The 261,624-nt window shown below is 38.6% G+C and overlaps 4 protein-coding genes across 4 annotated transcripts; 1 reads left to right on the top strand and 3 right to left on the bottom strand.

The window, feature by feature from the left end:
• The first annotated feature begins 8,641 nt into the window (after positions 1-8,641).
• LOC139716974 (asialoglycoprotein receptor 1-like) lies at positions 8,642-11,410 on the top strand. Its single transcript, XM_071628495.1, has 3 exons — positions 8,642-8,708; positions 9,834-10,080; positions 11,356-11,410. Exons 1-3 carry the CDS (start codon positions 8,642-8,644, stop codon positions 11,408-11,410), a joined length of 369 nt encoding a protein of 122 aa, XP_071484596.1.
• A 28,488-nt stretch (positions 11,411-39,898) lies between these two features.
• Positions 39,899-108,127, bottom strand: LOC139717023 (choline/ethanolamine transporter flvcr2a-like). Its single transcript, XM_071628539.1, has 11 exons — positions 107,243-108,127; positions 103,089-103,221; positions 91,746-91,883; positions 62,929-62,995; positions 57,633-57,635; positions 52,174-52,275; positions 51,747-51,857; positions 46,297-46,402; positions 43,539-43,650; positions 42,068-42,114; positions 39,899-40,228 (listed from the first exon to the last, which is right to left on the bottom strand). Exons 1-11 carry the CDS (start codon positions 107,930-107,932, stop codon positions 40,013-40,015), a joined length of 1,725 nt encoding a protein of 574 aa, XP_071484640.1. The 5' UTR covers positions 107,933-108,127; the 3' UTR covers positions 39,899-40,012.
• A 22,446-nt stretch (positions 108,128-130,573) lies between these two features.
• Positions 130,574-205,274, bottom strand: LOC139717021 (ubiquitin-conjugating enzyme E2 E1-like). Its single transcript, XM_071628538.1, has 6 exons — positions 205,154-205,274; positions 204,370-204,621; positions 203,635-203,685; positions 143,849-143,981; positions 140,673-140,820; positions 130,574-130,848 (listed from the first exon to the last, which is right to left on the bottom strand). The coding sequence occupies exons 2-6, from the start codon at positions 204,591-204,593 to the stop codon at positions 130,751-130,753; spliced, it is 654 nt and encodes a 217-aa protein (XP_071484639.1). The 5' UTR covers positions 204,594-204,621; positions 205,154-205,274; the 3' UTR covers positions 130,574-130,750.
• Positions 205,275-220,183: 14,909 nt separating this feature from the next.
• On the bottom strand, positions 220,184-239,893 carry LOC139716880 (outer dynein arm-docking complex subunit 2-like). The gene is made up of 16 exons (XM_071628408.1): positions 239,667-239,893; positions 238,666-238,838; positions 237,539-237,743; positions 236,351-236,594; positions 235,354-235,623; positions 234,549-234,679; positions 233,655-233,814; positions 232,515-232,661; positions 230,691-230,900; positions 229,192-229,443; positions 227,988-228,314; positions 225,097-225,281; positions 224,245-224,359; positions 222,678-222,866; positions 221,711-221,932; positions 220,184-220,667 (listed from the first exon to the last, which is right to left on the bottom strand). The coding sequence occupies exons 1-16, from the start codon at positions 239,891-239,893 to the stop codon at positions 220,554-220,556; spliced, it is 3,171 nt and encodes a 1,056-aa protein (XP_071484509.1). The 3' UTR covers positions 220,184-220,553.
• Between the last annotated feature and the right edge of the window lie 21,731 nt (positions 239,894-261,624).

Below are 261,624 nucleotides of genomic sequence, written 5' to 3'. Positions count from 1 at the left end.
CAAGGAGCAACAACGTCATTGTAACTAGTAAAATAAAAGCCCATCCTTCCCAAATTTGCATTAATATCCTTTAAGTCATAGACCTCCTGATCTACAAGTATAAAAGTGAAAAGTGTTCTTCGCTGTTTTCATAATGTTGATATGTGTGTGGGCCAGCGTTACTCGCATGAGCCAACGCTCTTTGATGCCAACCCATCAAATATTCATTAATTAGGAAAATCACCCCAAATTTATTGGTCCATAGAAAACACAGACAATACTGAGGTAGTGTATACATTGTATATTTAAATTAGAAAAGGGTGCGCAGAAAGACCCCTTCTTCCAAGGCCCAGGAGATGATCCTTGACCACGCCCACTGTGTGATGTGCTCTCAGGCAAAGCTCTTACTCCTTGCCAGCTCCTGATGTGTGCAGCGCTGCATTAGTCATGATCCTGTCATTGAAATAGACCTAGTGTGAGCAGAACTCGCCGGACCAGGGTAGGCTTTGATGTCGAGTCAGCTGCTAGGCTCGCTTCCCCCTGTCTTAATGTGTATTCAAGAGTGCATATAATGCCTGGATGTGTAATCAGTCAGTCAGTCAAAATATCATTTATTAATCCAGCTACATAGGTATGCATTCTCAGCTGTACATGTTTACCAGTATGTCCCAGAAAGGCCCACCTGCTTCTTCCCCTTAATGTAGTGGCAGTAGTTTATAGCACAGCTCACATTGTTTTCACATTTAAGTTTGCCTGTTCATACTTAAACCATTGCATGCCTAGATGTGTGGAATGCTGGTTAGTGGACGATCTGAGTTGCCAATATGTGGCTTATGACATATAAATCATGAACTTAACCTGTGCATAATTTTGTATACACAGAAAAATGATATATGATATAGCTATATGAAGCATTTTAATGTGTAATATCTGTATGTATATTGTTGGTGCATATGCTAGAAAATGTTGATATGTGTGTACATGGGAGTAAAACTCTGCTGGTGTTATTGATGTTGTTTTAATGAGTTAAGAGTAAGGTGTGGGCGGAGATACGCCTTTGCTGCATGACAGGCTTCCTATACCTTCTTTATAGTCATCAAGGTACCTGCTGTGTCATGGACTTGTGACGTTATTGCACTGCCATGTAGTTGTAGTATTCCACATATGTTTTCCTGGGGCGTCTCGCCACAAATGAAATCTCTATTAGAGTCAATAATGTCCACATTATTGGCATATCATTAAGTAAATTTTGATTGACTTTAATTAGGGAAAAGTATCCATGCACTCGTACCAACTTCCGTAAAATTCAGTATCAAGAAATGTCTCTGCTTGCATTTTGATACAGTACAAAAAATTATCTGTTAGTTCTTACTGTAGTCCAGTTGAGCTCACGTTATTATTCCATATTTGTTAAGTGAAGGTGAAAAAATCTGATCAGGTGGATAGAATTTTCAGAGGAGAAACATCAAGGATGCTTGCTCATTTCCAAATGAAATCATAGAAATTGAAATTAAGCACAGTTACCATTTTTTTTTTTGCAGTAATTATATGACTCTTTGTTTTCATCAAGATATGCCTTTAACTAGTGCTATTAATATGCCAAACACAACAAACTTAAATGTACTGATGCATTGCCATAGGTTTTGTTAATTATGTGTAAATTGCACACTGTCATTCTTGATAAAAGTCAGGTGCCTTTTCATTATAGTGGTAATTTACCAAGAAAAAAAAAAAGCATTTGGTAATAGGAAGGAAAACATGGTGTCAAGGAGCTGGGAAGGCAAGGAATGTTACAAGTCTCCATCAAACATTTTGTTAGATAAGATCTTAGCTTCATATTTGATATACAAATGAGAGGTACAGTTGATGCTTCAGATAATTTTCTTAAAAGAATGAATTTCTCAAGCAGTTGTGTGCTGGAAAATGTTTCATTTATGTTTTAGTCAGTGTACAGCACTACAATGTGACTTGATAGACAAAGTTGTCTGTGGCAAATGTTTACTTGATAAATGAAAGATTTTAAAAAAATGTTTACTTGATGACTTTGCTAGGACATATTATTTATTTCAAGCATTGATACACCAGTAACAAATCTGTATACTGTCCGCTGACATTCATCCTGTTTGTTTTATGCAAATCAATGATTCTGCTCTGTATATTTTGTAATTATTTGCAGTTTTTGTTCACTTTTAGCCTTTTTGTTTTGTATGTTTTTGTTTAGTGTGTATGGTACAGAAAGCAACTGTCTTTTAAAAGTGTAATACAATTTGATAGTATTATCATATAACTTATTGATATATTTAGAATTGATATGCTACTAATTTACACAGAAGCCCATTTATTTTACAGTCAGTTGATGCAGTTTTGTTATGATGAGACTAACAGAGCAGGAACACTCAGAATGGATATAATTGCTCATTCACTTGTGTAAAAACTGTCCATATTTCACAACTAGATATTGTCATGTATTCCATGGCTAGACTGTAGTGTGTGGGCATGTCTTCATTGATATGTTACTGTAACTCCTCTTGTCCATTTAATAGTTGAGAATAATTTAGATCATTCCCTTGTCAGTTTTGTGAATACCGGGTAGTAAAATGTAAAAGTTGTATTCATATAGTATTTTTAAAATATAGCAGAATACTTGTGACCACGCATACAATTAATCTATTCATCACATAGTTCAGTTGGTATTTGACTCAGCTGGTAGTTTTACAAATATGACAACTTCCATTGTGCAGAGATAAGCATTTTGCATGGTCTGTTCATGGAGGTACATAGCTCTATGGCTTGACCCCACATATGTCCCTTTCAATTCTTATTGTGACGGTTTGATCTTTACGGGATATTAATCAAACCATGAAGTAAGCAATGCCTGTACAGTGGCATCATATCACAAATTTAAAATTCAAGTGGGAATGAAAACAAGGAGGGCCAAATATGTTTCCTTTTAAACCATTTGCTGCTTTGAGAATATGATATGAAATAACATACTAAAATTTATAGATTTAATCTGGACTCCTTGTTTATCTTCTATTTTTCCTCCCTCTTAGTCCTCTGTTTTGTTTTGTGTTTTGAAACCTCATGTCTCCAAATTTCAATCAACAATGTAATTTTACATGTCTCAGAAAAGACTTGTGTTGAAGTCAGCTGTATGTTTTACACCATACCAAGTTCAGACTGTTAGGTGTTGCTTATCACTTTCTCTATTCATACTTTGTCTCCCTTGTAATTTGTGTTTTGCTGATACGCAGGAAGTACAAGAATTTACATACAGGCATGAAACGGGCTGTAGCAATATTTTACTTGTGAATTGTTTCTAATTTGACAACAGTATTATTTACTGTGGTTTAGTATATACAAGACTTGTTGGACTGCTGCTCAGTTGTGTTTGGGGTTTTTTTTACATTCGATAGATGAACTTGTCAGGCTTTATATTTGAATAAATATTTTACGCAAAAATACTTTTAGCATTCTGGTGCACAATCATGATTCCAAATTCAGCACTTACCGAGTGTTAGTTCAAATTGTTGTATTCTTCAAACACTCCCTGTAGGCGATACAATTTGCTCTGAGTGCATATGCTTCACAGTATTTTAACATTTTCTCGCACCAAAAATGGCATTTAGGTAAACATTACCATTCATTGCAAACTACTGTCCATAGATATACTGAAATACAGTTAATCATCATAAGTTTCAAGAGACCTAGGTAATGGTAAAGCTACACACATGCATCACTGCTTACTGTCAGTTCTGTGTTATGAAAGCAATGTAACGTTTAGTTTGAAATATATGTATTCACATTTCTTGCCTCTGTATTCAATTACAATTACCAAGAAAGAAAATGTGGTCGATTCAAACAAATGAAAAAAAAAAAAAACAGAGACTTACGGCTTGCCAGGATGTATGCAAGCAGTTATGCTATTTTGGCCAATATTATCTGTACACAGCTTCCGGGCAAACTTATGTCAGTATTAGTGGTCAAGTTCATAGAATTATTGAGAGCTTCAACTTACAGTGGAGATGAGTGCGAATGGCACAGTCATTATTCATGTTGCAAATGCATCAGTCGAGATAAGTTTCTTTCACATTTAATTTCTGTGATGCAAAGTAATATTCCTGGTGCATTGTGAAGTGCTTTATGAGAAGAGTGGTTGGAGATATGCACATTTTTTTTTAAAATCTCCCATCCTTATATTTGTACAGAGAAAGTGAGTATCGGCATTTGGATTTTTTGTTGTTGTCATGGAACAAATTATGAAATATGCTAGATGTACATTGCCATTGTAAGGCCCTGTGTGTACATTCATTTCCATGTGCCCGATGCATTAGTGTAAGAAGTCATCACTTATATTATATCAATGTCAGTTGTCATGGATACAAATAAAATTATGCTCTAACACTGCGACTCTTCACCTAGAATGCTTGAGTGCTTATTCTGTACGGCATTCTGTAACTATGCACATTACAGCAACTGCAATGAATATTAAAGTGAAAACATAGTTCTGGAAAGGATTGGAGAACCCATCTTGCACCATTTCATATTTGCTTGAAATCCATCGAAAGTGTCTTCCAAGAAACCTACGTGGATGAAGCGATTTGCCGGGATGATGAGCTGTTTTGGAGTATTTTGAAATCTAAAATAAAAGTTGGTATACCAACTTTTATTCCAGAAGGATCCAGGCTAACTTGGTCTCAGGGACAACTTGGCCCTATTTCAGACGATTTACATGCAGTTCGTGATCGCCATACTTTATACGTAGACGAACGTTCATCTTGTATGAGCTCCAAAGAGGTTCTTAACCCATAACTTCGACCAGCCAGAATGCGAAGCGATCCCATTGTACAACACTGTACAATCCAAAACAAAAATCCAAAAAGAAAACTCAGCCCCCTGATAAAGCGAGGCCAAGTTGTTGCCGAGTCCAAGTTAGCCTGGCCCCGTTCTGAGATTGAGACTTAGCGAACCTTTTTGGTTAATATTTTGCATTTCCATCATTACCCAACGAATATCTTGTTATAACAGCATTATTTCACACATTTCTTAGGCATAAGTGCACATTTTGGAGCAAAATTTAACAATTCTGCAAGTTTACTACCAGAACCATGTTTTACCTTTAAACACTTTGAATTGATGCACTGGTCTTGTGATGTCTGGTTTACAAATGAAGAGCTTAAATGAAAAAAAAAAAAAAAAGATACCTGTATATCCACTTTCAGCTCACCTGAGCCAAAGTGACCCATTGTGATCACTCTTCTTCTGGAGTCCATTGTCTGTTGTGCTTAAACATTTTCATCTTCTTCTTGAAAACCCCATGTACCAAACTTGGCCAGTAGCATTCTTAGGAGGCCTTAATTGTTAATTTTCATCTCCTTATTTGTCGTGCCTTCAGTATTATATTGCAGCACCACAATCCCTCTCTTCTTTCTTATTTCAAAACAACAACAACAACAATCTTGGAACAGTCTCCCCACAAATATCCAATCAGCAGTTAACACAGATCAATTAAAAAAAAAACTGTTGAAAATATATTTGTTCCAAAAGTAAGACCTCTTTATAGCTTGTACTTAATTCCACTGCTAGTGATCTGACAACTTTAAAGTCATTGTTTATTTGTTTTGCTTTGTCCTTTCTCTATTTTGTTTTGTTCTGTAAATATTGCTGATTTCTTGTATTTTGTTATTGTTGAAGTGCTTTGCGTCTGTTTAGAAAAAGTGCTACATAAGTATTGGTTATTATTATCATTGGACTGATTTTGCTTAATTTGTTGAAATTTACACCTTGCTCCCCCTGGGGGCCCCAAGGCGGCATGTTTTAATTGTCTTGCGTAAATCGAAATTCGCGTGACTGAGTCAAAGGGTTTTCTCCATTCACTTTGAATTTGATTTATAAAAGCGAGGTTGATAGTAGATATTGTTGATCGAGAAGGCAATTTTCCCCTTCTCCTTTTTAAATTCTTTCGTGACGACAATCGCTCTTACTGCTCTTTGTTCCATTTAGCTAAATTGAAGTTCCTTCCGATCACTCGACCCAATATATGCAAGCCATTCAGTCGGTGAAACAACAAAATCCAATGAAAAGAGCGCATTGTCATTATTGAGAGTTGTCAGTTCATTGTCATCGGCGTCCATTGTATGTGGGCCTATACTTGTACGATATGATGATACAATGAAGAATTTCCCAATATGTAATCATGGGTTCATCATCCTTGACCGGCATTTGATATACGCTTGTAAGACTATAGCTTTGTCAAAACATCATCTAACTCTCACGTCCATTACTCCTGGGCTTTACACAGCAATACTCAAAATGTTTTGCATACTTATGAATTTCCTTTGTTTTGCGGTATAACGTTAATAACCATATATGGGCTGGTTTTCTTTCAAAATTTATATTCATATATTTCTGTTGGAGATAGAAATGAATGAATGGATGAATGAATGAATGAATGAATGAATTACGTAATTAAGTAATTAATTAATTAATTAATTAATTAATGGATGGACGAACGAATCAAACTTGTAGAAACATCGGTGGAATGCAGTATTATTCTTTTTGCATGCTGCTAAAGTATACTATTATGTACTAGAGGTATACTATTAACAGGACAGTGCAGCTGTAATGGATGACAGCGAATCTCATCTCTTGAATAGGAGGTCTCGAGTGTATATATATATATATATATATATATATATATATATATATATATATATATATATGTATATGTATATATATATATATATATATATATATATATATATATATATATATATATATATATATATATTAAATGACTTTCATTCTTCCTTGAGCAATCCCTACACTTTTTAAAGGCGATATGACATGGATTTATACATCTATTTAGGCCTGCAATGACCACTAAGTTTGAAAGTTAGGAAAATACCCAGACACAGGTTTCCAAAGTCGCTCGTGAAACACTTCCATGTTCAAAGTTGCTTTAATCAAAGTAGTAAAATGAGACAAGCATAAGCATAAAAGTCTTTTGAATCGGGCACAAAGGCCCCGACAGTTCAAAATGAAAATTCCCATGTTGTCATGAAAGAATGGTCCACCGAGACATGCAAAATTTAATGAGGTATAATGATGAAACATTATAATAGCGCCGTTTCACTGTAAAGTTGCCCGACAACATACTGAATGTGCGATATGTTTGAGGCAGTGAATTTCTCCCTAGCGAGTACGAGCTGATCAGACTTTGATTCAATAAAATTAATGTCGCTTTTGACTCTGGCAGAAGACACATGACGTGTGTAAGGCTAGGCGACGACGGAATGTGGCTTTAGAATAGAAACCTTGAGCGACGAATGCGATGTATTGTCACATTGTTCGCATGGCAATAAGGCACGCGCGAACGATGCATCGAGGCTTTATAGCAGCGCGTTAATGACGCTGAAAGAATTCGAAGAGATATCCTATCCTCTTTCATAATCATGTGTGACCGTGGACATCATATGACCTAGAACGGATATCACTCGATGGTCATTCTACACTCGGACTGATTTGAAGCTTAATTCGAACTTCGGGAGAGAACAAGCACGCTTTCTGCCGAAATGTAAGTATCTGAAATCGTTACAGCAGATTGATGCTCGTAATTTATAGATTTCTTCAGCACTGAATGTTTATCTTGTAAATCAAAACCACAAGTAAGATTTTCGAGATAGATGCTGACCAAAAAAAAAAAAAAAAAAAAAATGTGATCTTCATCCCTTTTCACTTCGATTTTGTTTGAACTCGACATGTGCGAAGGAACCAAATCGCTCTCAGGTTTACTGTGGCGGAATGAAATTGAAAAACGAAACTTGAATTGAGCTACACTTCACTTTACATCAATAAGAAATAAAATAAAAAATAACACAAAAAAAAAACTTGAGGGGTTGACCGACAATTGCCATCATTCCTAGCTCTCAAGAACATAGTCCATGTCTCAAAGTCTTCTTGTATAGAACGAATTTTCTTATAATTCTAAAAAATAAAAAAAGATAAAAAGGTGAGAAAAATGTTGCAATTTATTAACTATCTCACAGCGTCATTTTCAGCCACAAATAATGGATATTCAAATTCATGAAATTCTTCCGTCAAGGTGTTTTCATTGCAACTGATTGTTATTGTCGTTATTTAGTAGTTATTTACGTCGATGTAGGGCAATTTGTCAATCAGTTGCAACAATGGATATGTTTGTTGCTTTGGTACGTTGATGGTATACAGTTCGCTGGAAAACACAGCCTCTTATACGATGCGCAGTTTTCAGATTATCTACACATAGCAGTACAATAATTGTCATGTCAATTCAGACACGGTTAGGCAACGGGCATATAATTGCAACGTCGATCTTCATAAAAGGAATATATATCATTATACTTGTATATTATACAAGTGTCGACCTAAACTTTACCATCTCTTTAACGCATTGGTTAGTCTGTTGGTTTGAAGACGTCAAGAAAGATGTCTCCAATCGCCACTTGATAAATTAAGTGCAAATCGAAAACCCAAACATAAATTGCCTGCATTATTTTATATCAATACCGATACATGATTACATGACGGATCGCGACACGTACGAATAATGAAATAAAAATAAACGTTGATTATTCAGAAAGCTCATTATTATTATTTCTCCTTCTTAGATCCCCACAGAAAGATGAATGATCCTCGGCTTATCTTCGTGCTGCTGTTTGCCTCTGAAATTCCTATCGGAATCGAGAGTGGTGAGTTTTCTCTTTACCCTCGACAGCTTCCTTACTTGTCGCTCATTTTCTTCTTTGTTTGTTAGTATTATTATTATCATTATTACTATCATCATCATCATCATCATCATCATCATCGCTATCATCATCACTGTTATTATTGGACTAATATATTTTGCTTTAGATTCCCAATATATATCACAATATATATATATATATATATATATATATATATATATATATATATATACATATATATAATTGATACAACATTTGCTCCTGCGACACTTGTCACTCGTTAGTAAACAGTTAACAGAGGTGATAGCATTTCAATAAAACTTGGTGTGAAAAACAAAGGATGAAACCGAAAAACTTACCGAAAAGTTTCTTATTTTACATACAAAAAACTTGAGAAAAGTAGGTTTGGTACACTTAACCTTCGAAGGACCATAACCGTGTGATCCATGACAATGTTGACGCAAGCAAGGTGTCAAATTAAAACTGATAAGCTACTTTGTATAAATGCAGTAAATATTGCATAAACACTAAACTATGTATTCTTGAAATAGCTGACCTTTGAACTTCGGTTACCTTTCCTTTCTTTCTTTCTTTTTTTCGTTCTTTTTCTTTCTTTCTTTTTTTAGGAACACACTGTAGATCCACTGTAGGCATCTAGGCCTATAATGACGTTAAAGGGTTGTATGATCAGTGACAAACATATTATATCAAACTTAGAAGTTTGTCACCCTCATATGATGGCCTCATCTCTAAGATAATAAGCGGGAGACCAAGTAAAAGGTTTATCATAGTTTTATGAAAAACACTGCAGTCAGGTACAAGAATACATCTTAATCTTAAGTCCAAGTGGTTTATGTATATTACTGTGAAAAAATAAAATCCGTAGGATCTATAGACAAGGAACTCTTCAAGCATTTCAAATCCTCGAGATGATACTCACTAGGGAGATCACTGATTACCATGGAGAGTGTGTTAATGCCGGATTCTTTTAACTGTTATTGTAAATTAAGTTAACGAACATCATTTTTATGTTTAATAACTTTTAATTACTTTTTAAGTTTTCGATTGTCATTATCATAGCGAGACTTTAGCGCATAACATATACATATATATGTTTCGATCAAACAGTGTGTCCTTTGAATTACAACCAATGGAACGGGGCGTGCTACAGTCTGCGTGGGCTGCAGACTCCGTCTACCTTCCCCGACGCGGAGGACTCGTGCGAGCTCGACGGGGCTCATCTCGCATCGATCACCAGCTCGGACGAGATGGACTACGTCGTATCCTTGATGGCTGCCAGTAGCTCTCCTGAGGCGTCGGACTCCTGGATCGGACTGACCAAGGATGGCACTGGGTCTTGGGGATGGACGGACGGGTCTCCCGTAACCTTTACTGACTGGGGATTATTAGGGCAGGACCAAGGGGCCGAGTGTGCGCGCATCAGCAAAGGTCTTTTCGGAAGCTATAGATGGCAAGACCAGCACTGCACAGAGACGTTTTCATATGTATGCAAGACTGATGTATCGACTACAAGTGCCGGTAAGGCAATTACTTTGTTTCTGGGTCTCTCCTTTCTTTCTCTTCATCCGTCCCTATCGTAACCTTTCTCCGACTTTCTTGTCTCGATTGCTATCTATGCAGGTCTATCTTGTGTAATTAAGTCTGTGTTTTTCTCTCATTCTTGTCTTCCTGTGTAGTACGCTCCGTGGTGGTACTATCGTCCTTTTAATCAAATTTTGTCATTCCTCGTAGGGAGTGACTACCACAGTCAAATTTGATAGATGGCCTACTGACAATGACGGACTGGTCCCTTTTGTGTTCGCGGTACACGTGAACATTTAATTGATATTTCACACGACTTAGGCGCATTCGTCAGAGGGACTAATTATGTGTAGAAATGAACTGCAAGCCATTATCGGTGACGGAGACAATAGGGACGCCAAACAGAAAGATCGAACTTTACCGCTGATGGCTGTATGAAAAGTTATAATCCACTCAATCATATACATCGTCCGATAATAATGCATTAATAAGCCTCGACTTTGGGATAGTGGGCTTAGATATAATTGGGCGGGGTCTATTTACTTTTGAATAGCCTACTGCACGAATGATACAGGACGATCGAATTCCACAGTTCTCATATTATCTCCAATTTTTAAATTTGCAGATAGCGACGGAAATTTTTCATATTCTTTTGTGCATTATATGCGCTGAGCACGAAAGATTTAATAAACTCTGATGCAAAAAAAAATTGCACTCGAAGCCAAATGTGACTATTTAAATGGTGTCGTGCGTTATATACTCTACAAAGTTCTCGGCTGCTCTTTCCCTCTCTCATTTACCTTTCTCGTTCTTCCAATACCGTTCTTCTCTCTCTCTCTTCTTTCTTCTGTAAAACAACAACAACTTCCAATGACCCTAATTTGTCATCATAATCTAAAACTGACTATTCACAGCAAATATTGACTTTTTACTCTCTGGAGACAATAAACATGTGTCATAACAGTCTGAAAATTCTAATTTAATGAAGTCAATACAAGTTTAAACATTTCTGGCTCTTATAGTGTGTTTCGATTTTTTAATTTGAATTTGAATTTGATCAGACTTGTCATATAAGCGATAATTTTGTTGACTTGTTTCTCAGCAACAGAACCGATTCCGTCAACTGCCTGCACAACATCATCACCAAGTTCGTCTTCCACTGATGTTCGGAGACATTTCCGTGAGAATTCCTTCACCTTACTCAAACGACGTATAACAGTTCATCCTGCACTTGTGACGTCATTGCGCACTTCACAGAGTGTGGCGCACTGCGCAGGTCACTGCAGTAAGATGTCAGACTGTACCCTATTTGCATATCAGTCGACCAATCATGAATGTGTGGTTCTGACTGCGGCGGGAGATCAAAGTGAACCGATAGCTGACGAAAATTCAAATTATTACGCCCTCTATCGGAGAGAATAGGTTGCAAGCCAGAGCTGCCAAACTCGTTCATTTCTTTTTTTTTTTGTTTTTGTTTTTTGTTTCGGGTGTTTTTTATTTTATTCTCTCTCTCTCTCTCTCTCTCTCTCTCTCTCTCTTAGCTAAAACACCTCGGCATTGATGGGAATGTGTTGAGCTGGATTGAGGGTTTTCTCTGTGACAGGATGCAAAGGGTCATTGTCCGTGGTGAGGCTTCTCTGTGGAGGGCAGTCCGTAGTGGTTTTCCACAGGGAAGTGTTCTAGGGCCGATACTATTCCTAATATTTGTGAATGCTATTTATGAAGATGTCGACTGTAATAATGAGACTGTTTGCAGTCGACGTCAAATGCTGGCAGTCAATTAGTGATCCCGATGAATGATCTCAATTTCAAACCCGTATGACGTCACTGTGATGCGAATCGTTTTGTTGGCTACCACAAATATGTCTGTAAATTACGAATTAAGCAATGTAATTCGTAGTCTGTTGATGTATTTTTTTTTCAAAGGTTGATGTAAAAGGGCGTGATTTTGTATCTCACATTTACTGACACTGGTAAATATACTACCAATGAATACAAGCTATTAAATAAACGTTTGGTGTTTCATTAAAAGAATCGAATTCGTGCTGAAAGATCCACATCACATCCGTCCACCAAAATTATATCATTGTCCTTGTAAATTGCCGAGAGTATAATTCATGATGTATAACGCTGTACTAATGGGCGAATTGCTCTACTCTATTCTAGCAGTACATGACGATTGTATTAAAATAGTTTGATATGGTATAATGAAGAAATTGCTAGTGCGAAACTGCGTCGAAGGCAATTAGAGCGAAAATGGACGAAATCGTTGTTAGAGATTGATAGGCAGTTGTATTGTAAACAACGTCAGTGTGTCCGTTCATTACTCAGGAAAGCGAAAACTGAATATCACGCCAAACAAGTTAATGACTGTGGAAAAGACACAAGAAACTCTTTCAAGTTGTAAACAAGCTTCTTGGCAGAAAACAGACATCCCCTCTAATTGAGCATGATTCTGACAAAGAATTGGGAAACCAGTTTAATCAGTTTTTCTTAGATAAGATAGCGAATATATATACGCTTCTCCTTACCATGTGTCCATGAAGCTGAAGTTGCAACTACTTCAAAATTAGATTCACTAAATCCAGCCACTGTAACTGAGGTTAAGAATATGATTATGAAGTCTCCAAATAAGTCATGTGAATTAGACCCTTTTTGCACAGATCTGATTAAAAAGTGTGAATCATTTACGGCCCCTGCCACTACGAGCATAATAAATGGCAGTTTTGCAACAGGTGTTGTGCCAAACGATTGAAAACAGCGGTGATATTTCCAACCCTCAAAAGACCTCATTTAGATAAGAAGATTTTACACAATTATCGACCAATAATATTTCAAATCTGCCATTTGTTAGCAAAGTTATGGAACGTGTTTCTTTCTCACGCCTACGAGACAACTTGCAGGAGAATGAGTTTCTTGATAGCCACCAATCAGCGTATCGCCCTGATCATAGAGACATTACTTGCTGACCTAAGTCATCAAAGTTTGAGACAGATGGATGCTAGGAATACCACTGCAGTTGTTTTACTTGATATTATGTCGGCAGCTTTTGATACTGTGGACCATTCCATACAATCCAGACTCTCAGATCTGTAGGTGTCACAGGTCTTGCATTAGAGTGATTTCAATCTTACCAGCCGTTCACAATATTACCAGATCAATGACAGTAGCTCTGATACGGCTGCACTTACTCGCGGTGTGCAGCAAGGGCCTGTAGGTGGACCACTTCTGTTCTCTCTGTTTTGTTTTTTTAAGGATTAGGTACATTTTTGAAAGGCGCAACATTCAGTATCACTGTTATGCAGATGATATACAAATATTTGTGTCTTTTTCACCAACCAGGATTGAACTCTCTGAAGATTTAAAACGATTAGAATTATGTATCGATGATGTTAAGGCATGGATGGAAAGAAATGGTCTGAAATTTAATGACAGTAAGTCAGAATTTATTCTGATAGGAGCCAAACAGATGTTGTCTAAAGTGAATTCTGATACATATTATGTAAGAATTGGCAATAGTAATATCAAGCCTTCGAACAAAGTTCGTAATCTTGGTGTTTTTTTAATGCAAATCTGACATTCAAAGACCATATTTCATATGTATCCCAATCTGTAAGATTTCATTTGCGTAACCTGGGCTCAATTCGGAGATATCTAACTAGATCAGCAGCAGAAAAAACTGATGCATGCTCTTATTTCGTCTCGCCTAGATTTCTGCAGTGCTCTGTTTTGCAGCCTTCCACAAAATAAACTGCAACGTCTTCAAAATTGTGTCGCTAGATTACTTTCACGAAGAAAACTACGCATACTACCCCAATACTTCGGTCCCTACACTGGCTTCCTGTAGAAAAACGTATTAACTTCAATATTCTTCTTCTTGTGTACCGTACATTGCACTAATTTGCCCCTGCCTAATTTCAAAATACTCTTTTTCTTCGCCAATCACCACGAAATCTCCGTTCATCGAATACGCAAAAATTACAGGTACCTCGAATCAAGCATAGTTGGGGGATCGTGCTTTTTCATACATGGGCCCAAAACTTTGAAATAGCCTGCCAAAATCTCTTCGACAAACATCTTCTGTTGATGATTTTAAAAAGAACATCAAGACCTACCTTTTTAATCTAAATTGACAATTGTTTACCTTATGTATATGTGCACGTATATTGTTTGTTTATTGTTCTTATTATCTTCTGTGATACTCTGTTGTAACGTGATACATTTATAGTCTGTTCTACAGCGCCATGAGTATCTTTTTGCGTAGAATGAACGCTTTATAAGAATCTCTTTGTTATTATTACTATTACATTTTTATAGCATCTTCTCCACTGGATACAAGGCGCTTAAATGTGTGATATAAAACCAATTTTTGATATCGTTCTTATCCGTCTACTTCACAATGTTGTACCACACACCAGCGCAACACTCTAAAGTCGATTATCTTAATGCTCCTGGAATGATAACAGAATGATAGGAAGCCTGTAATCAGGAAAAAGAAAGGTTAATGATTCAGCAACTAAGAAAGAGTCTCCGTTGTATGAAAGTTTACATGAAAAAGATATATTAAAAGATTTATTAGTGAAAAATATTTTTGAATCAATACCATGTTAATCGTCACTTATAACCTCGTTTTACAGAGATTTTTTCTCATCAGTCATTTGCAAAGTTTTTTGCTTCCGGCAACCCACCGAAGTGTATCGGATCACAGTCTGATGAATCCGACTTGTGTTGGTCGCCTATCAGGTCAGTGTCAGACGTGTCAGGCATGATCCAGTGAGGCAAGATCGTCCGATGAGGATCACGCGAGCAACGTCTGGCACCATGCCTGATAGTCGACCAACTATTTTGAATTCATCAGACTGCGATACGATACACTTTGGTGGGTGGTCAGAAGCAACTAACTTTGCCTTCGACGAGCGACAGATGAAATCAAATCTCCGTGGGATGGGGTGTTACGTCCTGTACGCCTATTCCACAGATATTTCTTCTCATCGGTCACTCGTTGGAAGCAAAGTTTGTTGCTTCAGGCCACTCACTGAAGTATATTGGAAAACAGTCCGGATGAATCCGACTTGTGTTGCTCGACGATCAGGTCAGTCTTAGACATGTCGGGCGTGATCCGATGAGGCAAGATCGTCCGATGAAGGAACTAAGCTCAGAGCTTAGTTCGTCGTCGGACGCCTTTCCCCTTCGCACAATGAGTCGAATTTGTGTCGGATGAGTGACCAGTCAGTCTGTTGTGTGTCAGATTTGTGTAACGCAGCAATCGGGCGTGTCTGGAGCGTCCGATAAATTAACCGTCATCGGATGCTCGTCTGATTCCAATCTACGATCTGCCCGACGTGCTCGTAATTTGCCCAGCACAAATGCAACGTTCATCGGAGGGTTAACGATATTCTGCACCGTCCGATTACTATCCACAGTCACCTGACTCTCATCGTATAAACCTAGTGACGTCCGATGGCCAACGGTCTATAAAAAGAGGGTGATCCCACGGTCAGCAAACACTGGCGCTTTGGCAGACTTTTATCGGACAATGACCGTTAGCTAGACGTCCTGAAAGTCGGCGACCAAATCCCCTTCTGCGTTTTGAATAAAAATGTGGATTGAGTGAATGATGTAGCAATATTTATGTAACACATCAGTGAAAGCCTGAGGGAAATCGCACGATCCGTTCAAAAGTTATGAATTATTAAACTTTCGGTGCCTCTATTGCTGGATAAGAGGACTACAGCATTTTGTGACGTCACGTATGGAAAACAATATAACGAATTCCACAAAATTGAACTTTTTTTCACATTCCCTCGACTTGTTACTGGCATACTAATTATAAAAAGAAAAAGAATGAGATGAATAAAGTGATATTGTTAGATGCCAGGAAAATGAAACGAAAAATATGCTATTTTTTCTTATATTTTCCTTACGTCATTTTCCATAGGCGACGTCACAAAATGTTGTAGACTTCACATCCAGCGATTCAGCGATAGCAGCACCGAAACTGTGGGATTCATAACTTTTCAACAGATTGACCAATTTACCTAAGAATTATTTCACTAACGTGCTCTAGTAGTATTGCTGCAACTACCTAACCCATGCATACATTTGAACTGATTCTTATTTAAGTGCCAGCCGACTCTCATGTGCCACTATAAACCTAAAATACAGTGGACTCTCGTTCTTATGCACTTCTTCGCCTGCTGCTCCCGAAGATTCAATGACAGCAGATGCTCTGGTCTGGTCCTCCGTCATCCCTAATGCTACTGTTGAGACCCAGAGCTCCCTCATGATTGGGAAGTACAGTCAAGTTTATGGAACTAAAATAAGAAGTAAAAAAAATAGGTATCTGTTCATAATATATACATTGTTGTTTTGAATAGTTTTAGCTTCCTTCTTATCTAAAGATTTCAGAAATACATGGAATTGGCATTTCACTTAAACTATCGTCAGGAGGTGTACTGTTCTGAGAGTCTGTTTGACCGGCTTCAATACACGATTTCCAATTTTGGCGCCAATCAGCCCCGTTATGAATGGTCTGAGTCTGACTACCATGCTATTACTGACTGATAAGTCGGACTTGTGTCCTACGATTGTCGGGAAGTGTTGGGTCAGTATCAGACCACCCTCCAATCACAATCAGAATGATTAACAGATGACAGATCGGGCGGCTATACCAGCCTTCGATCTGATTATTCCGATCAACGTCAGATCTTTGTTGGATTTGCTAGAAATTGGGGCCCCCGAATTCTGCTTGTCGGCTCAGATCTCATCGGAACTCATCGGAACACCGAAATTTTATATTTCTGGGGTCAGATGAGCCTCCGATGGTCAGTGTAAAGAGACCTTTAGCTGCATGTGAAGAGTAGGATTGAAGTTCATATAGGTATCCATACAATATATATCGCAAAGGGAATTATAGCTTGTAGCTATATGCCTACTAAGGAGGTTCAGGGCGAGACTAATACCTCCTGACCTTGGCTATGTGGACCTTCAATATACTTTCATCTTTGGAAGATGAGTCTTGAGCAGCCGAAACTAGCCCTATAATCTTGTGTACTTCTTGTTCAGTGTTAATCATGTTTAACGTGTAAAACACATGCGCGCCCCCATGCGGCGCACTATACAATGACAGAGAATTCTTCAGCGGCTTCGTGGTCCATAATAGACGTGTTAGGAAAAACTGGCTCTAACAAAAAAAAAAAAATAAATAAATAAAAAAGGGGGCAAAAGGTGGCAGCCAAATTTGGTATCGGGTTAAAGCTGAGACATCAAGAAATGTGGTGGTAATAAAATCGAGTTGGAAATCCATGGAAATCTAAACGTTTCATTTGGATAAACACGAATGATTAGCCTATTTTCCAGGATATTTACCATAACATGATGTTCACGAAGATTAAGTATCTTTGCATTCTTACAGCTTTCATACAGTAAACTGAACTCTTAAGAATTATGTGGGAGCAATACATAGATCGATATCTTCAAAACTACATGTTGAAATAACAGATTTATTAAAGTGGTCACAATTTGCTCTGAAACTCTTAAAATGTTGTACTTTGCTACTTAAGATAGGAAATGTACTCTTTTAAAGTACGTACCTCATGGTATTTTATGAAATATTCTTCAAAATTTCGTCTTTTATGAGGGCATATCAAAAATTAGAGAAACGAAATTGCCAAAAATGACTTTTGGCGCACTTTGGTATCTCTTGGCGCACTTTGGTACTCCCTGTCGCACTGTGTTAATGTGCGGCGTTTCACCGTAAAGTAGCCCGACAACATACTAAATATGTGATATATTTTACAGCGAGTACGTGCTACCGACCAGACTTTGATTCAATAAAATTAATGTCACTTTTGACTCAGACAGAGACACACATGCGTAGGGCTTGGTGACAACGAAATGTGGCTTTGATGGAATAGAAACCTTGAGCGACGAATGCAGTGTATTGTCACATTCGCATAGCAAATTAATGCACGCGCGAACGATGCATCGAGGCTTTATTGCAGCGCGTTAATGGCGCTAAAAGAATTTGAAGTGATTCTATCCTATCCTCTTTCATATTATGCATGTGTGACCGTAGACAACATACAGCCTAACGGATATTACTCAAGGGACAGACTTCGGAAAAAACAAGCGAGCTTTAATTTCTGCCGAAATGTAAGTATCTGAAATCCTAACAGCAAAATGATACGCGTAATTAGATTTCTTCAGCAAACTGCAGTAAATGTTTGTCTAAGTCTTTCAGTTGTCAAAACAGTCAAAAGTAAGATATCAAGATAGTTCCTGGGGAAAAAAAGTGATCTCCATCTCTTATTAGTTTAATTTTGCCTTAATTCGACATATGTCGGATCGTTATAAGCCAAGGAACCAAACTGCTCTCAGGTTTGCAGTGGCGGGCTGAAATTGAAAAAAGAAACATGAATTGTGACGCATAGAACTAGTAACATTCCAATGCATATTATCATATATATGTATATAATATTCATATATACATATATATATATATATATATATATATATATATATATATAGATATATATATATAATGAAGAAACGAACTGGTAATGCATTTATGGCCAATAAAGCGTGAGTTTATTCGACTCAAATTTTTGCGTCTACATGGCAACATCACTGTAAATGGTGCGAACCCCCATCCGTGTCTCATGGCAACTAAGGGGGCATTGCAAGAAAGTTGCAATTGATTGCAACTCCCCAAAATCTATTGCAAATCCTGCAATTAATTGCAAATTTGCAATCAATTGCAATCAATTCTGTTGCAAGAAAGATGCAATTGATTGCAAATCAATTGCATCTCTGCAATTGATTGCAAGCTCCCTTCTTGCAACAGGAATTTGCGATTGATTGCAAGTTGCAATCGATCTATCTATTGCAAAGTTGCAATAGATATTTGCAATCAATTGCAACTCGACTTTCTTGCAACACCCCCTAAGTCTATTAGTGCGCGCTCTATACGTGTTCACTTTTTCTTTTACTTTGTTTTGATACCGTCATTGTCAAGATTCCTGAAGAAGGCGTAGAATATATATATATATATATATATATTCATATATGTTTATATTATATAGGCCTATATATATTTATATTATATATATATATATATAAATCATATAATTATATGATCATTTAAGTACATAATGATATAATCGAGATGACGTGAAATTGTCTTAATTCCTATAAGAACATCTACAAAGAATTAACTGTAGGCCTATGGAAATTAACCGTGTCTCAAAGTCTGCTGAATAAGTTAAAGGAATCTGTTTGCAAAATCTAAAAGTAGACTGTGAGATTAATGTTACCATTCATTAGCTTTCTCACAGCGTCAATTTCAGCCACAAATTGTTGTTTTTGGTGTGTTAATGATGTGCCGCTCGTAGGGAAACACGTGAAGCCTGTACGATGCGCAATTTTCAGATTATGTGAGTTAAATATGATAACCTTTTTCATATACATACATTGTATAGGGCCTACATATCACTGTGAAAATCCATCCTTATAAGATCTATAGACAGGGAGCCCTTCAAGCATTGCAAATACTCTCTTGAAAAAAAATCGAGTGAAAATATTCACTCTTAAAGGAGTGAATTAAAAAAAGAGTGAATTTAAAGTGAAATTGGAGTGAATTTCGAGTGAAAATGTTCGTTTTCACTCATTTTGGAGTGACGTCAAGGATCACTCGAAGATTTTGGAGTGATCCCTGACGTCACTATAAAACGAGTGAAAATGAACATTTTCACTCACAATTCACTCCAATTTCACTCTAAATTCACTCTTTTTTTAATTCACTCCTTTAAGAGTGAATATTTTCACTCGATTTTTTTTTAGAGAGTACCCTCGATGAAGCTTGATTACCATGGATTAATGATTACCATGGAGAGTGCGATAATGTTGGATAATTTTTTTTACTCATTCTCATGAATTAAGTTAACGGACACCAAATTTCTGATTACCTTTGCTTACTTTTTCAATTTTCAATTTTCATAAACAGAGCGAGACATTAGAGCATATTATTACGACCAAAATCACACTGAGAATGATTGCAAAAAAAAAAAAGAACCAAAATATTGAAGCGGTTTATTAACAGTGTTATTTCCGGTACAGACACTGATCAATCAGAATGAATAATACACGATCACTGACATGAATGTCGTACACTCAAATGTAAAAATCATAAGTTCAGAGACTCCAACTCTCCCGTTTTCGACGGGAGATCTCCCGCCGAAAACCCATTTTTGCAAAATCTCCCGTTCTCCCGTTTGAGATTTAATTTCTCCCGCCCTGGCTCTTTGTCTCCCGTTGGAAAGGATTTCTTACTTATTTCTATCGTGTGTTGAAAAAAATAAGCCTTAGATAGCACAAGAGAGCATCTAGAACCCTAGGAACTTTGCGCTTCGCACACATCAAGTTGGAGTCTCCCGTTTGCTAGGGGTTTCAGGTGGGAGAATCTCCAGATCAGAAGGTGCTTTGGGTTGGAGTCTCTGTAAGTTCCATGTAATCCCCTGGAAATGTCAAGAGATGAAGTTCGATGCACAGATGAATGAACCTCGATGCACCGATGAATGATTTCTCATGTGTAAATCATGTAATGAGCACATAGGTTACTGTAATCCAAAGTATAATTTAAAGTAATAGTATAAATCCACAGCGATACGTGTAGAATCTGGACGTTGTGACGACCGTGTCCAGTCAATTATGTGAATGATAATCTAGCAAAGAAATAATCTCTAGCTAAGAATTCAGCCATGCAGTCAAGGCTTCGATGTAGCAATGTCCATAGTCGTGAAAATGGAGTCGGTCATCAATGTATAGGCGAATTAATTCACCGCAGGCAATAATTAAGTCTCCCTGAGTCCCAGGCCTTATCTCCGCAAAATATAGCAGGTCAGCGGGTAACACAGCACAGACTCTAACAAGTCGCTTCAGAGCCAGAAATGACGTAACTCTCAGAGCAGAGATGTTGGGGACTCTGCCTACTTCACAATTTATGCGGCTATATATTAAGTACCTTCTATCTTTCTTGAATGTTCTGTAATTATCTCCAACTTAGGGCTATACATACCTGAATCTATACCTAAAAATGGCTTACCACAGAACACTGGGCTACAAGTATAACATGTACTGTACAGTGTATGTATTGCATCAGTTAGCCAAATATGTAAGCGCTTCCTAGAACATTCTGGATTGGGTGAGGTCTTCTTCTTTCACATGCATGTATTAGTTCTTTCACATGCATGTATTAGCAGCTTCACGATGAGAAATTTCTCCACTAATCTGGTCAATCTGTAAACATACATATTACAGCTAAGGGCACATTTAAACAAACTTGCAATCCATTTTATCAACCAGTATACTGTACTGGTAGTATGCACATTTATGACAATAATGTTTTGTTCCGATCAAACAGTGTGTCCTTCGAATTACAACCAATGGAACGGGGCGTGCTACAGTCTGCGTGGGCTGCAGACTCAGGCTACCTTCCCCGACGCGGAGGACTCGTGCAAGCTCGACGGTGCTCATCTCGCATCGATCTCCAGCTCGGACGAGATGGACTACGTCGTATCCTTGATGGCTGCCAGTAGCTCTCCCGAGGCGTCGAACTCCTGGATCGGACTGACCAAGGGAGGCACTGGGTCATGGAGATGGACGGACGGGTCTCCCGTGAACTTTACTGACTGGGGATCAGGGGGGCAGAACCAAGGGGCCGAGTGCGCGCGCATCAGCAAAAAGCATCAGAGCGGACGCTACCGATACAGTTGGCATGACCAGCGCTGCGCAAAGACGTTTTCATATGTATGCAAGACTGGCGTATTGACTACAGGTACTGGAGAGACATTCACCTTGTTTCTGAGTCTGTCTTTTCCATATGTCTTTTCCTCTATTAATATGCGTTTATTACACCATAACATTATGTTCCCGGCGGCCACGGCAGCTTCATTTGCCCGAAACGTAGTGCACCGCGGGTAGATCGAGACATTCTCCTGTTTTTTCCCCCATCTCATTCTAGTTTTGTAAATTCGTTCAAGTCCTTACCCCCGGTGAACATGAAAGCCCCAGTCACATAATGCTCTGCGTCCGGCGTTACGTCCAAAAAAAGTCATTTTTCTGCGGACTCCCGCGGATCCTTTGCCGACACCAGAAAATTTATTCAAAACATACCGGGAAAAATGCGGGCGATACGGACAAATACGACCAGATGCGAATACTTGCGTCCACTTGCGGATATTCTTACGAATTGGCAAATAATAGTTCTGAACACTTGCGGAGAGTTGCGGATATTTTTGGATAGTTACGGATACTTACAGATTGTTATAAATAATTATGGACAGTATTGTTTTCTGTGACGATCCCTGCTAAGTCAGTGTATTATGACAGCGAGGTTATCACATAGTGGACTGTCTTACATTGTACACTGGCATGACTGGGGAAAACTGAAATTGAATTACGTACAAGTTGTGAAAAAATTCGTAATCCTTTAATTTGCTTTACAGTGATAAAAGATATATGAAATTTTGAATTTGAGGTTTGAATTTTATTTGTGCAACTCAAATATGAATAAACTTCATAAATGTAAAGAATACATAACGTAATTATACCACAAATATAACACAATATAGATCGATAAGTTAAACATTAGAGTAAGAAAATTATTACTCACAGTCATGGAATAGACAAACTGTGGTTACGTTGTCGTTGTGCAGCGATATTCATGACTTATTGGGTTATGTTAAGGAGATTTTTATAATAAAACAATGCTTATTAAATTTCCAGAGAAAAAAAAAGACACCAAGACTTCAAACACCCCTCCCACACCCAAGTACAATATATATACAAAAATGTAATACACATTCCATGGAGCGTAAAATGGGTAACACTATAGAGAAAAATTCGTTCTCAGTTTTCAAGTTGATTTATGTCACTTCCAACTAACAAAATAATTAGAAATACAATGAAACACTCGAATACACAGATGTCAGGAAATCAGTACCACAATGCGATGAACAGAATAACATCGTAAAAGAGATACAGGTAAATTATCAACAGAGATACAAATAACTGTTACGTCACTGTTGTGAATGCATAAACAATATTGCTGGAAATTGAGGGGACTGCTAAAAAGCAGGGCTTGTAGAATGCAGTCCCCTCATACAGGAAAAAATATAATTGCAAAAAACAACAACAACAACAACAACAACAACAATTTCCCTAAACGGTAGTAAGAAAAAAAGACATACAGAGTAATACACACATACATGCACACATACCAACGCACATTAACAAACACAAAGCGGCTCTCTTATAAGGAAAGATTGATGAGAGGATAGAAAGATAGTAAGAAAGGTAGGAAGTTCGAGGTGGAAAGGGCGGAGGAGAGGGAAATGGTGGGTCATAACCAGGGCACTGGAGGCACAGAAGCACGGGCTCGCTGATAAACAAAAGAGTAGTGAGGTTACCGACGCAACAACGATTTTGAAAATCAAAAGTAAGAAAAAAAGAATGAATTATTTTTCTGCATACGAAGTCTTTAAATAATTCTTTAACTTTAAAGAAAATGTATTAAAACTTAAAGCTTCTTTTATATTATTGTCAAGAGAATTCTAGAATTTTGGTCCAGAAAATGAGAATAAAGATTTTGCAAAAACCGTCCTAGTCAAAGGCAAATGATATTCATGGGATTGACGGGTTGGATATGCATGAACAGTTTCATTCTTTAAGAACATGGAATCAATCACAAGGGGGAGAGAATGGTTAGTGAGTTTATACATGAATTGTCCTAGTTGCAAACGATTAAGGTCAAACATTTTCAAAATATTATTTTCGTGAAGTAAATTATTAGTATGACTTCTCCACGATTCGTGAAAAGTGATACGAAGAGCTTTTTTCTGTAATAATAATATTTCTCGGTAAATTTTCCAGCGAATTACTGAACAGCATGGATTTTTTTTTCATTTTTTTGCAAATTTGTTGACAGTTTGTTCGCTCTTATCCAATGGAGTAACTTCGTTAATTCACCTTTTAAAGTATCAATAATCGATCAGAATCAGAATCAGATAAAACACAGTATTATCATCCGCAAACAATAAGAAAGAGAGGATGTTTGAAGAATTTGACATATCATTGACACAGAGAATTTTGACATATCATTGACAGAGAATTTACTATCGCTGTCACACACCTTTCCAGGCCAGAAAAGTGAATGAAATGCTGTCACCCCATCCCCTACCCAAAATATTGCCTTTTCGTAAACAATATACATGCAAAGAGTGCAAGAAAAAAAGTTTAGCACAAAGGGTCAACCGATGTCATGAGTGTATGGGTGCCACCTAAAAAGACCATTTTGTGGGAGAAATGTCATAATTTGACCATGCGGTTCTGCCTCTCACTGCTCCGACTGTGTTGTAGCATTCCTTCAGGTAAATGCGCTGCAGCATGGCAACACGAGTTATGTGGCTTCCCATGAGTCTCTGTGTTCCCATGCCAGCGGAAAACGGTAAACGTTGAAGGACGTAATCGCCCGCAGCATCCGTAACTGTCCTCAAATATCCGTAAGCGGACGAAAGTGTTGAGATACGTTAACTTGCGGTTACTTTCGGATACTTCCGGTGGACGTAAACGAACGCAAACGGACGGGAGGTAAAATTTCTTGCGGATGGTCTGCGTCCAGGCTACGGATAGTTACGTTCAGTTACGGAAAATTACGTTTGGTTGCGGTTACTTGCGTAAGTCTGCATCCGTAGAATCCCTCTGCGAAATTTTGAACATTTCAAAATTTCGCAGGCTTGGCGCCGTCATTGTGCGTTTCTTTACGGATGAGTTACGGACAGATACGTCTACATACGTCCCTGCGGATGCCTGCGTCCACGCTGCGTCCCTCTGCGTTCACTCATTCGTATCTATCCGCGGCGGACGTAACCCATCGCAAAGCACTGTGTGACTGGGGCATGCTATCAGAAGCTGTTATAGAGCGTCTGGTCAGACATGACTATCATTGTTTTCCATCGCGTCGCGATACGGCATATTACGTGCCGTCGTGTTTACGTTGCGTTCACCCCGTTTTATCACAGTATACAAGATTCCTCATTTGCACCGTGACTGCCGCGGTTGACAGTTTAAAAGTCGGACCGCACGACACGGCAATCACAGCCCATCAGATTATCCTGTCTCATCGCGTTGTTTCACGTCCATCCCGTTTTGTCCACGGTGGCCTGAAACGTGACTGTCGTGGTTGCTGGGAACATAGTGTAAGCGCAACATGCGCCATCCCTATCGTAACCTTATTCCTATATCAACTTCCTTGTCTCGATTGTTGTCTATGTTTCGTAATCGAGTCTCTGTGTGTCTCTCATCTCTTCTTTCTGTCATTGTCTGTGTAGTGCTATTGTCCTTTTAAATCAGTTTCGCCATTTCTCGTAGGGAGTTCCATCCAAGGTCATATTCAATGACGCATTATTGGTCCCTTTTGTGTGCGACGCAGTTCAAGCGCATCCGTCCAATAGTGATTTATGAACTGAAAGCCGTTATCATGTGATGGACACAATAGAGACGCCGGAAAGATCGAACTTTGCCTCTAATGGCTGTATGAAAAGTTATTATCCGCCCAATATTATTTATACGTGTGTGTGATAAAATGTACTAATGGGCCTCGACTTCGAGATAATGGGATGGGTCTTTTAACTTTTAAATAGCCTACCTGCTGCGCAAAGGATAAAAACAATACATTTCATTTTTTTTTTCTCATCTCCGATATAGCTACAGATAACGACGGAGATTGTTCTTTAGGATATTCTTTTGTGCATTAACACTGCAGACACTTGTATGAAATATAGTGAATTAAATCGCACTCCCAGCCAAATGTAATTATCTAATGTCGTGCTTTGCTCTTGAGCTTTAGTCTACTCTACCCCTCTCTCCCTTCTCTCTTTCTCGTTCTAAAGACCTTGAAATGCCATCAGTGAATTTAACGCTCTGGCAAGAAAGTTTTGACATTGTACTCTCTGCTGATGGCAAACAAAGATAAATTATGTATCATAACAGTCTGCCAATTCTGATTTACAAGTTCTGACATCTTTCACTTCAAATACGTTCGGATTAGACTTATCTTCTTATTGCGACAATTTTGTTGACTTGTTTCTCAGCAACAGAACCGATTCCGTCAACTGCCTGCACAACATCATCACCAAGTTCGTCTCCCACTGATGTTCGGAGACATTTCCGTGAGAATTCCTTCACGTTAATCAAACGACGCATAACAGTTCATCCTGCACTTGTGACGTCATTGAGCACTTCACGGAGTGTGGCGCACTGCGCAGGTCTCTGCAGTAAGATGTCAGACTGTACCCTATTTGCATATCAGTCAATCAATCATGAATGTGCGATTCTGACTGCGGCGGGAGATCAAAGTGAACAGACAGCTGATGACAATTCAAATTATTACTCCCTCTATCGAAGAGAATAGGCTGCAAGCCAGAGCTGCCAAACTTTTCATTTTTTATTTTCATTTTTTGGACATTGACTCGAAAAAAACAACAACAAACAACTAACTGAACAGTTCATACAGCTATTTTTAGGTAGTTTCGGCAGTAATCACATACCAGTAAACACCATTTTGACGAGATACTCTGTTTATTTCTCTCGTTGCTACGAGATCTCGAAGGGAACAGGGAGAGATCATTAACTTGTCTCTGTTAAAACCTTCGTATTATTCACACAAGAGTGAAAATATCTCCTTAATCGGGCAAGGGTTGTTAAACGTTAAACACCCTTTTTTATGACCATCGGCCCTAAAATGGCAACTAGTCTTTACTTTTTACTCTGTCTCCAACACGCTATACAGACACAAAAATTGCATGAGTGGCGCAATACTTCACAGCAAGTTAGTGTTGCCTGGGATTTTCCTCAGTAACCTGCTAGCCGTCATGTCTGTTTAATCCTCCTCCATTTTACGGTTCGCCTGGATACAACAGCTCAGCAGTCTAGCTCGGACCATGAATCTTTACAATACTCGGACGAATCAGGTATCGGGGCATCCGATCCGTCACTGCTGTGGGACCACCTCGTTAGGAGCAGGGAGGTGCTCACCTCCCTGTTAGGAGTCAGTGTTACTGGTTGATGTGTATTAGTAGTGACTGTAGATGTAAACTGTATCTGTAAATTTGATATTTGTAACAAATGATGCGATTATATACTGTATGATAATATTAAAATAAAAAATCACCGAAAGTGAAAATGAACTTAGCAGAAGGTGAAGAGGTGTATTTCTCCTCCCATGTGGAAACCATTGACAAAGAATCTACGATATTCGGTTTGCTTTCGTCCTTGGTCCCATGGTTATAACATGGACCTACTTTAGGTCCATGGTTATAATCAATGGAGATCGTTTACTTTCACGGGTTCATCATCCGAGAAAAAGAAGATCGGCTGACGGATGGGATCCAGATTGCCCCCTTCCCTCCTCTTTGTATTTTATTTTCACAAATCTGAATTTAATTCTCACGCGTTACTATCTTCTCTCATATTGTTGTCAACTCTGGCTTGCTCGTCGGATTCATGAAATGAATGAAAGTTGTAAGATCGCAACGGCTGACCTACATTTTAACAAACATGTCGCAAAAATGACGAGTTCGATTACTGCTGGTTCCCTTTTCATTCAACATGTTTGTTAAAAATGCCGATCAGCAGTTACGATCTTACAATTTAATTTGTACAGAGGGAGACAAATTGAAGAAAACTCATACCCATGTCCATACAATTTACACGTACTCAAAATTTGTGATTAGTTTCAAATTGTTAAAGTTTCCCTGGCATCATCTCCGGATAAGGAGACTACGTTACTTTTTGCAAGGGGATTGCACTCTAAAGAAAGTTTAAAGAAAAGTCAACATTTTTGTCGCTTTTCTAGTATGATATAAGATAACTTGACTTACCTCTTTAAAAAAGGCAAGGAGAAAAATGTTCCCCGTAACATTGTGTCAATAACCAGTTGATGGAATGTGTACTCGATCTTTATTAAAATCAGATTTTGTAAAATTATTCGTACATTTTTCTATTATATTCTGTAATGACTTCTTGAAATGAAATAAGGCTCGTGATTCCGAAGGTCTGTTATTCTGAAACGCACAACACAGTTAAACTTCGTAAACCTAGCTGTTCATTAATCCAAAAATGAAAGAGGGTTCGTTAATCCAAACATTGAATAAAGTAGCATTATTCCGAAGGTTCGTCTATCCGACAAATGGAAAGACCGTGCGTACTTCAGTTATACCAACCTTCGGAATTACGAACCTCATCAATTTCATTTTCAGATAATGATCTTTGGAATAACGAACCTCTGTTTATTTCAGGTTAGCGAACCTTCGGGATAACAAACCTTTTTGCATTTTCGGATTAACGAACATTCGAAATTATGAACTGTAACCGAATTATTGAGTATACTACCTCTATGATGCACAAACTTTAAACGAAAGGAATCTAATTTCCAGGACTGCAAGGGGCGTTAAGAGAGCATTGAGACCTACTTAGATCTTGCGCCAAAGAGGGCAAGAAATATCTTATCTTATTAAAGTGAGGAGAGGTTGCATTTATTAAAATGTTGCACTCTGGAATCGAGGACTTTGATAGTATCATTTTTTTGTTGTTGAAAGACGCTGAATGCTTTCATTTACTGTGGATCTGTGCAATGAAATATCTTACTCCGTGAACGATATTTAGATTATGATGTAGAGTACATGTCTTTTCCTCAAAACCAGAACAAGGCCAGAAAGGTTACGAAAAACAGCAATATACGTACCGTGATCTGGGAAAGCCTCTCTTCAGATTAAAGAATTGACATTGTTTTTGGAAACAATTCACATACTCTAAAAGTTCTGAAAGTGCAATTTTGACGAAGGTTTAAATTGTGTCTGTCTATATCTGTATACCGTATGTCAAAAAAAAAAATTACAACGGTACCCTCCGCAACGATAACTTTAAAGATAATGAATCAATCTAAATACGATTTCGGGGTATAAAACTATAACTAATTGCCCACATCTTAGAGAAAACCCCATTCGATTTGCTTCAGTGGTCAAAGAGAAATGAGGAATTTTGTAGAGCATGTCAGGAATCTCTTCCCTCCAAGTTCTGTGTTTACACATTAATATGCAGTTCCAAGAGCATCCAAGTGCTAAACTTGAAGGAATCAGACTCATGACATGCTTTACAACAATTCACATTTCTCTGTGACCGCTTAACCAAATCGAATTGGGTTTTCTGCAAAATAGAGCTTAGATGTTATATTTTAGGACCCTGAAGTAGCATTTAGACGGTTTTATCATATTGTGTGTTATCAATGCGAAATCCGATTGTATTTTTTTTTTGTGGACATACTGTACATGTATATTGTCCTCGCCATCCCCTTTCTCCTGTATTACCGCATGTATACATTGTGACTGTATAATTTTATGTGCTATCTCATGTACTGATTTTGACATAGTTGACGGGTTGTGGGGGAGAAGATCTGCACTGCCCCTGCCGACTGCCCTGTAATAGTTTTCACCACCATGGGCCTATTTTCCATGTCTGCTTTGTTGCTTGTCATGCTGAATTCAATTTGCTTTGTCATCATCTATGTGGAGATGTTTGAAATACAGAAAATATCATAATCATACAATAATCAAGAGTTTGATTTGATTTGATTTGATTTCTGCATTTTTCACAAAATATATACAGCGTAACAAACAATTGTCTAATACTAATCATAATTATTATAGCCAACACAAAATGAATATAATCATAAATGATAATGCACCAATAATAAAATATTGTATAGGTGAGTTATAATCATACACAAACAGTTGGAAAATCATTGATTATTCAAACTAATTATTACAAACAAAATGCAGGAGACCGTCATCTTAAGTCGAAGCATGAACTTGATGATGGCCTCTGAAAATGCATATGGCTTATATTCATCTCATTACAAATCATTTAATACATACTAAATTGTATAGTGAGTACGCACAATGCATCAGTGCAAAGGTGAGTTAGGGGCAAGTATGGACGTGCAGTTTTGCTGTTTTGTTATTGTTAATGCTGTTTAGAAAAAAAAATATGTGTAGATTAATTTGCATATATAGAAAAGAAATGGATAAAGCTCCCTTTTGAGACAATCACCCAAAATTGCAGTTATATAGGTTTCATGTTCTCCTATTAAAGAGTGCCAGGTGAGCCATGGCATATTTTATCATTAGATAAGAGTGGGTAAAAGAGTTCTTTTTGTATCCCCCAATACACAGGAGTACTTCAAAAGTGTAATTCCACAGGTGATTCCTCTACTGCCTGGTAGATAGAGTTGACTTGCATGGTGGCTATACACAGAGTCTAAACATACTCCACACAAGAGAAAATAGAGACCAGAAAGTGGATAATATATCTAAAACTATGTGCTTGTTCTTTCCTTGTGGTTGGTTGGTTGGTTACCAAATGACAAAAAGAAGCTAACAAGTGACCAACTCAGACTGCAGGGTTGTATGGATTGAATAATGTCTGTAATTGGCTATAAAATGTAGCAAGGAACAATGGCTGCATAGGATTGATGCTTGAATGGAAATGATTAGACAAGGAGAGTCCAAGGCAGATTTTCACTTAAACAGAGAGGTGATCCAGAGGTAGAGTCTTGTTAACAAATGCACATGTAATGGCCAGTGATTAGATCTGACTTTGATCAGATAATAACAAAGCAAGAATAGCAGAATGATGAGTAAAACACTACAACTTCCTTGGAGGAAACCACTTTGCACAGCTGCAAAGAGCAATTGCTGTTCAAGCAATTACAGTTATAGTTCATGAAGGGGTTAGATTTGAACTACTAAGAATTATATCCAGCTCTCTGAGCTTTATTCCTTCACACAATGCATTATATCACCCATCCATTATTCACATGGTACACACACCCGTCACCTTTCGTTGCACCCTACCTCTTACATACAGTTTCCATTCTCATTCTTCCCCTACACATCTATTATCAACCACATCAGAAATCTGAGGTCAACTTTACTTCTCTGTTGCCCAAGTTTTGACTGTCATCATTGACTGATCAATAATTTTGTTATGTCTCTGTTTTTTCCTCTTCAAAATGTAATTCAAGATGTGATTACAAGTGCATTAATTGTCGATATTTTCAAGTTCGCTTTTGATGTCTGATATAGTTAATGATAATAACACTGACTGGCTACTTTCAGGAGATATGATATTAACTGCCCTAACTATAATCGAATCGCTCTTGTCTCCGACCTGAGCAATGCAGTTCAGTAATTCAGGCAATACATTGTACATGTTTCATCCGGTTACAGTTCATTATTCCGAAGGTTCGTTAATCCGAAGATTCGTTAATCCGAAGGTTCGTTAATCCAACAATGAAATAAGGTTTGTCATTCCGAAGGTTCATTAATCCGAAAATGAAATAAAGTTCATTATTCTGAAGGTTCGTTAATCCGAAAATGAAATAAGGCTCGTTATTCCGAAGGTTCATTACGGACCCTATTTCATTTTCAGATCAACGAACCTTCAGAATAACAAACCCTATTTCATTTTCGGAATAGCGAACCCTATTTCATTTTCGGATTAACGAACCTTCTGAATAATGCCACAAAATAATGTTCGGATTAACGAACCCTTTTTCATTTTCGGATTAACGAACCTCGAGGCATAGGAAATTTGTGTGTTTCGGATTAACGAACCTTCGGAATAACGATCCTCCAGAATAACGAACCTTCAGAATAATGAACAGCACCCGTTGCATCCCTCTCAAGTTTTGTTTGTTTTTTAATGTCGACATAAAAAAAAGGAATCATCACACACACTTTTATGATTTTACTGCAGCAAAGACAACACAAAATCAGACGTTTCCGTGGAGTTCGAGCAGAATATATATTTGTGTACTAAATAATCTCATATACAGAGTACATTGTAGGCTTTATATTTGCTTCTCACTGTCACAGGCATACCACAAATATTACCACGACAAGTATCTCATGAAAATAGCAGTATAAAAACATTTAGTTTTCACAATTTCTATTGAAATACACTCAATATCCGTTTTTATATCACATTACATTATTATCTGCCAGGGTGCATGTCAAAGAATGCAAACCCTTTACGGGAGAGTTTCATTTCATCGGCAGCAAAACTTTGTCTGTGACAAAAATACAAGTCTGTGTTACAGTATTGCCACTCATTTATCATTTGTGCCATGACAAGCTCTGCTGAACTCAACAATACATGTAGTATGTAATCAGAGTGTTCAACTCTCTTTTCACAATATATTATCCACACCACACTGTACCAAAAATACTTCCACACACACAAAAAAAGTTACTTTCTGCTAAGATACACAAGGTCAAGACACTCATCACTCAACAGGAAAATCATTTGTGAAATAATGCCCAAAATATCTTTATCATATTCATGATAGTGATACATGTAATTATATCGTGATATTTGAAGTCAAAGCAATTTCATAATTTCTGACAAGCTTGTTTCTTGTTTGTGTTTTGTTTTGTTTTTTATTTGTGGATAATTAATCCGTATCATGATTCTGCAATTCACAAAGGAGTAAATGTGCTTCAAATAAACAAGATTTACAAGAAATATATGAAAAAGGAGAGGTCTTGCATATCTGTTTGAATCAGAGAAACATAATATTTTCCTAAACTTGCACAACATTTTCCTAGAATCATATTGCTGGCACTTTGCCAAAAAGGGAAATATTTGGCTGAGCATTTTCTCACGACTGAAACAAATGGATGATAGATCAGTGTCCAGGGGGGTTAAGCGTATCACAATAGGGTCGCAAAGTGATAGGTCCTACACACTATACACGACACAGGCTAGCAGTAAATCTATCTGTCACCATCAAACAAAGTTGTTCTACCTTCTGGTGGATAAGGGCAAAAGGAATTGTACTTTGTGACAATGCATCATGAAATTCACAAAAAGCTTCAGAGGCTAATTTCCCTGTGGACTGAGATAAGAGAATACTCTCCCTCGACAATATTGCTTTCCAAGTTTTGGAATTTTCTAAATGAGTACCAGAGGTATTTTTTCCCTCTACCTATCTCTGAAATTTTGAAGTACTTTTCTAACAGTTTTGTAGAGTCTTGTTTCTTTAGTCTGACACCATTTTCTTTAATTTTCCATGCATGAAGCACACGGTCATGCATAATACAATGTATAAAAAAAACCAAAACATTAAAATATCTTTAAAAAACAATCAGCTAATGATTTTCAGCAGCCAACCTGGATAATCGTCTAATACCTTTATAGTTATTGCTACATTGCATACAATGTACCTTGGAATTCAAAGCCTTATTTTCACACATCTGACCTGAACTGTAATATCTTACACATCAACCTTTTGTAGGTTTTTGTGAAACAAGGTCACGCTTGGGCTGCAAGCTTATCATTTCTCACTTGTCAGGGAGACCAATGCTATAACACGACTCATCAGGACACACTGATAAATAGATTGCATAGTATTGATGCATTAAGAGTAAATACTTGTGTCACAATTGAAATTTCACATGGGGATATGACAGTGTCACATTAGGGAAATGTCATGAGAAAACTGCAAAAGCTGTCATTTTCATGACGATTTAATTTCGTCAAATCACTGTTGGGCTGCGATATCTAACATCATGTAAAAATAACGTCTCCTGAACTTGATTGCTGAATTTTAGAAAGAACATCGAGAACCCGCTGGACAATGTTTCAGTGACAGACAATAGGCTACCTGTCTTTACCGCATGTGCTTTTGTGATAATCTCATAGGCCACTGAACAGAATTACTCTAAAAGGAAGCATGTTTCCTTGACAACGAAAGATGAATGACCCAGTCAAAAACCACAACAGAAAACATCGGCTGTACAAGGTGAGTTGCAATGCAATATAAACAGAATAAAAGCTGTTGCAGTAATGTGAAATCATATATAAACACCAGATAGATATCCCCAACAAAGAATGTACAATATCGCAATGATTTTTACAATCAGCCTGATCCTCTTGGAAGAACCAAAGATATTAAAAAAAACACAAAGTACTCCACAACTTATTCTCTCATTCTCTTAACCCTGTCATTTCCACAGGCACAACTCTAAGATACATAAGTGTCATGCAGAAAATTAATGACAGCTTGAAGAAATAACATATGCAGTCCACTGGGAGTTCTTTTGCATAGGTGCTTGCCATGGTACCTACAAAGTGACTACTAATACAAAAAAGAAAAAAGCCAACTGACCACATAGCCCATTCACATTCACAAGTATCCATCAAGGGCAGCAATGCAGATGTCTAGCAGAAGGAACATACAGGGAATTCATACTTGCTGAAGAACTTGTTTGTAATCACGTTTCTGATATACTGTAAAAGTGGAAATTTTCGCGGTGTTGAAATTTTCGTGCATTTCGCGCAACCAGAAACTAGCGCGAAAATAAAAGCACGCAAATATATTTGCTTACCATATGTTCCAGTAGTTGATGTCTTGATTCCGCGGAATTAAAAACACGCGAAGCTCTTCTTACCCCGCCAAGCGCGAAAAATTAGTCGCGCGAAAATATACACTTTTACAGTAATACACGATTCCAAATGTGTTCATGGGTTACAGAGTGTCCAGACACTGACACAAGTCACTCTGCCGACAACTATGCTACAAACTATACTCCATATACAGCAGCTGTGTTGCAAATCTATGGCCTGCCCATCACACAGTAACATCTCCAAATGCTTTACAGCAAAATAAACATACAATTTATACACACACCCCATTGCAGAAGTTGAGGTCGGCCCCACAAATTAAGTCCAGTTTGATACAATATATAATACAATAAAGTCCTTGAGACCAGCAGTTTTCTTTCATTATGTAGAAATCTTAATCTAGCCAAACTATGAAGTATATGAACATGTACAGATAATGATCTAGGATCTGAATTCTTCATTCACTGTAAAGAGATTTTCATAACCATGTTTGATTATAATGGGAGAGGACTGTATTACAAATGCTTCCCTATAGGGTAGAGAAAAACAGAACTGAGGTATACGTCCAGGCAGTGATTGGGAAAAGGTGTTGAGGGAAAACACGTGCTTGGAATGGATCATGAATCTAAACCCTTCACAAATAAGATCTTGGTGCCAACATGAATGGGCGTACTCTGGAATCAATTGATGACTCTGTGATTGAAAAGTCAATGTATCCAACCAATAACTTGATGGAACTCACAACAGCTGGACCAATATGACACACAGCGAGAAAAGAGCTCTTAACACCCCAGTTGTGTCGGATGGTTTTGATAGACAAGAATTAGGCAAAAATAAACTCAAGAGATTTTAGTATAAAGAAATATAAAAGTGAAAAGAAATGAAAGAGCAAAATGTCAAAAAGAAAACAAGTACTATGGAAATGCCCTACATAGAATCAGTTGGGGGTGAGAATACAGCAAAGAGTCTTTTAAGGCTTGCTCTGGTTATGGAATTCGAAAAAGAAAGCAAGAATTATATGTTTTTTGCTGATCTTTGCTGTTCACATTCAAAATGTCATTCATGTTCATCTCGTAGGAGGGTAAAGAGAAGATAAGAGAGTAAACACTGGTATTTTACAATGTTTGTATTTCCCGAGTTTTACTCTAAGAAACTATCTACAAACTGGCAACAATTCACATGGCATCATTTTCATTTGGTCGGGGATGTAAAAAAAAATCAACAAATAAATAAAGAAAAAAAGAACTGTGCAGATGCACATAAAAAGTATTACATGTGACTTTTCACCATTCACTGTGTGCCCGGGAAAATGATGTGAACGCATGCGATTCAAGGTGTGCTTGAGAGAATGACGTGAACGCACGCGAGGCATGTTTTATACTTATGGGCCTCCCCAGCATTGGCGTTGTTCTCCCAGACACTCGATGTGTCGATAGTAATCTATATAAATATATGATTGATTTAATAGTTCACATTTTTGTTAATTCCTTAACTTGATTTTACTGTAATTGCAAAACATAGAATTATAAGTATGATAATATATCTCTTCCTTGTATATAAATCTTCATTTATGTTACATTGATAAAATTTCAATGTTAAGACATCAATTATTATAATTGATCACTGATTTACAAAATGATGTGAACTGGCAATCCTCATACTCTCATACCCTTCCTGAGCATGCAAGCAACAATTTGAATGGCTGTGTGTATTTGGAATAATTTCATATGGTCACTGAGGAAAAGATTAAGTACAACTGTACCTACGAGGAAGCCGGCACAGGACTAACAGCTTTTGGTCATCTCTGCAGGCAGGACTACGCAAAGATGATGAAGCACCTCCTTGGGGTGCAACTGCTGCTGCCAGCCGGAGTTAAATCATTAATCTTATGATTCACAGATCCTGGTCTTCTCCGCTGACCCCCACTGGGTCCTTTATAGGAGGGGACTTTGAGGCCATTGGTGCCTTGACCGCTTGCTTTATACAAGCTTTTATTACTTCCTTACTGCCACATGAAACAAATTATAATTCTCTCTCTGATACCAACAGGTCTTATTCACAGTCCCTTGTGGTGGTAATAAACTTCCCGACACAGGCTGTGGTTTGTTACTTCAGGGTACGCCGTCTCTCTCATAGAAACAGGCCCCTGTAAGCCTAAACTGACCCCTCTCCTTAATTGTGTTAATATATCACATCAATTCATAACCACACACACACTAGTTACCATGGAAACCAGATGATGAATCCTACACTGACCTCCTGGAAGACACCTTAGTATGAAAAAAAAACAACAACATGTAAAGATAACAATAAGAGATATTGACATGAGGGAATAAGTCTCAAAGCCCAATTTAGGCACATCTTTTCCTTGGGTGCATAAAACTTACAGATGTGTTTTGGACATCATCATGAGGGGACTACTCCAATGAATTTTGACATAACAAAGTGCTACTACCTTTGTCAAATCACAGTTTCGTTTCTTGTACATGTTCTATGTTGGAGATTGATATACTGACTGCCATTCGAGGGGACTATTAAATGTGTGACAAAATACCACACTTTTAATAGGACAGCGTGCAAGTCATCATCCGAATATTGCCCTCTTCCACAGCTAGACCAGGTAATGGCGAAAATTATCACGGGTAGAATTCCTTGTATCACACTTTGGAGGGTAAATGAGTGCAAAAAAGATGTATGTTTTTGTCATGACTTAATCTTGCCTCAAGCTACACAGTCAATATCATGGCCATGAGTTGTTTGTGGAGTCAATATTCTGACATGGTTCTCCTCGCACAAGCAGTTGTGTATCCTTCCACAAACTACTGCGTTCTTCACACAAAACATGCACGGTGACAGCATAATTTTCACATCATAAACTAGACTACAGACACCAAAATAATGAATATAACTTCCACATGGTTACGACATCTGTCTGCATTACCATCATTAGTAACAGAAGTGCATAGGCTTTAACAATAAAACAAGAGAGCACGATAATCTGATCCATAACTTTCTTGACCTCATTAACACACTCACTCACTTATCGGCACTGAACACATGGGAATTCACAATCAAAGTGCCTTTGACCACTTATATGGAAGAAAGAGATTATGCACTCACTTTCAATTTTATGAGGTAAGACGGTTCTACAAAAAGATGCACAAAAATCCACAACTAAAACAGCAAACTACACAGAAATGCATCGACTCTGGATTTGTGCAAAGAGTCAAGCCTAAAAATTGAACCAAAACACCATATCTATTTGACAAATTTTCACTCTGTATGAATGAATATAGGCATTAAAAATGTCTGACACTGTAAATGACCTAACTGCAAATTCATTTCCCACTGTGCAGAAATATTACATAGGCCATAATTCTGCCCTTCACATATGCAAACAACTTTAGTCCAGCATCGCTACTTATACCAGGATTCCGCATACAGCTTGTTTATGAAGCAACCCATCATGCACAAATGGCACTTGAAGAAGAAGAAGAAAAAAAAAAAAACTTCCGAAGTGAAACATGGGTAAGGCAAAAGAAATGATCTGTCATTGACTGACTATATATTAAATATTAAATTTGTTTCAACATGATCAACAATTACATATTCTCAAATTTAACCTTGATAATTTTTCACTGCAAGTCACCATATCAATAAAGTCATTTTTATTTTCTTTCATTATCCTGCATGTCATCACTTCTCTTCACATCACATCACATCTAAAAACACCCCATGCATGGCACATCTGGTACCGGTATTCAAGTGCCAAGCATGTGTTAGGAGCCAACAAAAAATTTCCTACAAATCTCATCAAAATATCAAGTTTCAAACTTTGAGTCTCTGTTTTAATTAATGAAAAATGGAAATTCTCTTTAATTTCCAGTTGCAACACCACACTCTCATAATATCACACAATTTTTACACAATTTTCTCTATTATCTTTGGTACAGCAACTCTGCATATAATGTCCATGGCGATTCAAAGTATTGGGTCCAAGAATGTTGGAGACATTGGCTCAAGTTCACAAAGGTAGTCTGAACAAAACCCACAGTTTAAATTTACTTCATGAACTTCAACACGATATCGTCTGTTGAGAATGAGAAGGGCAGTAAGTAGTCTTGAACACTATGGGTTTAGTGACAACTTTAACACCCTTATCATTCTCAACCGACAATATAGGCTTACCTTTCACACATGCGTACCAGAGCATGGTTATCATTGGATGCATGTCGGTGCACCCAATCTGTCACGCACATCTATGTTGACAAATTTGCGCAATCCATGAGCTTAAGTTAAACCACCTTTGTGAATTTGAGCTGTTGCCACCACATACCAAACACTGAAATATATTGATGGATTGATGGATTGATGAGTTGTGTGACTAACCCCTCTCCTGTCAGAAGACCAAACATGCTTTCCAACTGAGAACATTCTATCTTTCTTCCACATCGAACATCATGAACGTACTTCATCATGGTTTGTCAATATGATCTATTGTCATAGAATACAATCTCCATCCTCACATTCACGACATGATTTTGAGAGTCAACACAAAGGAAGTCATATAATGGACACTCATATTAAGATGCTTCATAATATAAATAATCCAGTATACACTACTGCTTTTTAGTCATTAACATCAATCCCTTTCTCTTGTCTCATGTATTTTTTTTTAATATCTACTTAAATGAAAGTACTTGGCCATTTTGACATGGACAATTGTCATTTTAATGAAAATCAATAAAATTGTATGCCATGTAATTGACAGAAACATCACATATGTCAGACTCATGTTTTGTTACCTTGCAACAAATCTCAATGATCAAACTCCCCAAGCTCATTCCATTGGATAGCCTCATGTCGGTATTGAAAGCATGGGAAGTGGTGCTCTGCAGTCTAAGTATTAGTTAGTTTACAGCTTCTGAGCTCTCGAATTGATCATTAACTTTCATTCTTTTCAAGGTGCATCAATTCTGGCAGAAATTTCATAAATTTCCTGATAGCATGCCACAACTTTAATAGCTTCAATAACAATTTTTTTTTTCTTACATGCATCCACTCTCTCACTACAGAATAGAATATGCAATCAAAGCAAAATTATTTAAAGCAATTAATTTGAAGTACCTTTCTGTATGTATGCAATATACATGCGTGTGCTGGAACTTTACACGCAGGGATAGAAAAATAAATGCCACAGGGGGCAATAAATACAGGAGTACAAAATAAAAGAGGACTACAAGGCGTTATGTCGGTGTATTCTTCTGTTCTGTTTCCGTGGCATCATTAAGTCTATCTTCTTCTCCCGCTGAAATTACAATGGCGTCATCATCACCATCATCTTGTTTCATTTCCGTCTCGACGTCTTCGTCGTCGTCGTCGTCGTCGATTCCCTCAAACTTCACGCTGCTTATTCTCGCTCTAGCTAGAGGATTCTTCTCCGGCTCCCCAGGGTCTTCAAACTATGGAACCATCACAAAAAACTCAGACAGTCAGGAAAGTAGAATTATGAAATGTAATCATGACTATTCATGGGTTCACTGATATCAAAATAATATGGGTCTAGGGCAAGTATCCCCTGGACAAGTACCCCAGATCCTTCCCCTGACCCTACCCCTAATCCTAATCCTAAATTAATCCTAACCCTAACCCAAACTCTTATCCTAAGCCTAACCCTAACCCAAATCTTTACTCTAACCTTATTACTAACTAGTATTTAGCCAGGGGTAATTGTCCGGGGGAGAGAATTGTCCTGATGTGCGAAATATGCATCAGATATTACCGTATCAGCAATTGATCAGGGCAACAACCAGTTGTTGTTTTTAAATAAGATATCTACAAATCTTGTGTCCTTTGGATCATGTGACTTTTCTTATCTCATCTTTTTATTCCCTCATGAAAGCAAATCATCAGTAACGAAAATCTTGCATCAAAAGCCACTACAAAAAATGTCTTCATATTTTTCTTGATTCATTTTCCATTCTAGCATCAAGCATGAGACTGTGTTCCAGTCAAATCAATTTTAATCATGAATGTCTCTTAATCTCTTTATAAACACATTCACTGACCTATTCCTGAACAAAGCATATGGTGGAGGCTCAAGTAATATCATAACTAAATAACATAACTGACTGAGCTGTACTATTAAAAAAAAAAAGAAAAAAGTGCAGTTCACTTTAGTTTTGAGACTGGATTTATCAAGGAATGCCTTTATTAGCCATTGGAAACAGAGCATCATTTTGGTTGGTTGCAGGTAAGAAGCAGAAAACAGATCAATGGGAAAAAAAAATAAACCAAAACAGGATAAACATACACAAAGGCATGACCATGTCAATGACAGTTAGTCATTGTAAATAACCTTCAGTAGGCTCCAAGAAGAGTTGTGAACATGTTGTCTTGAAATTCGCCCAATTCACATCTCTTTATGCACTGTCTTTCTTATTTTTTCTTCACTCTCGTCCAATATACAAAAAAAAAAAATTATCCATTTCCATTTCCTATCAAGACAAAAGAAGATTCTCTTACGACTTCAAGAAATATCATATTGCACTTCATTTTTTGTAGGGGGGGGGGGGGGGTCAAAATAAAAGGAAGATTTCCAGGTAAGGGATGTTATTGTCATATTCTCCACCACAGCTCTTTCCAGGTCCCATTCAGTAACCTTGTGCAATGACTCAGTGACGAGTCAGCTGTCAGATTTTCTTCAAACATTTTAATGTCACACAAACCGCAGGCTGATGCATGACTTGGATATTACTGATTTCATTGCAATGAACTTTCTCTTGTGAGGTAAACCCACCACCTCTATAAACTTCAGATAAGATTGCTAGCACCATCAATTAATGCCACTTGAGAAACATGCTACCCATGAAATAAATATGTAACACGTTTTTGTGCTCTAACTTCACACTCAACAAACTACTCAATGGAGTGGTTGCATGATCTGTGACTATCATATATTCAGCCAAACATTTGTACATGATGTATATTTGATATACATCAAATCATCATTTGATCATCATTTACCTACAGAGCCTCAGGGTTACCTAAAAAAAACACCTACTGTATGAGCTGTTATTTTCGTGAATGAGGTCACAGACATTTTCATGAGATCATGTTTTTCGCCATTTGACACAGAGACTATTGTAAGTGTACTATCACCCTAGTGTATGGCGACATTCTCCCATATTGTACGAGTGCCGGTCTGACATTGATTTGCAAAATTAGTGAAAATCAAACCCTCTTGAAAATAACAGCTTATATAGTACTTGTGGTATATGATAACACACATGGTGGCTTACCTCTTCTTTCTCCGCATTTTGTCTCCTCAGTTCAGCTTTGATGAAAGCTGCAGCAAGAGAAGAAAAAAACAACAATAGTTGATGTATTAGCAAGAGCTTGATGAGATTACATAATATTCAGTCATTCCATCTTTCCCATTTACTGGGATATAATGCCGTATGAGAAAAACACATAGGAACACACATGCAAACACACACTTTAAAACAATGGAATATTGGTACCGGTACACATAAATCATTTTGTATGTTTGTTTGTTTTTTGTATAAGGACTGTGCTAGACGACAAGAACAAGGACATCTTTAAGTCATCATGGCATGAACATTATGTTAGTAACGAATATAGCAAAAAACAAATGAGAAGGAGTATTAAGACTATACTGGTGGTAATTAACTGCTGCAAATTAACTGCTGCAAAGTAGAAAATTATGCTAATATAAACACATATTACCTATAGCAATCGCAGTAGCACCTCATGTGATTGTGCATTTATTTTGTGTAACATGCACATGTAGCCCTCGATACACAGTAAAGATCTTAGAGCACATACTGTGTGAATTACAGTCTGGGACATGATCACAAGACAAGATTTCATATGCGAGGCATATGTGAAATTATACATTTGGTGCAAATGCCAAATCAAACTGCCGTCAGCTGATGTTGAGTACAACTGGTAAATAGTGGTACATATGGTAAATTCCACTTCACTGTATTAAATCGAGACAGAAAGTTCCTACGTATACGGTAGAATCATTTATAAATCAAAATTTGCACACTTTTTAATTTCTGACATTGAAGTGACATGGCATACTAAAGCAGATAAATACGCTAATAAAACAATTAACAAGCGCCCCGTAGCATCAAAACAATGCACATCTGTGCATTATTTGTGTAGGGCAGCTTAGAATGGGTCCAACTCCATTACACAGGCAGAATAATAAATGATGTATAAGAGGCTCATCTGAACTTGTTCACTGCCAGGAACACAACTACCCTGGGTTTTCTGATTTGAGCCCCATGGGTTTATTCACCATAATTTATAAGTATGCAGGCTGAATACTCATAAGGGCAAGTGTAGACAGAATTATACCAACATTCAGAGCAAGAAAGAAATAACAGGAAAATCAGTCAGGTGAACAGTTAGAGGACTAAAAGAAAGTAAGTGTGATACCCACATACCATTAGGTGAGGTGAATAAATACAATAGAGAAAATACCAGTATATGACAGTGGACATAATAGGATTGGAAGTCTACACTAGGTCAGGCCTTGATTATTCATGTGAAGTGGCCAGTGACAGGGTGGACCGAAAGTGGTGTACCATATACTGACTAATACGTATAGCAATATAAAGTCCTGTTCACAATATCCCTTTATTTGTAAGTAAATGACAAAGAGACTCCAACTTTCTCCTACCTCTCCCCACCCTCACAGCTCCAATCCACAAACGTTTGCAAAGACAGATCTAAACTTACCTGTGATAATTGTTCCTACTAGTAGAGCGACACACAAGAAGATATTCCCGACCAGTGAGTTGACTTTGTTGACGAGAACACCCATGATCAGGGTGAAGGCAATGCCAAATGTCTGCAAGTATTCAAACAAAAACACATGCACGTAGGTCATAAGTCATAAGAATTTCATTTTTGTTCTTTTTTTAGTTTACTTTTAATACCTAAATACAGCATTATTTGACTGCTCAAAAAAAAAGGAAGAAGAAAAAGAAGAAGATTGTGACAAATATGTTGCTGACTGATTACAGATTTATCTTAAAGATGCTAGCTCATTCGGTTTGCGCAATAAACGTCCATGACTTTATTTTCTCATGAGAATTTCATAAGTTTGCAAACCATGAATCACAGATATTTTGTTTAAAACCAGCTCCATGAAAGAGCATTATTACCCATTCTCCTACATGTGAACTTGGGTGTGATATGTACGGTGCACCTGCACAGAAGTTTGAGGGATGTGGACACACAAACCTGGAGGTGTGGTATGTGTATCGTGCTAAAGCAAGGGCCAATCATTAACAACCATCCTTCATCAGTGCTCCTGACTATAAATCGTCATTGACAGCTGTTCAGTGACCCCCACCATAGTTACCTGCCAGGCCTGCACTAACATTGAGATATTTTGCAGGTCATTGTACTAGTCTAGGAGCAAGAGCTACCAGCACATTGCATTCCTTCGTGATCACTGCTCTCCCTACCTTCAAAACAACAATGGGAGCCACATAAATCACTTCGGTCATCTATCATTTGTACCATATTGCTTATTATCAACCTGGAAGAGAAGATCCATAGTTTCACATGTGATATACCGTAAGACCATAAATGTTTGCGTGCATTAAACTTTCGCAAATTTCACAAGGAGCCACGATTCACAAAAGTGAAATACGCGGGAATGCTTCTGGCTGCACAATGCACTGAATGCTAGTGGGAATTTGCAAAAATTTCTTCCCGCAAAAAAAGACTGTCGGCTCCTATTCATGAAAGTCTCATGCCACAAATGTTAGTGGTTTAACAGTATGAAGGACTGAATATAAAGCCAAGCTGATGAGAGATATAGGAACAAAAATCACACCTAACCTTAAATTTTGTCAGAGGTTTTTTCCCCTCTTCTATTATCCTCTCTATGGGGAGGCAAATGCCAGCAAACTAGTGCACCATTTCTTCATTTCAATGAAGAATATATACTGTTTAACCATGTGCTGTTATATCACTGTACAAGAAGACTATAAGATTTTGAGATGTCACTATAGTGGACTAACAGAGAGAAAATATTAAAAAATGCAACAAAATGAATATTTCTCTATTTCTTAAAACATGTTCAATCACCTTGCTACTAACAAATGTTAAGGGCAACATTATTTCTCTGCCCTGTGAATAAGGTAAAGTGCTCTTTTTTAACATATGCTACAAAAATGAAAACATGTGGAAGTGAAGTCTATTCCTATTATTGTGACATCACAAATATTTATAGCCTCTCATAATCCAGGCATGATTTAACCAAACCTTTCAAAATTCAGAGCTTTTAAATGGATTGTCTAATTTACCACGAACTTGGCTGATGTGTGTCCTACTACTATTTCTTCATTTGCTGAATCCAAGTGTACATTTGGGGTGAACTAGCCTTAAGAATATATCAATAACACACCACATCTCTATAGACTATTGAATAAGCAGTAAGAATTTGCTTAGGAGAAGAAGGAAATGATGAGGGTCTGGGAGGCAGACTACACGCCAAGAAGACATTGATCTAGATCTCTATAACAATACAGACACTGTCATGTGGTGTTTTAAGAGGCAAATGTGTATGCCCTCATGGACATGAGCAAAAAGTGTAAGTAAATATGCACAGGGCACTAGTGTCAAAGATGACAAGAAGTCAGTATATTGACAAACCTCTCTTTGTAGGACATCAAACACAAGAATAAACTGTGTCAACACCAAAATGTGTTTGTATTTGAGCAATTTCTCTTTTAATGGGAGGAAATCCCAATGCAGTTTCTCTCCAAATGACCTCATTTCTGAGGCAATATCAAATATATACACACACCTGGTGTGCAGTGAGCAAACAAGAATGTACTACTCAGACAAAGAAAGGAATGACATTGAACACAGGTAAAAGTGCACAAATATGGCTCCCAGCTGATAATCAATTACAGTTATAAATTCTCCTCTATCGCTGCCTTGAGTCAACAGTCTTTAGTATCAAAATTGCAGTGTATATCTTACAGTGCAATAAAGCGACGTATTATCAGCACTTGGTCCTTATTAAAAGTAATACCATTTCATGACATTTCATACTTTCAGTCAACAGTATAATTATGTTTGCCTTCAAACCCAGAGTCTGCAATGCAATTGCTTGTAATTCGAAAATGGAAGGTTTCCAACAGGAATATCATACTTTAACAAAAACGCAACATTCTCCAAAAGACAACAAAACCATCAGGTGTTGTGAAGATAACATCGGTGTCGATGAGCAATACTCTATCTGACTACCAATGCTGGAGCTTGATTCAACACAGTTGTTGGGGATAGGACAACATTGCTAGCACTAGTCCAGAACTTACAAATTACTCATTGAGCATTATCACAATCAAAGTTGATTACCAATACTTATCACATCTAATCTCAGCACTAATCATCTCAGTACTTATCATCAGGACGGACTTATCAATCTAGTAACATATAGAGGAGAAGATTAAGCATGATTTGTTGTAATCTGTACCTGAGCTGAAGCGTTCAGCAGGCCAGATGAAGTGCCCTCTGGTTCAGGAAATGTCAGCTCAGCAGCAAACTCAAATCCAAGTGGAAGATATCCTGTCATGAAGAATCTGCAGTCAAGACAAATTAAGGGAAAGGGGCATGTAAATACACCACACTACAAACTCGACAGAGTTTAATTGGCGGCATTGTGCCCTTTCTCATCGACAAATTGTTTCATCCTGACAATATATAATATATATTTGTATATATTGGCCTCAAAATGACAATTCAATTACACCAAGTAGCACTATTCATCAGAGGCATAAGGAAATGGGTCAAGTACTGTTCACATCATCTGTTCCTACTACTGAGATACAATTGCACCATGAAACAAATATCTTTATAAAATGGGTTCAAGAATGTAGCCAATTGGAAGCGCTGAAATGAGTCACGTGTGCCTGTATTAATTTCTCACTAACATCCACGGCCTGATGTCACAATGTTTACACTAGCAGTGCGCACTCAATCAGTTGTTACAAGTGCGTCGCGCGCTGCTATACACGCTGTCAATCCTGTAAACAACTTCTAGTTCGGGCTGCCGGCCGGCCTTTCTTGTGTGCATAACATGTGTGGCGTACGTATACTCTTATACGTACAGTACTTATATGTGCGGGATTTCCAAGTGCGACGTGCGTAAATGTTTGGGACGAACATCTTCGGACATCTTACAAAGGTACGTGAAAAATGCTGTTAGTTTTCGACCCATTTTATAAAACAAATGATGCACAGGATTATTTCGTGGCGTTAGTGGAGATGCAGCTCACTCTCAGGTATTTACAATGTAGTGCAACATGCACTCGGCTTCGCCTCGTGCATGTTTCACAATTGTAAATACCCTCGAGTGCGCTACATCTTAACTAACGCACTCTATCCTGTGCATCATTTGTATAATATTGCCTGGATTATCATTTTTGGAGCATATAGTCGCTCAGATGACATGACCTTGTATCTTAAATTTTGGTGAAAATCACTTTTTTTAACATTTATTGTCAAATAATTAGTTAAGTGATGTCCTGCCCAAATGCTAGCTGTCTTACCCCAAAATTAAGGCCACCATGGTATGTCAAAGGAAAGGCGATTCCATTTGTTGAAGAGCTTTGGCTGCCATGTTTTGTTTGTTTGTTTGTGTGGGTTTTTTTTGGCTCTCTTGAACATTTGACATTTTTGCGGGGTCTAGGGCAATTACCCCCGGACCCTTCCCCTGACCCTAACACTAATCCTAATCCTGAACCTAATCCTAGCCCTAACCCAAACTTTATACCCTGAACCTAATCCTAACCCTAATCTTTGCTCTAACTTTATCACTAATCAGTATTTAGCTGGGGGAGGGGGGGGGGGGGATTAGAAAGACATCTCAGAAACGCCACAGCAACATAGCAGCGATGTCTCCACGACTTCCGAGTGAATATGTTGTCACATTCTTTGGAGATGTCTTGGACATCGCCCTGGAGTTGCCTTCTTGGTGAGAGGGCAGGTCATTTCTGGTCTCTAGAGTTGCACAAGTCATGGCAAAGTCCAGTGAGATAGGCCCTTAACTAAATATGGCCAGTTAGCTAAATCTTCTGACTACTACAGTCAACTTTGGTTATCTAAAGTCAACCTTGCATACGTCAAATAATCACCTATTAAGGGTGAAGGTCTTTTCAAGTCCTCTTGTCTTCATATTCTATATTGATTTTAATCCATCATATGTCAAATTTTTTCAAAGTTAAAGCTATTTCTCCAGTCCAAATAGATTTGACTTTGAGCAAGCTTGACCGTAGTAACACGGGACCATGTCATCTGTTTTAAAACACATTGCAGAGGAAACTTGAATCAATATTCTGGCATCCATACAAGGGTGACAGGACAACTTAACAGCAGAGAGTCTTTTGGATAGTGTGGGCTTGCCAAAGAGCCTGGCACAGATAGCTCACAACTCGGCCTACAGACTTTAGACTCCCTGAGACTTAGACTCCGTGCAAAGGAAATATGATGCTTCCCCTGATTGTAAGAGGCAGTCAAGCATTGTGAGATTATGGCCTGTCTGCAATACAACACCATGGCCGGAGTTGATGCCGCGTTGTCATGGTGACCAAGTAGTGGCTACCAAGGGGTTCTGAAGAGGAAATTCACAATTTTTTTTTTCTAAAAATCTCTCCTTCGTCTACACTTCTGACTAAAGACTGGATCAAACTAATCACTCTACCAAACAGGTTTAACCAAATTCCCTTTGTCATCTTAGATTTCACTAGGATGCAGTAAAAAGATGAATCTCAGACTGGCATAAATATTTTCAGAAAAAAGATTGAATAATTTCACAAGCTACTTACTATTACATTGCAAATTAAGTGGACTTCTTGGTATATCATAATCATACTGGGGGGGGGGGGTATTGAATGCTGTATTCTGAATGTGAAATCCTACATTATAATCATCATGACAGTTTGACATGTTCTCAAGTTTTTTGTTCATTGAGCGTTGCGGGTGTATTGAGTCTGGCCTGTTGCATGCTTAAATCCCATCATTGCCTGCAAAGCAATGGAAACCTTATCTCCCCATTCATACAACAGGAAAACAAGGATTTCTTGAACGAAATGCAGACATGGTCATGGATGTTCCCCCCCCCCCCCACACACACACACACACGACTACATTGCTTAGCCTGAAGTAAATCCTGGGAAATAGAGTGTGTCAAGGAAGGAAGTTGTTGGCTGTAATGGGCGGAACATTCTGCACAATGCTGCAAGAACGGCTCGTTCGTACGAGTCTCTTGACTGTGAAGCAGAAGACTCTCCAAAGATCAACCAGTGACAAGGTGCGTGATCGGGGAAAAAACGGTCTTTGGACCGCAGCTGCTGTGGTGGAACTTTTCCCTATCATCTTCAAAGGTTAAAAGAGTTACAAGATGCATTTTCATGAGCCAAACACATCTACAATTCACCAGTGTTTTCCAACGGCAGCCAGAATTTTGATTTAAAAAAACAAAAGCAAACAAACAAAATTTTTATATAGAACATTCCCTTGACAATCATATTTTTGCATTCTGACACAGAACATACATGACAAAACTAGAACAAAAAGTAGTCTTCAGATGTATCCATCCAATTGGTATCAAACACGGTAAATGACAAAATTTTTGCATGATTAATTTTCATTTTCTGTTGGGCGAGATGAATTTTGCACATGTCTCTAACTTTGTGTAATCAAAGACACAGAACAATATTACAAATAGCACGCAAAATTCATGTGGCACGAAATGCATGAAAATTTCCACTTTTACAGTGCGAGAAGACACATTTATTTAGCAAATCTGCGACTGACAGCTCATATCATCATAAAATAAAGATAAATGCGAAGTCAGTCACTCATACAACATCTTCGTCTCATACTTCACTGAAAGGTAAGTTATAATCTGAACTAGAAAAGCACTTGGAGGGTGCAGACCTCCACCAAGCAGCTAATTTCCACCCATTTACATACGTACACAATTATGTTGAAAAATACCCCTTTTCCCAATGAAAGAATCTTTTCTAGTGCCTTTACCTTTGCTTCCCGCTCAGCGCATGCACGCACACCTCAAAATACACACAGATTGAATTCCCTTGTTTGTGGGCCCTATTTGCCAATGATAAAAAAAAAAAATCTTTCAAAAATTCAAACAAATTCCATGATCCAGACAGTGATTCCATTCACTACCACAATTCTATCATTCGTTCCTTGGGTCATTATCCACTTTTCCTATAAATTTCATCCAAATCCATTTGCACTATCTTTTTTTAAATATTTTTTTAGCCACTTTGCTTGTCAGACAAATAAACAAACAGGCCGACAGACAGACAGACAGACAAACCAATACCAGTAAAAAAAACCATAACCCCCTTGGCGGAGGAAATTATGGATATTCCCAACACATGCCTGCCCCAGCATATTTGGGTTCAGTTCTGAATCTGGTAGGCATGTCGTGTTTGCAGGCAATTTGTCCCTCTGCGCGTGGGCAATAGATGCCTTACAGATGCAGCTGAGATAATGCAAAATTTACCTTTTACACTGTCACAGCATGCATGGACTAGAATATTGGCTCATAAAACACGCAACACACTGCTTAGATTGATTTATAAATTCCCTCTCATTGAACAGTGTACCCCTTAAAGGGACGGTTTATTTTTGGTTGAGATGGGGGATTCAGACCTTAACTATTTGCGAGATAATTAGAAACCGCTTATGAAATATTAATGAGCATACAAATCCACAAGGAATTCAAAGTTTATTTGATGAAAATTGGTTTTCAAATGGCTGAGATATCCAAAAACAAAGTATAACAAAGTGGTCCTAATAAAAGGCGGGTCCCAACTTTTATTAGGATCTCTTTGTTTCTTTGATATCTCGGCCATTTCAAAACCGAATTCCTCTTAGGATTGTGTGCTCCTGAATATTTCATAAGGGGCTTCTCATTATCTCACAAAAGAGTTGGAAACGTCAAGCCCCTTCTCAACCAAAATTATACCGTCCTTTTACGGGTAACTTCATTAACTCATCAGGTCCAAGGAACCATATATCTGAGGTTTGACACTGTGTCATTTTGTTCAAATATTCAGTATTCATTGTTAGTATTTCATAAGGTATAAGTTAAAATTTCTCTTTCTGTGAGTCCTATTTTGGTTAAAAAAAACAAACCAACTGTAATTTGAAAGCATGGTTAACAAAAGCCTCTGATTACTAAATTCAAAAGTGGTCTATGAATTGGCAAAAAAAAAAATGTAGAAGACAAATTTTACGTTTCTGTCTCAAAGAGACAACTTTTTATATTTCTATTTTCTGATATTGTGCAGACTTCAGTTGATATCTTAGTGGCTCGGAGACTACATGACAATCTGGCGACAACTTGGCGGCGATTAGAGTCTTGCTGGTCATGTCTCAGCAATGTTTCCAGGGAGTCGCTAGAGAATCAAACATGTTTGATTTTTGGGGATACTTTTTCCAGTCTCCAGCTGTGGTCTGAGACATCTCTGTGATGTCTTCTTTACATTGTAGTTGCTGCCAAGTCACAGAGGCTAATTTTGTCTATGAAGCCTCCAACGCGTCTCTGCGACCTTGCTGAGAACCATGGCTACCTACCAGCAACAATGTGGAGACGTCTCAAAGACCTCTGGGTGAATAAGTTGTCACCTTGTTGGGAGACAACTCTTGACATTGCTAAAGATTTGTCTTTTTGGTGCAAGCACAAACAATCTTTTTTTTTAATGTTTTGAGTCACATGAGTCGCAGCAGTCGTGGCGACATCTATTCCAGTGATATATGCCCTTTACTGATTTTAACCAGTCCCATTTTTAATCTTTCCCAAATACAAGATAATACAAGGAGAATTTGTGCAAAAAAAAAAAAAGTCCCTTCCAGGACTTGGATGGGTCTCGGTGACAGCCTTTTACTCACCCAAGGAACGCGGTGACACCGAAGACGACCCAGATCTCTCCCAGCTTGAGAGTGAAGGTGAAGCAGGCCATGCCAAGGAGAGACAAGATGTACACTCCCAGCGTCGTACCCCTACCATGGAGAGACAGAGTGACGGCACTAATCATCATGTACACATATTCTATAAATGTGATGTCAACTAAAAGGTCGTACATAATCCCTTTTGCAAATGTAACAACAGTTTCCATGATTACAGAATGGTGTTTCCCAATATCTACCATTGTCTATGAAATCTTACCATAAAAACACCTGAGAGTTTTTTAAAACGAGATGAAAAACTAACCCCATGACACTCAAGAATCTTTTGTAATAAAGAATAATGGTTGGAATGTTAGTTTTGTGTGTGTGTGTGTGTTTTGTCCAATAATACATAGTGTTGGGAACTGACCTGTAGGACCTGGTCCTGTCCAGCCAGAAGCCTGTGACTACCGAACCAGCCATTCCAGTTATCACCAGAGTCAGCCCGATGATACCAACCATGACCTCTTGGCTCTGTGAATGAAAAAAAAAAATAGAGAAACATATGAATAAAAATACTTCTTTGGTTTCTTCTTACTTTCTGATACAAGAATGAAGCTGGAGAGAGTCACATGGATACAGCATTATGTTTGATCATGATAATATTGTCATCACTTTTACTATCATCATAACATAAATATCATTGCCATGTGTCATCACATGAATCTTTTATTACCTCCACAAAGGAGGTTACGTTTTTGTGGGCGTTAGCTTGTATGTTTGTTTGTCTGTCTGTTTGCAAAATAACTCAAAAAGTTGAGAACAGATTTGGATGAAACTTGCAGGAAAAGATTACAATGACACGAAGAACAGATGATTAAATTTGGGTAGTGATCTCAATATATCTGGATCAAGGATTGTTTTTTATTTGATTTGATGAAGGATTATCATAAGCAAATAGGACCAACAGAGGAGGGAGTTCAAGCTGTGCACATTTGAGGTGTGCATGTGCACGCAAGTGTACACTCCAGGCACAGCAGGCAGCTCGCTTATGGAGGGATTCTGCTGCTGATGAAGTAGACTAGTCTTAAACAAAACAGTAAGGCGTCTTTGAAATCTTTGTCATAGGAAAATAAGGGTGATTTTCAGCATGCTCGTATGGATGGCTATAAGCTGCTTGGCAGAGGGTCCGCGCTCTCTGACTGCTCTTCTAGTTGTAACTTTAATCATTACCATCATGAGTTCTGCCATTACTTTCTATCATGACTTTCTATCATCATCGAGGAAGCACAGGTCAGAGAGAGGCCACCATCCCCCCCCCTTCCCCTTCTCCTCCGAAATGCAATTAAAGCAAACTCTGTTAATTTGATTACTTGAGTTAATCTGTCAAATTGCAGAAGTAAATTAACAAATTTCTGTGCTCCTTATCTTGTTCTCTGCACTCAAATCTATACCGGGACCTACCCATAACAAGCTTGCTTTTATGTAGGTTCTATCATATTTTTTTCCCCAAACATTTTCACTTCAGATCCAAACTTTCAAAGACTGAGTGAATTCTGATTATATTATAATCATATGTACAATGTATGTTTTTTCTTCTTCCTCTTCTTCTTTGTTATGCCAGTATTCTGTATTCATTTTAACAGACAATAAAGTATCTTGTATCCTCGCTATACCAGGAAGGTGGGCCCACCTCCCTGGCTAATACAGTCAAACCTGTCTATAGCGGCCGACCAAGGGAGATGAAAAAGTAGCCATTATAGGCAGGTGGCCACTACATACAGGTTCTTTCACATATTTTTGTTTTTCTATTGGAAGGAGTTATTTTCAGTGGTTGTATATGGCAGGCGGGCGCTAGAAACAGGTGGTCACTAAGACAGGTTTGACTGTATATTAATAATTACTATATATTTCAGGACTACTTTATTGTGCATCCGACCTGCATATGATGCATCAATTGATATTTGATATGTCTGATGTTTTTTTTTTTTTTAATTGAGAGATTATGACAATAAATTGGTATGAAAACTATTAAGTACTTGTGGAGGACACTTCATCTTCCTCTATGACATCACAAATGAAGATTGATCACATGAGAGGATTAAATTTCTGGAGCAGTAATACCTTGGAAATAACTCACAAATTTTACCTGTCAGCATTCTGTCACTGAGCATGTGACTATTAAACAACCAGCATTTCTCAACTGCAAATGATCAGTGCCCATGCTCACTCCTTCAGACCTTCATTTAATTACATGAACATGCCACACCTGGGTCACATGACCTACACCAACTGAAATGTGCGATAATGATCCCATGGGAAATTAAACTTTGTGCTCTATGGATTTTTTATGCCCCTAAACGAAGTGTCGCTGGAGGCAATATGTTTTTAATGGGTTGTCCATCCGTCCATCAGTAATCAATGTTTTTTTCTTTGTACATTGTCTGTTGTGATGTGTACATCATTTTGATGTTGATTTCAAATTATTTCCTAGAAATTCCACAACAACAATAAACAGAGAAGAAAAGTGTACATAATATGGGTTCTACAGGACATTGATGTAGCAGTATTTTCAATATTGTCCACATGTTATAGCTGTACAATATCTGAAAAGACCTTTTCCTGACTGAAAAAAAAAAAGAAAAAAACATGAAGTCAGCAACACCGGCAATAATGGATATTGTGATGCTGAATAAACTGGCCATCACTCCAAATGCCTTCATTCATTTGTGCTCAAACACATCTTGAAGACTGTAAAATTGGACTCATGTCCTTCGGTTTGCAAATCATAGGATACATGTGCATCTGTCTGCAGTCTCCCAGCACAGACAACTCAAATAAGGGTTGTTTTTGTTGGAAGCACAAAGATTGAGCAGCAAATTTTGTTGAAAGGTCTTGGGTGAGTCAACAATCTCAGCAATACACTTTACTTTTTGGTTCAAATCAAAACAAAATGAAACAAAACAAGACAAAACATAAGATATGGTCTGTATATTATCACACAAAGTCCCCCCACAAATCTACCACTTGGCAGCTGACAGAATGCACCAAAAATGGGCAAAGTGTCACAAGTTCTAGGTCTCACATGTAAACTGAGATGGGGCGTTTACTTGGCATATGTTTGAAAAATCAACAATACAGTCAGATACAATATTTGGTATCACAACTGGCAATCTATTACAGGGAATTCTACAGGAATTGAAGAACATATTTCTGTATTTTCAAAAGGATGTCTATTAAACTCAATCAGGGACTAAAGAAGTCAGCTTGTATACTCGAGAATCCAAGCACAAACTTCACGTTGTCAAAAACGTGGATTGGGATGTAGTTTTAGGCTACCATCAAGGCTGCAGACAATTTATCTTACATCACCTCATAGTACTGTTTGATTTGCCTGTCTGCTCCTCTGACCCCTTTCTTTGTTCACAGATCAACAACAAAACCTGAATTGGTTTGCTTTCTTCTTCTCCCTCTCTGGTATATAAGAATGTGCCATGTGGACATTATTTGCTGACTGTTGCTCAGTGGCGGATCCAGAGGGGGGCACACCGGGCGCGCCCCCTGTTATTTTTTGTTAAAACAAAAGAAATAAAAAGAAAAAAATGGGGGGCGAGTACGCCCTCCCCTTTAATTTTGTAAAGGTGCCTCTCCTTTACAGAATTCCTGGATCTGCCTCTGTTGCTAGTCACCTCGCGCAAACAATGATGGCTTGGTATCATTCATTTGTTGCCAGTGAGCGAGGGCAGGATGCACCTTTTCACCTGTTCTTCACACAAAGAATGAAGCATACATAGAATCCTACACGGGCATGAGTTGTCATTCTTTCATTATGCCCCATCCAAGGGAAACAGCATTTTGTGTCCTAAAACCTAGCCAGACTGCAACCTCTGTGCATCATCCCTGTCACCAATAGTAATGACTGGATTAAAGGGGAATGAAACCCAAATTTATACATATCTGGATTGAGCAAATGTAGAAGAACACTTCAGTGACATTTTGAGGAAAATCAGACAATCCCTTCAAAAGTTATGGATTTTTGAAGATTTGGTGCCACCACTGCTGGATGAGAAGACTACAACAGTTGGTGATGGCACACATGGACAACGATTCAAAGAAAATATACAGATTATTTGTTTCATCTTTTATGAAGAGTACACATTATTCCTCCTCCTGATACTGACATATGTTAAGGGTAGTACAATCCCCTGTTTTCTGAAAGGGGTGTTTTTTTTTTGTTTTTTTTTGTTTTGTTGTTGTTGTTTTTTTTTTTTTTGGGGGGGGGAGGGGTTCATTATAGGCCTAATACTGCGAAAGATGAAAATATGTTGAATCCTCTTTGTATCTTTTTTTTAGAGTGTCCATTACATGACATCGCAAAGTGTTATTGACATCTCATTCAGTGATGGCGTCACCTAAACTTTGAAAATCCACAACTTTTGAACGGACAGTCTGATCTTCCTCAAAACTTCATTGACATGTTCTACGAATATTGCTGTATTCACTGAATCCAGTTTTACATTTGGATTACATTTTCCTTTAACGGAGGAGACGGCAAGATCCAGAGACACAACCCTGCACAGATGGTCTAATTTGGCCTCAAACGGGAGACCTCTTGGGTTACCTGGCAAACATGTTGTTGATTGACTGAGCCAGCTCACTCACTCCTCCATTTGGTTGCGAGGCTCTAATGGCTGCTGCACCTTTTTGTCCGCAATTTGCTCAGAATATCATATCATGCCATCAAACACACCAGATGAAATTTACTTCAAATAGTGTAGACTTCATAAATTCCTACATTAAATTTAGTCTTATTTCGGTTAATTTTTGTGACCTATAATATCAAACACTACTTTTACCATTCCTATTCAGATCTTATCAAAGTACAATCAACAAAAATGTACTATCTTTGTATACTTCCGTACATTTAAACTATAATTTTCGTATGGTTTTCAATCCTTTAAAAGTTCCACTTTACTCCTATTTTTGTCCAAACTGCACACACTAGACAGCATTTTCAAACTCCAGCTCTTCCCACCTCCCTGCTCCATTCCCTCCAAACTGAACTAGAAATGTCGCTACAGCGACTGGTTATACCCCGCCAAACAACATTTCATAAGCTTTGGTCAAAACAACATTTCATAAGCTTTGGTCAAAAAACTGAGGAAGTAGTTAAATCCGCAAGATCTTTCCTTGATCTTCTGCCATTAATATGCCGTTACCATGGCAACGTACTTTCGGGTACTGTCGAAAAATGCGTCTTGCACATCTACAACCAAAGGCACACATCTGTACCAAGTTTCATGGAAATTGGGCAAAAACTGAGGAAGTAGTTTGCAACACAAAATTTTCCATCATTTTGGCTCATAATATGTGAGCTGTTACCATGGCAACATACTTTTTGTCACTGTCAAGAAATGTGTCATGCTGACCTATATCCTAAGACAAACATTCAATATGAATTCCATGAGAATTGGAAGAACACTGATGAAGCAGTTTTGCCATGAAGCATTTTGCCCTATATTTTACCAATAACATGCCGTTACCATGGCAACGCACTTTTTGCCACTGCGGAAATATGTGTCTTGCACATTTAACATATTCAGATGAACATCTGTACCTAATTTCATAAAAATTGATCAAAAACTGTGGGAGGAGTTCGCGACGCAAGATTTGTACCCATTTTTGCCCATAATATGCCGTTACCATGGCAACGTACTTTTGGGTACTGTCAAAAAATACGTCTTGCACATCTACAACCCAAGGCACACATCTGTGCCAAGTTTTATGGGAATCGGTTGAAAACTGAGGAAGTAGTTCGCAACGCAAGATTTGCAACGGACCGACCGCCCGACCGCCCGACCGCCCGACCACCCACTGATTCCTATATACCCCCTTCAAACTTCGTTTGGCGGGGGTATAATAAAAACTATCAGCCTACATGTTGTACTGGGTAGAGAATGGAATTTGTTTCAGAAATCTTCCTAATGAACCTACTCATTAAAGGTGCATGGTCCCCGTGTTTTAGTCAAATGCGTACACGGGCGCACAGCGCAAGTTTCCTATAGAGACCTACGCTATCGACTTCTTTTGGCGCTTACGCTTTGGCCCACTTTCTCGAGTCCGAAGAAGACCGATTCACTGTAGTCGGTGGTCCGATCACACTTCGGCTCATGATTCGGCTGAGGGGGATGACAGCTTCAGCAAACTTCTTTTGTGATGTCATAATAACAAGCACATATGCACGCACCCTGGCATTACTACAGACTGCGCGATGCGCAGAGAAGACAACAAAGGCAACGTTACTTAGCAACACCTACGCACTTTACTCTTGATGACAGCTCTACTTCGGTAATCTTCGGCAGTATCATCAACAGCGCCATCTACACTACCGGGACTATGCCCCTTTAAAAGCTGACATTCTTTATCATGAATAAATTCTCTTTGAGGCAGACATGCTTCGGTTTGAACCATCACTCGTTACCTCCGCCAAAGGGGGAGGTTATGTTTTTGTTACCGTTGGTTTGTTTGTTAGTTGGTTGGTTCGTTCGTTTGTCTGTGTGCAAAATAACTCAAAAAGTAGTAAACGGAGTGAGATGAAACTTGCAGGGAAGGTTTAGAATGACACAAGTAACAAACGATTAATTTTTGGTAGTGATCCGAGAATTTTTGGGGAATTTATGACAGATTTGTGATATTTTTGCAGGTAGGGTCAATGAACTTGGGAGTTCAGGCTGCGCGTATTTGAGGTTTGCATGCGCGTATTTGAGGTTTGCATGCGCGCACTTAAGTGCGTGCTCTAGTTTCTGCTAGGGTGAGGCGCGCGGTGCAGCTGAGGGTTTATGACATAACATTATTAACTAGAAATGTCGCTATGGCGACTGATGCCTCCGCCATAATGCATGATTCTCCAAATAGGCGTATAGTACAATGTCTTCACAATGTGTGATCCATGACAGTTTCACATAACTGGCAAAATATTGATATGACTGGTTTGTCAGAAATGACTTGAATGTTCACTTTCCTTGAACTGGGTTTGCTATAATTGTTGAAGAGTGCAGGTACACATATTTGGGGAATTGAGAATTTTTACTTGAATTCTGACGGACCCTTTTATAAGTTTATGCATTGAGTAATTTCCAAGGTATGAAGAAAGAGTGTAATTACAGTACAAAATAGATTTTTTTTTTTTTTTTTTTTGGGGGGGGGGGCATTGAAACCTGACCTTTGACCCTTAACCTTTGACCTTTGACATTCTGGCTGGAAATTTCCTGGAGAATCTCCATTAGGTAATGCATGTATATATTACGTTTGAAAACTAATAATGCAAGCATTTCATATACTAGTGTATGAGGGAAATAGTAAAATATTGAGGAGTTGACCTTGACCTTTGACCCCATGACTATTGACCTATGACCCCTAAATTCCCTAGATAATCTCTGCCAGTCAGTACATGTGTATGTACCAAGTTCCATGAAGATACATTGAAGCATTTGTGAGAAACGTGATATTACATTTTCACCTAACCTTTGACCTTTTGACCTTTGACCTTTGACCTTATGACATGAAACTCTCTCTGGAGAATCTTTATGCAGTAGTACATGTCTAAACCAAGTTTCAAGAAAATACCTTAGGGCATTGCATAGATATTGGGGAAATAGCAAAATTTTTTGCATTTGACCTTGACCTTTTGACCTTTGACCTCTTGCCAATGTCACTAAAATCTACTCAACTAATTGTCCCATCATACTTCATCCTTGGACAAAGTTTGGTGAAAGCTGCTTAATCCAATTTTGAGTTATCACGTAAACAGATAAATTTCAGGATTTGACCTTGATCTTTGACCTTTGACCTCAGTCCGATTTCACTAAAAAAACTAATCAAGTAATTGTCCCATCATACATCATCCTCCGACAAAGTTTGGTGAAATTTGCTCTATCCAGTCTTGAGTTATCACGTAAACGGATACAATTTCATGATTTGACCTTGACCTTTGACCTTTGGCAGATTTCACCCAAAGAAGCTAATCAACTAATTGCCCCATCATACTCTATACTTGGACCAAGTTTGGTAGAATTCAAGTCAATATTACTCAAGTTATCGCGGTAAACGAAAGTGTCGGACGGACGTACGGACGTACGGACATACGGACGTACAGACGTACGTACGGACTTACGTACAGACGGACGGACAACCCGAAAACATAATGCCTCCGGCACCACTTCGTGGCGGAGGTATAACAAAGGCTTCTATATTGGGAAATCAGGCGGCTTTCAGCACACATTAATGCAGTACGTATGGGTGGAAATCACTGATCTCTGTGGAAGAACAAGATCAGTGCGGGTGGAAATGGGCTGCATGCTTGGCGGAGGTCTGCACTCTCAGAGTGCTTCTCTGGTTATTACAGCTAATATGCTTTATTTTGAATCATTATACTTTGAAGCAGGCATTCTCTACTTTAAAACTGACATTAGTACCTTTAATAAATTTCCTGATTAGACAGACTGGGACTATTGTATTCAAACATGAGAGGCCGACAAGGTACACAACCTAGGTAATCTATTTACTGGTATAATATGAGACCTTCATAATAAGGACAAAATGGTATAATATTAATGGACTAGTCATTGTCCCTATACTCACAAATTTGCCAAACACGGCACATGTTATTTCACATCAGAAAATAGCCTATAGATAAGGGGTATCAGTACCTGGACAGGAGGATTTTTTTTTCTTTCTCTCTCGTTCTCATGTGTGATTAATTCACCTGATTAATTCAGCTGATTACCCTAAGGCCTACAGTTCATCCTACAGACAAGAGGCCCCCCTGAACACAGCTTGAATTAATGTGGCTGTGTGCTGGCAGGTAGCTGCGGCTATTCATGATGTGTAATCTCGTGGGTTCAGCCTCGACGACTCGTCAGAATTTTGCATGAGACAATGCACCGTGAAAGAAAAAAGGCTCACTTTAACGATTGCAAAATTCTGCCGCCCGGTTGTTAACTTTTACTTATAAGTTTGATTCCATATCACCACAATTCTCTGTTCTTTACATTGGCTGCCTGTAGAAAAAAAAGGATTATTTTCAAGATTCTGTTGCGAGTACATCTTTCGGTTCATTCTTTTCCCCCCCATATACCTGTGCAACTCTATTCTCATATGCACTATGACACGAAGTCTACATTCATCATCAGACGCATTGCTACTCCAAACACCCAGAGTAAAACATGGATGGGGTGATCGTGCTTTCTCTGTTATGGAACCAAAATTGTGGAATCAGTTGCCTATTTAGTTCAGGAAACTGTCATCTACAGAAACATTCAAATCCAAACTTAAGACGGAGCTGTTCCTCTGACACTGAGGACTATAATTGCAATCTATAATGTTCAGACCAATTGTATTCCTTATCTGGTATGTGTTTGTTGTTGTTTGCCATTTTCTTTTCTGTTGTCATGAACATGTAGATCTATCTCTTCACTTTTTGAAGTGCCATGAGAACCTAAAGGTGGACCTGTGCGCTATACAAGTGGCCACTATTATCATTATTTTTAATATCATAAAACTGATCTTGTAAATTCCCAAACATTAAATACAGTGTGCCCAGTTACAAAGCCAAAAGCTGAAATCAGAGAACTATAGCAAGCTTGATATATGGAAAAGCTAACTTCAATTACAAATCATGTCAGAATCCATGGGCCTGTTTCATAAAGAGTATCTTGCGCTCAATTCATAACTCAGTGAATCAAAGATAAGATCAATAGTGATCTAAGTCTATTTCATAAAGATACTTTCACTTAATTTACAGCACAGATTGAACATGACTATGTTTGATTGCATTGATCGTTAGATCTAATCGTATGATCAATCTCTACGAAACGGCCCTCATGGGCCATGCAAACTGGCATGACTGCATAATACTTGGACCATTCTCCATTATACCATAGCTGACATCTTTTGTCGACTTCACACTGATATCATTCAATGACCAATTTCTCCATGAGCGGACACATCCCTTAACAATTAACAATAAGATCTGGCTGGTAGCACAGCTTTATAGGAACTCCACCTCATACAGTATTCAAGTTGAACTAAATGAAATGAGGAAGCGGTAACACAAACACAGAGTATCTGTAAGGCTTAACTAAATTAGGAAGCACAAAAAAAGTTCCGCAGTATCAAAATTCGTTCATGTACCAAGAAACAGAGATACTGTAAAAGTGGAAATTTTCGCAGTGTTGAAATTTTCGAGCATTTCGCGCAACCAGGAACTAGCATGAAAATAAAAGCAGGCAAATATTTTTGCTTGCCATAATAAGTTCCAGTAATTGATGTCTTGATTCCGCAGAAATAAGAAAACACGCGAAACTCGTCTTACCTGGTCCGAGCACGAGAAACTAGTCGCACGAAAATATTTACATTTACAGTAGAGAGAACACAGGCTGTTATTCGAATGCTATCATAATTTGATATTCATGATATCCCGATGGAAAATAAATGTCCATTCAATTCAATGATATTCCTTCAGCCTCTTGATTTTCAAAAGAAAATTTTCTCTGTTCTATTGTTTTTTTACTTGACCGTAAAGGTTCTACTCTACGCCCATTTGCAATAATTGCACTCATGGATATCTCATTTTCACTGAGCAATAGTTGAAAAAATCCTATTTTAATCAGAGCAAACCGCAACAAGTGCATTCATACAAAAGAGTAGGTGTTTTTTTTGTTTTTTGTTTTGTTTTGTTTTGTTTTCTTGCAACTGCCTTTTCTCAGGTAAGAGAGGGAAGAAATGAGGCAAAGTGTCACAATGAAAGGTCAATAATGAAAGGGCAGTGAGTTGGCTCAGTCGGTAGCGCGTTTGCCTCCGACCCAAGCAACTACCCGGTTCAAACCCGAGTCTGGACTGAGCAATGTTGTGTGTTATCATACCGTCCCCTCCAGCAAGAGGCAAAACACTCTGTCCCTCGGATAGGACATAAAATGGAGGTCCCATGTGTGAGAGAGTCACAACTCATGCATGTAAAAGATCCCGCTTCATTCATTCATTGCAAAGAGCAGGGTGTTAACCCGGTGAAGTGGTCGCACCTCACATCCAACTGGATCCCATGGAAGACCAGCTTAACGTAGGCTGAATATGGGCTATCCAGCTATACTTCTCAGGTGGAAAATGAACAAACAAACAATATACTCACTGAAATTCCGAGAGGATAACTTGGTTGAGAAGTGTTGATATAGCATAGAATGTACCCACGTTGATTCCTGCAACAGCAACACAAGCAGACAGACACATTACAGATAGACAAACAAGGAGAAATGGAAGAATGAAGGATTTTAGTGTCAAATTTTGATATAATATCCTTCTCTGTAAAACCACACACTGTGTCATATCAATGGCAGTATTTGTCTCCACTCTAATCAGGTAATCAATTTTCATAAACCAATCTTACAGGAGAATGAAACCCAAACATAATATATGTTTATAATATTAAACTACAATATTATAAAAGTAATATGTTTATACATATCATGGTTTTTGACATATAATTTTCATACAATATATTATACATCTAATGAGTGAATGCAGCAACATTAGAACACATCAGACAAGTTTGAGGAAAATTTGACAATCAGTTTAAAAGTTACGAAGTTTTGGTGCTACCATAGCGGGATGAAAAGACTACTACAGTTTATGACGTCACTGCAGAACAATGATACATAGAAAATGTAGGAAAATACAACTCCGCACAATTTCTCCTTTCTGGCATACTGAAAGAGCAATTGACTGATCTCTTTAGAAAGCATGCAAGAGGAATAATATTACCCTAAACATACAGTTGTATGTCATTGACAAGTCAAACAAATGTGTACTTTTCATAAAAGATTACATTTTGTGGGATTTGTTTACTGGTACACTTTCTTTTACAAACGCACATTGTTGTTCTACAGTGATGTCACAAACTGTTGAAGTCTTCTAATCCAGCAATGGCAGTGCCAAAACTGTAAAAATTAATAGACTTTGAATTGATCATCTGACTTTCCCCAAACTCTCACTGATGTGTTCTACTAATATTGCTGCATTCACTAAATCCAATGAATAATTGGGGAAACTTTCCCTTTCACAGCAACTGAATTCTTGAACTGCTCATGACATATCAAAGGACTGTTGATAAAAGAAGACGTGGCATAGAATTTAAAAAAAAAAACTAATAAAAAAAAAAAAAACCTGAAGATGAAGCATCAAATTTTATTACTGCAGTTACAGTACCTTCCATTATGCATCCAGATACTATATCGCTGTATTACTTGCTGTGCTGTGTTTTTTTCATCAGCATTCAGTCTTCCAGCATTGACCTACCAGTAATTACAGTCAGTCAGTTTCTTCAGGGGTTATGAAATGTCTCAGTCCAACAGGAAGGCCATGGAGACGCAATAGCTATTAAGGGGATTATTTAATCTCTTTTCACTAGCATTACAAGTGTAGTTACAGACAACTATGCAGACCCAGCGATACAGCGCGATTAACTCCGCAATAAGACTCGAAAGCTTTTGAATTCGTAACGGTAATCGAAGCACTGTTCAAAGTGAAGGACAAAAAATCTCAGAAGTTCACCAATTGTATCTCCCCTACTTTACCACCAAATCGATTGAAACTTCACATAATATGATTATGTCATCCTCCATATGAATTTTGGGTGACAAAGCTAAATCTTTCAAGATATTTGGGTTTTTTTTTCTGTTTGAGTCGATGGAGGGACAGCGTTATGATTATTTCCCCGACGCATGTCTGCTGCAGCATGAATATTCATTTAACCCGTTGAGGAACGGTTTGATTTTGCTACAACACGCATTTCCCATAGACACCTGCCCGAGTATACTCGGGACTCGTCCTCAACGGGTTAATTTAAAATATTGCTAGTCTGAATAACCAAGACTCACTACCTGCGAAGTTTTGTGTTTGCGCAATTAGTATTTAGGTCAAAATCAGAGCAAATAGACAACCAAGGTTATGAGAAAACACTGGACATGTACAACTAGATCCGAGAGTTACGGGAGAATTGAGCATGTTTTTTTTTTTTTTTTTTTTTCGAGAGAGAGAGACTTTTTGCAGCCTCCAGCTGGTCTTGAAGACATCTCCTTATACCCCTTTCCCGCTGAAGGAAATCTTCTCTGGTGCATCCGGGTAACCACGCAGTATGAAATGAAACTCGGTTGAAACCTATGGAAGCCTAGGTGAAACACTGATTAAATTTTGGGCAATTTTTACCCTAGAAGCATCCTGGGTAAACACCGATAGTTCAACGGGAAACCATCGGTGGTTCACCTAGGAACGCCCAGCATGAAAGGTCATCGCGGTGAAACACCGGGCGAAATATGCAGATTGTGTCAAAGGTCATGTTTTGTTTCCGGTCATGCACACAATTATCGCTAGCTAGCTTGCGCTCCTAGATTGTTCCACACGTAATGCGTGGATGTAAACATACACACGACTAGTATGTCATTCGTGTGACGTACAACGGTATTGTATTGGATCGTGTTGTATTGTACGCATGCCGTAAACAAATAAGTGCTGCGCAAAACTGATACCCCTTTCAGGTAATCGTGGATGCGGATGATAGGAGCAATAAATCGTAAAATTTTGATTACATGAACGGGAGAGGAGTACAAAAGTGCGCATTATTTTGATGCTGCTATTATCCGCATTATTGCAGCATGAGGAGTTGATCGAGAATACATGAACGCGTTTTACGACTTATGTGCACTACATTCCACAGTTCGGTCAGAGGTCACTCGATTTCCCGCACAACCGCTGATTGCTGAACTTGAGCGAGAGCTGTGCATACACGTGAGTATATATCACCGGAAAACATTACGTCATTATAGAGGCGTGCGCAGTAACCATGACAAATACTCCCGTCTTTCGCACCATTATATGAACGGGCGCTCGTAAAAGTAGTGCGCACTTCATGGGATATATGAACGCCGATTTTGATTACTTCATCCGCATTATTTGGATGCGGATAATTGAACCGCGATTACCTGAAAGGGGTATTATATTAGTACTTGAGTTGCCGTGTTGTTTGTCCTGTTGAATGTTGCAGTTGAATTAACTATTTTGGAGTTAAGTTCTGTGAGAGGTAGAGAATTACGAGTACGAACCACTAGTAAAGTATCACGTTCAAATTAGCGCGCGAAATGTTGTGCCATATTACACACTTCCGCTGGAATTGGCCGCAGTGCGAGCAGAAAACACGTCTAGGGGAAAGTTGCAAACAAAATCCACCGAGAGCATTGTCGTAGGTGTGAAAAGACGGCACTGAAAATTTCTTCCGGAGGTCCTCGGTGAATTCACCGGGGAATCCAACGGTGGTTTACCGAGAGTGGCAGTGGGAAAGGGGTATTAGTCGCAGACACTGGTGGAGACTAGTTTGTCTAGGAGGTCTCTCAGATGTCTCTGCGACCTTGCGGAGACCCACTGGCGACCCATAGACATTGCAGAGACTTCTCTGCTACTGAGGAGACATCTGCGAGATGTCCAAGCGAGGTTTCCATGACTTTCAGATTACTAGTAATAAATTATCATGTTATATGAGATGTCTTTGAAGTTTCCCAGGAGACTCCTTCATGGCAAAAGCGTAAGTCATATTTGTAGTCAGTTGAGTGGCAGGAGTCACCTTGACTAATTGCATAGTCATGACAGTCATGGGAAAGTCTCCTCCAGTGAGATAGGCCCTTTAGGGTCAAGACAGCCATCAATCCATGTTTTTAAATTCCAGTAAAATATGATCGACAGGTCTGCTTTGAGCTGGCATAAATTTGGACAGAGGAGCTGAGGGGCAATCTATCTTCTGAATGATAATCCTTCCTAAGATAGACTTAAGTGACTACATTCTTCTTGAATTACCTACCAGTATAGGACTATCAAGTTTGACAGTGAAGTTAAAATGTCAACAAATTTGACATGCCTGCCCCCCCCCCCTTTGTTATTCTAATGAACAACAAGCATCATGTTATAGACTGTGATTAATAGCTGGAAAACAATACGGAATTCTTTGCCTGAATATAGCTATAATGGCATGGATCATAAAACACCAATTACCAGGTGAGCCACCAAATAAGCTCTCAATAGCTATGAGCTATTAAAGTCACTGCGTTGCTTGTCTTTCTAGATGAACTGATCGCATGAACACGAGCTATGTACATGCCCTGTGTACACAACATCCACACCCAACCACAGCTGACATATAAACGTGCTGGAGTAACAACATAAATGCCTGATCTTCGACCAAGCATTTCTATGTACATGTATTATGGGGCTTGATATAGGGCCAACATTCTATATTTTCATGTTTCCTTTACAATCACAGCTAAATTGTGTGAAAGTGTAAGCCTATCTATATTGCCACTGCCCAATGAAAGAGGAAACTCTGCCTACCTCTCCCCCCCCCCCCCCCCAAAGTGGGCTGTTTTGGAGCTAATAAGTGATGTACACTCATCATATAACATCAGGCTATCTTTCCTAAACCACAAAATAACTCACTAGTTTAAACTTGGGTCTGATCAGGGAGGTGACTCTCACCTCCCTGGTCTGATGAAGACATCCCTAGTCATCCCAATTCAAACTGCCCCCCTTGTAAATCGTAGAACTATCTGCTCTCAGCGTATATATGTGTGTGTGCATTTGTATGTTTTGTGTGTGTATAGGTGGGGTGGGGTGTGGGTGTCCATAAATGTGTGTTGCCTAGAGAGATAATTCCTTTGCTTGATTCCTATCATTTCTCTAGTTACGTTCAGACGACAAAGCCCTAACATCGAGGTTAGGAAACCTCAAGGTTAAGCTCTTGCCCCCTAACTTCGACTTGCGTCCACACGACAAACTTAACCTCGAGGTTAAACTCCTGCCCCTTTGAGTTGGTTGACATTTTGTGTCAACATGGTGCTTAACTACAATTGGGGACCCCTGCGGCTCGTGGTTAGAGCGCTAACCCTGAGATATCTCGTGGTTCTTAACATCGAGCTAACCTCGAGGTTAGCTAACTACGAGTAGCGAACTAACAAGCTTAACCTCGAGGTTAAGGCCTTGTCATCTGAACGTAACAATATCACCATCCAGTGCAATTTGATGTCTTCATTCATACAAATGTATACATTTACCAATTCCTTCTTCAGTGTATAGAGGCAGACAATGCAATGCAGGATCCCATCTCAGTGCTCTAAGAGTTAATCTGGAGATGCACTCTACATGTGCTTTCCAGAGGAACACATCTTGCACTCATTGCCATTTGGGGAACATTCTAAAAGTTCACTCAACCACCAGCTAGACACACTAGATAGACGTCTATCAAATAGCTGTCACCACAGACGGCCATGACAATGCTTCATGCTTGGAAACACCATTAAAGGTTTAGTGTACCACTCTCTGGCTTTCACTGGTGAAACATCCATCTAGTATAAGGATGCGAACGCAACTCAAAACAAATACTGGTAGCTTTTAAATCACTGTGACTTAGCCCTACAGCACTGCCAGCTGTCTTGCATTGTCAACTATTACCCACAGACGGAAACAGTGATTCTTATACTCCCTTTTTTTATACTGTGGACTTAAAACTTCCGACGCGAGATAACTTTAGCTCGAGCTAAGTCATTTAATACGACCATTCTTGTCCATCCGTGTTGCATACCAGATCAGAGTACTGTAGTTGTCATGGTGACCTAATTCCCCCCCCCCCTGTTTCCTCCAAAGGGCTTCTTACACTTGTAAATTTTTGCTTAGTCCCGTACCAACGGTGGGGCTAAGGGGGGGGGGGGGGGCCTTAGCCCCACCGTTGGTACGGGACTATCCTTAGCCCACTTTCTGTTTACACTTGTTTTTGCCAAAGTGGGCTAGCCCCACCTATAGTCCCGTACTATCTGGCCCTGCAAAATAGCAGGGTTAGCACCGCAATTGCGGTGGCAAGCAAGCGAGTGTAAACAGAACAAAAGAATAATCCGGGGCTAAGCGACGGAGACGAAGACCGACCCCCACTGACCAATCAGAAACGAGGTAATCAAGTGCTGCCGGTGCATGCGTGTATGTGTACAGTGCACAGCGTAATCATGAATATTCATGTGGTTTGGAAAGTACCGGACTAAGAAATACGAATGTAAAAAGGTCAATTTTCTCCTTAGCCCCGGACAAGAGCTTAGTACGGGACTAATTGGCGAGTGTAAAAAGCTGAAAAAATTGGTACGGGACTAACGATAGTCCTGGGTCAGAGAAAGTACAGGGTTAAGAAACACAAGTGTAAAAAGGGCTCAAGTGTCACAGAATTTAGCCCAAGCTAAAATCAAGATACCATTTAGTGATTTTAGCTCGGGTCTGAAGCAGACCTGAACTACCTCCCAAGAGGGGGCTAACTTTAGCTCATAATGCTACATATTTTTAAACCATTTATACTATTTAAGAGTTGAATACAGTAGCTTGCTTTACAGCTGTAGGTCCGAGATAACTCCCCATAGGAATGGAGTATTACATTATTTTGCTAACAAATGATCTTGTATTCATGAAAATGAAACTGCAGAGCATGGCAGAACAGGGTTGATATGAATCAAACCATAAAACATGCCCATCATCATGGGTAGCCCGTTTCATTCACTGCCAACCGGAGTACATTCAAAACCCATTCAATAGCACCAGTCAGCGAAAATGCACATCGAAGCATGTGCTCATCAGGAACGTGTTGACTCCAGTCAAGATTCTTTGGCTGTGTTAGTATTTACACAGAGATTAGTGATAAAGCTGTACATAATCAAATACAGGGACCCTCAAATCAGGGAGGTGTTAGAAAAGGAGAGACAACTCTTCGTAATTCATGCAAACACATGTTTTGGTTCAAAGCGTTACAATGGGATGTCTAGCATTCCACTATACGCTTTGAAGTCATGCGCTGCACCGCTCTAGTTGCAAGGCGAAGTTCGGAGACGAAAAACGCACTTCACCTTTCATTGAATTACAAGCTTTATTTCCCCGCAAAATTAAAATGAAATACTCGAATTGTTTAAGAGTAGTTTAAGAAAGAATTCAATATCATAAACATGTATTTCTAGTTTCTTCGTAATGCGCAAATTGAAATGAAATGAAAATTAGGCCATCTTAAAAACCTTATATTTTTCTATAATGCGCACATTTCCGCATGTTAGTTTTCTATCCTTTAATCTGGGATATTTTTGATCTTTCAAATAAAGTACTCTGCTAAAGCGTGCACCAGCGTGCTTTTAAAACTATTTGCTGTTAAAATTGTCAGTTTTACACTGCATTTTGATTCGCTGCTCCAGTTCAAGGTACACAAATATATTATTGCCATCACATTGAAAGAGAGAGAGAGCGAAATGCAGTAGGGGCAAGTATTTCTAGATGTCATAGCGCTAGTCCCGATTATTGATGCTCTCTTTTGTCAAAGCACCTGATTTCCACCTGTAGTTAAGCGCATAACTACTCGGCGGTGACGCGCATGACTTCAAAGGAGAGCAGGAGTCGTCTCTCCTTTTCTAACACATCCCTGCTCAAATGTACCAGGTATCCAAATTTGACCAGCCTTCCCACTCTGTGGTATCCCAACACTCCTGGATCTTTAACATTTTAACTACCCCCCCCCCCCCCACACACACACACACATAAATATCTGTAGTGTACCCATGAGAGTGGCCGTAGGTGATTTTGAGATCTTTTGAGATATCAGCAGGTGGCTTGGCACTAATGGGTTAAAAGCATTCATACATTTCCTTTCCAGCTGGGATGAAAGCCTTTATGAAATCCATAGAATAATGCAAAAATCCACGCGTAATGCCAGCCCCATTTGAAAACAAATTGGTCCCCCTCCCCCCTCCCCCCAAAAAAGAAAAGACATAGAACTGCAAAATATCTCTCATCTCATTTGTTGAGGAAATGGCTTTATCATTTTTTTATGATTATAGTTTCAATGGTATTAGCTGTCAGCAGTAATGCATTTTATGTTGTCTTTTCAAATGCATGATATGTTGGCCCACTTTGTATTTTGTTGTTTCTTTCTTAAATCTATGTATTCCAGTCATACCATTCATAAGAATTTTCCTTGCCTCATGTAAAGCAGGTTGAAGGCAGATGCATAGAAAGAACTTTTCATTTTAAGCTGCCCATATACATACATTGTATGTGCACATTCATGCATTGGCTCACAGACACAGAGCTAACATTCGTGATCAAACCTTGACTTGTTCTACTTCTTCACGACACAATTGTCGTGATATGTCTTAGGCCTCTTCACACTGGTTGAGAAATGTAATTGTAATGCTGAATCACAATTACAAACACTATTATGATCAGAATTTTCATCTCTCTGTACAAATCTTGCTGACAAATGCAACACAAAATGAAGTATTAACAGGATATGTATATAAAAGGGTTAAACTAAATCAATAACCACTTGTAATCAGACATGGCCTAATTACTGGATCTAGCAGAGAGCACCATAGCAAAATAGATATTGGCAGGTTGGTTTGATTTGATTTGATCAGGAGTTTGACATATGGGTTGCCTCAAAGTATTCTCAATTATTAAAACCTGCATAGGGTCAGTGAGAGCAGATTTTACCCAGCAGGCCAAAGTATCAAATTCAACATGTGACCAATTCTGCTATAGATGTAGTCCAGATACTGGACGATTTTAATCGTCCGCATTCCCCACTAACACACGCATACACATGCATGCACCCACACAATGCGCCCAACCGCTGATTGCGACACTCCACCAATTGGTACTCCCGAAAAAAATTCAGGAGGGGAGAATTGTATAATACAGTGTACATATACAGACACCATCAACGTACGTCCGTACGTACGCGGGTACACTACATACGAATACAGTCCAGGAAGTGGACTACTATAGATGGGGTTTCATGATATCAAATGGCGTGTTGCCTGAGGGGCAAAAACAAATCACGTATGTATTAAGCTCATATCTCTACTCAATGGTACGCATACCGCGTACCCGCCCGCCTATCATGGAACATGGGATGTGTTAGACGCTTACGAGCTTGCCCACATGTATGTGTGCCCCAGTATGCAGTTTTTGCCCCTCAGCATGGCTTGATAATGTCATCGGAACCTCGTCTACACATTCTTATTTCATGGAAAATGTTTATTCAAACACCCAATTACAAAGTACACTAGTACGCTATCATACAGGGACTACCGTACTACACCAGAATTCTTCAAGAAATGGCAGATTGATACAAGATGGAAGTCTGGAAATGATGGCTCGAGTTTTGGTGGACGGAATCATCACACCTGACAAATTGTGGGGACATATCATTGGACATAGAATAACCCCCTGTCCTTGGGCTAATGGTGTATTAAAACTGTCACAAGCTACTAAAAATGTGTCAAAACATGTGCCAGATACAGTTAATCATCCAGGAGGCATGGAGAGATCGTGAAATTTGGCACATCCTGAACTTGAAACAAGATTAAGGGGATAGTACAGTATTGGTGGAGATGAGAATTGGGCTTTTAACTTTTTGCGAGATAACACGAAAACACTTATGAAACAGCACAGAGCATACCATTTTAAGAGGAATTCAAAGTTTATTTGACGAAAATTGGGTTTGGAATGACTGAAACATCCAAAAAAACAAAGTAGAACAAAATAAAAGGTGGGTCCCACATTTTATTAGAATCGCTCTGTTTTGGATATCTCAGCCATTTCAAAACCAATTTTCATCAAATAAATGTTGAATTCATCATGGAATTACATGCTCTTTCATATTTCATAAGAGGTTTCTCATTATCTCACCAAAAGATGTTAGAAACCTAAAATCAGGTCTAAACCAAAACTATACCATCCCTTTAATATCACACAGTGGAATTATACATCTTTCATTATTCAAATTGATTCAGAATGCAATTTGTCATTGAATTAAAAATTAAAGAGAAAAAGAAGAGAGGAAGACTGCACACTTCATTTTGTCAGCTGAGAGCTAGAAGGGCACTATCACAATTTTTGGGGTATTGAGTTGTTGGTATCACATTATAGAGCTTGATCTCCTCTCCATCATGATGTCAATTTCAAATAATTTTCATCTTCAGTAAAATTTCAAAAATCAAAACTGCTAGGGCACTATTTTACCCAATATTTGGAACAATGCTTATCTTTGTTATATCATGAAAATTGATTATTTTGTTTGTATCTATGCTCAAATCTTAGAATGCGATAAAGCCCTTCTGGCCATCAGCTGACAATTTTGTGATTCACTGAGTAAGTCTGATCATGGACCTAATATACGTATGGACATTCATCGTATCGTTAATTAATTCATGCACCTGTACATCTCAAAAGTGCCACAAAGACATTTTTAGCATGCTTCACTGCTTTGATCCCATGATCGTCACCACCAGCAAGCCGGGAGAAGATATGCGCAGAAGAAAATAACTCACCAAAATCAAGTAAAGTGAATGTACAGTTGTGGTTTATGTGAGGAAATCATACCTCAAACAATTTCGCTTGGGAGAAGCAGGGCAGTTTTTTAAAAGAAAGCTAACATTTTGGCAGAATGATTGTCATTTGTGATCTCAATATTTCACTTTTCCGCAGCTTATTCCAGAGCAAAAAGGGACGGTAATGGTAGAGAACAGGTATATCTTGCTATTAGGCAAGGTCTTATGCGTGTGCCAAAATGTGTGAATCAACAATTACCCATCTTTTGACACCAAATTTGTCATGATCTCAGGTATGCTGCTCCTCATCATCTGTATTTATTCAAAGACATTTCCGTCTGAAAAAGGCATATCAGCGAAACAAGACTGAAATGAGGGAAAAGATTCTTTTGTTAGTGATGATACATGATCACACAATCATTATTGTCCAGATGCACATATTCCATGTGTCGGTGATGATCATTACATCAAAGAAAGACTGCCGTGAACAGTCCATGTATATTAGGTCCATGGTCTGATGTAATCTAAGGCATGAAAGAGCATTATTTACTCGAGATATAACCGAGAACTGAATTGTTCACAGACTGTTAATCACAGCAGACATTTCATCGAAAATGATAAATAATAGATGTCATGATGGAGAAGACATGTCTGCAACTTTAAATCATTACATTAGGATGCTCTCCCATTATTATCATAAAAGCAATATTATATATATACACAAATTACTCTGTCCTTGAAATCTATTTCAATCATTCAGCCTTGAGAAGAACACATTCTGTTTATAAGCAGGTTCAATGACATAGTTCTTCCTGTATTGTTCTCAGCTTGTTGTTGTTGGCTTTTAGTAAATCACGATGCACTTTCCTGAATTCAACCTATCTCCATTGTTCCATTCTCCTGTGATGACAATATATTGTGGTGTTAGGGGAAATAGTCCAGGCTAGGCTCCATAGAAAGTGCACCTAACCTTGTTTTTTTATGCCTCCGCCAACGAAGTGGCCGGAGGCATTATGTTTTCGGGTCGTCCGTCCGTCCGTCCGTCCGTACGTCCGTACGTCCGTACGTCCGTCCGTACGTCCGTCCGTACGTCCGTCCGTCCCGTTTTGTTTTTGTCGATATCTCAAGAACCGTGTGGTGGTTTTACATCAAACTTGGTATGAGGGTATATCCTTGGGGGATAACACTTTGTGTGGATTTTAGGGTCACAGGGTCAAAGGTCAAAGGTCACAGGTTATTTTGTGAAAAAAAATTGACATTTCATGTTTTTCTCCATATCTCGCAAATGGTTCAAGGTATCTTCATGGAACTTAGTATATATGCTTGTACCGATGGGCAGTGATTATCTAGGGAAGTTGGGGGTCATGGGTCAAAGGTCAGGGGGTCAAAGGTCAAGGTCAACTCCTCAAAATATCACTACTTTCCTTATATTTATGCAATGCCTAAAGGTGTTTTTTTTTTAACTTGATGTATACATGTATTACCCAATATATATTCTATGGGAAGTTTCTTGCCCAAAGGTCAAAAGGTCAAAGGTCAAGTGAAAGTGCTGAATTGCACTTTTTCTTCCATATCTCAAAAGTAACTCAGGTATCATCATGAAACTTACATATTTATGCATGTTCAACCTAACAGTGATTCTCTTTGGAACTGTGAGGTCAAAGGTCAAAGGCCAGGTTTAGATAATGCTATTTTCCCATTTGATACTGAAATTATATTTTTTCTCAATACCTTGAAACTAAATGCATTTAAACTTATAAAAGGGCCAAAAGTCAAGTAAAAATCATCAGTTCCCCAAATACCTGCACTCTGACATTTTAATCATTCATCCAATTGAACCTAGTTCTGGGAAAGTGAACATTCAGCACATTAAATGTGTCAAACCGGTCATTTTAATATTTTGCCAATTGTGTGAAACTGTCATCGCACATTGTCAAGACATTGTACTATAGACCTATTAGGAGAACCATGAATTATTGCGGAGGCATATCAGTCGCCATAGCGATATATCTAGTTATATATACAATGTTTTTTGATGGTTTCTTGTCAATTCGAGGGTGCTGATTCCGAATCCGATTGATGCCACTCGCGTAACCTTGAGCATTTTCGGCAAAATGCAGAAATCCAAAATGGCCGCCAGATATGCTAATTTGGCCATCATAATCCCAGTTACGTCAATTTTATGACCAATTATTCCATCAAAGTTGTTTAAATTTTTGTTCCTTGAGTAATTCTACATACACATGCAAGAAATTTTTTCTTTTGAAGAGGTGCATTGAGTATTTTAAGCTTATTTTCAATTCAAAATGGCCGCCACTCCTATACTCATGTTTATGAATGGCAAAACACAAATAGAAGACGAATTTTCAGTCACATACCTACGCTTTTATCAAGTTTTGCATGTGCAATGCAAATCTGATGAGTGCCACTAGCAAAACAAGCAAACAAACAAGCAAACAAGCACAAAATTTATTGTTTTTAGGCTTATTATATCCTTCTTAATACAACACTTCAAAATGGATGCCACTCACATACCCCATCACAATTATGGACGGCAAAGTGTGCATGGAAATAAACAAATTTTCTTCTTTTTTTTCCTGTCACTCAGGTACACTGTTTATCAATTTGTGTGCTGATTATAAATCAGAAGGTTGATCCTAACAAAAGCTGTTTTGTATTTTGATGCAAACATCCAAATTTACTCCCTCAATCTGAATTTTCCCCTAGGAATTTGGAAAAATCCACCAAAACTTGAATTGATGCCAACGTCAAGATCGTTTATCAGGAATTATTAGATATGAACATTTGACACTTAATTGCCTTGAGATGTTCAACATCATAATATTCACTCTACTTTACTGAATGAAAAGGCTGAATCCTAGATGATGACACAAATGAAATTCCCAATTAACTGTCCTGTTCTTCTAAAAGCGATATTATACAAACTTTTCAGTTCCCTCATCCGAGAAAGAACATGAGGCAGGGGAAATTGGAAAATAGGGACCACCTCACTTCCTGTCGTCAAATCTCTGAAATGAAAACAATGGCCGAAAGTTTTTCATGTTAACCCAGATGAATTATATATGGTAGATGAATTTTACCACCATTTTTTTTTTCGGAGTGAATGTGTTTGCGTATAATATGATGTCAACGGAGACTCTGAGATATGTACAGTGCTGCCTCATTCTGAAAGCAGTGCTATAACAACTTCACACGGGGTCATCCCACAAGACCGACACCCACGAGTCATACAGCCTCCGAGTTCGACATTGAAAACAGGTCCATGAGTCATACAGCTCACGAGTCATACAGCCCATATGTTCGACATTAGGCAAATAAAGCCCATGAGTTCGACAATCGGCAAAAACAGCCCACGAGTTCGACAGACTCAACACAGGGCTTAATGTGTCGGTCTCGTGGGCCTTGTTAGCTTAGTGTCGAACTCATGGGCTGTATGACTCGTGAGCAGTATAACTCATGGGTTATATTACTCGTGAGCTGTATGACTCATGGGTGTCGGTCTCGTGACGTGCACCCCTTCACACTGCTTGTCTTTAATCTACAGCACTTGCAGATTCAGGATTGCTCTAGGTAACCAGACCAACTGTGTTAGGACTCTGAATGATGGCCTCCTTAAGGTGGCTGTATAAAACTAACTCCACTAGAGCTCTTCTTAACATATACATGGTGACATAACATTCACTTCACGTAGGAAGTTTGAACATGATCTTGCCTTTACGTTTCATAGAAAGTCCTTGGATGATATGAGCTGAGTACTGACCCATCTCAAGACAATAGAGGAGTACTTCACCTTCTGGAGACTTTGCCCCAACCTTTATAAGATTATCATCATGCCTTCCATCTTAGTAACCATCTTGCCAACGCTATGTTCAAGGTAGCCCTCTGTGGCAAGCCTTCCAAGCATAGGCTAAGGAAGTACACCCTCCTTCAATGGCACTCGATCACTCTCCCTCACGCTGGAAGGAAAGGATGGCAAGTGTCACCAGTGCCATCAACGCATACCCTGACCTTCCAAACACGATAGCATGGGGGTATTTCATGGAGCGTTTTGTCTGACAAAGTTGCTCTCAGCCAATCAGATGCAAGGATTTTAGTAGCTTATAACAGTTTGTCAATAAGAAAAGATCTGACAAAACGCTTCATGAAAGGCCCCCTTGAACAACCTGCCATCAATGCGTCTGAAATCCCACAAGCCTAGATTTCCCTCCCGTAACTTGAAAGCTTTGACCCCTAAACAGGTTGGTGCAGATGCTGGTCTGATGTCATCTCTGATACCACCCAAGTTACCTACAACACTGTCTCTGGCCTGGCAACAAAGCCATAGGGCTTCATTAGGCCCGTTCACAAACAACGAAAATCGAAATTTCAATCGCGATCCAAATTTCGATTTTTTTTTCGACCGTTCATACACAGGGAAAAATCGCACTTCGCAGCAAGGAAAGAACGATCAGTGGCCAAACTGCGCATGCGCGAATCTTGCATGACCGAAGACTGACCCCGCAGTCCCAATAGAGTTTCGCACGCGCTACGAACGATGGGATTAAAAATACCGATTTCCGAATCTCGATCGCGCTCACACACACGACGCTTGGCAAAATAATCGCGATTATTCTGAAAAATCGCACTAATAGTGCGAGTTGGATCGCGATTAGGATCGCGGTAATTAGTGAGATTTTTCTGTCCACACTGGAAAAAATTTCGAAATTTTGATCGCGATAAGAAAATCGATTTTTAAATCGCACTTTTTCCCTTGTGTGTGAACGGGCCTATTGGGTGGTGATCAAGCAAGTCTTCATGTCTTCATTCTGTTTCTATGGCAAATAATCGCCCTCTGACCCCTGAGGAAGTGCTGAACATATCATAAGATGTGGTTGCAATTAAAGAAATTGCAGGACCAATAAGCATCTTTAGTCTGAGAATTCTGCAAATTTGGGGCTGATGTCGCCTACTGCCAAACATCCAATTAAAGGGTTCTTTAAAGACAATAAGAATGACAGTTTTAGTTTTAAGACAAGACTGAATGAAATCATGATGTCAAAGTGTATGTTATCAACACTTGGGAACTGTGAGAGAACTGAAAGAGGTATCTCACATTGCTCCTCGATTGATGTTCAATGAATATTTTGTACGGTATTGCCGTGTTTGGACAGTTTCGTTTATGCCTTCACCAGTTTTTGTTGTTGTTTTACTTCAATAAGAAAATCATGTTTGCTCGATAATATCAAGGCGGTACTTCTAAATTATATCATATCAAAGCGATGGAGGTTATGATCCATTTCAAATTTCATTTTGCCGAAAATGCTCAAGGTTACGCAAGTGGCATCAATCGGATTTGGAATCAGCACCCTCGAATTGACAAGAAACCGTCAAAAAACATTGTATATATTAAAAAACAAGGTTGGGTGCCTTCTAGCCTGGACTAAAAAGTGACTTTTCCCAAGTAACATGCATAAAAGAAAAAAAAAAGCTTTAACAGCTAAAAATTGCCATCACAACTCATTCTGGAATGCAATCTTTTTAAACCCATCTGTATCCTCTTCCATTCTCTGGTGAATACAGGTCCTGAAACCCGGCTAATTGTAGAAATCATGATGGGTTTAGCACCGGTGCATGGTTGGCGTTGTTATCGTTCCCTTGAAGAGCCAATACAGGATGTCCTAGATAAATCTATCAGACCTCATTCAACTCTGATGACCTGACCTCAGCACCCACTGGCAAAATTTTGTGAGCATTTACTGAACAATTAATGCCTCTACACATCCACATTCCCCTTAAAAAAAAAAAAAAAAAAAAAAAAAAAAAAACAGAGAGAGAAAATTTAACCACCCTTTGCAAAATTGCTTGGAAGTTCCAATCCAGTTTAATAGACTAGTTGAATATGCATGATAGAACCAGTTTACATACAGACAAGCTGGATAGCCATGGCCAGATTACATAGAAAGATAGCAATCACATGATATCCATTTTTTTCAGCTGGTACCCTGTTAAGTATGAAAAGAAAGCTGTAGTTCTACTGTAGCTAAAAAAAAAAAAAGGTGAAAAAGAGTTTCCAACTAAGAACCCATTATGTCGTGGAAAACATCCCCCCCCCCCCCCCCAACTTTTCACAAAGCAGGCTGATTGGGACCGGGAACAAAATTTGGAGGAGAACGTGACTTTGGGCCATAAATGATAGCATTCAATTGTATTTGTCGAATGTGCACAAAGTCTGGTTTAAAGTGACAGGGCTTGCCCCAAGCCTAGATTGTCCCTGCAGCTAAGTGACAGTTGAGATAGCTGCGGACGACCACTTGTAAGAAAGACAAGATCTCTGGTGACTGTCCCCATGATGCGGGGTCAATGTGAAAGCAGGGTAAGATCCCTTCTTCTATTGATGCTAACTTGAGCCATACAGTGAGCTTAAAATGGTGAGCTAAAAATCTATATTGACTCACAATGTAGTACAGATATGAAGGCTACCAACATGACGAAACAATACTAGTCCTAGGCTGCGTTTATCTAACTTGAGAGAGAGAATCACGTTTCTAAACACATTTGGAACGGTGTTTGCAAACGTGGTTTGAAACGCGATTCTCGGGGTGCCGCGTTTATCTAACCATCATACAATCGCAACTCAAGTGGTGTCACTGCGCAGCTGCTTTGCGCCGTTTGACCCGGGAAGTAAAGGTCAACTGCATACCACCAAACATGCCTCATCAGTCACACACAAATAATGGGCAGAGAACACAACCGGAAACAGCTGGGATTTGACCTTGAGATATAAACGCATTTGAAAACGGCATTGCGTTTATCTACTCACAGAACGGCGATCGTGGTCTCAAACGTGATTCAAAACGCCCTTCGAAAGGCATTTCAAAACGGCTTTTCTAAACGCGTTTGAAAACACGGTTGCGTTTATCTAACCCCTGAAAATGCCTCAAACGCATTTAGGATCATGATTCTGCCTCAGAATTATTTTAGATAAACGCAGCCCTACATCCACAAATCACAGGTTTAAAGGACAAGTTCACCCAAATATACATGTGGATTGAGTGAATGCAGCAATGTTTAATAATAGAACACAATGTTTAATAGTAGAACACATCAGTGAATATTTGAGGAAAATTGGACGATCCATTCAAAAGTTACGAATTTTTGAAGTTTCAATGCCACCATCACTGGCTGAGAAAACGACAACAGTTTGTAAACATTACTGCAGAACAACGATAAAAAGAAAATACTTTAAAAAATCAACATATCTTAATATTTCCAGCAAAGTAAATGAGCACTAGACTTTACCTCTTTAACCCGTTGAGGACGGTTTAATTTTGCTACAACACGCATTTCCCATAGACCCCTGCCCGAGTATATTCGGGACTCGTCCTCAACGGGTTAACAAAGATGGGGGGGGGGAACAATACTATACTAGCATGTGTAAGTTACAAGTCAAGGGAATGTGTACTTTCACTGATGCATTCAACTAACATTGCTGTATTCACTAAATCCAAACATATATTTGGGTGAATTTGCCCTTTAAATTCACCTGACCTGACCTCTTGTAAAAGGGAGAGGTCCGTGGGAAAGATTGCCCTGTTGAATTGAAGAATTCTTCACTTGGGCTACAGTTCTAGATTCTAGTGTTCATTTCATCCCTGAGGCACCAAATTGGATCCTTTTTTTTTTTTTTTTGTTGTTGTTAAATCCATGTATTTTTAGGCAGTTGTTGAGTTCTTGAGATCATCACATAAACCTTGTCTTTGACCTCTAAACTCTACTTCAAGAATTTCATTCTTTTTTGTCAGCAATTTTGATTGAAAAAAAAAAATGGTGAGAGTTGATTAATGACAATTTATGATGAAAGCTGGATATAAACTAAATGTCTCTAGGGGTACTGATGGGAGTGGCTTGAGTTTCAAGAGGGGCACAGGTCTGGGTATTCCACAACACCAGTAGTTCAAAAGTATTGCTCCAGCACAAAATAGCGGGAAATGCATACAAACCTGGTAAGATCTTAGTGGAGTACCACATCTTGCTTCGATGTCATTTTAGTTCTCAACAAAAAGGTCATGAAAACAATGTGATATTACTGCATTGGCCACTCTTGACCCTTAGGCCCGAATTCATGAAAGGTTGTACAATTGAAACCATGGTTTGAACCATGGACAAAGACTGTAGTTTTGTGTGGGGCGCCAAGTGTCGCACGGCCTATTTTGTTACGAAATCAGTCATTTCGTCAATTTCATCAACGAACACCGTAAAGTTCCGTGTATAAGATGCACTATTTTTTCGTCGGAAAACGTTGAAAATCGGGAGTGCGTCGTATACACGGGTACAGTCGAATCACGGGAAAAAATCTGTCATGTACACCCAATTTTATAAGGCCATCTTGGGGCCATGTATGCCCATCGACGTTTGGAAGGTAAGCAATCACTAAAACTTACGGATAAAAGAGCGATCTTTCAATCTGGACACACACAAAAGCTGCAAATACGAGATAAACTTACATCGGCCTTGTGCAGTAATGATGTATCAATCTGGCCATAAACAGCTGTAACAGCACTGCTGTATGCCACCGATGTCAGTCTACCAAGCTACCAACAGCCAACCTAGTAGCTGGAATACGCGATGTACAGGTATCATTACTAAATTACCGATACCGTAAAACTTATCAATGTACTAGTTTCGATATGGCCATAGACAAAAGCTGTAAATTACGGAGTAGGATCGACACTATGTCACCGTAAATATGAACGATGCGTGAAGCATGCATGCATATCCATGTCATTCGTTTGCTCTTCATTTCACGAGTGCAAGGCCAGCTAGGATAGCATAGCTACACTGTAGCTACAGTACTGTAGCTAGCTAGCTAGCAAGCCTTTGGCAAAGGCAGCAGCTGCAGAGAGGCTTTTGCAATGGACTCGCGTGCACACAGCGATCGGATCGAAGCGCGCTTGCCCGTTGCGCGCTGTATGTGCAAGTCCATTGCTCTCTGTGTGCGTGTGCTGAAATTATAGCGAGCTGCCTTTTGCAAAAGGCTAGCACTGTGCAAACAAACATGGTACAAGAGACACACATGTTACTGGTAACAGTGCATGAGTGTAATTACCGTACGCACCGTACGTCTTGCCGTATGATCCCTCTGCTACACTTGTTGATGTTTTTCTTATTTTTCGTAATGAACCTTCCAGTCTGACATGCGTCAATATGCGAGACACCCTCTGCTATGTATGACAGCAAAGATCGTACTGTACACTCATGAGTACGATATGCATGACACAATAAAAAAAAATGTACGATTGAAAGGCTCTGTACACTCATGAGTACGATATGCATGACACATGTACCACGATTGAAAGGCGAAACAATAGCAAGTGAGTACAAAATTGTTGTACCGAGACAAGTCTCGCATTTTGCGTCTTCCATATTTTGTTGATGTCCGATGAATACCGTTAAAGAAAATATAAAAGGAAACGAAAAATAGAGCAAATACATGCTGCATTCTAGGGAAATTTTGAGCTGAAATAATATGTATGACACACGCAATATTTGCGTGGACATTTTCGTGTGTTTTTTTTTTTTTTTAATTTAGGTCCGAAATTAGGGGTGCGTCTTATACACGGGTGCGTCTTATACACGGAACTTTACGGTAGATAATGTTCATTTCATTATGGAATGTTAGCATTACATCAACGAAATGATCATTTCATTAACAAAATGGTCATTTCATCGACGAAATGACTGATTTCGTAACGAAACAGGCCATGCGACACTTGGCGCCTCATTCAAAACTACGGTCTTTGTCCATGGTTTAAACCATGGTTTCAATTGTCCCACCTTCATGAATTCGGGCTATGCAGTGCCCTATTCTGGTTTACTCATGAATCTCAAATGGAGTGAAGGTCTTAATATTCAAAGCAAAACACTGCAGAATGGTATAACTTGCATGTTTTCTTGCAACTGGCAGACAGTTAAAGGCCTAGGCCTATACATTTTAGACCTTGGGGTAGTGAGTTGTGATCCCACTGTGGAGGTACAAAGTAATGCCCCCCCCCCCCTCCCCCAACCCCCAACCCCCAACCAACTGTACATTAAAGGCATAATTTACCTTTTGCAGATAAAACAAAAACCCAGCATTGGTGCTTCAAAATAGTTCTAGGATGTGAGTTAGGGATAGAAACAACCAATGTAAAAAATTTGAACCAGTTTAATCAATGTTAAGTATTGTTAAATATACAAAATGTGAACAATATAATAAAAATGTTTCCAGACTAAACCGTCTACAGTTATGGTTTTAAATAATGAGAAAAACAGTGATATCTCCTTATATTTTAAGCTTTATTGCAAAAACTTTATATGGTAGGATGTTGTGCGATGCAACAGACCTACACATATGCATCAAAAGTGATATCTTGAACATTTTTTATATTACTGCTCCCAAAGGTAAACAGGACCTTTAAGGTTTAAGGAGAATCTTTGTCCTGCATATCAAACTCATGTCCTAAAGAGAACATACTTGCTACAATCACAATGGTCCTGAGATATATTATCTCTATCACATGGATAAACTCCATAATTTAGTAAATTCATAACTGAAAATGAAGATCCAAAATGTATGCTATACACTGCCAAATACTGGCTGCATACCCATTAATTAAAGAAGAAGAAGAAAACAACAACGGTGTAATTTTAGCAAATGATTTAAATCAGCTTCTAGCTGTTCCCTACTCTGCAATATCCTTCAGATATTTCCTAACATGTTTGAACAGAGGGAAATATGTTATCAAGGAGTGACCTACACTGTACTTCAAAAGGGGGCTGGTCCTTTCACACTCAACCCTACTCAAGCCATTCTGTAAACTTTTTACTCCACAAATCACAGAGACGGATTAGCAAGTTACGTCTTTCAACAAACAAGATAACAATGGATCACACCATTTGATGATATTACTCACCTATGTTTAAACTACAAAAAAAAAAACTTTAGGTGTGCTTGAACTTTGAACATTTGACAGGCAATTACACACACAATATCCAATTAACAATGATAGAAGATAATAAAGTTGGCGACAATGAACTTTTTAATGAATGGAGTCACAATGTCTTCAATTTCATCTTCACATTTAAAGGCACAATGGGATTGATTATGTACCATGGCCGTTGTTACGGAATGAGTAATAATTTACAAAGCATCAGAAAGGTTCTGATTATATAGGGGTCATTCCATCGGGTTGGGGCAAAAATTGTGACATCAGAGTCCAAAAATAGAAGTGTGATAAATGGATTGTTTTGTTTATTCCAAGTTTTGTGGAACAATTCTTCAACTAAATCCACTCAAGGCTTCATAATACTGTCCTTCATATTTGAGTAAACTGAGAAACAAGATTTGACAAAATACCACCATTACATGGACATCATTTATCATCCTTGCTAAGACTATACTTGCTTACCTTCAAAATAAAAGGAGTTGATCTCAATCACTCCTAAGAAACTTTTTACTAACAAAATTGTTCATCACTTTGTTCCACATTCTTCAACATGGTACAAGTATTTTGACAGATAGAGCATCAATAAATGGAACATGAGACTCCTTGTGTATAGCAGTACCATGTTCTGTGTTGTTCTCTTTTCTCACCAAGCAAAGAAATTCAATTTATGATGGAATGTAGAACTAGGTATTGAAGAGAAATGATGCCTAATCAGAATGCAATAATTTTCATTGGAAATACTTGACCACTTTTTTTGGCCTGACCTTCCATTTTTTATGTTACCACCATTACATGGACATTATGTCTCTGTAACAGAGGTATAATTGGGAGCATTATAACTAAATGTCCATCAAGGGTCATTACATACCAAATTTCACTTTTTGCCACAGGACCAATTAATACTACTACTGTTGTACTAGCAGAAAAACACCTTGAATGTCAAATTCTTTGGATGGAAATAAAAGAACTAAATATTAAAAATGAAACGAGAATGTAAGAAATTATTTACAAGTGATTTTCAAAATCATACTAATCCTGTTTAAGTTTCCACTTCAGTTTGTCTTTTGAATCATGTCTTTTTCTGTGTAAATACAAAAAGACTGTTAAATCTTATAATTTCTAAATCTTTGATTACTTTAAAATGTCAATATCTCTTTCAAGACATTACCTTAAAATGTGCATGCATCTGTTACATGGACATAATGTCCCCGAAATGGTGGTACAATGGCACAGAACTAACAGTCCGATAATGATATGAAACTTGTGATACTTGAAATGATATCAAATGTACACATGTGTATGGCAAGTTGCATCCTGGTGAAGAAAAAAAATGGATGAATGCATGGAAAAATTTTTATTTTTTGGCACAACGTGTGCACCCCCCCCCCCCTTTTCTATAAAACTGCAAACATTTAGATTTTATGACTTTGTCCGAGCAGTAGATGTGTACAACTGTTACTTTATTCTAATTCACATAACTTTTTCTTGACCTGGTAAATGAAGAAGAGTAAGAACATATAATGTTTGAGTACTCAATGATTGGTGTTTGACAAAAATAACTTATTCGACTTATCATTTTGATTTGTATTACTGTTACATGGATATCATGTCCCTGTAATAGTCATATCGAATGGTATTACATTACTGAATTTTGATAGATGTCCAGTATCAACCACCTGATCCAAACTCAATATAAACTCAAGCTTACAGAGGTGTAGGTATACATCACATCCAGGCAAGCTTCTAAAATGTGTAGCAATGAACAGGTAAGAGTTTGTCTTCCATACACAATTATAACTCTGAGACCTTTGATGCATTACCGAAGAGATGTACGAAAAAATGTACTAGTTTATTTCTCCTAAACTACAAGTATGTCAAGACATGGCATTACAACGACAGCACATGGTCGATACGTTCCAAAAATACTGTAACTTGTTGAATTTGGTTACTTTAATTTTCCTCACTTACCTGGACACACAATAGAATTGAATATTAATTGCAGTATAATGATGTCATCCCTGAACTTATAAGTGGATAAAACATTAACTGTGAACATGCAAAAAATAATTGGTAAGCACAAACAGTTGTTAAAATGAATACATAGGCCTATATTTAAAATCTATATTGCATTAAAAATTAACATTGAAAATAATCACACATGCTTTTGCTTTTTCATATTATAACAAATACCCACTCCAAACAAATAGAAGATAAAGTTCAAGGATAGTGAAATGAAAAAAAAAAATAACACGCGCTGACAGGTTGATCAACATTCTTCACGAAGAAGTTGTGACTCCATCAACTTTCAGCACTCATCATTCTTCATTTGTTGTTTTTTTTATCACAAAAATTGTATTTCATATCAATTAATTTGTTTGGAGAGGGTGTAGTTTGGGGAAGGTTACCAAAATTATAGACCGATAAATCTAGCTCTTGTTCGGTGGCTTCATGCAAAATGTACTGTCGGCAATAAAGTCAGATCCACTCCTGACCGCAAAGTTAACAAGAGGCTACCAAGCAAGAGGAACATTAATTGGTCTACCAGAATTATAGCTTAAAATGAATTGGACTGTGGTCATGCATCATTATGCACAAAGTAATATTTTTATCCTGACACAAATCCCACAACCAGAACTGATGTTTCACACTAGAGAGACTACCTGGCTATGATCTAGTGCCAGTAGACTACCTGATCGTAGTCGGTTTCTGAGGATTCAGTCCATACTAACTTAAAGGACAAGTTCACCTTCATAAACATAAGGATTGAGAGAATGCAACAATAATAGTAGAACACATCAGTGAAAGTTTGAGGAAAATTGGACAATCGATGCAAAAGTTATGAATTTTTGAAATTTTTGTGTTGGAACCGCTGGATGAGGAGACTACTACAGCTTGTGAGTCATATGCGTACAACAGTATAAAGAAAATGTAAAAGAAATTTCAACATATTTTCACTTTTTTCGCATAATAAAAGAGCACTTGACTTGCCTCTTTCTAAAGGCGGGGGGAATAATATTACCCATAACATTTGTCGGTAACGAGTCAGGGGAATGTGTACTTTTGTCAAAAGATGGAATTTTGTGAAATTCTCTTTATATTTTCCTTATATTGTTGTACGCATGTGACATCTAAGTTATACATACACTGCAGTAGTCTTCTCATCCAGCGGTTACTGCACAAAAACTTCAAAAATTCATAACTTTTGAACGGATTGTCTGATTTTCCTCAAACTTCACTGACGTGTTCTACTAATATTGCTACATTCTCTCAATCCTTATGTTTATGAAGGTGAACTTGTCCTTTAACATATTTTGGTGGAAAAAAATATGCCTAATTGCAAATGAAACATGTTGGCTAACAATCAAAACCTGTCTGTACAGAATTCTAGTAATAAAGATATTACTTTCTTTGAGGCCTTTATAGCAACTCTGGAATAAAAAGGGCAATGTCTCACTTACAGTTTTCACTTACACGAAAAGAGGTATGTGGGACTGTTATAAGAGATTCTGGACTATTGGGGATAATTTTTTGAACTTAAAAACACTTTCTCCATTATAATATGTTGACACATTTTCATGATAGGTTAAATTGATGTCATGAAACAAGTACCAATATATATCGCCTCATTTATGTCACTTTAAAAAGGAGAACTTCTTGGAAATCCAATCCACCATTACAGGGACATTGCTGGAAGATCAGCCACTGCAGGCTTCAGAGGGCACAATATCAGATTGATTTATGTGCACATGGTTTTCAGCTTACCTCCCATCCTCCTGATACAGTAAGGTCTCTTCTCCAGTCTCTCTTTTTTTGTGCATGCCATGAAATGTGATCCACCGTTACAAAATCAGCCAGGACATTGCTCAAAACACCGGTGACCCTCCATTAGTTTACATAACAAAGACCTATGTTTTCAAAACTGATCTTTTGATGAAAAGTTGCCTACCACCTGCCCTTTATTTCTGACACATAGCCATGGAAAGGATAATTTATGAATGCAAGTAATCTACCACAATACCACCATTACCAAAAAAGTTCAACTAGGACATCGCATGTAACGGTGGTACCGGTATGCCTGTGGTTGAGGAATGATTTATGACTTGAAGTCACTTTTCATTTGCTATCCTATTACTGTTTTGCTGATAAACGAATGTTGCTTTATCAATTGTGACCATCTGATTCTGACTTTGTTTATCTGTCAATCAGATATCTTCAACTGAAAACAACCTTTTTAGATGTCACACTTGGTACCCAATAAAAGAGCATGGACATCATCACTAAAAGACACACCGGCACCAACTCTTGTGATTCAATGTTTTCATTTCTTCGTCAAGTAATCACCAACACAATTACCTTCCCACAAAACCACATTGCAACATCAAATACCTTATGAAATTTTCAGGATAAAGCGAGCAATTCCTTAAGAACACAAAAAAGTGTTGTTGCCCCAACCCCGTGGAATGACCCATAGAGCATGGGCATTATCTCTCCTTGAACAGATACATTCCATCTGCAAATACAGTGTATTTTGGCAGAAATCGAGAAATGCAGGATTAGTGGGGTTAGACAGGGTTTCAACCTGCGGAGTGAGGATATCAGTGCCAAGGAGTTACCAAAGGGAAAGAAAAAACACATGGTCACAATTTCACAACAGATAATCATGTATACTCACTGACTCCTTCTAAACATTAGGCCCTATATCAAGGTCAATCTGATCAGCTGCCATAATTATTCCAAAGCCAACAACAACAACAAAATCTGATACAATTCATCGTAGTCCTTGGAGATGGTATGACACTATGCTTGCTCATGTCAATGATACACAAGAAATAGAGACAACGACAATGAAATGGAGACAAACACATACCTACAAACAAGTACACCCTTCTGCACAAATAGCTACAAAGTATGGATAAATACAAAAGGGCTTTTTACACCTTTGTAAATTTTTGCTTAGCCCCGGACCAATGGTGGGGCTAAGGGGGGGGGGGGGGGGGGGGCCTTAGCCCCACCGTTGGTACGGGACTATCCTTAGCCCACTTTCTGTTTACACTCGTTTTTGCCAAAGTGGGCTAGCCCCACCGATAGTACGGTACTATCTGGCCCTGCAAATAGCAGGGGTTAGCACCGCAATTGCGGTGCCAAGCAAGTGAGTGTAAACAGAACGAAAAATAATCCTGGGCTAAGCGACGGAGACGAAGTCCGACCCTCACTGACCAATCAGAAACGAGGTAATCAAGTGCTGCCGGTGCGTGCGTGTACGTGTACAGTACACAGTGTAATTATGAATATTCATGTGGTTTGGAAAGTCCGGGGCTAAGAAATACGAGTGTAAAAAGGTCAGTTTTCTCCTTAGCCCCGGACAAGAGATAGTACGGGACTAATTGGCGAGTGTAAAAAGCTGAAAAAATTGGTACGGGACTAACGATAGTCCTGGGTCAGAGAAAGTCCGGGGTTAAGAAACACAAGTGTAAAAAGCCCTTTAGAATCATTGCTTGCATACAATTTTGCCACCTACAGTTTCTTGGGAAGGAACTTGAAAACCTTTTTTTTTTTTTCCTTCAGACATTTTTAAAAATACAACACTAGCTTTATACGTATCAACAGCATGGCCATTGTCTCTCATTGAATAGTTATATTTGACTTGCAAATATTGTGTTTTTTGACAGTAAGGGGCTTTATGTAAGATTCATGAGACTAGATGTGAAGACAAATCGGTTTGTACTGGTTTGAACCGGTGGAGTGAGATCATCACAACCCATGAGTTACAAAAGAAAGAAAAAAAAAAAACTAGGTCAGGACCCTACCACGGATCATTCATACAAACACCTGTACATCATGTCAACATGTATTCATTCAGAAACCAGCAAAAAAAAAAAAGAAATGCAATTAAAAAAACAAGATGCAATCAACAAGGAAATGGTCTTGCAAGAACAATGATAATCTTAATTGAAATTTGCATCTGACAGCAGTCAGATTATCTAATCAAATATTCATAGAGGTCTTGAAGCTGCCAGCTCTTAATGAATCATATCTGTTTTGTATACTGGTTTATGGCTCAGTGGATCAAACTTGAGATAGATGAAGCTGATGCTCAGGTTACACCAAATCTCTTTGAAGGCTTTTGTTATTTGTCGCACTTTAATGAGAAAATAGGCAAGGAAATAGTTGTATTACAGTCATATGCAGTGCATTACTACAACCATGTGAATTCTCATTCTCCAGAGAGATGGTAAAGGTATACAATTTCTTCACTTTATATGTGACAACAGTGTGACATTTCCTAATTCAACCTCCTTGTAATCACTGGTAAAATTGTATATTTAGAAATAAAGGGAGGATAATTTTAAATGCAGCTTTATTTGCCATGGGTAAATCACCATTTTGATTGTGCATTCACTTCTCTTAAAGCCTCTGTCTTGGATACGGGGGGGGGGGGGGGGGGGGGGGGGGAGATCGATTCCAAAGTTCAGTGCACTAAACAAAGTTTAGTGGGACATGCTTCTCACTTTCTCCAGAGTCTACATTAGCTTTTACCACCTTTAAACTAAAATATAATTCTCAGAAGGATTAAAATCCATCTTAAACCATATTTGTTTGCAATATTTTGAAAGGGTCTGCCAAAAAACTAACCTGGCTGGTATGATTTGCCAGGATGAGGAGTCGTTTTAGAATATTTTGAGATCAGAAAGGGTAGAATAATTTTGATCGTAGTACACAACTGTTACTGTAAAAGTGGTTTCTTTCGCGGTGGTTTTATTTTCGCGCTTTGAGGTTGAACCGCGAATTTAACATCACGCGAAAATGTTTCGAACCCGTTGCTTGTTGCAACGCTATCATTACCGACCGCGAATTTAAACACACACGAAAAAGTCGGCACCGATGGAAACCGCAAAAGTTTCTGTACGCGAAAGAAACCACTTTTACAGTATTCTGGCAGAGCCCTCCATGTTCACATTGTGGGTAGGTAGAACGCTGCGTGATGATCGATCGTGCCCTGGCAATCATACTTTTAACAAGCTGCATGCCATTTACTCTAGCACGGAGGATTGATGGATACTGTGGTGTGGCTCGATTTGTTGATCATCAATAATCGATCATGAAAAATTACACAGAAACTATGATCGGGTAAGCTCTGAGATTGTAATACTTCTGTGAACTTTTTAGGTTAATATATCGCATTTTCTTCGTTTATGTAGGAATTTTTGTAAGAATATTTGTCTTTTGGGAGATGGGGTCAACAAACGAGGGAATCCATTCTGCGCATATTTGAGATTTGCATCAGGCACTGAGCACAGGCTTGAGGCACAGAGCAGGAAGGTGATGAGGTAAACGAGGCTTCCTTATCTTTTATAGAGCATAGGGCAAATTTTCAGCATGTGTGTATAAAGTGGAAATGAGCTGCTTGGCAGAGGTCTGCACTCTATTAGTGCTTTTCTAGTTTCCTTTTGCATACTGTACAATAACATTGTCCAGAAACAGCAATGCGAACTTCAAGTTTGGGTCTGTATTTGGAGACTTTGAAATCTGAAGTTTGAAAAATCTACATGGATGAAATATGAAGCAGTGAGGCTCACCGTATGTGATGAGAAGCAGAACAAAAGGCACGTTTTTGAAGAGGGCAATGATAGATTCCTTGTAGGAGCGTCCCTCGCTGGACTTCTGGGAGTCGTACTTGGCCTTGCTGGGGGGCATAGGTGGTTGAGGCTGGTACACTACATGGAAACACACATAGACATCATCATTATACAAAATGTATTTTAAAAAAACCCCAAACAAACATAAATAGTGTTTCTGCGAAAGAAATCAAATCCAAACGAAGCAAGTAACTGTATATGATTACCAACAACAAACAAAATCTTTCACTTTTGGCACCAAAGTGATGATAAACTTAATAATATCAATAAAACATCAATATCATAAATAATATATCCATATATAATATTAATGTAATACCAGTAATTACAATCACTCAAGTATTACCAGTACTCAAGCATACTTTATGAAGTATCAATTCAACACTTAATGCAGCTACCTCATAGATTCAAAACAACACAGTCACTTAACCCGTTAAGGATGGACTGATTTTGCTACAACACACATTTCCCATAGACACCTGCCCGAGTACACTCGGGACTTGTCCTCAACGGGTTAATATGGTGGCTTTACTATTGAATATTAAAGTTAGTGTTCATTTATGTGAATTAAACAATTTGACTTGTAATGAACCAAGATATTCTCACAGGCATTATATTGGACATAGACACAATGGCACTCTCACAATCACAACCTTCTTTTCACTGTATGATTTCAAACACATTTCCACCCAGCTGCTGAGCATGTATGATTTGTTGTTTTGACATATTATACAATCATATGATTTCCTTTGCATTTCAAACACTTAAGGGCTTTTTTACACTTGTAAATTTTTGCTTAGTCCCGTACCAACGGTGGGGCTAAGGGGGGGGGGGGCCTTAGCCCCACCGTTGGTACGGGACTATCCTTAGCCCACTTTCTGTTTACACTCGTTTTTGCCAAAGTGGGCTAGCCCCACCGATAATCCCGTACTATCTGGCCCTGCAAAATAGCAGGGTTAGCACCGCAATTGCGGTGCCAAGCAAGTGAGTGTAAACAGAACGAAAAAATAATCCTGGGCTAAGCGACGGAGACGAAGTCCGACCCTCACTGGCCAATCAGAAACGAGGTAATCAAGTGCTGCCGGTGCGTGCGTGTACGTGTACAGTACACAGCGTAATTATACAATATTGGATGGCCTTGAGATTAACACAAGGAAATATTGGACGAGCTATGCACAAATATTGGACGAGTCGAAGACAAGTCCAATATTTTGCTTAGCGAGTCCAATATTTCCTTGTATTAACCGAAAATAGGACATTCAATATTATCATTATTATCCTACAGAGGATTTTAGCAAAGAACGTTTTCACTTAGACCTACCCTTTCTGTCTCCAAGTGCTGTATGGTCTCCTACTGTGTAGTGATCCTGACATGGGGTATGGTACATGTACAAGTGTACACTCTTCAGTGCAAGTTAATCCACTTCAGTCTCTGATAAAACAGTGATCTATGTATCCAAGGTAGCCGTCATGACCGATGTTACTGTTAGACCGAGATCTAGCTAATTTAGGCCGCGTTCATGCGAATTTCGTTTGAAACGGCGTTTCAAATCACGGTCTCAGCGGAAGAGCGTTCATGCGGGCTTTCGCAATGCTGATTCTGGCTCAGCTCATCATTCGCCATTGCACAGCGCACTGCGCAGTTTGACCTTGTCTCTGCAACTCGAGCCAGACCTCCTTATTCCAGCTGTACAGGCCTTTACGTTTTTATTTCGGTGAATACTTTCCGATTAGCTGTGGCATTCAGGCTCTGCCCACAGATCGAGGAACAGATCGAGGAATAATCCAAATTCTTCGTCTCTCCAATTGTTTCCCTTGGTAGACACAGCGCTGCAGCTATTACTTTTATCAACTCAATCGGAGAGTAATTACATGTATTATTATGTTAAACAGTTAACGTTAGATACTAGCATAGAATTGGTGTATGGCGTTGATGTAAACAAACAAGTGCAAGTATGGCACCAAAACACATGATTCATATTGTAAGATGTACACAAGCGCGCGAACAGAACTAGAAGCTGTGCATGGGATACCCCATGAGACACGCATGCGCACAGCGCACAATGACGTCAAAGAATCATGATTGAAATCACGGTTGCGTTCATGCGGTTTCTGCGATCGTGATTCTGGCAGAATCATGATTCAAAACACCCTTTTTTCAGCGTTTCAGATCGGCGTTTTGAAACGCGTTTATATGGAAAAATCACATGAACGCAACGCAACTAAACACGTTTAGCGACTAAACGTGTTTAGAAACGCAATTCTAGTTTCGCATGAACGCAGCCTTAGACCAGAATTAGATGTATTTGTACCCAAGATCTGAGAAACAATTCACGTCACATCTACCGTAGATCGTGAAAGATCGAATTAGGCTACTACCACAACTATACACTGTAGTACTGTAGTCCTACTGTCGCGCATGCAAATGCAAGCGGCGGCCGGCTACATGTATATCGCGCGCGGGCTATCTAGCAGTAGTGCTGAGCATGCAGAGCTGCAGATCAATCGTTGCCTTGCGCCTGCATGCACACAAAAAAATGCAACTTGTTTTCATCAAACCTAAATGTACAATTCCTGTTATGAAAGTGATATTTTGAAAAATTGTATAAAAAACAATTTCAACTAATTGATATATGAAATTTGTTTGTATAAACACAGAATTTTAGAAGAAACGATATTCCAGTTAATTCGTGATCGACCAATCACAGACGTTTTTACTTCATATTTCAGGTCATCTTGTATACATGTATCTCAACCAATCACGATGCAGTTTATAAAAACTTTGGGGAATCCCCCTCTTGCTGTTCAATATTTTAAATATTGGTCGCCTCGGCAAAAAATATTGGTCGAGTTCAACAAACTTTTTAAATGGGTTGGAGGTTATGAGGTGCGTCGACAAAATAACACTTGTATTTGGGCTCTAAAAATCCTCTGTATGGATAATAATCATGAATATTCATGTGGTTTGGAAAGTACCGGACTAAGAAATACGAGTATAAAAAGGTCAATTTTCTCCTTAGTCCCGGACAAGAGCTTAGTATGGGACTAATTGGTGAGTGTAAAAAGCTGAAAAAATTGGTACGGGACTAACGATAGTCCTGGGTCAGAGAAAGTACTGGGTTAAGAAACACAAGTGTAAAAATAGTCCAGCGGATATAGAAAAAATCATGCACTTTATGGTAAAAGCACCATACTTGGTACACATGTACATGATGCCAATATAAGTCATTTCTGATATGGAAGCCACTCTGATTCTCCCTTTGGCGGCCGTGGCGGCCATTTTTCAAAATGGCCGCCATGTGATACAGAAATGCTGTGTATTTTGGAAACTATAAGTCCGATTGTCGTGATTCTTGTACCAAAGTATAGGTTTTGAGGGTCAAGGATTCCAATAAAATAATTTTTGAGAGGATAAAATCATGGCAACCTACTTATTGGCGGCCATTTTAAAAAGATATGGCCACCATGTTAGATAAAAACATATCCTTAAAACGTATGGACAAAGTGTCATGACTCTGGTACCAAGTTATATGTTTTTGGGGTCAAGGATTCCCATTAATTCAACTGTAAGTAAATATGAATCGCTTCATCCTACGTTTTGGCGGCCATTTTAATGAATATGGCTGCCATACAACAGAAAATGAATATTGTATATCTTCGAACTCAAAAGATATATAATCCCGATTCAAGTATAAAAGTATAGTTTTGGGGTGAAAATTTTCAATTTAATGATGTTTTAGCAAAGTGAATAGGTTCATCACATCCTTTGTTTTGGCGGCCATTTGATAAATATAGCCTCCCTCCAGTTATATAGCGTACGAGTGTTATGAAAGCGGGATGCCCATTGTGGATCGATTCTGGTGTAAACGTTTGTTTTAGAGTTCAACAATTACTTGTTCACTCATTTTTAGTGTTCTAATGTGGAACATCTGGGCATAGTTAACTTTGGAAGCATTTTGGAAAATACGCTCAACTTCCTTTATAGGATTTATGTGGGTACAGTATGTGAAAAACATGATCTTCACAATTTCATGTCTGAAGTACACATTTCTCAAGATTATACAGTTTCTAGAAATATAGACTCGCTTTCTCTGGTCCCTGGACCATGGAATGAAAATCATAGTTTCCAACCAATATATAGTACACCCGTTTTCTTTGGAAATATGACACTAAGTGTGAGAAAACTTCTAAAACTTATTGGGTCACTTTCATACATCAAATGTAAACACACTACAATTATGTATGTCTGTAAAATCCATGATTGACCAGGTTGTTCTGATACTTACAACTACGCTGAATCTTATACATCAAACGATTAAGTAAATATAATAGGTATTATACGATACATCTTTATAGGTCTACATCTAATTGTAATTTGCAGCGTAATGGGTAAAGAATCGGCCTCATGAAAACAAATCCGATCTTCTGCCAAAGTTTTGTATCCTATACCAACATCATTTCTTTTAGACAGAGCTGGACATGATAGATTTTTTGTGTCATCATCTTGACATATGAATATGATGTACTTGGTCCAATCTGTTTCTTTCCTGGGAGCTGGTTTCTCGGTTGAAATGAGCTTTGCTTTTGAAGCCATGTTATCCTACAAATAAACCCAATAACCAATTACTTAGAAAGATAACATTTTATGTAAATGTGCTTCACAGAGGTAAAGCAAACAACCTATGTGTACATTTTTTTCTATGTGACAAACATTTTCGTTAAATGGATTTGTGGTTGGGAATTTTACCTTTTGATGTACAATTATTTGTAAAGAACAAGAACAAGGAAAAATCAAATTATCTGTTTCTGTGTGTAGTTCTACTCTGAATACATTACTTGTTATAGTTGATTTATGCATTAATCTTTATCAATGATTTTAGCCTCTTGAACTGAATTTCACCCTACCCTAACCCCAAAGAAATTATACAAATAATATTTGATGCATTTGCCATTCTCATATGGAATAAGGATTAAGGTTTCATAATTCAAAAGCAACTTCTACAGGTAAATGGACAGTGGGCATTTCAACGCAATTTTATAACGTAACAGCGCCCATCCAAAATATAAACTAGAAGAAAAATTATGCTAATTTATGAATTTAAGGAAAACTTCAAAGAAATACAAATTTTGGGTTTCATAATTATTGGAAGATAAAACTGCAGAATAAAATATTCAGTATATCGATCTTTCTACTTACCGGCACCAGTAGAAATACTGAAGATGTTCTCTAAAGCGCACCTGCATCTACATAATTATGCATTAACGTTCATCACCGCTCATCAATGGATGATCAGGAACAATTGTTTTGGATTGTCAGAGCTCATTCGATTCCTTTATCATGATTCCTTATAATTTTGTGTAACAGTTTTGACAAGGTCATACTATGAAATAATGAACAAGAACTGAGAACTTTAGAAATCAATAGGTCTTATAAGACTGCAATAATCATGTTTTTGTGGCTGAAAACTATGACAGTACACTTATTGTACTCTCCTGTCTATGCATCCAAAATTAGGGGGAAAGTCTTCTATTCCATTCTCACCATTTACTCTATCTAACTGATATTCAACATAATTATCTTTATAGTATTCCAGGTATGCAACAATTGTAGTTATGTGATGTTCAATACCTATATTTGAATAGTGAATGTGATAGAGGTATGGTCAATCAACAACAATCAATGAACAATAAAGAACTAAACGCCGCAACAACAAAGGAGGTTCATTTACCAATAATAGGTGAACGACTGTTGTCAGTGGGACAATACATATGGCAAGTGAGGGTGTATATATGTATATATATATATATATATAAAATTACATATATATATATAGTGGCCCCTCAGAAAACAGAAACGAATATTTTTTTCAAAACCAAAACGAAATTGTCCAATTTGGTTGAGTACTTTTCTTTCTATACATGTTTTTGTTGATCATTAATTTCCTACTTTATTTTATCAGAGCTCAGCAACGAAGACTACCCAACAACTGAAGGTGAATTTTCGACAATAATCCTATTCAAGCATTCCACATTGTGATGTGCGGCCTCAATTATTTGTTAGTCTCCCAAGGCAGTGGCTTTTGTTCGATGCTGAAATTTGTTGAATTGAGCTAAGAAATTTACGCTCGACCCGTCTTTGCAAAAACATCTGTAGAATAAAAGATACGCAACCAAATCGGATGATTTTGGTGTCATTCTTCTTCTAGATAAATTCTCTATAACTTTATGTCATTCATTTTTTGCATAAAGTAATGCAAATATGCAAATTATTTGGAAAACTCGCGCTTCCATTAATTCTAGGCCACACTGTATATAATGTGTGTGTGTGCGTGTGTGTGTGTGTGTGCATACTCTATGTAGTGCGGCAATCATATTTATCAAAATGGACCTGAAAACTAGATGTGTTAGTTCTGTTCATCAGCAAATGCTTGTTTAAAATCAATGACCCCAATTAGTTTCAAAGACGTACAGTATAGTATATATTGCGGTGGTCATGTTTTAAAATGGCAGCCAAAACGTATAGGATGTGATGGTTGTATACACGAAAAGATGTATCCATTTAAATAATTGAACCTCAAAAACATATTTTTGTACCAGAATCATAAAGATGCATCCATTGGTTTTAAAGATATATGAATAGAATGTAAAGCGGCAGCCATGCTTTTTTCAAAATGGCCGCTAATAAGTAGGTTGCCATGGTTTTATCCTCTCAAAAATTATTTTATTGGAATCCTTGACCCTCAAAACCTATACTTTGGTACAAGATTCACGACAATCGGACTTGTAGTTTCCAAAATACACAGCATTGCCATATCACATGGCGGCCATTTTGAAAAATGGCCGCCACGGCCGCCACAGGCAGAATCAGAGTGGCTTCCATATCAGAAATGACTTGTATTGGCATCATGTACATGTGTACCAAGTATGGTGCTTTTACCATAATGTGCATGATTCACCCTATATGTGCTCTATATCCGCTGGACTAAAAGGGCTTTAGTGAGGAAGTGGGAAAATATACTACATCACAGCAATACTATCGAAACTCAACACTTTTATTCAAGGCAACAGCCTTGATGGATAGATTAAACAAAAACAAATTGGAAACATACAATGTGTACTTTCATTTCTCAACGGAAGGTCGCCAGCAAAGGGCTTTTCAATTTTCAACATTCTCCTAGTTGACTGCTACAATAGTACAGGATTACTTTATCTGAACATAGTCACATGTTCCTTGTTCTCCAGCCACGCATGTACGATCGAAAAATATCAATTTATGAACATACTGTACTGTAGTCCCATCCATATTTTGATGTTTTAGAAATTAGACCAAGTACAGCACATATCACTTTTTATTCAATATTTCTTCATATTCATCAGCATTATACAAGTTTGTTAGTTTGTTTGTTTGTTTATCTTTTTTTAGTGGGGGGGGGGGGGGGGGGAGGCGACCCTAGCAATAATTTCCCTTGTACAGTGTGTGTGAACTGAATTACCACAAATTTCTCAATGACCCACTTCATCTCTGGACTTTTTTTTTAAGGAAACCAAAAGGAGAGCTTGTATCCTTTGAATTTTGTATTGTAATGATCTAGCAAGGATCACTTACACAGGAGAGGATCTTTATAGTAGCCAAAATAATGAGTTTAATTGTATTCACTTTAGCCACGGTTTCTGTGCATTGGGACTACTCTTTCACGTGAAAAAAAAGGGCATCTTTCTGATACTCAACGTGAAACCTTGATGAGGACAAGAAGGCTAGACAGACAACCTGATGTGAAAATGCCTTGGTGCCTTGCTTTGTTTTCTTTGACACAAGGATGTAATTTGCTTCCTATGTAAACATTCAATATAGTATCGTGCAAAAGCACATCACATTCTCTGTCCATATACATTGTACCAGCAGTATGGGCCTGGATACTTTTAACTGGATAAACAGAACACTTCGCGGTGAAAGCTCCAGCAAGAAATTCTACTTGAACTATCAAGTGGCACAATCGACACAAATGTCCCACACAGGCATTTCTCAAAACTCACAATAAGTTGTTTTAGAGGAAAACTGGTATGTACTGCATTGAGAATTGGAGCATGCATGTTCACATAGAACCTAACCACCAATGATAGCTTCTGCTGAAAGAAGGTGAAATTTCTCCTTTTACTATAATCTCATTACATGGTGCTTATCCTTGATGAAAGAATTGTGGTTTTTATCAATGTGAACCACTTAATGACGAAATCATGAGAAATCTTTTATTAAACATGGTCAGGAGTTATCGATTATACCTCAGTGTTGAGTGTTAAAGGAATCCAAAACCCAAAGAGAAATGTGGATTGAGTGAAAGCAGCAACATTAGCAGAACACATCAGTGAAAGTTTGAGGAAAATCAGACAATGGATGCAAAACTTATGAATTTTTAAAGTTTTAGTGTTGGAATCACTGGACGAGTTTATGACATCATGTGTGGACAACAATATAAAGAAAATATAAAGAAATTCAACATGCTTTCACTTTTCTAACATTATGAAAGAGCACTTCACTAACTGCTTTCAGAACGCACAGGGAATAATTACGACCCTTAACATACAATGTATGTCAGTATCAAGTTGATGGAATTCGTAATTTTCATGAATAATGAATTTTTGTGGAATTCTCTTTATATTTTCTTTTATAAGAAAATTTGCAAAATTTCCCAACTTCTTATTTAATTTGGATCAAATTTTCACTATTGTGCTAGTAAAGTTTTACTCATTCCTTTCAGACCAACTTTAACTGGTACCAACTTCCCCTTTAAACTCATATTAAGAGGTTCACGAATCTTTCTGCATTCACCGAATTCACATTTTTGTGAGGGGAAACTTCCCTTTAAGGGAGGAAGCCTGATCATGATCTGTAGTGTCATGTGTAGTATCTGTTTAAACTACAATGTAAATGTAACCTTAATAGTTCATTTATGAAAAGAATGAAGGTTACAGGTCATCTTGATTTTAACCTGTGTATGAATGGGGGGGGGGGGGGGGGGAATGTGGTGTTTGCATCAATCTACTGACAGTGAGCCTGTCTGTCACTGATATTCCATATTGGGGGTGCATTGCATACAACACACAAAGTTCCGTTGTTTAAAAAAAAAAGTGTTATATTTTAACTTCAGCGAGTGGAGTAACATCACTTTAAATGAAATATCACTATTATACTCTTTATATTTCATCTTAATGACTTTTCACTAATATGCAACTTGGTAGGCATCTATACCAGAAGAAGTGAAAACAATTATACAAATTAAATAAGAATCGTTCACAGTGTCGTATGACAATTCACTTCTCGATGCTACAATAGTATTCTCTCTTGGCAACTGAAAATATTGTAAGCATTAACAAGAAAGTGTGTCACATACAGTAATGTTACAAAACTGCTGAATGCATTCTATATAGACAATGTATGTCATTTAAAAATCTCCACTGGGCAATAAAAGGGATAGCAAAGAGGCTATTGTTTAAACCTACTTAAAAAAGTGAAGGCAGTCTAGTGTTTGTGTATATGTACAGATACTGTATATATCCCAACACAATATCACACAATTTCTCATCTTGCTGCAATTGTCTTTATAATTCAAGGAATATTTTACACCCAGTTACGGCTTCAAGAAGTTGTATTATGCTACACATTGCATCTGTTTCTGAGACCACCCAGCATACAAACTCATATTATCCCACTCTGATACATCATGACCAACGATCATGAAAAATTTCCACTCGGGCTCCTCTGCAGAAAAAAGGAAACTACAGTCCCTGAGAAAGAAATGAGGATTGACCCATGACCGCCAAGACAGATTGAAAACGCCTCTGGCATATGGATTTTACCACCGGATAAACAGAACGATCAGAGTCAGGGCTGGATTTCACGTGAATAGATGCCCGTGGCCGTGCAGCATAAACACTTTCTCGTACAATGGAAGCCTTTGTTCGCTGTATGCTCCCGTAGCAACAGCCAATGAGCTTTCAAGAAGCCTAGTTGCTGCCTTATCCTGGCAATAAATTGTAATTTCTGTTTTTTTCATGGAGTCCTTCATGGCCAAGGCTATGTCTTCTTGAGCACAATGGGATGACATTCAAAAAGCCAACAATAATGCTTTCTGTAGGTTGACGTCAACGAAGCCAATAAGAAAGAGAGTGCAAAATATCAATGGCTTTATCATCCTCGAGATCACACCCCCACAAGCAAAAATCTATCTGTATCTTACATTTTAAGGATGTTTTCCATTTCCGCAATCCCCCTTTCAATCTTTCATACTCCACGTCACAATGTTGTTTCTGAATTCAAGAGCATCTGGGGTAACTGGCTGAGGTTTCTCCTTTTTTTTCTCTCTCCTCATCTTTCATCACAAATTCAATGTTGTCCTACTTTACAGGATTTGCCAGTGAATGGCTGAGCATTTCACTGATGCACTGAGATACCTGTTTGCAGGAGTACATACTGTATGTACGTAGGTATTTTCCATGGTGTTGTCTCCAATGTGAACGGGAGCTATTCCATGGAGATCAGGAAAAACACATCATGGAGGACAAAAGCTACAAAAAGATTATGTTGTGCAATTCTACACCACGTTCCAAGTTGGCTTCATCAATATGGAGTAAAATTTGACAGAATGGTCAAGGTTTCAGAAGAATTGGACTTCAAAAAAAAAAATAATAATTTTTGAGGTTTCATACAGCTGTACATTTTTGCCAAATAGTGATGTTGATAACCATCAGCTGAGGTGATGATGTCAACAATTCATGTTCTCCCATCTGAATTTTGTACAAAAATATTTAAAAAATGCTGCCCTGGTACATAAATAAGCAACAACAATCCTATCCCCTCATCTCTTTTTAATTCACTTTTTTATTGCTAAGTTATTGCAAAACAATGAAAATGTGCCACATAAGATACTGGTTTCCTTAAAAGCTGATTTGTATTAAATGTCTTTTTATCAAACAGAGAAGTCAGTACAGATTTGTGTAGGGCCTACAGTATATGCCAAGATAAGACCTGTAATGTCATATTGTGTACTCATTCAACACATACATGTATGTGTGCATATTTGATTTGATACACTGTATTTAAAAAAGTAATGTCATTGTTTCTTTTTTACAATTTCAGATACATAAAACATCAAGCATCTCTAAATCTTCTTATGTCTGGTCTTTATGAAGTCTCTACCATTTTGTTTGGAGTAGTACTCAATGTATCAAAGCCAACTTGAACAATGTGGAATCTTTAAACTTACAAAAGAAGAACCAGTTTATTACCTGCAAGAATAAGGATGAGAATGACGGATGTTATAATAGCTGTACCCAGGAACATGTTGTGCATATCTTTCTTGTTGTCACCATCTTTGGGCACCAGGATGGGTGGAAGCACAAACCCCAGGGCGACTCCAAGCTACAGAGAGGAGAGAGAGAGAGATGGAGAACAAAATGTTGGGACAATATTTAGGGGAGTCAACAAACATTCAATTCACATAATGAAAACACACAAACACACACACTTCAGGATTGTGATGAGCACTATCTTCTTTGGAATGTTAAAAAGAAATTCATGTATATTTACATTAACAATACCAAACATGACTCTGCCATCATTTGCTAGAGTGCAGACAGACACTTTGCATTGATATTCCAGGTCTGTTACACATGTTTATTCTCTTGTATCTCTTTATTTGGGACTTATTGTATAAATTCAGGAGATTGATATAATGTAAATGTGATAAAGACATTTGAACCTTGGCAAAATGAAACTCATGATACAATATGTAGCCGGAGCTACTGTGATCACCTGCAGGAAAGCATCGGGTAGTAGCAGAGAATGAAATGTGCCTCTAATATTAAAGGAAACAAAAGTTGGTGTGTAATTGTTATATTACAGATGAGAAAGAGTAGCTCCAGATGATACACTTATGAGATAATTCATTTGTTGCATTATCATTGATACCTACTGGTATACAGACACACATGTATAGAGATGTCTATACATTCATTTGTTGCATCATCTTTGATACCTACTGGTATACAGACACACATGTATGTATAACAAACAATCATGCATCTCATTTGGTCAAGAGAGATTGGTACAATGTGTATTGAAGTACTGTCAGTTCTCACTTCAAATATGAATAATCTAACAAATTGATTCAGCTGTCTCCGTCACATACAATGTACATATGTACAATGTATGTACATGTACGTTTGTAAGTGAGGGCTAATCATTGATTAAATGTGCAATTCCAAACCCTTTTTTTAATTTTATGAGTAAAATTGCACATGGAGAATACATTGTAGTAAAGGTTTCATCAAACTGAACCAGACAAGAGACAATTTGTGTGACACATCACACGCTTAATTCAAATGGATGTTGATCAATACTTTAGTTGACACTGTCTAGTAGTACAGTACATTTTCATGGACCATGTGTTTGCTCACTGGCGCATAAACAGTTCTTAAATTAGGCACATCATCCTTTCAATACACTGTGGCAGACAAATGCCAAACCATTTAATTTTGGAGAACAAAGGGGCATATAGATTTGTAAAGGAACAGAGCTCATTGAGGCTCTGCATGTTACACATAAGTTATGTACATAATGTACATTTTGTAAGTTCTGTCAATGTGCATTTGTACATACCATACACAAACCACAAGCTTCAACCATGGATGATGTGAAAACGTTTTGGATTCATTCTTTCATTTCAAATGATGTGGCATTACGTAATGTCATCATTTTGCATACAAAGAGACAAATGTCCCAGTAAAACACTAACCTTTGCTTAATTAAGAATGATATAAGTGCGGAGCTTTATAGTAAACACCCTAAGCGTTTGTCAAGGCCCTACAGCTACACATACAAATGTATACTCTGATCTCTGATGTTAGAATTATTTGATCACTTATCACTGGATGTCAACAAAGTAGTTTGCACAGTCCAAAAGTACATGTAATCTGCCATTTAGTACAATGTTAGGAAACACCAGTGATCCCATAAAGCCTAATGATAACAAAACAACAAACATAGTTAGTGTTGATATAAGGCTATTAGTAGAGAGATTAGTAATCTATATATTTCCCTTTCAATCAAGAGGAAAAAGAAAAATGGCACAAAAATTATCCACACAAATTACCGGTACCGGTAATCAATGTGCTAATTTATAGAGTCATACCCTCTCTAAAAGATGTTGGAAGGCCAAAGTTTGATGCTTAATAGTAATCAGTGATTTACAGAAATGGATCTTTCTAAAACTCTAGTCTCAATTACTAACAATGAATAACTAATGAATTAAATATATAGATGAGTACTTTGAATAGGTGACTTCATAAACCCTCTGTTCAAGAGGGGGGAGGGGGGGGGGGGGGACATGATCTTGGTATTTCCCCGATAGATACAAGAGATTTCTAGACATCATTGACAGACTAGATAGAGCATACTGGTACTTTATTCTGAGATGTTTACACTACAGTAGTTAGCCAAGTCCATCATCATGTTTGGAAACTTTGAGAACAACACAATGGACTGGATAGTGAATGGATCATGTACAATGTAGGATGGATACAAATTCTATGCACTTAAAATCTTGGCCCTGAGCTAGTAGGATTTGTTGGAATCTAAACACATGTACATATTAATGTACATACTTGTACACTGAAAACCTTTTAAAGATCATGAATACAGGCAGACACAAACATGTACGATCATTACAGTCTAAGGAGACTTGAATTTGTATAGTTTGAGATCTAGGTCAAACAAGAGTGTATTAAACTATTTTAAAATTAGATGAAGATAGAAACTGTGTCAATGCAACATCAGCTTAACGCAATGTACCATGTGCCAAGCACAGTCTCGTAATATTAACTTGGTGCTAGTGACCATATCAATCTGCATTTTCTATTTCTATTCTATAGAATGGTCACGAACTAGCCCACATTCTGTAAACTGCTTCTTTGTCTGTTTGTTTTTTATGGGAGGATGGGGAAGAACATCTTTATCTGACAAAGCTTACAAGTACGTAGCAACATATAAAATGCTTCTGACTTGGCTAATTTCTGGGTTGAGTATAACCATACTAAATTAATGCTCCATTTAAAGGGATCGTATAGTTTTGGTTGAGACCTAACTTGAGGTTTCTGGTATTCTTTTGTGAGATGATGAGAAATTTTTTATGAAATATGAAAAAACATGTAATTACTAGAGGAATTCAACATTCATTTGACGAAAATTGGTTTTGAAATGGCCGAGATAACCAAGACAGGGCGATCCTAATAAAAGGTGGGACCCACCTTCTTTTATGATCACTTCGTTTTACTTTGTTTTTGGATGTCTCAGCCATTCAAAAACCGATTTTCATCAAATAAACTCCTCCAAGAATGATATGGTTTGTACTATTTTCTAAGTGGTTTCTTGGTATCTCACAACAAAATTAAAAGCCAAATTCTTATCTCCACCACTACTATACCATCCCTTTAAGCAGCATGCTGCACACCAAAAAAAAAAAAACAAAAAAAAAAACACTTTCTGTTTTTAAAATTGCAATTTACATTCAGAGATGAAAAATTGAGTAATATCTTTGTTGTCACAGTACAAGAATTGTGTTATCCCTGTAACTCAGCATTGGTAGCTCATTGTAGGCATTGCTATTGTGATTTAAATGCATTTACCAACTCTCAATAGGATTCTGTAGGTTTGTAACAGCGATGCATAAATTTGCCCTTGACAGAAAAATCCATCTGTCCGGAGAAGTTTTTTACGACATTTTGTGTTTTTTAACTTAAACTATAGGAGGGGATCCATGAAGCCAGATCATGCAGTCTCCGCGGAACATATCCCCGACGACTATTGATCTTTCAGTTAACATCTGCCCATATCATGCTATGAGACCGAGATACACTGCCATTTTCTATTACTGTTTGGTCTGTTGGTTGGTATTGAAGCATGAATTTACCAGTTGCTATGGAACTTATCAACTGATACAATATTAACTGGGCATGATTTAGTGTAAAAACCAACACATTGGGTTTCAAGAGGAGCAATCTGCACAGGTCATTAAAGAGGGAGCCCCGCACAAACTCTAGAAAAGTTTGTTTCCCCAACCCTAGCCTGACCAGACGCTGTAAGTACGCTGTGTCGCGACATACTTCTACGTACAGCGACTGGGCTGTGTATAGTTACCCCAACCCCTTTCTATTCAGTCTGGGCACTTATCAAAGCATCTGCAAAATACACAAATATGAGGCTTGAGGGATTGAAACTCCGACTCATGCCCTTTTATGACCTCTGCTTTCTTTTTATCACTAATAACAGTATTTACACTATATCTGATTTTGAATTGATCAAAATGCTTTTAAATAGCAAGGCAAAATAATTCAGACACAGTGTTTCTTTTTATATTCATAATGTATGACTCAACGAGTTGTACCTGGTTTCCAAAGACACCGATGGCACAAGCTGTGGAGACTTCATTCGCTCCAAACCACGTTGCAGCTACATGAGCTGGCATGCCAAGAATGAAAATCTGACCAACAGAACAAATTGTTTGTCCTGCAAACGCCATGCCAAACATAGAACCTCTATGTGGAACAGATCCAGCATATCGGAACCACGAACCAGCGCAGTTGAGACTCGCAGCTAAAATCCCTATCACCTTCAATCCTGCCCTTTCAAGAAGCCAGGTCGCGGGGAAGATGAGAGGAATGTACACAAGCATGTAAATCATGGACGTCCAGTCGATGGCGAGGTATCCCACATCGTAGTATTCAACGAGGACGTTGCCGATCACGGCATACTGGATCCATTGGAAAGCATTGCTCAATGATAACAAGCAGAAGATGCCCAACATCACCCACCGCCGCTTGTAAATGCGAGTGTAATTCGACGAAGTGCTGACATTGCGAGTCTTCTTGGGTAGATCTTTGACATCCATTTCTGTCGTCTCTTCCATCTCGTCTGCATCTATTTCAGTTTTTAAAGCAGCATACGTTCGCGATGAGTTGTAAGCAACATCATCGTCTGCGTTGCCCAGATCGCAAGAGCTGTGGTATTTGTCACCACTCTCTTCGTGATGAACGCCCCCGTTCAGCTGTCCGTCTGTGGCCGTACCTTCTCCCATGTTTTATTGACCGCGCTCTCACACCAACAACCGAACAGGAACCGAATTTGTTACTGGCTTCGATATCGAAGATGCTGGATCAGTGGCGAGATGTTGAGTCTGCGTCAGTACCAATAACTTTCATGAAATTCCATGCGGATTCAAATCTTATTGCCTCGACAAGGGAAGAGAAACATAGCACTATTAGCAGACTACTTCGCGAGATATGACGCACAGCGGTGTGTAATGATAAGCACACGGGCGCTCATTGCATTACATGACATCACAGTGACCGGTGATGATGTCTCGCCGTACCTAGCTACTACTCTGTACTTGGTGTCTCCCGAATGACGTACCAGCAAAGAATTACCTCACTAGCTTCTACAGTATACTGTAAACGGTATACCGCCAGTGTAATGTTGCCCTGACACTCCGCGAGAACGTACACAGCTGGCCCTGGGTCAGTCTACGAAGTGCAGTGCTTGGCCCAGTACCCACCTCTGTCAGTGCCGTTCCCAGTCAACCCGCTCTGCCAGTGTCATGTTTGCGCCCTCTCTCGGTTTGGACATTACAGGCAACAGTTGTTGCGCCACTGATACCGTTATGTTATGTAATGGGCTAGAGAAAGCACTGTTATGCCGAGATTATAGGGCATGGGCTTGGTTGCCAGAGTTGGCATAACTATGCTTTTGGTATAATTTTAGATGCTTCAGCATCTAGCATTATGCTAGGCATATTCTTTTTTTTTTGTTTTTATCATAATTTCATGTTACGGAAAGGATATCTCCATTGATTCGTTTGGGTACTGTAGTACTTTTTTATGTTTGTTTGTTAGTTTTCAGCTGATTTGTCGATAGATTTGTTTGCTTGTTTGTTGTGTTTTTGTTTTGTTTTTAGCTTGTCAACCGATTGGGCACCACAATTTTTTAAAATAAAAAACAGAGGTCCGTTTTGTTTTGTTTGTTTTTTTGTTTTTTTGGTGGTGGTGTTTTTTTTTTTGCTTGTCATCCTAGTGGGCACCATAATTCGTAGCAAAAAAATGTGAAGACCGTTGTTGTTGTTGTTTGTTGTTGTTGTTTTTTTCTTGTCAGCTGATTGGTTACCACAATTGGCTGATATGATGTGACATAATTTCATGGCAGTTTAGCATAATTTTAGGCCGCCTCAAGCACATTATTCCATTAAATCACGATGGTCACACTGGGCAGGGGGCTTGTTCACAGGAAGGGAGTAGAAGGGATTGTAGTTTCTAAACATTAGGCAGGGTTTTATGATTGTAAACACGGTTTTATTATGGGACACTGGTCAACACATGGCTAAAAGTCGAGACATCACACTGTGCACTTATGTTTGCTTAAAGAAGTCAGGACTGCCCTTGTTTATTGCCCGAATTTATTGCTTATTTTTTTATTCCCCGAAACACTCAATTGAAGCATAACAATCAAACATACACAAATGTGTATTAAGCGAGATGATAATTGATAACATAGTGACTAGAGTAAAGTGAGGAACAGGGCTGTAAAGGAGTAGTGTATTGTATTATTATAATGCACTTAGTGTAACGAGGATTAGTGTACACATTGTATTTAGAAGTGAAGTGTATCGAAGTGTATAGCTGTTTACCGTAACAAAGGAAAATACGCAATTCGTTGTAGATGCTCATGGCACACGAGTGTTGACATAGCAGTCAATTATTGTGTACATACTCGACTGACTTTATACTATTAGCATCCACTGTTGTAAAGTCAGAGGTATCGTAAACGTAATGCCAATGAAATATGATTTCTGCAATGTGCCAGACAAATTCATCAACCTCACTGGCTTCAGTTTGATGACTTTCTTGTAATCATTATTGTTGAAAGTCACATTCTAGATGATGCGAACATATCAGTGTGTATCATACTGTATATTATGCACTTTAACTTCTTACGATTGTTTGCGATCTGTTAATAGTGTGCGAATATGAATGTCCCTCATAATGATTGAGGTTTCGACATTTTGAACACTGCTGTGATGCTTTATAGCGCTGTAAAGCGCATGAGCATGCGTTTGCCTACAGTGACCTAATGAATGATAAATGACTAGCTGAAATGATTCACACTGTTATCGTGTGGTTATACCTGTCAGTCTATAAAGTGATCGTGACATGGTTATTCGTCTCTTGGCACAGAGAAAACCCTGATCGTGTGGTAACCATTGTTATATCTCTTTCCGGCCGTAACATTAAAAAAAAAACAACAACAACAGACAAACGGAATAACATGATATTGAGAATTATGTTCAACAGAAAAGGAAACGAAGTCTGGTCGTGATGACATTACATCCTTACTGGATAAACATCATGCCCAGGAAAAAAGGGGTTACTGGATAAACATCATGCCCAGGAAAAAAGGGGAAATAATCAAAACCAAAAAGGGAAGGAGCTGAGCAAAATAAACCGCCATTGGAAGACAGGTTAAATTTTCATTCTTATTTTGAAAAGCGAAAAGGGCTAAGTTCAAAACGTATACAAATCAGAAGTCACTGAATAACAGAAAATTTGCATGTGGAAAATTTTTAAAGAACTGACATCGAGCTCTAAACTCACAACAAAAATGTATAGGCACTACAAACAACTACTTAAATTGGGGGTTATAGGTGGTTATTGCCAAGGTTCATAATGACGAAAATGAAATAAGGCTCATTATTCCGAGGGTTCGTTCGTGTGGAAGTGAAATAGGGTGCGTTTTCCGAAGATTCGTTTAGCCGAGAATGACAAAGGGTGTCGTTAATCCGAAAATGGAATAACGTTCGTTAATACACACTTGTTGTTGTTGTTTGTTTTTTTTTTTCATTTTTGGATTAACGAATCTTACTTCATTTTCATATTAACGAGCCTTCGGAATAAATAACTTTTTTTTTCCATTTGCCAATAAACGAACCTTCGAAATAACAAACCTTTATTTTCTTTTCGGACGAACAAACCTTCGGAATGGCCCACAAATGTTCGGGATAACGAACCCTATATTTCATTTTTAAATGAACGAACATGGCTATTGCGATATTTGTGTGTTTCAAGTTCCGAACCTTCGGGAATACAAGTAACGAATATCACCCACATGGGAATGACTGCACAGGCAATAAAAGCGTTGCCATGGCAATGCACTGAGCTCTAACATTTCAACTGTATAGTCATTAAGATATTAATTTCACAAAATGACCCTTTACAATAATAATTTGTACCAAAAGCAAGTGCAGTTTTCCATTTGTAATGCAGGAATTACAGACAATATAACAATACCAGCTTAAGGACATACGCCACCATAGATTCTCGCGCACTCATTATTTTGATTACCGGTAATCACCTGGGCGAAGGTGTTAAAAAGTTGTTATTTTATGAATTAATGTATGTGACATGAACTAAGCATGTGCAAAATTTAACGGTGTTGTCCTAATGGAACTAAAAGTGTTAAAATAGCGCCTTTATTCAGAGGTGGTAGGATTCAGGTCAGGAGTTCGACACCCGACAGCCCACGGGTCATAAATCCCATGAATTATACAGCTCACGGGTCATCCCCAGAGTCATACGGCCAAAGGCTCGCCCATGAGTCCGACACCAGGCAAACAAGGCCCACGAGTCTGATGGGGGCTGCATGAGTCGTTCTCGTTGGCCTTTTTTTTTTGGCTAGTGTCGGACTCGTGGGCCCTGTTTTATTGGCCAGTGTCGGACTCATGAGCCATGTTTGCCTCGTGTGGAGCTCATGGGCTGCATGACTCGTGGGCTTTATGACTCATGAACCTCTATAATGTCGAGCACGGGGGCCGTATTATTATGACTTGTGGAATGAACCCGGTAGAAACTGGTCACGTTGTTATTGAGGTTAATATTGATCTCCCGAATGCATTTGTCGATACCATGGTACCATTGATATATCGAACGATACAAAAAAATACATATATCGACTTTTATGATTTAGTGAAAATGTTACGCACTGATTTGATAGTTGTTTTAGTCAGAGAAAATAATCAACGATTATTGACGGAAACACGACATGGGAAACTGAAATGGTCCGTTGGGTGTCCATCAAGGCAACATTTTGGAGTTTTTTTGTTTTTACGTATAGCGGCCTGAACAGTGTAGTTAAAAATAGTCGGGTAGCATTATTTGCGGACAACACGTGTATACATGTATTATGATTTGCATTTGGTAATCCAAAGTATACATCGGGGCTACCCTAGTGGTAGACTCAGAACCTCATTTCAATAATGTAAAATTAAGAATGTCGCCTTCCTGTTTTATGGAGGGCAAGATATTTTCTTGACCAAACTATTTATACAGCATTAACTCTTTATAAAACGATAATCCAACCCAACTTCGATTATAGATGATGTCCGTTATTCCCAAGGTTCGTTAATCCGAAAATCAAATGAGGTTCATTATCCGGAAGGTTCGTTAAGACCAAACACACTAATTCCGTATACCGATAAGTGTTCTTTGATCCAAAAATTAAATAAAGTTCGTAAATTGGAATATTTCGTAGCGTTATTTTGAAGGTTCGTTGTTCCGACAGTTGTTTATAAAACAGATAAGGTTCGTTGTGCTGAAGGTTCGTTAATCCGAAAATGTAAAAAAAAAAAAAGAAAAAAAAAGGTCATTATTTCGAAGGTTCGTCATTCCGACTGTTAGTCTGCAAAAGAAATAGGTTCGTTATACCAAAGGTTCGTTAATCCGAAAAATAAAGGTTCGTTATTCCGAAAAAAAAAAAGAAGGAAAGAGAGTGTACTAACGAGACTGCAGATTTTATACGGAACCGTATTTCATGTTCGGATTAACGAACCATCGAAATAACGAATCTTTCTTCATTTTCCGACTAACGAACCTGATTTCATTTCGGAATTACGAAAATACGGAATAACTAACCTTTGAAATAATCAACTGTAACCTCGATTATTGCATCACAAAGGGATGAAATCTAATTTCTACTTTCTTTTACAAGTTTCATATTCTCCAAAACAGAGTCCTTAAAAAAAACCCAAAACCCAAAGAGAAATGTGGATTGAGTGAAAGCAGCAACATCAGTAGAACACATCAGTGAAAGTTTGAGGAAAATCGGACAATTGATGCAAAAGTTCGGATTTTTTTTTTTAATGCCTCCGCCACGAAATGGTGCCGGAGGCATTATGTTTTCGGGTTGTCCGTCCGTCCGTCCGTCCGTCCTTCCATCCGTCCGTAATGAATATTGTGGACAGGGTAACTATCAAAACCTTTTGAGGTATCCTAATGAAACTTGGCATGTATGTGTATTAGGAGGGGAAGTTGTGCCTATCAACTTTTGGGTGCACATGCTCAAGGTCAAAGGTCAAGGTCAAATGCTTAAAATTTCACTTTTCCCCCCATATCTATGCAATGCCAGAAGATATTTTCTTGAAACTTAGAACTTTGAAAAGTGTATACATGTATTGCCCAATTAAGATTCTCTGGTGAAAGTTTGGGGTCATGAGGTCAAAAGGTCAAAGGTCAAAAGGTCAAGTAAAATGTTAAAATTGCACTTTTTTCTCTGTATCTTGGAAATTGTTCAAGGTATCTTTATGGAACAAAGTATATATGCATGTACTGACTGGCAGTGGTTATCTAGGGAATTTGAGGTTCATGTGGTCAAAGGTCAGGGGTCAAAGGTCAAGGGCAATACTTCAAAATTTTACTATTTTCCTTATATTTATGCAATGCCAGCAGGATTATTTTTTTTAAAAACTTGATGTATGCATGTATAACCCACTAGAGATTCTCTGGGATTTTCTTTTTTTTTTTTGCTAAGAAGGTCAAAGGTCAAAAGGTCAAAGATCAAGTGAAAGTGCTGAACTTACTTCTTTCTCCATATCTCGGAAGTGGCTCAAGTTATCTTTAAACTTAGTACATATTTATGTATGTTCTGCCTGACATTGATTCTCTTATGAATCAAAGGCCAGATGAAAATGATAACAATTTACTGTTCAATACAGAAATTGCCCTATTTCTCCATACAATTTATACCTTGACAATTACTCAAGTGCGTAAACTTATGAAAGGGTCAAAGTCGAAGTTAAAGTTCTTAAATCCCCAAATACATGCTGTCCTATTCATTCAATTAAACATAGGTCAAGGAAGGTGAACATTCGATACATTTTTGACAAACATGTCATTTTAATATTTTGCCAATTTTGTGAAAATGTAATCACACATTGTCCACATGTACTATAGACCTATTAGGAGAATCATGCATTATGGCGGAGGCATACCAGTCGCCATAGCGACATTTCTAGTTAAATTTTGGTGTTGGAGCCGCTGGACGAGGAGACTATATGAGGTTATATATGACGTCATGTGTGGACAACAATAAAAATAAAATAAAAAGGGAATTCCACAAAAATTCACTTTTCTAGCATAATGAAAGAGCACCTGACTAACCGCTTTCAGAAAGCAGGGGGAATAATATTGCTACCCTTAACATATCAGTATTTTGAAGTTGATGGAATGTGTAATTTTCATGAAAATGATTTTTTTGTTGAATTCTCTTTATATTTTCTTTATATCGTTGTCCACAAATACGTCATAACCTCTAGTAGTCTCCTCATCCAGCGGTTCCAACACTAAAACTTTAAAAATTAATAACTTTTGCATCGATGTCCGATTTTCCTCAAACTTTCCCTAATGTGTTCTACTTATATGCTGCTGCTTTCACTCAATCCACATTTCTCTTGGGGTTTTGGTTTCCTTGAGAGCTGTTCTGAAAGTACAGATAATCGACATCAAACTGCGGACAGGATTTATATCAATTGCTACTTTTACAAACGTTAGTGGCTTAAAAAAAATTACCAGAGAAAATCGGAAAAGAAACAAAACTCAGCGGCAACCTTTAAAAACAAATCAGTTCTGTTTTGTGAAAGATCTCTTACACCCGTACTATGACTTTCTTCCTTTTGGTGTAATTTTTGTTTATATTGTTCACGTGATTCTTCATGTTACCGTATATAATATTATGTCTTTTAATCCCTCGTGTCTGTGAATTTGCAATTATTATCATTTAGATCATCGTTTGACAATAAGTACGGTAGGTGTTTCAGCTTATATAGGATAGCTAATTGTATAAATTCGTTCAGATTTTTCCTCGTTAAATTTCATGCTCGTTTCTACCTTCTTTTTTTTTTCATTTATGAATGTATATACGGACTTGCTGAAATAGCAGCCTCAGGGCTGACTATGTGTTTGTATAAATGTATAGATATATCGAACAAACAAAACATACTCTTCTCATTGTCATACGGTTTATCTTCTGATGGTTAGCCCGAATTATCTTGAGTTCTCTGACATTCCGACTACAGGTTTCAGCGACATAAACGACATCCACGGTGAAAATAGCACAAGACACTGAATCTTTCGTGCATTTTATTTAATTTTGATTTGTTGTAATGGAAAAAAAGTGTAGGCCGGCGCCCTATATGGAGAATTATTTACCTTTTTGGGGGAAAGGGCGTTGATATTGTATTATATGGGAAGGGGCTTATACAGCCATCTTTCACGGTTCTGCGCGCAGTCCATGCTTTGCGTTGCCAGGATTGTATAGTTCCTAATCCATCGTCAAAAACATGACTGTATTTGTGGAAAGCCTGTAAGACTATAATGTTGAGTCAGATTATATAGGCCTACATTTCCATTGATTGTGGTTGTACGATATGGGATCGATATCATTGTGTCATTAAATTCAGGTTACCTTCTTTGATGCCCGATTTCAAAAAGATTTCTCTGCAATCCTGATGTTAAATCGATGTGAACTTTAAAGTCGACTTGAATAATTATTTGATTGCGTTTCACCCTGAAATGTAATCCGTAACCATTGCATCTTTAAAAAGATAATGCATTCGTGTTTAGTTCAGTTTATTTTTTAATAAAATGTTGAAGTTTTTTTTTTTTTTAGTTTTCACATTTCATGATCGAGAAGAAGTCGTTTTTAGGCCTACATTTTTTTTTAATTGTTCAGCTCACGATGATTCGTATGTAGCATAATACAAAGCCAGCGTTCAAGAGAGAGAGAGAGAGAAAAAAAATGCAATTTTGAAAACTGCCCGAAGAAATCCAGTCATGAGATTGACGTCAGTAAATGCAAACAAAGCAGTTCATATCAAAGAAAAAAAAAATCGAACATGGCAGGCTCTGAAATAGGTTACGTAAACCACAAGACTGCCTGCTCTGGCGCCATATATTATTTGTGCCCCCCCCCCCCCCCCCCCTCCCGTTTGTTACGTGATGTACCAGAAAAAAAAAAAATCACATACATATTAAACTGGGAAGCCATCACTGTCCTCAATAATAGACTCTCTATTTTCATTCGTTCATTATGCCGGAGTTTCGAGTAATACGTGTTTGGGGGGGGGGGGGGGGGGGGGGGGGACAAAGCGAAAAAAAAAGAAGCAATTTGTAACGTTTTATCCATCAACGCTAGAATTGCGATGATGAATATCTGCAAGCAATAATGCAACCAAAGAGGCTAATATATTACCAGTGTTCGTAGAATGCCGTGCGTGCCAGATCCCATGATCATTTATAACTACGTATATAATAGCAGCCATTCTGAAATCAAAACGTTTAATTTTACACCATTTACTGTATACCAAATCCCAATCAACATTGTACTCCGAATGTACTGTTCACCTTTACGCATCGTGGCGGTGCGGTTCGACTGTTACAAGTTCATGTTATTTGTGAACGGGAAAAACAAAAACAAAAACGAACGTTATTATCTCAGACATAACATGACAACAAAATTCAATACAATGTATATAGAATAAGGGAATAAGAGAAGTGAACACCCGAACGGGTATACCATCTATAACTCATTTGAGCCGCATGCCCTAGGAAGCCACCTCTTAGATGCAGTGAGTGAGTGAATGAATGAATGAATGAATGAATGAATGAATGAATGAATGAATAGATAAATGAATGAATGAGTGAGTCCTGAGTGAATGAATGAATGAATGAATGAATGAATGAGTGCGTGAGTGAGTGAGTGAGTGAATGAATGAATGAATGAATGAATTTCAATTATACATATAGTAAATAAGAGAAGTTTACTATGACAAAAAAAAAAAGAAATGGTGCATATTAGTTATGGTTACAGCTCGTTATTCCGAAGGTTCGTTATTCCGAAGGTTCGTTATTCCGAAAATGAAACAAAGCTCGTTATTCCGAAGGTTTGTTACGGACCCTATATCATTTCGGATCAATGAACCTTTGGAATAATGAACCCTATTTCGTTCTCGGATAACGAACCTTCGGAATAATGAACCCCATTTCATTTTCGGATAAATGAGCCTTCGGAATAGCGAACCCTATTTCATTTTCGGATTAACGAACCTTCGGAATAACGAACCTTCGGAATAACGCCACAAATGTTCAGATTAACAAACCCTTTTTCATTTTCGGATTAACGAACCTCTAGGTGTAGGGAATTTGTCTGTTTCGGATTAACGAACCTTCAGAATAACGAACCTTCGGAATAACGAACCTTCGGAATAACGAACAGCACCTTTATCTATGTAGGCCGGGCACCAGCGTGGCGGCGTGTGGATAAGACTCAATTTCTAATTCGAGGTCCAGTTAAATCCCTTCACCTACAATCTTGGACAAGATACTTTTACCTACCATGTCCCTCTGTGATCTACCCAAGTGAATACATGGGTACCTGGCAACGCTGGGGAACTGGCAGGGCCCTTTGGTAGAGCAGTGGCATCAATGAAGAGGCAACCCGGGATACAGAGACCTTTGTGTGACAGTGACATTCAATACTCTGTGGCATTTTATGTGATCTATCACTTGGTCTATACTCTCACTTCATCTAATAGCCATTTAGTCTCAACCCACATGGTCTAACCCTGTTTCGTCTACAACCAGTTCGTCTAATGACCACTTACAGTATAGTCCAATTGCCACTTAGCCTCATTACCAGTTGGTCTACTTCCAGATGGGATATGCCCACTTCATCTAATACCCACAGTTTATTAGACAAAATGACAAAAAGTCCAAGGACACACTGGTCATTAGACAAAACGATAAGTAGCCAAACTGGGCATTAGACCAAACTAGCATTAGACGAAATTGATAGTAGACCAAGTGAGTTTAGCCATTGTGGTGTTAGACGAACTGGGAAGTAGACCATCTGTTTGTAGACAAAGTGGCAATAGACCACATTTTACACAGTAGGATACCCCTTTCTCTCTCTCTCTGTCTACTGTACGAGCTGAAATTTTCGTGGTGGTTTTATTTTCGCGAATTTTGCGAATCGCCTTTGAATCACGAAAATAACAACGCGCAAATAACTAAGTTCAGTTAGACCCTTGCAACCGCGAAATTAACAACACGGAAAAATGTCCTCCAAGTAGCAATTCGCGAAAATATCTGTACGCGAAAATTTCAGCTCGTACAGTATTATGTGTGTGTGTAATACTTGGATGAATGTATAGAATAAAATGTATAAATATGAACGTGTCTTGAAAGCATTTATATTGTATTGTAAACATTTGCAGTTGCTTGGCTAGAGTCTTCCATCTTTTACTGTGCAATTCAGAGGGTCGGGGTTATTGCACCAAAAGGGACTAGTTCATAAAGTTTCATATATGGCAATTGTTCAACATCATGCAATTATAAATCAATGATTTTAGATTACCTGCAGCAGAGAAAGCTTTATACATTCAGCTCTAAACTTTGTTATAATAAACTGGTTGATAATACGTTATCAGAATTGCCTTGAATGAACCTATTCAAGTGGACATTTTGAATGATTCCTGTTTTATACGCTCACCATACAAACAAAAAGAGGCCAGGAACCATTGTGTTGTAAAAATGTATTGTGTGACAAACATAGTAATGTAGTGCCATCTTCCTATTCTTCCCTTCTTTTTTTCCCCTTGTATTATTATTTGTATTGTGCCATGGTGAATAATCGTTACTGCGATATATTACCGTTCTTGAATGCTTCTGGAAGGCATCTAAAGATGATATGAAGAGTTTGTTCGCAAAAACCGATAAGTCCATTTTTGAAGATTTTGAAGTATGGTCTCTGTCATAAAGTATAAAATAACACCTTTTAAATGGTATATTGGTCACTACATCATATAAAGGTACATTTTTGAAGTTATGGTCAAAAGAAGCAAAAAATGTCTTTTTATTCTCTTTATTTTTCTTGACCTTTAATCGCAAATATCTCCATTTGGCAAACATGGACTTATAGGTTTTTGCGAACAAACTCTTCATATATACAATTATATAATAGTAATGAATATGCATATAATTTATTAACTTATTAGTGGTGTGGCAACACACACGCACACATACACACACACACACACACATATCATATACTATGGTTTTCTGCATAACGTTTTTTGTGTGTATTTATTTATCTAAATAAAGTCAACCTTGCTTAAGTCAACCTTGCATAAGTTCAATAATCGTCTAAAGTCGAAGGACTTTTCAAGTCCTCTTCTCTCTATATTCTATTGATGTTAATCCCTCATAAGTCAAATTTTCTCTGAGTCAAAGCTATTTACTCTGTCCAAATAGATTCAACTTAAGGTTGACTGTATAGGTTGGTTATGCACTTTTAGGATATTTAATGAAGAGTAGGGGATACAGACAATATACGAACCATGCAAAACAAAACAAAACAAACAAACAAAACACAAGGCATACGCCACGGGATGTCTCGTCCACCCTCAAATCGCAATTTGTGATCACAGTGTTTTACGATGTAAGCTCATTTACCTTTTGACCTTTGACCTTGTCCAACTTCAATACTTTTCGAATTTGACCAGTATCTTTAGGTGACATACCAGTGGTGTGAGTTCTGTGGTCATAGCTCAATGTGGAAAGTTGAAATATTGAGAGTACACCACAATACTATGTGTACAGTACTCATCGGGTAAAGTTTATTGACCACTTGACCTTTGACCTTGTCAGAATTTAATAATCTTCAATCTTACTTGAATCTTAAGGTGATGTACCTGTGGTATGAATTTGGTGGTCATAGCTCAAAGCTGTGGAACATTATTGAGAGTATACCACAATACTAGTGTACAGTGCTTATCAAGTAACGTTCATTGACCATTCAATAGTCAAAGGTCAAATTTTGACCATTGAACTTGTCAGACATTTCATGCATATTCTAACATGACCGGCATCTTAAGGTTATGTACAATATGTATCTGTGAAGTGAGTTTGGTGGTAATAGTTCAAATTTGTTGAAAGTTATTGAGAGTACACAACAATACTGTGAACAGAGTGCTTATCAGGGCAAGTTCATTGACCTTTTGACCTTTGGCCTTGTCAGACTACACCTATATTCATCCTTGACCAGCATTTTTAGGTTATGTGCCTGTGGTGTGAGTATGGTGGTCATAACTCAAAGCTGTGGAAAGTTACAGCATGGACCTAGGTCCATGGTTACAGAGAGTACACCAAATTGCTGATGTCACCGACAACACTGCCTGCAGACGACGCCGGTGGTGGAAAAGTGATGCCTATGTCTCACTTCTGCTACACAGGCAAGACAAAAACCATACATTTTCACACAGCACACACAACAATGCTGTGCAACAAGCAAAATACATGCACACACACATACACACACATACACACGCACACACACACACACACACACGCATGGTGGAGTGGCCATTAGCAGTAAATGTTTATAGAAGACACTTAAAAAGTATTCATGTTTCATGGTGCATTTATTCTACACTGTAGCAAGCAACATGAAATTGACATTGTACATATTACACACACACACACAAACACACACACACACATGGTGGAGTGGCCATTAGCAGTAAATGTTCATAGAAGACACTTAAAAAGTATTCATGTTTCATGGTGCATTTATTCTACACTGTAGCAAGCAACATGAAATTGACATTGTACATATTTTGACATGTGAAAAAAGTTTACATGATTCAAATAGAAACAGTACATAAAAAACATAAGTTTACAATAGACTTGTGTCTTTTAGCATGATGGATATCATTGACTCTCTGGTCACAAACATTTCACGGAAAACAGAGACAAAAATTCCCCACCCATCCCCATACAATGGCACGAACAAAATATCCTTCCAGTTTACTATTAAAAAAAAAAAAAAAAAAAAAAAAATCATGCCAGCTTCCAGGTTAGCGAAATGTGAAACTCCTTGTATGAGTAAACAGAACAGTCAGTTTCCAACACACCTTGATCTTCAGTTTTGAGTAGGTGCAAAAATGTTTTTAAATATTTCAAAATATTCCTACAAAGATCAAATTAGAGTGCCACAGTAGCCTCTTTTCTCGATTTGTTCTTCCAGCGTATTACAGGTTCATCCCCTTCTAATCCCACAAGATCTCTTATTAATTTCTCTTTTCATTGGATTACACATGTATCTGGCATTGTAGCAACTGAAATTTGTTGCTGGCAGCTTGAAGACTGGGAGACAAAATAAGGGGTGTTATGTGTCCGATTATCACCTGTCTCTATGTATTCCCAGTGATCTGGGCAGGAGAAAGCCAATTAACAATTCAATTATAGAACAGCGAAATATCAGTAATGGAAAATCATTCTTACACACATTGTTTCCTTGAAATGTAACTGGAACTCACCCACACAAGCAAAATTCCTTGTCTACGAGACATCCCTGAAAATGCTAGTAGGCCTCCCTAAACAAGTACCTATTCTGTTCTGTGATAGATAAGAACCATCATAAGCTCTGCATGTATTATGGGATGAAATGTGACATTTGAATGAGAAATCAGGCTTTCCACTATAAAATATCTCCAAGACACTTGAAAGACACGTCTCATATTGTGATCTTCTTTTCTAGCCTCACTTTTGACCTTGGATCTAGCACAGTCACGTAATTCTTGGGCATATATATGGCGGGTCAATTTTTTGTTGACTTCCAAACATACAACAGTTTAGGTGAGCTCTTGTATGTTTCTCTTGCTGTCAACTAGACTCACGACAGAATAAGAGCCTTCTCACACACAGGAGGGATAATTTGTCACAAGTGTCGTATTATCTACCTATCGGTGGACTCCTAACCATTCACACATTTTTGAAATGCCACTCACTCCATTGACGTTTTCCTAAAAGCATAGTTCCGATTTTTCATGATCTTGTTTGATACAGAAAACTAATCCCAACAAAACATGGCTGTAACAAAAATTCAAGTGAGTGGCATACATTAAACTAGACAATTTTGACATTGCAATGTAAATATTTGCACCTCTGTATGTACCTCTTCAATAATTTCCCACTCACTTTGACCTATGGGAAGTGAAAGTTGCTCATCTCTCACACAGTGGCAAATGATTCTGAATTTTCTCACACACTTCCCACCTAAGAGGATATGAGTTTCGCCTTTGACGTTTCAACTTTACAAATTAATCAGTAGGATTTATCTTTTCCATACTTCTTTCAAACATGTCCAATACACCAGGTTTTATAGCTCTAAAGTTGAATTGGAAGCAAGATTCTCAATCGATTTGAACATGATTCCTTGACCTTTGACTTACGACCTTAAGATAGAGTACACTAGGATCTGACTTTATTCTTTGATCTGACATCTGGAAACAGCAGCAGGAGAAGTGAGAAGTGAGTTGCCACATCACAGAATTATCTTTCATTTAAAGTTTGATTAAACTTGCCACATTACAGCTCATTGTCCCAAAGTGATATTCAATAGTGATGCATGAATATTTGACCTTGACCTTTGGCACATATGAAAAAAAAAATGGCTCAGTGAGTGTTCAGTCACTTCTCCATTTTCTCTACAGAAAGATCATATAACAGATGGACAGTTCTCAAATTATCACACACCAGGTAACATTGTGGACAATGACATATGAATTAAACCTTTCCCCCAAAATCTACCATCAAGGCAGCACTGTGGTTGAACAAGTGTTTTCTAACACTGTTAACTTTGACACCTGAACCTTTAGCCCTTTAGGCCACTTTTTACAAGTTGCTGTCAGTTTTCGCACTGCTCAAGTGATGAATTGAAAATGAAAAAAAAAAAAAAGACTGACCAACAATAATGCGTCCAGTATCATGACACAAGATATGCATTACAGAGATAAGACACACACACACACGATTTACCGTTTCCTTTTCAATCAACCTGGAATCTCCATGTACATCGACACACATTATTCAGGAGAATATAGTTGACGATCACAAAAAAAAAAAAAAAAATGAGAGAAAGAAAAAAAACCCCTTGCTTCTTGCCAAGAGGGTGCTCTTGTGAGTTCTGCATAAAGTCCCATTTGGCGTGAATGACAAAAAAACATGGTGAGATGTTTTTCTTTTGCATCAAACTACTGGATACAAGTCTATGTGTACTTCCTCGAGAACTCAATCTGGTTTAATCTACACTACAGCCCTACGTAAAGGTATACCTACGCCCTAGTCTTCGACAAGTATATTTCTTCTTTACATTATATTCTTTAAAAATGCAGAGGGAAAAAAAAAAATCACCAATTGATAATTATGCTCTGTCAGTAATCATGACACTTCGATGAATCCATTTCAAATACTATATACATATCATAACATTGCATAACATCATGTTTAAAGGTATAAATGGTATGGGTCAGAGTGATTCAGCGAGAACAACAGACGAATTCTCCTCCGAGTTGAGGTAAGTCAGTAACAAACAGAGATTCTGGATACAGTGTAGCCTTTTGCCAAGGCCCTCTCGCTGCATGTTGGTGAGCGAATGGGGGTTGAAATTGCCTGTTAAAGCCATCATACAGCGAGAGGGCCTTATCAAAAGGCTAGATACAGTGCTGCAGGTTGTACAAAGTGACAGAGTAGGTCAAACCACCTTTGTACAGCACCAATGACAGTCTACTTGGTCATCTTTCATTCTCCGGACATCTAGACAGTGAGAAGTGTCGGCATGTCAATAAAAATGTGCTACTTTTCAGAAATCATATAAAGGAAATTGAAAAATAACAAAAAACACCTCTCTGATATAAATGTATGATGCCCTCATTTAGATTTTGTTCTTTTTAATTGTTCTGCACATTTAACACTGAACATAAATACAGACACTTTTCTGAATCGGCAAAATAGCGCACAACCTGTATGCCCAAAGACTTGGGCTGATTCCATTGAAAGTATCATTTTGATAAGCACACACAAATATCTAGAAACCATCATCCACATTCTCGATGAAAAAGTGGACAAACTTGCATGGTCCTCCTATTTCAAATTCTGAAGACCATATGATCTCAGATGAATTACACTATAAATACAGAGTCCTGGATATTACACAAAATTACACAGCCCATGCAAGTTTGTAAAGAGCTTCAAGCATTTACCCTCAGTTTGCAGTGTACATCGGACCTTGGATTTGACTTTCACATGTTCAGTATCATTTTTTGTTGTTGCAACAACTGGGATCAGAAAAATCAAAACTCATACTAAAATATATCGATGATGTGATTATTTGACAATCTTACTGCCACAGGATGGGGTTATTAAAAAAAAGGACGACTGCTACCACATAAGTCATTTTTCTCATGTAAATCCTGCATTTATGATGCTCTCTGGGGAAAAATACAAGACCTCCATGCAGTGCCACAAAAGCATTTTACTTTACCCTGACGATAAATGCATCCCTTGTTCAACAAAGCATTCAGGTTAAGACATTAACTATGTATCTTAATACAGGTACATATAAACTTATGCCATCATATGGATGAGCTCTTGTCAATGCAAACAAGACTCAACAGTAAACACAAAGACACTGCGGGATGCTGGATATTTGCCATCTGCACAAAAATTAAGATATCATCTATCAAATTGGAAATATTGGCAAAATACAGACACTATTGTCATTATGTAGAATGCATTCTGTGCTCATGAAAAAAAGGGGTATTCTGTTAAACGATAAAGCACACAGTAACAGGAGACAATGGACAGTAATACAGTACCAATGTTATCTCAATACCTCTAAACAATCAGTACATGGATTTATCTTTATGCTCCCCCTCCAAACTGTATTCCAGTATGAACAAAGAGACAATATGAAGCCATTACATCCACATTCCCTGGAGGACGGAAAAGCCCACGCATTCATCATTAATCAGTGATTGTAAGGTTTCTGCATAATGCAGACTCTGAATCCAACACACAGCACAAAGGAAGTCATTACATGGTCAGTATGTTGGAAAAACTGCCCAAACCTTCTGGTACAGCATTGCTTGTGGTAAACTCTCCTAACAAGCTGCTTCAAGACTAGAAATAAATCTGTTTGGAAGAGCCACCATGGGTGTATAACACTCTTATAAGACATGATGCACTTACAAAGTCTTCACGGCCCCAAGTCTTGTTTCTTCCTCCATTTTCAAATCTGGCTGCATTTATAGAATTGGTTTCTGCATTTCAAGTACTTGTATTGTAATCACCATCAACACACTATTAACAAATGAATGGCTCCCCACCCCAGTTTCTATGATGTCAGTAATCCCCCCCCCCCCCTTTTGAACCATGCAGCATTCTTGACATAAATGTCACATCTTACAACAAAATTTCCATTTGCGTATTCAAGCAAATGCATACTGTTATCAGAGGGAGGTAACCGCACACACATCCAGGAAAGATGATGAAGCCTTGTAATATAATCTACTGATTTTGCCCTATGCATACCAGCTACTTGGGTTCACACATTTCTCATCTTGAAGATCAACTCTATGTTCTAAAATTTGATGATCACTTTGTAGTTTAGCACCGTGTGGACACACTCAAAGGTTAGCAATCATGAAGATTAGTCACTGATTAGAGCTATGTGACATCTTAACCCATTGAGGACGAACTGATTTTGCTACAACACGCATTTCCCATAGACCCCTGCCCAAGTATGCTAGGGACTCGTCCTAAACACGTTAAGGTTTATACTTTATCCAGGAGACATTGGGGGGGGGGGGGGGGGAGTCCCACTAATCGTGCATCGAGTGGACATGATAACCAATGAACTTGAGAGTTAGTATCACCTTTCCTCAATCCCTATTTGCTACCCAGGTCAATCTTCAGTGTGTGTTGTACACTACTGTATCAATGCTCATTGTCTGGTTTATCACCAGTGCTGCGTGCATGTATTTCTTCCGGTTCTGTGGTTCACGCATCCAGTGAGACTCTTGCTCGAAGGTTTAATCTTAAAGATTCTATATCGTGTGGACTCGCGAGGTCCTTTAAAAGCACTAACGTTCATTGAAATTTAAAACTTTGGTTTATTGTTGAAGATTAGAAATGAAACTATCATCAAGCTGGGAAAGAACCAACTCTGATCCATAATTCAAGTAAGACATCATCAGCATCAAGTGTGACTGGACTGAGAAAAGACACAATGGCAACTTACAAAAAAAAAACCAACCAACACAACAACTGAAAAACCTCAATGAACATAAAATGAATGTGTGTGTGTGTGTGTGTGTGTGTGTGTGTGAGTATTTCCATGGCAACGTGATGGCAACGCCCAGTGCAATAAACATAGTTTGTGTCCAAATACATTCAGATTTCAAGTATACATGACATACAAATTACCACGTGCATCCAAAAATAGGGCAATATTGGACTCACGTTATCAAGTTTGCAATAGCAGACATTTAATATTATTGTGCAAAAGGACATCAAATTTGAATATTGAATATTACAACAAATACAGTCAGAGCTCAATCACACACTCATGATATCACTGCTTTTACTCTAAAAATAGGTCTTAAATATTACAATGACATCATTATTAACTCAGGTGACTTTCACTGAAACAAACCTGCTTAGTTTTCCTCTGCATACTGCATGAATCATGTATTTCCCACAGGTTTTTATTTATTTATTTTCGCAAGTTGACTGATCATTTGTAAAATCAGCAACATACCAAAATATTGCCTCCTGAAACACAAATGTAACCTAAATCACCTCCATGATGGGAAATTGTAACTTTGCCTCTTACGAAGGATGATACTTTTCACTTAGATTTATACAAATGATCCTTAGAAACTATACGGCATTTATATACTGTATACGCTGAATATTTTGCGAGGTTTTTATTTTCACAAATTTCGCGAGTCAGGTGCTGTTCGCGAAATCAAAGACACATGAAAATATTTACTCTGATCCCGATGTGGATGTGACGTACGCGTGTACATTTTCTCCGTTCAGTACAGGACTCTATGATCGCGAATTTAACCACTCGCGAAATCGTCGGGAATTCCCGATTCGCGAAAATTTAGACTCGCGAAATATATGGCATATACAGTATATACCAGTACCTTCCTAAACTTATGTACATTTGTATGTTTGTCATTCCTTACATGTACCTCACCTGTCAGCCCTTAGTCTTCAGTGTCAAACATCCTAGGGAGGGTTTTCGAACAGCAATGAACTCATTAGAATTTGGAAGGACACTCAATGGGTAAACTTGTCGCGAAATTCAATTTCAGTGCATCGATTGTCGGATGAAGTTTGCATCTATCACATTCAATCGAAACAGAACTATTTAAAACTGCTTTCTCACTACCACACTTTTGGAAGTTATAAACTAAAAAAAACCATAATGCATGCAATTTTGAAACCGATGCCATTTCTCAGATGGATGAAATTTCGAGTTTTGGGGGCTTACCGAAAAGGGGGCTACTACTTCAAACATGGCAAAACAATATGAATTTCTTTGCATACAGGCTTATAGAAAGCGTGGGATATTTTTCCTTATAATCTGTCTTTGTGAACAGTATACAAAATATTCCACTCTGTCTACTTTTTTTTTTCCAATGCATAGAGAGTTCTCGGGGAAAGTCCTAGCGGTGCACACATGGCTTGAGTATGCAGCAGTGGAATACCATTAATAAAACATTACATACAGATATATTTCACAGGAATCGCCGTCAATCATCAATGAGTTGTAACCGATCAGAGGAGGATCCATGACAGAATTTTTTTTTTCTCTTTAAAAAGACATTGACATGAGCAATCGGGCCATCAGGGCTTCTGGACATTTATTCTTGATGTAGTCCCAGCTGCAACATTCGGTTCTGAGATCACATTCAAGGCCGCAGGTCACTACTGCTCTCTACCTCAGTGTGCGGATGATACCTCTCATGGGTATTCAAAGTTATTTTCACTTTCCACTCAAGGGGGCAAGGAGACGATTCAACAGATGTTTGGCCATGAGCCAACAATTCAAGTGAATATAAAACCAATTTCATGTCAATAGAGCACCATTTCCATGGTGATTCTGTCTTATGGGAACCTGACAAAGCAAAGCATTTCATTAACATCATCATGATATGACACTATTACATGCCGCTACTACACTATACGTTTATCACACAAGTAGCATGACCACAGTTAATTCACCTTGTGCTTGCTGGAATGTCTCATACTGGTACGCCTCTGACTTTTCAGTTGGAGCAAATTTGTCTTTTTCTCTGAAGGAGGTCATCGCCTTTCGAAATCAAGTCGTCACTTTGTCCTGCCCATGTCTAGCATTCATGGCCATTCTTGAAATGTCTTAACTCTTTAATACTATAATCCTCTCTTAAAGCCTTTTTAATTTAATCAAATCAAATCAAATCATCATATTGACACATGTGCAGTCGGTTAACATTATATGGTCAAAGTTTGTAGAAATGAAATCAATGTTGCCTAGAGCGAATACAGAAAGAAACCATGTCTCTGACTGCTCCTAGAAATGGAAGCAGAAGGGTCAACAGCATATCATAGCACCAAAACAGCAAGGTTTGACATTCAACTGCAATTCCTCATGTAATTTCATATCCTGATCTCCTGCAGAACAGTTTCACTGATGCAGACCTGCTTCAACTATGTTCTGTTCAGAGCGTGCTGGGATCCATGGAACTAGCACTATTTAATTCTCCCAGTAAAATGCCCATTACACAAGTTCTCCAGCTATTAAACCACAATGACGCAGATCAAAATGAAATACTCGCTACAGACTGACATACGACTGTAAAATAGTGCCATACGATTTGTGATATCATGTATAAACTTATCTAGTTGATGGACAATATAACTGCAGTAAAGCTTCCTTTTCTTTTCCATTTCTAAATGGTGAGATATTACACTGTTGCAAGGTGGAATCATTCCGTAGTGTTTTCTCAACATCAGTTTTGAGGGGTTTTTTTTTCTTACCTCTAATTCAGATCCAGGCTGTTTGCAAACTGCAGCCTATCACAACACATTATTAGTTTACACATACACTGTCCAAAAATCAACAATATCTCAATAACTACCATAATCAAATGAAATAATACTGCACTTCCGTATCCAACCAAATTTTCACATCAGCTTGCTAAGGCTGGTTGCACAAGTATCCAGATGTGTCACAAAACAACTTGCAAAAAAAATAATGTCGACTGAGAATACAGTAAGAACAAAACTCAATGGTACTGTTTCATGACAAGCTTTTCGTGATGGTCGCATGGACAAAATACAAGTTAGCGATTACCATTGTAGCACACACTTGTCACCAATCATGAATCTATCAAGTTGGAATCATCCCTTAGATTTTTATTTTTTTCGTCTCTGTCACTCTCGATCAACAGCGCCATCTTTGGGGACGACTCAGAGAATGTACAACTCGAACATTTACATATAGAGTTAGCAATGAGCAAACATGCGAGAGGTTCGATAATTACTGACGGAGCATGGCTGGTGCAGCCTACCAGTGGTTCAAACCCTTTTTGCACCGCTTCTCATCTACATACTGCGTCTACGTCTTTTGATGGCACTTCAATCACATATGGACCAAGAGAGAAAGAAGCGATGACTAAAGACAATTCACGGAGTGAAAGAGAGGGGACCATTGCACAGAGTAAGTAGCAGGGAGGGGGGGATGAGAAAAAAGAATAAGACGGGAACATACAAAGAGAGAGAGAGAGAAGAGGGGTACTAGTGGGGAAAATGTTGAAACTTTTAAAGAAAAAATCATTTAATGGCAGTATTCAAACTCATTCAAATGTAAAATTCTGTCTCAATCGCCTTCTCATCAATTTGGCATTCCCCAGCTAGGTAGAAAGAATCTTGGGCAACATCTGGTATCACACTGTCTGTGAAACTCGTTTGGCAAGCATACTTTTTGTTGAGTGATGAATATATCAATAGAGAAGCACCCATTACGTGATGGGAGTTCACAGAATCCTACAGACGAACGATGTTACACAACGGTAACTGTCATCTTTCTACGGTCCGTTATACAAAAGTGAATTGCGATAGGCACACACATGATCCTGATAAAGTTCCTCTCCCCAATGCATTGGCAGCAACTGGTGTATTCTCTATAAAACAATGAAGCCTGAAGCACATTGGGTGAGAACAACACAAAAACAAAACAGAAAATGACATTACTTCCACTTCAGATGTTCGTATCAGTCCTTCGACTAGATAATCAATTGAGAACTTGAACTGGGTTTTATTTCCTCCCATTTTCTTGTATCAATCACCAAAGACTTGATACACTAGATACACCCACATCCAGCCAGTTTCTCAAAGATTGACACATCTGAACTTTAGAGAATGAAGTAATGCAATGCACCAGTGGTGGGATGGCATCCCTCTGGCTACGAAAAGAAAAAAATGATGCAGAGTTTTGAAACCACTGGTAGACTGTAGCAGGTAAAACTTAAAATCTAGACTTTACTGTACAAGATTGTGAAAGAAACAGGGGGAAAGAGGAGATACACAAGAGAAAAGCATCAGAGAAAGAAGGAGAGAGAGGGGGAAAGTGAGGGAGAGAAAGAGAAAGAGGTTTGCCCGCAATGTCGCAGACGACTCCTGCGTCATGTCGCAAACCTCAGCGTCCACTGCTTGGCTATCCTGTCGTGGTCCTCACGGTTGGATAAATACTGGGTTGCTATACTGCCAACAAGGGGATCATCTGCAATGATAGATGGTACACAGACATGTGACAGGCATGATAAAAACTGTTGCGCTACATGATATTGGCAAGCACATTTTTGAGACAGCAGGAGGAGGAATACAGTTACCAGTATACCCTACTAACAGGGAGGTGGGGTGGGAAAGGTCTCCCCCCCCCCCCCCCCCCCCTGCTGCTACCATGCTGGAATTTTATGCTCATGTACAAGGAAATTCACGAATTGTACCACGTATGCAATTGAACTATAGACAACGAAACGACCTGTACCAAACTCTGGGCAATAGATATCATAAAGGTGGCAATGAATCCCACTACAAGGGCATGCCATATAAGATGTAATGAATAAATGTAGCCCTGTTGCATAAAAGCTGAGATCAAACGTATTAGTCAGAAAATCAAGCATGAGTCCAGGGAGTCTCTGAATACTCAATTTTGATTGGCTTATACCAGACTTTAATACAATATGTTTGATTTTCTGACTTATGGTGCATTTTTAATGCAACAGGGAACAGTTCACATTAAAAAAAAAAATGCAATGAAATGCATGAGAACAAGATATGACTCACAGGTAAACATCTGAAGAAGTCAGACAAAAAAGAGAGGAGAGAAGTGATTACTTTTAGAGCGATAGTGACTCATCACAGATGTCTTGTGGAGTTGTAATATTATGCGGCATAGGATCATGCGATTGTTATTGCCATTGATGAATGCTACTCTGCTATTATGCTCTACACTAGACATCCACTGATATAAAAGAAGTGATCATTGAACAACATCCATAGTACACACTCCAGACATGTCAAGAGAGTGATACACTTTTCCCCTCCCCCCTCAAAAAAAAAAGAAAGAAAAAAATGTTCTACGTAGAGTATCAAGGGTAAGTCAAGTTTTGCTATACATTTTAAGAAAATGATAGCATGTTTCTCATAAAAAGAATAAAACAGAAGAGCAACTCTGCCACTAGCTTACTACTAATACATATATTTAATGATCTTTTGCTTTAAGAAAAAACATTTGTAGGTTTTTTATTTTGTTTTTTTCAAAGTTCTTTAAATCAAAAACTGCACACAATTCACGCCTAAATGGCAATGAAAAGAGGGAAAAGACACTACAGTAAGAGTGTAGAGCCACAAACCCTCATCACTTATTCTTGTCTGACTCACAGATATAAATAGCACCCTCTACTGTTCCTTCTACACACATGCCCAACAACAAAGGCAGCTAGCTCGTGGAAGGTGCACATGGAAGCTCAGCTAAGCTACAGAACAAACAAAGCTCTTTAAGTACCTGGGCTTGCCAAAGGTGTGTTGACACAGCCCAGAAAACTGACACACAAATTTTGAGGACATTTTCAGGAGGCTATCAAAATGTCCCTCAGCTTCTTTATGTGATCACCATGTGGAATGCATCAGAGCTATTCATGGATACTGATAACATCAAGCAAAACCCCAAAACAAAAACAAAAATAAAATAAGACACCTGGCATAGACATTTGAGCAGGATTTGATGTTGGTGTTCCGTACATTGTATACATCTTGAAAAGTCTACATACCTTTAAAACTGATACAACTAATGAAGAACAATGAAGAAGGTGTTCAGACGCAAAAAAAAAAAAAAAAATCATACTAGAACGGTGCAGCTATACCAAAACAGTATAGCTATACAATGAATTTATATGTCTGAATGCTGACTAACGAAACGACGGTACAGAGATGGTTAGAGCATCGTTTTGAACTAGAACTTGATAACGAATCAGCATTCCATCATGTCCATTGTGCGTCTGAACGTATGGCGACCATAGAACGGTGTAACTGGGCGGGGCTTAATGGGAGCGCGCATGAAAGGTGACCCCATAGCTTTCACTCATGACCATAACAGCATGTGCAGTGGGAAACTGCACATCTACACGTGTATACGACGTTTTCCAGAACGGTCGAGATTAGAGTCTAAACAGTCTGTCGGCTATACGATGATTCTTTATACGTCGTTTTCTTTATCGAGTTTTGGTATAAACTGGCTTGCATCTGAACAGGGGGGAAGGGCTCTGGCATCTCTCCTGTCATATTAGTTCACCTATGATAATTCTTGAATAAGATCTAAGATATCACCACTCAGGAATTCTGATTATCTGTATACATGAAATTGCCATGCACCAAAATGTATTAATACAGTACAAAGTTTTTGAATATGCTATGAAATATCCTAAAATTTTACCTCCTTTTACTGTTGCACTGTTTTGATTTCTGCATTCCACTTTATCACACAGATATTTCTTCATTGTCCCCTGTTTGCAACTGCCTATAAGCTCCAATGTGTGTATGTCAACTGATATGCATGTCATTGGCAGTTGGGGTGGGGGTATGTGGGACAAGAAGAGAGACTTAACACAACAAAAATTGATAATTTTTAAATCATGTTTCTGAAACAAACTTCTGAAGGTCAGGAGTTTCAACATTGAAATTAATTTTCTTGTGGACTGCAAAACACGCAGTTAGTTATTGCAACTGATTAACAAATTGTGAATTGCAAAATTCATGAAAATATAACCCTAGTGAAAATAACAGCTTATACAGTAAGCAGTCAGTTATCATACAGCATTTCATTCATTTTTTGTGTATCATGAGTACATGCATGTATTTGTGTACCATGGTACAACTGTACAAGGTTGAGTCAAGCCCCACTTCCTTTTGAACAGGTGTAGAGGTCACACCTTAAAGATTACAAATGTGCACCCAGAATCGAGCACTGTATGTTTAACAAGTGTATGCCGATTACTAAAAAACCTTTACCCATGATTGGCAAAATGTTATCTGAGAAGAATCCTAATTTCAGATTGGTTTTGGAATAATAATAACAACACAATGAGCATGAAACGTTTCTGTGCAATGCACTTTATAAATGAAGTTCTTTTGGAAGTCTGAAATCGCTCTCCATCATAAAGTAATATAATACTGTTGTAAACAATGTCACAATATCAGCTACTTCGCAATGTAACTTGAGAATAGAACATGCATGGGGACCAGCAATCCTGAATTATATTTCATTAAGTAGGCAAACTATATGTATGACTAAATGTTTTTTTTTTTTCTTAATACAAAGAGTGCAAGTCCCAATAAATTTGTCCAGTTTTTAAAATCAAAATGCACACATACATAATCACAGCAGAAAACTGTACTTCTGATACTTGTAACAATTTCAGTGCAGAATGAAAGATTGCTGCAGAGCCTAAAGCCTGCATTCCTGCTATTATTTAAAACACGGAAAAGTAGAAATTACGCGGTGCGTAACATATGTCCCCGCCGGAAGTAGCATTTTGTAACAAAATGTGCAATATAGGTAAAAAATCAAGGTCAAAGGTCAAAGAAGTCAAAGGTTAAAATTCTGTGTAGAAGTTTTGAAGCCCTCACCTAGTGCCATCACATAAAGCAAATGGAATCAAAATTGGGTTAGAAATGGCGAAGGAGTAGCATTTTGTAGCCAATGTACAATATAGGTCAAAAATCAAGGTCAAAGGTCAAAGAAGACAAAGGTCAAAATTCTGTGTAGAAGTTTTGAAGCCCTCACCTAGTGCCATCACATAAAGCAAACGGAATCGAAATCGGGTTAAAAATGGCAAAGGAGTAGCATTTTGTAGCAAAATGTACAATATAGGTCAAAAAATCAAGGTCAAAGGTCAAAGAAGTCAAAGGTCAAAATTCTGTGTAGAAGTTTTGAAGCCCTCAACTAGTGCCATCATATAAAGCAAACGGAATCGAAATCGGGTTAAAAATGGCGAAGGAGTAGCATTTCGTAGCAAAATGTACAATATAGGTCAAAAATCAAGGTCAAAGGTCAAAGAAGTCAAAGGTCAAAATTCTGTGTAGAAGTTTTGAAGCCCTCACCTAGTGCCATCACATAAAGCAAACGGAATCGAAATCGGGTTAGAAATGGCGAAGGAGTAGCATTTTGTAGCAAAATGTACAATATAGGTCAAAAAATCAAGGTCAAAGGTCAAAGAAGTCAAAGGTCAAAATTCTGTGTAGAAGTTTTGAAGCCCTCACCTAGTGCCTTCACATAAAGCAAACGGAATCGAAATCGGGTTAGAAATGGCGAAGGAGTAGCATTTTGTAGCAAAATGTACAATATAGGTCAAAGGTCAAGGTCAAAGGTCACGACTGAAATTCTGTGTAGAAGTTTCAAAGCTCCCATGTAGTGCTATCATATAAAGCAAACAGAATCAAAATTGGCTCATAAATGACAGAGAAGTAGTAAGATCATTGCAATACCAGTACAGGAATGATAAAGACCATTTTAACCTCATCTGGGATAAGATGCTCAGTACATTAAAAAAAGCTACTCAAAATCCCATCGGCTCCTGGCTAATCTGTATGCTGAGGCCTGGTCTCCTGATTTGCATAACACAAGTGGCACTGACGACTGTGTCGTACACGTATGTATTGTATGACAATGATTTCTAATAACATACGTCTCTTTCGGCGAAGTCAAATTTAAATACAACCTTCACAGCTAATGCTCGGTTTGACAGATAGTTTACCATGCAATTTATACATTAAAAAAAAAAAAAAAAAAAAAAATCACTCCGGGTAAAAATATATATACATACATACATTTTATACTTCACAAAAGCTGGAAAATGATAGAGCTTCTCCACAAGCATCAACCTGTAATAAATTTGTCTCCTTTATGCAACTAGCCTGTGTAGCTTGATCCAAGGGAAATCCGCCTGTCTTTTTCAGACGGCTAACCCAGAGAGATGCCGGACTGGAATACCGGTATATCTTCCTTCCAGATACATTTCATCCCAGTGCAAATTGCAAAAGTGCATTTTGAACAGCATGATAATGAAGTTGTTGTTTGCCAGGGATATGGTCAATGAACCCTTCTTTCCCCACCCAAAGCCAGAGGTTGCTGACTTTACAGTCAAAAGACATTTCAACTCTGTGCGTGCCACTGTGTAAACCCCCTGTGTGTCACATTCTTCTGAGATCACGACACACGAGTGCTTTTGTAAAACATTTTGTTTTTCAAAACTATGTAACTTCTTAAAGGAATTTTTATGCTAGACATGCAATGAGCAAAGTTAGAAGAGTAAATTCCCAGCTTTGCTGCGATGTAAATTTTATGACAAAGCTGTGCTTATTTTTCTTGAAAAAGTGTCTAGGTCTGGGGGCATGACTTTTGCAGACACAACCATGATAGAAAATCAGAATTTACTTGAAACCCCCCATGGAACACATCTGCTATTCAATCACACAACACAAGCTTTCTGTGTGGGGAATAGAGTGCAAGTGAATCTTTCATTGAGCTGTGGCATTTGACAATGTTTCAATCAGTTTAGGCGAGTCAGAGTGTTTGAACAAAATATGCAAACTTGGCAAGCCGTTAACTGAATCTGGCATGCGGACGTGGTGCCTACAGAGTTAAAGAAGAAATCCACGACCTATACAAAGATTATTCATAATATAGTTAAGAAATCCAGGATTCCGATGAGCTTAATGATATACCTCACTTCATAACCGTTGCAGAAAACGAGATTTTTACATTTGGGAATATTTTCAGCCAAACAGTTCAAATTGCTGTACGGAATCGAAATTAATCACGTGACCCGATGACGTTTCACCCTCACATTGCTCGAGCGAAGTTTATTTGCAGAGGAGCTTAGGAGGAGCTCAATACACGTACAGTACCTAGCGCAACTGCGTTGTATACACTGAGCTGCATGCATGATATGCATGCTGTTCGACATCGTGCGTGCATCATAACATTGAGCGAAGATGCAAATGTGTCAGGAATACGGGTCTACGAATAAGCCTGGGAAAGGCAAGAAAAAGAGCTTCTTTCAGATACCCAACCCAGAAATAGAAAGGGAATGGTGTGCAAAATGGCTCAACAACATTGGAACGGATAAATTTGATGTGAAGACATACAAATTTAATCCAAATCGAGTCGTATGCGAAGACCATTTTGAGTCGCACTGGTTCCAGGATGACATAAGTGCGCGTGTGATAGGATATGTGCATCAGCACTGCCAGCAGTGGCAGCCCTCTCTCGGTCAGCTCTTCTTGATTCCACTCTGGTTGGAAAGCATATCCAGGTGGACCCGACATGACACTTGCAGTAAAACCACATAGAATGAACGTACGGCAATAAATGGGCGCTAATTAGAGTGGAGAGAAAATTATAAATGAAAGAACAAGCGATGTATGAACTGTATGCAGTACGTATATGGTTCACGGTGTAGTGGGACGCGACGCGATGCACGCTGTGAGCTGAACGCTGAACGCTGCGACAACACACGTACATACACACACACAATTTCTGTGGCAAGGGCAGGCAGCGATCGTAGAAAATGGAAGAGCGGGTCGTACGTCATCGGGAATTGCATTGTGGTAGAGAACAGTCTCGCTCACTTTTAATGCATCTCGCAAAATAAAAATATTAAACAAAATGATTAAAAATATTTTCCGTCAAATATTTGTGAAATTAAGAGCATATTTGAACGTTTAATATTTTTGTCTTTCATTTGAGCATGACTTTATGTAGTCCCGGATTTCTTCTTTAAGGACAATCTCCATTTCTCTAGAATGTCTGAGCGTATTAAAAGAGTAGCATGTGATGTTACTCAGGGAATGGTCCATTAACAGGATCATATTACTCAATACAGCACAAACAAGATCGCTATAACTGTTTACCTTTCTTAAAAGTTTGTGCTTTCTCGACTTTAAAAAAAAACTCTACTCCCTGCCTACATTAATTACCTCAGAAATAGTTTAGCATTAACCATTTACAGGTCATCTTTCAGAGCACTGTATATGTTTGCCCAAGCAAATGATAGCTTGATTTGTCAACTGGGACAACATCGTGGACAGTCACGGTTTGTTACTTTGTTTACAAGTTGTATGAATCAGGTTCCTGCATCATGTAGCATACATAAAGGACATTTCTTTTCTTCTTGCGTATACACATTGTAGCTACATGTATTCACTTGTATTCACAATCTATCAATTGAAAGTGTTCACAAATTAACTCAGGCAGATTTTTTTTCTCCTTTCATATACTGAACTTGAAATTCAAGCAGCATGAAACTGAAACTTGCCAAAACTGAAAGGATAAATATGACGACTTCTTTCATACATCTAATAGCAAAGTAGGAGTGATCATTTTTGCTATTGCCCTTGAACCCTACAGTTTTGACTCTTCAATTCATCATTATCATTCTAGCTCGTGGAGCTGTTAGATATTACTCCAGTTCATCATACCAACAATTCTACATATATTTCTACAATAACAGTATTTTAGTTTATCATTCATCAAATTTCATTGATTCATCCAAATATTTTTTCAATGCGTTTATATTTAAGGTACTTTTACAACATTTCAACATGACTTTGGACTCCCAACATTTGACCCATTAAACAAAAATAATTCACTGTCACTTAAAGGGATAGTACAGTATTGGTGGAGCTGAGGATTTGGTTTTTAATTTTTTGTGAGATATCAAGAAACCACTTTATGAAATGGTACAGAGCATGCCATTCTAAGAGGAATTCAAAGTTTATTTGATGAAAATCGGTTTTGGACATCAAAAAAAAAAAGTAAAACAAAGCGATCATAACAAAATGTGGGTCCAAAATTTTATTAGTATTGCTCTGTTTTGGGTATCTCAGCCATTTCATATCCAATTTTCATCAAATAAATGTTGAATTCCTCTTGGAATTACAAGCTCTTTCATATTTCATAAGAGGTTTCACAGTATCTCATCCAAAAATGTTAAAAACCTGAAGTTAGGTCTCAACCAAAACTATACAAGCCCTTTAACACCTTTGTGCCAAAGCTAGGCCTATTCTCCTTGAAGCTAGCTCATCTACAATGAGATCTGAACCACTGAACCATTAGCTGGAATTTGTTGCGGGTTTCTAGAAGTCCAATGACTCAAGTACAAATTACAGAATTTCATTTTGATCTCCCCAAACGACGCACAAATCAAGCTCAAGATCTAGTATGATACACTCAATTGTCATATTTGTTTCCACTGATTACCGCACTTAATTAAATGTGTGAATACTGATTGACATATAACACTAACAATGACATTCCATAGAGAATTTAGACCTTTGGACTATGTAAGACTTTTCTCCACAGTCCACTGTGTGAACTAACCTGTCATTCTATCTCCGTGGGCCATTGAATAAGATTGAAGGGGGGGGGGGCAGGAGCACTAACATACACATTTATCTACACATTATAAAACAGATAACCCCCACTACAGGATGTCACTATCCCTTGAAGTGGAGGGATAATAGCACTGCTACTGATCCCTGAGAGAGACTGGGTGTTTCTCTGGGTGCGTTATCTACTCACTTCCGGCGTAGAATATAAAACTTACTCTCACAATTTCTTACTCACTTCAACAGAAATGACATAAATCTCATATTTCAGCTGTACAAATTAAGGTTTCCCAACAACTTTCTGGGAGATTTCGGCAGTTGACAAATACAATGCTGCTTTGATTATGGGTATTAGGAAAGTATTTCTGAATGCCGACAAATGTGTGATCGCATGCATTTGAGCAGGATATGTGTTTCTGTGGAGATGATAAATCAAAAGTTGTTTTGAAATGCATTTATAGTTCAGATCTACCCAAACCAACCACTGCCAACTAACCCCCTATTCAGACGCAAGCCAGTTTATACCAAAACTCGATAAAGAAACGCCGTATAAAGAATCGTCGTATGGCTGATAGACCGTTCAGACGCTAATTTCGACCATTCTGGAAAAACGTCGTATAGATGTGCAGTTTCTCACTGCGCATGTTGTTATGGCCATGAGTGACAGGTACAAGGTCACCTTTCGTGCTCGCTCCCATTAAGCCCCGCCCAGTTATACCATTCTATGGTCGCCATACGTTCAGACGCACTATGGACACAGTGGAATGCTGATTCGTTATCGAGTTCTAGTTCGAAACGATGCTCTGACCGTCGTTTTGCTATACGTCGTTACGTTATATGTCGTTTCGTTAGTCAGCGTTCAGACGTATAAATTCATTGTATAGCTATACCGTTTGGTATAGCTATACCGTTCTAGTATAAATTTTTTGCGTCTGAATGCCCTGTAAATGGTCTCCACCCCTGGGGTCATACTGTGCAATGGAGCTGCACATTGACAAGGCCTACCTCTTGATTCACAACAGAGATGATAAACCCAACAACTCAAGAAACACGATCCCAAAGGCCTTTGCAAACGTGTTTTGAAATGTGTTTTAAACATGGGAAAGATGATAAAGGCAACTAATGAAAAGTAAACATTATGATCGTGCCTCCAGAATCCTTTTGGGAAATGCATAAAAGTGGTGTAATATCATATTTATGTGTATTATATTGTGCTGTCCATGTAGGTAAGCCCTTTTCTCCAACAATGACACTTTACACAAAAGAATTTTCTGATATTAATGACTGATTTCAATGAAATGTAAAGAAATTTGATTTCTTTTTGATTTGCTGAGTCAAAAGATACTGAGGTGTAGCATTTGCCTTATTCTGATACAAATTAACATCAATTGTTATATACAATCATATAGAAAACATATGACTTCAAACTCTTTTACTCTTGAAGCTTTCTATACAATTTATCATAATATCACTTTGTGACATCCGACATGTAAGAAGGGCTCTTTTTACACTACTGTACACCACAATCATGTATTAGCGAGCTAAATTGACCCTCAGAAAATTAACTTCATTCAAATGACAAGACATATATCGCAAGTTCACTCATGGCAAAGGTGGGTTGGAAGATCACCTATCACAAAATCAAAATGAACTCACCAGGGTTGCAATCTGAAAGGAGGGAACAAATGGAGAGGAGAACTTTTCCGATGGTCAGCGCTGGTGACCAGTTATCTTTCAGGATATCTAGACATATCGTTCCTTGGCTGTTGATGTTACAGTGGTAGATGCGAGTTCGAAATGTCACCTGCAAATCAAACAATATCTTTTTAGTCAAAGATAAAACTACTATGAAAAAAACAAACAAACAACTTGCATCATCCATTGCTCTACTAATTGCTCACTACGATATTTATGTGCATTTGCTTGATGCCATATAATATATTTTTCTAGTAAATATCAGGCTTCAGGGACGTCACAGAATTTTTATCTTCTTCTATTTGGCTGTGTGCCAGACAAAGTGATTACATACTCCCCCGCTGAAGTCAGAACCGCTCTTTAATACAGAATATCCTGATTTTCCTATTGCAGTCCCTACAGCTCTTATACAGTGATCTCCTTTACATACAACCATGCAGAAGTCATATTTGTGCTGTTGCCAATTGTAGAAATTACAAAAAAAGTTCTTCTTTTCTTGAAACGTAGTTCATAGATGTTGTATGGTATCCAAGAAGAACAACAAAACACCTCAAAGGTTCCCCACTTTTTTTTTTCACTTTCAGCACCAGCAATCAAAGCACTGATTCCAAGCTAGAAGTTAAAGGACAAGTTCACCTTCATAAACATAAGGATTGAGAGAATGTAGCAATATCAGTAGAACACATCATTGAAAGTTTGAGGAAAATCAGACAATCCGTTCAAAAGTTATGAATTTTTGAAGTTTTTGTGCAGTACCCGCTGGATGAGAAGACTACTGCAGTGTATGAATAACTTAGATGTCACATGCGTACAACAATATAAGGAAAATATAAAGAGAATTTCACAAAATTCCATCTTTTGAAAAAAGTACACATTCCCCTGACTCGTTACCGATAAATGTTATGGGTAATATTATTCCCCCTGCCTTTAGAAAAAGGCAAGTCAATTGCTCTTTTATTATGCGAAAAAAGTGAAAATATGTTGAATTTTCTTTTATATTTTCTTTATACTGTTGTACGCATATGACTCACAAGCTATAGTAGTCTCCTCATCCAGCGGTTCCAACACAAAAATTTAAAAAATTCATAACTTTTGCATCGATTGTCCAATTTTCCTCAAACTTTCACTGATGTGTTATACTAATATTGTTGCATTTTCTCAATCCTTATGTTTATGAAGGTGAACTTGTCCTTTAAGGCACACTTGTAAGTCTTCGATAGACAGTTTTCTGAATTAAACATGTTTTAACTAGTTCTTTTTACTCCAAAGGAATTACAAAATGAGATATCAATGAAATGTTCTATCTAAGCTAACCTATTCTAAAATTTAATTTCCGTTATTAAAGTGCCAACTCAAACACATGTTGTCCACATTGACAGACATAAAAGCATTTTACATAAAGACACATTTCACACGGCAAAGCCAGAATAGGACAAGGGGCACTTATCATCCCCATTAAGACATGAAATATATCTCATGTGTAATCATGTTTGTCCTACTGCATACCGTAAACATTATTCTGCAACAGTGGTATTTTGCAACTTTGTCACTGAAACACAAAGCATAACTCGTAAATACATATAATACAAATATTGTATTGCTCAAAAGCATGTAAATTTATTGTGCAAGAGACAGCAAGGTCAAACTCAGCTCCCCTCCCCCCCCCCCCCCCCCCTTGTGACTTGGGACCAAAACTTCAAACGAATCATACACTCAGGACTGAGCATACTCCGCCTGGAATCCCACCTCAAGACCACAGTTATCAAATGTAATTTGATGAACAAGACTTTTTATAATAGTGAAACAGAAGTTTAGTTTATATTCAGACATAAAAAAAAAAACACCAACAAGATTGCTCAATCAACACGAAACAAGTTGCTGGCCACGTTGCCAAACAAGTTCCTTGAGCGATCTGAAAGAGCTCTTTGTTTGCATGGGGTTAGCGTGGCAAACCATGCATGCTAACCAGACACTCAAACACCACATTCACACAGCATTCTGAATCCCAGCATGAACCCTGCTCATGGGGCTCGCAAATAGTTTTACATGCTGTTTGCAGATTGTTTTTATACACGTGTTCACATGATGCTCAAAGAAGTGGGACCTCATCTACCTCATGGAACATTCACTTTTTGTTTGCATGTTCACATCGAACTCTAAGCAGTGGAGACCTGTGGCCATGAACAGCACTTACATTTCATATTTTAATAAACATTCATTTCATTTCGGTCTCTTGCATTGGCATCATTATCACTTGCTTGGTATCAGAATTGCCATTACTTGACCACTCTCTGCATTTTTTTTTCCTTTAATATTTGGGAGACATCAGAACATATGGTCACTTTCTAGGAAAGGAATACATACAACTGTAGAATCTTGACAAGAGTTGCAACACAGCACGGTACCATACCAGAAGAGAAATAATCTTAATCAGTGTGGATTGAGACAGGGTATTACATGAAATAGGGACAAAAAACAAAACAAAACAAAACAAAACAAAATTACACCCCTGCAACAAACAAGCTCACAGGTCAAGTTTGCAAAGTGAATGGGGTTGCCCTAGTTTTCAGGTCACACACAGAATACATTGTAGTGTCTACCCAACAGTTGCACTGAAAGCAGTAGATATGAGGGTGCATGGAAAGATAGGGCTGCCACAGTTTGTGGAAAGTATTGGTCGTGGTACTGTTCATGCCCGCCCAGTGATGCTCACCACAATCAGCTGTTGTGTTGATCCTATGATCAGTTGACACTCTAATGCTGCAGTAATGTTGTTGCATTTTCAAACCAAACTGAAAGCACCGATATCTTTATTGCATTTGCAATGCTGACTTCTTTTAGGGACTACTGTTGTCACTTTCATTTCTGGTTCACTTTACACGAGAACTCGGCCAGCACGAACAATACGCTCATTTTGCAAACAATGAAATACAGTCTGTTACATTATCTAATCTTCTTGTAGGACACAGACGTTGCGTGTCTATACTCTCATCCACCTTTTATTAGCCGTTCCTTTGAAAAATGGAAAAAGGGGAAAGGTAAATCCTTGACATCTTCTTGAGTGGCCTGAATATGCTCTGGCATGCAAAGGGTTTGAGGAAGCGCATAGCAGGAAGTTTGACAGATGTTAGAATTACCTTCGGTGGCTTGAATGGATAGTCTGGCGAGAAGTGAATGTCGAGGAAGAAAACGCCACCCTCATATACAGAACCAGGTGGACCCAGAATTGTCGAGACCCACTCGTAGATGTTGTCTCCCTTTGGACCAGCACTGTGAACAAGATGAATATTAAAAAAAGAAGAAGAATTAACACAAACTCAACATAACTACAGATTTTTAATACATTCTTTTTAAATGTATCAGTGCAGGATTTTCAAGCTTTTCTGTTTCCTTCTTTTTCATCACAATAGGGCATAGAATAAGAAAGCTTTACTTGAAAATTATTCAGTGTGGTTAAATAATAACAACTATGATCTCAAAATACCCATGAAACAGCACACTGAAGACAGACAATCAATTAATCAATCCATCACTCAATCAATCAATCAAATCGAGGGGGAGGGTGGATTTACTTTCATCTGGCATAAGATAAGCTGAGCTGTATGTACAGTGTATTCTGAACTGTGGCACATTGTAGATCCCTTACGGGACAACATCATTTGACTAAAAATCTAAAACCTTCAAGAGTTCTCTTGTGAGAAACCCAACAGCACATCTCAGGATGTAAAGCTCTTTCGTCTTGCCCTGTGCAGAAACACTGTTTCAATAAAAGTCAATGCCGGGCATAACGCCCACACACAGTATCACAGTGCGGTCTGCTGCTCAGTTGCTGGTATGAGCAGTGTAGATCTGTTTTATTGATTGTGAACACATGCCTCTGATGATGGATAATTTCCTAAATCAAGGATGCCTCATTTTCTGTAATGCTCACCAGTGCACACAGTATCTTACTCTGCCACACAAACCATCCAAACTAATACTTGTACCTCAGACATTCCCTCAGTTGTCATAGTAACAGGATTTATGTGATATTATAATTGGCAGGCAGTGCAGCAGAGGGGGAAACCCCACAGTCCTCTTCAATCACAATCAAACTGGCAAAAACAGTAAAATGCATTCATTAAAACAAAAATAGTAGTCTGAGGTTGATGCATAAATCTGACAGAAAAACAAATGCATAGTGAGCACGAGTGACCCTTCAAAATCATGATACTTACTGCAGGCCATTCCGTGTATCATACATGACCCTGTTAATCTTCTTACACTATGCCCTACACACAGTGTACAGCCAGTTAAACTGCACTGTGCATATTGATACAACCCTGATGAAATGATTAATGTGACTCTACAAATAATAACACATGTTATTGTCAATCTAAAGACAGAAAACTTGACCCTTCAGGAACTAGTGGCCCTGATCTTTAAGCAGTTTCATCTCAATCCTACTAATCACTAATTACAATGTATGTACCATGTACAAAGTTTCATGAGAAAGTCCAACTTTGAAGTGATTTCTAGAAAATACAGATACCCTTTGACATCCCCAAGTGGCCCCATTTCATTTAAATCTGTAAATTGCTGTTTAACATCAGCATGAATACCTGATGAACACAAACCAAACAGTAATGTTCTTGCTTCTGTACATACATAATTATGTACTCTATGTATTTCCAGGTATTTCCAGGCCATGACATAGAATATTAAAGGGATAGAATACGCCTACTAGTATTGGTTGAGGTGAGGATTCAGCTTTTAACATTTTGTGAGATATTTAGAAACCACTCTATGAAATGTTAAAGAGCATACAATTCTATTATCTAAGGGGAATTAGAAGTTTATTTGATGAAAATCAGTAAAGAAATGACTGAGATATCCCAAAACAAGGCAAAACAAAGAGATCCTAATAAAAGTTGTGGCCTGTCTCATTTAATTAGGATTGCTTTTTTGGATGTCTAGGCCATTTCAAGACCAATTTTCATCAAATAAACTGTGAATTCCTCTAAGAATTACATGTTCTTTCATATTTCATTTACCGACAAGTTGCAATACTGTACTTGGTTGTTTGACATCATCCCTACCAGACTTTACCTAAATTTCTGTAAAACCAGAAATTTTCGAATGCAGGAAACTTGCCCGAATTTCACAAGGCACCAAGATTCATAAAAGTAAATATCATGTGAAAGTTTTTGTCTACACAATGCATCGAATGCCGGGAAAAATGCTGTACACCATCACGGTCGGCAATTTGCAAAAGTTACAAGCCGAGAAAAAGGCCATCGGCTCCACTTTGTGAAAGTCTCATGCCACGAACGCTACTGGTTTTACAGCCAAATGAGTGAAAGTTCCTCATACACATCACTTTTGTTCAGATTCTGTCCCCTATCTTATGAACAAAATACAATGTACAAATGTATGTTTACTCTGAGCAAGTTACTGTAAAATGAAGAATGTTCGCGTGCATTCTAATTTCATGAATTTTGCAACAGCCGAGTTTCACAAAATTAAAATGCACGCTATAGATCTTGTCTACACTATATGCATTGAATGTTACAGGCAACTCACGAAAATAAGGCCGTCGGCCGTCATGCTGCTAATAAGGCCGTCTGCTCCCATTCGCAAAAATTTCATGCCGCGAAATATCGTGTTTCACAGCAACTCCAAAACATACTTGCTTTATTTCCACACATTAACAGTTACATGAGGTTTTCCGTATTATCTCACATTTCAAAATATGAAAAAATTTAACAGTGTGAACTATATACCGCACTATCAAAATGATAACTTCACAGATGTGGGTAGAAGGTGTAATATGAATTAATATTTAAGCATGGGCAAAAGCAATTGCATATAAAGACTGGAGGATATTATCCACGACAAACACAATGCCAGCCTGCATACATACACGTATGTAACTGCATCACCTCGTACCTTCAGCAGTGGTAAACCCCTGCAGCTCATGAGCAAAAGTACATTATGACATCTTGCACAGTTTGGTATCTAAGATCGCATCAGTCTCTTTGAGGTGGTTTTATTGTGGGTAGGTGGGCAAATGCAGAATTAAACAACTGGTGAAAGGTTTAGAGGGAAGTTATCGTTGTGGAATCGGGCAGTGATCCCTATCACATGCAAATAGAAATGACTTAAAAAGCGCTGGCTGTAGGTTCATAAAAATGGCAGAACCATTGACTTAAAAAGTTGAATCAAATTTTGACAGGCTTGCAGATTTTAAAGTAGCAAAAAAAAAGGTGTTTTTCAGAAATAATGTTATCCCTGGGTTGGCAGTCTAGCATCTTTTCATCAGTCATGTCATCATAAAGAAAACACTAATCCATAGGTACTATTTGTTAAACAGACATATGTACCTGACTTTGTTGGTTTTGTACGATGAGTTGTGTATCAGTTTCATTGATTATCAACTCTTGACATGAATAATGAGAAATCATGAATCATACCTATTTTTTAAAAGAATAATAGTAATAATATAATTCTGTTTTCACTACGATATAAAAAGCTGCACATTTTACACTACAGAAGTGGAAGATGATCTTAGAATCAACAAGATGACCTTGTTCAGTATAGGAGCTTGTATCAGCGGCTCATATAACATCTACAGCACTTGATAAAGAAAATGCACTGTGCAGTTTCAGGAAACTCCCAGTAAATATAGCGGTCTTATAACAGAAGACAGACGGAAGACAAAAATGATCAGGCAAGAAAATCACTTTCTAAATTAAAACACACACACACACACTAAAAAAAAACCCCAAACAAACAAACAAACAAACACACACACACTACAGAATTACCAGCATTTTCTAGGAACATGAAAGTCACATTGTTCCACTTGCTGATATCCATAGAAGACATGTTTAGCAAACATGGTCAAAACAAGTCTTTATGAATCCACTGAAGTGGATATGCCACACAGAAATCCCTGTGGAATGGTACAAGTTAATCCTGCTCATCTCCACAATCAAGGATCTGGTCATATGAATAATCCCCCACTTATAGTGGCAGTTAGCTAATTTTGGAATAATTCATTGTTATGTAAACACAATGGAGCTTTCATGGGGAAATGCCTTGAGCATATGACATCAGAAAGAAATGTTAAAATATGATTAATACATTCCAAGGCTTGATACGTATATCTGTATAATATATATATCACAACTACCACAGCAAGAGCGCATATTTTCTCCCCATCAGGCAAGTTCTCAGAGAGAGAGAGCGCCAATAGGCTCACAAAGGGACAAATTGCATCATATTCTAAATGAATGCAGCGTAGAACGCATCCCCTTCCGCACCCACGCATCTTTGCCTTCGCTCAGCGGGGCTCGCTGACAGGAGATCACAGTATGTGGCACCTGAGATCAAACAGCGAAAGCACGGTCATTCTATCTTCTCTCCCCACCCCCACCCCCTCCGTCTGTCTGTTTGTCTGTCTCTCTGTCTCTCTCTTTCTTTCTGTCTCAGTTTCAACCTAACCTCCAGATCTGGTTGCCAATAATAATTTGATTGCCACTGACCAATATGCTATGATGATGGTTCTACAGCCAGATACCCCCTGTGCAAGGGGGAAAACATCATACGGTATTCAGCCAATAAGACACACGTGAGGAAAGAAAGGACGCATGGGGCAACCCAAGAGTGAGATGAAAGAGAAACTTTCATTCCTGACAATCATTTGGTAGGAGAGAAAGGTATAGGATCAGAGAGAGGGTGAAGGGAAAAGGGTAAAATAGAGAAAGTAAATGCACAGATCCAGATGAAAACAGTTATAAATGAAAGAGGGAAATGGGAACAGAGATAGAGATAAATTTCTAGTTATACATAGACGAAATCTGGTAAAAATAAAACAAACAAACAAAAACCATACAAAAACATGAAATACCGAGCAGGAGTGGAGGGAAAGAGAGAGAAAATACAAATGATACTATATGCCAAATATTTCATGAGGTTTTTATTTTTGTGAATTTCGAAAGTCAGGTGCTATTTGCAAATTTAAACACACACGAAAATAGTGACTCTTTTCAGGATATGAATGTGACATGCACGCATACATTAGTCCATTCAGCACAGTGCTCCACTATTGCGAATTTAATCCCTCGTGAACTTGTCAGGATGTCCTGGGGGGTGTTTCATCAACGTTTGTCGGTGCTGACAACTTGAATCACCATAGTAACAGTCAGTTACCAGAGCATCTCAGCCAATGAAAACCAAGGATTTTGCTGAAATTGGTCAGCGCCGACAGTTGTCGGCGCTGACAAGCGTTGATGAAACACCCCCCCCCCGATTCATGAAAAATCAGACTCGCTAAATATATGGCATGTACAGTTACATACTTCATATTCCCACTGCAGATCCTGAAACCATCATTTGGCTTTCTTCTTTTCTTTCTCTTAAAGGCATTATTTACTATTTGCAGACAAAACAAAAACCTAGCTTTAGTGCTTCAAAATAGTTCTAAAATGCGAGTTAGGGATAGAAACAACCACTGTACAAATTTGCATCAGTATGGTGAATGGTAAGTGTTGTTAAATACACAAAATGTGAACAATAGTTATGATAAAATTGTTTCTAGACTAAACTATCTATAGTTATGGTTTATTGAGAAAAATAGTGATATCTCCTCCTATTTTAGGCTTTATTGCAAAATCTTTTTATGGTAGGATGTTTTGTGATACAACTATAGCCTACCTCATTTCATGCATCAAATGTGATAACTCAAACATTTTTTTAAATCACTGCTCCCAAAGGTAAACTGTACCTTTAACAGGACTTTCAGTGTACATCAGATAACCAGAAAAGTAACCTTGCACACAATGAATAATGCAACCATAACAATTGGAAGCTACTATCAACATCCTTAATGATGTATCATGAGCGTCAGAACAAGGGTTATCCACACTCATTTGACACTGGAAATAATCAAACTTCAATAAGTCTCGCTTGCACTCTGTTAATGTGAACTTCAAAACGGACATTATAGCCAATATGTTTGCAAAGTCATATTTTGTAAAATTAGAGGATGTACAAGATTTTCGTGAGTTATAAATCCCACATTCATCCCCAGCAGACCTCCAAGCTCTCCTTGATTGTGTGATTCTTGTTTATTCTATAATCATTATTGCTATCATTTTTCTTTTCTTTTTTGCTGGGGGGGGGGGGGGAGGGAATTTGATTTCCTCTGATTTCTGACATCAATGAGGAAAACAATCCTAGCTCATAATTTAATAACGAATCAGCATTCCATCGTGTCTATTGTGCGTTTGAACGTATGGCGACCATAGAACGGTATAACTGGGCGGGGCTTTTACGTGAGTTCGCGCGAAAGGTAACCCTATTTCTCTTGCTAGCGGCCACGTCATAACCATAACAACATGCGCAGTGGGAAACTGAGCATCTATACGACGTTTTCCAGAACAGTCAAGGTTAGCGTCTGAACCGCGTCTGAATGGTCTGTCGGCTATACGATGATTCAAATTATGTCATTTCTTTATCGAGTTTTGGTATAAACTGGCTTGTGTCTGAACAGGGGGTCTCACTCTTTTCTTGCTCTGCTATTCCACAAGCTACTCTCCTTTGGGAAACATATTCAATCATTCACACCCTAATTAATGTCAGAAATGCAACATCTTTTCATAAATTGACATTTACAACAATGTTGCTTCAACATTACAAAGATTACCTAAAACATTGTAAGTGATTTGTAAATTCAGCAGATTTCAGCCATTTAAAGAGTCAACACATATTCGAATAAATATGGTATCATTATTTGAAATACATGCATCTACATGAACTAACCAAACAGCATATGATGATACAAGTTACATGTAATTTTGTAAATATCCTACGTCTGTTTCTTGCAATGTAATCTTCCTTTATTTGTATTCTGCAAAGTAACTTTTGAGTACATTGGCACTAATCATGTTAAGTTCAGTATCACTGTTTCAATCATGATGAACAGTAAGACATGAACTATAGAAAAGTTATGATCTTGGTGACGTTACACAACAAAACATGCTACAAAAATTCTGAATCATTCACTGTAAATTCTAAATCTGAATGTAGATGTGTCTAAACAGTATCGACATTACATTACCATGGCAGAAGGAGATAAATCACAACTTTTATCATACATTTCTGTGTGTACATCTCAAGAAATTAATTCAGCTGACTACAATTATCCATATTTGTCTATGACTAAAATTTTACTCTGAAAAAAAGCAATGAACATTAATGAATGTCTAATACATGTAGCAGCATCTTATCATGCAATGTAAACACCAGGCAAAGTTGTACACTTGAAAACTAGTACATATTGGACATGATGATTGGGATTAGACTGCTCATGACAAAGAAATCTTTAATAATATAGTAGCTCTTATTTCAATGCCATATATATATTCAATATTCAGTGCATGCATTGATTTGACAACCAGGCTCTATTTCATGGCGATACTTGCAATCATTGTCGGGTTTCATTAATTGCAGCAATCATCATAACAACAGATGTATTCCTGCCAAAGTGCTAGTCGCCTTGCTGTCGAGATGTTTTAATTGTGCTTTTTATTACGAAACATGAACATTCCCTTGACTCGTTGCCTACAAGTATTTTTGTGCTATAATATGAAGGGTAATACCATTCTACCTGCCTTCTAATGGAGATAAGTCAAGAGCTCTGTCATTATGCCAGAAAACTGAAAATGTGTAGTATTGTTTTGACATTTTCATTGCATGACTCATGAGTTTAACCAAAAATGTTAATATCCATAATGTTTGGACACATTACATGATTTTCCTTATAATTCCTTGATGTATTCAGCTAACGTTTCTGCAGTCATGGAATCAATGTTTAATATCAGTCACATATCATAAGTGTTCATTAATCAACTTTTCTCACAAAATTCTAAAGTGTTTCTGCAAATGCTCATAATACTGCAGGTGATGTTTCTCATAATGCCATGAATACTATGTCTCTGTTCTGATGAGGAAGGACATGATTTGCAGTGCCTATCATACATACATGTATCCACTTGACCATGTACTAAATCTCACACCCTGTTTTAGCCGACCTACCCTGACAACGTCTGGACAATGTCCGGAGCAGAATTCCTTGCCTCAGACAGTAAAAGCACAGGAGAAAGAGAGGGGTACCATTTTAACAAACACACACCAAAAACCTTCTCTGGGTAGGTTTTCCATGAAGAGGATGTGTCGACTGATGCGACTACCCCACCCATCAGCCTGCGCAACCTATTGTTCTAGATTGTGCACATCAAGTAATAGGCAATCACTGGTCTCAACTACATAGAGATCAGTGATTACAATCCATGCATGTGACTGGTGCATTCTCTGTCTGCAATGTTGCGCATGAGTGTTGAGTGTATCAAAGGAATGTTACCACAGGAGCGTTCTAATAGACGAGTTGTCAGGGTAATGTTGGGGTAATTACCCTAGCTTGCTGGGGTAGAATTTGGCAAAAGTTACCACGGCAACGTCCGAGCAACATTTCGCTGGGACTGTTTGAACAGGCAGGGTAAAAAAAAGATAACCAAGACACTACCTATACGTTGTCGCGGTAACTCTAGTTTGAAAGGCTCTGTTAAAACAGGGCTTACGTGACACAGCTTTTGACCCATTACAAATCATATGTGGGTGTTACAAATTTGGCCATAGTGCTGAGGTAACAGTAGTAAGCATTCACATTCATCAAGTACCACAAGTAACCATTTATTGTATTCACACACACATAATTATTTATATGGTTGTAAATACATACAATTTGTAAATATACACTGTAGTCACAAAAGGTTTGATAAATTCAGCCTGACAACTAAACTACATAGGCACTTGTACTCTACAGCACAGAACTGTTTGCACCATACATTTTGTAACTCTATAAACTGTTATCCTCACGTTCATGTACATGTAGGTCACCAGAAGGGGGTAGAGAGAGAGAGAGGGAGAGAGAGAAAGAGAGAGGAAACAGGTTAATTGCATTGCAGTATGTTTTGATGACTCCAGCATCAACTCATTGTTATGCATTGTGAGTTTGTGAGAAATCAATTTTGTGGCATTCTGTGGACCCTAGCTTGGTTGCTCATCAGGTGTAGTGCTGAAGCTCCCACGTAGATATTTGGTATAGGATGAAAACAGGCTCACATCAATTAAATTAAATATGTGGCAATTCACCTGCTGTCATATTGAATGTTACAATGTATTAGAGAAGATGCATTGTTATGAGGGAAATATGTAGCTAGTTCTTAACAACAAAAAAAATAATATTTGCACACTCAAACCTGTTTATAGCAGCGACCCAAGGGGGGCTAAAGAGTGGCTGCTGTAGACATGTGGCTGCTATAGACAGGGTTTTTAACCCGTTGAGGACGGTTTGGTTTTGCTACAACACGCATTTTCCGTAGACACTTGCCCGAGTATACTTGGGACTCGTCCTCAACGGGTTAACATGGCTTCTTTCTTGAGTAGAGAGGGATTTTTTAAAGGAAACCAAAACCCAATGAGAAATGTGAATTGAGTGAAAGCAGCAACATTAGTAGAATACATCAGTGAAAGTTTGAGGAAAATCGGACAATCAATGCAAAGGTTACAAAAATACATTTTTAAAGTTTTGGTGTTGGAACCACTGGATGAGGAGACTACTTGAGTTTATGACATCATGGGTGGACAACAATTATAAAATCAATATAAAGAAAATTCAACATGCGTTCACTTTTCTAGCATAATGATAGAGCACTTGACTAACTGCTTTCAGAAAGCAGGGGGAATAATTACTACCCAGTACCCTGAACATATGTCAGTATCAAATTGATGGAATGTGTAATTTTCATGAAAAATTAATTTTTGTGGAATTCCCTTTATATTTTCTTTATATTGTTGTCCACACATGACGTCATAACCTCTAGTAGTATCCTCATCCAGCAATTCCAACACCAAAACTTTAAAAAGTCATAAGTTTTGGATCGATTGTCTGATTTTCCTCAAACTTTCACTGATGTGTTCTACTAATGTCGCTGCTTTCACTCAATCCACATTCTCTTTGGGTTTTGGCTTCCTTTGAATGGCTGTTTACAGCAGGTAGCTGGTATAGACAGGTGGCTGGTATAGACAGGTGGCTGCTATAGACAGGTGGCTGCTAAGGCAGGCTAGACTGTATTTCACAAATGCAATGAAGTGCAAGCATTAAATCACTGACATTTTGACTGAAGTCAGTGTTTTTGGTCTCAAGGCAAAAATGTCCATTTTTACATCCTTCGCTCATTTCGTCCATTTTGTCCAGAAAAAAAAAAAAAAAACTTCCCAAAACCTGTAACCATTTATTCCGCAGCAAAGCCTCTTCCAGGCTGCTACAGACGGCTATGAATCCACACCCTGTAGGTGGGTTCAGAACCTGATCAGATCAGATATCTTCTGTATTCTGTTTATACTGAGCTAACAGGCTTCTCAAGGCTGCTTGATGAGGCTTTACAACCTGATGTTAGCTTATGGGCCATTCTCATTGCAGGTGAAAACTCGCAATATTACAAATATCGAGAAGTTATGGTGAAAGTTGCCTAGCAACTATCACTAAACCATCGCCCGAAAAATCGCAAGACGGAGTGCGATTTTTCTAACTTCGAGCGAAACTTCGTAAGGAGTTTTGCAATGAGAACGCACGCAGCAGAAATATCGCGATATTACTCACGTGACTTCAGTATCCGCTTGACCCCAAACAAAGGCCGAGCGCGCGATTGGAGTAAACTGGGCATGCTCAGTACGTCATGAAAGATCGCGATTGTTGGCACCGGAGCTAACTTCGTGATGTTTACCTGCCAATGTGGACACAAAGGTAAAACATCGCGAGTTTTCATATCGCGATTTTTTGCAATGAGAATGGCCCTTTAGTAAAAACTTGGTATCACTGAAGATACTACTGAAGATGAACAGAACGGTGGCACTTTCATCAAAATTGAACTTGAAATTAGAAATTTATTTAAATTGAGGGGGGCATTTCATGAAACGTTTTGTCAGATTTTTTTTTTCTGACAAATTTGCTCTCAGCCAATCAGATGCAAGGATTTCAGCAATTTATAACACCATGTCAAAATAGAAAACAAAGTCACAAATTGCTTCATGAAATGTCCCCCAGAGTTTCCCATTGTATATATATTTACAGTTCATTATTTTAGTTGCAATCACATTCTTGAATTTGGCAGAGGTGATGATGTCATCAAATCACAAGTCTCCCTTTAAACCGTTCACAAATCTTCACAAGATTTCCTGTTTTGACAAGAATTCATTGCAGTTAATAAAAATAATAATAGTACGTAATAACCTAGCAACAGTGACTTTTGGCAGAGAAAGGTTGTGGTTGCTAAATCATCATCCAAAAACATTATTTTTGATATCTTTGCATATAATCCAATACTTATATGAAAGTTGTGAAGCGATGACATCATCAGGTCTTTGGATTTGAGTGTATTTGGTAAAAACAGCTGTCCTCTGAATTCCATAACTTTCTCGTTTCATGTCCCTCTCTTATGCTTGGTTCCAACTGTTGTGCGATTCGTTATGCATGGCACGACTGGCCATTAGTAGGTGTTGAATTTTGTTTATGTCCATCACAATCTGCATCACGAGTGAAATCACAGTCTGAATTAAATCTTGTCAGATCTGGGTCCCATTTCATAAAAAGTTGATATGATAGCAACTCTTGCTGGAATGGCAATTGTCATAGTAATGACAAGAATCCAGCTTCCTGATTGGCTGTTGCTATTGGAAGTTGCCATTCCAGCAAGAGTCGCTATCCTAACATCTTTTATGAAATGGGGCCCTGGAGGTCAATTGTGGCAATCGCGTTGATCAGAGGTACCGTAATACTTGAACAATCCAAAGCTTTTCTACCATCAACGCGATTGCCACAACTGACATCAAGATTTGATGAGATTAGACAAGATATGATATGATTATCATAATTTCTCCATGATTCAGACAATTTCAATCATGACGCAAATTGTGATAGACATAAACAAAAATTCCTCGATCAGCTACTAATGGCAAATTGTGGCATGGGTAGCAGATTGCACAACAGTGGGGTCCCAGTGTTACTTCAATAATTTTTTCTGGTCATGCATTCAGGCCCTATAAAATTACAATTTGTTGTCAGTATTTCTAATGATGTCTTGCCAATACCTCATGCAAGAAAAGCATATATATGCTTCTGGCTTGTCCTGGTTTGATATAATTATGTTGACAAATACAGTGCATGAAGTGTCATATAGTCCTGGTTAGATGTGATTATGTTGACAAAATACAGTGCAGTAAATGCATGTTTGTAGGCCTAAATCATATGACACAACAATAATTGACTAACTGGCTCTTAAAGGACAAGTTCACCTTCATAAACATAAGGATTGAGAAAATGTAGCAATATTAGTAGAACACATCATTGAAAGTTTGAGGAAAATCGGACAATCCGTTCAAAAGTTATGAATTTTTGAAGTTTTTGTGCAGTAACCGCTGGATGAGAAGACTACTGCAGTGTGTGAAAAACTTAGATGTCACATGCGTACAACAATATAAGGAAAACATAAAGAGAATTTCACAAAATTTCATCTATGAAAAAAGTACACATTCCCCCGACTCGTTACCGACAAATGTTATGGGTAATATTATTCCCCCTGCCTTTAGAAAGAGGCAAGTCAAGTGCTCTTTTATTATGCGAAAAAAGTGAAAATATGTTGAATTTTCTTTATATTTTCTTTATACTGTTGTACGCATATGACTCACAAGCTGTAGTAGTCTCCTCATCCAGCGGTTCCAAAACAAAAATTTTAAAAATTCATAACTTTTGCATCGATTGTCCAATTTTCCTCAAACTTTCACTGATGTGTTTTACTAATATTGTTGCATTCTCTCAATCGTTATGTTTATGAAGGTGAACTTGTCCTTTAATCTAACTAATTCTCTTCAAATCATATACATTGATAGGCTTTTTGTCATATGATTCTGAATCACACATGCCATCCATACTAAACATCAAGCAGAATGATCACCTTCTAAAAATACCACACACAAGCAATCAATGAGTATGATATAAGAATTTGAAGAAATGGCCATCTGATTCAGAGAGATTTCAGGACTGTCACGGTAAAATGCTGAAGCCTGACACAACAATGTGCAACTGACAGCCTGGCAGAAAAGCCTAGTCCATCAGAGAATCTTGAGATTGTGAAAAGAGAAAGGATGAGAGAGCGACAGATTGAGAAACGAAAGAAGAGAGGGAGAGGGAGAGAGCAGATCATGGGCAGGAGGGGTGGGTGATGTTACACCCATCAATATTGGCTACTGTCAACTTTCACCGCGTGATCTGGGATTTGACGTGTCTGTGGTGCTTTGGGATCTCCCCCTTCCCACTACAGCCAGCCCAAGACAATCTGGCCTCTCCACGAATTGATTGCTGCGCTACTCAGCTGAGCTCGGTTGAGAAGTATCGATCCCTGCCCAGGCTAAATCAAGGCAATAAACAAATGGCCGCGCACATCATCCTGTGTACTTATCATGGCTAGTTGATGCACCATTGAGAGCAAAATCGTTATGCAAGAAGAAATATTACATGATTCCTGTTAAAATGATCCCGTTCACTGCTTTTACTTTGATCTGCTTGTGTTCAGTCTTCCTATCAATGAAACATCAATTGAATTTGAAGCCTCTCCATAGCTTTACTGATGAAATAATGAGGATACTATTCACGTTTTTCAGTACAGAATTTCTTACATCAATTCTTATGATTATTCTGGATTTGGTTGATTGCATTCATGACTGAGAATAACCACACTACAGACCTCATGTTTTTGCCCAAGACAGAAACTATGATAGAAAATGATTCCAGCATAAAAGCACTGGTCAACCTTATTCTATGAGAGGAGGATTGCTGTTCCTATAGTGCATTCTGTTTAGTGAATCGTGAAGGGGAAAAAAAATTGGTGTGTAAAAGCATCATCGGTTGCATGCATAATTTGTGATCCTCAGTGAAAAACAATTCATCAGCCTACATCATAACACAGTGCCACTACATGTGAACGGTAACTGCCATATTACATGCAGTCATATCACACAAGCCTAATGGGAGCAGTTTCATTAAAATTGGACGCAATCCTTTGAGAGTTATTGAATTTTAAAGTTTCATATGTTTGCATACAACTGTGATATTAGTCACAAAAATGTGCAATTAGCATGACGTGATATGTCAATCATTGTCCAATACAAGTACATACATATTGCTCTACAAAACTTTCTGATGATGCACCCACTCATGGTGATCTTTATGAAGGGTGGTAAACAACAACATCATATACATGTCAATGTTTTTGGGCCAAAATCCCAAGGCAACTTCCCGATTAGTGAGCCCAAAGACTATGAGGGTTTCATCTTGATTGGGCACACAATCAGTGAGCTCTCAATGAAGAGAAACACAAACAAAAAACAAACTTTGTAATGCAAGGTGACTGTGTTGTTGACATAATACTAACTTCAACAACCAATAATTATCACCTCTGTCAACTTCTTGCATTGACGATCTGAATCAACAAAGGTGATTGTACTAATGAGAAACGAGCAAGCAAAAATGAAAACCGAGCTTGCTGCACTAAAGCTTGAGTGCACACACTGAACTTGCACACCCATCCTTGTGGTTTATGATATGGAACATGTGGCAATCAGTCATGTGATATGCATCCATACACTATTGGTAGCATTGCATACCCCTGTCACTTCTCTACTGCTCATTCATGCTTTGGCTAGATCACTGAAAGTAGGGGGATTTTTATCTGCAAATGTCACAAAATCTGAACTCATGTTCAAGACATTCCTCCACCTTCCTACTCTCAAATTAAACACTGTAATGATTAGAATATGCATTGGATACAGTCTGATGTTGGTACAAGATTTTGTATGTGTATCATATAAATGCTATGGTTGTTTGACTTGATAAGCATTACCTACAACGTGTCTACAGCTATCCATATTTTGAGTGAGGATAACTACAGGAATATTACCGGTACTAGAAACATTACAGGCATGATGTGCTATTCAAGAATTTAACAACAAAAGAAGATATGCACTCTTATCCTGACATGTTTAAATAACAATACAAGTGCAAAATATGCCAAGTACATGAACATGAACTTGCACGTGTGTTAACTCATGTTTGTGTACACATGTGCTAGTGCATACCTACACAGGTACATTATGTATCATGATCTGCTTCATTCAAATGATTTAGTGAATTATGTTTAGGACCACATCACTTTTTTGTACTTCTTACATTAACACACTTGTTTTATTCTAATTTTGCTTGCGAATATGAGTGAATGATACCTACTACAGCCATCCACTGCTGAAAATGGTAAATTTAAGCACTCGCGAAATTGTCCAGAAGTCCCGATTAGTGAACAATTAGACTCGCTAGATAGGCCTACATAGGTATACAATCATACCCCTAGGTGTCAAGTAGTCCATCGTTCACTCAATTTCATGAATGGGCGCTCATAAAAGCAGCACATACTTAAAAGGCATTATCGTAACAACTTCTATGGGCTCATCAGCACATTATTTGGATGTAAGTGAATGAGCCAAAAATACTGGAAGGGGAAAACATTTCCGCTGATTGCACACTGTAAATAGTCAGAACAGTCCAGATTAGAGCCAGTCTCACACTCCATGAATGTAACCTGTATGTTTCCTCACTGAGGTACCCAACGCAATGTGGTAAATTCATTTGCATCATTTTAAGCAAGGTAATATAAAAGTGTTCAGTGAGAACGTTACCGTGGAAGCTAGCAAATCCTGTAGAGCTTGCATACAACACACGCATGGAGACAGTTAGAGCATAAGCATAATTATGAGTATACACAACACACACACATACACACTAGCAGTTGGAGGAAAAATATCAGTTTAGCATCCATCTTACACAGGAAACAGAATTATTTAGGGAAAATGAGTTCTATTTTTAGGAAAAAGATATCACGACCCACACTCGCCAGACCTAACACCTGTTTATTTGTGTTGCTTTGCCATGATGTGCATGTTGATCAAGTGTTACTTTGGGTATGACATACGAGCTTTGTTAAGGATCTAATGGACCATATTAATCAATGGCAGAGCACAGTAAAGCGTATAGAGGTTTCTCATCATGTGAAAATGAAGTGGTATTTTGTTTGTTTTTGTCTCTGCACTTGCAGCACTTGCAATTTTAGCAAACGAGTCACCTAGTATGGCATTTTTTTTTAAAAGTTAACATGTTCTTTGCTGGATTGCACAGCAAAAGATGGTGGATGACCTTAAACCACTAATTTGTATGACATTTTCACATCAAAGCTTTTAAAGTAAGGAGAAGCATAATCAAACTTCTGAAATGCCACTGCAACTACTATGGATCTCACACAGTGACTGTGCAACATTCAGAGTATACTTCTAGATAATCTATTACATTCTGCATAAACACCATGCAGTCATATTTGAAAGGATGTTAAAGAAGGCTAAAGTTATTCAATATTTCAGGTTATGTAATGCCTGTGATTTACACATTATCAGAGGAAGAATGTTAATCTAGAGTACAAGTCTTACTCTTACATGCTACATGTATAGGCCTATACAGACTTTTGGGAATGCCTTGCACTCTATGAGGATGAGTGCACATCAGTGTAAGTTCCTTGTAAAATAAGAGATTGGGACATCTAAGTGCGCAGTGCAAATGAGCCCCCTCTTATGAATTACTGCAAAACGAGGAATTTTCGCGTGCATTTTAATTTCGCGAATTTCGCGAGCGCCGAAATTCGCGAAATTAAAATGCACGCGAAAGTTTTTGTCTACACTACATGCATTGAACGCCAGTGGCAATTCGCGAAAATTTCATGCCGCGAAAAAGGCTGTCGGCTCCAATTCGCGAAAATTTCATGCCGCGAATATATCATGTTTTACAGTACTGATCTGAGACCAATCACACATGAAAAAACATGTGGATAAAAAGTTAGCATTTGTAACAATGTTCAAAGCATCTCATATTACAGAAACTGCAGATTCATACAAAAATAAGGTCTCAACATCAAATACCAATATCAAAATGATTTTATACATACAGCCTGTAGGCCCATAAATCATATAGCACAACAAAAATTCGGAAGAAAGGAGGGAATTACTGAGGATAACATTCAAACAAATCAGTCATGACTTTGCTTGTGCTTGCCCTGATTATTTTGCTCTGTTTGAACATGGCTGTCATGAAATACACATCTGCATCTTTCCACAGGGTTCAGTCTCTTGCCAGTATACCTTCTGGAACATGCTCTGACAAGGACAGCAGGCGGGGCAGGAAGTAACACCAAATGTTTCTGGCCGAGGGATTTCAATGCTTCTGAGGGGACTCACTTAGTATCAGCTTACACAAACCAAGCTGTGGCATTTCCTATCATTTACTGAGCCATAGTTAAATGCTAGAACTTGGAATTGATTGTGAATGGTGGATTTTTCCCCCTCTCTTTAAGGGTACATGAATGAATGAGGTCATACTCATTAAGTGCAACTTGCAAATTGATGACAGGTTTGGTCTGGAGCAAAAAAAAAAAAAAAATAGAGAGAAAAAAAAAACACACTTTCATCCATGCATTACACAGGGACACAGCAAGTGCATACATGCATTCTGATTGCACGTTATCGTAAACACACACTGTACACACACACACACACACACACACACACACACACACTCATACACAGAATAGACTGATGTAAATTCTTCTCATTCATCTAAAGTACAAGATCGATAATTTGTTAATTCCAGTTTCTTGATTCAACTAATTATCATTGTCATACACAGAGTAGTTTCGATCACATTCTGACTTTAAACACGTTCTGATTACTGCTTTGTTTGCATTTGACTTGTATAATATGCATGCAATTTGGGTATGTACCTTCAGATTGCTTGATAGATTTTAGTATCTTCAATCAAGGGAAATTTATCACATGGCCTAACAAGTATGATGTCATATCAACCTGACAGATGTACAGGTGTGCCAGTAGCCTCCATTCATCTTTCCTTTTACAATACTCTGTAGCTTCCAGTTTCACTGAATCTTTCCGGTATGCATGTGCCATAGGCATTGAAATGTCACCTTGCCAGGATTGGAGAGTAATACTGCTTGAGATTCCCCCCCCCCCCCCCCCAAAAAAAAAAAAAAAAAAAAAAATGATAATAATGAACAAATAAAAATAAATAAATAAATAAAAAACAAACTCTGAAAGAAAGAAAAAAAAAGGATCCCTACAGGCTACAGACTGTTAAAAAAAAAAAAAAAAATCAGATAAGAAATACGGAAGATATGACATTTGGTAATTTGGGAAAAAATGTGAAATTTCAAAATGTCATTTCTTCCATATTTCTTATCCGAATTTTGTCACTTTTGGAGCATTCTGGAGGGAATTTTTTTCTCTTTATTTCAAATTTTATTTATTTTTGGGTTGAATTTCCTCTTCAAAAAATATCCTTTTTTAGTTTAATTTGGCAGGAATGTGACTAATCTTAGCCATGCTCTCACTGCCTACAGCCCATGCGTCTGTGATTAGAGCTTCTCATACAATTGGATGCGTAAATGATTTGCTTTTTATTGTGTTGTGCACATGTGTTCATGAATGGAAGGGATACAAACACAAAATCATCACGACTTTGTTCCTTCTCAAAAAATAATTTCATATACAGTTGAACCTCTCGTATCCGGACAAGTCGGGACCGGGGCTCATCCGGATAAGGGATTTGGCCGGATACGGGAGACTCAATGCTTTATACATGTACATAATACATACACATACTGTACTGATGTAGCCCATTGTAGTACCACATGTAGTAATGTGTATACTGCAACCTTTTCATTGTTACACTCAGAACAGACCCCAAAATAGAGGTATGTGTTTGCAAGAATGAAATCATTTTCTTTAATAAATTCTTGGGATGATTTACCTAAATAATTATTAAGAAATGTATCAAGTATTATGTAATTCATGTGTGTTTGTGTAGGAGTTCTCAAGGAGTTGGGAATCCCCCTTTCCTCCCGTAATTATTTTAAAAAAAATCACGGCGAGATTGCGTCCGTATAATAGAGAGATCCGGATAAAGGGAGGTCGGATAAGAGAGGTTCAACTGTATTTTACAATTCCTAATGAATAGGGCTCTCACATTTTACTTGAGAAATTCATTCAGTGGTCCTTTTCATAACTGTTCAGCACCTGTCAGTTATCAAAAGTTTTACAGTGAACACACAAAGTTGACTCCATTTTCCTTATTATTGATATTAGATTTAAAAAAGAAAAACACTTGAATCCTTTGCATCTAATCATTGTCTGGATAAACAATGTCGACCTTTTGTTCACTGCCTCTGTTTGACTTCACCGCCCCAGATCCGAGTGATCACGGAATGGAATGTCACTCATAACACAATGCTGTATGCAGGGAATAAATCTGAAATGAACGGTCTCTATAAAAGAACATCCTGGTTGCACTGCCAAAACAAACTCACATAAATTACAAACAAAGCAGAACTATTGTTATCAATGTACATCACTGCTTGCTGTTGACCTATCACGATCCGCACGTACATACTTTTATGGGTCAAGCAAGGGGGAGGCAGCATGTGATGCTGAAATCTGGTTCTCCTTTGTTCTTGTGTTCTAGATATATGTAATTCTCTCCAAGAACTTGGGAATTCCACGTTTCAGGACCACTGGTAATCATAATACATGTATTGAGTTTAAAACTCTTCCTGCCACCCAGCTGAACAGAATGCACAACATGTTGTCTATTGATACAGCATCATGATGGTGTTAGAGAGCATTACTTATCACTCGCTGTTTCAACACAAAATCAGAAAACAGGAATCAGGGATAACATGCTTTAAAGGTAATTGCTCCATGTCATTACAGGCTGAGTAACTGGTATTTCAATCAACTGGGAGGGTCGTCATTTTCTCTTAAGTAGCTCTTGACTTTAGCTGCAACAGAGAGGTAGGCCTACATGGCATAAGGCTGTACATTTTGTATGCTGTGCAACAACTCATCAACGGTGGTGGCATATGAATTGGATACAAGTGTTTTGGAAGAAGTGCGTCCAGAGTTATGTGGCTATAATTTTCCCAAGGGGGAAAAGTGCTCACAATACTTGTGCATTAGCAGAGTTCAGAAGGGAATCACATGAACACAACAGCAACAACAACAACAACAACAGCAGCAGCAGCAGCAGCAGCAGCAACAACAACAACAACAACAACAACAACAACAACAACAACAACAACAACAACAACAACAACAACAACAACAACAACAACAACAACAACAACAACAACAACAACAACAACAACAACAACAACAACAACAACAACAACAACAACAACAACAACAACAACAACAACAACAACACAACAACAACACAACAACAACAACAACAACAACAACAACAACAACAACAACAACAACGACGGACGAAAGTACTTGGTATCACTATGGCCTGGAAATCACTTCTTCACAGAAAATCATAATTATTTAGAGAAAAGGGTAAAATTTGCACTAATAATACATGACATCAACGTTGAAAACTAAGTTACTCATAAAATTGCTCGGCCACACAAAGCAATACGTATCCAGACATGATTTTATTGGAACCATGACAGACTAGCTAATTCACCGTCTCTAGCAAACGAGATATGGAACGCACAGTGGAGGGGACATAATTTGATTGCTCAGAGAGGATTATTCCTCGAGCCAAGAGATACAGGGGGAGAGAGGGATAGGGAGAGAGAATGAGGGGGAAAGAGATGGGGAGAGAATGACCACGCGGGGGAAAAGCTATAAGTAACAGCATCATGTCAGCCGAGACAGGTACCGGGCCCTACATGTGTAATATAGCCTGCCGCATATGCAGCCTAATGCGCTATTTATCACATTGACTCAGACACGTACATACATACTCGGGGGTCTGTGCGCTGATGGGTGTGGAAGTGCCTTGTGTGAGTGCAGGCACAGCCGACTGCTGGCTGGTCAAGGCAAAGGGGTCTGGTGCGTGTGTGGGGGGAGGGGTCAGAGTAGAAGGGACTTGAAGGTACGTACCACGGGGGTGGGGACAAGGTCTAAAGTAGAGGTCAGTTCATAGATGACTGTGTGTATCTGGGGAGCTTGGAATTGAAAGCAAATTGTTGAGTACAATTTAGGAGTGTCAAAACACTTCAAAGATCACATTGTGATCAAAACCTATCCCAAGCACTGATTTTGGGAGCTGCAAAGCCAGATTCACTGATAGCAAATGCATGTGTTTCACAAAAACATCTGCTTTCTGTTGGCACAGATCAACAATTTTCACTAATCATTCATACAAAAAATTATGTCTAATAATCATACAGAGCTGGAGATTTCCCTGACAAATGAACTCTCTGAATATTTTGTGTCCTACACAGTCAGACCGCAATGCCCTGAAAAGCCTTCGCATTTATCGTACGCGTATGCATGGACCTCGCGGACATGAATACGTAATGAGCTAGGAGACCACATTTTTAGAGTGTCTGTAAATCTAAACGACATTAGCAATCTACATGATTTATGCATCGATAAAAGGCTGAAGAGTTGTACTTTGATGAAATTTGACCCCTTGAAAGGTTATTACATATTACATATACTTAAAAAGGGATTTACAAAACATAAAATTTGCATATTTTTCACTTTTTTTGTGTACACAAAAAATTTGCATATTTTTCACTTTTTTTGGGTGGTACACTAGACTAATGAAATAAATGTGGACCAAAATGGAAGAGGTATGAAATGAAAGAGGAAATATCATTCCATGAAAATATAACAATTTCATGTGGACTGATTCTATGAATGGGTCAGGTTGTCGGATAGATCATTGCATTGTACAGCTGATTTTTGACGAGATTTCAGTTTGCCGCGAATACACGTACCTGATTGGTTAATTCCCTCTGAGTGGAGAGTTGAGCGAACTTCGCGGAATGACAGTAAATGTGTACTGTACATAACAGTAAATACGCTGTGTGTAGATGACAGTGTAGGACCCTATGTGTGTGTGTGTGTGCGCGCACACGATGTATGTATACTAGTACGCGCTCGGGCTCAGACAACTGCAACTAAGATCTCCACGTAAACAACAAGAACAACACTCCACTCTGATCGACAGCTCAACTTTGGCTTGGATTTTGTTTACAGAACTAGATAGAGTAACGTGCATTTAATGAATAGCATTAAAATCAATAATAAAAGATCTAGCACTTACTTTGCACGCATGAGTTCTTTGGGGCTCTCTATTTTGTATCAGAATAATTATTCCATATTAATCCACTGTATACATCGCTGAGTAATTTATCTAATGATACCCTGGGAGCACATGATCATTCATGTATCTCAATTGCCACACTATGGTTTTTACTCGACGAGACTTTCAATTTTTTTAGTTTTCTAAGTGAGGGACCAATTCAGTTCTTACTGTACTATTATAACAAGTATCTCTAGAACGTTGACTATCATTAATGTGGTGATTCAACCTATGAACGGGTCGGTGAACAATAAACAGAAAGCCTTGTTATAATCAGTCTCGGGGTCGTTTTGAAAATATCGATATAATGCAGAGATAAGAATTATGGTATCATAAGTTTATCTTTTATAATGTAAGCATTAAAAGGTTTGATTTAGTTCAAATATTCAAAAACCATGTCAATTAGTCATGGATAGGAGATCTTCATGTCGTCAATAAGTGAATCTCGTCGACCATGCACTTCGTCTCTGAATTATCTCGCAAAATCTCGGGTGCTGATAAGGACATGCGCAAAAACCTGCGTGTACGATAAATTTTTTATTTGAGCTCATTAACAGCCGCGTTGCAGTCTGACTGTACATGTATGTACATATCATTGTGGGTTTCAGCTTCATTCAAAGGGGGGGGGGGGCGCGCAGGAGCATGACAGACTCAGACATTATGCTTGAATGGTTTCCATGACAGTACTACAGAGAACAGTCTGTTTCTTTGTTATTAAGTGATGCGCTTCAACAAATCCATGTTTACTTAAAAAAGGTACACTTCCTAGAATGTGCAGTCTTTTCAATTCAAATGACCCAGGAATTATCTATCTCTCTATAGAAACCTTCACAAAAGCAAGTAGAATTTGACATGGAGACAGCCATACATAGGCATTAGAATAATATATTCTAAACATGGAATCAAACAGCCCTTCGTGCGTCATCTAGATGCAACGTCTTCAAGCAAAAACGTAATCAGTATTACACATCCTGTTCATTTCTCTGCATGAGTATGCACTTTTCAGATGCACCGAATTACTTTTCTCAGAATTCTCGCATACACTTGACTTCACAGCCAGTTTTCATGATACACTGGAATTTGATGAAAGGTCTCAAGGATGTTTGTTTCGTAATGTTGGCAAAAATGTTGATAAATGTTTCAGATTTTATATTTTCTGAAATTTTTAGACAGGAAAAGAAGTGTGTGTTGTCATTCTAACTTGTTTTACTTTGAGAGCTTCCTTTCAAATTGTATCTTTAACCCTTAGAGGATGGACTGATTTTGCTACAACATGCATTTCCCATAGACACTTAACTGAGTATACACGGGACTCGTCCTCAACGGGTTAAGCTGGCTGTGTGACTTTAGTCATACATGTAAGTGGCAAGGTGATCATCTAGGACAAATATATAATGGACTTCAAATACCATTTCCGATGAGAAAACATGGTAATTCTACACTGCAAACAACATGAATTATGATTGGTGTAATGTGTGCAGTGTGTCTACTACCTGAGGCTGTGCATGATTAACTAATTACTGTATATGCTATAATTTTCGCGTACATAAATTTTCGCGAATTGCCGCTGTCACACATTTTCGCGAGTGGTTAAATTCGCGATTGGGGGACCAGAGAAAATATGAAGTGGCAAAGAAAGTGTGAATTTTCAACTTACTAGCAAATAAGAATGATACTAGTTATACACTGCATGAAAAAAACTTACCAAACTCTGCGAACTAGTAAATTAGAATTCAACATTTTTGAAGTGGTTAATTCCATCGCGCTAGATTTCTGACGAGTGGTCCCCTTGCGATAATGGATTGGCTCTCTACAGTACTCGTAAGTATAGACGTGGACGTGCTGTATGTACGTAAACAAGCTTAGCCAGTATGGTCTGTTCAGTAAGCCGCGACATGGTATACTAGTACTGAAATGTTTGTATCATCAAGGCAAGGGATTCATTTTGGAAGGTAATATTTTCGCGTGTTGTTAATTTCGCGAATAGCTCCCGACTCGCGAAATTCGCGAAAATAAAACCCCGCGAAATATATAGCGTATACAGTAAACCAGTGTGGGGGGGGGGGGGGGAGGCATAGTCAGGCTACTGGAGCAGGTTACAACTTAGCTCCGTAACAGTTATCATTTTTTTTTCCTGCAGTTCTCTCATGCATCTCTTGCCATTATTGCCTTATTACTAGTACAACATGCTGTGGAGGATCATCAATCTTGTCAGTGGATGATCCTAAGAATTCCCAAAGTAACATCAAACATATACATTTCATTTGAAACTTAAATCAAAAGCGTTTTTTGTCCACTCCAATTGTAATGATTTATGGATCATTTCTTTCATCTACATTCTTCTTTCTCGGTAGTTCATTAAAAAAAAATAACTGAAAGCAACATTCATGCACGAATGAAATATGAGCAAAATCATATTTGACTGTTGTTAAGAGAGTGGTTTTCATAGAAGAAATTATATGATATCATTTAGACTTTTTGTATGGCATTCTGTGGGAACCTTGAAGACATGTTTGGTTCATGAACTACTACTGTACACAAATTTTATATCACATCTGTAAAGTTTGATCAATTTAATTATCTCGCAAATTACGAGATACGCATAATTCACAGCGCCATCTACGGAGACTGAAATTCGTGATGTCGCAATGAACGACTCGCCCTGTTTGTAACGAGAAAATCCAGGATTATCTTGAGAATCCTGAATCCTGGTAAATCCAAAGCGACAAATATAGGCACGGAGGTCAGTAATTTACTCCTTTCTAAAGTATTTGTTGAAAATATGTTTCTAAAGATGTATAAATTTGGCTATCATTTGTGCAATGTTACCGTAGTCAGTGACAGAATGTGTACCGCAGAATGCGTGTGTGCTTCGCTTGACCGAAGTACGCTTATGTACATTGTACATTACAGAAATTTAGGTTGAGTGTAAGAACACGATTATGCAACAGCACTTGCAGTTTGGTTGGTAAAACCTAGATAAGTGAAAGTTTCTTCTTCAATTGGAGAACACGTTTGTGTATGTGTGAAACTTGAATGTCAAATGAATCAGGCTCAAGGTCAAGCCAAAGTCACATACAGATATTTGTTTAGATTGTACATGTCAAGGCTGCCAAGTAAAACAGCACTGAAAGTACTGTAACTAAACTTGAGAAGAATTATGAAGGCTGTAATGAAGTTTGGTCTTCAAAGGCAATTTATGGTGCTGTTATAGGTTTATTTTATTTTTATAACATTTTCAGCTGCCAATGCTGAAACATTTGGTGCTACCCTTACTTGGCAACTCTGATTCCTAAATCATGAATATTCATCTATGTAAAAAGAGACAAGTAATATTGACTTATTGGTATCTCGAGTGAAAGATGCATGATGTAGTATAAAGGATTACCATATGAAGGTTAATAAGAAACTTGTTCAAACAAAGGACGTAAAGGATTGCGACAGTTTAAAGGGCTCATTCAAGTCATACTGAAATGAGTTAAATCGGGACAAGAAATTCCCATTCATTCATTAATATCGGTGTCACTGATAATGATAGAGTTTTCTGAGAGAAAATAAAGGTTTACTATGGAAACGATATAGATAGAGTTGAGGTTCGAGTCAGATAAATGCGAACAAGACACACAAGTAAAGAATCAGATACTGAGTGTTAATTTATAAGATGCATTTATTGGTACAAACAGCGCCTTATCTTTCTATGCATACACATGAAATGAGCCATTCATTTATGCCAGTATGTTAACACAGGTATTAATTAGGTTGTATATGCCTTTGTTTATATCATTCTCTGTTACAGTTTTCACGGAGTGAAATGGATTGGAGTGAGTTACGACGAAAGAAGACAAGATTAAATTACGACACTCCCGTAGAAACCCGAGTCCGAGTGATTTATCATTCTCGTACATTCTCGTATCGATCTCGTACAAGCAGGCACAGTGAAAACTCCTTCCTTTTCCTGTGGTGAGTGATCTTCAATCTCCAAGATGTCTTCACATAAAGAGGAGTCTGAAAGTCGAGTTCGTCGACCTACTGAAAAGGGAGAACAGTATCAGTTGGAGATGAAATTGAAAAGCTGGAGAAGTTCTTTGACGACATGGAGGCGTAGAGCGAACAAGCTTAGGTCAGTTATTGTCGGAGATGAAGTAGACATTAGTACTATGAAGCAACATAGAGATGTTCTTCAAGATGCAATGGACAGAGCCATCGAAGTCCAAGAGGAACTGGCAGCTGTTACCTTACCTCTTGCATCTAAGCCTGAGGATGATAGTGAGATAGAGCTCTTTAAGATTGAAGAAGAACATGCTTCTTTAATGAAGGAAGTCCATCATGTTCTTAAAGCTGCGAAAGGAGATGTTTTGAGCTCAAGATCAGTACTGGAATCTTCACTGTCTTCAAAGGGCAGACGTGAACAGTGTCAGAGATGGGTCAACAGTTCAGCGAACAAGGATGCTCATGAGTCTACTTCTCATCATTCTCAAGCTGAGTTAAGTCATGCCGATTCTTGCCCTCAACATTCTGAACCCGCTCAGAGTACATCTCATCCTGAGACTGCTTGCAAATCACAGTGCTCTGAAGATGAAATACCTGCGAAGAATCAAGAGCCTGATCCAAATCCAAGGAAGGATGCATTTCATCTTCTTGCAGACAGTCTTCGGGACCAGCTTCACCTGAATCGACTCCCTTTGCCTGAACCACCTATCTTTACAGGCAATCCCCTTCACTACACAACATGGAAGAACAGTTATGACTTGTTGATTGAGCATTGCAATATTCCAGCTCATGAGAAATTCTTCTATCTCTTGAAGTTCCTGAAAGGAGAGCCGCGGGAACTAGTAGAAGGGTTTTCGATGATTGGTGGTGAAGGTGCTTACTTTGAAGCCAGGTCTGCTTTGGATGACAGGTATGGTGACCAGTTCATAGTATCTAATGCCTTTAGAGAGAAGCTGGAAAGATGGCCGAAGATAGGTGCCAAGGACTCTCAAGGTTTGCGAAGATTTGCAGACTACTTGCGTCAGTGCTGCACAGCCATGAAGTATGTAAACCACCTCCATCATCTTGATGACGAACGAGAGAACAGGAAGCTTCTAACCAAGTTGCCTGAATGGTTGATCAACAGATGGGCAAGATGTGTCGTGAGCTGGAGGAAGGATCAAGGTAGATTCCCGCCCTTTCACGTCTTTTCCAAGTTCATAGACGAAGAGTCGACCATTGCTTGCGATCCTGCTGTCTCGCTTAGCAGTCTCAGAGATGACAAACTGAGACTTACGAAGGAGAAGTCATCTCCAAGTGCAAGTACCTTATCAACAACAGCTTCATCTGGCAGTGGACACCACAGATCTAAGCGGAAGCAAGATTTCTGTGTGTTTTGCAATGAACAACATCGCCTTGATGAGTGCAATACCTTTGCTCAAAAGGACCTTACTGCAAAGAAGGAATTCATCGTCCAGAAGGGACTATGTTATGGCTGCCTAAAGAAAGGACACATCACTAAAGAATGCAGACGTAGAAGTACTTGTGCGGTCTGCAAGAAACGACATCCCACTCCTCTACATGGTGATGTGAGGAAACCAGCCAGCAGTAATGAAAGAGATAAGACTGAGCAAATAAGGAATGGTAGATCAACACAGAACAGTGAGGCACAAGAACATCAGTCCACAAGCTCTTGTGCAATGATAGACCAGTTAAGTTCTGCCAGTTCCATGATCGTACCAGTGTGGTTGTCTCATGTAGGTTCGACAGAGGAAAGGTTGATCTATGCCCTCTTAGATACCCAATCCGACACCACATTCATACTGGAGTCTACAAAGAACGACTTGGGATTGCGAGGAGTAGATGTGAATCTTCGTCTTTCTACAATGTCGAGCAGAGATGAACGGATCCCAAGTGAGCGTATAGATGGTCTCTTTGTAAGAGCACATGATGGTGAGAAGAGGATAAGTCTACCACCCACTTATACAAGAGACATCATGCCTGCGAACAGAGGACACATACCTACTTGTGAAATGGCTGAATCCATACCCCATCTTCATAAGCTTAGTCAGTATCTTCTTCCGATGCAAGATTGCGAAATTGGACTCTTGATTGGGTACGATTGTGCCACAGCTTTGATGCCTCGTGATGTCATTCCAAGCCCACATGATGATGGTCCATATGGCATCAAGACAGACTTAGGATGGAGCATAGTAGGTACTGTGCAACGTGACTATGAAAGGAGAAGTGAAGACCGTTTTGGCATCAGTCACCGTTTGATGGTCAGCGAAGTTCCTGTCAACCTAAGAACGGAAAGGAAAGGAGTCCTTTTCTCTGAGAGAGTGACTGTAAAGGAAGAAATTATCCCCTCAAGGGTAATTAAGGTCATGGAAGCAGACTTTCTCCCAGACAGTCATGAAAAGCCCTACTCACAAAACGACAAGAAGTTCTTGAAGGTTATGGGAGAAGGCATTCACGTCACAGAGACAGGTCAATATGAAATGCCATTACCATTCAAGATGGATGATCCGGAATTGCCCAACAATCAGCTCCAGGCTGAAAAGAGACTAGAGAGTCTGAGAAGGAGGTTTTCCAGAGACGTCGTATACCATGCTGAGTATACGAAGGTCATTGATTCTCTTATCGCCAATGACTATGCTGAGTTCATTCCAAATCCTACACTCTACGAGAAGTCTAGATGGTACATCCCCCACCATGGTGTACAAGAACCGAATAAACTGAGGGTAGTATTTGACTGCAGTGCCCAGTATAAGGATGAGTCTCTCAACAAGCACCTGATGACAGGACCAGACATGACAAACACACTCATTGGGGTCCTGAGCAGATTTAGACTGGAGAGAGTGGCCTTCATGTGCGATGTTAAAGAAATGTTTCATCAATTTCGAGTGAACGAAGAACATCGAGACTATCTGAGATTTCTCTGGTGGCCCAATGGAGAGTATCAGCATCCTGTTCAGCACTGCAGAATGAAAGTTCACCTTTTTGGTGCCGCATCATCTCCGGGTTGTGCGAATTATGGACTCAAGAAGATTGCATCAGATAATGCAGATAAGTTTGGTCATGACGTTGCAAGATTCATCCATAATAACTTTTATGTAGATGATGGCCTACTTTCTGTTCCCACGTCAGCAGAAGCTATTGATATGATTGCACGAACTAAGAAGACGTGCAATGCAGGAAAGTTGCATCTACATAAGTTTGTCTCGAACTCGAGAGAAGTTATGCAGGCAGTACCTGTGACAGATCGAGCCAAAGCAGTGAAGGAACTGAATCTTCTACACGATGACCTGCCCATAGAGAGAGCCTTAGGTTTGCAGTGGTGTATTGAGTCAGACACCTTTGGATTCCGTGTCACATTTGCAGATAAGCCATGCACCAGAAGAGGTTTGCTCTCAACTGTTATGTCACTGTATGATCCACTAGGTCTCATCGCCCCAGTGACATTGAAGGGAAAACAGATCATACAGGATTTGTGCAGAGAAGGTGCATGTTGGGATGATCCACTGACAGACGAACTGCAAATGAGATGGGAAAGATGGCGTCAAGACATCATCAGTCTGGAGAACGTTTCTGTGCGTAGGTGTTTCAAACCAGAAGAATTTGAAGAAGTGAAATCTGCACAGTTTCACCACTTCTCAGACGCCAGTACAGGTGGCTATGGAAACTGCAGCTATCTCAGACTAGAGGATGTTAGGGGATCAGTACACTGCTCTCTGGTGATTGGGAAGGCTCGAGTCACGCCACTCAAACGTGTAACCATCCCCAGATTGGAACTGACTGCTGCAGTAGTATCCTCTACCATAAGTTCATTTCTCGAGGAGGAATTGGGTACTCTCCAAGCTGAACATCTATTCTGGACTGATAGCAATGTAGTACTGGGCTACATCAGTAATGACGAGAAAAGATTTCATGTGTTCGTCGCAAATAGGATCAGACAGATAAGAAATCACTCGAGTCCTGATCAGTGGAATTATGTTAATTCGAAGGACAATCCAGCTGATATTGCGTCTAGAGGTGCTACAGTTGAGCAGCTAATGGCATCGGACTGGTTTGATGGCCCAAAGTTCTTATCAGATGCCAAACTACCTGAAGCGGAATCAGTGTACCATGAGATATCTGAGGATGATCCAGAGGTAAAGAGGTCTCACGTAGCCACAACACAGACCAAGCCTTCTTCATTTGATCTGGAACGCTTCAATCGTTTTTCTTCATGGCATCAACTGAAGAGAGCTGTAGCTAATTGTGAACGCTATAAGACTCAACTGAGAAGGCGCTGTGAGGAGAAATCTTCAACTACCACAGAGAGAGTAATTCCACCCCGACCACTCACTGTAGAGGACCTCCAAAAGGCACAAACTGAAATCATCAAACATGTACAGGAACAATGGTTTGATGAAGAAATACAAATTCTAAGGAATTTGTCATCGGATAGGGATCCATGCAGAGATGAAAGGGACCACAGACGGAGAGTTAAGAGGTCTAGTCGTCTACACAAGTTAGATCCCTTTATAGATGAAAATGGCCTTCTCAGAGTTGGAGGACGATTATGTCGTGCTGAGGGATCATTTGAGGTCAAACATCCCGTCATCCTACCCCAGAAGGGTCATGTGACTGATCTGATCATACGCCACTGCCATCAGCAAACGGCCCATCAGGGACGAGGTATTACCGTGAATCAACTCAGACTCAATGGTTTCTGGGTCATCGGTTGCAGCACAGTGGTGTCCAGGTTGATCAGAAAATGTGTGACATGCAACAAATTAAGAGGTGTAACCCAGTCACAAAAGATGTCAGATCTACCTAAAGACAGAGTAGAACCAGCCCCGCCCTTCACTTATAGTGGTATGGACTGCTTTGGACCATGGGTCATACGAGAGGGCAGAAAGGAACTTAAACGGTATGGCCTGTTATTTACATGCATGGCATCCAGGGCTGTGCATATCGAGACATTGAATTCCTTATTTACAGACGCCTTCATTAACGCCTTACGACGTTTCCTGTCAACAAGAGGGCCAGTACGTCAACTCAGGTCTGATAGAGGTACCAATTTCATTGGTGCAGAAGCAGAATTCAAACGATGGGCTCAGACGAACCACGAGAAGGTGAAGGACTTTCTGATGAGAGAGGGATGTGACTTTATCAACTTCAACTTCAACGTGCCTTCCGCCAGTCATATGGGAGGCAGTTGGGAGCGGCAGATCCGCTCAATACGACAAGCTCTGGATGGGTTGATGCATCAAGCTGGCCATCAGCTTGATGATGAGAGTCTACGGACGTTCATGTGTGAAGCTGCCGCCATAGTGAATGGGAGACCATTGACAGTCGATAACCTGTATGATCCTGGGTATCCTGAACCGATTACGCCAAATCATCTGTTGACAATGAAAACAAGGGTTCTTCTACCCCCGCCTGGACATTTCGTTCGAGAGGACTTGTATTCCAGAAAGCGTTGGAGAAGGGTTCAGCACCTGTTAAACGAGTTCTGGTGTCGCTGGAAGAAAGAGTTCTTGCAGAATCTACAGTCGCGACAGAAATGGGTGCATCCTAAACGCGAAGCCCAGGTTGGTGACATCGTGATAGTTAAAGATGAGAACACTCCGCGAAATCGGTGGTTACTCGGTAGAATCACCGAAACATTCCCTTCTGAAGATGGACTTGTGCGTAAGGTAAAGTTGGTCATCGCGGACGCGAAATTGAATAGAACTGGAAAGCGCACACAAGCTATGCAGACTCTAGAGAGACCAATACATAAACTAGTAACTTTATTGGCTCAGGAAGACCAGGAAGAATTCCCTACCAAGGAGCCATAGATGTAGTTAAGACAGTTGAAAGCAATGAAATGTTATTTATTGCTTATTTAGGGTCTGAATTTATATACTATTGCAATATGTCACAAGAAACTAAGTATGCTGAATTTGAGACTTTCAAATTATCAACCACTTTGTGTTGATTGTCAAGTAAGACTAAATATCGTTTGATGTCAAAATTTAATTTCTTTGGACTAACTAAATATTGATCAAATTTTTACATCTGAAGTCTGCCTGAAAGACTATCGAAAACTTAATGGTTCGTTTTGTTTTTATAATTGTAAATGTAAAACTGGTCTGAAAGTACAGACTAATTGATCATTTAATCTGAAAAGGGGTAAGCAAGGTCTGAAGCTCAGACTAAGAGATTGCTTGAGATAGTGACTAGTTTCAAGACTACAGATTTGATCTATGTGTATAAATTGCACTTGAAATACTAGTATACAGTGGAAAATCAGTGTAAAGAGATCTGAGATACCACAGTGTTATTCTGGTCCTACCTCTCTATGTAATGATTTGATACATGTATAAGATATTCTTGCTATGACAGGGTAATTCGGTCCACCCAAGGACCTCGTTATATCGAGCTTCCATTGCATTTAGTATTTCTAGCAAATGAGTCACATTGCACATTTGCATACTATGTACATTTGCACAAAAGGTATACCAGGTCACCGTTATAGAGGATATCAAAATGATGATTCAACTGCCTTTGTAAAAAGGCAATTGGGACGATTGTTCGACTCATGAAACGTTGATTTATGCAGAGCTAACTGTATTTGTATGCTGGATTACATAATTGATATCATGTGACAACTCAGTCTATGATGTAAAATCTGTTTGGTATATTGCATGATACATGTATGCCAGGTTATACTCTTAATTTATCAATCTTCACGAAAGAGTAAATTAGTTACCTAATTTAAAGGAGCCATGTAAAGTTTGATCAATTTAATTATCTCGCAAATTACGAGATACGCATAATTCACAGCGCCATCTACGGAGACTGAAATTCGTGATGTCGCAATGAACGACTCGCCCTGTTTGTAACGAGAAAATCCAGGATTATCTTGAGAATCCTGAATCCTGGTAAATCCAAAGCGACAAATATAGGCACGGAGGTCAGTAATTTACTCCTTTCTAAAGTATTTGTTGAAAATATGTTTCTAAAGATGTATAAATTTGGCTATCATTTGTGCAATGTTACCGTAGTCAGTGACAGAATGTGTACCGCAGAATGCGTGTGTGCTTCGCTTGACCGAAGTACGCTTATGTACATTGTACATTACAGAAATTTAGGTTGAGTGTAAGAACACGATTATGCAACAGCACTTGCAGTTTGGTTGGTAAAACCTAGATAAGTGAAAGTTTCTTCTTCAATTGGAGAACACGTTTGTGTATGTGTGAAACTTGAATGTCAAATGAATCAGGCTCAAGGTCAAGCCAAAGTCACATACAGATATTTGTTTAGATTGTACATGTCAAGGCTGCCAAGTAAAACAGCACTGAAAGTACTGTAACTAAACTTGAGAAGAATTATGAAGGCTGTAATGAAGTTTGGTCTTCAAAGGCAATTTATGGTGCTGTTATAGGTTTATTTTATTTTTATAACATTTTCAGCTGCCAATGCTGAAACATTTGGTGCTACCCTTACTTGGCAACTCTGATTCCTAAATCATGAATATTCATCTATGTAAAAAGAGACAAGTAATATTGACTTATTGGTATCTCGAGTGAAAGATGCATGATGTAGTATAAAGGATTACCATATGAAGGTTAATAAGAAACTTGTTCAAACAAAGGACGTAAAGGATTGCGACAGTTTAAAGGGCTCATTCAAGTCATACTGAAATGAGTTAAATCGGGACAAGAAATTCCCATTCATTCATTAATATCGGTGTCACTGATAATGATAGAGTTTTCTGAGAGAAAATAAAGGTTTACTATGGAAACGATATAGATAGAGTTGAGGTTCGAGTCAGATAAATGCGAACAAGACACACAAGTAAAGAATCAGATACTGAGTGTTAATTTATAAGATGCATTTATTGGTACAAACAGCGCCTTATCTTTCTATGCATACACATGAAATGAGCCATTCATTTATGCCAGTATGTTAACACAGGTATTAATTAGGTTGTATATGCCTTTGTTTATATCATTCTCTGTTACAGTTTTCACGGAGTGAAATGGATTGGAGTGAGTTACGACGAAAGAAGACAAGATTAAATTACGACACTCCCGTAGAAACCCGAGTCCGAGTGATTTATCATTCTCGTACATTCTCGTATCGATCTCGTACAAGCAGGCACAACATCTTTTATTTCTAACCCACATATCTGAATGACTTTGACCTTGAACTTTGTGCCATTAAACTCTAACGTAAATCTTATCTTCACTTTGTTTTGCCACACATGCAATTATGTCTTCTCACTACATTAAGATTATATGTTTGTCATTCAGGTCTCCTCAGTCTCCTTGGTCTCTAGTACCATTCTCTCATACCCCTTTCATACTGGGGGTTAACTCACTTCAGGTGCGGACCTGAAGCGAGCTCACCCCAGTATGAAAGGTTGAACAATGTTTAGCCCGAGCTAAAGTTAATCCGCTCTAGGGAGGTAGATCAGGTATACTTCAGGTCCAAGCTAACTTCAGTATAAATGGTATCTTGAGTTTAGCTCAGGATAAATTCACTGACTCGTGACCGGAAAGCGAGTGTACCATGCTTCCGGGGTGCGTAAGTACGTCTACTGCTGTACTGTTGCCACCGGCGTGCTGTATATTATGGTACTCCTCACATGCACTGGTGTACATTGTATATACATGTTTTTTTACGCTGTCACTGTTTGCTGTTCGGTATAACTCTCAGCAAACTCTTTATACTAGCAAACGACATGATTAAATCGTGGGGGTAAAAATAGACCGGTGCAGTCATATACTATATAACTATGCTGATGACTGGTTGAATTTCGCACGTAATGCATAACAACGGAACTGAATTCATACTCATAAGTAAGCATGAACCATACTGTCACTGAATTTTCGCGCTCATGGGAAGGACAGCAGGCTGATGGGGGGGGGGGGGAGATAGGTGTGGTCTTGCACTTAACGTTGGGTGGTCGAGAATGGCAGTATGATATGACTTAGCCCAAGGTGAAGTTAGCTTGCTTCAGAAGGGAGCTAAAAGTCGTGCGCAGTATGAAAGGGGTATCAGAGATGTCGCACATAAAATTAGTCATGGAGACATCTTCAAGACCTGCTGTAGACGGGCATAAGTCTAAAAAAAAAACCGAACATGTTTGATTTTGCTGTGACTCCCTGATGACCTGGCCAGTTTCCATGAGATGTCCCAGAGATGTCCCAGAGACGTCTACTTACAACCAGCAGAGACTCAAGTTGCTACCAAGTTGCCACTTACTCTCCAGACCAATGAATTACACACTTCATCTCCCGGTCAAACTGGCTCCATCCATGGGTTTAACATTCAACAGCCTGTGATTTGATTCGAAAAATTCTGATCATTATCGGCGATGGATTTCATCATCTACTTTCAAACCATAAGACAATAAAGGAATAAAAATCCCAAAGGCAGCACATCATGACAATGAAACATTAGCTTGCTCTGTTCAAGTGGCAACTCCGCAGCATGCTCTGTGCAGTAGCACACACCTTGCCACTCGGCAGCACGCATGCATTCACCAGTGTTTTCATGGCAACAACTGGAGGGGCTTTCAGTGTGGAGTCTCCTCTCGATTCACAGTTAAAGGCACATGGTCCCGGTGGTTTAGTCAAATGCGTACGCGGGCGCACGGCGCAAGTTTCCTATACAGACCTACGCTATCGGCTCCTCTTTAGCGCTTACGCTGTGACCCCCATTTCCCCCGAGTCCGAAGAAGTCCGATCCACTGTAGTCAGTGGTCTGATCACAGTTCGGCTCATGATTTGGCTGAGGGGGATGACAGCTTTAGCAAACTTCTTTTGTGATGTCATAATAAGAAGCACATATGCACGCACCCTGGCATTACTACAGACTGCGTGATGCGCAACAAGACAACGAAGGCAACGTTACTTAGCAACACCTACGCGCGTTACTCTTGATGACAGCTCAACTTCGGCAATCTTCGTATCAATGCTAATGGTGATTGTGCAGTATCATCAACAGCGCCCTCTACACTACCGGGACATTGCGCCTTTAATAGCGAATCCAGAAATAAGCTTCAGTAAGGAGCATGCCTTTCACTAATAAAATTCTTATCTGTGTTTTGAGGGGAATTGATCAGAGAGACTTTCAGAATTCAACAGGTGCAGGTTCAACAAGTCTGAATCGAAATCAAGTCAAACATGGATCAGAATTTCTTCGTTTGGGTGGGTGGGGTGGGGGGGGGGGTTGATCCTAATCTTTAGCTCTTCACAGTTGAACTATTCCTATCCCCACTATGTATTTTAATTCTCATACCTACGAGCTACATATGGCATTTACTGCATTTACACTGATGCGCCTACAGTACCTAAATTTCAAGATGAAACAGAAATTAGACTATCCACATGAAATTCGTCACCTATTATCAAAAATCTAATCAGCTCACTTCGTGTAGTGGGAAGCATGCATGGCTTTATTATCAAAAATCTAATCAGCTCACTTCATGTAGTGGGGAGCATGCATGGCTCTGAGATCTTGGAGCAATGACAAGTTTTGTGGGGTGGTCTGAAGAGAGAGACTACTACAAAGATGATGCCATTGGTTTTCATATACATGCCTGAATGAAAAAGAACCTACAGGTATCATAAGACGGTGTCAATATTCACAGGGTTATACTAAATTTGTTCCATGGGTATATTCACATTAGAATTAATGTGGTAGTAAATACCATTATCAAGGTAATGTGTTGTCACTGGGGAAATACTGCGGTAACGGTGGTATTTTAATTGGTACCATTCTCAGGTCCGCCAACATTCTCACATTAAAATCAGGGAGATTCTACACAGCAATCAGGGAGATATCTGTGTGTTACATGCATTTCAATGGGCAAAAATAATTCCCAAATCAGGGAGATTTTAATATTCTCCTATTTAGACATGAACAGATTTTGACATTTTCAGGGAGACTCCTGCAGAATCAGGGAGACTTGGCAGCTCTGCATTCTAACTCACGAAATTCTATGGTATTTCTAGCCCGAAAGTACATCTTTCCAACTGGTAAAGTGAGCACTGCGCATACGCGTATCTCGTATTTAGGGAGAAGACAGGGAGTGTGGCAGGTCACATGAGAAATACATTGCAGTGTGGTGGGTGATATTTTGCGACACGATTCACACTCAAAGCTCGCATGCATATTTCACACAAAATTTGAATTATCACCCTACATATCACCATATTTTTTTCAACATATTTTGCAGTGTATTTGCATTCACATTACAAAATACCATACAAAATACCGGTCTTTCACCATGAGTGTGAATGAGCCTCACCATGAGTGTGAATGAGCCTCACCATGAGTGTGAATGAGCCTCACCATTACGGTTTTTAAAACAGGGGCTTATCTCCGTGCTCACCAAATATTAAAGACAAGCCCGTGCTGACGATTGTTTGTTTTGTTTTTGTTTTTGTTTTTTGTTTTTGTTTTTGTTTTTTGATTTTTACAAACTGCAGGTTAACTGTCAAACCTACACCTCAATTACCCACTGAATTTCATGCCAAAGCATACTATACTGAGTTGCACAGACCATTGACAAAACACAAACAGTGGTGTTATCACATCAGAATGCTGGCAATCTAGACTAATTACAGTCAAGTTGTGTGCATCAATGTAAGCATAGTAAGCCCTGCAGTAAATGTTTGTTCATTAGTATAGATTCTGGACCTGTTCTCATGTCGTAATAGTTCAACATGCACAAATTGAGTCAAACAGTGCAATAGCACAATCCTGTGGATCTCTCTCCGATGGACAGATTGTCAGGGCAGCTCCTTCATGCCATTTGATGCATGAAGTACGTATCGCACTACTATGACGGCAACACAACCAGCTCGAAGTACATTACTCTTTTCCACTGCTATTTACTTCTTTCTTATCATTGCAGAGTATGCATTGTGTCTCTCACTACATATTTATCAATGCATGTATTTTGTATTACACTATGTTAATTGTACTTTTTACAAAATGTTAAAACAGTACAATTTGTCAAATGTATACTTTGTAATATCTATCACCTTTTGGTGGATGAAGTAAAGTAAACTTAATTGCGTTGAAATAAAAGAGTCAAGAATCCAGCCTTGTTTGTTTGAAGCATCCAATTCCTCTAGTCAATGTTTGTAATATGTATCTCTTTAATACCCATGTGGTTTTTGTGCGACATTCATATGGTAACTGGGGAACAAATGAGTACTAGTACCTTGCACAGACCATGCCATTCACATTATTTTACAATAAAACCAGGAGTAAGGAGTTCTCCCATCTTGATGCAGCAATTCTAAAATCCCAGAGCACTAACACTTTGTACACTTTGTAGTAATTAGTTTCTAATCTGATAACAAACTTCAAAGGTACAAAGCTTCTGAATCCTTTAGTAGTCTTTGGCTTGACCACCTCATCATGACAGTCTGTGTTTCCTGCCTACGTACAATGTATGCAGTGTCATACTGGAGCCATTTTTTATATACCAGTATAATTATATGACATTTAGCTGGGTAGATGTGTATTTTTGTTCTCATCTGACACGCTCATGACGAGACCTGCATCAGGAATGCGTAGTTCACGCCATTTCTCTTTCTCTTTCCCCAATTTTTGGGACGAACACATCCTCTTCCTGCGTGTCATCTGGAAACTTCATCTGAAGTGTCGATAACATCACTAGACAGCGAGCCAATGGTTCGGCAAACATGGACACACAATGACAATGGGACAAAGTCAAAATTTATGGTAGCCTAATCTGAGTATTAAACGCTTTATGAGTACGTCTGCCTTGTGTGAAATTGTCCAAGTGGGAACTCCCGTGATATACATATCAAAACATACGGAGGAAGTTAAAAACAAGCAAATTACTGACTTCCTGGGGGAACAAGGAAGTTATTCATGCACCAAAGTCATATCTTCATTGATATCCAAACTCTTAACTCACAACAAACTATGATTTCCAGGGAATGTTGCTTATGCATCACTTTTACCCACAACCCTCCCCACACCAAATATGACACCTTGCAAACCAACGATTTAAATTTGGCTCCTTTAAAATGCAGCTCTTATCAGAGAATATCACAGATATTTTGAAAAAGCAACAACAAAGCCAAAGAGCATTTGCTAGTCAGAGTTTCAAGCTCTTTACACATATATGTTTATGCTTTGATGTAGTGGTTTTATTGCAAGTGATCAAGAGAACCTTATGTTTAAGATGGAATGTCCAATCACCCATAACATTTCATAAAAGACCAAACAGAAAATACAAAAGCAGTGATGTACTAAGTACATGGTTCGACACACATTTAATCTTCCCTATTCATGCAAGATCTTACTTGAACGATAGCCAACTGTTTCTTATTCGAAATCTTGTCTCGTCCACCCAATCAGTAGCCAGATCCTGTCATAATCAACATACGAACAAGATTTCTTCCCCCCCCCCCCCCCCTTGCATCATGCAGAGCATTTTGCATGCTACGCTTTGGCATTATGGCGGAATATTTCAAAGTAGAATCTGAATGACAGACGGGTGACGTGTGAGGTCTACGTATGACCACCTTAGGAGGTGCTATGGAAGCACTAATATCATGTTTCGCTTCGGTGCAAAACGGCAGGGGGATGAGAGATTAAAGGTCATGTACTGTCCCCTCCTCCCTTCAGAAATTTAATGCCACATGTTCTACTGTAGTCCATTTTCAAGAATTCCAGTTATTAACTTAACGTAATGTAATAAATTTTAGCATTAACTTGAAGTTGAATAAAAAATTGTTTTGTTAGACTTGGAAATGTAGAGCAATTTGATATGTACTTCAGCTACGGTAACATCAAGAGTAAATCAAAGCTTGATCTACAGTGACACAAAATGAAATGTCTGTCAGGAAGAAGCACTATCAAAAGCACTTATGGGATAAAAGGGATTAAGCATGTCTTCCTACTGTTGTGATATCTTTGAGAGGGTGAGGGATCCAGGATCTCATCCCAATAATAATCTTTTCACTGCTTTGATCACCTTGTATCAGGCAAACTGACCTTCATATCGTAATTGGGGCTTGCAGCGCATTAGGGGTACCTTGTCATGCCTTCATGGCTTCAAGTATGCATGGCCAAATATATGAAAAATTTACAAAATATTTCCACTTTTCCATGCAAAAAATAGCACACACAGCAAACTGTTTTGTGATAGTAGACTGATATCATTAATTACTCAGAAGTTCAAGTAAGTGCTGCATAAAATTCAAACACACCAGTAAAAAGGCTGGTACAGTAACACCTGTAACCGAGAGAAGATCCCAAACGATGTATGCCTTGCACCTTACTGTCTGTTCCGCAGACAACAGGGTGCTCAGCTGAATTAAACAATACAAATTACGGGCTAACAGCCCATGCTTCTCCGATTTTATACTGTGCTCTGACAGTTGCACTCCCTCCCCCTGGAAATGCTCCTAATGACCGTCTGCCTGTAAGGTATGTCAACAATACTCTCTTCAGTGATACACACACTCTCACCACAAGCATGCATGCCTGCACACACAAACACACACATTTGGCACATCGCAGCAACACGACAACCTCTGGGTTCCACACACATGCACACTCACACACAATCACTTCATGGGTTTTAGTGCACAAACTCTGCACGCACACACACAAACAACACACACACACACACACACATACCCAATCAAACCATGGTGTCGCTGGCAAGGAAATATGACCAGAAATCATCATTTCTATTCCTCACAGCAGGCTATAAAAAGATTTCAAAGCATTGAAAATTCAGTAGCTACTGAGCAAGGATCTTCAATAACATATGAAGAAAATCTGCAACATACGTACTTCAGCATCGGGATCCTGGCTTCATCAGAACTCTTACTACACTTGTACTATATTACCATGATTACGTACCTGGTAGTAAATACAGTAGCTCTGAACATCACATAGGCCTATACGTAAAGTGCAAAGATTGCAGAATCAAATATCCCCAACAGGGTAATCATCAAAGAATGAAGCTTGTGTAGGGTGGAAATGTTGGAATTGTTCCGAAATCTACCGAACATGCAGAAGCGGCCAAGAATTTCCCAGAAGACGACATACCGACTAGTGTAGTACCAAGGCATTGCTAAAAACAGACAGCCAGTTATAGAAGAGGAAACAATAACATTTTTTACATCAACCATAAAAGAGCGAGTGGCCCTCGCATCCAGTTATCACTCAGTAACAGTGCATCCTTGTGCCCCTTTCATGCTTGGCAAATTTCACCCGAGATTACTCGAGATCTCTCACGATTGGGTGACGCCGTAGCACGAAAGGCATCGTGGGTAAACTTCAGGGTGAAACATGATGTGACTTTTTCGAAATCTCCCCCTCGAATCGTCTCTGGTCTATTCGTGGGTGTCCCAAAGAACTCTCGGATGCTCCCGGGTGAAGGGGTAGCATGAAAGGCATTGTGGTGAAACTCTCAGGTGATAAGCGAATGTTAGCAAACCAACAACATCTTGCAGGCCGTTTTACGCAAGCGCCATAACATGTACTTACACTGCAGAAGAGCGGGCAAGAGAAATTCAAGCAGCAGCTCACTCGCTAGTATAAAAGAAATTTCTTGTGGATGTTCTTCATTTGATTTTCCACTGAATCTCCCGCATAATTACCCGAGTGACTTGTGTGAAATGGGCATTAGAGACCCAGTTGCGTAGCGAAACCATGCAGTGGGATGCTGGTTCAACTCGGATATATACTCGGATATCTCCGTAACGAATCTCACGCGGAGCTCACGCACAGCGACAGAATCTCCACTAGAGTCAAACTTTACCGATGAGCATACACTACGCACACGGTGCATACTATCACTGACGGGCAATTCTACTCTAGCATGCCTGCAATACAGTCGTGACTTTTTAATGTACCAAGATGGACAGCAAATGAAGACCAATTCAATCAGGCCAACCTTCTTTCCCCACGCTACTGAATTTTGAAAGGAAACCAAAACCGAAAGAGAAATGTGGATTGAGTGAAAGCAGCAACATTAGTTTAACACATCAGTGAAAGTTTGAGGAAAATCGGACAATCGATGCGAAAGTTATGAATTTTAAAGTTTTGGTGTTGGAACCACTGGATGAGGAGACTACTAGAGCTTATGACGTCATGTGTTGACAACAATACAGGTACAAAGAAAATATTAAAGGAATTTCACAAAAATTCACTTTTCTGGCATAATGAAAGAGCACTTGACTAACCACATTCAGAAAGCAGGGGGAATAATTGCTACCCTTAACATATGTCAGTATCAAGTTGATGGAATGTATAATTTTCATGAAAAATGAATTTTTGTGGAATTCCCTTTATATTTTCTTTATATTGTTGTCCACACATGACGTCATAACCTCTAGTAGTCTCCTAATCCAGCGCTTCCCCACCAAAACTTTAAAAATTCATAACTTTTGCATCGATTGTCCACTTTTCCTCAAACTTTCACTGATGTATTCTACTAATGTTGCTGCTTTCACTCAATCCACATTCTCTTTGGATTCTGGTTTCCTTTAAACTTTCACATCAGTTTAACAACTACTAATCTTATAGAAAGAAAGAGGATAAATAGATTATGGAGGAGTAAGAACAAATGATGGAGGAGTACGTTGTAGGAACAAGAAGAGAAGACAAAGAAAAGGGAGGCTAAAAAGAGTAAGACATTGCAGAAAGAAGGAGGAGAAGGAAAAGAAGAAGAAAAAGCTGGCTTGCATGGCTTGAAAGCTCAAGAGTCCTGGATACTCCACAATATTGGTTTCTTATGAAAAGGGGCAGCTTTACTGTGCAAAGAGGCCTACTGTCATGCGAAGGGCATGTGAATCAATAGCTAATGGGCAAACACAATAACATTACTCTTACTTCCCTGCACAATAGCAAGGACAGTCTTACCATGGTACTAGTAGTTGTAAATCAAGCAGATAATGAATTAGGTCATGGCATTGTCATTAGCACATGTATGGAAATGAAAATCAATTTGAAAATGTCTTGGTGTGCCCACCCGACAGGTTTCATCAATTTATCCTAGATTCTTTGTACTGTGAATACATGTAAGTCTGATCTCTTCATGCCATACTGCCTGATAAGGCACATTCTATGACTGGGGTACTCACGGACAGGGAAGCAATCGCTGGATATTTTGACAAGAATACTGTGAATCAGAGGTAAAAATAAATTCTGGCATGCTCGGTGTGATAAGGCGGGGACCTGTACGATCTAGGCTAGCATCATTTTACAGCTGCAAACCCTAGTATACAAGGTGAATTAGTGTGGAATTCATTCCCAACGAAAACTCATGCAGATGGGTCCGGGCTGGGGCAGATTGGCCATTCTCAGATTAGATGTGGTGTAATACACTTTTGCAGTGGGGAGTATTGAACACATTGTATTTAAGCACCTTCTGACTCATCTCGAGTTCTCCTTTGCAATGTTAGTCATTGCTCTTTGAATTGTACAAATATACACACACCAGCTGTTGTATAGCACTGTGCCTGATGGTCACAACATGCACGCTTAGAGTATGCATTCACATTTACCCATTGCACCCACTTTATCCTCACTAGGGAAGGGGAAAGACCTCCAGTCTACCTGTAAAACCCTTGGCAATGTTGACTTAACATGTTGAGGAGCACATGTGTGCAATACATGGCCTAAAGCAAAACTACTACCACCACCACCACCCCCACCCCCCCCCCCCCCCCCCCCCCCGCGCTAACACACACACACACACACACATGCATTTAATAATAGATACTGTGCGATATACAGTAGCAAGCCATACATGTACCGGTACATTTCTCAGCACATTCCACATCATTTATTTTGGCAGAAGAATAAAATTACCATACAATATGCATTCTAGACAGTTGTGCCAAGATAAAACTATTTCTTATGATCGTGATTCTTGAAGGCTTCTTCTCTCACAATTATCATTTGAAATTTCAATCAAACTTCCATAGGCACACATTCATTTTTTCAAGCAGTCACGGATCATCAGATAGAAACCATTCAGATCACCATCAGCTGCACAAACATTGCACAACCCGGACTATGGACAATATGATGGTGCCATGTATCAGAGAGAAGTCAAACGCTATGGGAATACATAAAAGTACAACTTGTAATCAAGCATTACCATCAAAGCATAATTAAAAAACAAACATAATCAATTTTCACAACACTCAAAGCACTTTGTATTTGTTGGCAAACCAATTTTCTGTTGATTGCTTTCTTCAGTCAACTTTGTTGCATACAACGGCACATACAAACAATGATAGGAGCGAGAGCATGACGATCTTTAGCTCTTCCCCATCACTATCGGTATTCAAAATACCAGAACTCTAGGGTTGATGCATTACAAATCTGTAGCATGCTGGACAAGGGTGAGTAACAAATTCGGGCTTGGGATAAGCTAAGAAAATACCCCAAAATGTTGATCCAAAGGTTTCACAGACACAGAAAAAAAAAATCTGAAAGCAACAGACAGTGACATGCAGCAAACCTCTGCTAATGCCAAACAGAATTACCTGGATTACTTTTGTCATAGAACTGTGCAGGTACATTTTTGGTATATAATAGTACAATGTATCCTTTAAAAACAAAATCTTAGATCCAAATAACTATATGTGAACCACAAATTACCTTTCAATTACCTGTTCCTTTTGCAACAATGGCTCTATCCTGATCATTTCATTGAATGAATGTGTTAAAAACTTTAAAGTAATGCTGCCAACAGACAAACAATTGTTGGTGAAACATTTGCAAATTTCTTTATAGCAGGAGAGATAAAACACAAGAATTTTCCATTATGACTGAATAGTACTACCATCCACTAAGAGAATACATTTGATTAAAAGTTCTGAATGAAAATCATAACCAGTGAAACATGTTCATGAAGGCCACCAAAAGGAAACAAAAAACACAATCATTACAGATACAATGTACATTATATGTCGTGTTTACTGTATATTGTAGCCAGGTTCATCAATACAGATGCTCAGAAGGGAAGTTCAATAGTCAAAATTAGCATGTGATCTTTACACACACATGGTCAACGACTTAGATACATGTATGACTGTAAGTATGGAGTCAGTATCAAACAAGAAGATCAAACAATGCACCATATCTGTAAAATCCATGGACTTATTTTTTTTGCTTCTAAGCCTTTATGATGGATGGTATTAGTCTATTACAATTGTCGGACATAACTCAAAATCACATGTCAATCAAATCAAAGATATTACACTAAACTGGATCAACTACAAGTTGTACTGTACATGTACCGGTGAGACCCCCACACTGTGTGAAACTGTAGACTGTGTGAGACTGTACAGCGAGGAAAGCTTTAATATTGTACATTGCACCTCTAAGGCTGCATGCTGTATGTCAATGTTATTTGATAACACACATTATCTACACACACACAACCACTACAGAAACTCGAGATTTAATTCAAGAACTTTTAAACAAGAATCAATAGGCAATACTTACATTCACAACAGTCTGTCTGTAATAACAACATTTCTTTCCATTGAAATCTTACTGCTTCATATAGTACATCTCAGGAAGCTACTGCTCACTATTCCCAAATTGACGACAGTCTCATCCGTGGGCATACAAGTGATCATACAAGTACATAAATTACAAACTGTATTGTGTAGTACGCTGTAACTTTGAGTCTCATTTGACTCAAAGGCATTTCTTGTAACAACAAAATCAATTGTACCCTTGGCGATACTATCATATAAAATTCATGATATTACTTGCTGGTACAGCCTGTGCATGATTGATGGGCCTATAACTACAGAAGTTTAGTTACCTAAAACATAAATGTACCTGCACATCACTGGAAGCTAATAGATGTTTAGTTACGGGAAATCCCCAGATTAGGTGTTCTACACTGGATGACCATAGCTGTGAATCTGGATGCCATCACCTCAAAATGATTTAACAACTCTCAGGATACTTCAGGTGACAGGTTTGATACTTTGAAAATCAATTGCCAGCATTGGATGTCGGAATGCCTTGGGCCGTATGTCATACAACCATACAAATGTTATGCAGTGTGTGTGAAGGTACAACCTAATGCATGACAAACATTTTTTTGCCGTGGATCAAGAATGCAGTCTTGCACAGTAACAATAATTTTCCCATTATACACTACCCTTAAATCAAATACCTTTTTGATAAAAAAACGCTGAAACTACAATAAAGCAAGATAGGCCTACTCAAATACCATGCAATATCATACAATCTGACAAGCTGTGCAATTACTGGTACACTGTACTGTACATGTTCACCTTAGTGTATTACCTTACATGAAGACCCGTTTCTCAAGGGGGAGGGAGTGAAATTTGTGTATGAATTAAAGGTGCATGGTCGCGGTGTTTTGGTCAAATGCGTACGCGGGCGCACGGCGCAAGTTTCCTATAGAGACCTACGCTATCAAATCCTCTTTAGCGCTTACCCTTTGGCCCACTTCCCCGAGTCCGAAGAAGTCTGATTCACTGTAGTCAGAGGTCCGATCACAGTTCGGCTCACGATTCGGCTGAGGGGGATGACAGCTTTAGCAAACTTCTTTTGTGATGTCATAATAACAAGCACATATGTACGCACCCTGGCATTACTACAGACTGCGCGATGCGCAAAGAAGACAACGAAGGCCACATTACTTAGCAAAACCTATGCACTTTACTCTTGATGACAGCTGAACTTTGGTAATCTTCGTATCAATGCTAACGGTAGTCGGCAGTATCATCAACAGCGCCCTCTACACTACTGGGACTATGCACCTTTAATTTCAAATTGTCAACAAATGCATGTCATACGTGTAGGCCTACAGTAGCCACTTGAATGAACTGCCAGTTTTTATGCCCAGGAACCATACTGTACATTGTAACTTAAACTGGAAGATAGAAACTCTTCAGTACAATTTTGGTCTCTTCATGACTACGCTGATGCTAGCATTTCCCAGTGTAATCCAAAATATCATTGTGTACTGTAATTGACAGCATTCCCCAACTGAGTGACAGGAAGTGCACGGGTTAAATGTGACATGCATACAATGTACATGTACATGTACACTTGTATGCAGGCAAATTAGTTTTCATGTTGCACTGCATCTTGATAGCTTGAAACATGGATAATGTGACAGGCACAGCTATCATCCATGTATTGACAGCACCGTTAGCACACAAGCCCTAGCTGCCATTAAAAATTCATGAAGCTTGAATAATGCATGACATGTGGACTCACAGCTCTGAGATATTCAAACAAGTGTCCTGGCGAGTTACACGTGACACACAGGGTACGATATGTACGATGATGTCATTGAAAGACATTGTTGACATAAATTAAGCGTACTTGTGGCAAAGGTTGGGCCCTCTGGCAGCGATATTCATGGGGGATGCTATTAGACCTTGACAACTTCTCCTTGCCTCACATCTTGATCGACATGTACCAAGCCCCTATGGGCAATGTGTGAGCTTGATGCCTAATATAGTTAGCTCTACACTGAAGCGTAATCTCACAGTAATATCCGATACGCTATTCTCCATGCCAATAGTGAGATCTACAGATAGAATCGAAAGCGGCTTCACCTGAACAAAAACAGAAGGGGAAGACACAAAAGCAGTACATTGTACAAAGACATTGATACAACCGTGAGGTAGAAGAAAGTTATTCATCGTACTACTAATCACGATACAGTAGGCTGTATTGCTGTTATTGGATAATTCAACCATGCATTATTCAGGTTTGACAAACATAATGGAGGTCTAAAAATACAGCAGTCTCTCCTAAATATAGACCAGGATGACATTTCGTTCAGTAAACAAATCATTTCCTTTCTTTTCTTGTTTGTTGTATGGGCATCAATTCAAAAGTATTCAGTTAACAGGGGTCGCACTTAACTTTTTTTTTAACTAGCCAGGCGGACTACTTAGTATCAATTTTGACACTGAAGCAATATTTTGGCTAGCCAGACGGACTAGTTACTTCAGAATTTTATGATTTTTAGCTAGTCCGACATGATTTTGGGTGGCCAATGGCCAGCGGACCATCGCCAATTTCGAACCCTGCAGTACATCCTACCATATTCAATCATCAAAGATTAAGCCATAGTATCACACATTTCACGATGTATGCATGCATGCTTTGGAACTGACCAAGACTCGGTACATGAGAGCACTTTGGGGCATGTACAACATGTACATGCAGTACATTCTGGTGACTGCTGATGACTCTGTCGTACCAAAACATATCATCCAGTGCCAATTTGAGAAATAGATGAGCATGTGCCAAATATCACGGAGGTATTGTAGATTGGTCCGGCAATGAGTAGTCAATGGAGCACACTTGTTTGATATCAGCAGTCTGGTTCAATTCCTAGAGCCACCTACAATGTCAAATGTTGTGTGCGATGAAGCCCTCCTCTGAAGCTCATGAGACAAAGAGTGGTCCCTCACACACATCACTGAAGGGACAGGAATGTTATGATTCATACTTACAATATGTGTAACGATACGTGTAATAAAAAGTTTTGGTACCTCAAAAGTTTCCTTGAATTTCTTTGTCTTAGTTTGTGTTTCAGGTTAAAGTACCTTTCATATAACTAACACTGTGAGACTTACTCGCCCCAAAGTGCTCTCATGTCTTAGTAATCATGCAATTAACTGCGACCAGCAGCCCCATACGCGTTGCGACCAGCAGCCCCATACGCGTTGCGACCAGCAGTCCCATACGCATAGCGTAATCGGGCTTCGCATTGTAGCATTCAGGATCATGACAGATTTAGTATTGCAGGATAAATGTCAACTTAAAATCTCAAAAATTCTTCAATTTGAAGACGTACCAATGAAGGTGAAGTATTGAAAACAGGCCTCGGGCAACGTTTGGTTCTGCCTATAGTCCCTTTCTGTTCGAATTGATGACTGAATGTGACTCGGCCGAGAGGACCTTGGGAGAGCTACATAATACTACAGCCAGTACATGCGAACACATCACATGCGCACAAATTTCAAACCCATCAACGGATAAGATGTTTGTGTGCGCATGCGCTGGCCGTAGTAGTCAGTGTATGTAGCTCTCCCAAGGTCCTCTCGACCGAGTCACATTCAGTCATCATTCGAAAAGAAAGGGACTATTGGCAGAACCAAACGTTGTTCGAAGCCTGTTTTCAATACTTCAACTTAATTGGTAAGTCTTCAAATCGAAGAAATTTTTGGATTTTAAGTTGACATTTACCCGCGATACTAATTCTATCATGATCCTGAATGCTACAATGCGAAGCCCCATTACGCTATGCGTATGGGGCTGCTGGTCGCAGTTAGCTATGCGTACAATGGGCTGCACGCTGCTGGTCGCAGTCAGTGGTTTCGTACAATATTTAGCGACGCTGTACGGCGACGGCTCTGGTACGAAACCATTATTGCATGATTACTAAGACATGAGAGCACTTTGGGGCGAGTAATTCTCACAGACAACGTACTTTAACGTGAAACACAAACCAAGACAAGGAAATTCAGGGAAACTTTTGAGGTACCAAAACTTTTTATTATCTTTAAAAGCTCTTCTTCATTTGCACAGTTACTGCAGTTTGGATCTACTCATAACTCTGGTTTGAAACAGGGTGCTACAGACTCACGTAATACATGTACATTATGTATGCTTGCCCAGGGTTAATACAACTTTTCAACCGTTGAAGATGGGCTGATTTTGCTACAACATGCATAATTCCCATCGACACCTGCCCGAGTATACTAGGGACTCGTCCTCAACAGGCTATTTAAGGTACAGTATGTAACAAAAACTCACAGACAAGCTCGTAAGAAGAATGAGTATTTGCCAGTTAACGGCATAGGACACCTGCTCAAGTGCCCATTCAAGTGGGAAAACTCTAAATAATTTTTGAAATAACTTACTGTAAAAGTGTACAAACACATGAAGCGCACCTCAGATCTGCATCTAGGCCTTGAATGTTGCCTCAGTGCAATAGTTGATGATAGATGTACAAAGTACTGGTATTATCAGTAAGCCCCACGGGGTAAAAATACAGGCAGGAGAAAAATGTGTATCTGGTACTGTAATTGACATCACAGCAGAAAGTGGCAGATTTTCTCATTACCACCACTATTATTGTCCGCCTTTACCTGCAAAACTAACATCAATAAACATTAATTCTAATGCTACGTATGTAATTCAACAATCTCACAATACATGTACAGCTGTAGATTGCAATTTTCTGTATAAAGCATGCAAGGGTTCATGAGCAGTTCAGAAGACAACTACATGTATCACAAATTCTGCTGAGCTTTGATTGCCTCATGTGATCAGTGCATCAAACAATCATGAAAAGTAATGGCAAACACAGGGACAAGCATTTGCTCCATACATGTACAATTGTACTTCCCCAGAAACAAGCCACAAGCACCCTCTGTCAATGGACATTCCGTGCGCGAGGGACAGCAAGCCAAGAACCCATGCACAAAAGAGGTCCCACTTCACTTTTCAGATAGAGAGCAGGGTGGAAAAACGTGGTGAAAAGATTGCCCGAGCACACACACACAGGGAACTGAACTGACCCTTCGTGATTCAGCCCACCATGTGTACAAGTGGGTGCACCGTACCTGACTTAAAACATGCGTTGATTTGATAGTTCTGATAAACGCTAGCTAGCATCTAGGCTAGTCATTAATATACATGTATGTCGTACAGATACTGATGAAAGATGGCTTTCACATAATATTGATAGCGTAGGTTCATTTTCCTTCACTCTACAATACATGTAGATTGTACAGTACATGTATGTAAACCCAAGCATGATCCAATATATTTACTGACATACACAATGTACTGGATACACAGAGTGTACCCCCCCCCCCCCCAAAAAAAAAAAAAAAAAAAATCACACAAATTTGTATTATATATATGCACAGTGTACAATACTTCACTTTGAACAAGATTACACACTACAGTAAACGTCATCATACTGCACATGTCACAAGTGCCTAGAAGCTAGTAAACAAGTTCAAATCCAATTACTCAAACTGTTTTCTCTTTGGTGGACGCTTCACAGTTCATGAAGATCAAATTCTAATCAAGTGTAGCCTACTTGCAATTCCCATGAAAAAAAAAAAAAAAAAAAAAAATCCCTCAGCAAAATGATACTAATCTTGCTGTACAAATATACTATTAGTATACGACATTCACAATCTTTTTAAGACTCCAAGCCTGTGACAGTCGCACACTGACCACTCTATCTAAAATATGATTGGCATGTACGTACAACTGTACAATGTACAATGTATGTCGTATAAATGTAACTGTGTACATTGTATCTCCACAGATGAGTAAAGATTATCAATTGCTGCACATCCTACAACTACAACTGGGAAGCCAACTGGACTAACATCAACAGGGTTGGGAATATGATAGAGGGCAAACAATAAGGCACACTTGTGTACTATAAAGATGAAGACAAAAACCATGCACTTGCTGTACAGGGGGATTTCTTTGTTGGCAAAAGGGCAATATGAAAACACGGTGCATTACATTTACAATTGTAGGTCACTCGACAACAGAGAAAATCAGGGCAGGGGCTCTTGGATGCTCATGTGATATCAGCTAAACAATCTCACTCTACGGCAAAATAGCGAAGCCTTGAAAGCACAAGAAATCAATGTGTGACTGACAAGGAGAATATGATGCAAACCTCACTTGCATTATACATGTATGCAAAAGGCTCATTCTAACAGCAAATTTATACTGTACTTTTGTACAATGTAGAGTGACAGTTGAACATTGACATGTGTGCAAATTCTATTCATGCTCGGAATGAAAGCTGCCGTGTTACTGCTTTTGAGATATTTCATAAATTTTTGCCACCATTATCTTCTTTGTCGTTATGTCATGGGTTTTCTAAAATGCCCGTTTTTTCAATGGCAGTGTGAATGGTCCCAAAGTGGAAGTAGTACACGTATACAGTAAGTCTGGGGAGCAAATTGAGCAAATTGAATGCATGCACGGAAGGGCTGGCATTTTCACCATCCTCTGTGCACTCACTGTACGGCCAGCTGACAATTCCTGTGTAAATTTCCAAATCAGCTCATCATGCAATATCCTGCAGACATGTCATTTCCTACTCATTTTGACATTAAGCTCTCGGACAGCAGATGACACAGTTAGAAACTACTTGGTGCTCTTTATCTACAATTGTGCATGAGACATTAGGCCCATCAGTACATGACACTCATGTCAACAGTCACACAAAACATCTGCTGATTATAAATTCAACATCCTTGGAGTGTCAAAAATACATTGTATCAATTGCAACACCTTATTGCATGGATTTTTACTTGTTCAAAAAATTACACAGAATATATACTGTTAAACCAGAAATTTTTGCAAGCATTTTTATTTAGCGAACACGAAAACCAAAATTCGCAAAATTAAAATGCATGAGAAAGTTCTTGTGTACATGTACAAATGTACATGTTTATGCACTGAGTGCCAGTGGCAATTCGCGAATATTTCATGCCACGAAAAAAGCCGTCAGAATCCGTGAAAATTACATGCCATGAAAAAGGCCGTTGGGTCCAATTTGTGGAAATTCCATGCTGTGAATATTTCTGGTTTTACAGTACAAAGTGTATACCAACAAGTAACCTGACAATATTTGTGTATGACGTATTATCCGGCCCACTACTTGGAATACTGTAGGCTCTCTCACTCACTGGAGACAAAAATGATGATTCCTCTTTAAAGATTACCATGGCATAATAAAAGCACACAATCTAGCCTGCAATCTAGCACACTATGACACAATGAGAAAGACGGCAACAAAGTAAACAGACTTGATACCTGTGAGTCAGGATGCTATTTTGACTCATCACCTCAGAAATGGTATGGGGATTTTCAGCAGCAACTAGCATTCTATTTGTATCGTCAACGTCTGTGGTGATATTATCTCGTCAAATAGACCATTTATATACACAGTTACATTTAAAGTTACTTGTGTATCACTACCAAAGTCTACTGAGTTAATCAGCAGAAGGCATCCTCATTGGCCCCAGCATGAGCATACAATGAGTTCATCAGTTAAAGAACATCAGTAGCATACCAATAGCTAAAACAAACAGAAAGACTTTTAAAGGGACTGTACAGTACTGGTTGAGGTGGGGATTCATGTTTTGAAAATTCCTACGGTAAGTGAGATAATGAGAAACCTCTTATGAAATATGAAAGAGCATGTAATTTTAAGAAGGATTCAACGTTTATTTGATGAAAATTGGTTTTCAAATGGCCGAGATATCAAAAAAAGTGATAATAATAAAAGGCGACAGGCCACGCCTTTTATTAGGATCTCTTTGTTTCACCTTGTTTTTGGATATCTCAGCCATTTCAAAACCGATTTTCATTAAATAAACTTTTGATACCCCTTAGAATTGCATGCTCTTTGACATCTCATAGAGTGGTCTCTGAATATCTCGCAAAACGTTAAAAGCTAAATCCTCACCTCGACCAGAACTGTACACACCCTTTAATACTTCAAATGGAAAACTGCACTGTTGTTCTTCAAGTGTGCAGGCTATGTCATTCAATTCACAGGGTCTAGGTCAATCAACACCTGTATCCAATAATATTATGCAAATAATGCACAGGTGAGAGTACGTTAGCGGAGATGTAGCGTGCACTCAAGGGTACATGTATAATGGTGAAACAAGCAAGAGGCGCAGCCAAGTGCATCTACATGTATTGCATGACATTGTGAATACCCAAGAGTGAGCTGCATCTCCAATGTCACGAACCTAAACCTGTGCATCATTTGTTTTATAAAATGGGTCAAATATGGTGAATATCAGTCAGCTACTTGCAGTTAACTTGCTCAGAAGCCAATATGTCCAAAGATGTTCGTACCAAACACTCACGGACTGCACAAACTAGAAGTTGTTTACAGATACATGTACTGTACATGTATCAGACATTGAGAGCGCGCCTTGCACTATAATATGCGCTTGTAACAGACAGAGTGCGCTCTGCAAGTATGCGTAGTGACATCCATGAGCATACTCTTTCAGTAAAACGCCATAGGATAACACGGCGTGCTGTTACGCTTTTCGTTGAACACTTTTAGCATGCCTGTGCATGTTGGTCAGAAAATAAATGGCACACACATACAAACTGTACATGTACATTACTACTACACATTTATGATTTTTCTTGATTTAACAGATATATCTTCTGCACATGTAGTATTTAGATTTCTCAAAGCTCCGTCTTGTTCTGTTTGTTTTTTTATCCAGGCCAGCTGTTGGCTGTGGTGCAAAGCAGGATAGCATGTTTAAAATGTTATCGTGATGCTTTTGACAGAAACAGACCGTGCAAGCATTAATTAATGAGTGATTAATGTCCATGTGTTGCAGGTCCATATTTAAACTATTTAATTCAGTTCTTGGGAATTGGTATCACAACTTGGAAAAATGGGGTGTCTACCAACTCACTTCCTATCCATTCAAACTATACACAGAAAACACATACATACATGTACGTGTATAGCAATGAATGTAAATAGACATTCCATCCTGCCCACCCGTCAGCATAGATCTACCACACACACTGTGTACTCAACATGTACAGTGGACAGATTCACCTGCTGAATGTTATCCCAGTTCATTTGTCTATGGCAGCTGTGATGACTGATGTATATTGATAACATTACGTACAATGTATTGCTTGGTCAGGCGAGATGAGCCACAGATAAGCTTCGTGAACATTCTCTTGTGGAACATAATCTTGTGGAAATAAGTACTGGATCTGAATAAATATTAAATGTTGTCTATTCTCAACTGACTGCACTGGAGTGCTCCACAAGGAATGAGGACAGTGTACTGGTATTGTATCCAAATGTACTGTTTATCAAACTTTTAACAAGCTATGATCTGCCCAAATACATGCATGTGATCTAACTACAAAAATTCCCAATGTTCTACATGTATACCACAAAATACAGCTGTACTTGAATTTACAACATTGTGGTTTAGGACATTAAACATGTCACATTTTACATTGTAAGTCCAATCAAGGGGGTGGCAATATGCCAATTATACATGTACGTACTTGAAGGTCTGCAAGTTTCTACTGTACTTTATAATGTACATGTACAGTATAACTTCAAAAAGTCAAAGAAATATTGACTGAATCCCATTTTCAAGTTTGTGAATGTAAACAGTACAGGGCACGACATTTAGCAGTCGCCCAGGACCACCAAAAATAGGTGTTGAGCCACTAGTTTTAATGAACAGTAGGTAAAAGCGTGTATGGTTTGGTGGCCCTACATGCATGCTACATTGTAGCTAGATGCCGATACAGTTTCCTGCCTGTTTGTTCATTTGTATTCCATCAGTACAAATTAACCTCAGTTGCAATGAGGAGCAATCATACAAATGCTACACCGTGTAATTTTGAACTCCTTTCAATATAAAGGCGTCTTTAGAATAACTGAAATATTTATGAAACAATTCATCACTGACGTTCGTAGTGCAATATTTAGCCAAAAATCTTCCTTCCCAACTGATTTAAATTACCGTAAAGTCCCGTGTGTAAGACGCACCTTTTTTTCGTCGAAAAACATTAAAAATCGGGGGTGCGTTTTATACACAGGTACAGTCGAATCACGGAAAAAAATCTGTCACGTACACCCAATTTTATAAGGTTAACTTGATTTCCTCCACTCACGCACACAATCTGTTCTTGTTGATGGCCAGGAGAGCAGGGAATCCCCTGTTACATCGGGAGTCCCACAAGGAAGTGTCTTGGGCCCCCTGCTCTTCCTCATCTTCATCAACGACCTGCCGGACTGCATCTCAAGTTCATCTGTCAGACTATACGCTGATGATAGTGTGGTTTACAGGCACATTTCTTCACCTGCTGACTCAACCCGCTTGCAGAGGGACTTAGATGCAGTTCAAGAATGGGAAGCGAAATGGCTGATGCGATTTAATGCTACCAAGTGTCAGGTCTTGCAGGTCACCAACAAGAGGAATCCCGTTTCTGCCTCCTACACCATTCATGACCATGTACTACAAGTTGTCCGCTCAACCAAATACCTGGGTGTCCATATCGATTCAAGATTGAATTTCAACAATCATGTGGATACCGTCACCAAGAAAGCTAATGGTACTCGAGCCTTCTTCTCACGCAACCTACGTCATAGCAGCCAAAAAGTCAAAGAAGCTGTCTACACAACATTCATCCGACCAACTGTCGAATACGCAGCGACTTCATGGGATCCGCACACACAACGGAACATACACAAGCTTGAGCAGGTTCAGAGAAGTGCAGCTCGATTTGTCACGGGCGACTTCGAAAGATCTAGCAGCGTCACAGCCATGTTCGATCATCTCAAGTGGCCTCCACTGCAGGAACGACGCTCCCAAAATCGTCTGCTGATGATGTATAAGATCAGACATCACTTGGTTGACATCCATTGGCAGACTTACCTGACCCAGCTCTCAACATCTACCAGAGGACACTGTTCCCGATTCACTATCCCCCACACCAATACTACAGCGTATGCCAACTCATTCTTCCCACGCACCATCCGGGACTGGAACAGCCTGCCTGTTGATCCTGCCACATACCCATCCCTCATCGCCTTCAAAACTGCGCTGAGGGAACTCTGTAGGATGTAACTCTTCATCCAGAGATTTTTACTCGCACCTGTAAATATTTTTCACCTGATTTCAAATTTCTGTTGCCCCGGTGCGGCGTATGCGCATGTTCTCGCAGTGCGTTCATCCTCGACCATTTGAGGGCAGCACTTTATCGGAAGAAGAAGAAGAAGAAGAAGAACTTGGGGCCATGTATGCCCATCGACGTTCGGAGGGTAAGCAATCACTAAAACTTACGGATATAATATGAGCGATCTTCCAATCTGGACACACACAACAGCTGTAAATACGGGATAAACTTACATCGGGCTTGTGTACCATAGTTACGATGACCGATGTATCAATCTAGCCATAGACAACATGCAGCTGTAGTACGTGATGTGATGTAAACCTACCGGGTACCGATGTACATTTTGTATATCAGTCTACCAAGCTACCAACAGCCAACCTAGTAGCTGAAATACGCGATGTACAGGTATCATTACTAAATTACCGATACCGTAAAACTTATCGATGTACTACAGTGTAATATCCCTAACCCTAACCTTAAAGTCCTCGGAGAAAATACGATTGGACCAATTGTTGCAGGAGCAAATGTCATGTCACCAAATTATCTATACTATTCATAGTGTCTCAAAGACACAATCTTTTTTTTTTTTTGTGAAGGCATCAATAAAACCACAGCAAAAGATTTGTGAGAAAAATTGGCAAAGCATTACACAAACACAATTTATACACAGATTAAGTGTCAATAAATCTTTAATGTGATAACCAACACAGATAGCAAACATGCAGAAGCAAAGGCGAGCATGAAATGTGTGTGCATGATGACTCTTTGATTAACAGTGAAATCCTCTTCTTTTGGTGACACCAACAGACTATTAAAAATGTGATTTTGCTTTCATTAAGTATTCAAATAAACCTGAAACCAATGTTCCAGAAACAGGTACAGCTCTTCATAATCAGGACTTTCAAGTACACGCTTGTACACTGTACGTTGTACATCCACAGATTCAGGTTTGATAGTGCACAGTACTTTCATTTACATACTGTACAGTACTAGTGTATACCGTGTCTGATCTGTACAGTGTAGTACATGTACATAATGTACATGTCTACTGTACAATGTAGCTCTCATTTGGCAATTCCTTGCAAGGAAGGCTGATAAAATGATGTTTGTTTTTTTAATGCCTTTGTATCACAGATAACTACAACATCAAAGGTTTTCTGTATCGTCTTCTGCTCTTTTCAGTCAATTGTGTCGTTCAATTCACACATGTACACATACAAGTTGTACACGTACACTGTACTTTACAGTTTTGCACACTACCGTACATATACTGTATGTACAAACTGATTTTGGTCACATTACAATGTAGGTGCTGGAATGAACAGACACGTATTGCCATTAGAGCACTTGTACGATAACCTTGGTGTCAAATCGAAAAAATGTCTGTGACGTCCTCTTTCACAAAAATGGTCTGTACAGAAGAATAACAGCTTTTACAGTAACCCTTTGGTGATACAGCTATAGAGCTGAAACTTGAAGTGGAAGGTGGCTCTATTTCATGAACTATAATTCAAACCTCCTTTTTTTTTGGGGGGGGGGGGGGAAGGAGGGGGAGGCAGCTTCCCACTATCATTAGATGAAGCCAATACAAAATTTGGGTTATACCAAGGAGGTTCGAGAAATGGAGTCACAACAGCTTATTCGCTTTGATCCCATGCTCGAAGCCGCCACTCAAAAAATATTTGAAGTATGTGTCAAACTGGAGCTGTCTCGCAGATAGGAAGACATCATGACTCGTCACTCTCAATGGAAGATATGTCTTTATGATGGTAATTACTTTTCGCTATCCCAACTTACAAACGATGGGCGGTAGACAATGGTAAAGGCACGGGGATGCGCGAATAGAAATTGCTCAAATATTGCTGAAATAGATATCAAAATGACTCGAATGTACATGTCTGTATGCGTATCTGACATACACTGTATTAATTTATAAAGAACTATACTTGAAGATGATACCATATTAGTTTCATTTGGCGGAAATAAGGAGAAAAGTGATAAAATCGGCTTTCCATGAGGGTAAAATTTCAAACACTTTCACAAAATACAGCTCAGATTTACACTTTTGCACATATTTTTGAACGGAAATGACTTTCTTTTATATGCTTTATCATTAGGTGAAATTTCATTGCATTTGATATAAATGAGCAGCATATACCCGATATTATGTAATAGCGTTAAAAATGAATCTTCAGATTGCTCAGAAAGATGGCGGCTTCAAGCATCGAACATCAAAGGCACAAATGTACCTGTGGAATTCTTTTGTCCATCCATAGAAAACTGACTGCTGATTGAATAATCATAGTCAGTTGTAACTCCATCTCTCGAACCTCCTTGATCATACAGTGTATGAGTATCCCCTTTATAAGCCTTCATACTTTAAAGATGTACTACAGGTGTACTTTGGGATTGAGTCTACTTTTTCAAACAACTACCAACACATTTTGGTCTAGTGAAGTTCTTTAAAAAATTTAATGGCAACAACAATATATGAAACATCTTTCCTATTTCTTCAGGGAGAGGTGGTTGGTCCTAATAAAAAGGAATAGAAAAGAAGGTAAGTTAAAAAATGCCAATAAACAGAAAATGAAATGAAAGAACACACAATGTACATTTAAGATTCCTGGAAGTTGTGCTTTAACATCAAACAAACAAACAAACTAAAAACACAGTCAAAGTGTAGCATTTGTGGACTCTGGGTCAGACATGCCCAAATACATCATACATGTAAGATAAAGTCAGAGCAAACTCCATTGACAGAGTTCAGGCGATCATGATTTTACGGGAGAGCAAATTAATGGAAACAGTGCTATAAGGTGTACATGTATTTACCTGCAATTTGGTGGTGGATCTAGTGTGATTTCAGCCAATTCCTTCTGGATTCTGTCCAATGAAAACATATGTGAAATGCACCATTACTCATTTGAGTAGAACAAACAATGGAAAGTAACTAAAGTATTTTGCCTTGTTTGGGGATATCGAGTCTACATGTGGCAAATCATGTTTCTCTGTGGTAAAAAAAAAAAAAAAAAAAAAATTAAGACAATGCATGATACCAAAGAAGAGTGAGTTCCAGTCTGACTGCCCATTCAATTACATTGCTGCCTGAAACCAGCTAGGGCCTACTGCTGCTAGCTTAGGACAATGCATAAATTCATAATGCAGTCTGAATGTTATAAACTCATGAACTAAAAAATACTTTTTTCTGCCTAGTGGAGGAGGGAATCTCCAAAGAAATGGTACTGTGCACTATAGATCACTGAAAGGAACCCAAATGTATCAAAACATTTGTGATTATTTCGCTACTTTAGGCGAAATAACAGTTTTTAGCTTATATGCAAATTAGGTAGCTTGCTGGTAAGTGGAGCGCTGAAGTGGACTTTACATACACATCATGTCAATGGCCGTTTTCTGATTAATGCCATTGATCGCATGGCGCTACGGCACGGTACACACACTGAAATCCGCCCGATTGTTCACGGCATGCCGATTGTAAATACCCCTCTAGATTTAGAGTCCGATTTAGAGTCACAATTGAAAAGGAAACGGGTTGGAATATCGGCATACCTTTTGGCGCTGGAGCTAAGGGGACTCTTGGATCCCCATTTTCCCATGGAATGGGAAGGTTTTCCTTCTCTATTCCCTCGTTCTTGGGAGGAATTTCCGCCTCTTCGTCCACCACCACCTCCACCAGCCGAGGTCGGACGGCTACTTCCAGAGCTTGAAGCAGCAGAAGTCGCGGGAGTGGATCCCTGAGATTGGCCCTCCGAAGCTCTGCTATTGTTCGGCATTTTTGCCTTTTAACATCAGCCAACGATTCTGTAAACAGAAAAAAAATGATATCATTAGAAACCAAAGATAGAAAATTACAAAATCTGCGCCTCGCGAGTTAGTTCCCGAGGCGATACAAAAAAGAATATGATCATCAAATTTTACATCTCGATGGAATTGGGCACATCACAAACGATGTTCAAACTGCAAATTCTACACGGATTTATTTACTCAGCGTCAATATCCTAGTCATCTTACCTACTCTCTAAAGGCGGTAATCAACCTGCAACAAAACAAATGGGAAGTCAAACATGGGTCGTTTCATTAAAATTTTTATTTGAACACAATGAAATCGAGTTGAAAAAACCCGTCTGGTCATATCCTCCCCAGCGCACACAAAAAGCGATTCGTTGAGCCGCTCACACACACACACACACACACACACATACACACACACACACACACGACACAAATGTCGTGACGAAACGAACAAAGATTTGGGTCGATTCTTGATAAATCTGCCAATACTCAATCCAATGAGGCTCATGCATGGTGTAAATAATATACAGAAGTCAAGTACCTGATCGTAGACTAATTGCTGGTGAAATATTCCACAAATATTCCGAAATTGATAAACCTATTCAGAGCAGAAAATTCAGAGCTGAGAGGGGATCCCCACACGCAGAGCGATATGCCAGTTGGTCGCTGCCACTGCTGCTGTGTATAAATGCGTGTACACATATACACACACAGCGCACATCCGGCGAACACCGAGCCATTATTTCCTCCGAGCACACCCCTCCGCGTAATGGCTTACTAATGTCGTGTGAAAATCGTCACTTTCTCGTATCTATCTTGATATCGCAATGACAATCATTAAAGCACAAAAATTTATATTCCCTCTGTTCAAACAGTCATTATATAATTTTGTGAACTAATAATTGTCGCCAGCAACATTTTCTACGCATCTCGGTATACGTGTCTTAGCAGCAACGTGAGAAGCGGATCGTCTTTCTACGGAATACGATATGACGGCTCTTTTCCTCGAAACCTATTTTCATGCTCTCTTTTTCGATATTTGGTGTAGAACAAGGACGAATAAAGTACCAGTACACATGTAGGGCCTACTAGGCCCCACCAGGCAATGCATGATTGCCACTTTAAATATCCTTTTTCGAATAATGTTTGATGATCCCCAATAAAAACCTGTCAATATGAACATTTCATAACAATACTTCAGTAAATATTGCAAATACGTAATATAATTTGTATTGTGTTGTGAAAGGACTGGCCTCGACTAGCCTGTTTGCTATTGCTGTTTTTACTTTTTACCAACTGTAATGTTCATTAACTTTTTGACTATTCAATATTTGTTATCGATGTTATTGTTTGGTAAATACATTTCATTTAATTAATTAATTCATTCATTCATTCATTCATTCACTTGCTAGATCAATACCTGGTACATTAAGTTGTATTCGATGTATACGCTATGAGACCACTGTGATTTGTAACTACAATTACTCTGGCATAACAGTTGAAGCCCTACAGAGTCGTATCAGCGAACTCTAGTCGAAATTTGATCAGTTGCCTGAAGAAGAGGACTGTAAATTTGATTCTTTTAAAATCAAAATAATGTCACTCACGTCGCCTGCCTATCAGCTAGCATCGTTCTGTAATTGTTGTATCAAAACTCATGCTTTATAGAGCTCCTAAGTAGAACCTAAATCGCACAAAGTTATCAATTACTTTTGACGCCACCAGTTGGCTAAGCGTTGAAGCATTTACAGCCAGCGCATCAGTATCATAATCATGATGTCTGGAGTCCAGAGCAGAATTGTCCTACATGAAATCATTCATTCGAACCTGTAATTGGTTTTCAGATGTCGGTGTGGTCATACGTTTAATTGTCGACCTGCGATATCATTGTGGTCAGCTTGACTCATGTACAAAAGTGTACTAGCGGTTTCACATTCACATATACGTTATACATGTACTTTCACTTGGAAATTAATCTTGATCAGCTGAAGCCTCAACAAAAACACCTACATATCATCTAAAAAAAAAAATAGAAACTGTAATTACCGTGCAGAAGATTATATTTTAAAATGCTTTTCATATCCCATAGATGTTGTTAAATGATGATAACTACTAGATGTATTTCAATAAAACACCTGTTACATGTATATCTTTCATACTAAAATCAAAGACTCAGAATGTTCGGCATAGTGATGATTATTTTGGATCAAAAATCTATACTCTAGTGATTGGTCGAAAGAGCTTCACGTGATTTTAAGTATTTTCAGCTATGTGGGAATGTTGGCATGTTTGACACTCCATGAAGTACTATTTGCAAAATGACGACACTTCTATGACGACATTTTGCAAATAGTATAGGCCTACTACTAGTATTTGCAAAATGATGTCACAAAACAATTCTGAAATTGTGTTCAGCTTTGTACTGTCACTCTGTGAAATATAACATTATTAACGAAACAATTGTGACGTCACAAAACGATTGTGACATCGCACACTGCGCTGTACCGTCACTCTGTGAAATAAACAATTGTGACGCCACAAAGCATTTTTGACTTTGCGCACTGCTCGTATCGTCACTCTGTGAAATGTATAAATTTTTAACAAAACAATTGTGACGTCATAAAGCAATTCCGACATTGCTCATTGCTTCGAACTGTCACACTGTGAAACATAAGATTTTTTTTTTAAACAAAACAATTGCAACATCATAAAACAGTTCTGACATCGTGCGCTGCTTCTTTGGGTCAGTGTAGGGTCCCTTCACAACATCACATCCACAACACGAGGTCTCGCCTCGCATTTTTCCCCATTTTCCCCTTCTTTTATTTGAATTTTTGAACAAAAATATAAAACAAAACATACTCTACCTGATTTCGTGTTTCTTGTTAAAGCTATAGACCACGGTGTCTTTAAAAGAGCTATTCACTTCGGGGCTGCGCCCCTCAGTGAATAGTTCTGGGAGTCACCTCTGCCCATACTCCAGGCAAAGTCTATTTGTATGCTATACTTATAACTCTAGCCAACTGAAATAACCCTCCTCTAGACATGGAAATTCACTGATCTAACTTTCCAGGCCTGACTTTGTGTTTACAGTAAACAATTTCCATACTTGGGGAAAATTAAACATGACTGCAGTAATGGGCTCGATAACTACAGGCCCTGTTTGTTCGATCTCTCCTTTTTTTTCCGGGTTCCTATTTCAAAGTCTAGATAAGAGACTAGCTCCATAATCGATCTTTATGGAAAAACAAGTGATGGTAGACGCTATTCGAGTGACTGGTTTTGTGCGTAACTTCGCATTGTTTGCTAACTGGAGGCTGAAATGATTGCTTTAAAAGCGTCTGTGCGATGAATGATCCCTATTCACACTCGCAAAGCTATTATTGTACGGGCGTATTACGGCAGGTGGAAACAAAGGAGGAGGAGGAGGAGGGGAAGGGGGATCAGGAATAACCTTGTACCCACTCGCACCTGTAGTACAGCCAGTGTAATTATGAAGAGTGATTTTAGAAAGGAAAATCTCCTTTACAAGCAAGTCATCGTAGCAAGAGTGTCACTGGGGTCATACGATACAATCCAAAGTAACGTTCCTCTCTTTCGGTTTCGACTGTCTTTCCACAGGGCCTTGTTTTTTCCTCGGAAGCGCTTCCAAATATACTCGCGTGGTTATATCATCATTTCATTGATAGGGATGTTAATGATTGATGAGTGATTGATACATGTACATGTTTCATCCCATCTAGAGGCGAAAGGGATAATTTTCAAGGCTTTAAGAATTCGATGGCCTGTGTAAACACATAGCGTCCATGTGTTGACTGTCAGCTGTCATGTTTATAATGCATGCACGTTGTGAGGAAACACAAACTGCAGTGCTTCATATATATCTAGAAACACTTCGTCAGGAATGTTGAAGGAGAAAGTCCGCTCTTGTACTTTTGCGCTGACTCGAATTGATAGGGAAACGTGAAGCAAAAAAGAAAAAAAAAGAGTGATGAAATAACCAACGACGGAAAATAAGAGCGTCGAATGGGACTCGTTCCATGTCTCATGTCTTTAGGAAACTGTAGTACATTTAGGTACAACTATAACAGTATACTATGTAGAATTATGATGAGGTGTGATATCGTCAGGCCGTAGCTAGGGTTTTCCCATTGACTGACACACAAGGCATGGGATGGAATCATCTTCTCTTCCGAGCCAAATCGCATCTCCTATAGGGTCTCAATCGAAGCAGCAACCCCCCCCCCCCCCCCCCCCATCCTAGGCCGCAATAGATACAATGTGTACGAAGTTTATATTCTAACGCTGGCAATTTCCATATTTACGCTGGAAAATTTGAAAGGTTGAAAGCAGTGGTCGTTTACAAGAAAGTCAGAAGCTTTTTCTGTCCATCCTTTTCCCTAAGAATAGTTCAGAGTAAATGCATGAGGTGTTTTTGTACGCACAATGTTTAGGGCTAGTTTATATCTTTAGAGTTGATTTATGCATTGAGGGAATGTTTCTCATGTTATACAAAACGTACATCCTGCCTGTATATGACTGGAGAAAATGATAACATTATTGTAGTTGTGGTAACTGTTTAAGACACTTCCTAACCTGCATAATGTACAGGTTGCACTTTCTTCCGTATGTATACAATAATCTGTAATGTATACAATAAGTCTGTATACATGCATGTGTCTTTAGTTTTCCCCAAGAGGTGTGTGCCGCTACTGGTATACAGTTAGTGTCAACTAAGGAAGTTATTATTAGTGAGTATTATAGATGGGCATGAATGAAACCACCTAATCATATTCTCCGAAGAGATGCAATGATACATTTGATTGATAAGTATCGATCGCTCTAATGTGCGTGTCTATACCCAGCCAAACTCACTGAATTCTGCGGATGTATTATCTGTATAATGATATTCAGTGGCGGATCGGGGGGGGGGGGGGGGGGGGGCGCGCACCGGGTGCGCGCCCCCTCTTTATCAATTTTCGTTAAAACAAAAGAAATAAAAACAAAAGTGGGGGTTGCGTGCGCCCCTCCCCCTTTAATTTTGTAAAGGCGCCTCCCCTTTACGGAATTCTTGGATCCGCCCCTGATTACATGTCAAAATAGGCCCGACATCCACTTCCAGATACGACCTTACGCGGTTAATTTCAAATCAATGTCACTAAGTCAACCTATAGCGCATCATTTGGAATGGACTTTCCTTTTTTGAAAAGATACTAAATTCATGAAAAAGATCTGCGTATTATACTATACTATCGCACTAAATGCATGTCAAACAGTAGGCATGCAATATGCATGATGGAACGCCCTTGCATCGTTTTGTTTGAATTGTGGGTGATCGGTTTAATTGTTTTTGTTTTCTTTCTTTGATGATACGGATTGTTAGTATTTGTTGTTATTGTTTGGCTTGTTGATACATTTCATTCACTGATCTGTTAACTTTTCATTAATATTTCTGTCATCTCTCAATCAAATTAAGCTATTTAATTTATCATTTATTATTTTCAGCCGGTCAATCAACTTTATTCCGATGCATTCATCATGTTCATCTTTTATCTAAATTCTCGTCTTTATACATATACCACCGACTAGCATCAATAATTCGCCCATTCATTCATTTATGAAGTCATCTTGTGTCACGCCGGAGCTCAACGTTATAATGCGGGTAATTCGGGAGTGCAATGATGGCGATGGAAAGAATATAGAACTTCATTTCATGATTGCAAGTTGAATTTGGAAAATTAGACTGGCAAGCATGTTTCAAGGCTCTATACATTCTTTAAATGTCAGTATGAATACCACCTCACAAATGTAATAAAAAAGAGGGAAAAAGTGGGTGTATGTGTGACAATGACGGATATATCACGATTCAATATATGAATATGTTCAGTGTATATTCAGTTTCACTCAAATCTGTGATGTTGATAATATCATAGTTCGCGACTCTGATACCCTTCCTTCCCTGTTTGCCTGAGGGGAAATGTGTTGAACTGACACGTTCTCTGCATGTGAGGATGGGAAGAAAAGGCTCAACGAGATGATGAAAGAGGGATAAGAACAAGAAGGAGGAGGAGACGGAAGAGAATAAAGACACGAATTAAGAACAACGCGAGGAGGAGGGAAGAAGAAGGGGATGAGCTATAGTGGAAGAAGGAGGAGAATGGTTGAAAAGGAGAAGGAGGATGCGGGAGAATTAAGGAGGGGAAGACATGAGTAGAGGAAGAAGTTGGAGAAGAATTAAGGAGAACGAGGAAATGAAGATTTACAGGAGGAAGGGGAAATGATAAAGATGGGAGAAGATTATATAAAGAAGAGAGATTATGAGGAGGAGAAGTAAGAGAAGAAGTAGGAGATGAGGAAACGAAGATTTTCAGGAGGAGGAGGAGGAGGAGGAGGAGGGGAGAAGAAGGGCGGATCCCGAGGGGAGAAGAATTAAGCGGTGCATGAAGGGAGAGAAGAAGATGTTATAGAGAAGAGATATTTATCATTTTGAGGAGGAGAGGAAGAAATAAGAGAGGAAGTAGAAGAATAAGGGAACGAAAATTTTCAGGAGGATGGAGAAGAAGGGGTCCTTAGGGGGAGAAGAATTGAGGGGTGCATGGAGGTGGAGGAGAAAGCTATAAAGGAGAGAGATGAGGAGGAAAAGAAACAAGTAAGAGAAGAAGCAAGAGAACGAAAAAACAAAGATTTTCAGGAGGAGGGGAAATGATAAAGATGGGAGAAGATTATATAAAGAAGAGAGATTATGAGGAGGAGAGGTAAGAGGTAAGAGAGAAGTAGGAGATGAGGAAATGAAGATTTTCAGGAGGAGGAGAAGGGGGAGAAGAAGGGGTCTCGAGGGGGATGATAAGGGGTGCATGAAGGGGAGAAGAAACTATAAGGGAGAGAGACCATGATAAGGCGGAGAGGAAGAAGTATAAAGATGAGAAGTTAGTATAGGGAGGAGAATGAGGAAATGCAGATTTTTAGGGGGATGGGAGCAGAAGGGATCCCGCGGGGTGCATGGATGAAGGTGGAGAAGAAGATATAAAGAAGAGAGACTTATATGAGGAGGAGAAAAAAGAAGTAAGAGAGGAAGTAGAAGGATGAAGAAACGAAGACTCTCAGGAGAAGGAGGGGGAAGAAGGGGTCCTGAGGGGGAGACGAATTGAGGGTGCATGGAGGTGGAGGAGAAGCTATAAGGGAGAGAGTACTTGAGAAGGAGAGGAAGAAGTTATGAGACAAGAAGTATACTCTAGGAGAATGTGGAAACATAGATTTTCAGGGGGGGGGGGGGGGTGAGAGAAGAAGGGGTCCAGAGAGAAGGTGCATGGAGCTGGAGAAGAAGCTATAAAGAAGAGAAATGAGGAGGAAAAAAAAAACAAATAAGAGAAGAAGCAGGAGAATGAGGAAGCGAGATTTTCAGAAGGAGGAGGAGATGGGTAGGATGATGAAATGAGAAAAAGAAGAAGAAAAAAAAGGTAAGTGACCTCCGCAGTGACCCATGTAAGGAGACGAATAGGAGAATGAGGAAACAAGAAGAATAGGGGAATTTTTTTTATAGGGATGAGAAGGACGAGAAGAAGTTAAAACAAGACTATAATCACATCATCCCGAATCAAGAATATAACCACATCATCCCGAATAGCGATTAGACCCATGCAACTGTCGGATGGAAATTGATATCCTATATAATAACGGAGTCACCAAATAGTTGCATGGCGTATAGCTGTCGGCTGACATCATGCGCACTGGATGTTGCCGATTCGGCGAGGTGTTCGAATGTGTCATAATAGAGAAGGTGCGCTACTCACGAAGGCCGAATCATGCATATCGCTTGGCCTGTTCGTCAGAGCTCCCAAAGCGAACCCTGCAGACTATCAAATACCCCACCCCTATCCCTACCCCTAAATAGTGATTGTATACCCTTTTCGTCATTACGCCGTGGTCTACACATTGAGACCGCAAATTCTTTTCAATCCGCACACTAAACTGACAGCTGAGGAAAACAATATCCTTACCAATATCTATGCAGTGTAAAAAAACCGTCCCTTCAACAAAACGATCGATTTGCGGTGACAATGAGTTGAATAGGCCTAAAATTCGCATTTTAAATGCTCGTGGGCAATTGGTTTCTGCATGAAAATAAGAAGTCATGTATATTATATGGACTGTATAAGATGCAACTGAACGCGGTTCTGGGTGCTGGATCGGTAAATTGCAAATCGTTTTGACGGTGTTTGATACTGAATCAACCGATTATCAATCATCCGTATAGAAGCACGATCTCGCGGCCAACAGACTCGACCATCTTCCTGCTGTAGTTTTCTTTAATAGGCCTATACCAGTCGTTGTTACGCCTCCTAATTGTTGATACTAAACTTATCTCACCTTATTAGACCATCACGCTCAAAATGCTATGAAGACTGGAATGAACGATTTTCATCAGTTTCTGTTAGTAACGAGGGAACGTAAAGTACGTTTCTTCGTTCTTGTTGTTTTTTGAGGGGTCATCAGACTCTGTAAAAAAGGGGAAAAAAAGGTCCCATCCTTCCCCCTATAAACACAAGAACACTTGATTTTGATAAATATTATTAATTTATGTGTTCTTTCAAGCCTCTAATGAAACAAATGCTCTTCCACTTGGGACATCGAAAATCAAGAAGCGTTCGGATGTTCTGATTGGTTGTAGACTTACCTGTTTTTTGTTTCTTTTGTTGTTGTTAATGTCTTAGGTGGTTTTTTTTTTCCTCGTTCAATAATTACAAGTACATGAAGCTTTTTTTTTCTGCTCTCAGATCGAGAACTCCCTGGATTCAAGTAGCATAATAGCTGTTATATAGTATCCCTCGCCCTCCCCCCCCCCCCCCAGCTCTCTCCCCTCTAATCTCCCCCTCCTCCCCCTCCTCCCCCCTCCCCCCCCCCTCTGTATCTTCCTTTCTCTCCAATTCTGCTTCTTCACTTTAAAAACTTTGAGAATCATCGTCAACCAACATTATAAAGTTGCTTTTTTCCACGATTGCGTCCAAAGGGGGAGGCATTGTTCTCGGTATCTCTCGTTTCGGGTCTAGGGCAATTACCCCCTGAGCAATTGCCCCGGACCCTTCCCCTGGCCCTAATCCTAATCATAATCATAACCCAAATTCCTAACCCTAAACCTAACCCTAATCTTTACTCTAACCTTACCACTAACCAGTATATAGCCGGGGGGGGGGGGGGTGTAATTGCCCTCTGGGGGTAATTGCCGGATACGCTCGTTCTATTTAGGGAGGTGTTTATGGGATGGAGAATCATAAAGAATTAAACCCGGTCTGGTACCTAGACTAGGGTCTCTTTCTTGCTCTCTTCGTATACAGACTGTGTGTGTCGATATCTTTTACGTGTAGACAGGCAATGTATAGAAAGTAGCTCCGTGGTATATTATGACCGTCAGATGTATCGTAGGATAGGACGCCGGGAGTTCATTGAGGTCAAGCCGAGTTCATATACGGGCGCAACACAACTAATGCCCAATTAAACCTCGTTTTATTGATATATCGCCAGCCGCGAAAATCAGCGTCTGTTTACCGTGGTCCGTAGAGAAATGTCGTCATCTTCGGTGTCTGACGTCATAAGCATCTTACCTGTCGTGACTTCGGACCTGTGTAACGTCCTCGTCCGGCGAGGACATGTTTAATCACCACAGCGTCATCCTTGATAACATTAGCCATCGCAAGCGTGACGATATACTAGACGAGGATGGCGTTTTGTCCACAGACAAAGTTTCACAGACGGAGATATAACAACAATAAAGCATTTTGAAGAGCTATTTCGTGAATTGCCCCTCACACCTCCAGAGTTCACCCATCACAGGAAAGCAATAAATGGTGATAAGATCAACATATAGCTTTTGCACACCATTATATCTTTATCGAAACCGATCGTTTTACTCAGTATACCATTTGCCTGGCTTTTGAGTCTATTTCTTCTATATCAGTACATCGAGAGATTTGACTCAATCAGTCAGAAATCAGTAAGGACAAAGTTCAAGGTCACTGTAGAACTAGAATTCATCACAGCAGAGGCAGGTCTATGGAATGACTCGATAACTATACAGGGCCTATCAATGTTTGTTTTCCATGTTTACAAAGCTAACAAATTTCATTGAAGTTCAATCGCTGGATGACTATTTGGTATATAATAGCATGGTGTAATTCAGATTACCGGTGAACAAACCATTTCCTGTCTGACACATAATAATTTATGCTTCAGTTGTTCCTGTTATTTTCCTCCTTTTTGATTTTTCCTTCTCCTCCTCCGTCTTATGATAAATTCTCATATTGGATTAATTCAATTCGTCTTGATATCAACAAGTATATTCTTCTAAACGATCTGAAATAGATACAAGCGACTTGAATGTTAACGCAGTGTACAGCCAGTGTTGTTTTCGAGATGATGGGCAGTTTTAAGGTAGAAGTACTTGATTTATTTTCTTATCTTATGTAATACACAAACATAAAACGCATCCATACTGCGGTATATATAACGCATGCCGTATTATATGGCGGTCGGTTTAAACTCTTCACCGGGGAATAGGACATCCCTCTGAAAAAAAAAAAGTATAGGGGAGGGGACAAAAATAGCCTTAGCTTATGATATTAGTTTACTATAGCGATATTTCAGCAGGAAATATATACTTGTCATTTAATGCCCTGTCATAATACACTCGCATATAACTATTGATGACGATATTGAAGATGAGCTTTCGAAAAGGAAGCTGTCGCCTTGCAGATTTAATGTTGTTTTAATAGCAAGACAAACGGTCAAACAAACCTGAAATCTCTGGCATGGCGGTTATTCACCAGGAAGATCATGGCTGAATAGTCACTGAAAGGTTTCATATCACTTTCACATTCTCCTAAAAAGAAAACCGGTGTGATTTCAGTCCTCTTGTTTCTCGGTGAAATTTTGTCTGTATTTCACACAGTGCTCTTCGTTAGGTTTCAAGCTGTATAAAAACTCTCAAAAGGAAATTCACAGCGCAATCCCGCAACGTGCTCAATTAAGTTGGCATTAAATAAAGTAAAACTATGTAAACAAAGAGAACATGTTATAGAGGTTTCATGGAAGTGGACCTAGATTAGAAACTTGTTTCCAAGTGTCAGTTTTCACAGTGTCAGCTTTTGATATTAAATGGCTTTAGACGGCGATATCATCGTGTCCTCGCAAGTGTCCTATTCACTTACGCACAAGTATTACTAAATTTCCCGTTTTGACCTGAAAGTACAAAGAAAGAAATTACAGATCTTTGCATTATTATTATTTTCCTTTTTTTTTTTTTTTTTGGGGGGGGGTCTTTTTTATGCGTTGTAGTAATGTATATAGCAATGACATCTTCTGGCGAGGAAAAACTTGTCATGCGTCAGTTGCTAAATCATAAACCGTATAATTTTCATGATAAAGTTGCGAATAAACCTACGGAAATTGCTATGATGAATATCATCGTCATATCACCCAATTTGCCTATCATTGTGATTGTACCTATATCATTGTTACGCAGTGAAATCATGTGGAATTTTAAAATTCGATACAAATTCCATATCTCAGTCCGATTTTGATGAAACTCTATCAGTCTGTTCGTCGTTGTTTTTCTCTGCTTTGAGCGTGGTGATCCTATACTTGATATATTTTTTCTGTGCTTTTGGATACGTAGTGCTCAATCTGTCAATTAGTGATAGCATCATTACATTCATTTATGTCCATCACTATTTGATGTTCGTTTGCTGGTTTGTTTGCTTGCTTGTTTTGTTTTGTTTTTTGTTGAAAGTAAGTGTTTGAGTATACCATTTTTCGCAGGCTTCCACTCAGTCATGACACTTATTAAAACGGTTCACAGAAAGTCGACCTGTTGTTTATTTCTTTTACTTTTACACAACAAAATCTCATGAGCGAACACAGTTCTTTAGTTTATTCTCAATTGAGGAAATATGATTGAGTTTCTGCAAGGACAGGTTAAACATAATGACACCCGCAGAAAGCCACAAACGCTTTGCAGATGGGGTTCACTTGATTTAGCAAAATGCAAAGTATAAGCATGGATTCGCATTTTGTATTCCCTTGCTTCATACCATACTGACCAATTATCATAAACAGAAGCAGTCCACACTCGCGAATGGCTCTATTGTATAGGCCCTGTACATTTTTGGCGCGACCGGGGAGAATATTTTAAAAGTTCCAATGTCACGCTCTGAAACAAAGCAAACAAAAACCAGCAGGCAAAACTTTAATAAGTCGCCGCACTGTGGAAACACACTGCATCGATCCTCAGACTATTGTCCTTACCTTGACATTCGGGTAAGTTTCTTGCTAATGTGACTTCCCATTCATTTCAAGAGTGAACGCATGGCTGCATGTTGTAACAAAAAAAAAAAGCGGCTAAGCATTTGTATGGCATACAATAATGTTTGTCTTTTCTTTCCCTCACCTGCGTGCCAAGGCATTGTGAACCCAATACATGACTGTACCTCACCGCCACGAGAAGTCACGCTTGTCCGTCAACTTTACAGTCGTGTCGCTTAAAGTTCCTCGAATCAACAAAGCGAGGATCATAACTGACCAACGCACCCCTCCCCAAACTCAAATATGGGTCTTGTGTTTAATACTCGACCAAAAAATAACATATTTCTACATTCATATCATCTCAATTGAGGGACATTTTAAAACACGCATAATAGTGATGGACAAGATTACAACTTGAATATGAAGATGTGGTCCCTGTAATATGGAAGGATCTATGAGAAGTTTAGAAATCATACTGGTAAACAGGGGCGGCTGATTGTGTCTTGTTTTTGCTTTTTGTGGGATATGGGGAGCGCTGCTGCTTGGAGGGAGGTCAAATTGTGATTTTTTTTTTTTTCATTCTATTTTCAAGAACCATAAGGGGACATGGACGGGGCTGCAGCCCCATGTACAACGCATGAAGTGATGAATGGGAAAAGAAACAGTTGATATTCTCTGTGCCTCAGCAAGGCAAGGGCCACAGAATTCTTTTCGGTGTGGGTGGGCAACTGGGGGCGGGGAGGTATTAAAGATAATATATAGGGCTTGTGCTTGGGTCAAGAGCCGTTGTCACCCCCACATTATCACTGTTATTATTAGTAGAAGTATTATTATCATTATTATCATTATTGTCATTATCATCATTACCATTTTCTGCAACAACCATAGAAAAAAATTTTTGTTTGTCAGATGTTCTCTATAGTGTGTTATACATACTGTAAAACATGATATATTCGCGGCATGAATTTTTCGCGAATTGGAACCGACAGCCTTTTTCGTGGCATGAAATTTTCGCGAAGTGCCACTGGCGTTCAATGCATATAGTGTAAACAAGGACTTTCGCGTGCATTTTAATTTCGTGAATCTTGGCGCTCGCGAAATTCGCGAAATTAAAGTGCACGCGAAAATTCCTCATTTTACAGTACGCTGTTCTTTGAACAAGTGTTATTTATGTATATCTCTTGTATGTAATGCTGGTGGAAGGCACATTTCCACATCTGTATTCAGTTCAGTTCAGTTCAATTCAATTATTGCTATTCTTATTATTTCTTATTTCTATTGTTATCACGATCATTCTCTTGGATTTTTTTATAGATTTGTCTGCTGTGGAAGCAACTGTTTTGTGCAATTTGCAATAGACCCATAAAATCTCTCATTTTAGGTTGATTTCAGAATATTACAAGCACAAAAAGTGGAATACAAAATGCTCATCGCTTGATACAAATCTTATAAATCTGTCATAACGCTACCATCATGATAAAGGACAAGTACTGATTTCATATACAGGGCACTCCCGTTATAATGAATAAGGTTATAACAAAATTCCGGTTATTATGGAATAGAAATCCAGGTCGCAAAATTATTGGCTCTCTGTTTTTTATTGTTCATTCGTCTGTTTATAACAAAAGAAACCTGCTGATCCGGGGGACTTTGTTTTAATGGGATTCCACTGTATATTGGGTACATCACACAAAACTCACAAAGATACTTTCACACAAGTTTTGAAATGGAAGAGTTTGATCGCAAAAATGGATAAAGTGCCGTTTTGAAACAATTTTACGAAAATCCATCATCAGACAGAGCAATATAAATCCTTTCCAGTGGTCCTTCACTTGTGACATAACAAGATGTATCCATGGAGATATCAGTAAAGATATTCCATATCATATTCTTATTATTTTCTTTGTTTTTAGCAGCTTTAATCAATCTCACATTAACAAGAATGGAGTTAACTCGTTTTGACATCAAACACAATTGTTGAGGGACTCATAAGTGATATGATTTCATGTAACAACACTTAACAATATTAAATGGGAAAAATAAAGGGGTATTGTAATCTTGGTGGCAAAGAATAAAACATGAAACATAGATTTTTCTTCTTTTTTTTCCTCAAAATTTAATTACACTTCATGGGTTCATATATACAATATATTCTCATACTCATGTGATACAGCCTTCAAGGCTGTAGTATAAAGATGAAATATAAGTCTTAATTTTTATCTTGTCACAAGTTGCTTGGTCATATAAGATAAAAGATCCAAATACCATGCTCATGTTGAGTCAATGGAACAGCATTTGAATGCACATCAAGAATTATTTACATCTAGGGATATAGAGTAAACAGTGGTGGAAAAGCTAGGCATGCCAGAGTTTCATGAATACATACAGAAATAAATAACACCCTCAGCAAATGGTGGTATAGGTCATAATAACTTCATAGAAAGTGTGCTTGTAAATACACTTACATTCCTTATGTGCACTGTAAACACAACTCCACCCCTATTGGAAGCCTTTCCCACTTTTAAAAAAGGAATACATAGTCATTTCCTACTCTTATATGAATGTATACAGCAACTGCTCTTTTGCATGGACAGTCAGCTCACACACACATCATGTTCGCACAACTTGCGAAAGGTGCCATACTTTCAGATCATGTAGTCAAATTGCTTTTGAACTTGCATACATCTGCGATAGATGCGTTTCAAATAAGCATCTACATTTGAAAAACTAGTACACATTGTCTTCTTTTTCTTTTCTTTTTTTGGTAGAGCAAGATGTATCTCAGTATTTGCAAACAAAGTTAATTCCATTTAAAAAAATGAAATAAATGACAATTCTATTAAACCTATCCTCGCTCAGAAGTTGATCAATGCTTGTAGTATTTATGAAAGCTCTCAGGAATAATCACGAAAGAAAAATTCCTTTTTTTTTTGTCTGGGCACACAAATGACATAGACACAATGGCAAATAGGTAAGAAGGCATATTTACTTTCATGAATAGACGTTTCTTATTGTGACATTCACAATAATATAAAATGTAATGGTAAATACACTTTGAAATGTCACACATATACACCTAAAGTCAAAACTTTTATCGGAATCAAGTTCCAAAAAGTTCTTCAATCACTGGGCACTCTCTGGAATGCTCATGTCATTGTCAACTGAAGTGGAAGTGTATATCCCAAGTGGTTGAAATTATCAAAGCACATCTCATAATGCAATCACTGGAAAAAGTCAAATCAATGTCAGAAACTGATAGATATGACACCATGCCTGCAGTTATGTAAGTTATGAAATGGATTAAGTGATAACTCTGCTGTGAGGAAACTGAGAAGCATCAATAACTACTATGTATATATTTACAGGTATGTGTGTATCATAAAACAGAATCGCTTTTATAACTGTCAAACTATGTGGGTCTGACCTAGCCACACAGTGCAGAGTACAGCTGGACGAATTCATTTCTTCTTGCATCATTTTTTTTTTCCATCACACAGTGTTACGACAAATGAGACAAAATATGCTTTTCATGTCCCGACACTGTCTTTGGGCTGAAGCCTCAGAATCCTCTAGAACTGCTCTTCCAGGGGGCATACAATTGACACGAAATTGTCCTCTTTTTTGATTGGTTCATTGCATTTCCCGGGCTACTTGTAACGAGCCTTCTCATTGGCCAGCGCCAGCCGCCTGATGTTTCCTATGCAGCCAGCAGCAGCTTCTTGCAGGGCAGGATTCTCGGAGCCAACCATTTTGACCAGGAGCTGTGGAAAACATTGACAAACAATGAGAATGAACAACACATACATCTTGTAGGCTTGAAAGCTGAAGACACATCCTTTTTGAATTGTAGATTTTGAATATCACTAATTTACTTTCACTGTTTCAAATGAGTCAATCCACAGGAGAAGGTTATTTCCTAACAAAACAGTTGATCACAGGCATATGAGAATTCATAATGAATCAACTATACATTCAGTGCTTAGACTTCACCTAAATCTATTGTTTAGGTTTTTACTTCCATAGAGAACAAAAAAAAATATATATATATATATAAAAAAGTAGGTCATTGACTGGTTGGAAACCACATCCGTACAGTTTCACATTTATTCTTAATTAAGATGTCCTTGAGTACATCCAATATAATGATATATGATGCAGCTGCTGATGGCATTTATGCTATACTATACTCTACCCAACCCATTGATTTATTTTATACCAGTACCTATTCTTTTCATATTTTGATAGTGACATCATGCCCCATATGCATCGTAAGGAGAATCTATAGAGATATTTTTTCTGAGTGTTTCATGAAGTAGTAGTTTATCTCTTTGCTTTACCATGATCACCATCATCATTATCACCATCACCACCATCACTATCACTATCATCGCCATCATCTCTACCATAAACATCACCATCATTTTTACCATAAACATCACCATATTCTTTACCATGAACATCACCATCACCATTATCACCACCACCATCACCATCATCAAGATCATCATCATCACCATCGTCATTATCATCCATCACCATCATCTTCTGCTTCATCATCATCATCATCATCATCATCACCATCATTATCACCATCACTACCACCACCATTATCATCACCATCATCATCATCATCATCACCATCATCTTCATCCTCACCATTATCTTCATCACCATAATCACCATCACCATCACCTCCATCTTCACCATCACCATCACCATCACCATCACCATCACTTTCTTCATCATCATTATCACCACCATCACCACCACCACCACCACCACCACTATCATCATCATATCTTACCTTCACAACACCACTCTCATGCATGGTGATGCAGTTGTTGGGGTCTCTTGACAGCTGGTAAAGGCCCTCTGCTGTGGCGCAGTGGACAGCCGAGTCTGGTGAATTCAGGTAGTGGACCAGAGGCGCCACGGCCTGGTTCTGGCCGAAGGCAACACGGTTGTTGCCCCACATGCAGCACCTCGCAATGGCATCTGCAAGATGTCTCCTCAACTTGTCGTCAGGCTGTTGTTGGGCGGGAAGGTGAGATGGGCACATAAGGAAGGAAAATTGAGAAATATTGACATTCATCTCATTGAATAGATTGCTTTCATTGTGATATTACGTCGACCTTGCTTGTCATAAGTAAGTCTCACTGGTCATAATTTTGTTGATTTTCAATCAACGAACTTTCAGTTAACCTGCCCTTCACTTTGACATATGATGCATCACACGTTATCCCGGGGTACCGTAGTACCCCCGGGTACCACGTTGTGTAGCGCCACCTCACATCCACTTGAGGACAGCCGCAGAGAAATGCATGCACTGTGTGTGCGTCTACAGTCATTCCCATGCCACTGCATGTGATACTATGCATGCATGGTATGCTGTGCTAGCAATATAGTGTGTGCTTCAGTGCAGTGCAGTGCAGTGCAGTGCAGTGCAGTGGCTAGTGCACGCTAGCTCCAGCACCAAAATAATTTCCCACTTTTTGGCACCCAGGGTACAACCTTTGAAAAAAAATAATAATTCAACAGAATGGCTGATATTTATTTGGTACCCCGGGATACCATTTATGTCATCATATTCTACAGAAGTCTTTGAAGGCAGGACACTAAATGTCTTCAGATTATGATTATTATTATGCAGAGGTATCAGTGGAGCAGGAGAGTCACATAAACACAGTGGCTAGCTCCTTACAGTGACAGCTAAAAATTTACTTCTAAGGCATTGGATGATTAGTGGATCAAAGGATGGGTCATCAACTGACCGTTTTCGCCAGACGGGCGAGCATGGGAACCACTCCGTGGTCAGTGATGACGGCCAGATTCTCCTCGTCCTTGGCGATGTTGGCGATGGCGGCGCAGACGCTGGCCAGCACCTCCCTGTCCTCAGACTTGAGCAGGCTAACGATGAGTTCCAGGCCACCAACAAAGGAGCGCACCATCTCACCAGCATCCTAGATGGAGTGCAGATTGGGGGGGGGGGGGGGAGGAGGAAGGTGAAGTACGTGAAGCAAGACACAAAGATCGACACAGCAACATAGGATGTGGAAATTTAATACATCATTCCCTTACACAATGATCATCTCCACATTAGGGAAACCTGTAATGACAACCACTGTTCAGAACACATGTTCAATGTGACTGTTCAGTGCTTGTTTCCTGTGTGAAATTTTAATAACACTATTGTGTAATGTTACATTTAATCACTCTATAGGTAAATTGAGAAACCTGCATTTATCCTACTCTGTGCATAAATCCAAACCCCTGAGAAGATATGAAGAAGTGAAAATGACAGGTAAATATGTACCATAAAAGCACTTCACTCAATTATCTAACATAACATAAATGACACTAAATATTCCTAAGAATCAGTGTTCTTAAAAAAAGAAAGAAAGAGAGAGACAAATACATGGCTTCATTCAGTCAAAAAATGAATTGCAGAGAAACACATTTGGTAACATAAACAGCATGCGCTTCTACAAGATGAGCCAATCAATTTAGGAATGTAACCCTAATGCTGGGTACATGAACGACAATGGTCTGTCCACCAAAAATCTAGAAATCATCTTTGTAAATAACCTCCTCTCCACATCCCTCCCCCCTGAAAAAAAAAAAAGATCCACTGAAAAACAACAACCTAAACCAGAACAGAGCTTCACTGAGTTCATTAATAAGACAAAGTCTTCAATGACAAATGAGTTTAATGTTGTCAACATGCTAAACTGTCTATATGCTGCACATTGTTACTAAAAAAGTCCCATAAATACTGGTCTATTTTAGTGGTAAAGATCATGGGCACTCTGACTGGACAATTGGCCTTCCCCAGAGACAATACCAATGCAGTATGCTGAATCACTCCCTATTTCCTCTTGCAAATCTCCAAGTGATCTATGTGCTTCATCATAACAAGAAAATCCTACAGAGTCATTTTTTTTTTCTTTTTCAGAGATAGTGTAGTTTTGGTTGTGATGGGGGTTCAGATTTTAACTTTTTGAGAAATAATTAGAAACCACATTAAATATTATAGAGCATGCAATTCTAAGAAGAATTCAAAGTCAATTTTGAAATGGCTGAGATATCTAAAAACAAACAAAGTAAAACAAAGTGGTCCTAATAAAAAGTGGGTCCCACCATTTATTAGAGCCTCTTTGTGTTTGGATATCTCAGCCATTTCAAAACCAATTTCCATCAAATAAACTTTTAATTCCTCTTAGAATAACACCCTATTTCATATTCCATAAGAGGTTTCTCATTACCTCACACACACAAAAAAAGTTGGAAACCTGAAGCCCCATCTCAACCACAAATACACCATTCCTTTAATGTTTTTACCTTGGCATTTTCTATGCAGGGACAGATGGCCCAAGCAGCACTGGCCTGAACTTCTGGGTTCTGGTTCTTGAGGAGTGACCACAGCAGTCTCACACCATCCAGCCGGTCAATGATGCTAGAGCCAACATGGAAACAAATACAATTGAGGCATTTTTTTTTTAGATAAGAAGACTCATGCAAGGTTGCGCAATCTTGAACGGGAAGCATGGAAAGTGCACTGGCTAGCCTACAAAGATTTGCTTGATAGATTATATCAGAAATATTTGTCTGTCAGGGGAAATATGCAATGAAACCTCCCTCAGTGTATCCTTTCTTGATGTGATGGAAGCCATATTTTACATCTCTCTTAATGGAAAGACTGCAGCAGTGACATCCAATTTCACATCGACATTTCCAAAAATACCAACACTATATGCAGTAGATGCCTGAACTCAACTTTCCCTGTCATGAAGTCCACATTTGGTAGAAATGATACGCCTGCAAAGCATATCTCACATGCATGTGCAGAGTAATAAAACCAAAAGCTCACAAACAAGGGCTACCGCTTTTAAGGAAAGGCTTGTAGTTCGTAGCATGTGGTAAGAAAACATGAAACAATATCATTGATCGACCTATCAAATTGTGCATTTCAAAATACAAAATGTCTTCACAATATGAAAGTGTTGCGGATACACCCCTACAAAAAGCTATTCTCTCAGGCACATGCATACTGATTGTATGAAATTGACATTTTGGACATGTGGTCTCTGTATGAAGTGCTCTCTGAATAAAGTTAACTTATTCGTCTTTGGTTCTTCAAAATGCTTTACATTACATCATGTTTGACGTCTGATTCTTTGAGTATGACCATACCCCATGTTGTCTGCTTCTGTAGCGCACGCTCCAACGGCTTTGGTGACATTGACGAGTAGAGCCTGGTTGGTGCCTGTCAAGAGGTTGACTAAGGGAGGAATACCCCCTGCCTTGCGGATCAGCATTCTATTCGAGGGTTCCTGAGCTGCGCATTCTCCAAGAGCTCCAACCACGTTCACCAGGACCTAGGTAGAAATTAGCAAGAGGAACATCGAGAAATATGGTCAATCCGTTCCCCTTTTGCACAGACAGGTATGCATTTTCTGACTCAACATTGAAAATTCAAGATTGTCAAAAGCAAAATAAAATGCTGTCATTGCAGATATTTAACCCATTGAAGACTAGTCCCTAGTATAATGGGCAGGTGGCTATGAGAAATGTGTGCTATAGTAAAATCAGCTTGTCCTCACTGGGTTAAGTAATGTCATTCCTTGCTTTAAAGCTGTGATACCCGCTGGCAGTAACTCAAAATAAGAGTGATTTGTATTTGTATCAAGGCTATTGGTTTGAATCATTTATAATGACTCACTTTCACACATTCTCTACAAAGTTCTGTAGATTCTTTACCACACACTGGCAGCTGAGTTACTGCATGCAAGGACGTTCCTTCGGAATATGACCCTGGACTTTTAATTGCATGAGCTAAAATATCTGATGTGTTTAGCATAACAGATTGTCTTGTCATATTTCATACTTGTACTTATGTGGACTGAACTTAGTCAAGTGCTGTAGAAATCATCCTTCAAACTGTAAAGATACAGTCTCCCCATCACACGATAATGTACAACTACCAAAATAACTTTTGGCTGAGTTGTGAAACCAATAGACATATATGTAGAAAAAAGGGCACAGTGGGAATATACAATGAGAAATGGGACAAAATCAAAAAAAGGAATTCTGTATGTGCCTAAAGAGGTATTTTAGTACTGTAATCATCATGTTGCTCACTTAGTGCAGCTCTTTCGTGCTATATTAAATGAGGATTACTAAAGCATTTCCAGCAATGACTCTCTTACGGGATAAAAAGTATTGCACTTTCACACATTATCCAAAGACAAATAGAACTAGAAATGTCGCTATGGCGACTGGTATGCCTCCGCCATAATGCATGATTCTCCTAATGGGTCTATAGTACATGTGGACAATGTGTGATTACATTTTCACAAAATTGGCAAAATATCAAAATGACATGTTTGTCACAAATGTATTGAATGTTTACCTTCCTTGACCTACACGTGTATGTTTAATTGGATGAATTGGAGGAGAGCATGTATTTGGGGATTTAAGAACTTTAACTTGACTTTGACCCTTTCATAAGTTTATGCACTGAGTAATTTTCAAGGTATGGAGAAAAAGTGCAATTTCTGTATTGAACAGTAAATTGTTATTATTTTCATCTGGCCTTTGATTTATAAGAGAATCACTGTCAGGCAGAACATACATAAATATGTACTAAGTTTCAAGATAACTTGAGCCACTTCCGAGATATGGAGAAAGAAGTAAGTTCAGCACTTTCACTTTGACCTTTTGACCTTTGACCTTCTTGGCAAAAAAAAAAAAATCCCAGATAATTTCTATTGGGTTATACATGCATACATCAAGTTAAACAAAATAATCCTGCTGGCATTGCATAAATATAAGGAAAATAGTAAAATTTTGAAGTATTGCCTTGACCTTTGACCCCTGACCTTTGACCCAATGAACCCTGAATTCCCTAGATAACCACTGCCAGTCAGTACATGCATATATACTGTTTCATGAAGATACCTTGAACAATTTCCAAGATACAGAGAAAAAAGTAAAATTTTAACACTTTACTTGACCTTTTGACCTTTGACCTTTTGACCTCATGACCCCAAACTTTCATCAGAGAATCTTAATTGGGTAATACATGTATACACTAAGTTTCAAGAAAATATCTTTAGGCATTGCATAGATATGGGGGAAATAGTGAAATTTAAATCATTTGACCTTGACCTTTTGACCTTTGACCTTGAGCATGTGCACCCAAAAGTTGATAGGCACAACTTCACCCCCTAATACACATACATGCCAAGTTTCATTAGGATACCTCAAAAGGTTTTGGTAGTTACCCTGTCCACAAAATTCATTACGGACGGACGGAAGGACGGACGGACGGACGGACGGACGGACCGAAGGACGGACGGACGGACAGACGGACAACCCGAAAACATAATGCCTCCGGCACCACTTCGTGGCGGAGGCATAAAAATCACATCTTTTTAATCATGGTGTGGACACAGGCAAAAGAGAGGGAATATAGACATGTCCCAACATGGAATGTAATGTAATATCATATCATGACATTAACACTATGGTATCATAACTACTTCCTCTTGCTGATCTGATTTTGCTCAAATCTACTGCAACCCTTTGCTTTCATTTGCTGTTTTTCTTCAGAACTTCAAAATTGTATTTATTTATGTGTGTATATGTACACGAATATATGTATTTATGTATGCGTGCATGTATGCATGTATGTATGTATGTATGTATGCATGTATGTATGTATGTAGATATTCCTATGTGTATGCCTATATGCCACCAAAAAGAATGTATGTATGTATGTATGTATGTAGATATTCCAGTGTGTACGTCTATGTGCCAACAAAAAGAATTTCCTAAATGAGCAATATATGAATCTGATTCTGAATCTGAATCTGGGGGGCATTTCATGAAGCATTTTGTCCGACAAAGTTGTTGGACAAATTTGCTATCAGCCAATCAGATGCAAGGATTTCAGCAGCTTGTAGCAGTTTGTCAGAAAAATATCCGACCAAAAGCTTCATGAAATGCCCCCCAGAATCTGAATCTGAATCTGAATTTGAATCTGAATCTGAACAACTTTCTTGCACGCCCACGATTCTCACCTCCTCAGGCTGGTCGTTGAGGAGTGCCACAAGTTTCTCGATGGCCTTCAGTTCCTGGAAGCGCATGACGTTCTCGGGGCTCATCGCACACTTCCAGATGGCGCCGGTGGCGGCGGCCAGGAGTTCCTTGTTCTCCGACTTGTCCAGGAGGGACACCATGGGGTCCAGGCCCCCGTAGGTCCGGACCAGGTCCCGCGTCTCCTTCTCCTCGGCGCACTTGAAGATGGCGCTGGCACAGTGCATCTGTAGCTCCTGGTTCTCGCTGTGGAGGTTTTTGACCAGGTCCTCGATCATTCCCTCCGTGCGGATGGCCAACCTGTAACTGTGCTGTTGAGTGCAAGGAGAAATAGAACGAGAGTTGAATTCATCCATAAACAGCATAATGAGCATCATTGGAGCTATTGTAGTGGCATTAAAGAGCAAGAAAATTGACTGAGAAATGACGATGGAGCACTGCATGTGAAAGCTGAAATATAGATTCTTGCTCTTCTCACAGAAATATGTGTAGTTGTATACGAGGTGTATTTTGCAAAGTTTTTATTTTCACGCATTCTGCAAGCTAACTTGTATTCACAACATTATCAACTCACACAAATATTGCCCCCCGTAACAGAAATGCGCTGCATATCGTCTCAAAGGGTGGAAATTACTATCTTCCCTCTTAAAGAGATATAATGGAAATACTAATTAGTCATTATTGACCATGGTTCTCGATTCAGAATCAAATACTCACAAAAGTGTCTCACAAATCTAAATTCGAAAAATGCAATATGTTGGCAAACTATATTGCGTATAGAGTATATAACCAAAGTAGGTTACTATAAATGTTTGATACCATCTTCAAGGTAACCAAGAGTTACCATTGTAAGTCACAGGAGAGATAAGAACTACTTGACCACTATCGCAAAGTGGGTGTGAAATAACTCAATATTCTAAGCCAGGAATCTACTCACTAGTCTGTCGTAACATTTTTTTTTTCATTTTTTTTTTTCTCTAACATCTTCAGAAATGGAGTAGCCTCTGAAAAAATGTTGAAAAAAAAATCCTGATCTCTTTCATGCCCAAAATGTATTAAACCTAGTTACACTATTCAAGTGCCTTATTGAGATCCAAAACCTAAGATTATGTCGAAAATGCAAAGGCCAAGTCAACACAAACAAAAACAAAACAAAAAGCCCTCATGCTTGCTACGCCGTAGTCTTACCTCAGAAGCACATTCTTGCAGGGTTCCCACGACAGGGATCAACATGTTCTCATGGGAGGACTTGAGGAGACGTGCCAGGAGGGGGATACCACCAGCCTTGCGAATGGTATGCTTGTTCTTGGTGCTCTTGCTGCAGCTCCACAGGGCCAGGGCCCCACTGCGGGCCACCTCGATGTCCTTCTCCAACTCGGCCAGCACCTGGGGAGAGCCCATAGGGGCCGAACCCAGAGGGGCACAGTCCAGGAGCACAACCTGGAAAATCCAAGTCAATGTGTTCACACAAACTGAAGAATGCACCGAATCAAAAGTATGCATAATTACAGGGCTCGCTACTAACTGTCTTATCCTGATGGTCCTTTCGGCCACTACAATCTTTAAATCTGAAATTTTGATAGTCTGATGAAAGAAATGTGTTGGCCAAAAATAAAAGGAAACATAACAATCCACTTTCAATCTCAGTTGCCCAATCACCCACCAAAAGATTATCTTTTTTTTTTCATTTGCTGGCTGGATGTCAAGTTTTAGTGGCCCTTTGCCAGAGCTAATGTCAAGCTTTGAATTATTCTTTTGATCAATCTGAACCTGACTTCCCTTTACTTTCTAATTGACAGATAAAAAAATATATATATTTCCCCTGACAATACTTGTGATATTGAAATGTTGCATTGCTGTAAGCTTCTTGTCCCATATCATTGGGAAATCTATATTACAGACCAATATCAGTCTTAACTCACTGACTTAAATCAACATAACATTCTACAAAAAACTGCACATCTTGATAACAAAATAGAATGAGGAGACAGTTTGTTGTACGTAACTTTCAGTACACTGTCACTTGTCTAAATTTAGTGGTTTGATTGACAATACTGTTTGCACATTCCGTTATTTTCTGATTCAACACAAACATGGCACTTTGGAATAGGTATCTCAGAATAAGAACTTCATGTCTCCGGAAACAGGGCTCAAAATATATTTCTACGAGTCAGTGCACACTGAACGAAAATTCTATCCTCATAGTATGTTGCTTTGCATGAAAGCAGAAAATTCGGTGAAGCAGATCAGTGAGAATGTAGAAGAACACACACATGCACACAAACAATTATGATTTGTAAACTCTGTGTGATCCAGGTGTTGAGAAGATTTCCTTTCATTTGTACACAAAATTTACCAATTTTCATTGTTCCGAGAAAAATTTTCTTTAGACCTGTTCTTGGTATACACTAAGAGTGCTGCATTTTTGCAAGTCCTACTCAGCAAATAGAAGTTCTGTCTGTGCTCATACGTTTGAGAAAAATTAAGATTTTAGCGAAATTTTACCAATCACACCTTGCAAATTTTGGTGTAAGGAATAACCAAATCCATGTGAACAGGCCCGGCGGAAGTACTCCTGAAAAGACAGCTAAAAAAAAAAAAAAAAAAAAAAGGATGCATAGTGGTTGCTTTGTTTTGACTATCGTCTGCACAGTGTGGATAGTCTCGAGCTGAGACAATGTAATTACCAGTTTCCTGATCCCACCGTGCTGCCGCACCGTCCTGCGGGCACGTCGAAACTTGGCTACATGGGCGATAGTCTCCGCTGCCAGGCACCTCAACTCCTTGTTGCTGGACTTCAAAATCTTCACCATCGTCTGGAGGCCCCCTAGGTCAGCAATGGAGCGCCTGATTTGTGTGTTCTGTGAGATCTCCTTCAAGATCTTCAGGGATCCAATCTATGGGGGAGCACAGCAGAGAGAGTAACGTATTTATTTCTTCTTTATAAAAGACACAGAGCAAAAAAGAACTTAAAGGGGACCTCCAGCTGATTTTCAGACTTTTACATTTGAACAGCTATAAATTAGCTATACTGAGTACAGAGTTACAGCCTTTATAGTGATTGGGATGAGGAATGAGAATGTTTTCAAAATCTATAACAAATTGCAATGAACAAGTATGATGACATGATAGCCTTGCCATAAGAATACATGAGTTGGGGCTCAAGGAAGTAGAACAAAAGAAGAAGGCATGCATAGATTCTTCACAGGTGAACTTGTCAAGAAGGCGGTATTGTACTGGAATTACACTGCTACATTTCTGAAATATATGAGGCTCTAATGTCATCAACACTGTTCAGTGGAATTTGTTTAAGATTTTCAGTTTATTGGTTTCTCTGCACAAGGACAACAATAGATTCCACGAATCTATACATGGAGCTATCAATTTATGTACTACATGACGTGAAATTATGAAAATCGTCTGGGATGCCCCTTTAATATCACACTACAAGTACCTTTTTCCTACATGCAAAGTATGCCACTGGCTCCCCTAAAATCACTTTAAAGAGAGAGAGAGACAATACAAACATAAGTACATATGGCCTTTTCTCTGCCTCTCATTACACTTATCACTCTGTCTCATAGCCATCAGCATATGGATAAGTGAGCAAAATGCAAATTGTGCGTTAACTTAAGCAACACAAAGTCTAACAGTATGAGTTTTAAAAACAGGTGTCTTGAATTTTCCAACTTCTTACTTGAAATTACTCTCTTCACAATGTTTTAATCTGTAAAATACTTTTTGAACTTATCCATGGCCCCAATGCACTTGGGACCAGCTTGGATGTGTAAATGGTGAGTTAAAGTGGAAATCCACCCCAAAAAAATACATAAACTTCAAAAGAAAGAGAAAAATATTCCTTACAGAATGATACAAAAATGGCAAAAATTGGATAATAAATAAGGAAGATATGGCATTTTGAAATTACAATATTTCCCCCCCCCCCCCCCAAAAAAAAAAAATGTTTCCTGACCAGTCCTTATGAACATTCAAATGAGCTAGTTGATTATGTCATACCCTCACAATTTTTCCATGTGTGTTATATACGAAATTCGAACAAAAATTTTATTTCAAGCTAATACGAGTAAAAGCATGTTCTCACACCAAGATATATGAGAGCCAACATTTGTTCCTTTTTTTGGGGGGGGGGGGGGGGGGGGGGGGTTGGTGGTTCTAAGTTAAGTTTTACATTTATACAGCTGAAATATGAGATTTTTATCATTTCTGTTTATGAAATGAATAAGAAATTGTGAGAGCATAACACTGTCAACTTGCTAATTTGAATATTCCTAAGGATTGGTCAAGAAATTCTTTCCAAAAAAAAATTTGAAATTTCACAATGTCATATCTTCCTTAATTCTATTCCGATTTTTGTCATTTTTGTATCGTTCAGTTGGGAAGAGTTTTCTCTTTCTTTGAAATTTATTTATTTTTTGGAGTGGATTTCCTCTTTAAATTAAGAATCATGCCTTTACGATAGCTCGTATCCACGGCAACAGGAGAACACCTACCATGCACTTGATATCTTGTGTCTCCAGAAGGTTGATGAGAACCTCCAGACCTCCCACGTCCCTTATAGCCAACTGACATGTCTCCTGCCCAAGGTTGAAATCTCTAGTTGCACACAGGGCGATGACAGTGGCTGTTGGGTTGCCTCCCTGCAAGTCAAATCATGACAATCACACATGAACAGCTACACTCCTGATTTCCAGCAAAGATACCCATACGTGTGCATGCTGAGAATCGCCCAATTTTCCAATACAGAAGTCTTTTTTTACGTCATACACTTTCAGCTGCGTGGTGCGCCTCACCCTAGAAGAAACTAGAGCATATATTATGAAAACCTCAAAATGCAAAGCTTGAATTCCCAAGTTAATTGACACTACCTGCCAAAATATCGAAAATCCTTCATTAAATCCATATTTCCCGATCACCACCAAAATTTGATCATCTGTTACTTGTGTAATTCTCAATCTTTCCTGTAAGTTTCATCCAGATCTGTTTGCAACTTTTTGAGTTATTTTGCACACGGACAAACAAAGCAACAAACTAACGCCGATGAAAAAATAACCTCGCAATAAGTGGTGCGTAAGTATGTTACACAGGTTGATTCCCATTTTTACTTGTGTTTCTATGTGAAGAGTGTAATCCTGAAATCAAGTGGTAATGCCGATCTCGCATAGAGAAGTGTGTCTCAGTGAAACAATAAAACAATGACAATAGTGACTACAGCTATGCATGCCTAAAACAGTTTTGATGCTCATGGAATCGCTGATGCAATAGCTCAGGTTTATGCAACAGTTGCTCATGCAGAAATACTTTGAAGCAGAACATCTATCTTGTAAGTCTTTCACAACCAGTTGCTAATCAGTGCAGGAATCAAGCAGTAGGGTGATAGTACACCGCTTGATTTCTGCACTGTGGGGGTTATTGTGACACCACCGTAATTTCACAGTTGGACACTGAGCTCCTAGGATGATTAGCAGAAGGTAATCAACTTAAATGAAAATATGGTAGGCAGGGAGAAGACATTAAACAACTTGCACTCATCTCTGCTGCATTAGCAGAAGTGGAATAAAAAAAACAAAAAACAAAAACAAAAACACCCACATGCTCACATGGTACCCCATGGACAGAGATCCGATTCATACCTTGAGGTATTTGACGAGTTTCTGGATCTGCCAGTACTCAGAGGGGAGGTCCGAGTTCTGCTCCTGTCTCCGGTCTGTCGTCTCCTCCTCTTCTTCAGACTCTGAGGAGCTGGAGGAGAAATCATCTTCCATCGCTGGCGTCTTGGATTTGATGCGATCACTGGGGGGGGGGGGGGGGGGGGGAATGAGAGAATCCCTGCATCATCACGTATCATTTGTTTATTTCATAACACTGAGAAGCAAAAGAAAAAGACAAAGACAAAGTCTGCAGTCTTTTCATTGCAGTCTAGATTCATAACATAACTTGAATGCTAACATGGTCCAATGATAATACCTCTATTTGTTCTGAATTAAATGAACTTCTATAAGAACTGAATCTCTAGTGTAATCAAAATTTGTACAGGGCCAATGTTAGTGAACTCTGCTTTTTTATAGCTTCAGACATGTTTTTATAAAGGTCATTATGTCCAAAAGTATTTGTGCATTATCATTTTCAAATAGCTAGTCCAGCATGAAATCTGTGCAAATTTTTAAGCTGCAATGTATTCCATGTTCACTTTATTTGTCTATGTTAAGAACAAAACTTGTACGCCATGACAACTGATCTACAACTAGATCCATACTTTTTTTTTCCCCTCTGACTTATGGTTTGTACATGAATTCACAGTTTATCCACAGAGTATCCACAGAATGAAATCACTTCAACTTACAGCACACATACCTAGACATATTTATGAAATCATTGTTGCTATACTGGTGGTGGCAATATTCAATGAACATCTCAAAAATTTTCTGTTTCAGCTGACTCGAGGAGGGTCGAGAAACATCTAAAGGAACTGCTCTCTCCTATATGATTCATACAGGTACTCAGATACAGTTTTGGGGGGTATTTACCTTGTCTGTCTTGAAAGTTTCTCCATTTTCTCTTTCTTCTCATTGTCAGCCTCCTTGTTCTCTTCATTCTTCCAGTTAAGGGTGGCCGGCATGCTCTTTTTGGTCGGCTTGGTTTTTTTACGGAATTTCCTCTGCCAAATCAATGATCAGTAAAAAAGATTTAGCCTGATTGTACAAATTCATGAAAATGTTTTCTCACACATAATCACGGTGAAAACAATCCCGTACTTTTTCAGACAGAACGCACGAACAGTGACAAGAGAAAGATGTACTGTTTAATTCAAAAAGATACGATAAAGATGGATCTTACAGGATCTTACACGAAGGCCCAATCTTTAAGAAGACATAATATATGTGCAGGCAAGATAATGTTGTGGAAAGACTTCTTGTATTATGGAATAACCAGTAGCATTGCCAATGAGCTATGATCTTCATACTTATGATGCTTCAGTGGTGTTGAGAGGCAGTGCATGATACAATATGACATCCTGAATTGGTCACAACTTTTTTGTTTGTTTCTTTGTTTAGTCTTTTTAGTTTATTTTACTACATTTGTGTGATGATGTGCACAATGTCTGTGACTGTTTGAAAGAGAATTGTCATAAACATGGTCATAAAGAAGAAACAAGCAGATGATAAATGAAAACGTTTACTTCAAATAACTTCAGATGCCTCCCATACCCTTTACAACGATGCACAAACCAAATGTCCACATTACGTGGATGAACACGCCCCTTCAAGAAACTTGTATCCAGAATTATGAGCTTGCTTTAAAAACAAAGAGAGAAAACAAAGTCAATCTTACCTCTTTTCTCTTCCCTTTGCCGCCTTTCTCCTCTTCCTTCTCCTCCTTCTCCTCACGTGCCGTGCGTTCACCACCAGGACCGTCTTCCTCTTCGAAGTCCTCCTCGTAGTTGCTGATCTGCTCCACACGGTCGTCGCCATGCAGCTGGAATTCCTTGCTGTCGATGACTTCCTTGAACTTTGCACTCTTTGCAGACAGCATTGCCACAAGATTGCGGTAGACATCGCCGACTCGCTCGTAATTGATCTCCTCTCCTTCCTTCTCTGAGCCCTGGGGTTGGAAAACATTGGGGTCTGGGAAATCAGACTACAGGCCATGGCTTGGCACAATACATTTGAGTCATTTTTATGAGCTTCAGACATTGACATGACCTGAATTCAATATGGAATACTGCCCTCATTTGTGCAAAAAAGTGAAGTGCTCAGTGAAAGATTACATCTGAAAGCAAATTGACAACACTTTTGGGGAGCAACAGTGTTAAAATTTCACATTCTACATTCTGTTTGGTAAAGCGATAGCACTTAAAGCTATCACAAATTATGTTATGAATACACTACTAGTATTTGATGTTACAGCACTATGCCACATTCTACAACTTATTATTCCCAGTATGGAGACTGAGAAAGTGGGCATCAATAACATAGAGATATAAGCAAGTCTTACTACAGCATAAATGACAAGTATAAAGGAAATGATGAAAACCAAATAAACCACCAAGTCGGCATAAAGTCCCTGGGGTGACAAGACCTCATATCTCAATTGGCATATATTCAAAAGTTTCCAAACTCAATTTTGAATATCTCACAGATTTGAATTTCAAAACATTACAACTATTAATGTAACCTGAAACAATGTTTCGACATTACTTGACGTCAACACTGATGTTATTTTGCAAAATCTTTGCAAAAAAAGAAGTATTTTTGTGCTACTGGAAATTCATCGTTTGTTAGATGCGCTGTCATTTCACGCCAGGGAAAATAAATGAATGGAGGCTCACCTTGTTCTGGTAGACACCTGAAGTACTGGCTGTGATTGAGAGCTGATCACCATCAAGGGGCTTGACGAGGAGGTAGCCAATATCACCGTGCACCTGGCGCCAGGGAGGGGCGTGGCAGCCGTTGTCAAACTGGTAGTCAGAGGTGAACAGGATGGATTGGAGAGCACAACCACTGTCCTCACCTGAGAACTTCTGGAGGAGAGCCACCTCATTGTTAACTTGCATGGGTGTCAGGCGAATTTCTCTGTAGGCCAAAGTAACAAGATAAATGCTGACATAAGGTTTCTCAAAGTAAAAACAAAGTCTCCTGGAATTACAATAATGGTAGACAAGTCTATAACTAATAAGCTTCCTTTCCTAAAACAAAATTATTCAAAACTATGATCTTTTCCAATCTAAAAGCATCAATGATTACTGGCTTCATAGTGTGAACTGAATAAATCAACCATCAACAATGCATTATAAAAAACCAACAACAACCAACACTACAATTGAAGATATCGGTGATGACATAAGTGTTATAAAAGCATTGGAATTCATGCATTATCAAAATCTAACATGATCAAAAGATATTCATAGTACATGTAACAACAAAGCACAAAAGATGGCGGTCACCATATCCAAAGCATCATGATAATAACCTGTTGTGACGAAATTAAAACTATCACAAAATGACACAAAATTGTAATCTTTTAGTCTTTGCAAAGTTGCAAAATTTCCCTGTAATTGGGAAAGGACATATAATTTACTCAGAAATTTGCAGTTTTTATGTAGTTTTTACCTTCATACTTTTGGTATCTTTGTAAAATTATGAAATTGCCTACAATTAGGAAAGGGCATATAAGTTGCTCATAATTTTGTGGTTTTGTAGTACTGTAAAACCAGAAATGTTCACATGCATTTTAATTTTGCAAATTTTGCAAGAGCCAGGATTTGCGAAATGAAAATGCAAGCAAAAGTTCTTGTTCTGCATAATGTGCACTGAATGTCAATGGCAATTCGCCAAAATTTCATGCCGTGAAAATATCTACCTTCTACCTTCAAACCGAGAATGACATTTTTGAAACCAATTTGAATTAAACAGAAAAAGTTTTTGATTGTAATTTGCTTGTAAGTAGAATACAATTCCATAAGAACTTCAAAGACAAAATCAATCATGTCAGAATATAGCGAAGCACTGTCTCTTACCCAGACACATCTGCCAGGTACTGGTTCATGAGCTGCATGTCAAAGTCTTTGATGAGGAGCAGGAGTTTGACCTTGGTCCGCTTCTCCCTGGCCTCATCCGACATGTCCTTCTCTGTTTCCTCCAAGAGTCGGATCGCCGAGTTGTCCTCACCCTCCACAGAAGCGAAGCCCTCCCCAAGGATCTTGGCCAGAGGGTCTCGATTTGCTGCTCCCCAAAGAGGAATGAAGTGAGGTAGGAAGTAAAAGCACAATTGCAATGAATGATCAGACACAAGGTTACTGCTTAACCACACATATTGTATAGTTCCCCGATTTTAAAAAAACCAAACAATGAGAATGAAGCAATTGCCGTGGTCCTACTTAACGTTGTAGGTTTTCCTTGGAAGAATGTCACATTTTAAGTTGATTTATCATGGAATCAGTTCTGAGCACAATTTGTTTTTTGTTGGACAAAATGACCATCTTTGCTAGCAAGCTATTCAAATGTGTACACAATGTCATCAACTGGTCAGGTAAATGAGCTTTTGTATAATTGTAACCACATTCATATCAACATTGCACACTCTTTCTTAATCATGACTAGATTCCATTTCAAAATGATCCTTCGCTTTGAAGTTAGACTCAATTTGCGTGTGCTTGTCTCAAGGCTAGTTATATTGGCAGCAATTAGTGTACATTTTACAGAAGAAAAAGAGTGTGCATGTCCAAAAACATCAGCAAAAATATTAATTGATCTGATATCTCATGAGTGACTACAGCAATATACAATTCTGCTTATGAAAAATGTGGCTATTCCGTCAAACTCATCATAACAAAATACCCCATTATTATTGTTGCACAACTTAAGAATGCAGAATTTGATCCATTTATGGTGCGTTTGAAAGACAAAGACAAGATTCTAGTGACAATGACAAATTATTAAGATAAAGTTCGCATGCATGTGTAAGGGCTCATTTCTGCTGCAGGCATAATGGTTTCGGATTTGTGTACATTTAAAATGCTATCATTCATCATAGCTGTGAAAAGGAATTGTTTTACACATGCTGCACTGAATAATTAATTTCATTAAATGCGCCGTTCCTTTTGAAACAACATTCGCAAAATCACAAATTTGAATTCAGACTCACCTTCAAGGATAGTCCTGGTCTCGGACATCTTCTTATCTCCAGCATGTCTCAATACCGAAGCCAGCTGGTCCAGGCTTCTGACGGTGAGCTTGGAGTGAAGCTCACCCAGTTTCTCCAGCTGAAGTAGGGGCTGGTCTTCAGAATCTGTGGCATGCGACTGCACTCCATTATCACTGTGGAGGATGGAAGCACATATTGAAGTCAAGAATTGCTTGGGTTAGATATACTGTATTATCAAAGGATTCCAAATGATCAGTTTTGCTACATTGCTCTTTTTTTTTTCTCACAGAAATTATAATTTTCTGACCATCGTAACTGACAATTTGCAGTGGCTGTGCTGATGACAAGCTCTCAGAAATAATCTTGTTGACATGTACCACAGCACTCTTTTAGCATCATCTTCCTCCTAATTATGGCCTTCTCTCAGCCTATATGTAAGTGTATGTGTACGTACATGTATCTCCCAAAATACTGAAAAACAATGGCTATGATACCACCTCACTACCACCATAAGTCTCCCCAAGTCTTCATTTCTGCATAATGCTACAGCTTGGGTACAATTCCCGCAATACCGAGTCCTCAACACATCTCACATACTTACATGTACGTTTATCACAGATTTTCTCTACTTCACCCTTCTTTGTACTTAGACCGGAAACTAACTTGGAACTATTTAAATGGATTTCATGCAACCGAAGCTATGCCATTTATGCAGCAATGATCATGGACAACAGTGACCAGTAACTAGCAATTTACTTCAGTAAAGAACATGGAAAATTGCTCTGAGATGTATTTTCAAGAAACTTGTTAAAGAGTAAACTGGGCATCATTTAACATTATTAAATAAAAAGCATAAAAAACATTAGAATTAGAAATACATATTATGAAAGAAGACAATACCGGTACTAAACTTCTGAGCCGAGTATCCATGTAAAAGACATAAAGACAAGCAGCTACTGCCTTATCCTTAATTAGTCTCAATATTTGATGGGACGGCTTACGTGTGATCATAGTCTCCTGAGAAAGCAGATGCCTCCAAACTCGTCTTCCACTGGATTGGGCTCTTGAACACCAGTGCAGCCTCATTGTGGTGCTTGCTAGGGAACAACTCGACGAATTTGATGATGTTGTTGAGGAGGGCCTCATTGACTGGTGTGAACTCCAACTTGCCCTCACCTCCATCGCTCGCTGACGTCCACTTGGCTGCTCTAGTCAGGGTCTGGCCCATCTTTCCTCTCCTTTCTTGTTCCTTTTTACTCTTGAATACTGCAGGAGGAAAAACATGGTGGTTCAAAATAGACTGTAGATTTAACATATAGAAAGGTCTAGACTAAAGCTGCTTAACATCTTGATCAGATGGGCATCTGTCAATATTTACCTGAAATGGAAAGACTTGAACTGGCATGACAGTAGGGTCTACAATGCAGAAAAGTCCAAGCCTTTTTAGTCTGCAGAAACAAACTCAATGCCACAGAGACCTGGGGTGGTATTCTGAAAATCTTCCTAAGTTTCTTCCTAAGTTTCTTCCTAAGTCAGAAACTTAGGAAGTGCCTAGGAAAGACAAAATTGGTATTCTGAAATTTCTTCCTAGGCACTTCTTAATGCAAATTAGGCCATCCTTATTAGGCCATTAGGTCATTAGGCCATTCAGAATGCCTCATCTGTCAAATCATTTAAAATTCTTCTTAAAACTCACCTGTTTAATCAGCTGTAATTTCTTTTTTTTCTGGAGGCGCACACAGTTATCAATTGTTGTACCATTGTATCACATGTATTTTTCTTTTCTTTTCTTTTCTTTCTTCTTCTTTTGTTACTGTTAACGTTAATTTTGTTAATGTTATTGTGTTTTCTAGTCTATTTGTATGAGTAGCAAAGTGCGCTTAGAAACGTCAGTATGAAGCGCCATATAAATGCAATTATTATTATTATTATTATTATCCTTATCCCCACCCACGTCCTTTCCTAAGCCAATGCGAAATGCCGTATCATAAGGAACTAACCAATGACAATCGCATATTACAATGACGTAGGGTCAAATACACGAGTGCGCGGCATGTCCCCTTTCTCACGCTCATTTCGCGCATCAAAGTACATGTGCGCGCAATGACTGACAAGCGCGCCTATCACGATGCTTGCAGCTTGCTATTCTTAACAACGTACTTAGGACAGGGGTGGAGCTTTCCTAAATATTTTCCTAAAATTCTTTCCTAAGTGCATTCTAGAATACCAACTTCTTCCTAAGTCAGAAATTTCCATATTCCCGCCTCCTTCCCAAGTTTCTTCCTAAGTCTATTTAGGAAGAAACTTAAAAGGAAGATTTTCAGAATACCACTTAGGAAAAAATCCTGACTTAGGAAGAAATTTCTTGGGGAAATTACAGAATACCGGCTAAATTAGCATATTATTGCGTATAAGAGCCGCCAGAGGCGGGGCCGAAGGCTCTCCCTTAGAGATGAATTTCAGCCCGTCGTCTGGGGCCCCCAAAAAGCCCGGGAACGGAACGGCCGTCAAAAAGAGGAAAACTGCTCTAAATCAAGATAACTCGAGTAAATCGTCGATAAAGAAAATCGAGCCGATTTTGACGGAACTATTTTAATCGTGATGACGTCATCACAGCTGGCAGCCCTTCTTCATTCATCTCTTTTCGACACTACAAGCCATTCACGATACTCACACTAGTTTGGCAAGGCAGCCCGTATACGCCGTATTGTCATGAAACAATAGCGCGCTCAACTGTCACACGTACTGTACACTGTACTAGTAAACATGCGCGTGTTGTGCAGACTCAATACGCGCTACCACTGCCACATGTACGCATAAGCTGTTATGTGTGGATAGCCGTGTACGTGTGTATGTGTACTGCATGCATAGAGTCAACATGGTGAGCTGTCAAGCGCACCTACACAGTACGTCAGCTCAACTGTAAGCTAGCAGCAGCAATTAGATAAGTGATTGCTTTGTAGTCTCACCTAGATTTACCAGGGCAAAACCCGGCACAATTTTCGCCGATAACGGCGATATGCGACGTAGTATTTCTACTTGCGGCACGATGTACAATCCCTATGCAATACGCGCGTGCTCCGCGATCTTTAGCTGAACGCCTTCACATGTCTCGCGAACATTGCGTAAGCGCCAATTCCCATTGCGAAAGCACGTGAAAATAGCGTGCGCACATGCATTGGCCGCAAACAAGATCGCAATTCTGGCGGTGTTGTTGATGTCTTTCTCTTGTTTTTCTCATTTTTTTCGATGGTAACATCCACTTTCCGAAAAAAATGGCGGCCCACATCGGCTCGCGAAAATTCTATTTTACGTGAGGTTATGTTTTCAAAATCCATGAGCATCGAGAAAACGAAAAAAAATCCAGTTTCTTGGACCATTGTTTCTTAACTGTTATGTTAAGAAGTACCGAAAATTTCATTTTGGATGCGATATGTTGTCATTTAGGTGAAAAAATTTCACTTTCTTTAGATATATAGATCTATTTCTATAGTTTCCTTGTTGTCTACACGGATACGGACTATCCTCAACTCCTAAAAACGTGAGTATACATCGTAAATTCCGGTAAATGTTAACAGCTAGTCTAGACTAGCATCGTCAGGAAGTAGAACTACATTATTCGGGGGACACCCCCGAAACCCCCGTAAACAACGTATGAATACCACACTTCTCATCGCACAGAGCAAGGAAAACACACGTAAACAAATGCAATCGTCGACAGCCGAATCACGAACCGTATCACAGATCGGATTGATATTCTAATGGTTGCTATCGGCAAGCGTAATTACGCTCTTTTCAGAGCGATTTGCGCTCTCCGTGATTGGCTGCCGGTATTCTGTAATTTACCCAATTTCTTCCTAGGAAGGATTTCAGAATACCACCCCTGGGTTCTAACATGTTTGTTAGACTTCAAAATATTTACTCCAGTTTACACATCACAATGCCATGACATGTTATTGTTAACTAATTAAACCATGGTCCATGCTAACGTAAGACAGAAGTGTCAAACAACTGTTGTGTTGTGACTGTGTAATTGTGAGGTTCTGTGAAGTGTGAGTGTGAAGTCAATTCTTTGCTCATTTCAGACAGTGTGGGCTTGGCCTTGTTTGGCCTGGTAGACTAGATACAAAATGCATCACACTACTAATTTACTTACCTTTTTAACGATGCTGTTCTTCGGAAAACACGATTCTCTGCGGTTTGGCAGGCTATATTTACGGGTAAGTTCTAGAGACACATACGATACTGTCCTGTACCTGCAACACAGCACTCACTCGGATTTCCGTACAGTCCCATACATCCACAGTACACAAGCGCTGTATTTGGGTTTGGATGGAGACGACATGCAGCTGGTGTGGTTGCTATGCTGTCAGCGCGCATGCGTTATGGTAAGATAATCGTTAACTCGACCCTAGCAGCTCGCCCGTAACAACTCGCCCTTTATGAGCAAATGAACGGGTAACAGTGTACAGGCGAGAGAAAGAAAGGGTAGGGAATATAGGCGCCTACTGGTAGAAGTATGATCACTCGTAGTTGCATAAGAAGCTTGCTGTATTGGTAAAGGAGAGATAAATGGGTAGAGGAGGGGCACTCTGTTCATCTAATTGTTAGGCTAGGGACAATAAAGACAAATATACCATTTAGGCTGAAGAACGCATAATAATATGTAAGTTTTGACTGATGGCGGTAGACAGGTTTATTGTTCTCACATTTTTAAATACATGTACATCATTATTATTACTGTGTAGATTCTTTTTTATAATATCCATACATTGTACTATTTATTAGGGAAGAAACGTAGATACACCTACGTATATAAATGAATGAATATGATAAGCAATTTCAGGAAACAAAGTTGCTTCTTCTGCCATGTTTGTTTGATTGGCACTGCATTAAAACGTGCCAGTATTGCATGTCAACTCTCAGATGGAATGACAAAACAAAAACAATAAGGTTTTCACAAAACAAACGATGCGAGCTTTCACTAGCTCATTGAAATGATAAGAAAATGATCTTTTTGTGTGTGTGCATTTGAATCAAAATGCAAACTATCAGAGCGATTTTGGTCATTCTTATTACCACTGTCATGAAGGTATGCACGTCTTCCGGGTGACCTAGAGGCTTGAAGAGCTTTGTGCGTCACGGATGCCCTGACACGGATGATGCCCGGCACTGTGTGACTGGTAGAGATCACTGGGGGTGTTTCATCAAGTTAGTCAGTGCTGACAAGTTGTCAGTCTCTGACAATAACCATTATACTGTCAGTGACCAGAGCATCTCAGCCAATCAAAACCAAGGATTTTGCTGAAATTGTCAGGGACTGACAACTTGTCAGCGCTGACTAACTTGATGAAACACCCCCCTGGGGATGTTTCACGAAGTCCAACTTAAGTTAAGATTGACTAAAACTTATGGCATGCCACTAGTTTCCCTGTTATATTTCATTAGCCTAATCAACACCCACTTGTACTATTGTACTATAAATTATCATTTATGTTTACAGAATGATTCTATTGTTATTCATTTTATCTCTTAGTATCAATTGCTACTGTATATGAAAAAAGTCTTCAAATCTTCATTTTCATTAGAAAGTTGGGCAACATTGAAGATATAGACAGCATACCATAATATTTAGTTAATCTCAAATATTATTTTAAGTTCGACTTAAATCCTTCGTGAAACACCCCCAGATCTCATACCAGTACAAAGACTCAGTGTATAATTCAAGGTAGAGAGCAATGTTGATGCTGGTCAATGACACGAAGCCTGACGTAGATGGCGCCAGACTCGAAAACTCAGTTCTCTTGCACAAACGTGCAAGAAGGCTGTACTGGGTACGTACGTGTAGTTTTGTTGTGTGAAAGTTTTATGCTTTATTATGCTGTTCTTGATTACATGTATAACCATTAGGCCCTATGTAGGGTTTTTTTAGGGGGTCTTGTTAAATATTTCGATGAATACCATTCCAGGAATGTATTTGTTCCTGTCTGTGGCTGGGTCTTTTTTTTTTTTTTTTTTGCACTATCGTACAGTTTCCTTTTGTGTTTGTTTGCGTTTTGTTGACGTTATATGTGCGTGTTGTCGTTGTTGTTGCTGTATAGTTTTTTACGTCATATTTGTTTGTTTGTTTGGTTTCAGTGTCACGAGTGCAGCACATTTATTACTTTAATTGCAGTTTCTGGTTTCCAGAACAGTTTCGTGTTCAAAATTCCTTATCTTTGGTTTGTTTGACTAAATGCCCATCATTAGAGAATAATTATATTTCCCAGGATTGTGAAGAAAAATGATAGAATATGCTGAACAGGTGAAGATGAAAGAAGAAACAGTGGCTCGATTGCAGTAACTAGTTTCCAACGTATTTCCGCGTTAAACATTGTTTTGAGTCCTTTGTTTGTTTGATTCAATGCCTCTTGCAAGACTGACGTAAAACTTGACGTATTTGCCAGAATTGTGAAGACTGGACAGGGAAGGTGAGAGACTGATGAAATAACGGCCTGTTTGTGAGCAGCCAACAATCGACTGTGCTACTTAATGTGCCACTTAACTCCGGTGAGGAGCAGAAGAGAGAAAGATTATCATTTGAAAAACCAGAAATCTATCACGAAATCTCTGACATAAATACAGGATAGGGGATATAGTTTTCAACTCTATTTTCAACATTGTCAGCATTAGCCCCTATGCAATATATTGCATGTATCAATTTTTTTTTTCTGAATCTATTTTGTTTACCAGTATATCATGTTTCGGTGTATGTGAAATAACTATATTATGGACTTTCTTTCTTCATGCTACGTTTTATACACCGACACTATTTTTTTTTTTGCTAGAAATGGAAAATAAACAGTTTGCAAGGGGGAAGCTCCTAGGGATAAGACGATAGCCGTTTATGAGTGAGAAATCATGCAAGGGAAATTAGGACCTGAGACAGCCTGGGCCTTACTTTAGCGGGCAGCTTCAGTTATTAGCAGTAGACAATAATCAAATGTCAAATGTAATGAAATTCCCTTGCTGCAAGAACTACAATTACAAATATCGATATCAGATATAGTGGGATAATGCGTTGTGCTTTGCCAAAATTCTCTTAGCTCCATGAATAACATTTAGTTAAAAAATAGTCAAAATACAAATATCTACGGACGTTTAGAACAGACAATTGCCCATTCGCCTACAATACCTTCTCTCATTTTCTCTTTTCCAGTTAACCTGTTCAGTGTTATTCTTTTGGTATGATAGCCAGACATGCAATCTAGTCGACTAATCAAATAAGTTACCCGTCATTTTCTTTTATTCATGTTTATCATCATCCTTATTATTTTTATTGTTCTTCTTCTTACCATTATACTAATGGTGGTACAGTGTATAGTAGTAATATCATAATCATTATTACCATTATTTCAATTCAATTCAATAGTTTATCTATTTCCAAAAACATGATTCAAAATGGGACATGTGTCAATGTGACTTTCATTCACTGATAAGCACAGTTCATCGAACACAATATAAAATATGCATTATTGTCATCATCATCATCACCATCATCATCATCATCATCATCATGACTTCTGTACTTAAAATCATCGTTGCTATATCAGCTTGCGTCTTAGCAAATCATGCAAAGGTTAATGATATTTGTCTTTTCGTGACGTTGTCAGTTTTAACTTTTTATTTTCTTCTGTCGTTCATCCCTATCACTGTCATTTATTCACTACATCAGTTGGAGAACCAAACATCAAGTACAAGTTTCAATATTATTTTACTAGTATTTCATTAAAGATTTTTTTTTCCCGTAGGCCCTAATCTTGTTCACGCAAAATGACATGAGGAATGAGAAACGAGATCCATCCACGTGTCAACGAACGTTTTCCCTCTAAACCCCTTTACCGTTGTATCCTGCAGAGCTCATCGCAAGAGGCAAATGCAGCTGGTGTAATGTCTCCCTCTGTTGTTGGTATCTAGTCATGTTTAGTCTAGTCCCGGTTGACTGAGCGTTCAGTGTTGATTTTTTTTTTTCCCGATTGCAGTCATGTGAGCATCCACATCTCTTCCTTGCGCTTCAATGACAATGGCAGTATACATACAGACCTGTTTGCAGCTTGCAGGATAACACGGCACTCCCTCCCACATACCCGGAACTAATTGATACATTTTCACGCATCAAAAGTTTGGCTTGGCTTTCCCAGAATATTTCATGCAAGAATATAACAGAAAGCCAATATTATTGAACAAAGTTGTTGAGTTATACTTGAACTTTCCTGTTTAATTCAGATAAATATTATTGATCCATCCAGTGGATCCATCTGTTGTCAATCAACGTTGTATCTAGAAATGAAATATTACTATTCCACATCGTCCAGCCAACCTTTATATAAAGACTCTATGATCTCATTCATTGCGTATCTGCATAAATATTATGTACAATACTATAATAACTTCGTGATCTCTTTGTAGAGCATAATCATTCTCCTTCCTGAAAGCTGGGACAACAAGTTTGCGCCAAATAGTAATCGATAGATTTGCCGTAATAACCTACAAAATTAGCCCCCCTTCATTTGAAATTGTTTTCGAAGATATTCCACAACTTTTCATACATGCCCTCAAAAGTGCAGTATCAAAGAGGGTTTAGCTTGTTATTTCACTCTACACTCTTAAAACATCCGAGTCAGAACTGACCCGGAACTGGGTCTGTTGGGGTCAAACACGGTTCCGGGTCAGATATGACCCATTCAGAGTCATGAATTGGGTCAGGGTGACTCCATTCGGGGTCTTCATGACCAAATTCCAAGTCATTTTTGACCCGGAACGGTGTGTGACCCCAACGGACCCAGTTCCGGGTCAGTTCTGACTCGGTTTTTTTTTTAGAGTGTATATACCTACAAATTGCGTGATTAGCTTTGTGTGTGTATATGACATATATAATGGAAAATGCAGGGATAGCGATTAACATAAGATGAATAGCGCTCACATCGTACATTTTGCTCTCCCCATCCTCCCTTTTCCTGTTATATGGCTGCATGTTTCATTTTTGACTGTTAGTTGCCATTTCATGTATAGGCCCTACACATCTAGACAATGGTTAACGGGTGAGAGGTAAAGCTACCTGCGGGTCATAGTAATTGCTCCTGGTAGCCCCTTTATATTGGTTCACAATCTCCTTTCCACTTCTGCTTTGTTTTTGTTTTATCATACTTTTATTTCGTTTCTTTATTGTGCTATCTCGAAATTAATGTGTGCTTTTCTATGTAAAACAAACAAACAAACAAACAAACAAACAAACAAACAGCGTTGTCTGAAATACCAGATATAATAATGATAGTAATACTCTATTTTTTACGAAATTGAAGAGTGAAAATCGCCTTACCTTACAATCTTATTTGCTTCTTCGAGTCTATGAGAGCTAATTCCCGAAGAAATGTTGAAGACTTTCCTCCTTATTACATATTCATTTTAGATCCCTAAATGTGTGGTTATAACTTAAAAGTGTGTTGAACTGTTGATTTTACAGACGTTGCTCCTTTTTGTTTTGCTTTCTTTTTCCTTGTCCCATGGTGACTATTAAAGAAGCAACGCTTGTTTGGCGCTATTTGCAGACCTCTGACAAAGGATGATTGGTACACTGCCAAGAAGCTCAGAGAATAGAATAGCAAGTGTATGTTCTCTCGTTTTTTCTTTCGTTTTTATGCATCGTGCTCATTTCTGTACGTCCACAACACAGAAACATAATCATGCAGATTGAATGAAATATCTTAGAATGATATGGATATCATACGCCATTAAAATAATCCATTATGATGGTACTGACTTACGTGTTATGCAGATATTACCACGGTGATAGAATATACCACCTGTCACTCTGACTTCTATTTCCACTTGACATGCATGGCTATATGGAGGGTACCGCAATTGATATTCTTTATGACAGCATCGGGGGCCTTTGTAACGGTTTCATACTTGAAGGTCAGTTTTGCGACATGGTCTTTATTAGTTTTAAAAGAGGAATTCCAGTCCAATTACGGATTAGTCTGATAAGAGAGAGTAAAGTCTTGCGCATATTATAACAGTTAGAATACGATCAATATTGAATAAAAATTAGGGAAGTTATGACATTGTGAAGTCTTGCTAATTTCGGCAGAACAGTCGATATGAATATTATGCAAACGAGTGAGCTGATAATGTCATCACCTCGCAATTATTTTCCATCGATGATCGCGTTGAAAAAGGACAAAATTATTTGTTTCTGTAATTGAAGTGTTAAACATGATGTTATTCCTGATTGAATAACTTCAGAATAATGAGCAGTTATAACATTACGATTTGAGACTGGGCGCAATTGCGTTTGAGTGAAAAAAAAAAACCTGGAAATTTTACAAGTTGTGAGGGAATGACATCATTATTTTCACTATTTGCATATTCATATTGCCTCGAGAATTGATTTGTTTCCTGAAAAATTAGTGAAACTTCAGAATTTCAGAATTCTCTTATTTTTCATCCGATTTTGATCAAATTTTTATAGTTGTGCAAAGAAAACAATTTGCTCCTTCTTTTCAGACTAACTTTCGACTGCACTGAAATTCCCCTTTTATGAGCAAGCTAAAATCAGCTGAGCAGAATGGAAACCAGTTTCGTGGAAATCTGGCTAAAATAAGAAACCAACAGAATTTTGAACTTTCGAATGCTTGTTGCAACCACGTGATTAAATCGGCAGAGGTGATGATGACGTTACATGACGAGTCTTCTTCTGGTCTCTACACCAATCATCACAATTTTAGTTTTTAAACATGAAATGAAAAAGAGTCAGATAATTTTATGTTATGTATTGCATCAAGTTAGTGTAGTCACGAAGTGACCGAGAAACAACGACTTGTATAGAGGGAAAAGTCTGCATTTGCTAAATCATTTGATACCAAAGTATGTGAGATACAAAATACCTTATTGACATTTTTGTTTTCATACCAAAGGGAGAAATATGAGGTGATGGCATCTTCCAATTTGCTTGCTTTTGGTGAAAACATGTGAAACTTCAAAAATTTCCTAACTGTTTTTCATTATAACTCTGTTTGGTTTTTATGCACCAAAATTCAGTCAGATTTTTATGAAACCTGCACCATTGATTTCGTGTGATTCTATTCTCTTTACCAAAAGTCATCTTGAACAAGGTGTTACATTGCGCTTCAAATCTGGCCAATTAGGCCAAAATCGTCAGAAAACTGTCCTATATAATCTTACTGACTATACCAGTTCCTGTGGGCGAGGTGTTGTGGTCGGGAAAAGCGCAGTTCCCGACATGTCAATCTTATTTTGGTATTTTCCCGGTTTGTTGAATCTGTCACATTTTCACCCTACCCTTGCCCATCATTACTCAGGAGCTGAGGAACATGTAGGGGGACAAGGGTCAATGTATTTCCCCTCCCCCCCCCCCACCACCACCACCACCATCACCCGCCCCTCAGCACATCATGGGTTTTGTGATATCTTTTTAAGAATGATTTTGCATTTCCCCTCATTTCTGTCTTGTTTTGAAGAACCAAACTTGTGTGTGACTGGTTGTGCGTGTGTGTGTGTGTGGGGGGGGGGGGGGGGGGGGGGGGAGATGATGTGCAGCACCCCTTCCCGGTCCCTCGACCCGTGAATTACGTATCGACTTTGTCAGAACTTGAGCCCACCTAAGCCTCTTTGAATGTATCTATAAACACGACGAATCCCTTCAAGACTTCGTAACATGAGCTCACAGTTTAAATGTGTCAAAGGCAACAACATTAAACCTCTAACTGGGTCATGCCAATTTGCCTCGCTGACTTTTGCGAATGTATCTAAATGAGTTTCCCCGACTTTCCTCTCCCGATAAGAATGTATTCACCACATTGATCCCTCATTTTAATTTGACTCGATTTACGTGGCAGAGTATAGCCTATACAAAGAGTACGGAATAAAACGAGGGAAAGAGGAAACCACACAAAAAAGAAGGAAGGAGAGGAAAAAAAGAGATGAATAAGTAAATAAGCATAAATTTATACCGGAAAAACAATAGCCTGGATCAAAGCACAAATCAATGATGACAGCCTACAGAGACGACTAGCTAGGACTGGATAGTAAAACGCTCTGAAGTACAGTGTAACTACGCAAGTGGGAATGGGTATCACTGGCAACGGAATTAAACCAACTCATCGAAACAAGTGGAGTAGGTAGTAAAATTAATATTTGTATCATATAAGAGATTAAATCTCAACTCGCTCAAATCAACACTAACAAATTTTGTCAGACCCGCAAAAACTCGGATCGGTGTTAAACAAAGATATAAAGACAGATATAAAATGCGATAATAGCAGTTAAACGTATACTGACGGCAGTGTGTCGAAATATGACGAACTCGTTATCATCCGTACCAAATCTGATCATCACCGCCCCCTCTTCGCTAGAAGAAATGGAAATAAAGACGTTGTTTTGTTGTTGCAACTCATTGGACACATGGTCTCACACGTGAAACGCGACGCAATGTAGAGAACGTTTTGGAGCTCCTTACTGTTTGTAAGAAGTTCAATTTTTTCTATCACAGCTGATGAAGAGAATAATTATGAACGTGCATGACAATTATAGTGAAAATTCGCCAAATTCAAATTTCATTTCGTCATTGAAAGAAACAAAACACAAAATATGTGTTATTATGAATGCCTATCACAAGGCAGCAATTTATTGATATAATTATGTTGTGCAGAGAAACTTCTTTTCACTGTGTACGTTTTCCCTGGTATTCTTATTTAGGTTATAGTTCGTTAGTCCAAAGGTTAGTTATTCCAAAAAATTCGTTATTCCGAAGGTTCTTTAAAACCCGAAGACGAAATAAGGTTTGTTATTCCGAAGGTTTCATTTATCCAAAAATGGAAAAAAAAAAGTTCGTTATTCACGTTCGTTAGTCCAAAAATGAAATAAGGTTCGTATTTCCGAAGGTTATTATGCACCTTTTTTGTTAATTTTTTATTTTCATTTTCAGATTAAAAAAACAACAAAATATGTTCAAACTGGTATTCATAACACTTGGGTGTGTCAGTAAACCGCTTCTAAAATCCTGATTTTCGCACGATGTCTTATCAGAGGCACGTCTTTGACCATTAGTTTGCATAATCTAACATGGATTTCCCCAAAGATCTTTATAATATAAAGTCAATGAATAATTATCTACTCTAAATCATGGTTATGCTGTACAATGCAGAATATCTGTGTGTGTGTGTGTGTGTGTGCGTGTAGGTATGTATTTATGACATTTGTTTTCTAACATTTCAAATCTAGCGATTTCAATAGCGCGAACGGCCGCACGGGCCATCAGAGGGGAAAAAATGTTGAGCGCTGATGTGAATGTATTACACTTTTTCCAAAAAAGCAGAAACAGCAGCAGGAATAATGATTTAAAATCTACGCATCTTTTTTTTGTTCCTTTCTATATTCCTCACATAATGTGTGGGTGTATATAATAATAGTAGACATTCATAGAGCGCCTTTTCCACTGGATGCAAAGCGCTATATGTTATATAGGCTATATACATATATATATATATATATATATATATATATATATATATATATATATATATATATATAACAGCAATTAGTTTCTGTTCGGAGTCCTAAGAAAGTATAGATTCACAACAATAGGTCAATATAAAAACTCCGTTAGAGACGTAAATTTGACAAATTTACGTCTCTAACGGAGTTTTTATATTGACCTACTGTTGTGAATCTATCTATCTATCTATCTATATATATATATACATACATACATGATACATATGGATATAAGTATGTTAATCTTTGAGGAATTTTCACTGTGCATTGTTTCTTCTATATGGAATAGAATTCATGATTTCTTTGGTCAATTCCAAACGCGGAGCCTGCTTTTTTTCCCTCGGTTACCAAGTGGCGGCGTCCTACAAGAGAAGAGTTCCGGTTTTTCGTAGGTGCTGATTTTAAGAGTTTCTTGTTACTCATTACTACTTTGCTATTGTCCTTAAAAATCAACATGCAAGTTCAGTCAGTTAAGATGTGAAATTGTTATTCATGCAGCTATGAGCAATTCCATCCAACTTCCGACCACTTACAAGGAAACCTATATCAGATGGTCTTAGTATTCTCGTTTGTGTCTCCCTATTTCCAATCTCAATCGCATTCTCGAGCCACGCATCCCCTGACGTATTCCGAGTTCATTTCGAATCAGGACGTTGGCGTTGTCATGGGAACGCGAGAAAGGCTGTGATATAACCAGTTCGTCAGCGCGACACCAATTCCCGTAACCCTTTACTGGTACAGGGTGTGCAAGCAACCCTTTCACGGAAGTGCATATACAGGACGAGCCTTAAAAAGCTGCTAGTTCGTTATCGACATGATTTTGGGGAAACCCAAAGTTACAAAGACTCTCAAGGCAAAAGTTGCCACCATTCTTCTCTACAAGAACGGTGAATAAAAAGTAGAGAGAGACAGAGAAAAAATACCCTAACATATCATGATTATACTGACATTAACTTTAAAATAGATACTGTTTACAATGATGATGTCCTGGTTATCTGCTGCACATTTAGAAGCTTTATTTTGATAGTTGTAGATGAATAGATTTTAGATGATGATTAGTAACACATTACGCTTTGAATGATCCACGTTTTACAAACCCTGCTTCTTGTGGACCATGCTTTTCCATACTCGCTTTTCTGTCAACCTTGCAAAATGCGCATTGCTGTTCTTGCTTATTCTACTTACTAGTACATGATTGTATTTTATTACGATCCACACTGCATTATGTGTATCTTACCAATAATTGTTGACAAAACAATATCATTTTTGTACTGTATATGCTTTATATTTTGTATTTTGCTTCACTCTTTTGTTGGGTGGAAGCAAATAATGATTGAATTGAAAAAAAAAAATGAATTGAAAAGACTCGGCACTCAAGTGCGCTTTTCAATCACTCTACGCAAGCTTTAGAATACGATTTTGTAAGCTATTGCAATTCTGCACTTTTCTATCAATATCAATATTACTTGAAAATATATGCCCTTGAGATTAGTATATACCTGTTGAGAAAAGGGTGAAACATTGCGACCGAGTTATGTGTGAAATGAAATGAAGTGAAATGAAATGAATGAAGTGAAATGAAATGAAATGAAGTGAAATGAAATGAAATGAAGTGAAGTGAAATGAAATGAAGTGAAATGAAATGAAGTGAAATGAAATGAAATGAAGTGAAATGAAACGAGGTGAAATGAAATGAAATGAAGTGAAGTGAAGTGAAATGAAATGAAATGAAGCGAAGTGAAATGAAATGAAGTGAAATGAAGTGAAATGAAATGAAATGAAATGAAGTGAAATGAACTGAAGTGAAATGAAATGAGATGATATGAAATGAGATGATATGAAATTGAAATAATGATCCTATATTTCAAACCATAGAAACAAAAAAAAATATGTAAAGCTGGCTATCACTCACGTATACGTAATCCAACATGCCTTAATGATAACAAACTCACTTTGATTTTCGGAATTTTCTCTCATTGTAACGCAGAGAAACAGGTTAGGTACTGTTCATGACATCTACCATTACCCTGCATGTGTGCCTCATTATGTTTTTCTTTTTGAAATTTGACCATTATCTGGTCATGTGCCGTATAGACCGTATATTATATAATATTATATCATATTATGTTATATTATATGATATGATATTATATTACATATGACATAATGTTATATTATATTATGTTATATTATATGATATGATGTTATATTACATATGACATAATGTTATATTATATTATATTATATCATATTAATATATCATATTTTATCTTATTTTATCATATCATATCATATTATATTATGTTACACTATATTATATCATATCATATCATATCATATCATATCATATCATATCATACTATATTCAGCAGGAAAGTGAGCTTCCCGTATTAAAACAGCAAAATGAATCGGTCTATAATATAATGATTATAGATCTAACCGACCAGCTTTAGAGATTGAAAGGATTTAGTTAACTTTAGTAGCAACATGGGCTCCCTTTTCATACTAACGACGTACTGAGAGGAACAACGAGAATCCGTCGATTATATACACATATCGATGATATATATACATATTGTGGTATGACAACAACGTTGTATAACAACAACGCGAGTAAAATGCTCACATTTATGTCAACAGAAATGAAAGAGTTAATCGACAGGAGCGCCTTTTGAGAACAGCAAGAAGAATGGGAGCTTAAACGTGTCATCGTCTCGGGGGACACTTATGACAGACATAAAGATAGGCTGCTGGAAACTTGCAAAGCACTTTTAAGGCATGCGACAGAAAATATTGATTTATTGCATATATCGTCATCTTTCGTAATTAGCATGTTGTACTAAACGCTTGTATTATAGTTTTGGAACCTACATCCTACAAGCTTTGCCTTTTAGTAGGTTCCTCATATTACACATCGTTATATTTTATGTTCTTATATATACATTTGTGCAATGTTATCTCAAATTGACTGTTTGGTTGTAAAACATGGAATATAGAACCTGAATATGAAATGTGGAACATGGAACATGAATTTAAAAAAATAGAAGGGCTTCAATTTCTCTGTTAGATTTTGAAGGAATGATACTAGATTTTGCTAACAACCCAGATGATTTATTACCAACGAAAACTACCGACGAACGAAGATAACAGATGATGTTTGTTTGAAGTTTAAGTTCTTTCAAGATCATTGCTATTCACGGGTTCAACCATTTGAGATTTTAGCATGGGGCCAAAACAGCAGCAGCAGCAACAACAGCATAAAACCAAACCCCAAACCAAATGATATTGTGCATAAACTATATACTTCTAATTATTGTGCGCAAGATGCGAAGTACCACTGCTGTGTAAGGTAAAGGGCCCCCTCAGGGGGATGCGGAAGTTCTGAAGTTCTTGGCGCTCCCTGTGACTATCATGTTAGATATGCCTTGTAACATTTCACCACGATGGGATTATTTAATCCAGTACGTGATATGACCTTTTTTTAATCAACTTTTTTGTTTAGTTTTTATTCAATGCAATTCAATTGTTATTTCATTTTCTTCTTCCACAGTACATTAAAGATATAATTTACCATTTGCAGATGAAACAAAACTTCAGCATTAATACTTTAAAATAGTTCTAAAATATGAGGTAGGGATACAAACAACCGGTGTAACAAATATAATCCGTATAATCGATGTTAAGTATTGTTAAATACACAACGTGTGAACAATTGTTATAATAGAATGTTTCCAGACTGAACCGTATACAGTTATTACTGAGAAACATACTGATATTTCCCCATATTTAAGGCTTCATTGCGATAATTTTATACGGTAGGATGTTTAGTGATGCAACAGACCTACACGTATGCATCAAATATGATTTAAACATTTTCTAAATCACTGTTCCCAAAGGTAAACGGGACCTTTAAAAAGATAACGAATGATCTTGAGTACATACGCGTTCACTGTGCCATGAAAATCATGGTCATGAAATTTTCATGGTACAGTGAACTATGAATTAACAGCACTAAACATAGTTACAAATCGACCTTCTTATGTTACATTATCTATGCCCTGAGGAAAGAACAAACTCGAGGAAATACACTAAAAAGCAGAGCTTGTACATTGTGGGCAACTCATACAATCGACTCAAAAACTTACAAAAGAAAAATATATAAAGTCATTCTGAACAAGAGAGACATAACAGGACAGACTAGATAGAAAGAACAAACACACCTAAAAATACAGATACAAAATCACCAAGAGCGTAACATGATGTAACATGACATAACATGACTGTATAGTAAGTTTGCTCACACATTTGACTCATTTCAAATCAGTTTTAACCATGTCGTCATTTTTCTTTTCTGGCATGGTGTCTGGAATGTCGAGCGTTTTAAAAACGCTGTATATGTTGCCCGAATTGATAAACCCCTCATAGGCCACTCTCAACTTCCGTTTCCGACCACAGTAAGGTTGTGTATCAATAGCCATTGATTATTAATCCATCGTTATCCCACACAAGGCGTAAGTTCGTAAACCCAAAGACTGATCGTCTCCGTGTTTCATGCTTTAGTGTTTAGAGTATACTTGTGTGTGCATGTGCGAGGGAAGGGGACAATGGATGAGTGTGCATGCAGAGGTCAGTTCCGTTTCTTGGACACGCTGTAGTCTCCAAAGCATCATCTCTTATTTGATTCATATTCCAAAAGTTGTTAATAGCAGATGACGATATGGGCCAAGCTTGCAGGGGGACCACTGAGCCCGAATCCTCCGAAAGCCTTACAAGTCGGTATCGATATCTGCAACCCGATTTTCGCCACCCGAAAATAGACTTTCTCCCTCGAGTTCCGCTGACGGTATATGCCTTCTTAACGACGACCTCTTATCTGGAAAGCAAAATGGGTCATAAAAAATTCCCAATAGTTTGAGAAAGAGTATAGTTGACTTTAGGCTGAGGGAATAGTCAAAGACCAGAGGCAGGTCTTAAGAACAACATCTGTGCGTATATTGGAAGAGTCTTAAGGAATTGGGCATACATTTTGATATCTTCTCAATTTACTCTTTATAGAAAAGGAGAAAACGAAAAAAAAAAAGGAGTGTGCAATGGGTGGGATGGAGGTGGATGGTTAAAATGCTACTGCTCTGATTTTTAAAGGTGGTATATTGATGTCTGTCACGAATATCGATCTCCTACGTTATCCACACTTTAGTTTATCTCCACTTCCATTTCAAGCTGGTGGGCGATGTGGAGGAGGGAAGAGGCAATGGGAAGAGGATGGCGTTTGTGGTGGCATTTTGTGGTGGTATTTAGTGGTGGGAGTTTAGAAGCACAAGCCTAGAGGGATTAATCAATGGGTAGAGGTTTCACCGGTGGTTGAAAAGTTCAAAACTATTATGTTTGTCTGAGTTCACCACATTGTATACTTTCAATTCTCTCCTACTTGGTTATTCATTATGTTCCATGTGTCATACAAGATTTCTCTTATCTACCTATCTTCCTTTAATCATGGTTGTATCATATTATTATTATTATTATTATTATATATATATATATATATATATATATATATATATACTCTCTAAAAAAAATCGAGTGAAAATATTCACTCTTAAAAGAGTGAATACAAAAAAGAGTGAATTTAGAGTGAAATTGGAGTGAATTTTGAGTGAAAATGTTCATTTTCACTCATTTTGGAGTGACCTCAGGGATCACTCGAAGATTTTGGAGTGATCCCTGAGGTCACTCTAAAACGAGTGAAAATGAACATTTTCACTCAAAATTCACTCTTTTTTGTATTCACTCTTTTAAGAGTGAACATTTTCACTCGATTTTTTTAGAGTATATATATATATATATATATATATATGTATATATATATATATATATATATATATATATGTGTGTGTGTGTGTGTGTGTGTATGTGTGTGTGTGTGTGTTGTTCATATCAACAATACACAGAAACACATCTTTTTGTGTGTGTCTCATACCTCATTATCAAATGAGTCGGGAAGGTGTCAAGTCTTTTTTTTTAAATTTCATTTCAATTCAATCATGCTTGATTTCCATTCAGCAAAAGGGAACACATAAACAGTTCATATTGTTTAACAATCTGTAAGAAGTTCAAGTCATACAGTATTCGTGCTTGACATACTAGTAGTTTAACCTGATGAGTAGAATCATTATTTACAGAATATTTGGCATTTTCTTTCCTTTGTAGTCTGTATAACTATTCATACACTAATTCAGTCGCATTGCATCTTCTCATCAGTCCTTTATACTTTGTTTTAAAAAATCACACACACACACACACACACACACACACACACGCACACACACAGGAAATTGAGTTGTTTGCAGAAGGTTTGTGGCTAAAATTTCACTTTAACTCTTGTGAGTATAGGTTGCTCCGAATTAGACCTTACGTAGTCACAGTTATCAATAATGATCGTATTTCGTTTTTGTAACTTATATCAAGTTGTTTTGAAAGAAACAGCGCGATGAAGATGAATGATATAGCAAATGCGCTTGATTCAAAGGTTGTTTTTTTCACTAGCAATATTACATCATCTTAATCTAAACAGATCTGGATTTCTCAGGACAGAAGAAAAGATGACCGCTTGAAGCACGATTAACTTGTACAAAGCCAGGTCTGAGGATATTGATTTCCAAAGTCTCTTTTCTTGATCTCCAGGCCCTTTTACATTGACTCGGTTTATCAGATCTTCCTTCAAAACCCATTTGTGTCTCTTAACCATGCATGGGACATCTACGATCTAAATGGTTATTGACAGAAAATTGTGCTTTTGCTGTAATCGAAGGAATCTGCACAACAATATTACCGAAATTCGATTCTATTTTCTATAGTTTTCTTCTTCTTTTCCAAAGGATACGTACATTGAATAGCTTGCTTATAATAATTGAGATTAATGTTATACATGCCAAGGCAATGATTGTCTATTCGAGTCTTTAATGGTATCTGTCAGATGATTCAGTTCGTGTTTTGTCCATCCATGCTGACTCAAAACCTCGACTCATTTTCATTTTCCATGTCTGAAACTTACCTTTTAGCTGTTGACAGATCTTCGAACACTTCACCGAAAATGACCAATAAAATTGAGGCTTTTATGTAATCTGGGAATTACATTGCTTTCAAAACAGTGCTTTTTTTCAATGTGTTTCATCGGCATATTGGTTGGTAAAAGAATAAGTGACCAAATAGGTGAGGGATTTCATACTCTTATGGTGAACACCACGGTTATACGAAATTTAGAGAAAAAAAGAACCCGGAAATGACGTAAAGACCGATGACATTTGAATTGTTACATCTTTATTCATCATCTCTAAAACTATTTCCTGATCTGCTGCTTCATTTTTCAGCAGCTTAAACTTGACATATGACGGAACCTATTTCAAGAGTAAATTTTCACCAACTCTTTCAGCGTGTACTCATAAAATTTCAGCTTGCCTGCAAGCGTTACAAGATAGACTACCTCTGTACACCGTATCCCATTCGCTTTTTCAGTGTGAACAACCGGAACGTTGGAGAAGGGCACACACACGCTACGAGTTTGAGCCACAAGTTGTCTCTCATTTTATGACATAGGCTCACGTGCGCCGCCTTTTCCTTCGACACACAGAAGATCAATCCAGGCACGCTGGCTGTGTAGTGATGCCAACAAAAGCACTATCGAATGTATTAGCTGTTGCGCACGTTTGCGAGTGACGCGAGAAGTTGGAGTTCGTACTTGCCTCCTGCATGGTTTGATAGTTGTCATGAAAAGGCCGTTCAGGTGAGTGGAAAGACGTAACAACGTGACAGCACAAGCACGTGTACCTATCTTAATCTGAGCTAAGAACGGAAATGCCATAGCACACAAGTCCTCTCCTCCAGCTATCCACACAATAACCTGTAAAAAAACAATGAAAAACTTCGAAAAGAAAGCTACAGAGATATGGTTTAAGAATGAGGTCGTAGAAAGGAGCCTATAAGCAGAGAAAAAAATAACAAAGCTGAAGAAAATGATTCAAAATATGACATGATATGAAGCTACAACTCCTGTTTGAATTTGCATGCACTTGCTAATTTGTTTTTCACGATTTCGTCATTCAAGTATGTCGCGCCTCGTTGAATTTGCCTCCGTGACATCGCACAGCACGACGGATGATAGCTTTGTCGTGTTACAGAATACGGGATTGAGCGAGCGAGTGGGCTGAACTGACTCTCTTGAGGATTGGGGTTGAAAAATATCACTGTTTCTTTGGAGTCTGTGCTTGTTGTTGTATCAGTCCCTTCGGTCGAAGAAGGAAAGAAAACACTTTAAAAAGTGAACTTAATAAAATGAAGGTTAACATAAGTCCCTCTTATATGATTTCCTTTTTCATCATTAAAGCACTTTTTCTTACTTTCTTGGATAAAATTGGTGTGATCACAACGTGCCTATAGAGATACTCTATTTGTGCCGACTGTATGCCTAAACGTACGTACTCGTCTGGTTCACGTAAACACAGAGCGAGGCCGAAAAAACCACCCGTTGCCTCGTAGGCCCTGCCTGCAAACTGAACATTCTGTCTCAATGTCTTCTTTGCATTAGATCAGGGAGGCACCTCCCTGGTTAAATCAAGGTGATAGTACAGTTGTACCTCCTTTAATATGGTGCACCTTCTTGGTATTGGTTTGACTATCCCATAGCAACTATCGGCCCTCCACATAGTCTAGATTAACATCCACATAAAAGTATAACCTCTTGTCTACATTTTAATCAATATCCCTACGTACTTTTACCATCTGTCACATGCAGTGTTCATTATGTAAAATTTGTGTATCTCTAACGCCATTTCAAGTGGCGACTTTTGCTTGCGTGTGTTTACGATGCACTGTATGTATACGGTGACCGAGTAGATCTGAAAGATTTTGTTCCCTCCGATTTGATGAGACTCCGATCATTCCCATCGACGCATAGCGTCCACTCATAAAAACATCTCGGAACATTGAAGCCCTCCACGGGCAATCGAAGAGAAACGCCAAGCCAGGAAAGTCAGTGTACTATTGCTAAAGGAGTTTCAAACAAGAACAAGAACAAGGACAACAACAACAACAACAACAACAACAACAACAACAACAACTTAACAACACAACAACTATAACATAACCAATATAGAAACAGAACAATTACGTTTGATCAAAATAAAGATATAGTAAGATATCGTTTTTAAAATTCACGGAATAGAAATCTCCACCACCAATCCTGAAGCCCTTCATGAGTACTCTTGGAAAAGAAAAAAACCCACACAACGAAGTCAATCAAATTTTCAGTTTCAAGCAACAAGTTTAAAACAACAACATCAACAGTAACTATAGGTTTTCCCGGTCAATTTCATACTTTTGTCATTCAAGTTCCTATCCCTAGCATTCAAT

Source organism: Diadema antillarum, unplaced genomic scaffold (genome assembly GCF_040938485.1).
Source record: "Diadema antillarum isolate AM-2024a unplaced genomic scaffold, OU_Dant_1.0 scf00000071, whole genome shotgun sequence".
Lineage (NCBI taxonomy): Eukaryota > Metazoa > Echinodermata > Echinoidea > Diadematoida > Diadematidae > Diadema > Diadema antillarum.
The sequence above is the reverse complement of the archived record's forward strand: the minus strand, read 5'-3'. Positions and strand labels throughout refer to the sequence as shown.

Excerpts from the sequence above, each read along its gene's own strand:
- LOC139717023 (XM_071628539.1), bottom strand. The coding sequence starts at position 107,932 with ATGGGAGAAGGTACGGCCACAGACGGACAGCTGAACGGGGGCGTTCAT. Across the intron at positions 103,222-107,242 it reads TCGGTGTCTTTGGAAACCAG|CTTGGAGTCGCCCTGGGGTT; the intron begins GTACAACTCGTT and ends TCCTCTCTGTAG. Across the intron at positions 91,884-103,088 it reads TCTCATCCTTATTCTTGCAG|TGTACCAGCCTCAACCACCT; the intron begins GTAATAAACTGG and ends GTTTCCATGTAG.
- LOC139716880 (XM_071628408.1), bottom strand. The coding sequence starts at position 239,893 with ATGGGCCAGACCCTGACTAGAGCAGCCAAGTGGACGTCAGCGAGCGAT. Across the intron at positions 224,360-225,096 it reads ACAGAAGCAGACAACATGGG|CATCATTGACCGGCTGGATG; the intron begins GTATGGTCATAC and ends TGTTGGCTCTAG. Across the intron at positions 220,668-221,710 it reads ATGAGAGTGGTGTTGTGAAG|CTCCTGGTCAAAATGGTTGG; the intron begins GTAAGATATGAT and ends TGTTTTCCACAG.
- LOC139717021 (XM_071628538.1), bottom strand. The coding sequence starts at position 204,593 with ATGCCGAACAATAGCAGAGCTTCGGAGGGCCAATCTCAGGGATCCACT. Across the intron at positions 143,982-203,634 it reads GATCCACCACCAAATTGCAG|TGCTGGTCCAAAGGGAGACA; the intron begins GTAAATACATGT and ends TCTTGTTCACAG. Across the intron at positions 130,849-140,672 it reads CCTTTCAGATTGCAACCCTG|ATGATCCCCTTGTTGGCAGT; the intron begins GTGAGTTCATTT and ends CTATCATTGCAG.
- LOC139716974 (XM_071628495.1), top strand. The coding sequence starts at position 8,642 with ATGAATGATCCTCGGCTTATCTTCGTGCTGCTGTTTGCCTCTGAAATT. Across the intron at positions 8,709-9,833 it reads TCCTATCGGAATCGAGAGTG|TGTGTCCTTTGAATTACAAC; the intron begins GTGAGTTTTCTC and ends TCGATCAAACAG. Across the intron at positions 10,081-11,355 it reads TCTTGGGGATGGACGGACGG|AACCGATTCCGTCAACTGCC; the intron begins GTCTCCCGTAAC and ends TCTCAGCAACAG.